This window comes from Patella vulgata, chromosome 3 (genome assembly GCF_932274485.2).
Source record: "Patella vulgata chromosome 3, xgPatVulg1.2, whole genome shotgun sequence".
In the NCBI taxonomy this organism is placed as follows: Eukaryota; Metazoa; Mollusca; class Gastropoda; family Patellidae; genus Patella; species Patella vulgata.
The window spans coordinates 44,239,081-44,478,840 of NC_065881.2; the positions used below are offsets into that span (position 1 = coordinate 44,239,081).

A 239,760-nucleotide genomic window follows, 5' to 3' on the forward strand; every position below is an offset into this window, starting at 1 on the left:
ATAAATATAATTAGATTGGAAAACCCCCTTAGGACGTGAAGACAGGCTTACACCATACAGTGTGCTAAGGGGGAAATTTTGCCCGGACAGCGGCGCTACAGCCTACGTTTATATCGATTTCCTACTGCCTGCAGGCTGGAGTCCAACCATGAAACTATTCAATTGTTTTTCGGACAAATAGTTTCAAATGTATAACAATCGTTGTTAAACTAAATCCGGGAGATTTCGATTTGACAGTTTTTACGTATTTTTGAAACAGATGTGTGTTGGTTCGGTTATGCAAAATCTTTTTGGACGTTTCAGAGTAAATGTACGGTGCTAATACCACCTATAGATAAGTATAAAATATTCCTACTATTAATTAGAACAGGTTTCGCTTTAGTTTTTATATTTTACGCCGACATTTTATTGCTTTAAATCTCCCTAGTGCTAACACGGGAAATTTGTCCTTTTGACCTCCGGGGTCTCAAAGAACAAAGGTGAATTTAGCAAGTTTACATTTTTATTGAAAGAGTGATTACTTATGATCATTGTCGGCATATTTTCATGATACAAGAATGACTGCGCATTGACTTTCAGTGCAAATGACCTCATTTGACCTTTGACCCCGAATATCTCGAAAACGCCCCAACGACAGACTGATTACCACTCGGCATGGTATTCTACGCAAAATTTTACTATGGAAAAGTTGGGTTTGGTTTTGTGCCCATCTGAGCTTCCGGTCTATGAGGAAACCTTTGCCCAGAACGTGGGGCTATGACCTACATGTATTCTTGTTTTTAAGTCAAACTGTCAAGGGTTCTTTAACTTGCATACCAATTTGTACACAGTACCTAGACATTGTTTCTTGCCAGTCCTTTCGTCACGCACCGTTGACATGTGGAAACCACACAGGAAATTCCTGGTTATAATTATGTACTGTATCTACCTTGTATCATCACTATGGATAGGCCTACTTTCTAAATCTGTATGATGGCCCCGAATACGAAAGAATCTAAATGTTCATCGGCACTGTCATTACATTGTCTTCAATAGTCTCTGGGGTGGAGTCTTGGGAGCTGGGACTTGGGTTTTATTTCTCGTCCCCGGCATGTTAAAATGGTCTGCGAAAGAAAAGAATTTTTCTTTAACATTTTTTACAACAAGTCTCTTTAATTACTGATTGTACCTGTAATCCTGGGGCTGGATACCAAACTAAACTAAAAGAGCATAATATAATTTTATACATAAATATCTTTTCTACAAACGAAGGAGAGATATGATTATCAATATAAACAGAACTTGACTCATCCTCTTATTTTCTCTCTGTGAGTCTCTCATTTTTTCAGTACTTATGTACCCTGTCTACAAGCCTATTCCATCTCGGGCGGTTTGCTGGGGTTTCTACGACCGAATCACAAATAAAATCCATAGTAGGAACCGCATCTGATAGGAGACATGTGTTGCTTCCAAAATTATATGTTTGAAAGAGTAGTACTCGTCTGTAAAATGCGCCGAACAAAACACCGGGACTGAATCATGATGGCTTGTCGGTGATTGTGTCCATTTGTCTCGATTTGTCGCCACAAAACTTCCCTATCGTTTTAAAATAACTGTTATTTTCAAACGGAAATTAATCGAGTGGGTAGTGAAACGTTATTGGGTTTGTATTATCATAGCCATAAGCAATACATCTCTTATCCGATCTTTTGGGATCCCTGAATTGGCCGAGAAAGTTCATCCAGATTTTCCGGCGTGGTTCCTACTTGTCAGTGGTGCAGGGCGGAGGGCCTGACAAGGACAGCTGTCTAGTCATTCGGATGGGACGAAAGACCGAGGTCCCGTGTACACAGTGGTGTGCAGGTAAAAGATCTCTTGACAGTTGAAATTCGATATAACGTCTTCATTAGGCCAATTCGGAGCAGAACAGTAGGACTTTAAACCCCATTTCATTTCATTTCATTACCGATCTTTTGGCGTCATTAACATCGGTCCCTTCAAGAGCGTCCGCCATTGTCTTCGAGATTCCCCGTTTACATCACCCGGTCACGAGAGGTTCCACTCGGCTTATCGCTTCAGGTGTGAATTTTAGTTTTCCGTCTATATCGAGAGAACGAGTTGATGGATTTCATTTCAGGAATATTTTATAGGGGCATTTCGGATATTTTTACCTATTATAGCGGGAACTGCCATTCTCCCATAATTCGCCTTTAATGCCTTCATATGTTATGTCCATTGTTTTATTCTTATTCCAATCAAACCCCCTCTTCCGGTAGGGTTTTCTTTCTGGACAAATGGTAACCATACATTCTCCATTTCAATGTCCAGTATTGTACTTTCCACCAGTCCCAACTACTAAGCGACGCTGCATACATATTTTATTGGGACCGGATTTAAATGAGGTAGACGTCTGAGTCAATAGATGACACCTTTGCGACATTGACTATCCCGGATGAAAGCCAGTGGTAGTGTCATCTATTCAAACTGTACACTACTGTCTGTTTCACCTGATACTCCGACTCGAAAATTGCTTGCCATTTTTTCATTTTGTAATTAAAATGGCTAAAACTTTGTGACTCTTAGCCTTCCCTTAGCCTCAATAACTAGAAGTCCGATAAAATCCAGTATTCTCTTGTAAATTTCATATATTTCGACATTGTCACTTTCTCAGAACATAAACATTATATTTAAACTGTCAGCTCTTTATCTAAATCTTACATAATGCATTTTGATTCGATAGTAGACACATATACAGTGTTATTGATTTAATAACTGTCTAAATAATATTTTATAATAGTAGTTTTATTTGTGTTTAGGGTTTCATTAGGAATTGTGCTACATAGAAAATTAGTTGATCGCCATGCCAGTCTTAGCTCAACTTTAAAATGTCCAATAGTTCTCAAGGCAAATTTTAAGCCACCGAATAACTATGCAAACCAGTGGACGTTGTGGACCGAGTTAATTTTTGAGTATGTCCTGCGGCCTCCTTCCAAAATTTCATCACGTGTCTGCACGCTAGCAGGTTAAAACTTGTATATCGATATCAAAAAATTCCAACCCTCGCAAGGAGGGAAATTAAATATTCAAGTCAGTGAGACAAACAACTGTGGTCTGGTATCCAGTAAATAACGCTGGTCAAAACAACCACCTACACATCAAATTTGAGCGAAACGACTTACAGCTAACCCAGCACCGATTATCCGCTAAGGCTCTTCCAAATAACTAGGCAAAACATGGCTGTTTTCAGTATCAAAATGTCAACAAACCACGATTTTTCAAGGGAGAAAAGCTATAGAGCTTGATCTGAATTTAATTCTCAGAAAGCAATGAGATGACCATACCAGTTACTTCACACAGGTTTAGCCATTTTGAATAAAAATTGAAGAAATGGCAAGCAATTTTCGAGTCGTAGTATCACCTGGAACAGACAGTAGCTATCTAAAGGTTTCATAAATTAGAGAATTGAAATGTTTTATCCAGCCCATCAATGCAGAAATTCAGTATTAATGGCTGCATCCACATAATTGACGTACAACGTAGTTGAGAACTATGGTAACCTATTAATGCACCCGATTAGATTTTATTACATACTTCGAGAAGGTATTTGTTGAGTAATAAAACCTTCTAGTAGTTTATCGAGGGCTGGCCGTCCTTACCGCACAGTACAAATAAAACCTTCTAGTAGTTTATCGAGGTTCGGGTGCTTCCGGAGTCCAAAATGGCCGCTTTATATAAATGAGAATTTTGGGGATAACTAACCCGAACCCTAACCCTAACCCTTTTTAAAAGACTGAACTTGGGTCTAATTTAGTTTTTACTTCTCTTAAAAGGGTTAAGGTTCGGGTTAGTATTCCCCTAAATACTCATTTGTATAAAGCGGCCATTTTGGTATGAGTTCTGGCTTGTTTAGGAATTTGTTGCTTCTAGTGGTGGTAATATTTGTACCGTGCGGTAAGGACGGCCAGCCCTCGATAAATTACTAGAAGGTTTTATTACTCAACAAATACCTTCTCGAAGTATATAATAAAATCTAATCGGGTGATTAATGATATTAATGAAGTTGCCGGTTATTCAGAAAACTGTCTGTTTCATTATTCTTTTATTCAATAAATGCAAAAAAATAAACACAAAAAATCGATGTAGTCAGGGTATTTCTGGCTATGGCGTGTCTGGGCTGTTTCCATTCCTCTGCATATCGACAAAATAATATCAATCTAATATAAATGACTATCATTAGAAACGTTTAGGGAATTGAAAAGCAGTGGGTATACAAATCATTAAAAGGCGTATCTTATACAAAGATGGGATTTTGCCAGGTTCCATTATACGTCCATCGGCAGCTATAAAACCAATTCACAAGATATAGAATTCAAAGAACAAAAAGCAGATACATTTGTAGTTTTGATAAGATGTGTGCACCTTTTGTTTATTATCTTAACCACGGCCCTTGTATATTCGAGTCTTAGCCTCGCTTCTTGATTTTTCAATCAAATCATTAAATGGCGGAATCGTTCTAATCTAGTTAAAATCTCTAGCATTCGATGGCATCCAGGGTCGATTGTGGTCTTGTCATGTTAATAAATGTCTAATTAATAAATTATATAACATTTAAGGCCTAAAGAAAGAACTGTAATAGGCAAATTTAGCTCAAGAATAATGTATCTTAACATTGGAAAGTTTTCTTCCTGATGCGTCCAAAATATTGTGATTCGAAGACTCTGAATTTCGAAAGAAGAACAGAGAGCTAAATGTTTATCAAGGTGCTTTTTGTCCATGCTCAAGTCCCTGACCAGTCCGACATTTTTTAAATTTTTGACCCTCAAAAATCATGTCCCTTGAAAATATTACATAAGGTTGGAAGGAATGACCAACAGATAATGAATCTGGAATTACTTTTGCGAAAATAGTAACAGTTGAGACGGGCCATCTTTGTCCCATTACGGGCAATTTTGACTTTTATCTAAAAATCGGTTGAGAACTGTCTGGGGTGATGTACTTTATCAGAGATCATATTATGTCAAGGACAGTAAGGCTGGAACAACTTATGAGTACGACAAATAACATGATATTAATGCTGAATTATGTAAGAGATAGATCTGCCTGATGGTTTAAACAGTATTTTATTCAAGAGAAGATTAGTCTTTACGATTTATCATTTTGAAAAATTTAAGTGAATAGGATGCAGTAACAAGCAAAATTGCTTTTATAAAACTGTTTCCGTAGTTATGATGATTAGTGTATGAAGACTTAAAAGATATCTATCTATAAAATATTGTGTGATTTAAACCAAGGGTATGGATATAATAATTATGTGAATCGAAAGCTGGAAGCTTGTGTTTTGTTGTTACTCTATCCAGTTACTAAATGCCATTTAAAGAACATATCCGACATCAATATGGAGATGTGGCAGTATCCTATATCAATACAGTTAATAGATTAGGAGGTAAATATGTTAAGTCCAAGTGCAATCTTACTTTTCTGATGCGATGCAGAGACAGCAACATCATCCCCAAAGGTCTGCGTCTCAAGTCCCAATAACTGTGTTGGTGTAGGCCTTTGATCATGTTGTTGCTATGTATGGTTTGGGTTATGTTGTTGTATTTTGTCTATATACACTGTTAAAACTGGGTGTAATTAAAAACTATAAGCAGTGTTAATTAAGTGTAAACTTTACACCACAGCTAGCTTTGTTTAAATGTAATACCTTTTCAAGGGTAACCGACTAAAAGAACTACACCTAACAAGTGTAGCCGATATTCATGACTACTGAACACCTGAATAGGTGTAATTGTGACGTGTTTTGGATAAACTAAACCACTACATGTGTTATACTCCATTTACACCAAAGGGTGTAACTATTATTGGGGAATAAATCATAGGACAGCGTTAATTTTACAGTGTTTATTGGGTTGCAAAAGTGTAATCGATATTCATGAGTACTGAACACCAGGATAGGTGTAATTATAGCCGCTAATGGGTGTTTGGTTTGAGCTACCCCTATACAAGCATTACATTGCATTTACACCAACAAGTGTAATTATTTTAGGGAAACGTTCCTACGAATAAGATGCGTTACAAAAGTATTTGTGTACTCCAATTTAAGTGTGTTTTTTTGTAAAATATGGCTTTAATTGCACTAGTAACACAACTATAACTCATTTTAGAGTGTTTACTCGTAACGAGTAAAGTATAGATTATACGCTTAAAGATGTGTAAATGTTCCAAAATATTACCAAGTACAAAATCTTTGATTCAGGTGAGGTGCATAAATAAATAAACCACATTATTCAGCCAAGATGTAAGGATATGTCATTAATTTTTCCTCATGATTTATATTCATTGTAATTTGATGCAGATTGTCTAATTGCCCAACAGCAGTTGAATTTGGATCAGTCTGATGGGTATTTGTCAATTTAATGTCATTGTAAAATGAACCACAGTAGCAGACGGTCTATATGTAATCTGGGTCGGGCTAAACGCCCTATACTAATTATCATGGAGACCGATAGCCAATTTCAAGTTTTCTAAACTTAGAAGTCGTTGGTTTGAAATAAATATCCAACTAAACAAATTACAGCCGTGTTGGTGTAATAGTTAAAATGGAAGTGTAATTTACAAACCATCCTTGAGGGGATAATGCTTAATCTACACCCACGGGTGTAAACTATTTATATGTAACATGGGGGGTTGGATGGCTGAATGGTTAGCGTGCGCGCGCTGTATCATAAAGTCTGTCATTGAGTCGACTGCCGTGGTTTCGAATCCCCTGTTGTACGTGACAAGGAGTAGGGTCGCCTGTCCAACCTCGTGGGTTTTCTCCGGGTCCTCCGGTTTCTTCCCACTGCTAAAGACCCCTATGCGCAAGCGAATTATTGAAATAAAATTAAACCACACGTTAGTCCCGAAATGACCTAGTTTGTGTCGAGTGGGCGTTAAACCCCATTTCTCTCTATATATATATATATGTAACATTACACTGTCTGAGTGCATCAGACAGGTTACACTACTGGAAGTGGCAACTAGTTTACACCTGAATTGGTGTAATGTTCTACACAGGTTGGGTGTTATCGGTTTACACCACTAAAGGCTAGGAATTACCCCTATTTAGGTGGCAACTAGTTGTCACCCGAATTGGTGTAAACTTCCTTATTATTTTTAACTGTGTATATTTGCCTCATACCTGTTTTACTGTATTTAGCTTGATATCGTTGAGAGAATACTCTACGAAACGTCGCCTTAAATACACCAGTAGCTGTTTTCCATAAGTATGTGTTTTGTTGTTATATATCATCACCCCAACTAAAATATGTCGAGCTTATACATTTGTTCAGTACTCAGCTCGGTGTTTAGAGGTGTTTCTAGGCTAGTTCTTTAGATATGTAATTAATTATGGCTTCGGTTTACTGTAACTACTTAGGGTTTGTATCGCTTTGATCAGTGTTTGTTATATATATTGTCTATATTTATGGTTTCTTTTTACTGTATGGGGTGGCCTAGTGGTCTAGAGTACCACGCTTCGAGCTCTAGCTGGCCGGTCACCTCAGGCTTGCGGCTGTGGTTTCGATACCTGGTGTGAGCGTATGTGACTTGTAGATAGGGGCACCTTCTCATCCTCGTTCGTTTACTCCGGTTACTCCGGTTTCCTCCCACAGGAAGGACCCCTGTGCGTGCGCTAAGATAATAAAAATGAAAAATAAGACTTGTCTGCGATATCACCTTCGGTGGAAGTGGACGTTAAACACTAAGAACAACAACATATATGTTATCATTTGCTTGATAAAGACGAGAGTATCATCGTCGAAACGTTGCATGTTAATAAACCAGTAACTGTGTGATAGAGTAAAGTATAACTCTATATGTACATACAACATTAATTGTGAAATATTATGTATTTAAAGTTTATATATATTTTATTATTACTACACATGTTCATTTCGTATATACATATATTTTATTATTATTACACATTTCTTATAGACGTTAATCAACCCTTGATCTTGATAGACTAGTTGTAAATTAATCTAATTGTTTTAATTACCAAAACGTCTAGAGATATATAACTTAAGCTCATTAAAACTGTATTCTTATAATTAAATCTATTGTGCTAATTGTTTAATGAGTTAATCTTAGGACGCTCTAAATCAGACCTGGTTACCAACATGTATATAAACTCAAGCAGAGTGCAGCATATATATTCACTCTGGAAATAAGCATAGTTCTTGTTTTATAATTTCATTTCTTTAAATATTGCATGTGACATATGGGGATGTAAAGGTTTACAATAACGCGTATAGAAATAGTCATCTAATTAACTTAATATTAATTTTATGAATATTTTATTCTGTATCCAATATTTTTATTGATGTCTATATATATTCACTCTAGAAATAAACATACATGTTGAACAACCTCATTTGATTTAGAGACAAATTTACCTTTAGGATAATTGAGAACGAAACAGCCAAGCGAGTAAACAACCACCCCCAACCCTTACGTATTGTAGTAGAATCTTGATGCACAGGATTCCCTCAATATAGAACGCAACAAACGGCCCGTTCTCAACTGTTATCCATAAATAGTGTTAGTGTGTTATTGTTCAATTACTAAATGCCACTTAAAGAAGCACTCTCCATAAGTTATAATATATGTTATCTTGTCCCAAAGAATCGACCAACGAAATTGCTTAGCTCTGCTTAACTTTAGTGGAAAATGTTAATCATCAAACTCAGTCAAGACATTCATCTAATGAACATTTGCACCAAGTTTAAACATTCTACCTCAGTTAATTGCTTAAAGTCTTGACCAATCAAATTACTTATCGCTTAAGCAGAAAATTTTCATCATAGAACTTAGTCATGGGATTGATATAATGAATCTTTATTTGGAGTTTCATCGCTCTTCTAATTGGAACCAAAGTTATCCGTATTCCAGGTCTCAACCAATTAAATTACTTATCTCTGTTTCCCCTTAATGGAAAATGAGCATGTTCGAACACTATCTAAGCATTCGCCTAATACACACCTACACAAAGTTTGAGCATTCTACCTCAATTAGAAGGAAAGTTATCGTGTTCCAAAGTCTTGACCAATCAGATTGAGGTCTCTACTTGGCCTAAGCAGAACATGTTCATCATCGAACTTAGTCAAGATATTGATGTAAATATAATTAAAATATACACGAAGTTTCACCACTCCCACTCAAACAGAATCAAAGTTATCTAGCTTCAAAGTTTCGATACTCGCTTTACTAGTGACGACAAGTTTGAGTCAGTAATTTTTGAAAAAGTATTTCTTTTTTTTATTTTCATATATCGTTTATAACTACATTTCTTTTTAGTGGTTTTTGTGTTTTGTCTATTAGTCTTCGGACGTTTTGTTGACATTTAACCTGCGTATCATGTAGCACGAAATTAGACCTAAAAATAATGCAGGTATTTGTCTACGATATATATTACGAAGAGAGCAAGACAAGGTCATTAATTAAATATTTACATGCTAAGTCCACAATCATCGCTCTAGACTATTGGATGCTTTTGATTTTCAATGCGTTAAACATACATTATGCAAGAGCTAAATCTGCCTACTGCAGGTCTTTATCTTAAATTTAAAAAATGGATAATCGAAACTTTGTTTATTATCGGAACAACGGTAGCGATGACAATCGAGAATACGCTGTTCTTCTAACGGTAGTAACTCCGCGCAGAAGGAACTAATGTGACTGACATTTTCAACACATTCCACTTTCATTATCTATTTTTTTAACTATTATAGCAAGACCTGTCAGCACTTTATCTCAATCTTATATGATGTATCTTTAAAGGGACATTATGGGAAATTAGATAAAGAACTGGCAGTTCCTCACTATAATAATTAAAAAAAAACTAAATAATGTAAAGGGAATTTGCTGAAAATTTCATTCGGATTGGTCGACACTTAACCGAGATTTTAGCTTTTGAATTTTAGGCCTAGCATCGATCATAATTACTAAAGTTGGTGCCATAAAAAAATGAGCGTTGAGCAGCAAATCGGATTCAAATCCAGTAAATATCGGAGTCTAGCGATGACATCGAGAATTGGTTATGCTCCGGATAAGTTAATTAATGTCTAATTAATAATTAAGATAACATTTCAGACCTAAAGAAAGAGTACAGGAAAGTGTGACAATATACGTCCACCCATAATATCAAATATTTATACCTCTTCCTGGACAATATTTCTTAGTTAAATTTTGTACATGTGCTTCACTTTGTTCCCGAAATAATTGTAATTATCATTAACAGTGCACACATTCACGCTAACCCTGGACGTTTTTATTGATCAATAAATAACACTAGTTCGAATCGCTTCTGAATTTCTAGGGGCGTATTTTGATATTAACTACATATGTTTGTTTATTTTATTTGTTTGCACCTCCAGAGAGACAACCAAGATAGAGACGTCACCGCAGAGTTTCTCACTTGACATCCAAACATTCGTGATTTTATTTTCCAGACAGTTGCCTATCGATAATGTTCACTATCGATTAATCCTTGTAATACACTATATCAGTTTTAAATGGTTTACACTCTATGAGTGAAATGACGAAGAACAAAATTGCTATCATTAAGCCAAATTTAGAACTATAAAATATACATAAAATATATAAAAGATACTGGTTAGTTAAAGTGGGCTTTTATAAATAGTATAATAAGAGAGAGAGAGAGAGAGAGAGATGGGGGGGAGGGAGAGAGAGAGATGGGGTTTAACGTCCACTCGACACAAACTAGGTCATTTTGGGACTAACAAATGCTTCAATTTTATTTTAATAATTAGCTTGCGCGTCGGAGTCTTTAGCATTGGAAGGAAACCGGAGGACCTGGAGAAAACCCACGAGGTTGGAAGTATCATAAGATCAAATCATTAAAATGGTGTATGGTCTTATAAACCCAAGTGTGAGATACAGTGGCGGCGTCAAGACCATCAAAAGTGGGTGGGATCCGTTGACGGGTTTAGAAGAAGTCAAAAACATCTAGATTATTATGCTCGATTCCCACCACTATGTTTAAAAAAAACTGAATAAGCAATATGAAATCCACCAAGCAGTTTAGGTGAAGCCGAAAACATGTGTTAAAATATACCCCTTTTAGGTGCCCCTTTATTATGTCTCTCTCGCAGTCTTTGGTGTCTAGTGACTACATTTTATATAATCCAAATATGCACCAGGCGCGAAATATACCTAGCAACTTTATTAGAGCAAATTCGAATAGTCTGAATAATTCTGAACAGGAAGCCATCCAACAACATATCAAGCAAATTTGGTTGATATCCACCAGGGACCGGTTGCTCAAAGCTCCGTTAATGGAGTTAATGGATCCTTATCTAGGGTGACCCACAATAAATAAATATCTCCAAATATCTCGACAATTACGCCACAATATTTATATATATGCCAAGCCTCAAATCAGTTTCACACAATTATAGTCACTAAATAAACGATCATGTTGTACTTAATAAGCTATGACCATTAATCATCTATAAATAATAGACTGAAAACTGGTTGCAAGTGTCGTCCATAACATCCAGACACTTTTGAGTAAAAGATAGGTTACGTGCCCTGGTTTTGAAATTAGTCTCGCTTAACCAGTCTATCGATCATTCTACGTCTGATTGACGGGTCGGGATAATCAAGACTACTTTTTTACGAAACATAACAGAAAGCTAGAACAAGAAATTGAATTTAGAAATTAGCACGTTAGCTAGCTCAACAATTGTTTTAAGAAGCTTGTAAAAGTAAAATGAAACCACTGCTAGTATCATGTTCCTGTCTAACCCGAGTGTTTCAGAGATATTATTTGTACTAAACCAAAAGATGCCGCTCTTAACGGTACAGTTAATGATAAAGCGATTTCAAAAATGAAACGAACGTAATTTCTTAATCTGCTGTAATAACCAAGAAGCTTAATTTTACTGCTATTCAAAATCGTCAACAATAAATTTTTTTACGGCTGTAATAGTTGATAGATTTGTAGAGAATTGCACGTGCCATGGCTATTTATAGTATCACACTGTCAGAAAGTTGGTCTCGACACGGCGAATGTGCACACTTCACTGGTAGTCCCGAACTATCAGCGGTGGACTGTATTTCAGTAGAGGGCATGGGTCACCCTACATCTTTAACGGAGAGAAAGTCTGTTGCTGGAAGCCCCGTTAATTTTAACATGTCGTTCATTTGCCGTTATATTTAACGGGGGTGTTAGGCTCCGTTATCTGTTTAACGCTGGCATTAGAGGGCTGTCAGTCGAAGTATACCCTTAGCAAAAAGTCATAGCCTAGGTTACCAGTGTAATTTTCTATAGAACATTCTAGAGGGTTGAGTTATGGCGGAGGGAGGGGGGGGGGCGGCTATTCCGTTTTCTATAGGATGGAATTCTTTAGTATTTTGGTAGCCTGTATAGGAAATAATGGCCTCAAATATTCTACAGTTTCTGTAGTGCAAACGCCATAATTTTTCCTACAGATTTATGCTAAAAATTTTAAAAGAAAAAATAAAGTATTCTATAGTTTTAAATTGTGTTTTCTGTAGTAAATTCTACAGTTATGATTTTGTCTTTAATCAAGTTTTGTGAACAGACTGTACGTCCCACTGTCTTAAGTTTGTTGTTAATACTAACTTCTATGAATTTATTATACATATACGTTGTTGTTGTTTATTACAGATTTAACGCCCAATACAATAAATATGATATTATGGACAGGTTGATTTAATTAAATTACATGTATTTACACTTGAAAATTGTTAAAAACACACAATAAAAAAGTCCCCGGATATCAAAAGTTTCTTAAAACACACTTATAAATTCGCTATTGTATGAAGAGAGGGCGGGTCATCTTCTCCCTTTGTCATAATAAAGTTAAAACAGGAGGTCCAGCTGACTGATGTTTGGTGTCATCAGAGCGGATATGTACACGTACACTGAATTTAAAAATTTAAAATCCAGCCAATGTACAGTCTTTTCTTCGAAATAACTTTAATCAATCCGTTAGTTAACGGATAATGAAATTGACTTTCGAGCAGCAGAAATTTAACAGACCGTTAACAAACGACACGTTAGCAAGATAACGATCCGTTAGAGTTTAACGGATCGTTAAAATAACTTAGTTTTGAGCAACTGGCCCTAGGCCAAGAAATCGAAAATTTAAAAAGTTTTGAGCAACTGGCCCTAGGTCAAGAAATCGAAAATTTAAAAAGTTAACCGACGGACACTGTGATTATGACATAATTTCATAATTTATGATACCCTTTGGGTCATTGGCCCGGTGGGCATAAAATGTCTGGTACAACTTTGACATTTTGCCATGTACAGTAATCTCTTTATTTCCAGACAATTTGTAGCGGAAACAAATGACAAAAGCGATTGGTCCCCCACCCAGTATTTTATCATTGGATTGGGCTGTCTTATAGGAAGGAGATATTTCCAGTAAATAAACATATACCCACTTTTCCTAATCAGCTTGTAATGAGTTAACGAAGCTGTTGCCTGGTTCAGATTATATTTATTTGAACACTTTCAACGTGAGTACTGTTTTAGTGTAAGGTGTAAAGAAGTAAACCAATCGAATTGCAATAGGCTAATTAAATACACCCAGATGGCATTGATGATAAAATATGTGCGAGGATAAAGAAAGTTTCTTTCAAGTTTAATCAAAAAAGAAAATAAGAATTACAGATACGTTTTAAATGATGAGTGAATCAAATATCAGCAAGATAATAAATATGCACAGATGGGTGATTTGATGATATATTTGGACTAAAAACATATTCAAACTAATTAAACTATCTCTCCCTCTCCCTCGCGGGTGGTTGGATGGCCGAATAGTTGACACGTGCGCATTGTACCATAAGGTCTATCATTGGTTTCGTTCCCCGGTTGTACGCGACAAGGAATATGGTCGCCTGTCCAACCTCATGGGTTTTCTCCGGTTCCCCCGGCTTCCTTCCACTGCTAAAGACCCCAACGCGCAAGCGAATCATTGAAATAAAATTGAACTATATGTTAGTACCGAAATGACCTGGTTTTTGTCGAGTGGACGCTGTCTGCAAAATCAGCACCAAAGAAGAATAGGTAGCAATGTCTTGCACAATGGCCGCCAATTTTTTGCTTCAAGTTGTATTTCAAAATGGACGTGAAATTAGACTTATCCATGGATTCAATATGACTTCATTATTATGATGAACAACTTGGGAACAATTGTTCATTGAAAAATATTATTTTACAGCCACATTTTAGTGTGGGAATATTATGTCCATCGATGCGTTCGTCCGTCGGCCCGTCCGTCAATTGGCTTGTGAACGCGATAGAGGTCAGAGTTTTTGCTGGATTCATTGGGTGTGAAGTATCGTGGTAATGATAGGGTGACCCACCATAAATAAATATCTCCATATATCTCGACAATTTCGCCACAATAATTATATATATGCCAAGCCTCAAATCAGTTTCACACAATTATAGTCACTAAATAAACGATCATGTTGTACTTAATAAGCTATGACCATTAATCATCTATAAATAATAGACTGAAAACTGGTTCCATGTGTCGTCCATAACATCCAGACACTTTTGAGTAAAAGATAGGTTATGTATCCTTGTTTTGAAATTAGTCTCACTAAACCAGTCTATCGAACATTCTAGGGCTGATTGACAGGTCGGGATAATCAAGACTACTTTTTTACGAAACATAACAGAAAGCTAGAACAAGAAATTGAATTTAGAAATGAGCACGTTAGCTAGCTCAACAATTGTTTTAAGAAGCTTGTAAAAGTAAAATGAAACTACTGCTAGTATCATGTTCCTGTCTAACCCGAGTGTTTCAGCGATATTATTTGTACTAAACCAAAAGATGCCGCTCTTAACGGTACAGTTAATGATAAAGCGATTTAAAAAAATGAAACGAACGTAATTTCTAAATCTGCTGTAATAACCAAGAAGCTTAATTTTACTGCTATTCAAAATCGTCAACAATAAATTTTTTACGGCTGTAATAGTTGATAGATTTGTAGAGAATTGCACGTGCCATGGCTATTTATAGTATCATATTGTCAGAAAGTTGGCCTCGAAACGGCGAATGTGCACGCTTCAGTGGTAGTCTCGAACTATCAGCGGTTGACTGTATTTCTGTAGGCGCATGGGTCACCCTAGTAATGAGAGGACGAACCCAGTCGATTTTCAATGTTCCGCAACTTTTCGTTCAGGAGTTATTCCCAATTTTTTCCTAAAACCCTGTTTTCGATGGATTTCTTTTTCAAATTTGGTGTGAAGCATTCAGAATCATGTCTAGAATCAAGGACAAGTAGGCGCAGGTTTGTACCACTGGTGCCAGTAACGTGAAAAAATATATTTCAAAAGACTACAAGTATTACGTCTAAAGTCTATAGAACAAACTATGCAAATTTTATTTGCCAATATAGTTTGGCCTAAGTATTCCGACGACGTTACCCGGAAAACGCACAAGGCGAATGCATGTGCCGATTCCTCGGCGAATAAGTCACCTAAAACTCCATTTACGCATGCGTCGATGTGCTTTTTGGCCACGTAATATAGGCCGAAAGTGGCGGTGACTAGTAAGCGAAAATTAATATGTACAGTTGGTGTTATTTTGACTCTTCTACGACGGCGTGAAAACAAAAAGCGATGGGAGAATATGAAGGTTTCCATAAATATATGTTGTTCTGTTCTGTGTTGCTGCTGGCTCTTTTCAGGTAACTTTTATCTGGGAAGAGTCACACACAAAGAAATATTATAATGGACTTCAGAAAATAAATGATTTTAAAAACCGAAGTTATGATCTGTGTCAAAGAACTTTTGAACTAACTTTTATTATATGCGACCTGTGTCAACCGACTTTTTTTTAACTAACTTTTATTATATGGAAAGAACCGTACGGACATTTTTATTTGTAAAAACTCCACGGACACGGATCCAACTATGTGGTTTTTACTGCGAGAACTTCGCTTTTCCACATTAAACAGCGGATTCTTTTTCCCACAGTTTTTTTTTCAATCCGCTGCGATGGCATCAAACAGCTAGATCTCCTTTTTTTTAAACTTGTTTTCATTATGACAAAGTGAAAAGATGACCCGCCCTCTCTTCTCACGACAGCGATTTTAAAACTGTGTTTTAAAGTGATTTTTAGATATACATTACAAAAACTTTTTATTATTTTAAAACTGTTCCTTCCTTTGTAACTATATATGTAGTTCCCTATCGTAATGTCAATCTATTCTGATATTATTAAAGCACCCAGATGGCTTAGCCGCCAACCTGGCCTACACAACCACTGACAGTTATCTTTCCATGACTAGTGCTCTTTCCGGATTCTGCTATGAATTTTGAGATCGCTTCATAAATTTTATATAACATATTCCGAGTGGGGAAGCGTACATTTTGGAGGGTATATTGAAGTTTGGCATCTTCCATTAAACTCATTACAATTAGTTATTTATCTTTAAATTCATTGCATGTAATGAAGATATGATTAGCGGTCAAAATTTGACCACATTTTCACTTCACTGGCTTATATTTATGGTCGATAATTAATTCTTTAGTTCTAAGTCTTGTGATTAACCCACAAATTTGGCGCGATGGGTGATTGATCTCCGCTTTTACAACAAGGTCGTTATTTAGTTTGAATCTAAAAGTATTTGCTTTGGTCAACTCAGTTTTCCATTCTGGTTTAATTTTACTTTTAACAATGCTAATAAATTCCTGAACGCTGTATTTAAGTCTTCGGTTTCGCAGAGGCTGAGCAGACAGATTGTCTGCGAACTCATTTCCTACTATGCCGACATGAGGTGGTATCCATGCAAATTCGACGGTTCTATTTTTGTTTTGGAGGGAGTCAACATTTGCACGAATGTTGTGAACAATTTCTGGTATTGCCGATTTCTGTCGATATTGCCTTTAATTCTGTTGTATAGATGGAACATCCATCCGGTAACCTTTTTGATATATTAACATTGAATTCGGGAATACTGACACCTAATGCAGCTTTGTTTATATTAGGGTCATGAGATCCGTCCGTGTATATTTTCACATGCGATGGCCATTTTTCGTTCAACAGCTCCCTCGAGAGGATTTCAACTTGTTGCGGATTTTCTTTTTTCCTAGCAACATTATTTAGGCTTGTATCATAGTTTGGATTCAGTACAGTCCGTGGAGCTTGATAAGAAAATACCCTGTCAGTGATTTGATAGTGGTCTAATCCTAGATCTTTTAATAAATCATTTGCTCTGTGACCGAACGGTAGAGTCCCCGATTTCACATTTCTTTTAAATTTCTTCCTTGACGATTTTGTGCACTTGAGTGATGGACAGCTGTCCCCTAGATACTGTAACTTGGCCCAATATCTTAATGTCAGTTCGTTGCACCTCAATTCGAATGACATTTCACCTACTTCCTGGAATATACCATTTAGACAATTTGTCTAAAGCTTCCTGCATTCTCGTTCTAACCGTACCGTGCCGTAGTTATTCGTTGCATGCCAGATTGAACTGTCGTCTGCATAAACCGCTACAAGTTTTTTAATGTAGTTGTTAGACTGAAGGTCATTAATCATGATATTGAAAAGTGTCGGGCTTATAACAGAACCCTGAGGTGTGCCATTTTCCATTTCATATTTATTGCTTATTGAGAGACCTACATTAACTTGTATTTGCCTATCGTTTATAAAATGCTCGATCCAATGGAACATTCTTCCTGTTACCCCTAGTCCATGCACTTTTTTAAGTAGGCCATCCACCCAAATTAAGTCAAATACCTTGGTCATGTCGACGAATACTGCACATAGATAATTGTTTTTTTTAGACAGTGAAGTCATGATGTCATGTTGTAACCTTACAATATGATCAATAGTGGGGCGCTGCTGTCTATATCCACTTTGATTTGGACTAATTAATCCATTACTTTCACAATAATATCTTAGCCTCTTATTTACCATAGTCTTAAGTGTTTTGCACAACGTAGAGATCAAACTTATCGGCCTGTAAGAACCGGTTTCATTTTTATCTTTTAATGGTTTAATCAACGAGGTTATCGTTGCTGTTTTCCAGCTTGTAGGAACTATTCCTTCTGACCATGATTTATTGAATAATTCTAGAAGTAAATTACGTAATGACCCTGAGAGTTTATTAACATACTATATTTTATTTGATCTTCGCCAGTCGCCGAGTCAATTTTGCCACTTACACTTTTATGCATTTCCTCTATGGCAAAGGGTAAATTAATTTCTTTTTGTTCATCTGCTGAGGTACGCGATGGTTTATTCCAATGAAATTCCGACTTTCATTTTAAGAATTTTTCACTGTGATTTTTATCATTACTACCATCAGCAAACGTTTTCGCTAACAACTCTGCCTTTTCGCTATTTGTCATGGCTGATTTGGATTCATAATTAAGAGTAGGAATATTTCTAGAAAAACATTTGCCGCTTATTTGAAATTTTAGTTTTATCATTAATACTATCACAGAATGCCACCTAGTGCTTTTCTTTTGCCTCACTGAAATGACCTGTCTGGCGTTTGCATCACACTGCTTATACATAGATTTATTCTCTGCGGACCATACACGAAATAGATTTTTAAGTGATTTTTTTCCTTGCATTTACGGCTGTTTGACTTTCTATGGACCACGCCTGTTGTTCTGGAGATTGAGGCTTCTGCTACATTGAAGATCGCTCGCGAAATATTCTCGGTAAATATATGTATAGCATCGTGTCTAACTGCGCTTGGGTCGCTTTCTTCACAGTAGTGTTGAAAAAGAGCCCAATCTGCTTGTTCAAGTTGCCATCTTTGTTTGCACGTGACTGATTCTTTATTTACGTTTGAGTTTATTTCAGTCAAGACTATTAGATGATCATTATCCAGTGTATTATTTATGACTTGCCACTTACAGTTTAAAGCTATACTGGGAGATGTTAGGGTAAGATCAAGGTGGGTTGCACCCAGTTTGTTGCCGGGACCGATATATGCTGGCTTACCGTTATTTAATAGAACTAAATTGGAATTTTCAATAAAATTATTCAGTTGATCTCCAGCATTATTATTAAGAGGGGAACCCCAAGTGGGGTGGTGACTGCTAAAATCTCCACATATAATAATATCTTTAGTTTTTATTTGATCATATATTTTTTGATACGCTTCTTCCTCAATGATTTTACATGGATTATAAATGTTAACTACGGTCAGATTTTCTTTGTCGGTTGTAGCTAATTCTAATCCGATTACCCCAACTTCACCAGAGTCTATTCTAATAAACTTATATGAGAGTTGTTCAGTAACGAACATTGCAAAACTCCCAGAACTCTTTGTCACGTTTGGGTGATCTTTGTGCAAAAATGTGTACCCAGTTAGTTTTGGGTCCTTCTGCTTTGGACTTAATTTTGTTTCCTGTATGCATATTATATCAATTTTGGATTTGCTAACAAGGTGGTTCAATTCTGTCATACGTGATCTGAGACCATTAGTATTTAATTGCATTATGGTTAACTTATTGAATATACCGATGTAATTTATTGGATTATTCGTTCATTCGTGAGGTATTACGCACACGTTCCACATAGAGTGATGTCTTTGATCTGGCCGACATAAAAAAGATAACTACCTAATCAGCATTCTTAATCCCACATCGGAGTGTAAACAAGCCAATAGTGAGGCTGATGTTCCCCGCCGAAATCCCAAAATACATAGATGACCATTAATTAATCGCACATTTTTTTTTTCAAAAGTATCAAGCAATCAAACTATACACTAAGTTTCATCACTTTCTATCAGATAGAATCAAGATTGTCATGTCCCAAAGCATTCTTAAATTAGAATAAATTAAGGAATAAACATTCCCAATATGCATTTGGTCACTGTGACGTCACTGGCGTATAAGAGTGTTTTGGATAATTGGCAAAGTCGTTTTTACGGGAGCTCTATATTTGCGACTTTGAGTGAAGATAGCTGAATTAATTTGAATCAGATTGATGTTAACTTGCTGTAAAGTGCATATAGTAACCACTGGCTATAAGTACATGCAATTTAGGTTTTTCATCCTATGTGCTCTTTAACATTAATTGAATATTTACTCATCTTTTTACTATTTTAGGCTCAAAATAGCAGAAAACCTCAGAGATTAAATTATCTGGAAATGTAAATTTGATACTGTAGATAATAAATAATATATATATGGCATTTAACAAAAAAAATATCTACGTTATCTGTGTGTGCGTGTGTGTTGGGTTTGTTTTTTTTAAAGATTACAAGTCTACTCATTTACTTTTAAGTTAAAAGAGTTTCAAGATAATATTGACAAATTGTTGTGCATTCTTCTCTCTCCAAATAGGCCAGTGCTGTGAATTTCGATAAAAAAAAATTACACAGGAAGTAAACGAATTTCGATCACCAAATCGCATTTTCCCATTTTTTGACATTCGCACGTTTCGGGGAATCAAAAGTCAGGGATAAAAACCGATCAAATTAGCACAGTACCTCGACACCTGGTGTTTTCTGAGACTGGATAGGAGTCTACCACACAAATAATCAAATATATTTTATTGAATTGCAATCAAGTATCAGAGATAATGTCAGTGCTTAGATTTACAAGAATAGTGTAGTATGAGGTTATAATTACTATTCGGGTGAAAACTAGTTGCCACCTATATAGGGGTAACTCCTGGCCTTTAGTGGTGTAAACCGAGAACACCCAACTAGTGTAGAACATTACACCAATTCCGGTGGAAACTAGTTGCCACTTTCAGAAATGTAACCTGCCTGATGCCCTCTGACAGTGTAATGTGACACCCGTGGGTGTAGATTAAGCATTTAACCCCCCCCCCCCCCGGAGGATGGTTTGTAAGTTACACTTCCATTTTATTTAAATTATTACACCAACGCGGGTGTAATTTGTTTTGTAGGATATTTATTTCAAGCCAATGACTTCTAAGTTCAGAAAACTTGAAATTGGTTATCGGTCTCTATGATAATTAGTATAGGTAGGGCGTTTAGCTCGACCCAGATTACATACCGACCGTCGACTACTTCGCTTCATTTTACAATGACATTAAATTGACAAATACCCATCAGACTGATTCAAATTCAACTGCTGTTTACCTGTATAAGTTTACAATGAATAGAAATCATGAGGAAAAATCAATACACATATCCTTACAACTTAGCTGAATAATATGGTTTATTCATTTATGCATCTCACGTCTTTAAGTGTATACAAGCTAAAACAATCTATACTTTACTCGTTATGAGTAAACACTCTAAAATGAGTTATAGTTGTGTTATTAGTGCAACCAACGCTCTTTTTTTACCAAAAAAACCCACCCTAATTGGAGTACACAAATACTTTTGTAACGCAAGATACGGTGTAAAATTGACACCTTATCCGGAGGAATGTTTTCCCAAATTAATTACACCTGTTGGTGTAAATGCAATAAAACGCTTGTAGAGGGGTAGCGCATCCAAAACACCCTTTAGCGGCTACAATTACACCTATCCTGGTGTTCAGTACTCATGAATATCGATTACACTTTTGCAACCCAATAAACGCTATAAAATTAATGCTGTTCTATGATTTATTCCCCAGTAATAGTTAACCCTTTGGTGTAAATGCACTATAACACTGGTAGTGGTATAGCTTACCCAAAACACGCCACAATTACACCTATTCAGGTGTTCAGTTGTCATGAATATCGGTTACACTTGTGAGTTGTAGTTCTTTTAGTTGATTACCCTGTGGTGTAAAGTTTACACCGCTTATAGTTTTTAAATACACTCATTTTTTACAGTGTACATTTGTTTTCTTGGGTGAGAGAGGTTGATTTTGAGTGTCACTACAGTGCTCACACTGATCCGCAGTGAATATTTGCTAGGCCGCTACAATCACTGATAAGGATGACATCGATGCGGCTTAATGAGCCAGTAATATTAACTTTTTTCCTGCGACAAATTAAATTCTAAAACATTTTTTTTATGTATTGGAAAAATAAATAAAGGCGTTTGACGTATTTGTAGGTAAAAATTATTTCCTATTTAGTGTAAATGGGTATTAAAATGACTAAAATGCAGCATTCTCTCCGAGGCGAGACCTCTTTTTGCGGCGCAGGCTTATCACTGAGTAGTAAACCGTCCACAAACAATAATATAGGAAGCCTAGTGACCAGTGTAGTACTGTAAGTAGGCTATAGACTATAGGTTTGAGTCGAGATTACTCGCTTTCAGTTTACTCTGTTTTTGCGATAACCAATTATGTGAGAAATACCATACTGACATTCGGTTTTTAAAAGTTGTACGCGAACTAAATGCGTTTGTTAGATACTGACAGAGCAGCCCCGAGTCGAACAATCGCCGCCCGAGCTGTCTTCGTCAGCTAGTTTCACAATATCGTGCAATAGGTTTATTAATGTGATTTTTAGGTTTAACCCCGCAAACAATGCCAAAATAGTGTTTTCACTGCTTACAGAAAACTGAAATTTAAAAAAAAATTTTTTTATGAGGGTGACCCTCCCACACACTCCCTATCGAGCTGCCGCTCGGTCTGCGCAGCCTCATGCCTGGCACATACTGTCAACATTGTATATTTTTCCGTTTCCGCCCTTCCCTCCCACAATATATATATTTCACGGCTACGTTGCGACGGTACCAGCATACCCAGTTGTTGACACCCATTACATCACTCCTGTCTAACAAATCATAAAGCTGTGGTGTTACGGTGGCGGCATAGTATTTCACCGTAACACCACAGCCACTCTAACCATTCATAATACATCTAACTATCCCTTTACAGCACTTCACTCCCTACACATTTCCCCTCGTCCTACTTTCCCAAACGTCAACAACACATCTCATACATCCAGTTCGCTGATTAACCCTTGTACCACGTCTACTGGATGACCTGGCGCCTGGTACGTTCGGGCATTTTTATGCGCGAACTCTTAGGTTTTTTTTACTGGCATGCGCACAGGTACTATTTCTTTTTCTTTTAACAAGTACCCAAATCGGGGATTTCGTGCGGAGGTAGTTCGGAGGTAAACAGTCTGTGAAGTACAACACTTGCCACTGTACCTGTGTATCGCTAATTATAAACCGAATGTGTGAAGACAGTTCATACATATCACTCAAAAATTTTTCAGTACAAACTCAGTTGATTCACGCTCGATTTGCTACTAAACAAACCCATCGGTTTATTTTCTCAACAGTGTGACCCGAAGTGACCGCGGATTTATTGACCTTGTATGAACTTATCCATAGCTATATCCTTACACCGAGAGAAATTATCTAGTCTCGGTGAAAAGAACCATGGTCATCTGGTAGAAAATTACTTTTGTATTTTCTGGAACGGAAAACAGTGTTTTTAGAAGCAAACTAACCTGCCGCACATGAGGAAGTCATTATACTAATAATAAAAGGCGAGACCTCTTTTTGCGGCGCAGGCTTATCACTGAGTAGTAAACCGTCCACAAACAATAATATAGGAAGCCTAGTGACGAGTGTAGTAAGTAGGCTATAGACTATAGGTTTGAGTCGAGATTACTCGATAGATGATAAAAACACCAATCGAAGCGTCTATAAATCAAAACACGGTTGATTCAACACGACTTCATTGCAAAACTATACAGTTATATGGGACAACAATCACTGGTTTATTATACACAAGCACGACGTTTCGATAAGTATTCTCTTATCGTTATCAAGCACAATGACTTCATTGGTTATTCAATACGTCGTTAACCCCGAATAACCTTTCACACGTCCAATCACAATATCGTGCAATAAGTGTATTAATGTGATTTTTAGGTTTATATTTATAACCCCGCAAACAATGCCAAAATAGTGTTTTCACTGCTTACAGAAAACTGAAATTTAAAAAAAAAATTTTTTATGAGGGTGACCCTCCCACACACTCCCTATCGAGCTGCCGCTCGGTCTGCGCAGCCTCATGCCTGGCACATACTGTCAACATTGTATATTTTTCCGTTTCCGCCCTACCCCCCCCCCCACAATATATATTTCACGGCTACGTTGCGACGGTACCAGCATACCCAGTTGTTGACATCCATTACATCACTCCTGTCTAACAAATCATAAAGCTGTGGTGTTACGGTGGCGGCATAATATTTCACCGTAACACCACAGCCACTCTAACCATTCATAATACATCTAACTATCCCTTTACAGCACTTCACTCCCTACACATTTCCCCTCGTCCTACTTTCCCAAACGTCAACAACACATCTCATACATCCAGTTCGCTGATTAACCCTTGTACCACGTCTACTGGATGACCTGGCGCCTGGTACGTTCGGGCATTTTTATGCGCGAACTCTTAGGGTTTTTTTTACTGGCATGCGCACAGGTACTATTTCTTTTTCTTTTAACATGTACCCAAATCGGGGATTTCGTGCGGAGGTAGTTCGGAGGTGAACAGTCTGTGAAGTACAACACTTGCCACTGTACCTGTATATCGCTAATTATAAACCGAATGTGTGAAGACAGTTCATACATATCACTCAAAAAATTTTCAGTACAAACTCTGTTGATTCACGCTCGATTTGCTACTAAACAAACCCATCGGTTTATTTTCTCAACAGTGTGACCCGAAGTGACCGCGGATTTATTGACCTTGTATGAACTTATCCATAGCTATATCCTTACACCGAGAGAAATTATCTAGTCTCGGTGAAAAGAACCATGGTCATCTGGTAGAAAATTACTTTTGTATTTTTTGGAACGGAAAACAGTGTTTTTAGAAGCAAACTAACCTGCCGCACATGAGGAAGTCATTATACTAATAATAAAAGGCGAGACCTCTTTTTGCGGTGCAGGCTTATCACTGAGTAGTAAACCGTCCACAAACAATAATATAGGAAGCCTAGTGACGAGTGTAGTAAGTAGGCTATAGACTATAGGTTTGAGTCGAGATTACTCGCTTTCAGTTTACTCTGTTTTTGCGATAACCAATTATGTGAGAAATAACATACTGACATTCGGTTTTTAAAAGTTGTACGCGAACTAAATGCGTTTGTTAGATACTGACAGAGCAGCCCCGAGTCGAACAATCGCCGCCCGAGCTGTCTTCGTCAGCTAGTTTCACAATATCGTGCAATAGGTGTATTAATGTGATTTTTAGGTTTAACCCCGCAAACAATGCCAAAATAGTGTTTTCACTGCTTACAGAAAACTGAAATTTAAAAAAAAATTTTTTTATGTGGGTGACCCTTCCACACACTCCCTATCGAGCTGCCGCTCGGTCTGCGCAGCCTCATGCCTGGCACATACTGTCAACATTGTATATTTTTCCGTTTCCGCCCTCCCCCCCCCCCCCCCACAATATATATTTCACGGCTACGTTGCGACGGCACCAGCATACCCAGTTGTTGACACCCATTATATCACTCCTGTCTAACAAATCATAAAGCTGTGGTGTTACGGTGGCGGCATAGTATTTCACCGTAACACCACAGCCACTCTAACCATTCATAATACATCTAACTATCCCTTTACAGCACTTCACTCCCTACACATTTCTCCTCGTCCTACTTTCCCAAACGTCAACAACACATCTCATACATCCAGTTCGCTGATTAACCCTTGTACCACGTCTACTGGACTCGTAATTCTCTGTGAAACAGATTGTACAGTGCTATTATGTAATCAATCATCAAAATGTTATGAGACAATAACTAATTAATCAAGTGACAATTATTTTTATTTCTTTCGCTACTTTGTAGATAAAAAACTGTTTCAAACGATGTGATGTTCATCTCTTAAATACTAACTTCGGTTCAAAATATATAATTTGCTTTATGTTCTAATTTAAGTGGCATTAGCATAATGTATATCTATCGAAGGTGTGGTAATTATTTGCCATATTCAAAAGAGTTAAAAATTCCACTTAAAGAAGTCAAGTCGCTAACTCAATGTCACCCACAGTCATCGACATTGTAAACACGGCTTATTGGTCAATTTAAATCAACATTGATATCTTATCGCGAAACGATGGGCTTCTGGTATCCAATATTTAAGACAAAATGAACATTTCGAACGTAATGAAGCGACTCGTTGAACGAGACTAACCATATCCCTCCAGTTAACAGGAGAATACTACTCCTGTAGACTTGAATAAGTCTATTTAGAAACATAGGGAAACCAACGCTAGATAATACCCCGACTTGCATTCAATCGGATTTAAAACAGACCTATCATCAAAGTTTCGTGGATAACAAAATGGGGGCGGTCTTATTACATAGCGAGCAGCATAAATTAATGAAATTTCAATTCCACATATCTTCGTAAATACTGAACGGAATTGAACCATTTTTGGACTGATATTCCTATTGCAGATTCATCTTCAATATTGTAGATTCCTATCTAGACTTTATGGACTTAAAGATGTATTATGTAAGAATTAAATCTGCCTATGTCAGGCCTTCTTTCTTTTGGCTTCAAATGTTATATAAGTTATTAATTAGACATTTATTCACACAAGCCCATAATCAATTCTCTCACCACCGGATGGCGGTGCTTTTTAATGGATTAAAACACGATCGCCATTTAATAATTCTATTTAATAATGGAAAATCGGGAATTTATTAACGTAACATTGGTACATTGGTATCGAGATTGTATTGTAGACACTTTAAATACTAAAAACGTCGCCCAGAATAAGAAATTTTCAAGATATTCATTTTTCCTACCTATTTCAATACTATTATAGCAAGAATGGGTAGCTTTTTATCTAAATCCTACATAATGCATCTCTAAAACGCGTAGAGATGTCGCCGGGTTTCGAAAATCCCCAAAGGTCGAATTAATCTCACTCTTGCGGCCAACTTTGATCTGTTCACTAAATGAGATCTACAATGAGCCATGTACTTATAAAATACGGCCATACCATGTTTCAGGTAAGAACGCCCATAGGGATCGAAAAATCGAGTTAATCTCACTTTTGTGGACAACACGGATTTCCATTAGTTACATCCCAAAGGACGATAACCACCACTACCAGTCCTGCTATTTAGATACAAGAGTCTTTCATTCCTGGCACTCAGGTCAGCCGTGTTCCCCCTGTTTCAATGTTTTCCGAAAGTAAAGCCCCACGGCCACAAAAATCATCAATATTATAAGGATATCAGATAAATAGCAATCTAATTAAAACATAGATTATATTTCGTTTCGTTTTTTTTATGGTTCAAAATTTCGTTTTACTTGTCTTCAGAACATTAGGATCTGGTTGATGAGAGGGATTAGCCAGTTCTTGGCATGCCGTGCACGGAACTGTGGGTAAACCACTAGAAACGTCAACGCCCGTATGACCCCTGGCGCGACTTTCCACTACAACCGGTCAGATCTTCATGTAGTGTAGGCCATCCAAAGTATAAAGATAGGCTGCCCGGCAACGAAACATACGCCTACAGCAGCTAAGTAGTCTTGGCAGTTAATAAGTGTTGTCGCATATTTTTTCTTTTGTTATTAATAAGAGTATTTACAACACATGAAAATCTGATTACGAGTAATTATAATAACCTTGAATTTGTTTCGATTGTTTGTATCATGACCTTAAACAATATATATTAACTTTAGCCTCTAGAGCGTCTACAAGATTTTTCAAAGTAATCAAGGGCCTTAACTGTGGCAGTAATTATCGGAAATCGCAGAAAATGAATAGGATTATTTATCTCCTGACTTTAAACACTGTGTATAAGTTTAAAGTCAATCAGATATTAACTTTAGCCCCAAGAGCTTCTATAAGATTTTTCAAAGAGGTCTGGGGCTATAACTCCGGTAGTAATTATCAAAACAATATACGACCACAAAACGAAATATAGATCTGTATTTTAATCAGATTGGGTAAATATTGCATGATTATTGTTTGTATTGATTACAAATGACATATTCGTATGAGATATGCTATGAAAAAAGTCTAATCTATTCTAATCTACTATGGTAATTCATTATTTTATTCTGGAATCAACCCTATCCCTCGGGCATGGTTTTGGGGCTTTGGTGATGTCTTCAATATGCTTGAAGAATAGTATTATGGAGGTGTGGAGACGTGTTTTATCTCGCTCTGCCAATGTCAAATTTTAAGGACTTGAAGTTGCAAGTATGCTTTGTGTAATAACTACTGGATAATAAGCCCTGGTGTTGCTGGAAATTTGCTGTTTATGCATGTTTTGATGCAGAAAACTCTCAATATTTTTTAAACTAATTCAATAAGAATCAATGAAGTGTGAAGGGATACAAGGGGGCCATGCCCATTCAAGCGAAAAGGCAGGTCAGATGTTGCAATTTCACAAGGTGATATTGTTTTTACGCAAGAGTTGTGAAGAACACAGATTTGGCCCTTCACTAAGTAGAAAACTGAACAAAGTTAAACCTACAATGTCCAGTGAGAGCAAGAACAGTGATCAGAGGCCATAATCCGGAAAGTTATGGTCTAAAATGAGCGATTGAACCGAGATATTTAGATATATTTTACGTATCATCAAAATCTAGAGAGTCCACAGCCTTGGTATTACATACTTGTACACTATTTGCCTACGAGGGGCGCCATTTTGTCCGGCAGTTTTGGTCCGATTTTCACGCAATTCGAACTCAACCATCATTAGGCGGCCATTTTGTCCGACAGTTTTGGTCCAATTTTCACGCAATTCGAACTCAACCATCAATAGGGTGTAGCAGTGATATATTCAAACGTTTTTTAAATCGGATAAAAATTTGTTACCTCTAGACCACAAGCTAAAAACGTGATTTTTTTACATGTATTTCAAGTTACATCAAAATCGGATCAAAACTGTGACCTTTAGAGGATCCACAACCTTGATATACCATATTTTTACACTAATTTGCAAACAAGGGGCGGCCATTTTATTCGGCAGTTTTGGTCCGATTTTCACGAAATTTGAACTCAAATCGGATAATAATTGTTACCTCTAGAAGGACCACAAGCTAAAAACGAGACTTTTCCTATAGTCGGGGGCTATAATTCAGGAAGTTACGATCCGATATGCGCAAATATCGACAGGAACCAAGATCTTTGGGTTATAACCATGCATTTCATGTTTCATCAAAATCAGATGAAAACTGTGACCTCTAGAGTGTCCACAAGCTAAAAACGTGACTTTTCGTACAATCAGGGGCCGTAATCCATTAAGTTTCGATCCGATACATTCCAATATAGACAGGAACCGAGATCTTCTCGAGATAAACCTATATTTCAAGTTTCGTCAAAATCAGATGAAAACTGTGACCTCTAGAGTGTCCACAAGCTACAAACGTGACATTTTGTTCAATCAGGGGTCATAATTCATTAAGTTTCGATCCGATACATGCCAATAAAAACATGAACCGAGATCCTCTGGAGATAAATCTATATTTCAAGTTTCGTCAAAAGTTTCGATAAGAATTATGACCTGTATAGTGTCCACAAATGTGGACGGACAGACAAACGGACGAAAATATACGCCCACATGAAAATGTGGGGGTATAAAAAGTCTGTAATAGAGCATGTGTTACTTTCCAATAATCTACTTGAACATGTTTGTAAGTGCGAGTCGATTCATGGAGATAATTTCTCTAATAATGCCCCTGTAAGTTTGGATCTTAGGATTCCTCTTGAGTATTATGATTACCCTAGTCAACAACAAATTGATGAGTACCAAAACAATGTCGATCAATCCGTACTGATGCTTTACATTGTAAAGATATTACTTGTTCAAGTTGTGGCCGAGAGGTGCTTCAGATATTACAAGAGTCTGGAATGGTTCTTCAAATCTTTAATACTGGTAACTTATAATAATAATTATCTACGTACACTTACAGGACCGCGGATAACCAACTTGTATGCAACTAAGTCGGATATGCCTAAAAGACTAACTTATCGTTGTTGTTGTTTATTACAAATTTAACGTCCAATACATAAGGCATGATATTATGGACATGTTGTGTTACACTTTTGGTTCTTTATGTCAGGGTCTTGATGACAACTCTTGTTTAACATATGATACTTTTATTGTTCTTCAAAAATATCATGTAATTAGCTTGTGTTGAGGGAGCCATGGGCCTAGCTCGGCTTGACACCCTTGGGTGCCAACGCCCAACTAACTTACATGGCCGCTGCCCGGTCTTAACTCGAGACCTGCCTGGTCCCAAGTTAACTTCTAGACGCCCTCGCCTAGTCTGCCTCCAAGGCGCCCATGGCCTCCGCTCTGTCCTATCTACTTTTCATTTCTGCTTATAAACCCATTTATTCTAGACAAAGGATGATTGAAGAGATTATACAGGTGCCTATATTGCATCATAACTCGGGCAAAGGGCAGTAACTAATGACTTCGGTTTCCGCGTGGCCGTTGGCCGTGTCAGACCAGTGCCAATGTCATAATCTGATAAGGTTAATCGATTTCATGATAGGTGTTAATTGACATTTTTCTACAAAATCTGATTTAATTAAGTTATTTACATATGAATGAGTAAAATATATGGTAAAACACTAAAAAAATTATTGTATGTCTAACAGTCACTTTAAAACACAGTTTTAAAATTGCTGGCGTGAGAATAGAGGGAGGGTCATCTTCACACTTTGGCATAATGAAAACAAGTTAAAACAGGAGGTCCAGTTGTTTGATGCCATCTCAGCGGATTGAAAAAAAAACCCTGTAGGAAAGAAGAATCCACTGTTTAATGTGGAAAAGCGAAGTTATCGCAGTAAAAACCAAATAGCTGGACCCGTGAAGTATTTACAAATAAAAATGTTCGTGTGGTTCTTTCAATATAATAAAAGTTAGTTAAAAAGTCATCTGACACAGATCACGACTTCGGTATTTAAAATCATTTATTTTCTGCAGTCCATTAAAAGTTTTCTTTGTGTGTGACCCTTCCCAGATAAAAGTTGCCTGAAAACTTAAAGAAGAGCCAGCAGCAACACAGAACAGACCAATTTATTAATATTGAATTACTTCTACTAATCACTTGGCTTGATCCAGTGCTGACACAAATAAGCATTGATGTAATAATGTACAACATAAGAAATAAAACAATGGTAAATAAAACAATTGATTAATCATACGATTGGCATGTTACTTTCTGTCTTATAAAAGTTTTATAAACAATAAGAAATGAAATGGGGTTTAACGTCCCACTCTTCTGCTCCGAACTGGGCTAATGAAGACGGGATACACAAAAAGTGATTATAATGTATTAGCATGTTATTAGCATTACGTAACATTTCGTCACTGGTAGGGTGACCCACCATAAATAAATATCTCCATATATCTCGACAATTTCGCCACAATATTTATATATATGCCAAGCCTCAAATCAGTTTCACACAATTATAGTCACTAAATAAACGATCATGTTGTACTTAATAAGCTATGACCATTAATCATCTATAAATAATAGACTGAAAACTGGTTCCATGTGTCGTCCATAACATCCAGACACTTTTGAGTAAAAGATAGGTTACGTGCCCTTGTTTTGAAAGTAGTCTCGCTTAACCAGTCTATCGACCATTCTAGGGCTGATTGACAGGTCGGGATAATCAAGACTACTTTTTTACGAAACATAACAGAAAGCTAGAACAAGAAATTGAAACGTTAGCTAGCTCAACAATTGTTTTAAGAAGCTTGTAAAAGTAAAATGAAACTACTGCTAGTATCATGTTCCTGTCTAACCCGAGTGTTTCTGAGATATTATTTGTACTAAACCAAAAGATGCCGCTCTTAACGGTACAGTTAATGATAAAGCGATTTAAAAAATGAAACGAACGTAATTTCTAAATCTGCTGTAATAACCAAGAAGCTTAATTTCACTGCTATTCAAAATCGTCAACAATAATTTTTTTACGGCTGTAATAGTTGATAGATTTGTAGAGAATTGCACGTGCCATGGCTATTTATAGTATCATACTGTCAGAAAGTTGGTCTCGACACGGCGAATGTGCACGCTGCAGTGGTAGTCTCGAACTATCAGCGGTGGACTGTATTTCTGTAGGTGCGTGGGCCACCCTATACTGGCTAACCTTTTAATATCACGGGGGGGGGTGGATGGCTGAATGGTTAGCGTGCGCGCGCTGTATCATAAAGTCTGTCATTGAGTCGACTGGCGTGGTTTCGAATCCCCGGTTGTACGTGGCAAGGAGTAGGGTCGCCGGTCCAACCTCGTGGGTTTTCTCCGGGTCCTCCGGTTTCCTCCCACTGCTAAAGACCCCTACGCGCAAGCGAATTATTGAAATAAAATTAAAAACCATATGTTAGTCCCGAAATGTAGCGTTTTTTTGAAATCCATGATGACAGACCGTATTGCGACATTCGGGGGCATGGACAAAGTGACCGCAGCTGGAGAGAACAGAAAACAGAAGAAAGTATGGTTAGAAAAAGAAAGAAAGGAGGTTTCCATCAGAGAAAATGCTGAAATGTTTGAAACGGTTTATCTCGAATCTGATGAGAGTGGTGAGAATGAAGATTCACAAACAGCCACAGGATAATACATACAACCTCAGCCCGAAAAGAAACGAAAGCATCGACGTGTCAGAACAGGCACACCAGCTTTCGTTCCTTACGACGTGCTCAAAAATCCTAGATTGGTGTCTTTGTCATCGCGGTTAAAGCTTTCCCCAACCGGACAGGCAGTCTTCATGAAAACGATGATTGAGGAGATTCCCGTAAAGTCTGGACGTCTTATTTCGAAGTTCACAAGATAAGAAGAAAAATGGAAGCAGAATGTTGGCCTCCTTGCATTGGGACTCGAAACTCATGGATTCTCTGAACGACAAATATGAACAGGAAGAGCGACTGACCAATGCTGTGGGTACTCAGAAGGAGATTGAGTTGCTTGGTGTCCCATCATATAAAGCTGAGACAGATATGTCCTCAGGTGAAATCATAACACAGCTAACCGGTGATCTGCTTGATGAATGGAACTGTGCGGAAAACATTGTAAATCTTGCGTATGACACTACTGCCAGCAATACCGGCCACATATCAGCCGCTTGCGTTATTATTCAGCAACGACTACAACACCCGCTGTTGTGGTCAAGTTGCCGCCACCACGTCGCAGAAGTGCTCTTGTCACACACTTTCAAGGACGTAAAGATCGATGCTTCCCGATCACCGAAAGTGACACTGTTTCGTAGACTGCGCCAGAACTCGAACCTTGTACCCGATGACTGCAGCGAGCCATTGAGACGGTTCGATGTCTCTGAGTTTCCTGAAGAAACACATAGATTTGTTCAAGAGCTGCAGTCGGAGTGCTTAAAAATTACCAGGATACAACAGATAGCGCTTCTTCAGGCAGGTACCATTACATCACATCAGCAAGTTCAAAAATTCATGAGGTTTGTTTATTTTTTTTATTTTGTTGTGCTCGTGTACTACAGTTGGTGGGTAAAGTGTCCTTCTAGTACCGAAGCTGCCTGGAATGATCTGCAGTTGTACAAGAATCTGCTCAGATATCAAGAAGTTGATAAGGCTATAGCTGACTCGGTCATTAAGGCATTCGAACGCCACCTATGGTATCTCACTCAAGAATTGGTAGCATTAGTTATATTTGGCAGCTACGTTCCCATCGAAGAAAAACGCTACATTGCTAAAAAAAAAACTGCTTGAAATAAAGCCTGATCAGCCAGTAGTCGCACCAATGAATCGATTTGGTTCCGGATATGGGAAACCAACATTCTCGAACGAAATTACGCAGATTCTTGGTATTTGTTTCGAATCATGCAGTTGGACCCTGGATTTCTGTCTTTGAATTTGGAAGAGTGGGAAGGCTCGGAGAACTACAAGGAAAACGTCAACAATGTGCAGGCCATCAACGTAGTCAATTGACTGTGCTGAGATGGGTGTCAAACTTAGCTCGGATTACTTAGCCTCTGCCAGGAAAAAGGAAAATTTCCAAAATATGCTCCAGGTAGTGGAAAAGAACAGAAAAGACATACCCAACCTGCGAAAGTCAACATGTTGATTTTGTCTTCATTACCAATACACTAAAAATCAGTTTTAACCTGTTTAATTTTTAACTATGTCAGAAAATATTCTTGGATGAAAATCACTATTTCTATTGGCTTTTTTTCTTTTGCATTTTCATTTGCAAACAAGTATACATGTAGATTCCTTATGCCTTATTGTTTTTAGAGTGTGCTATTTTGGAAGTTAGGGGCCAAGGCTAGTGTCAGTTGAATTTTGCATAATAAAACGAGAGAAAGTTATTTCTCTAATAAAATGTAAAGCATCAGTAGGGATACTAATTATTTCTCGTAAAGTCTCACTTACGAGATTATGTGAATAGGACTGCGCAGCCGTACAAGATCATTGTACTGCTATTAGCCGAAGTGACAGGACGTGGTCTTGTTAACTTCAGTACTTTTTCTGATAGTTATTGACGTGGTCAATAAACTTTAGGTTTTCTATCAGTAGATGTGTGGCTAACGTGGTTAGTTACTTTAGATCGGTCGGTTTTTACGATCTCTTATTACACAGGACTTTTTTGGTTGGAGGTTATCCGCCATTTTGTTTTTCGCACGAGGTGCTTGATTTGTTTACGTCGTTGCTATGGCCGAGATTCAGGTTTCTCAGGACCAGTTGAAGGAAAAAACAAGGCCGTCTAGAAACTCGGTTAGTGGATCTAATAAAAGCGGAAGGAAAAAAGGTTTGAATCCCGATTCTCCTAAACAGTTCGATGTAACCGCTAATTCTTTGCCTGGTTGTAGTACCGGTAATAATAATAACATCGGCTCGACGAGTGTTTTTTCCAATTTTCTCGCTGCCTCGACATCGTCTAAATCGAAAGATGTTCAGTCTGCCGAGTCAAGTAATAATGATGTCCTGACGATTCTAAAATCCATTCAGGAGACCCAATCGGCTCAGAATTCTCGGTTTCAAAGACTATCGAATAAAGTTGATGATCTTTACTATGTCAATGATGACGATTATGAAAATGAGTTATTAGGCTATAATGATGATACAGATTATAATGAAGATGATCTAGAAGTTTTGCCTACAAAAAAGCCCAAATTATCAACAGACGCAGAACTTAGTAATTCTGTTTATGCTCTGGCAGGGGAAAAATTGAGAGTTAAAGATTTGTGTGACAAACCTATTAATCCAGACTTGGCATCGTTGGTCGATAACTGGTTCAGAGACGGTGTAGAGGAGGACAGATATAATGAGTTAATTAAATCTATCTCTCGTCCTAAAAACTGTGAGTCTTTGGTGACTGTTAAAACCAACCAATTAGTGTGGGATTTTCTTAGTCAGTCTACACGTACGATGGACAAACGTATACAAAACGCACAAACTTCCATCATTAAAGGAGCAGTCTCTTTGGCTAAAGTTACAGAAGTCCTTGGTGGTGGACAACCTCTGGATGTTAACAACGTATTGGAGCAGGCTATGGAGTCCCTTGCTTTATTTGGACATGCCAATAAACAGTTGTGTTTGGTGCGTCGAGATATGATGAAACCCGATATGAGAGGGGAATATTTACATTTATGCAGTCAGAATTTCAAATATACAGATTGTCTATTTGGAGATGACATATCTAAACAGTTAAGGATATCTCTGATTGCTCTCGTATTAGTAACAAGATAGGTGCTTACCTAGGTCGCGGAGGACGTGGAAGGTCTGTCCGTGGTAGAGGATTTAGAGGTAGATTTTTTAGAGGCCATTTTCGTGGTCGTGGTTCTGGAGGTTCCTATGGATCATACAATTCAGACGCAAAAAACTACCAGAAGAGGGGTCAAGGTCGACCCCACTCCCAACAAGCTCAACAGAAGTAGTTTCTGAGGCAAGTATGAATGCCAGTAAGTTTCAAGCTGGCAGACTCTCTTTATATGAATATGCATGGGAGAATTTAACTTCAGATCACACAATTTTAGATATTGTTAAACATTGCCATTTGGAATTTGTTGATGGGTTGATTCCTATCCAATATAATTTGCCATATCAACCAATTTTTAATGACCAGCAATCGGCTGTAATTACTATTGAGGTTCAAAACCTCCTTGATATGAATGTGTTACAGGAAGTTCCCTTTTCTCGTGATGGGTTTGTCTCAACAATTTTTGTTAGACCTAAACCGAATGGTAAATTTCGTATGATTCTCAACTTGAAAGAATTAAATAAATTTATTGTTTATCACCATTTCAAAATGGATAATTTCGAAACTGCAGTTAATTTAGTAACTCAAGATTGTTTTTTCGGAAGTATTGATTTCTCCAATGCATATTATTCAATATCTATTGCTGAGGAACATCGAAAGTTCCTTACATTTATGTGGAATGATAAACTGTACATGTACACTTCTATGGCTCAAGGGCTAGCAAGTGCGCCTCGAATATTTACTAAATTACTGAAATCTGTGTTTGCTACTCTTCGCCGTTTAGGCTTTGTCAATACTGCCTACATCGATGATTCTTTATTACTAGGCGATACAGTTAAAGAATGTGAGGACAATATTTCTACAACTATTGCATTTGTAGGTGGTCTTGGATTTACAGTTAATTTTGAGAAATCTGTTCTCAAACCATCTAAAGTAATAGTTTTCTTAGGAAACATTATAAATTCTCATACAATGACAGTTACTCTTACAGAAGAGAGGAAGTCTCGTATTTTACTAGCCTGTAATCAGATTCTCAAATGTTCTACAGCAAAGATTAGGGGTGTTGCTAAGGTCATAGGTTCTTTGGTTGCTTCTTTTTCAGCAGTCGAGTATGGGCCTTTGCATTATAGAAATTTAGAGAGAATTAAGGATAAGGCTCTAAAATATTCAGGCGTTAATTTTGATGCTACAATAGTCATTTCAGAGGATATGAAATCTGAAATTCAATGGTGGCTCACTAATTTACATAGTCAATATAGAGTTATTTCTCACGGAGACATTCATTTCACTGTTACCACAGATGCATCTATGTTAGGTTGGGGTGCTAAAAGTGACAATTTTAAAATAGGTGGTAGATGGAATTCATCAGAATCAAAATTTCATATTAATTATCTTGAATTACTTGCCGGATTTTATGGCTTGAGATCTTTTAATATCAACAATAAATTTTATGGTAAACATGTGAAAATATTACTGGATAATACTTCTGCTGTTTCTTATATACTATTCAAAAAAAGTAGGGGATATTTGATTTTGGGGGCATAATACTAAAATATGCAAATGACTACGAAAAAAGTCACTATAGAACCTAACAGAAGAAACATTTCCAGTTACATGTGACGCCCAAACGCACCAATAGCTACCGCATGGAATGCAGGTGATGCTTGGGATCATCATGGGGGTCCAACCCAAGATTTGCACGACTCTGACTTTGAATGTTACAGTCATTGTGGCATTGAATTCCAGGGTGGTAACATCAGTTTAATTGTTTTAGTGACCAGAAAACAAATTTTGATATGCGTCGGCTTACCCAAAATGAAAGGTTACGTGCCCTTGGCATGCTACAGATCGGCACAACACAGGCGGTTGTGGCGCGGACGATGAATGTTTCTCAGTCTGTCATAAGCAGGCTATGGTCCAGATACCGTGATACACAATCTGTACAGGACAGACCACGCTCAGGTCGACCAAGGGCGACAACTCAAGCCCAGGATCGATTTATCCGTACCTTGGCCTTGAGAAATCGTGTCATCACAGCAAATCAGATCAGCGCTCGTCTTCAAACAGACACTGGTGTGAGAGTGAGTGGCCAGACGATTCGGAATCGACTGCAAAGGGGTCACCTTCGCGCCCGACGTCCTCGCGTGATCCCTTGTTTGAGAGATCATCACATTCAGGCAAGACGTCGTTGGTGTAGGGATCGTCAACACTGGGATAATCGACGCTGGAGCAATGTGATGTTTTCAGATGAGTCAAGGTTCACTGTTGATTTTTTGGACAGACGTAGGAGGGTGTGGCGTCGTCGAAACGAGCGCTTCCAAGACGTTAACGTCATCAGACATGATCGATTTGGGGGTGGTTCTGTTATGGTGTGGGGAGGCATCACTGTTGCTGGAAGAACGGCTTAACATGTTGTTGCAGGGCTTGTTACAGGCCAGTACTACCGGGACAACATCTTGGCAGTCCATGTTGTGCCGTTCGCACGACGTCATGGCCGCCGTTTCATCTTCCAGGATGACAACGCAAGATGTCACAGGGCCAGGATCGTTACAGGTTACCTCCAACAACAGAACATCACCACATTACCTTGGCCAGCACTGAGTCCCGACCTCTCCCCCATCGAGCATGTCTGGGACATGCTTGGACAGAGGTTACGTCAACGTCAACAACGTCCTGCCAATGTCCAAGAACTTGCTGCTGCGTTGCAACAGGAATGGGACAATCTGGACCAAAATGACCTTAGACGTCTCATTAGGAGTATGCCACGTCGGATCAATGCTTGTTTGGCAAACAGAGGAGGATTTACCCGTTACTGACTTTGCTGTTTGACCCCGGGTATCATTTTACCCTTATAATGGTCAGTCTGTGCCTTACTTAGTCTAACGATCATTTGGAATAAATCGATGAATGTGAACTTCATTTCATTTTGTCATTTGTTTCTTCGTCAGTTTCATTAGGTGACTTTAATAACACTTAAAAATCAAATATCCCCTACTTTTTTTGAATAGTATATAAACAATATGGGAGGTATCAATTCAGTATGTTGTGATATGCTCGCAAAACAACTTTGGCAGTGGTGCATCGAGAATAATGTTTGGCTTACAGCGAGTCATATACCTGGTAAATCTAACGTTGCAGATATTGCTTCCAGGAAATTTGATGATCAAACTGAATGGATGTTAAATTCAGATATTTTCTCATGGATTGCTAGCTTATGGGGCTTACCAGATATTGACTTGTTTGCCTCAAGACTTAACTGTCAGATTAAAACGTTTTGTTCATGGAAACCGGATCCAGATGCATCTTTTATAAATGCTTTTACTTTTTCATGGCATGATTTTTATTGTTATTTAAATCCTCCTTTCAGCCTATTGAACCGTTGTGTTCAGAAGATACGTCAAGACAAGGCGAGATGTATTGTCGTAGCACCGATATGGCCAAGTCAACCTTGGTTCACAAGGTTACTCGAGTTGTTAATAGATGTTCCAGTGATTCTTCCAGCTCAAAAGGATCTTCTTGTTCAAGTGTCCAGCGGACAGCCTCACCCTCTTTGGAAAAATCTAAGTTTAATGACTTGTCATGTATCCGGAATCAATTCGGAAAACGAGGTTTTTCTGAACAGGCAACAACTGTCATCATGGCATCTTGGAAGTCAGGGACCAAGAAACAGTATCAAGTCTACCATAAGAGATGGTTTCAGTACTGTCGTCAAGAACAGATTAATCCACTTTGCCCATCTATAAAAATTGTCATAAATTTTTTAGCGTCTCTTTTTTCTGCTGGCCTTGGATATAGTGCACTCAACACAGCCAGAGGAGCGCTTTCATCGTTAGGGCTTGTATTTGAGGGATTTACAGTGGGCTGTCATCCTCTGGTTATAAGATTTCTAAGAGGAGTATTTAATCTTAGACCTACTCAAGCGCGTTATACATGCATTTGGGATGTTGCTCCTGTCTTAAAATATTTGCAGAAGTTATCACCTGTTGCGGAACTGTCGCTAAAAAATTTAACATTGAAATTGGTGATGCTGATCGCTTTAATCTGTGCTTCAAGAATACAGTCTCTTCATTGTTTGAAATTGTGTAATATGTTGAAGAGGAAATCTTCTTTTGTGTTCGTATTTACTGACGTATTGAAAGTTAGTAGGCCAAATTTTCATGTGCCCGAGTTTGTTTTGAACTCGTATCCTCCAGATAGGAGACTTTGTGTATATACGGGTATGAAACAATATTTAGAACGAACTGAGAGGTTACGGGAAAATATGAATGGACGTCTGTTTATAAGTTATATAAAACCTCATAATTGCGTTTCGCGGGATACTATTGCCAGGTGGCTAAAATGTGTTATGTACAGTGCAGGTGTTGATACTAGTGTTTTTACAGCTCATAGTGTGCGCTCTGCAGTTGTTTCTAGAGCGAAGTTGGGTAATGTGCCAATTAAAGATATCATGTCTAAAGCTGGTTGGACAAATGTGGGAACTTTCAGAAAATATTATGATAAACATGTTATTAATAATGAAGAGTTTTCTATCTCTGTATTAAAAGTTTGAAATTTTCCTTTGTTTTGCTTTAAAGATTCACATAATCTCGTAAGTGAGACTTTACGAGAAATAATTAGGAAATTAAACGAAACTTACCTTGGTTAAGTTGAAGTGTGATTCCAATTATTGGAGTAAAGAGGAATCACTATAGAGATTAGGTGCCTCCCTCCCTTTTCCCGGCATTCTAGGTCTCTAAAACAGTTTTTTCATTATATATATTCCATTTGTTATCTAAACTTTGGAAAATTTTTATTTAAAGTATGATCTTGTACGGCTGCGCAGTCCTATTCACCTAATCTCTATAGTGATTCCTCTTTACTCCAATAATTGGAATCACACTTCAACTTAACCAAGGTAAGTTTCGTTTAATTTCCTAATTTTTGATAATAAAACATCGATATTGTTTTGGTACTCATCAATTTGCTTTTGACTAGCTTCATGGCATTTAAGAAAACGATGCGTAGCGCCTAAGTTAGGGTAATCATAATACTCAACAGGAATCCTAACATCCAAACTTACAGGGGCATTATCAGAGAGATTATCTCCACCATGAATCGACTCACACTTACAAATACGTTCAAGTAGATTATTGGAAACTAACACATGGTCTATTACAGCCTTTTGAAGTTAATCTTCCTTTCATAAGTAAACAATACATTACTGTTTTTATACCTCTCTGTGCGTTCTAAACTGTTCATAAAGATAAAATATTCAAGGTGAGCCGTTTGCACAGAACTAGTCCTTTCAAAATCAGTGTTAAAATTACCGCTAATAATGAAATTATCCACCGAATTTTCATCTATTAATTGACATGTCTCTTCTAATGTCTTATAAAATTCACATATATTGTGTCCGTCACATGGCATGTAAACAACATTTCACAGTAAACAAATAATATCTCCAAACTTCACAATAACAGCACCGGCTTTACGTCACATAGTAATGAATTGTTCCATGGAATAGCGACTCCTCCGAAGAGGCGACCGCCTTAAACATCTGTACTGTGCAAATGCTCTTGAAAAAGAACAAAATCTTGAGATCTGCATAGTTTCCGGGTGTATTCGAAGTGCCTCTCTCCCAGGCCATGAGACTTGTAACTAGGTAGATGAAGCGTCATTTATTTGTTGATTCTGGGTTATCCCGACTTGGGTACATGTACATTCTAATCCGGACAACACTTGGCCAGAGAGATTATCAAACAATCTACTAAATTCTGACATTGGAACAGACAATTTAAAGGAATTGAACTTCGACATGGGATGTGATACGCATCCTACGGCACTTACAGTAAAGTTGTTATCCTTTAAGAAACTGGAAAACTGAGTGTTTGTTGTCCTGCTCTCTACACGATACACAAAAAGATGTCTAGTTGCTTCTGGTGCTACTCTGAAGCTAGCTCCTGAGTTATGTGTTAACTTTCCAATAATAATCTTTCTTCGCTTTGTTTGCTGTGGAAGCGAATAGAGTGGACTACTAGTGTGAAATCAACGAAAGCGGGCAAAGCAATTTGGATTTAGTGTAATCAAGTTGTACGACTTTTTAATCTGAGGGCATTACAAGCAGTTGCCATGTAAGATACGCCCACATTTTGCAAGAGATGGACAGAGAACAAGCCCAAAAATAAAGTGATTTTTCGTACAATCAAGGGCCATAATTCAGGAAGTTACGATCCGATATGCATGAATATTGAAAGGAACCAAGATCTTTGGGTTATAAACATGTATTTCAAGTTTCATCAAAATCGGATCAAAATTGTGTCCTCTCTCTCTAGAGGGTCCAAACCTTGATATACCATATATTTACAATATTTGCGTACGAGGGGGAGCCATTTTGTCCGTCAGTTTTGGTCCGATTTGTACGAAATTCGGACTCAACCATCATAAGGGTGTAACAGTGATATATTCAAACGTTTTTTTTTTAAAATCGGAAAAAAAATGTGACATCTAGAGGGATCACATCCTAAAAACGCGACTGCATTTTTATCTATTTTAAATCATGAGTTATAAACATGAATTTCAAGTTTCATCAAAATCGGATCAAAACTGTGGCCTATAGAGAGAGGAACCACAACCTTGATATACCATATATACTATTCAAAAAAAGTAGGGGATATTTGATTTTGGGGGCATAATACTAAAATATGCAAATGACTACGAAAAAAGTCACTATAGAACCTAACAGAAGAAACATTTCCAGTTACATGTGACGCCCAAACGCACCAATAGCTACCGCATGGAATGCAGGTGATGCTTGGGATCATCATGGGGGTCCAACCCAAGATTTGCACGACTCTGACTTTGAATGTTACAGTCATTGTGGCATTGAATTCCAGGGTGGAAACATCCGTTTAATTGTTTTAGTGACCAGAAAACAAATTTTGATATGCGTCGGCTTACCCAAAATGAAAGGTTACGTGCCCTTGGCATGCTACAGATCGGCACAACACAGGCGGTTGTGGCGCGGACGATGAATGTTTCTCAGTCTGTCATAAGCAGGCTATGGTCCAGATACCGTGATACACAATCTGTACAGGACAGACCACGCTCAGGTCGACCAAGGGCGACAACTCAAGCCCAGGATCGATTTATCCGTACCTTGGCCTTGAGAAATCGTGTCATCACAGCAAATCAGATCAGCGCTCGTCTTCAAACAGACACTGGTGTGAGAGTGAGTGGCCAGACGATTCGGAATCGACTGCATAGGGGTCACCTTCGCGCCCGACGTCCTCGCGTGATCCCTTGTTTGAGAGATTATCACATTCAGGCAAGACGTCGTTGGTGTAGGGATCGTCAACACTGGGATAATCGACGCTGGAGCAATGTGATGTTTTCAGATGAGTCAAGGTTCACTGTTGATTTTTTGGACAGACGTAGGAGGGTGTGGCGTCGTCGAAACGAGCGCTTCCAAGACGTTAACGTCATCAGACATGATCGATTTGGGGGTGGTTCTGTTATGGTGTGGGGAGGCATCACTGTTGCTGGAAGAACGGCTTTACATGTTGTTGCAGGGCGTGTTACAGGCCAGTACTACCGGGACAACATCTTGGCAGTCCATGTTGTGCCGTTCGCACGACGTCATGGCCGCCGTTTCATCTTCCAGGATGACAACGCAAGATGTCACAGGGCCAGGATCGTTACAGGTTACCTCCAACAACAGAACATCACCACATTACCTTGGCCAGCACTGAGTCCCGACCTCTCCCCCATCGAGCATGTCTGGGACATGCTTGGACAGAGGTTACGCCAACGTCAACAACGTCCTGCCAATATCCAAGAACTTGCTGCTGCGTTGCAACAGGAATGTTACAATCTGGACCAAAATGACCTTAGACGTCTCATTAGGAGTATGCCACGTCGGATCAATGCTTGTTTGGCAAACAGAGGAGGATTTACCCGTTACTGACTTGGTTGTGATGCTGTGGTAACTTTGCTGTTTGACCCCAGGTATCATTTTACCCTTATAACGGTCAGTCTGTGCCTTACTTAGTCTAACGATCATTTGGAATAAATCGATGAATGTGAACTTCATTTCATTTTGTCATTTGTTTCTTCGTCAGTTTCATTAGGTGACTTTAATAACACTTAAAAATCAAATATCCCCTACTTTTTTTGAATAGTATATTTACACTATTTGCGTGCAAGAGGCGGCCATTTTGTCCGGCAGTTTTGGTCCGATTTCCATGAAATTCGATCTCAGCCATCAAAACGGTGATATATTCGAATGATATTTTTTAAATCGGTTAATAATTATGACCTCTAGAGGGACCACAAGCTAAAAACACGATTTTTCATACAATCAGGGGCCATAATTCAGGAAGTTACAATTTGATATGAGCGAATATCGAAAGCAACCAAGATCTTTGGGTTATAAACATGCATTTCAAGTTTCATCAAAATCAGCACAAAATTGTGACCTCCAGAGGGTCCACAACCTTAATATACCAAATGTTTACCAGGGGCGGCCATTTTGTCTGTCTGGCAGTTTTGGTCCGATTTCCTCCGCTAATTTGAACTCTACCAACATTACGGTGTAACGGAGATATATTCAAGTGTTTTTTTTTTAAATCGGGTAGTAATTGTGACCTCAGAGTCTAAAGGGTGCACAAGCTAAAAACATGTTTTGCGTAAAATCATGAGTAGCCATAATTTAGGAAGTTACGTTCCAATATGAGGGAATATTGAAAGTAAGTTATGGTCCGATATGCGTGAATATCGAAAGGAACTGAGATCTTTGGGTTATAAACATATATTTCAAGTTTAACCCAATCCAATAAAAAATTGTGACCTCTACAGTGATTTTTTGTACAATCAGGGGCCATAATCCATGAAGTTACAGTCCAATACATGCAAATATCTAAAGGAACCGAGATCTTAGGGTGATAAACCTTTATTTCAAGTTTCGTTGAAATCGGATAAAAATTGTGACCTCTAGAGTGTTCACAAACAATTGTGGAAGGACGGATGGACAGGGGCTACAGTATTTCTCAAAACTCATTGGGGTTAACAATTAATCTGGACTGCAACCACGAAGATAGTCCAAAATGGGAACTGAATGTATAAAAAGTCCAAGGCTTTTAGCACAAATAATTTGACTATATTACCAAAAATGGGTTGAAGGGGAAATAGGTGGTGGGATGAAGTTTGTTATGGGGCAAAGTGTGTTGTGGGTTTAGTTAGTATTGAGTGTTTAAGATTAAGTAATTATGTTAATAAAGGTCATATATTTGTCATTGTCTTAGTTTTGATATTCCCAAACTGATCCCCGGCTGGAAGCACTGTGCCTACATTACTTGTATCTGCAGGCAAGGGGGTAATTCAGAGGTAAGTATACTATTCACTGAATTACCAGCCCTTGTCGCCAAATGGGAGTGTCCCAACTGTACTGCTCACTTTGTCTGAAACACTAGAGAACAGCACAAGAAGAAGAACACCAGTAGTTCCTGCAGCCCACTTAAAGGCTTAAGAAAGAATTATTACAACCGCCCGGGTACATTGCAGTTAATTAGACAATGCCTAATGGGGAGAAGGACCGTGTCATTTGTTGCCTGTAGGACCCCTCACAGTGGAAACACTGTGCCTGCAATACTTATATCTGTATCACATTGATGCATCAATACAAGCAGGTCATGAAACAATATACAACTGAGTAGGTACAGGTGGGGATGTAAACAGTTCATCAGTTGGATCTGTTGCGTGTAATTCACAAGTGTGCAAAAACAAAGATATGAAATAAAATATTTTTTGTTTTTCTTGAATCCCTAAGGTTAATTGCCCTTAATTTCAATTGCTACCTGATGGTTATTTGAATTTAAGTAAACATTCTGCAATCAACACATACATAATTTTGGAAAAAATGGCAACAATTCTTTTGCAGAGGGCATCTTAAGATTTAGTGCATCACAGATCCAAAGATCTTCATCGGTAACTGATACAACCACATTATAGACTAAATCCCACATCACAGAATATACATATAGAACACATAATTCAACATGGATCATTATAAAAGATCCCAAAAGACATGAATTTTCAATTAGGCCTCAAGTAATTAATAACCTAATGGTTAATTGATATATTTTAAAAATTCTGACATTAACTACAATTTGCTATTGGTCTTCAGACTTGAACTCTATTTGATATGTCTGGTAGTAGACAAAACAATAGTCCCTCTCAATGGCCGTAATTGCCAATTTTAAAAATGCTAATGAACAATTGTAACAAGAATATGAATGGATTTACAATATATATGCAGAAGAAGTAGTTAGAAGATTTTATTATAAGTAGATAAAATTTGTAAAATAAAGTAAATGCGTCCATTCTAGATAGTTACTTTATTGCTGATATGTTTTATACAATTTTCAAAGTTACCTACATTACTTTGAAAATTGTATGAAACATGGCAGCAATAAAATAACTATCTAGAATGGACACATTTACTTTATTTTGTGTGTTCTTAAATTATGTTTCTTCTTTAGAACCTCAAAATTGACATTAATGCAGAAAATAACCTCTGTTCAAACTAAATCACAGAAATTGTACCAAGTAACTGGCTCTGCCCCTGATCCATTCACTTGATTTGATAATACTTTTTGTTGTTTATTGCTTGTAGTGAGTTGTCTTGCCTGCAGGTTTGTCTTTGGGTGTCTGTTCTTATTATTACAATCAAATTGAAATCTCTTTCTGCACTTCACAGATTCTTCATACAGTCCACAATACCTACATATGATATTTGGCTGAAATCCCTGAAGAAGTTGAAAATGTAAATTGTTAATATCAGACAGTCTTGATACTTTGATTAGCCTAATTAGTATTTTGTCATGAGTTCCATGTTGTTTTTAAATAAATAAAAGATACTTTTAATGGATTCAGTGATACATACATATTTGTAATTTTAATAACCATTTCATTTACATATACTATGGTCATGAATATATTACATTCCATTAATATATCAGACACTTTCCATATCAGTTTCTCAGAATTAACTGCCAAGACAGACAAAGGGTTTGAAAATCCACAAAGTGTTTCTAGGCCTATCTTATCAAATTTTACTGCAAGCGTGCATATGTACATCGATTTTGTAATGATGTATTACTAATGTTGGCAAATGTCATTGTTTCATCACAAGGGAATTTGTTGGATAAAAGCCTTTTACACTTTTATCTAATCTTTATGAGCTCTTGAGATGAAATCTTTAAACATAGATTGAAGTCAATATGTAAATGTGATCTCCAAAAACGTCTAACACGGCACCAAGTTTCAACAGGAAAACAGGGACTGCCAATCCCATGAAATATTCTTGCTATCACTCTGCCTGTTAAAGTGTGCTCTTTCCCATAAAGATTATAGAACTGTCTAATATCACACAGGAGTTGGTCTAAAACAGTGCTTTGAGGCTGGAAAAGAACAAGAAAAGAAGAAAGATGCAAGTAATCTTAAACAAATGACTAAGATGACAATAAATCTGTTTTGGATTAGCAGTGACCAGTTTGCCAGAAAATCCTACAATACATTTTCAAAGAGTTGCAGTACAACCATAATCTACATGTTGCATGTTCAGCGGACAGTCAACCGTCATAATCAAAAGTGTAAACTTGATGTAATTTAACAAGCAGTTGTCATGCAAGATATGCCCACATTTTGCAAGAAATGGACAGAGAACAAGCTAAATGAGACCATCGCAAACGCTGCAATATACGTTCACATTCCAGCATTGATTGAAATGGTACTTTTTAAAATGAAGAGAATGAAATATAAAATGGCTGTAATATGATGAGATGCAAAGAAGGCTAGGCGTTGGGTTTATTTTGCCAAATTTACAGACAAAATACTAACAAAAAAGTGGGTGTGTGACACTGCCCCAGGAGGTCGGGGCAAGCACCAAAATAAATAGTTGCTGTCTTTACGGTATAAGGAATAAATATGCAAAGTTCCAAGATGATCCATTCAGAATTGCAGCCTGTAGACGATAAATACAATAGTTGCCGTCCTTAGGGTATAAGGAATAAGTATTCCAAGTTCCAAGATAATCCATTCAGAATTGTGGCCTTCGGGTGCTAAAGGCAAAAAAGGGGGCGTGGCTGGAGGACCAATGAAGAGTGGAGTAATGGTAGAATTCTGTGACTTGGGTTTTCATTCTGTGGCATGCACCCCAACGATAGGAATGTTCCTTAGGGTACAAAGAATAAGTATGCAAAGTTTCAAGACGATACGTTAAGAAGTGCGGCCTGTAGACGACAACAAACAAATACAAGAAATGGGCGTTGCTCTGCCCCTGGGGATTGGACATGCACCAAAAACAATAGGGATCATCCATAGGGTATAAGGAATAAGTGTGTAAAGTTTCAAGATGATCACTTAAGAATTGTGGCCTGTAGGCGACATACTAAAAGAAAATGGGCGTGGCTCTGCCCCTGGGGATTGGGCGTGCACCCCAAACGATAGGGAAGTTCCTTAGGGTACAAACAATAAGTATGCAAAGTTTCATTATGATACGTTAAGAAATGCGGCCTGTAGATGACAAACAAAGACATACAAAAAATGGGCGTGGTTCTGCCCCTGGGGGTCGGGCATGCACCAAAATCAATAGGGATCATCCTTAGGGTTATTCCAGTCAACATCGATAGTATTTATTGTTCATGCTCTACAAATAAGAATATGGCATTACCGTTTGATATGACATGTGGAATATATGTCTAGCCTCATTCTTTGAGAACCTTGTTACAAATTCCACTGAAACGCATTATGGTACACGATTCGTATACCAATGGTAAAATGTTTATTTTGTCTGAAATATTGGACATCAGAAGCCCATATTTTCCAGGTAAGATCACCACACCATGCTGATTTAAATTGCAAAACATTTTGTGTTTTCAATGTTGAAGATTTTGGATGATATTGGGTTACGGACTTAGCTACTTTAAGTTTCATTGAAATCAGATAAAAATTGTGACCTCTACAACGTACAGGGCTTCCACTAGAGTCTATAGGGTCCACAACCTATTTGCATACGAGAAGCGCCCACTTTGGTGGACAGTTTCGGTCCGATTTACAAATAAATTCGAACTCAACTGTCATTATGGTGTAACAACAGTGATAAATTTAAACGTTTTTTTAAATCAGATAAACATTATGGGTTTGAGGTGTGCGAATATCAACAGGAACAGAGGTCTTTGGGATATAAACATTTATTTTTAAGTTTCATCAAAATTGAACAGCCTAATAATTATGACTTCTAGAAGGTCCATGAGCTTGGTATTACATACTTTTACACTATTTGCGTAACATGGAGTGACCATTTTGTCAGGCAGTTTCTGTTAGATTTTCATTAACATTGATATATTTAAACGCTTTTTAAAATTAGATAAAAATTGTGACCGCTGGAGTGTCCACAAGCTAAAAACGTACAAACAAGGGCCATAATCTGTATGCCAATATCGAAATTTGAACTTAATCAAAAATAGGTTGTAACACTGATATATTTAAACAATTTTTAAACTCTGATAAAAATTGTGACCTCTAGAGTGTCCAAAGGCTAAAAACATGATTTTTTGTACAATCAGGGGCCATAATCCATGAAGTTACAGTCTGATATATGCCAATATTAAAAGAAACCAAGATCTTTGGAGATAAACCTATAGCTATATTTCAAGTTTCGTCAAAATAGATTGTGACCGGTTGACTGTCCACAAATTGTGGATGGACAGGGGCGACGACAAATGTAAGCAAATACATTTGAATCTAAACAAGTGCAGAAACATTCTTGGGATTTCATCCTCTGCAAAGGATTGACAGAATGTGTAGACCATGGGACATGTAGAATGTTGTAGTACTGTAGAATTATCAAATATTAGCCCTTTCTTACCCATTTCATATTGAGACCAAGGCAACAGAATGTTAGTCTATGGGACATGTAGAATTTTGTTGTACTGTAGAATTATCAAATATTCTCTTTCCAACCCATTTCATATAAAGACCAAGGCAACAGATCCCAGGTTATCAATTCTGTCGATTGACCATTTTCTTCCATTTCATACTTTTAATACATTCAAATAACCATCGTTAGTATGATTATCATCAACCTACATATATACACATCGATATACATACCATGTCAACAGTCCGCTCATTCATGCCATCTTCTATATCTTTAGTTTTAGCATCAAAAAACTCTTCAATAGATGTTTTTAGTTTATCACTGCGTACTTGATCCCCATCATCAGCACACATCCAATAACTCTTGAAAGATACACTGAAACATAGATGATATAGATTCTGACTTTGTTCCATGACAATACCGAGTTTGATTCTGACCCTCAAAAAATCCCATTCAATTATTATTCCTGGCCCTGAGTTCACAAAACATTCTCAGACTTAAGTTAAGAATTTACTCAAAATTGTTCGCATTATATTAACTAATATATAACCCTTTATAAAACTTGTGTTGTTTCAATGTATCAAATAATTATATCAATAAGAAACTATGTGCAAAGTTTTGTGTTTCTGGAACCAAGATATTTCTCATAAGCAGTGATTGAAAGTTGAGTAAATTCTCAACTTAAGTCTGAGAATGCTTTGTGAACTTGGGGCCTGATGTCAATACAAATTTTGATTCTGACCCCAAAAACCATTCAATTATTATTCCAGATGTCAGTCGCACATTTTTATTTTGCTAATCTGAACTATGATAAATCTAAAATATTGACTTTCTATGGAGTATATCTACTATTCCTATGCACTCACATAAGGTCATTCTAGTCTGAAAAATGTTTATCATTTCAACTTTTTTATTTCCCATTACATATTGTTTACCTTCTTAATGCTTCCGATAATAGATCTAACTGGAAAAGTTCATTTTTTTCTTGTTTTGTCACACGATGATGAAGGAAATCCAATATATTATCCAATTCATCATCCATTAAATCTCCAGGAGAACGAAAATGAAAACCCAAGTCACAGAATTCTACCATTACTCCACTCTTCATTGGTCCTCCAGCTGTAGAAGATTTATATAATCAATGTTATAATATATACGAATCTGATGTGCTCCCTGATAAATGAAAAGTACTTTCAAAAGTTAAAAAGATAGGTTGCCAGACAACGAAACATACACCAACGGCAACATTTATAATACACTACAATCTGATTAAGAGTAACAACCCATGAAGTAATAATCAGAAAACCATTAGAATTTGTTTGGTTTTATAAAGTTCTGCCCCATGCTAACGTTTAGTATACAAAACTTTTAATATTATGGATTTAGCTGTTCAAGACTTAAACTCTGTGTATCAATCTGAAGTCAATCGGATGATAACTTAGCATTTAGAGCGTCACAAGATTTTTCAATGTGATCAAGGGCCATAACTTTGGCAGTAATTATCGGAAGTCTTTGAAAATCAATAGGATTCTTCGTCTCATGACCTCAAACACTGTGTATAAATTTTAAGTCAATCAGTTATTAACTTTAGCCTCTAAAGCATCCACAAGATTTTTTGAAGTGATCAAGGGCCACAACTCTGGCAGTAATTATCAAATATCACTGAAAATGAATAGACTTCTTCGTCTCATGACCTTAAACACTGTATAAATCTAAAGTCAATCGGATATTAATTTAGCCTCTAGAGCGTCCACAAGATTTTCAAAGTGATCAAGGGCCATAACTCTGGCAGTAATTATCGTAAATTGCTGAAAATCAATAGGCTTCTTCGTCTCATGACCTTAAGCACTGTATATAAATTTAGAGTCAATCGGATATTAACTGTGGCGGCCTCTAGAGCATCCACAAGATTTTTTAAAGTGATCAAGGGCCATAACTCTGGCAGTAATTATCGAAAATCGCTGAAAATAAATAGACTTCTTCGTCTCATGACCTTAAACACTGTGTATAAATTTAAAGTCAATCGGATATTAACTTTGGCCTCTAGAGTGTAGACAAGATTTTCCAAAGTGATCAAGGGCCATAACTCTGGCAGTAATTATCTGAAATTGCTGAAAATCAATAGGCTCCTTTGTCTCATGACCTTAAACACTGCGTATAAAACTAAAGTCAATCGGATGTTAACTTTGGCCTCTATAGCGTCCACAAGATTTTTTGAAGTGATCAAGGGCCATAACCCTGGCAGTAATTATCAAAATATCGCTGAAAATGAATAGACTTTTTCGTCTCATGACCTTAAACATTGTGTATAAATTTAAAGTCAATCGGATATTAACTTTAGTCTCTAGAGCGTCCACAAGCAATTGTGGTCGCCAGACGGACGGACAGGGGCGACAACAATATACGACCACATTTCAATGAGGACGTATAAAAAGCGGAACAAAGTAGTGCTGCTTTACAGTTGTGCGAATAGTTTGGGATATTATCTTTACAAAAATTATAAACATTTTGAAAATGATATTATGGTATGCCCAACTGTAATCTATTGAAGTCGTTTTATGATAGGGACAAACTTTTGTCAATGACAATGGTGTGAAAATCTGTCTGGCCAAAATTCCCTCATAGCCCACAGCATTAGCCAGGATGAATTTGAAAAGTAGGATGTTAAACCACATTTCAGTTCATTTTATATTACTTACAAACAAAACATAGGTCAAAGGTAGCACAACCAAGCATCTTCAAATTTGAATTTATGTACCTTTTAAATGATTCCTGATTCACCTGTAACAACATTGCCAGTGATTTCAGTAAACAAGATAATAAATGTACTGACACAGTATAAATATGTCCATACAACTTCCGATATGAACAAATGAGTGACCATCATCATACACACAAATACCAGCTGTTATCTTCAAAACAGAAACTTGTTGCTTTTGTACCATCTGATAGACAATTCAATTGGCTATTCAAAGATATAAAAATATAACTACTTGGTAAACAGCCAATTGATTTGATACATCGTATTTTCCGCACAGAAACCCATTTTTCAGAATTTTGTCCAAGTTTAGATATTATTCTTCACCACTTCGAATGATTAGAGGATTTTAATTTATAGTTTAAGGACCAGGTTATTCCTTTGACTTGATATTCCTGAAGTTTCAGAAAAATCCTAGAAGTCGTTTTAAAAAAAATAAGAACATTTGACTAAAATGCGAAAAAATTGAAAAATCAAACTTAAGATTTCAGAACAAAACTGATATCCTTAGAATCGGATCAATCTCAGCTATCAAAACCTTAAGTGAAATTTCAAAATTCCTAAAAATAAAGATTTACATCATTTCCGGTCTGGTCACACCTTTTGCAATATATACTTGCTAACTGTTGTCAACTTTCATGAGGAAAAATCTGTGTTCGGATCGGAACTATACCGCTTCTTATAGTTTCTCAAATCTACGCGAAATGGAAAAAAGAATAAAAGAACAGTTTTGCAAAAGGCTCGAAAAGGTGCATATATAAATATATACAATTGTCTATAGCATATTCAACAACATCGCTTTTCTTCATTATCAATTACAGTCATTATGCTTATAAACAGCTGCAGCGGAGCGCATTTTTTTCACTGGTATTAAGTGATGACGTGATGTAGACATAAAAACCTGGACTTTAATTTGAGGGTAAACTGTTTATTACTAAAATGACATATTTTCACTATAGAAGATCCAATCTACGGAAGCCCATTAGGGTCAACCAAATGAAAAAAAAATTCTGATTATCTTGTAATTAGATAGCTATCTTTATAAGATACGGAGAAGCCCATGAGTAACCAATTTTAAGTTCGCCATATACCAATTTATCACGAACAGCTAGGCCAACACCATACTTTATTTTATGTTACATAAATATCATGTTATTTTCATTAACTTCATACTCCCAATAACTTCCTATTAATATCATGATTCATCAATTTTAATGCTCTCCTTAAAGCCACAGAACACTATTTATATTTTTCAGAAGACTTCCATAAATTTTGATTTTTGGCTGTTTTTGTTTTCATTTGTTTTGAATTGACACAGTTTTTATTGTCTGCAGAAGTTACCGAGTTTAGCAATTTTTTTCCATTTCAACAGAAAATTAAAAACTGTGCGAAGTCAAAACGAATGAAAACAAAAAACACTGTTATGGTTAACCATCAATGGCCGTTGAACAGCAGATATGATTCAACTCTTGTCATGTTAATAAATTTCTAGTTAACAGTTTATATAACATTTAAGGCCTAAAGAAAGACCTGCAATAGGCAGATTTAGATCTTGCATAATATATGTGTAAAGGAGCTAAGTCTCTAATTCAATATTTTCCATAATATTTGAATTCAAAAAGACGAATTAGAATTCAATATTGATCAATTTCAATTAATATTGGTGTTATCTTGTCGTGAAACTAGAGGATCCTAATATCCGATATTTAAGACACAATTAACATTTTCTAATCAGTACACGATGAGTGCACCCTATGGTTTCGGGTGCCATTTTGTAATGAACAAATAAAAACATATCCTACAACTCAATGTGGAAGTAACTAGTAAAGGCCGATTCACAAACGACAAAATAATAATACAAAAATTGTGTAAAATGCACTAAGCAGGCATAAACGACTGCCATTCAATTTGAACTGTTCGCATAATTCACCGAACATAATTGATTAGAAATTACAATATTTTTTTTTTTCAAAAATTGAATATAAATCACTTTACATATGTTCATATTACATTAATATGTGTTTTTAGAACCATTTTTGTATATTTCAAGGTTACAAAAAATAGAGCCATACCCCCTTTAATTCGAACCCACTGTATATACATGTATTAGAAAAATTCTTATCACATTTTTGGCCGTTTTGTTTTCGTTTGTTTAAACTTTACACAGTCATATAAATTTTGGTCGTTTTGGATTAGTGCCGTTTCGTCTATATCCCTTTTAAAGAAGCCCTTGCCATCTTTACATTTCGCTGAACCTCTTTCATGCACCCCTATTTAATTCGATTGAATCTTGATTTGATTTCTTAATAATTAATTGGTGAACATTAAGGCTTGGATGTTCAAAATATTTTAGGAAGTTAAAATCCAATATCCGTGAAATATAAACATGAATTATAAACATGAATTTCAAGTTTCATCATAATCGGATCAAAATTATGACCTCTAGAGGGTCCACAACCTTGATATACCAGATGTTTACACTATTTGCGTTATAGGAACTCAACCATCATTATGGTGTAACGGTGATGTATGCACACATTTTTTTTTAAATCAGATAATAATTGTGACCTCTAGAGGGACCACAAGCTAAAAACGCAATTTTTCGTACAGTCAAGGGTCATAATTCAGGAAGTTACGATCTAATATGCGCAAATATCGAAAGGAACCAAGATCATTGGGTTATAAACATGTATTTCAATTTCAAGTTTCACCAAAATCGTGAGCTCTAGAGGATCCACAATCTTGATATACCATATTTTAACACTGTTTGCGTACGAGGGGCAGCAATTTTGTCTGGCAGTTTTGGTCTGATTTTCACGAAACCGTCATTAAGGTGTAACAGTGATATATTCAAACGTTTTTTTTAAAATAAGAATAAAATTGTGACCTCCATAAGGTCCACAAGCTAAAAAAACATGATTTTTTCGTACAATCAGGGGCCATAATTCAGGAAGTTACAGTTCGATGTGTGCGAATATTGAAAAGAATCAAGATCTTTAAGTTATAAACTTACATTTCAAATTTCAACAAAATCAGATAAAAATTGTGACCTCTATAAGGTCCACAAGCTAAAAACGTGATTTTTCTTACAATCAGGGGCCATAATCCATGAAGTTACGGTCCGATACATCTGAGGGAGATAAACCTATATTTCAAGTTTCGTTGAAATCGGGTAAAAATTGTGACCTGTAGAGTGTCCACAAACAATTGTTGACAGACGTCCGGATGGACAGATGAAGCTCTGGAGCTCCACTGTACCAACCAGTATCAAACAATAAAAAACTACACAGAAAATAAAGTACGAAATAATCTAACTCGCGAAGAGAGGAAAGACTTATCAAGTTTGAAGCATGACCCGAATATTATCATTGGTAAAGCTGATAAAGGAGGTGGTATTGTCATCTGGAATAAAGAAGACTATGTTAAAGAATGTATGAAACAACTAGAAGATAACTCTTTGTATGAGAAAGTCAGAGGAGACAATTCAAGCGAGATTCATGGACAATTAACAAAATTAGTGACTGGCCTTAAAATTTTGGAAAATGAACGGAAAGCTATCTTAGACAGACCTGTTGATAAACCAGCCCATTTGTACATTTTAGGAAAAGTTCATAAAGTTCCTAATCCTACAGATATACAACCAGGAAGACACATATGTAGCCAAGTTACAGCGCCTACTCGTAAATCTTCTTCTTGGCTTGACTGGAAATTACAACCCGTGGCACAGCTTTACTGCCCTGATTTAGTTAAAGACAACACTCAATTCTTTCAAAAGATAGAAGCTATAAACAGCAAATCTATTCCTGAGAATAGTAATCTTATGACTCTTGATGTTATCAGTTTATATCCGAATATTGTTATTTCTGAAGGTTTAGAAGCACTGAAACATGCATTATGTAAAACTAAAATTGTGACTAATGAAGAATCAGAATTGATTCTACAATTTAATAGCAGATTTTGTTCTTCACAACAATGAATTTGAATTTACTGGTATGTTTTATAGCCAGATATCGGGGACTGCCATGGGAATTCCGTTTGCTGTGACATATGCTAACATTTATGTCATACTGGATGAAAACCTACTATGAACCATTACCTAATAAAGGAGATATTTCATGCAGATTCATCGATGATATTTGGGCTTTATCTTCTCACCCACTAGAAGAATGTAATAATTTTGTTTCAAAATTAAACCAACAACATCCAAAGATCAAATTTACTGTAGATATAAATAGCAACTCAGTTAATTTCCTAGAAGTAAAAGTGGTCAAAGAAAAAGAAAAATTAGAGACAAATCTATATTCCAAGAAAACAGAGTGCCATCATTATCTTTCTCCATCACGTTGTCTTCCTAACCGCACCTTTAACGCTATCCCTTACAGTGGTGCTCTACGTATAAAACGTATTTGTAGTAAAGATAGCTGGACCAAATCAAACCTAAAAAATTTTGGATCCTATCTTAAACAATCCGGATATCCCAAGAAAATTATTCTAAAGGCATTTAAAACGCGCAGATCAGAAGACCAGGACTGAATTATTGACCTACCAATCCAAGACCGATACTAATGTGAACATTATTCCATGGATAACTACCTTTGACCCTCGACAACCTCACCTTCACCAAATGATTAAAGACCAAAGTATTTTAGACACGTTCATGTATGACAAAATTATGAACAGTGGCAAAAATAATAATAGCAGAGAGAAAGAACCACACTATTGGCAATATCTTGAAAGAAAATAAGTTGAGAACTTCTGACACAAGTAATAACCATATGAAGGACAAAATTTCATACGGATGTCAACCTTGTTTACGAAAATTATGCAAATCATGCGAGACTATGTGTAATAATCAAAAAGTAAATCATTCAAGATTAGAGACTCTGTCAACTGTGTCAGTTCTTATGTTGTATATTGTTTAACATGTAAAACTTGTAATATGCACTATGTAGGCCAAACCATTACTCCTTTCAGCTTAAAGGACAATATTGGTGCCAGTCATTATCACATATGTGATAGAGCTGGTTAAACACATTCCAAATATAATTTTAACAAAGAGATCGTTGCTACGATAGCTGAGTAATACAGGTTTCCTGAATCGGAAGTGACGAACGCCAAAAGAAAACACGAGTCATACCTCTATATAACTGACTAATGTGACGAGTGATAACAGATACAGGGCCGAATTTCTGCTCACTAATGATTCCTTCGCGAAGACCAAAATTTGTTGTGTGAGACTGTGAGAGGATATCTGACAATTCATAAAAAGAATTGACTGCCACTAGATAAGAGAACACGAAACAAAAACAGAAAAAGTCCATGCATTACCATGTTTTTATAAGGGATAGAATGAATATAAACAAGGGAATGTACGGACTATTTCTATTTTTCTCGTGTTCTCTTATCTAATGACATTCAATTACTTTATTGAATTGTCAGGTATTCTCTTACAGTCCCATATAGCAACTTTTAGTCTTCGAAGGAATTATTAGTGAGCAGAAATTCGGCCGTGTATCTGTTATCACTCGTCACATCAGTCACTTATATAGAGGGATTACTCGTGTTTTCCTTTGGCGTTCGTCACTTCCGATTCAGGAAACCTGTATTACTCAGCTATCGTAGCAATGATCTCTATGTTAAAATTATATTTGGAATGTGTTTAACAAGCTCTATCACATATGTGATAATGACTGACACCAATATTGTCCTTCAAAAAACCTGACCATTCCCCCCATTTTAATATACCTGGTCATGATTTCGTGAGTACCATATAGTATAAAAAATTCCTGATAAAGATCAGAAAAAATTGAACACAGCAGAAAGTCTGTGTGGATTCAAAGACTTAATTCAGTTTGGCCTAACGGTTTAAGTGAGTTAAATCCAGGGTGTTTCAAAATCATTCATAATTATGCATAATTTTTCCTTAATTGTATTATTTTACCTAAGTTTTAGTTAAGCTAACCTTTCATGTTATGTATTTAAGTCTATGATGTCATAACTTCCTATCATGTCATAACTGACTTCCAGTCATTAGGGTTTCACACTTTGTAGCTTGTGTGAAACACTATTATTTTTGTTAAGATTATTATTCTTCTTATTATTTTTTTTTCCCACTTGTTTATATCTCAGAAACTACATGTCGGATCAATTCGATGTCTTCGTTTTAACAGGGAAAGTGGGTGTGACTTAGCATTTAAAGATATTTCGAACTTTCTGCGACAATGCGAAATGTCCGAAATCAACAAGTTGTCGTTTTTTAAATATTACTGTAATATTAACAATAATCATCGGATTTTAACATTTGGTACATTTTGACATAGCCTGAAACAAGGCAAATGGCTACGGTTCTTAAGATGTTTTATTTTTCGACAAATCTTCGGAGATATCAGGCGCTAAAATTTGAAAATTTAAATTTTTCATTTATGGCATTTTGCCCAGAATTACTGGGACATGTGATTTGAGCAAAAATATGAACAATTTTTGTCTCGATAATTTTCCTTGGCCAATATTGGCTGATTCAATTTATGGGTTCTAGAATAATTATTTATTGTTCGATATGTATAAAACAAAGTTCATATGCTCCGTGGTCCAAAATGTCATTTTTTTGGTTACCGGTGAAGTTTCCTTTCGGCACCGGAAGTGACATAAATTGAGCAAAAACTACAATTCTGACACTTCGGTACAACTTTTTGAAAGCAAATATTATTTTTTTAAAATTTGATATTACTAAAACATTGCGCCATGCAACGGCGCACAGAACATCGGACTCATTTTTTTTAATTTCGATTTCGCTTTCGGGCTATTTCAATTAAAAGGTGAAACCAGCGGCTGCCAGGCAGGATACGCCCACATTTTCGAGAGATGGATAGAGAACAAGCTAACAAGAAAGTGATTTTTCCTACAATCAAGGGCCACAATTCAGGAAATTACAATTCGATATGCGCAAATATCGAAAGAAACTGAGATCTTTGTGTTATAAACTTACATTTCAAGTTTCAACAAAATCAGATAAAAATTGTGACCTCTATAGGGTCCACAACCTTGATATACCATATTTTTACGCTATTTGAGAACAAACGGCAGCCATTTTGTCGGTCAATTTTGGGCCGATTTTCACAAAATTCGAACTCAGCTATCCTTAGGATGTAACGGTGACATAATAATACGTTTTTTTAAATCGGATAAAAATTATGACCTCTATATAGTCCACAAGCTAAAAACGCAATTTTTTGTACAATCAGGGACCATAATTCAGGAAGTTACGGTCCGATATGCGTGAATATCGAAAGGAACCGAGATCTTTGGGTTATAAACTTACATTTCAAGTTTCAACAAAATCGGATAAAAATTGTGACCTCTATAGGGTCCACAACCTTGATATACCATATTCTTACGCTATTTGAGAACGAACGGGCGCCATTTTGTCTGTCAATTTTGGGCCGATTATCACGAAATTCGAACTCAGTCGTCCTTAGGGTGTAACGGTGATATAATAATACGTTTTTTTAAATCGGATAAAAATTATGACCTCTATAGGGTCCACAAGCTAAAAACTCGATTTTTCGTACAATCAGGGACCATAATTCAGGAAGTTACGGTCCGATATGCGTGAATATCGAAAGGATCCGAGATCTTTGGGTTATAAACTTACATTTTAAGTTTCAACAAAATCAGATAAGAATTGTGACCTCTATAGGGTCCACAACCTTGATATGCCATATTCTTACGCTATTTGAGAACGAACAGCGGCCATTTTGTCTGTCAATTTTGGGCCAATTTTTACGAAAGTCGAACTCAGTCTTCCAAATTATATTTGATTCCGATCAACAAATAGAATGATCCCATATGATCATACAGTTACCACACAAAATGATTTCTAACTTGTACGGTTGCAGAGAAATAGACGATTTTCTTCAAGTCACTTTTCAAGGTTTTTGGTCTATAAAAGTGGCAATTACTATTCAATTTTCATAAAATTTTCACCATGCCATTTCTGATTTCACAGAACTAATTTAACATTTTCATTGTCACCGGAAGTAATGTTATTTTGGCAAAAATTGTTTTTTTAGCCTTCAAAACAAAATTTTTTTTTAAGTGAGTTAGTAACAAATTTTGTCAAGATCACTATTTTGACATATGTAACACATGGTAACAAATGTATAAATGAAACGTCTGCAATGTTTACGTGGAAATTTGTTTATCATTTCCAAATGGTACCGGAAATGACATAAGTTCACCGTAAGTGACATAAATTCAAGGGTAACATGGCACCGGTGAAACCCATCATTACTGCGTCGCAGTTCTAGTTTTGTATTTAGTTCTTCATCCCTGAAGAAGTTAGTATTTTTACTGACGAAACATTGGATAAAACGATGGTTTTTTGATATTGTATTCTATTAATTATTTTATATCAACTTATCTGAATATCAAATGCACCATTTTGACTTAGTCAAAATTTATCCCATCAAACCGTCTGTATTTGTTTTATGTTTCCTGTTTCTATTGATTGGAAGTTTCACATGAAAATGTGGGCGTATAAAAACCTCACTTTTCAAAGTCACATAACATTTTTAGTTTGTTATAGAAACTTGTCGCTTTAGTACCATCTAGTAGATAATTCACATGGGTATCAAACAATATACCTGTAATACTTGATACATTGCATTTTGCACACTAGACACCCATTTTTCAGAATTTTCTCAATGTTTGGATAGTTTTCTTGACTACTTCTGATGATTAGAGAATTTCAAAAATAGTTTTATGCACTACTTCAGACATCCCTCTTTATGTTCTTGAAGTTTCAGAAAAATCATAGGGCTTGTTTTAAAAAAATAAGACCTCTACGATTTGACTAAAAATCAAATTTAACATTTCACAATGACACTTATAGTTGGAATTGGATAGATTTCAGCTATCCAAAAATGTAAGAGAAATTCCAAAATTTCGAAAAATAAAATATTTTTTTAATCAGATTGACTCAACTGTTCGAATATTTAGGTTAAATTTGTAAATTTTGAAGATTAAAGACATAAATTGTCCTGCAAACAACTTTGTCGGTACGTAAAAGGTCAAAAGTACACAAAAGTAATGTATAGGAATCAGGTTTTGATTAGACGTAAGAAAACAAGTGAATAAAGAGAAAGCTTCAATGGTTTACAGCAGAAAAAAAATTGAGTGAAAATAATTTATATATTATACTGCAATGAAGATCCTATGTGAAATTAGGTTTGTTTGCTTTCTATATATGATATTGAAAACATAATTTGGAATTTACAGGACTAAAGGTGGTAAGTATTGCCTCTGATTTCATGAAAGAGAAATGAAATTCAAGTCTTTTCTAAAAAAAATAATCTGTAAAAGTTCTGATGCCATTAGCTGACAGAATAATCAAAATGCCATAATATTTTTAAATGCTTTATGTTTAAAATTCTGAAAAAATGTAAATCATTTATTGAACTTCCTGATTTGGAAATCGATTGTCGCATATTCATTTATGCACATACAAGACTTTAATATGTATTTCACAAATAGAACCATTGTTATTCTTGGTGGCAGAAGTTGTTTTAAATTGTATAATATGAGACTGGTAAAACTCAATCAACAAATGCACAGACAGAAAAAACTTTCCACATCAAATAAATACCAATCAATATAAAATCACAAAATGGAAAACCTGGCCCATGGCTAAAGGTAACATTCAAACTGATTTGTTAGATCAACTAATTTTAAAAAGTTAAAATCCTATGTTAAATTAGCTCTTTTTTTAATATTTTGCAAATGTTTTTAATGTTCTGTGTGTATGAAGAATCTACAAGATTTAGTAGTAGTCTTTAAACTTTAATGCCTCCAAATGCAATTATTGATTGATTAAGGGAATTAACTGCTATATTGATTTCTACTTTCTACACATTTAATGACATACACCTATTTTTTTTTCACATCACTTTTGAGTTAACACTACTGAACCCATTAGTTCCCTAATCACCCACTCTTGCCTTTTTTTTAAAAAAAAAATTCGCTTCCGCATTAAATAAATAAAAGCAATAAAGGTATTTTGAATACAGTCTGATTTATGGATTAAAGGTAACAAATTTTTTTAATTGTAACATGCAGAGTCCTCATAATAACCTCTAAATAATCTGATAAGTTCAAGTCCACTGTCTCTATTCATATTTAGTCAAAATTTAAGACAGAATAATTCACACACAATAATAGAAGGTAATGATGAAACAATATCAGCACGTTTGACATGGTGATTATATGTAGTTGGACATCCTTATTCAATGTAGGAACAAAAGACAAGGATTCAAGTGAAAAATATCCACAAAAAGAGGGAACATTAAAAAGAAAGGAGGGTTGATAAAGCTGTGCTGTATTTTAACAAATATAAATGATGAAATATGTGTGAAATATATATTCTCTGGCTTTTTTTCAAATCTCATAATAATATATTGTACTTTTATAATAGTTATTATCTTTGCAGTCTGCCAAAAATAATTTTGTATACATCTGAAAAAAAGTTGTTACTACAATGTGATGAAGCATATAAGCCTACAGTTGAATCAATCTGTGAGTGAAACATAGTTAGATAAAGTTAATTTCCTGAAGATGTTATTCTTCTCAGGTTCATTCATGTTACAAACATCTACTTGTTTCTTGTCAACAGATAAACACTGATGGTTCAAAGGGGTGTTATGGGAGATTAGATAAAGAGATGACAGTTCTCGCTATTATAGTTAAACCAGTGGTTGCCAGGCAAGATACGCCCACATTTGGCAAGAGATGATAGAGTTAAAAACAAAAGCGATTTTTCGTACAATCAGGGCCATAATCCAGAAAGTTATGGTCTGAAATGCGCAAATATCAAAAGGGACTGGGATCTTTGGGATATAAAGATATAAGTTTCATCAAAATTGGATAAAATTGTGACCTCTAAAGGGTCCACAACCTTCATATTACATACTTTTTACACAATTTGCGTACATTTTGTCGGGCAGTTTCTATCGATTTTCATAATGGTGAAATGGTGATATATTTAAACAGTTTTTAAAATCGGATAAAAAATTGTGACCTCTAGAGGAATCCACAAGCTAAAGAACACGATTTTTCATACAATCAGGGGCCATAATCCAGGAAGTTACAGTCTGCTACGAGCAAATAGTTAAAGGAACTGAGATCTTTGGGACATAAACATATAACCATATATATTTATCAAAATATGATAACAATTGTGACTTCTAGAGGGTCCGCCACCTTGGTATGACATACTTTTACACAATTTGCCTACAAGGGGTCGCCATTTTGTCGGGTAGTTTTTGTCCGATTTTCACGAAATTTGAACTCAACCATCATTTTGGTGTAACAGTGACATATTCACACGTTTTTTTTCAATTGGATAAAACTCATGACCTCTAGAGGGACCACAAGCTAAAAACGCAATTTTTCGTATAATCAAGGGCCATAATTCAGGAAGTTACATTCCGATATGAGCGAATATCACAAGGAACCAAGATCTGTGGGTTATAAACATGTATAGTATGTTATAAATAGTATAAATAAAAACACCCAACACGTGAGTCCACTCAGTCTGAAGAGTTCAATACGAACGAAACTAGTCACTGACATTCGGGGTAAACCAGATCTTCATAGCCACCTTATCTCTTATAAACATGTACTTCAAGTTTACTCAAAATCGGACCAAAATTGTGACCTCTAGAGGCTCCACAACCTTGATATACCAAATGGTTACACTATTTCCGTACGAGGGACAGCCATTTCTTCCGGCAGTTTTGGTCCAATTTCCTACACGAATTTGAACTCTACCAACATTATGGTGTAATAGAGATATATTCAAGTGTTTTTTTAAATCGGATAGTAATTGTGACCTCTAGAGGGACCACAAGCTAAAAACACGTTTTGCGTATAATCAGTGGCCATAATTTAGGACGTTATGATCCAATATGAGCGAATATTGAAAGGAACCAAGATCTTTCGGTTATAAGCATGTATTTCAAGTTTTGCAAAATCAGATCAAAAGTGTGACCTCTAGAGTGTCCACAAGCTAAAAACGTGATTTTTCGTACAATCAGGGGGTCATAATCCATGAAGTTATGGTCCGATACATGCCAATATTGAAAGGAATCAAGATCTCTGGGAGATAGACTAATATTTTAAGTTTCCTCAAAATTGGATAAAAATTGTGATCTGTCGAGTGTCCACAAAAAAATTGTTGATGGAGAGACATCTGGGCGTACAGGGGCGACGGCATCATACGTCCACATGAAAATGTAGGCGTATAAAAATAGATAAAGTAGAGACAATATGCTGAAAATTGTTCTACTCTGAACCGATATATTGGCAATTGAACTTTAGTCTTAGCATTGATCATTATAACTAAGGTCGGTACGATAAAAAAGTATTGATTATCCATTTTGATGTTAAATCATCCATCACAAAATGTCTTCAAATCCTGTAAATACCGCAGGCTAGCAATGGCATAGAGAATTGATTATGGTCTGGATACGTTAATTAATGTATAATTAATAATGTAGATAGCATTTCTGGCCTAAAAAAGACCCGCAATAGGCAGATTTAGCTCTTGCATAATGTATGTTTAACGTTTCAACTGACAATACAAAATAAACAAACGTTTCCCCAAATGAATACCTTATCATCATGCGTCAAGCAAACCATACTCTTTTCAAATGACTTTCTATACATATCAGTACCTAGTCAATAAGTGCTCAAAGGTTGATGATTATTTATGGCAATACACTATATAGAGAATTAAATGTCTAATAAATAATAATGATTCCACATAAAATATCTGACGGCATTATTATTTATTTTAATTCTTGCAAGAAAGAAACCTGTATTTATGTCTGTTACAAGTGAATGGTGAGAGCTTTTATTTACTGAAACATTCATGCTATCTATACCCATATGTACGCTCCATTAAGACATATACCCATTATGGCTTCAAGTTGCCTTACTTTTCAACATAATTCCAAAACTATTGACAGTTCTAGTTTCATGGTTCAATACATTATATGTTGTAAACAAACCTATAATAATGCTCTAGTAACTTCCTGATTTTGTAAGCACTGACAATCAGGAGGTATGAACAAGTAAATAAAGACATTTGAACAGATTCTCAAATATCATTAGCAACCATTCTTCAATTTAACTCAATTTTTTCTCCAGAACCATTGAATAATTTGGGATATATATATATATATATATTATACATACATGCAAAATGAAGATAATATCCAAGCCTCTGTATTTGATTACAACCATAATCAATATTCCTACATATAAACTTTCAGAATACAGAAAACCAATATGTCTAATCTGAAATATGTACTCAGGGTAGAGTTTGGCACATTTCTGTCCATGCAAAATTCTCCTTCTTTAAATGAATTACAATTAAACATTGACGCATTTTGAAAAATATAACAAAATTCCCTTTTAGGGCCAATATTGGATACAGCCCCCATCCCCCAACACCCAAAAAGCTAAACAACCGTCAAAAGGCATCCAATACACTTAATTAGAGATTACAGTTCTAGAAATTAATGTTTTACTAATATAATAAGATGATTATCATTTAAGTACCATCAGGCGAAAAAAATAGTCAGTCGCAAAATAAATGCAGTCGGTCCCAAAATAAGTACAGTCGATCTCAAAATAAGTGCTCACTGAATTAACGAGGTAAACAAACAATGCCAAAATAGAAGGAAAAATCCCAAATATATATTTGCGTCAATTGGTGCACCTAAATTGCATATGTCAGGCTGCTCACGCAAACCTTTAGTATAAAATAACCTTGTCAACTTATCATGTTTGAGAAAATGTTTTACCCTTATTTTGTTGTATGTTGGTCTAAGAAAAAAATTCACCAAAGGGAGAAAAATAGTCTGTCTCAAAGTGCAGTCACTGCAGTCAGTTTCAAAATTATGCATCGGCGACTAAATGAATTAATTGGGTAAACAAACAATGCCAGAATAGAAGGTAAAAATCTGAAATACTTAATTTATCAATTTGCGTAAATCTGTGCACCTAAATTACATACGTCACACAACACAATAGTATAAAATAACCTTGCCAACTTGTCATGTTTGAATAAATGTTTTTCACTCTTATTCTGTTGGTCTAAAAAAAATAGTCGGAAGTCGGTCTCAAAATAGGTGCTCACTGCAGTCGGTCTCAGATTAAATGGATTAATGAGGTAAACCAACAAAGCAAAAATAGAAGGGAAAAATTTTGTGTGAATCCGTGCACCTAAATGGCAACGGTATAGTATAAAATAACCTAGTCAGCTTGTCATGTTAGAAAAAAAAAATTTCCCTGTCATGAGTATGTCTAAGAAATTGAGAGAGCTTGTTACGAAGATTTTGATAATTCAAAATATATTCCTGATTGTCATACGAATAATATTAGTCGAGCAGTTAGTAAGAAGTTATCAGAAGCATTGTTTGTTTCAGAAATACGTAAAAAAAACTTTAAATCATTAAATGTTAAGAGTTTAAGACGAGAGAGAGAGAGAGAGAGAGAGAGAGAAATGGGGTTTAACGTCCACTCAACACAAACTAGGTCATTTTGGGACTAACATATGTTTTTTTTATTTTATTTACATAATTCGCTTGCGTGTAGGGGTCTTTAGCAGTGGGAGGAAACCGGAGGACCCGGAGAAAACCCACGAGGTTGGAGTTTAAGACGATCTATAGAACTTAAGAATTTTACTTGTTGCATATTTAATCCCAGTAGAAATTAAAACGTATTTTCTGACCATCAGAATTCTGTAAAATCTTTGCCCCAAGAGACCAAGTAAGCGCCCCCTGTGAGACAATGTCCCCTTAGGCCCAGTCCCAGTTCCAGAAAAATTAAAAACTCAGTTACATAATCTAAAAAAAATTTCGCGCCTATGCCGCAAAATTCCATTATATCATCATTCTTCAACTCTTCAGTCTTATACAGTGAATTGCCCAGTAGTAGTACCACTAGTGAGTGGGTGTTGGAGTGACATACTGTAGAATTGTTATTTCCACTATCACGAAATGATATGAAATGAAATGGGGTTTAACGTCCTACTGTTCTGCTCCTACTGGGCTAATGAAGATGTCCACTCTCACAAAATAGGCGAAATTCACAGACAGGCCTCAAGAATTTGGTCAGACTAAAATTTTCAGGCCTAGTCCCCAAAAATTAAAAGATCAGTTACATATCTAAAATTTTTTCGCGCCTGCGGCACTAGATGACCTGGCGTCTGGTACGTTCGGGCATTTTTATGCGCGAACTCTTAGGTTTTTTTTACTGGCATGCGCACAGGTACTATTTCTTTTTCTTTTAACAAGTACCCAAATCGGGGATTTCGTGCGGAGGTAGTTCGGAGGTAAACAGTCTGTGAAGTACAACACTTGCCACTGTACCTGTGTATCGCTAATTATAAACCGAATGTGTGAAGACAGTTCATACATATCACTCAAAATTTTTTCAGTACAAACTCAGTTGATTCACGCTCGATTTGCTACTAAACAAACCCATCGGTTTATTTTCTCAACAGTGTGACCCGAAGTGACCGCGGATTTATTGACCTTGTATGAACTTATCCATAGCTATATCCTTACACCGAGAGAAATTATCTAGTCTCGGTGAAAAGAACCATTGTCATCTGGTAGAAAATTACTTTTGTATTTTTGGGAACGGAAAACAGTGTTTTTAGAAGCAAACTAACCTGCCGCACATGAGGAAGTCATTATACTAATAATAAAAGGTGAGACCTCTTTTTGCGGCGCAGGCTTATCACTGAGTAGTAAACCGTCCACAAACAATAATATAGGAAGCTTAGTGACGAGTGTAGTAAGTAGGCTATAGACTATAGGTTTGAGTCAAGATTACTCGCTTTCAGTTTACTCTGTTTTTGCGATAACCAATTATGTGAGAAATACCATACTGACATTCGGTTTTTAAAAGTTGTACGCGAACTAAATGCGTTTGTTAGATACTGACAGAGCAGCCCCGAGTCGAACAATCGCCGCCCGAGCTGTCTTCGTCAGCTAGTTTCACAATATCGTGCAATAGGTTTATTAATGTGATTTTTAGGTTTAACCCCGCAAACAATGCCAAAATAGTGTTTTCACTGCTTACAGAAAACTGAAATTTAAAAAAAAATTTTTTTATGAGGGTGACCCTCCCACACACTCCCTATCGAGCTGCCGCTCGGTCTGCGCAGCCTCATGCCTGGCACATACTGTCAACATTGTATATTTTTCCGTTTCCGCCCTTCCCCCCCACAATATATATTTCACGGCTACGTTGCGACGGTACCAGCATACCCAGTTGTTGACACCCATTACATCACTCCTGTCTAACAAATCATAAAGCTGTGGTGTTACGGTGGCGGCATAGTATTTCACCGTAACACCACAGCCACTCTAACCATTCATAATACATCTAACTATTCCTTTACAGCACTTCACTCCCTACACATTTCCCCTCATCCTACTTTCCCAAACGTCAACAACACATCTCATACATCCAGTTCGCTGATTAACCCTTGTACCACGTCTACTGGATTCCTTTATTCTTCCACTCCTCTGTAGCCTTATACTGTCTCAATGCTATCAATTCACAGTATACTGAACTGCCCAATTAGTAGTACTATTGGTGTGTGGGTCGTGGGGGCTCAGAGTGTACAAATGCTCTATCAACTCTTCCAAAATGGGCGGAATTGACAGAGGCAGATCTCAAGATTCTATCGCATTGATTCCTATTTCTGGTTTTCTAGTTCAGAAGAATTTGCTCCCAGCAATGACCTCAAATACCAGGATATTGATTCTCTTTTTTAAAAATTTTCTCAGGTTGCTCAGTGTTATAGCCACTGCCCCTAAGATTCATATAAATTTAATAACAAAATCAATAACACCCATCATATTATATGACATGAACTTTATGTCAACTTAAATAAAACTACTTTCCGATGAGATAAAGATCGGCAAACAACTATATAGGCAATACGACCAATGTTCTACCGGGGCTCTTGGTGTTATAGCCAGTATTTTGTTCACATTCATTGTGGGGTGGAATAGTGGATGGCGCCCTTGAATTGGAACCGCCCCCACCCCCAACCCCTATTCCCAGCTTCTAGATCCGCTAATGGCCCGTAGAAAACTTGCACCTGTGGTGCTCAGCTCCTGACTGCGTCACTCCGGAGTCATATTAGGGGCATGTGCATCAGTCGGTCACATTTTTGCTAAACACCCCCCCCTCCCAAACAAAATCTTTATGTACACCCCTGAGTACCATTGTCACCTTTCCCCTAAATTAGTGATGGTCCGATAATCGGTTTCAACATTTGTAATTAGCCGATAAGTGGCCAATTGGTAGATACTCTGTCATTTTGCCGACAATGGAGTCGGCAATATCTGTTCAAAAGATATTGGTAAATACCTTTCTTGTCTGACACTCGGTACCTTTATTCTAGTTGCTGTCCGTGTGGTTATCTAGACATAATACAAGACTCTCATTCAGTCCGTAAAAAAGGAAAGAATAAGCACTGCAAAATCCTTATTTATTTTTTAAAACTTATTCACGCATTGTTTGTGAGTTCAGGTAGACATGTGTTTTTTAAAAATACCATTTCTGCGAATGTGCAAACAGGTCGAACACAGTCAAGGTTTTGAAGTACCTGGTAATGAAACTCTACACTAAGTTTCATCACTCTCCATCAGTTCGAATAAAAAGTAATCTTGTCCCAAAATATCAACCAATGAAATTGGAAATCAGACAATGTTAATCATTGAACACAGTCAAGACATTCACCTAATGAACATCTACACCAAGTTAAAACACTGTTACCCCAATAGAACCAAAGCTATCATGTTTTAAAGTCTCGACCAATCAAATTGCTTATCTCTGCTTAGCTTTAATGGAAAATGTGCATGATCGAACTCTGTCAAGGCATTTACCTAATGGACATTAGAAGGAGAGAGTTATTGTGTCCGAAAAAGTGTGACGGACAGACAGACAGACTGAATTTATTAGTCCCCTGCTTTCTTCAAAAGGCAAGGGACAATATATGATCCTTATTAATCAATTGCTCACTTATCTTTTTGCAAAGCATCGAGCCAGCAAATTGTTTATCATCACTACTTAGCTAAGTAGAAAATGCTCACAATCGAATTCAAATATCATTTATTTACCTATATGTTCTGTACTGATGATCAAACCTGAATAGAATGTTGGAATTATAAATGTCAATGAGTTTTCCTTTTTATAAGAAAATAATCATGTATTCAACACAAGTTAAAAATTTGCTTGTTAAACCCCCACCTTCAACTTGTTGTAACTGTCAAATACTAAATCAATATATACTTTGTAACATTAATTAAATGCCAGTCTACATACAACAAGTGCTTTAGAATATTGTTGGTAATAGTATTCAAAGATTGCATGCTGATAAAGATTAATCTTCTTTGAAGTGAATGACAATGTGCTTATTCAATGGTTCCTTGTCCTTTTGTCAAGGATTTTTTTTTATAACTCAATTGATTGTAGCACATGGCATTTAAAAATTCGTAAAAATCATTTTAAAAAAACAAAACAAAAATCATCTAATTTGTAGTTGTGTCTAGTTTAAAGTCGACTAATTAATTTTGATAACAAGTGTCCAATTTACAAGTATTTAATTTACTGACCACTGTTTGAAATTAATCATTATACATCAATAATCAATTGGGCATTTGGGTTGTTTATTTTTTTAACAGTGATCGAGAAATTAAACGTTTGTAAATTTGACACTCATTATCAAAATTGAATGGTCAGCTTTAAACTGGATACATGTACAAATCAGACGATTTTTGGTGATTTTAAACGATTTTTACTAATTTTTAAACATAGATTTGACATTGAATGAATGTGAAAGAAATTAGTGCTAAATACACAAGATTAAATGATATCCAAATGTTAGCTGTTGTGTAAGATACCAATTCAAACAATATTACCGAATACACAAACACTAATAGGGGTGTGTATCATTAAATGGTCATGGTAATTAACATCTTAGTGACTAAATAAACATTATGTTATATAAAGTGGTGATGTAGAAAACCGCCATATGCCATTTGCACTATAAAACTATACATAGTTTCATCACTCTCCATCAGTTAGAATCAAAGTTATCTTGTCCCAAAGCATCGACCAATGAAATTACTTTAGCTTTAGCGATAAATGTTAATCATTGAACTTGGTCAAGACATTCAACTAATGAACATCTGCACCATACAAATGCCAGTTCTGAAGATGATCCATTCAGAATGGTGCCCAGTATACGATAAACACAAAAATTGGGCATGGCTCTGCCCCTGGAGTTGGGAAATGCACCCAAAATCAATAGTTGCAGTTCTTAGGCTATAAGGAATACTTATATCAAGTTCCAAGACGATCCATTAAAAATTGTGGCTTGTAGGCAACACACAGACACACAAAGACAAAATGGGTGTAGCTCAGCCCCTGGGGGTCGGGTATTCATTTACCAAAAACAATAGGGATTATCCTTAGGGTATAAAGAATAGGTATGCAATGTTTCAAAAGGATCTGTAAAAAATTGTTGCCTTAGGGTATAAGCAATAAGTATTAAAAGTTTTCAAGATGATCCATTAAGAATTGCAGCCTGTAGACAACACACAAACAGAAAATGGGTGTGGCTCTGCCCATAGGGGTTGGGCATGCACTAAAAAGAATAGTGGGGGGGGGGGAGAGATGCTTTGGGTACAAGTATAGAAAGTTCTGAGATGATCCGTTAAGAAATGCGTCCTGTATATGACAAATAACAAATAAAAAATATGGGCGTGACTCATGCACCAAAAACCAATAGGGATCAAGACAATCCATTAAGTATTGCGTCCTGAAGGCAACCCACTTGAATGTGGACGTATAAAAATACGCATAATCGACCTCTGTCAAGGCATTCACCTAATAGACACCTACACCAAGTTTGAACATTCTACCTCAATTAGAATGAGAATTATTGTGTTCCAAAGTACCGACCAATCAGATTGAAGTCTACACTTTGCCTAAGCAGAAAATACTCATCATTAAACTTTGTTAATGTATTGATGTAATAAAACTATACACGAAGTTTCACCACTTTGACTCAATTAGAATCAAAATTATGGAGCTCAAAAGTCTCAACCAATCAAATTGCATAGTGCTCTAATTACCCTTAGCAGAAAATGGTCATTATCAAACTTAGTCAAGGTATTGATGCAATAAACTATACACCAAGTATCATCAATCTAAGTTAATTAGAACTAAATTTATCATGTCCCAAAGCCAATCAAATTGCTTATCCCTGTTTAGCCTTAGCAGAAAATGCTCATCTTCTAACTCTGTCAAGGCATTCAACTAATGAACGCCTACACTAAGTTGGACCATTCTACCTCAATTAGAAGGTGAGTTATTGTGTTCCAAAGCAGAAATGCTTATTATCCAACTTCAACTTGATCAAGGTATTGATGTAATCAAACCCTACACTAAGTTTCATCACTATTACTTACTTCGAACTAAAGTTATCATGTCCCAAGCATCAACCAATCAAATTGCTTAAGGCTCTTTGCACAGTAAAGGTACAAAACATAGCAGTCAACTTGAACATGTTGTAAATAAAAATATATGTATAATATCTGTTATGTTTTTGTTCCTTAAGACAATATTATAAAATACCCAAATGAAAATTACATATTATTTTTTCTCAACAAAGTTTGAAACCCTCATAATTTGGATGGAGCCAAACTCCTGAAAAATTGTACCTACTGGATAAGGCTTCGGATTTCTCAAAAAACTTTAGTGTATGTTTTAGTTGTCTGGATAAAATTGTTCTATAATGATTAAGTGCTGAAATAGGACAACACCACGGTATCTAGGGACCGTTTTCTCATATTTTTTCCCATTTTCCATTTGAGATAACAATGCAACACGCAACATTTTGTAGTGTTAAGTGTTGATGTTTTACAATAAGTTGACTCACATTGGTCAAATTTGGTAGAAATGGGAATAAAGTATGTCTTACAGTACACCGATCTATTCTGTATTTAGGACCCATTTTCATGTTATTTTTGCTGTGACAAAACATATAATACATTCCAGCTGCAAACACATAATGTTGACTTTGGATCAAATTTTTCGTAACTACTCAGAAGGAATATTTTTTTCGCGAAAATATAAGCGAATAAGATTTGTCATTGAGGAGAATAAAGAGAACAAAAAGCGACATCTGTATATCTATCAATTCCTCATGTTTTCAAATTCAGTCCGTTTCGTTACTTTTGAAAAATAGTACCGATCAATTTTCAAAGCTGGCGCATCTGTTCAGAATATTAGCATCAATTCCTGGTCTGTCTAAATCGAGGTTCAGAGGGTGTGCCTGCTATTTCTTGCTATATCATGTTTACACATCTAATCTACATGGAATTTGTTGCCATTTCAATCATTAGAATTTTTGATAATGGTATTTTTTATCCATCACATTTTTGATAATATTATTTTCCATCCAGTTATTGATAACATTACATTACTATATTTCCATTTAATGAAACATTATCAATAGAAAACAAAAAACAGCATTTATTTTGTTGAAAGCTTGACAACAGATTATTTTGTTATTTGTTTGTTTAATACATAATTCACAGACTGATTAAAAATTATTGTAAATAAGTCATCAGTGGGGCTGATAACCCCTCACCGCCCCCCCCCCCCCCAAAAAAAATAATAAATAAACAGATGACACATTAATGAATTGCACATTTATCTTTTTCAAATGTATCAAGTCGAGACATTCGCCGAATGAACATCCATATCTCAATCAAAAGCAGAATTGTTATGTTCCAAAGTCTTGACCAATCAAGTTGCTTATCGCTACTTGGCCTAAGCAGAAAATTTTCATCATCGAACTCAGTCAATGTATTGATATAATGAATCTATACTCAGAATTTCATCGCTCTCACCCAATTAGAATCAAAGTTATCATGTTCCAAAGACTCAACCAATCTAATTGCTCATCTCTGCTTAGCCTTAGTGCAAAATGCACATGAACAAACTATGTCAAGGCATCCATGAAATAAGACACCTACACCAATTTTGAACATCTACTTCAATTAGAAGGGGATTTATTGTGTTCCGAAGTCAATCATATTGAAGTCTCTACTTTACTTAAGCAAAAAATGCTCAGCATCTAACCTTTTTAAGGTATTGATGCAATATAACTATACATGAAGTTTCACCACTCTCACTCAATTAGAATTAAAGTTATCGAGCTCCAAAATCTCTCCAATCAAATTGCTTATCGCTTTGCTTACCCTGAACCGAAAATGCTCTCATAATCAAACTTAGTCAAGGTATTGCTGTGATGAAACGATCACTCTCACTTAATTAGAACCAATGTTATTGTGTCCCAAAGCATCAACCAATCAAATTGCTTGTCTCTGCTCCTGCTCAGCAGAAAATGCTGATCTTTGATCTCCATCAAGGCATTCACCCAATCAACGCCTACATCAAGTTTGAACATTCTACCCCAATTCGAAGGAGAGTTATTGTGTTCCAAAGTATCGACCAATCAAATTGATTATCGCACGGCTTACCCTGAGCAGAAAATGCTCATTATCGAACTTTGTCAAGGGATTGCTGTAATGAAACTATACACCAAATTTCATCAATCTAACTTAATTAGAACTAAAGTTATCGTGTCCCAAAAGCATCAACCAATCAAATTGAATATCTCTGTTTACCCTCAGCTGAAAATGCTCATCTTCGAACTCCATCAAGACATTGACCTAATTAACACCTACATCAAGTTTAGGCATTCTAGCTGAATTAGAGTTATTGTGTCCCAAAAAGTGTGACAGATAGACAGAAAAACGGACCCATTTAGATGAGAACAAGCCAACAGTGAGACTGATGTCCCCCGACGAAATTGCAAAATAAATAGATGACGCATATTAATTAATCACACATTTATTTTTTTCACTAAGTTTCATCACTCTCTATCAGATAGAATCAAGATTATCTTGTCCCAAACCATCGACAAATGAAATCGATTAGCTCTGCTTAGCTTCAGCTCGAAATGTTAATTATTGAACTCAGTCAAGCTCAAGACATTCACCTAATCTACATATACATCAAGTTTAAACATTCACCTAATAGACACCTATGCCAAGTTTGAACATTCTACCTGAATTAGAAGGAGAGTTATTGTGTTCCAAAGTTTCGACCAATCAAATTGCTTATCACTCTGCTTACCCTCAGCAAAAAATGTTCATTATCGAACTTAGTTAAGGTATTCATATAATAAATCTATATACCAAGTGTCCTCACTTTCACTTAATTAGAACCAAAGTTATCGTGTCCCAAAGCATCAAACAATCAAACTGCTTATCTCTGCTTACCCTAAGCAGAAAATTCCCATCTTCAAACTCCATCAAGGCATTCACCTAATTGACACCTACGCCGAGTGTGAACATTCTAACTCAATTAAAATGAGAGTTATTGTGTTCCAAAGTCTCGACCAATCAAATTGCTTATCACTCTGCTTACCCTAAGCAGGAAATGCTCATTGTCGAACTTAGTCAAGGTATTGACCTAATAAACACCTACACCAAGTTTGAACATTCTAGCTCAATTATAAAGAGAGTTATTGTGTTCCAAAGTCTCGGCCAATCAAATTGCTTATCGCTCTGCTTACCCTAAGCAGAAAATGTTCATTGTCAAACTTAGTCAAGGTATTGATGTAATAAAACTATACACCAAGTTTCATCACTCTCACTTAAATAGAATAAAGTTATCGTGTCACAAAGCATCAACCAATCATATTGCTTATCTCTGCTTACCCTAAGCAGAAAATGTTCATCTTCAAACTCCATCAAGGCATTGACCTAATAAACACCTACACCAAGTTTGAACATTCTAGCTCAATTAGAACTTGAGTTATTGTGTTCCAAAGTCTCGGCCAATCAAATTGCTTATCGCTCTGCTTACCCTGAGCAGAAAATGCTCATTATCAAACTTAGTCAAGGTATTAATGTAATGAAACTATACACCAAGTTTCATCACTCTGACTTAATTAGAACTAAAGTTATGGTGTCCCAAAGCATCAACCAATCAAATTGCTTATCTCTGCTTACCCTAAGCCGAAAATGCTCATCTTCGAACTCCATCAAGGCATTGACCTAATAAACACCTACACCAAGTTTGAACATTCTAGCTCAATTAGAAGGAGAGTTATTGTGTCCCAAAAAGTGTGACGGACGGACGGACACAGACAGACAGACAGACAGACAGACCCATTTTAATAGTCCCCTGCTTTCTTCGAAAGGCGGGGGACAAAAAATAATTAAATCAAGAAAATAATTTTTATAGAGATACAGTTGTTACTTTCCATTGAGTTATATGCCAATTGATAATTCATCTATAATTTTAAAATGAACTGGAATAAACAGTCTATTCAAAGTTATTATAAAGTGGAAATGATATACTATTACCTTAAAAGATAGGCTGCCAAGCAATGAAATATACGCCCACAGCAGCTAAATCGTCTAAAGGGTTTGTCGCATATATTCTTTTGAAGGTAATTAGGGTAATTTACAAGACAATTTAATACAGATTAGATTATAATTTTCGTTTGAGGGTACACAAGGTTCTACAAACTGAAACAAGGGCCTTTTAACTCTAGAAGTAATTTACAGAAATTGTTGAAATTCGAGATGCTTTTTTGTTTTACTAATTTAAATAATGCATATAAATTTCATACAGATCATATAATAACTTTTGTCATTCCAACATTCACAAGGTTCAACAAAGCCATAACTCTAGAAGTAATTGATGGAAATTGTTGAAATTCCATAGGCTTCTTTGTTTCACTTATTTAAATGACGCATTTACATTTCATACAGGTCAGAGGATAATTTTGATCATTCGAGTATTAACAAAGTTCAAGAAAGAGAATTAAAGGTCATAACCCTAGAAGTAATTATTGGGAATTAGTGAAATTAAATAGGATTCTTCATCTCACTGATGTAAACAACAAATATCAATTTTAAAACAATCCGATGATAAATGTAGTCTGTAGAGTGTTCACAAGAAATTGTGGATGACGGACGGACGAACATACGGGGATGACAGCAATATATGACCACATTTTCACGTGGGTGTATAAGAAGACAACACACACATTTCTAAAGATCAAATGGTCATTATTTATGATACAATATCTGTGGTTCTTTTTTGCTATCTCTGGGTACTGTTATGTAAACATTCAAATGAAGGAGCAAATCAAAATAGATAATTGGCATATTATTACATTTGCTTTTATCTCCTGGTGGAAGAAATATGTCCTATTACTGGGCAAAGAGCCTTATCTCTGCTTACCATAAGCAGGAAATGCTCAGTTAGGAGAGTTATTGTGTCTCAAAAAGTGTGACGGACAGATGGATCCATTTTAATAGTCCCCTGCCTTTCAAATGGTAACATGAATTAACCTCATTAGGGTATACAGCAGGGCTTCCACTTCAAAATTTCCACTGCCGGTCATTTTTGATAACGCACGAAAACTTTTCAAAGTAAATTCATATTTCATGTTTTTTATTCATGGTAGGGTATTGTGAATTCATGTGTCTATACCACTTTGTCACCATGGGGTGCACAAAAAAAAATATATTTGTCTTAAAAATGAAATATTAGTAAGGCTTATGATAATTATTTAATAATTAAATATTCCGTTTTGGCTACTTAAATAACGAAATAGTTGAATTGGCCGGAGAAAAACTATTTCAGTAGCTCACACGTAATTAACACGTGCTCTATAGAAAACACACTGACCTGGATAATTTTGAGTTGTAATACAATAACTTTGAAATGAAGATAAATATATAATTATCCATGGCATATATCTCAAATTTCTTTTGATTTTAGACCATCTCTTATGGAATTACGGGCCGCAGAATTGTGACGTAAATCCTAATAATGTATAACTAAATGACTAACGGATAACTAACTTCACGGCTAGCGACACTAGCGCCCCCTAGAATATGGTCGTGTATAAGAGTAACCGTATATACACGACATTTCTTCTACACGTGGAATTATCAATATTGCTGCACAATAGAACTGGAATACGTATTTTTCTTAATTGTTCGGTAAGCAAGTTAACTAATCTCTAGATTTTATTTCAACAATTTCCACAAGGCCGTAATACCGCTATAAACATTTTTAAATGCATTTTTCATCCCAACACGTACGTTGTTGAGGACTTACGTAATTTCTATGCTTTTTTTATTTTATATGACAGTTGGTTGGATTCGAAGAGCAATACTTCATATCAATTGCCCTTTTTCGAAGATCATAATAACCTTGTTTACATTGTGCCTGACCGTAATAGCGGTAAATGGCTTTGTTGTTGAAAATTGTTATGACACGTTTGCAAATACGTGAATGATTAACAATGGGCCCCTTCATGCCGTTGATTAGATTCCCACTTATCAATTAACATTTATTGTTCTACTACCAGACACTCATCATTAATTATCAACACAACACTCAGTATAATCTGTTGACGACTATATATACAACTCTATAACACCAATCACGAGATTGGCTTCTAGACGATGCGTGCATTCTTGTATAGTTACACAGTGAAGGTCGATCGTAGCCATGTTTGAAATTGTTTTGTTTTTTTTAAAAAAAGACCCTCTTTCCGGGGTGCAAAATGACTGTTAGGAACGGTCATTTTACATAGCCGTAGGTCTCGACCTGCATATACGGCCGACGTGGAACCCATGGTATACAGTTAATACTGGTAAATCAAGCAGCTCATTGTTTTTTCTGGTTTGTTAATGACTGTTAAAATGTGCTTTTTTCATGAAGTCTGAAGGGAAACTGGGGTATAATTTCCTATATTTCAGCACCAGTAAAATTAAAATGAAGACAAAGCTTTTTTCATGATTTCTAAAAGCTATGACATCACTGTTAGAAATCTGTCTTCTTTTATTGGCCTTATAATCAATACATTTTATACAGTACAAGAAACAAATAAAAAGACTTTGGGTGGCTGAATAACACTGGGATTAAAAACAACAATACAATTAGACAAGAGAATCCACATTTCTCTGTTATAACCAGGGCTTTCACTTCCAAATTCTCACTGCCGGTCATTTTTGATAATGCACGAAAACTTTGCAAAGTAAATTCATATTTCATGTTTTTTATTCATGGTGGTATTGTGAATGTACGTGTCTATACCACTTTGTCAGCATCGGGTACACAAAAAATTATATATTGGACTTAAAAATGAAATATTAGTAAGGCTTATGATAGTTATTTATTAATTAAATATTCCCTTTTGGCTACTTAAATAACAATCTGATTAAAATACAGATCTGTATTTCGTTTTGTTTTTTTATACTTTCGATGGCCTACACTACATGAAGACCTGACCGGTTGTTGCAATAGGTCACGTCAGAGGTAATACGAGCGGCTTTTGACCCCATGACGTCAGACATTTGATTAACCAATCAGCATTGATGCTAATAATGAATAACTAAATAACTAACGGATAACGTTGTGTATAAGAGTTACCATATATACACAACGTTTCTGTAACACGTGGAATTATTAATATTGCTACACAATAGCACTGGAATACGTAATTTTCTTTATTTTTCGGTAAGCAAGGCCGTAATACCACTATACAAAAATTATAATGCATTTTTCTCCAAACACGTAATTTCTATGCTATTTTTATTTTATATGAAAATTGATTCGATTCGAAGAGCAGTACTTAATATCAATTGCCCTTTTTTTGCAGATGATAATCTCGTTTACATCGTGCGTGACTGTAAAAGCGGTAAACAGCTTTGTTCTAGAAAATTCTTATGACACGTGGACAATACTTGATCGACTAAGAATGGACCGCTTCACGCCATTGACAAGATTCCCACATATTATGAATTAACTTTTATTGACACTCATCATTAATTATCAACACAACACTCAGTATAATCTGTTTACAACTATGTATACAATATAACACCAATCATGAAATTATGTGGCTTCTATACGTGCGCATTATTCTGGACTGGCCATACAACTTTATAGTTACATAGTGGAGGTCGATTATAGCCATGTTTGAAAATTGGGTTTTGAAAAAAAGGCTATTTTTTCCCGGCGTACAAAATCACCGATGGGTCAGATCTAATTACGGTCATTTTCCATAGCCCTCGGTCCCGACCGGCATATACGGCCGACGTGGAACCCATGGTTATAACAGATGCATCTGCCCCTGGGTGGGGTTTGTTTGTTGTATTCTGGACTCAAAATTAAATCAGTGCCTAACCTATTGTCAGGCAAATTTAGAACTGTTATTTCCAAGCCTGGACATAAGCTTACTTTTACCATTGTCCTGTGTAAAAGTTTTTCTGGATGAAAATTAGTAATTCGGTTCAATAATATACAAACTTTTCCTAAGTAGCCTTATAATATATCGCGGATGGCCCTCTTATCTAATCCTCCGTGTCTGGATCAACAGACTGCAGATGAAGATCTAATGATTTGAGGGTGAGTATTAGTATTTGCATTAACATTTGTAATAAAACACCTACTGGTATTGGATATGGTCCACTGTAATTGACGTAGTTCTCTTTTAACAGGTGCAGAGTCCCATCCCATACTATCACTGATTTCAACTACAGGAAAATCTATGGAGTTGGATGTAGCAAAAAATTCTCCTTCAATCTTTTTCTTGGCAATTGCTACAGCTAAAGGAGGGCACTGAAGTGATAAGATAATTTTTTCAATAAGACTCTACCTACCACAAATTATGCCATTTTGACAACTCATTTTAAAACCATGTCCAATTTTGCATTGCGTAAAACATGGTTATCTACCAACTTCTTGAATCTTATAAACCTACACATTTCTCAAATACAGTGATTGAAAAATTTAATTCATAAATTGGTTGATGCCAAAATAATGTTCATTAGTAAGTGATGTTCAGAGATACAATAGATAGGCATTGTTCAAAAATATTGAAAGGACATATTCAACAATTAGTTAAATTAAAAGCTGTCGACTGTTGATAAATTATCCTAGCTAACATAGACTTATCACCACTTTACATCTGCTCCTGGCATTTCTTTTGTTTACTTAAATCCAGCACATGTTTAATTATGATCTCTCTCAACACATTTTCTATTCTCAAAAGAAAACTGCACTGAAACGGTAAACCAAAGCCTTATGAAACTAATTATACTAATTGAACACATTAAAAAAGATTAAGTTATATGATCCTGCTACAGAAAGTGTACTTAAATGTTGCCATATTAAAAGAAATATCTCACCTTTTTGGAAATTGCTTGTAACTGTGTGGGTCCGCCATAACACTGTATTTTACAATTGGTGTATACTGGGGATAAAATGTCCACCCATTTTAGAGGATGAAGTTCTAGATAACACAATAATGTGTATATTCCTATAATAAAATGCAATAAAAATTAATATTTGAACTACTGTTTATAAAATAAGCTTTACAATGAATAGACCAATCATCTATAATAGACCAAAAGGTACATAGCTCTTTTCTTTGGAACCTTAAAAGAGCCGAAAAATGGTAGAAATAAAGTACATATTTAAGTAATATGAATTTTACATTAAATTTCTTAACATTTTTATTGTAAGTTTTAATCAGTTATCTTCTGTGACATATGTCAGCAGTTGAACTTGAATGGCAGTCCTTTGTGATTGATTAGTACAGTCTACACATTTTATGTATTTTTTATTTTTTGGATCGACCATTTTTAATTGAAATCTAATTTGTAACAATAATTCTGAATAGTATGGTTAATATTGAATTTTAATTATGGCTGGGCTTTATTGTCAGAACTTATGCTTGTAACTATGATATTGAGGGTGTATGGCACCAGACTAATTAATATGGATGCAGTGGCGGCGCCAGCCGTTGGTGGTTGGAGGGGCAAAACTGGGGCAAAGTTCAAGGTTAAGGGGACAAAGGCACGAGCATCAACTAGAGGAAGGGAGGTCTCCTCCAAACAATTTTGAAAAACAGGCTGCCGGAAATGCAGCCTGGCAGTATTTCAGGCACTGATCATTGAGGTAAAGTGTCAAACTAACGGACTTGCGAACCGCGAGAAATCCCAATCACAAGCGCCAAATGGGAGACCTTCCCCAGAAAATTTTGAAAAACAGACTGCGGGAAATGCTGTCTTGACAGTATTCAGTCAGGCACCTCAACAAAGTCCCAATGTGAGCACCAAAGTAGCGAGTCCTTGTTGGGGTATTGGGGACCTCCCCAAGAAAATTTTGAAAAATACACTGTCGGAAATGCTGTCTGACAGTATTCAGGCACCAATTGTAGAGATAAATAGAGCTGATCAGATGCAGTCTGTCGCCTCATCACTAGTCTTTCCGACCCCAGAAATGGCATCGAGAGTTGATTACCGGTAAAGTCTTTTCATGTTAATAAATGTCTAATTAATAGTTTATATAACATTTCAGGCCCAAAAAAAGACCTGCAATAGGCAGATTTACGAGGGGAAGTCAATAAGTTCATAGAAGTGGATATAAAACAGAAGCCAATGGTTGTGATATTGATTTTATTTTTCAATATAATCTCCCTGCACCTCGATGCACTTTGCCCATTTGTCTTTGAGACTGTCTATTCCCTTGCGGTAGAAGTTTTCTGACTGGCCCCTCTGCCACGCCTCAGTAGCTGCCTTGTACCACGCAAGTGTGATTTCAAATTGTGAAATGGTTAGAAGTCGTTTGTGGCCACCATATCTGGACTGTAGTGGGGATGATTAAGTTGTTCAAAGCCACATTTTTGAAGTGCAGCCTGTGCAATACGACTCTTGTGCACTGGAGCATTGTCATGAAGAAGCACAACTCCAGCAGTCAACATGCCGCGCCTCTTCTTCTTGATCACGCTCTCAATTACTTCAACAAGTCAGCATAGTAGGCTCCTGTTATTGTAGTTTTAGGTGGTTTATAGTCTATAAGTATTACGCCTCTTGAATCCCAGAAAATGGTCGCCATGATCTTGCCAGCAGAAGGCTGAGTTCTGAACTTCTTGGGTGCAAGAGAGTGCTTATGCTTCCATTGCATGGATTTTAGAACTTTCCATGATTACAGGAGGGTACCTGTGTTCAACAGGCTGTAAATCTCAAGTAAATGATAGGGAAGGATTGTTTATGTCTGTAAACTGTCGTCAGATGGCCTATCTCAGGGGTGTACCAATACTTACTTCTATGAACTTATTGACTTCCCCTCGTAGCTCTTGCATAATGCATGTTTAAAGGGCCAATCTTGATTATATTTTCGAGAATAAAACTGCTTAAAACTTTATAAAAATAATGTGTAGGTGTAGGTACAGCACTTGGGCCATGCACTGTATAGACCTCCAATCGATTATCAGGTCACCCAACGAAAAAATGACTCAAAATCTTAAAAGGGTTACGTGTTCAGATAAGCAGTTTTGAGACAAGTTAAATAGTAAATACACTATTCATCTGTATTTTAGCGCTTAAATTTTATATGTACACAGACTTTTATTTTTGAGGCTATTCAATTTGGGATGGTCCCTTTAAGTTTTATAACCAGCGGCTGCCAGGCAAGATACACCTACAATTTGCAAGAGATGGATAGAGAACAAGATAAAAAATACGATTTTTTGTACAATCAAGGGCCATAATTCAGGAAGTTACGATCCAATAAGTGCCAATATCGACAGGAACCAAGATCTTTGGGTTGTAAAGATATATTTCAAGTTTCATCAAAATCAACTCAAAATTGTGGCCTCTCGAGGGTCCACAACTTTGATATACCATATATTTACACTATTAGTGTATGACTACGAGGGGCAGCCATTTTGTCCGGCAGTTTTGTTCCCGTTTTCACGACATTGGAACTGAGCTGTCAATAGGGTGTAAAGGTGATATATTCAAATGTTTTTTTTAAATTGGATAAAAATTGTGACCTCTAGATCTAGAGGGACCACAAGCTAAAAACGAGATTTTACGTACAATCAAGGGCCATAATTCAGGAAGTTATGATCCAATAAGCATGAATATCGACAGGAACCAAGATCTTTGGGTTATAATCTTTGAATGGCATTTAGCGATTGAACATAATATAACACAACACAGTTCTATGGTAACAATCACTATATTATATACACACGATGTTTCTGTTTCGACAAGAATTCACTGGTTGTTATCAAGCATACAAATTACAAATGAGCTTAATTGGTTATTAAAGTAATTATACTAAGATTTAATTATGATAGCACATAGTATAGTAATAACAGCGGATAAAGGATTAAAGAGGAATTAATGAAAACATAGATGATGGGTAAAACCTACTAGGTGAAGCCATAAGATATGTCTCTGTACATCAAAGAGCATATAAAGTGAATGGTGAAAAAGCACCTTAATTATTAGGATATTCATATAGGACTTCATTGCATTGTGACATGGAATAGCATTACATAATATACATAAAGATAAATGATGGATCTAGTTACATCGTATACAAATCACTGCTTATTTAGAAACTTTTTTGAAATTATATAAGGCTAAAAGATAGTATATTTTATGATGCGAAACAGTTCCTGGCATTAATTATTACTTAAAATTAAGTAATAAGCTAGGGTTTCATGATTGTTAATTTATGGTTTCTCTTATTATTGTTCAATGTACCTATTATATAACACTGTCACAATTTTTTCCTCATTTGTAATTTGTATGCTTGATAACGACCAGTGAATACTTGTCGAAACATCGAGTGTATATAATATAGTGATTGTTATCCATAGAACTGTGTTGTGTTATATCTTTGGGTTATTTAGATATATTTCAAGTTTCATCAAAATCGGATCAAAATTGTGACTTCTAGGGGGTCCACTCCACAACCTTGAGATACCATATATTTACACTATTTGCGTACAAGGGGCGGCCATTTTGTCTGGCAGTTTTGGACCAATTTTTACAAAATTATAACTCATCCATCATAAGGGTGTAATGGTGATATGAATAAACATTTTTTTAAATCAGATAAAAATTGTGACCTCTAGAGGGACCACAAGCTAAAAATGTGATTTTTCATACAATCAGGGGCCATATATCATGTAGTTATGATCTGATATGCGCAAATATTGAAAGAAACCAAGATCTTTGGGTTATAAACATGCATTTCAAGTTTCATCAAAATCGGATGAAAATTGTGACCTCTAGAGTAGTCCACAAACTAAAATCGTGATTTTTTCATACAATCAGACGCCATAATCCATGAAGTTATGGTTTGATATATGTCAATATTGAAAGGAACCGAGATCTTTGGGAGAGAGACGTATATTTTAAGTTTTGTCAAAATTGTATAAAAATTGTGACCTGTAGAGTGTCCATAAATAAAATGTGGCATATAAAAATCCAATGACTAGAACTAGTAGAAGTAAAGTTATTGTGTCTCAAACAATAAACACATCAGATTGTGGAAGGTCAGTAAATTATTCATGGATGACATTAATGCTTGAAACATAGGTTAGACTGTGACTGAGAATGATTACATATTCCAGGTTTTATCAAAAGAATCAACCACTCAAATCGCAAAAGGTAAATTAAATATTTAAAGGTGGAGTTATATTTAGAATAACGAGCGGCTGCCAGGCAGGATACGCCCACATTTTCGAGAGATGGATAGAGAACAAGCTTAAAAGAAAGTGATTTTTCGTACAATCAGGGGCCATAATTCAGGAAGTTACGGTCCGATATGCGCAAATATCAAAAGGAACCTCGATCTTTTGGTTATAAACTTACATTTCAAGTTTCAACAAAATCGGATAAAAATTGTGACCTCTACAGGGTCCACAACCTTGATATACCATATTTTTACGCTATTTGAGAACGAAGGACGGCCATTTAGGGTTTAACGGTGATATAATAATATGTTTTTTTAAATCGGTTAAAACTTATGACCTCTATAGGGTCCACAAGGTAAAATCGCGATTTTTTGTACAATCAGGGGCCATAATTCAGGAAGTTACGGTCCGATATGCGCGAATATCGAAAGGAACCCCGATCTTTGGGTTATAAACTTACATTTCAAGTTTCAACAAAATCGGATAAAAATTGTGACCTCTGTAGGGTCCACAACCTTGACATACCATATTATGTTATTTGAGAACGAGGGGCGGCCATTTTGTCTGTCAGTTTTGGGCCGATTTCACGAAATTCGAACTCAGCAGTCCTTAGGGTTTAACGGTGATATAATAATACGTTTTTTTAAATCGGATAAAAACTATGACCTCTATAGGGTCCACAAGCTAAAAATGCGATTTTTTGTACAATCAGGGGCCATAATTCAGGAAGTTACTTTCCGATATGCACGAATATCGAAAGGAACAGAGATCTTTGGGTTATAATCATACATTTCAAGTTTAAACCAAATCGGATAAAAATTGTGACCTCTACACTGTTCACAAGCTAAAAACATGATTTTTCGTACAATCAGGGGCCATAATCCATGAAGTTACAGTCCGATGCATGCCAATATTGAAAGGAATCGAGATCTTAGGGTGATAAACCTATATTTCAAGTTTCATTGAAATCGGATAAAAATTTTGACCTGTAGACTGTTCACAAACAATTGTGGACAGACGTCCGGACGGACAGGGGCGACGACAATATACGTCCACATGAAAATGTGGGCGTATAAAAACGCCAACAGTAAGACTGATGTCCCCCGCCGAAATCTCAAAATAACTAGATGACACATTAATTGCATTTGATTTTTTCAATGGTATCTAGCAATCTAACTGATTATATATACTTAAAATACAGATGTGACATCATCCTTTGATGTTGACGTACCATTATTTCCAATAATGTACGGGCAACTTGCCAATCGTATATTATCTATACTAGATGAAATATTGGACTCGCGTGATGTATTTCATTGAAAAGCATGTGCGGGATAGTGTCTGTATTTTAAGTTGTTTAATGGTCTCGAGGCTAAAGACATTGCATAATATATTGAAACAACGCCTCGTGCAGTATCAATATATTACTTAATGTCTCGCTCTCAACGATTAAACCATACTTAGTCTCAGCATCAAATATCAACAATCAAACTTAGTCAATGTTTTGAAGTACGTGGTAGTGAAACAATACACTAAGTTATCTTTGTCCCAAGTTGCTCAGCTCTACTTTGCTTTAGAGGGAAATATTAATCATTGAACTCAGTCACACTGCTGGATGCATAGTGTGTAGAAATGGTCTCTGAGCTGTAATAATATTGCTAGAATTTTTGCTCTTGAAATAAGATGCCTTTATATTTCATTAATTAATATCTTTGGCAAGTTAGTAATTTCAAACATATTCACATATATAGTGTGCACTAAATCAACTTAGTCTGTAATTGACAGTTGACACATAAAAAAGAGTTATTTATCGAAAACATATGTCACTCATTTACCACCAGGATTACACGTGAGTGGAATTATTCTAATTGCATCATTTAGCTTAAAGTAACCAATCATATCGTTAATTACACAAGTTCAGGGCCATGATCACACTTGATTGTGCGTGATATTCATATGGTTATAAGAGAAACCGGGGAACCCTGTAAGTCAGACTTGCATTAGATTCCAGAGATCGAGGGTACATCTGAGTTCCTAGACAGCCGAGAGGCTGGATAGGGTGGAGAAGTGGTTTTTGCTATATAGTATTGTAATTTGTGCTATGCTTGTATACCTGTATTCAGTTATATGCTATATAGAATGTAGAAGCGAACTATGCGTTATTATTTCTGGTAAGACAAACGTCTTAAGAAACTGTAAGAAGTAAATACACAACGTGAAGCAGAAGTAAAGACAGCTAGAGACAAATTCTAGACGATCACAAGGCTACAGAAATATGTAGTAAGAAAAGATGCATGGGTCGTACGTAAGATGTGGTGACCGGTTTCCGACATATTCCCGCTCTCCACGTCAGACAGAAGACCCATGGTGCTACAGAGCTTTTACTAACTGGCTTTTGTGTTAGAATATCCTCAAATCACGCAGAATAAGTAAATTGTGGATACTATTCATGGAAACTCGTGAGAAATATATGTGTTGTCAGTAGTCGCTTAAACCTGTCAGTATTCCTATAAATGGTCAGTAATAATCATAAGGTGAGTATTTAAGTTAATTGGTTAGTATTCCTTACTTGTGTCAGTATGTAAAAATAACATGAGTCATTAAACAAACTGAGTTAATCTGAACAAATCACTAGACAGGAGAAATGGACAAATGCATGACTAATATATAAATAAGAAAACCGCCAGTTATCTTTGATCTGCGTGACTAACTGAAACCGACGCCAGTACAGCGTGAAATCATTAACTATATAAATTTCTGGTAAGTTTTTTTTATAAGTGATTAGTATCAGTTAAATTGTGACTTTTCCGTTAAATCATCACTACATCCTGAATTAATTATTATTTATAAATTATTTATTAATATTCTTGAATAAGTGGAAATAATGGATGCCAGTTAACTGCTGTATTGTGTAGAAATTGCCTATTGATTTTTTTAAATTATTTTGTTATGAATTATCTTGTCTACTACTTCAATATATATGACTATTAAATTTTTCCGAAACCATTCAAGGCTATGAGGAATTTATTGTGAGACACAGTTTTTGCTATATGCTAAAACATATAAATTCCTCATAGCCTCAAATGGTTTCGGAAAAATTCAATAGTCATATATATTGAAGTAGTAGACAAGATAATTCATAACAAAATAATTAAAAAAAAAAAATCAATAGGCAATTTATGGGAAATATTTGAATTTAGGTAATTTTTTTTTTAACTCTAAAATGGCCACAGTGGGTTCTCCGTAACTACAAGGTTGGTGACCCTCATATTTCATGTGGGGTATACAGGGTACCCAATGACCAAATCTGTAAAGTTTCGTCCAAATCGCCCGACACCGCTTGTGCCAGTTTTTTTTAAATTTTGCATGGTTCTCTCGCAAACTCATTCTTAATATACAAGACCTTCATTATTAATGTATGGACTATTCTCTTTCGTTCTAAAATATAACACCAAGAGAAATATTAAACAAAAATTAACAAATATATGGCGTGGTTGCTATGTGATTTTGTTTTAGAACATATAACATACCTTTAACTTGCTTTTTCTCAAAGGCTAATGTCCCCCGCCGAAATCCCAAAATAAATAGATGACACATATTAATTAATTGCGCATTTATTTTTTTCAAAAGTACCGGGCAATCAAACTATACACTAAGTTTCATCACTCTCTATCGGAAAGAATCAAAGTTATCTTGTCCCAAAGCATCGACCAATGAAATTGCTTAGCTCTGTTCAGCTTTAGCTCGAAATGTTAATCATTGAACTCAAGTCAAGACAATCACCTAATGAACATCTACATCAAGTTTAAACATTCTACCTTAAACATGCATTATGCAAGAACAAAATCTGCTTATTACAAGTCTTTCTTTAGGCCTGAAATGTTATCTAAATTATCAATTAGACATTAATTAACTTATCCAGACCATAATAAACTCTCGATGTCAAGGCTAGCCTTCGATGTAGGCTGGATTAGATTCCTATATGCCGGTAACGGCCAAAGATAATTAAATCAGAAAAAGTGGATAATCGAGACTATGCTGTTTATATTAATGATTTTAGTAATGATAACCGAGACTATGCAAAAATTTCACCGACTTCTTTCTCGGCTCATAGTGGATCAATTTGACTGAAATTTTCAGCAAATTACCTTTACACTATCTAGTTTTTAACTATTATAGCGAGAACTGCCATCTCTTTATCTTATCTCCCATAATGTATCTTTAATTAAAAGCAGAGTTGTTATGTTCCAAAGTCTTGACCAATCAAACATTTCCCCCGATTCGAGAATATTAATAAATAATTTATTCAGGATGCAAGGACAATTTAACGGAAAAGTCACAATTTAACCGATACTAATCACTTATTTAAAAAACTCACCAGAAATTTATATAGTTAATAATTTCATGCTCTACTGACATTGGTTCCAGTTACTGACTCAGATCAAAGATAACTGGCGGTTTTCTTAATTAGTTACGCGTTTGCCAATTTCTCCTTACTAGTGATATCTTTGGATTAACTCGCGTTTGTTTAATTGCTCACGTTATTTTTACATACTGACACAAGAAATACATACCGATTAACTTAAATACTCATCTTATGATTATTACCGACCATTTATAGGAATACTAACGCACGGTGCAAGTATTGACGGGTTTAAGCGACTACTGACAACACGTATATTTCTCACAAGTTTCCATGAATAGTAACCACAATTAACTGAGAGATCAGTTCTACACACTATGCATCTTGCTGTGTAATGAACCAAGTTTAAATATTCTACCTCAATCAAAACCAGAGATGTTATGTTCCAAAGTCTTGAGCAATCAAATTGCTAATCACTACTTAGTAGTAAATTCTCATCATCAAACTTAGTCATAGTACTGATTTAATGAATCTATACTCTGAGTTTCATCACTCTCACCAAATTAGAACCAAGGTTATTGTCCCAACCAATCAAATTGCTTATCTATGTGTAACCTTAGTGAAAAATGCACATGATCAATTACAATCAGACTGCAAAAGGCCAATCAAGTAATGTGCAGATGGTGTTGATATTAAATGATAGGCTACTGTGATAAACAAAGTATATATTATTCCCAATTTAGTTGATAGCTGTTCATTTAGGAGCCAACAAGACAACAGTGAGGCGGTGTCACCCATCGCAATTCTGAAATACAAATTGCACATTTACCTTTTTGTAAAGCATTGAGCAATCAACTGCATATTGATATTTAGCTTAACCAGACAATACTCAGGATCGAACTTATTCATTGTATTGATGTTTCCAACTCACACTGACCAATACATTCACTTTAAATCAAATCATTCGCATGAAATTAACAAATCCATCATAAACACTTTAACCAGATGAGCCACCAAGATATGTGACAAAGATAATTTACCCATGGAATTAGAGCATTTAAAGAATGTATTCATAAATAATAACAGTTACCCCATCCAACTGGTTAACCACTACCATAGAGAACCAACACACGTCTGGAAGGCCAAAGACTGACCACTCTGACATCAGAATCACCATCCTGTTTCATGGCAAAATCTCATACCAAATAAGAAAGTTGATGAAACATGAAGTGGGTATAGACTTCACCTTCGCAAGTGGCAGACCCATTCAGAATATAATGGTAAAACACAACAAACCAACCCCACACAGCCCAAAGGAATAATATGTAGGCGAAACAAAGCGTACATTTGATGTACGAATAAAAGAGCACAAGTCACTAGTCTCCACCAATCCTTCAGCCATAGCAGAGCATATTATTAACAACAGACATCATACAATCATGTAGGACCAAACAAGAACCCTTGCAGTAAATCATCACCAGAAGAAAACCAGAAAATTTCTTGAGGCCATCAATATAAAATACATCAAGCCTAAGGACCATATTTTATCTTTCATGATTTTCAGTTTATTGAATTAACAATCTGATTATAACACAGATCCTATTTCGTTATGTTTTTTTATAGTTCAAAATTTCATTTTACTTGTCTTTACTACATTAGGATCTGGAAGAGTTGTTATCATTGACGTGTTCTGGATGATGTGAGGGAATAGGCAATGAAAAGGTCTGTTACGGTGAGCTTTTGGCATGAGGTGCACGGAACTGTGGGTAATCCACTAGAAACATCAATGTTGATTGGTTAATCAAATGTCTGATGTCATATATAGACCATCGAAAGTAGAAACAAGCCAACAGTGAGGCTGATGTCCCCTGCCGAAATCCCAAAATAAATAGATGACACATATTAATTAATTGCACATTTATATTTTTCAAAAGTATCAAGCAATCAAACTGATTATCAACTATACACCAAGTTTAATCACTCTCTATCAGATAGAATAAAAGTTATCTGGTCCCAAAGCATCGACCAATAAACATTCTACCTCAATTAGACAGAGAGTTATTGTGTTCCAAAGTCTTGGCCAATCAAATTGCTTATCGCTCTGCTTACCCTGAGCAAAAAATACTCATTATCGAACTTAGTCAAAGTATTGATGTAATGAAACTATACACCAAGTTTCATCACTGTCACTTAATTAGAACTAAAGTTATCGTGTCCCAAAGCATCAACCAATCAAATTGCTTATCTTTGCTTACCCTCAGCAGAAAATGCTTATCTTCAAACTCCATCAAGGCATTGACCTAGAAAATACCTACACCAAGTTTGAACATTCTAGCTCAATTAGAAGGAGAGTTATTGTGTCCCAAAAAGTGTGACAGATGGCCAGCCAGCCAGACAGCCGGACGAACCCATTTTAATAGTCCCCTGCTTTCTTTGAAAGGCGGGGGACAAAAAAATGAAACGAAATGTAGATCTGTATTTTAATCAGATTAATTGAATTAATACATTTACAGCTTTCTCTCGTGCAGTTTTATAGTGTTACCTTTCATGATTTACAGTATATGGAATTAATATATTTACGGTGTCCCTTGCATAAGCGATCACTCTTGTTCACTCACAACCCCCTCTACACACATTCTCTTTAAATCATTATCTATGGCTCAGGTTAATTGGTTTTCCACTAATGTTAAATACAATGACCTTCTTAAATCAATAGGATTTCCCTGCCCCCTTTTACTGCCTGTAAGAGTTTAATTGTAAATGGTTTAAGTATCTTACATTAAAGACTGAGTAATTAAACCTTTGATAAATGTATAATGTAAGATCATTCATTCCAACTCTCTCTGGTTGTCATCCTTCAAAATAGCACTAAAAATTCTAGGGAATGAATCAGACATTTTATATTATATGAATAGACTAGAATAGAACTGAAACTCCTTTGAAGACAGCATACAATATACAAAGAATAAAATACAAGTACAAAAATTATGAATGACAATTTGACAAAGAATAATCAAATGAGGAAGGCTAGCGCACTTGCAGGTATCATGATCAGTATTAGTGAGAATTTTGTTGGTTTCCCTAACTTGGTAGTTACTTAACACATATAATATAGATCTTAAATAATAGGTAATACTTGCCTTCTTCTCGAACATCAAAATTCATAACACAGTCTTCAATATATACAGCTCTTTCATGTCCTCTACAGATTCGTTCTGTTGATTCATATTCCACTTTCCTAAATACTGTATCATCAATCTACATTTAACAAAAGGGCATTGTAATAATACAAATCATAGTCTATTTCTCACATATTCCAGTAAACATAGTTTGCCAGACGACAAAATATACTCCTACCAGGAACTTTGGCATCCAAGGTGCACATTATTTATTCTACTGAAAATCAATAATTGAACAAATTAAAGATACATTATGGGAGATAAGATAAAGAGATGGCAGTTCTCGCTATAATAGTTAAAAACTAAATAGTGTAAAGGTATTTTGCTGAAAATTTCAGTCAAATTGATCCACGATGAGCCGAGAAAGAAGCGTGTGAAATTTTTGCATAGTCTCGGTCATCATTACTAAAATCATTAACATAAACAGCATAGTCTCGATTATCCACTTTTTCTTATTTAATTATCAACGGCCGTTAGCGGCACATAGGAATCTAATCCAGCCAACATCGAAGGCTAGCCTTGACATCTAGTGTTTATTATGGTCTGGATAAGTTAATTAATGTCTAACTGATAATTTAGATAACATTTCAGGCCTAAAGAAAGACTAGTAATAAGCAGATTTTGCTCTTGCATAATGCATGTTTAAGCAAACTGTATAATGATCAAATCTGAAATGTTAACAAGCCAACAGTGAGGCTGATGTCCCCCGCCGAAACCCCAAAATAAATAGATGACACACATTAATTAATCGCACATTTTTTTTTTTCAAAAGTATCAAGCAATCAAACTATACACTCAGTTTCATCACTCTCTATCAGATAGAATCAAGATTATCTTGTCCCAAAGCATTGACCAATGAAATTGATTAGCTCTGCTTAGTTTCAGCTCGAAATGTTAATCATTGAATTCAGTCAAGACATTCACCTAATGAACATCTACATCAAATCTAAACATTCTACCTCAATTAAAAGCAGAGTTGTTGTGTTCCAATGTCTTGACCAATCAAAATGTTTATCGCTCATTAGCCTAAGCAGAAAATTCTCACCATCGAAATTAGTCAAGGTAATGAGATAATGAATCTATATTCAGAGTTCCATCGCTCTCACTTCATTATAACCAAAGTTATCGTGCCTCAAAGCATCAACCAATCAGATTGCTTATTTCTGCTTACCAAAAGCAGACAATCTTCATCATAAAACTCCACCAAGGCATTCACCTAATGAAGCCTACACCAAGTTTAAACATTCTACCTCAATTAGAATGAGAGTTATTGTGTTCCAAAGTCTCGACCAATCAAATTGCTTATCGCTCTGCTTACCCTGAGCAGAAAATGCTCATGTTTGAACTTAGTCAAGGTATTGATGTAATAAAACTATACACCAAATTTCATCACTCTCATTTAGTTAGAACTAAAGTTATCGTGTCCCAAAGCATCAACCAATCAAATTGCTTATCTTTGCTTACCCTAAGCAGAAAATGCTTATCTTCGAACTCCATCAAGGCATTGACGTAATAAATACCTACACCAAGTTGAGTTCTAACATTCTAGCGCAATTAGAAGGAGAGTTATTGTGTCCCAAAAAGTGTGACGGACAGACAGACGGACGAACCCATTTTAATAGACCCCTGCTTTCTTCGAAAGGCGGGAGACAATAATCATCAGATTTTAACAATAGCTACGGTTCTTTAGATTTTTTTATTTTTAACGAATCTTCACAGATATTAGACGCCAAATTTTGGAAATTTAAATTTTGACAAAAAACTTTTTTATTGATGAATATTTTTTTTATGGCATTTTTATGGGTCATGTGATTTGAGCAAAATTGTGAACAATTTTTTCTCGATAATTTTCCTTGGCCGCTATTGGCTAATTCAGTTCATGGGTTCTAGGTTAATTATTTATTGCTCGATTTGTATAAAACAAAGTTCATATGCTCAATGGTCCAATATATGCCAATATCGAAAGGAACCGATATCTTTGGGAAATAGACCTATATTTTAAGTTTCGTCAGAATCAAATAAAAATTGTGACCTGTAGAGTGTCTACAAACAAATTGTGGACGGACAGACGTCTGAACAGACAGGGGCTACGTCTACATGAAAATGTGAGAATTTTCCAATCAATAGAAACAGGTAACACAAACCAATTACAGACGGTTTGATGGGATCAATTTTCACTAAGTCAAAATGATGCATTTGATATTCAGATAAGTTGATATACAATGATTAAATGGCGTCATTTTGGCAAAAACTGCATTTATAGCCCTTCAAGAAAAATATTTTATTCAACTAAGTCGTATTTGTAATTTGTTTATAATTAAGATATTTGCTTCCATTCAACAAATAGAATGAACCCATACGATCATATGGATATCATAACATGGTTTCAAACTTGTTCAGTTGCGGAAGAAATAGACGATTTTTTAAATGTTGCTTTTCAAAGTTTTTGGTCCATAACAGTGTCAATTATTATTTGTTTTCATAAAAACTTTACCATGTGATGCCTAATGCCATTTACGATTTCCTAAAATTAATTTAACATTTTTATTGTCACCGAAAGTAATGTCATTTTGGGAAAAACTGTATTTTTAGCCTCCAAAATAACTATTTGTTTAAAGTAAGTGATATTCAATATTCGCATGAAACTATGATATTTGATTTCAATGGACAAACAGTAATAATCAATACAATCATATAGATATCAAAAGATAGGTTGCCAGGCCATGAAACATACGCCCACAGCAGCTAAATTGTCTGGCCAGTCAACAAGAGTTGTCGCATATTTTTACTTTTTTCAGTAATGAGACATTTATAATACACTAAAATCCGATTAAGAGTAACAACTCATTAAGTAATTATCAGAAAATCATTAGAATATGTTTGTTTTTTATATAAAGTACTGTCCCATGGTAACGTTTAGTATACGAAACATTTAATATCATGGATTTAGCTGTTAAGTTATCAAAATTAATTGAAAATCAATATACTTGTTCGTCTCAAGACATTAAACTCTGTGTATCAATCTGAAGTCAATCAGATGATAACTTTAGCCTCTAGACAGTCACAAGATATTTCAAAGTGATCAAAGGCCATAACTTTGGCAGTAATTATCAGAAATCGTTGAAAATCAATAGGATTCTTCGTCTCATGACCTCGAATATTATCTTTAGCTTCTAGAGCATCCACAAGATATTTTGAAGTAATCAAGGGCCATAACTCTGGCAGTAATTATCAGAAATTGCTGAAAATCAATAGGAGTCTTCGTCTCATGACCTTAAACACTGTGTATGAATTTTAAGTCAATCGGATATTAATCCTGTCAACTCATCCCTTCTTAAAATTATTAAACAAAGATTTGATATTAACAGCGTGTCCACGAGAGCACCATGCAGAAATTGAAAAAAATGATAACCCGGGGGGTCAGCAAATTTCAACCATACTTGGTCTATGGGGACCCCTAGGCGACAGAAGTCACATGATGGAGTGAAAATTTTTGAACGGACAACTTCCGGTATAACTGGAAATTGTTGTTTTGGGGCAAAAGTTGACTATTTCGATCAATTTGTTACCCTAATTTCAAAACGCTCCTACCCGAAAAGTTGTGTCTCTAAATTTTTGATATTGGTCAGGTATGATAGGCCTAGTAGTCGTCTTAAAATCCTGCAGTCGTTTGGGAATGAATGAATCGTGTGGAATTTTCTGTGAGTGATCATAAAGTGGTCATTTTACATATGTTTAAAACTATGCTATCCTAAAACGCATGTAGCTGCTTCTTTGCAGGTCTGACATAGAATTGCTTGGTGTGGTTGTGAAGGGCATTTCTCAAAGTAAATGTCAAAAGAAAAAAAATGACCGGAACGCAACCCACTAGAGTGCTGTAATATTCTGAAAATGTGTAAAAACGGTATTTTCCACGAAATTCATCTTTTCACTGATGACCGAATACTATTTTCAAGAGTTCAAATGACCGTTGATTATGAACATTAGTACTATTTTTTGTTACTTGAACGTTCCTTGTGCCAAATATACTATCTTGGTTAAAAATCATGAAGTTTTTGTGACAAAATCGGACGTTCGCGGTCATCGTAGGAATGGGGCTTAACTGGTGTACAATTTTGCAGGATCAGGCAACGTTTATTCTCACCTGTATTCAGTAGTTAGTAGCACGGAAGTGCATAAATGTAAGGACTGACATAGCAAGCTTTTATATTAGCACAATTTAACCAAAGCAGCACCTTTTCAGCAATGACCAACGATTATCTTCAAATGACTACTGATCATCACCATTACTTGTAATATTTCGTAATTTCAACGTGAATCGTGTCAAATAGATCATTTTGTTTAAAATCATAATACTTTTGTGACAAAATCTGACTTTCACGCTTGCTTGATAGCCATAGGGAAGGGTCATAAGTGGTGTGTAATTTTGCAGGGATCAGACCACTGTTATTAAGATCTGTATTCATGAGCAGATCATCGTATAAATTTGACTGACATGACTATCATAAACTTGATATCTTTTAATTTGTACACCTGCTCATGTAAAGAAGAACCATAAGAAGAAACATTCAGAAGTGTTCATGTAGGGACATTTAATGTCTGGTATTGAAATCTCTGAATCATGGCATAGATCAAAACAGGATTTATGGCACTCCAGGATAATGTTGACCGCATGTGCCAAACTCCTACATATACCTACGTTCGAGCAGAAGTGCTCACTTACTTAGATTCCTACGTTTGAGTGTAAATGCTCTCTGACCTTCCTTCAAGGTTTTTGGACCACAGAGTACTGTTTTATTTTGTAGTACTGTTTTTGACCTCTTCTCCTTCAGGGATTTCAATATGGAATTATCATAGCCTCCTGATCTGTAATGCCTCTCCATGAAAACGTCCAAATGTTTCCATACAATGATCGGCTCCTAAATACAGATGGGAATAAGCTGGTCTGATTCCTAAAATATGTTTGACCAAAATAATCTATTTGGCACAAGGAACATTGGCAGAAAAGGTGTTGTATGGTCGTCTTGCTGATTGTGTGACTACGACTTACTGTCACTGGATCATCTACAATCCCCTCGTCCTTAAAACCTGTTACAAGAGCGAACATGTACATCCCTCAGAAACACTTCTTTTACCCAAGAGCTAAAATATACTTACACTGAATCGTGTATCATATTTCACCTTTCATTATATCATATTTATAGAAGACAATTTGTTCTGTTTAAATTGCATTGGACATTCATGAAACTTGTCCCTGGTCTAACACATAGACTTTAGATCCTAAGGTCTGTCATTGAGTTAAGTGGCGTGACAGCATGCCGGTGACATGGTGTGGTGTTGTTTGTTCAACCTCATGGATATTCTCTTTTCCCACAAGTGTATTATTGAAGTAAAATTGTACCATATGTTAGTCCCAAAATGACCTAGTTTGTGTTGACATGAAATGTAGAAACCCACATTTAGTATTAAATTTCAAAAATGCTTGATCACTAATTATTGTCAGTTTGCATTTGTTTTCTTTTGTTCCAGCGAGAGCTTGGACCGTTGTTGGGACTAGGCTTAGGGTTGGGCTAAAGCACTACTGTATTATAAGTTAGATCTCTACCCTCTGGTAAAAATAAATGATATACATGTATATCATAAATGCCAAATGAAAGCTTGCCTGACTAGCCTTCTGTGTTCTACATGTACCCTATGTTAATCAAATTAATTTAATTTTTTTTTTTTTTAGGCCTTCAACCTCAGCTGAAGATACTAAACATGGACATGATAATGATAGTTTTATGCCTAATGGTACTGATACAAGCATTGATTTGGATGAGTGAGTTTTGTTTGTTATGCATAATGTATATATGTTTTACATTCGAAACAAGTATAAACCCAAACTGTCTAAATGTTCTACGGCTTTAGATTGTATGCCTATATCTACTAGCATGAAATATTGATTTATGATCTTCCTCTTTCCAATTATTTTACGAAAGGTTACTCATTGTAGAAGTCTTTTGTTACTTTTTTATTGTACCAAATGCTTTACATTTATTTATTTATATTTGAAGGTCCATATCTGAAGATGGAAATAGTGGTAGGTCTAATGATATTGTTGAGGAAGTTTTGGTACAACGGAATAACAAAAGTACATGTACCACCAGGTCAAGGCATCAATCAACACTGAAGCATTCCTATGCAGAAGATTCTTCTGAAGAAAATTCACCATTGAAGAAAACACAGCCATCTGCAGCCCAGCCTTGTCGTGGTGAGAAGATTAGTCATAGTATTAGCACAGAAGAATGGAAGCATGAAACAGCATTTAGACACAGAGCCCAGTATACCAAAGCTTACTCGGAGACCTGGAGGGAACTGGAGTTTTATGAGTTGGCAGATGGCACAATGGAACTTGATCTGTTTGAAGGGTGAAAACTAGATAACATAGCAGATTTTTTGTCATTGCTACATTTATTGTTAATAATATAATTATTGATTGTAGCATGATTTTCCTACGCCTGTGTACATGTATCTACTTGATTGTATGTATTCCTTCTGAATTTTTCTTATCAGCTTTTTGTGCCTACTTTCATATTTCGGTGTAAAAAAGGTGCTATTGTCTTTGGGATGGTGTTTACCTTATGGCAAATGCTGAAGTATTTGCATAATAGCAGCTGTGGGTAACATGTTAACAGCAAAAATACTCATTTTGGGGTCATAAGTCAGTGTGTCAGGTCAAAGGTCAACACATTGAGTTAAAGGTCCATAGTGGGGCCAAAGGTCAATAATAGGTTTAAGGTCATTTGCATGATTACTTAATTATGTCTTTATTTTTTAATTTTAGTCATATATTTGTGATATTTAATTTTGTTATCTTTAAATCCATTCATTAAATCACAATTGCTACTATCTGAATACTTAACCCTTCGTTGCTGTATTTTCTCGCAATGTTTATCATCTTTGATGTCTCATAACTTTTTTGATTTTAATGCCACAATTATGAATAATACACAGATTTGTGGCAAAATTGTTGTTGTCTTTGAATCTACCTAAAATAAACTAGCAGCTTATAATCCCTGTGACTTGTTTAAGGTCAAATGGAAAAGTTAAACTTATTTTTTGGGGTCAAGGTCAGACAAAAAGATCAAGGTCAAATTTCATGCACATTGGGGTCAACAAAATGATCCCTTATAGAAAGCCCTGCCAATGCTCTAATCAGAAACATATAACATGTGATTCTTCTAAGAATTATTTTTTTTACCATTTGCTCAGTAACAGATACCAGTGATAAAACGCCAGTTTAGGGGATGAGTTTATAGGGTTAACTTTTGCCTCTAGAGCGTCCACAAAATATTTTGAAGTGATCAAGGGTCATAAAGTCGATCAGATATTAACTTTAGCCTCTAGAGCGTCCACAAGATTTTATGAAGTAATCAAGGGTCAGAACTCTGGCACTAATTATTGGAAAACGCTGAAAATCAATAGGCTTTTTCGTCTCATGACCTTAAACACTGTATATAAATTAAAAGTCAATTGGATATTAATTTTAGCCTCTAGAGCGCTCACAAGCAAATGTGGGCGTATAAAAAGTGTTTCTAATGTCTTTTCGTGCCAAGAAATAAACAATTTCGTCAGTATCAGTTTTTAAGATTTTTCGCATTTTAATACGGCTTTATAAAGGTAATTCTGTTCAAATTTTATTCAATTTTCTGTCATGCAAAGGACAATCGAAGTGGTTATTTCTGCTAATAATGGAAGTGATGTCAACGTGATGAAAATTTGTTGTATAAATGGAACTAATAATGCTGGATTTATTGGTTAATTCTGCGTCTATTTTATAACACGTGTTCAATGCCCATGAAGAAATCTGTTTAACAGTTCCATTGACGTCATTGCAAGGTTAAAGTGGCATCGGTGAAATCCGTCATTACTGCATCACAGTTCTAGTTCCATTCTTAATTGTTTTATTATGAAAGTGAATTAAAAATTGGTCAGTCAAAAATGAATACATGTTATGGGGCATTCTCAAAATTTGCCCAAATTTCAGTCAGTAGCACAAAGCTCTGAAAATTTTTATTTTAATATTTTTTCAAGGGTCATATCATTAAGAAGAAGATATTTTGTTTCTCTTAAAGTTGTAAAATGGTATATGTGTAAACAATTTTTTGAGAAAATAGAGGTTTTTTTATCATCAGTTCAGAAGAAAAACCACCATCAGTGTACACAGAAATGACTTTGCAGAACAATAAAATGTTAATTCCAAGACATTAATAAATAATTTTTTAGCATTTGAAATAAAATACCAGTATAACAAACACATAACTAAAAGAAATACTAGGAAAAATTATGAAAATCCAATATTAATCACACAAATTATAATGACTGTCCAAAATTTCAAGGTCAGTGGTGTAACGAAATCTAAAACTATGACCTTAAATGATTATCTCCCTTGAAAATTATATAGAATACTGACTACTCCCTTTGCTGATGACTTCCTGCTCATGGCTGAAGTTTTGAGGAGGTCAAATTTGAATTGCTCTTGAAGTTCCACGCAATTAGATAAGTCTATTATTCAACATAACTTTTTATTGTGTCAGTGGTGTAACAGTGATTACTTGTTCATATGAACTAATTTAAAACATTTTGTATTTTAACTTTAAGCAAATTAAAACTATTGAAACACCGTGATTTATGCCATGTGGTCAGAATTTAGGGAGCATTTATTGTAATAAATGTTCATAAAAGTATGAATGGGTCAGTGGTGTAACACTAGAAAATGTTACACCATTGACAGGTTTTGTTACACCACTGACAAAACTTTCCTTTTCATTTCATAAATGTTAATATTTGTTTAAACTTTTTTTTAAAAAAATTCATGTTCAGACTTTACTATTAAGCTTTTTTGATTTTGATGATTAGTAAAAGAGGCATTTAATTATTTGTATCTATGTAAAGAAAAATCAGTGGTGTAACAAAATAAGTCATTGGTGCAACAGTATTCTTTGTAGTTTTACATGATATTGTTTCATATTGATATGATTTGTTTTGCAAATCTAAATGTTTAAAAACCTGTTCTTTAATGATGGCAAATAAATCATTTTAATCTTTATATGACAGTTTGTTTGGCTTTTATCTTCAGTAATTTGCAAGAGAATCAGTGGTGTAACAGATCTTGTCAGTGGTGTAACAAAAATATCAGTGGTGTAACATACATTTACATCTTTGTCAATATTTAACTTTTCCTAAAGTTTATTTTACAGTTAGACTGTCCTTACGGTAAATAGCTTCACTATTAATATACAAAACATGAGCAGTATTACTGTATAAACATTAAATGTGAAAAATGCCACATGTTAGCATTTCATTTTTCACACATCAAGATCCTTTTGCCAAACCCAGGATTAAATTGTGAAAATAATTAAATAAGTAAACTCACAATTAAAAAGAGAAAAAATATGGATAATGACAACAGTGGAGAATTTTATTTTATTTATTTAAAAGTGTGAAAATATAAACATTTAGGCTCGTTACACCACTGACAATTTTTCCAAGTTGATAAATCAAAAACCTTATTTTCAAAATATCTTATTTACTTACTGTGTGGAAATCATCATAACTGCATTTCTCAATGTGCTGACTGAGCATTGCATAGAATAAAGAAATTATTCATTTAAATTTAGACACTTTGTATTTTTGAATTTTTCAAGGTCTAAATGTGGCCATATTTTGAGAATGACCCTTATACACAACCACCAGAAAGTTTGTACAATCGGAGAGGATACTTCTAATAAGCTTTTGGTTAAAGTGACATCACTAGAGTTTGGGAAATTTTTTTAGAGAACTTTAGATAATTAGCAAAATCGTTTTAATAGCAGGGCTATATTTGCAACTTTTTAAATTACTAATATTTATATTGAAATAAAACCCATTAAATTCATCCTGACAAAGAAGCCATCCTAATATTATGGAATTTCTAAGATGACATACATATGAAAATGACATTTTTTGTCTCTCATAATAACAACAGTATAATAGACAAAAATGAGATATATTTAGATTTATAAATATAACTACCGTAGAATCAATGAGAAGGTGAAGAAGAAATGAAATAACATCCTACTTATCAATATCAACCTGAAGAAAGAAGGCAAGAATATTAAAATGAAAGTATTTATATATCAAACTTATTGTTCATGTAGAAGTAGATTAATGTGTCAACTTTCCAGATAAATCTGTACTTTGGAGTTTTGACTTGCATAGTCCATTGTTGGAGGTCAGTTCTATCCAGTTTGTTGAAACAAAATACATAACATTACAGTCTGTATCTTTGATCTGGGATTCCTCCCTCAAACTTTGGACGTCGATTAAAGGACAATTTTGTGGTGTCAGTCAATATTACATATGTGATACACTTGGTTAAGCACATTCCGTATGTTGTTCCATCTGTGGTTGAAAGCATTCAACTCAATCCCATGAAAAATTTGGAAAAGTGTCAGAGCCTGTCAAGACACAAAAATTAATAGCTACGAGAACGTAGCTAAAAACGTTGAGATATACTGATGTGTTTGTTTTTAGCTACGATTGGCAGCCTTCAGTTTGACGTGGCAAACTCATTTAGTACACGCCCTTTTTACCATATCCTGAGGTCTGCAATTTATTATCAGGTCCAAAATTGCCTTTTTGATTGGCTGTTATAAAAGCCTAATTTAGCCCCGCCTTCAAAATGACATATTATACGGTCTCTATGCTGTTTAAAAAGATGGCTGTCTTAGTAACGGCTTAACGCCTCGATTTTAAATACGACGATTTGTACCCGTTTCAGGAAGGATTATATGCTTAATTGTAGTTGGGTGTTGTAGAAATATTATAAATAACAATAATCAATCGTTATTTTGATTAAAACTATTGTCAATTTTGTTTAAAAATGCCGGGTGTGAATCGCTACCGGAGCTGCAACGTTATAGGTCATGGCCTCAGTTCTTAACTTGAAACACGGAGGGTTGAGAGATTAAGGTTTGTTATCTAAAAAATTAACATTAAAGTCAATGTCATATTGTAATCAAAAGTTCTGATAGAAATCGGCATATTTTTCTTACAAAGATAGGTTGTCTGGCAATGACAAGTAACACTTTAGCCTCTAGAGAGAATCCTCCAGGAATTGTAGTCAACAGACAAGGCAAACATAAAAGCATGAAAATTTCAACAAATGAACGTGTCGACCAACTAAGAACGAATTATGACTTAATACTTATTTCTTGTTTGAATGATCATGCCACATGTAGTTGTTATTGAAGGCTTAGTTTCTGTTTGCAAAAACCTATCACGAATAGGATTTAGATGAAAGATCACATGCCATTCCATGGAATAATACGACCAAGCTTAAGATTTAAAGATGACAAGTCAATAAATCAGCAGTCTTTTTCTAAACAATTTATTATATATGAAGTGTTTATGCTTTGTAGGAAATTGATTAGCTTTAACTAGCTTTATTGACTTGAATGAACTATTCTCACTGAAAAGGATAGTATCTTGTACCCGGTATGCAAACTAAAAGCCAATCTGTAAAGAAATGGCCTATTTACCATGTCTGGAAGTTTTAGCTCACCAAATTTACCTGTTTTGGGATGATTATAGGTTACTAAACTCTTTTAGAGCCAAGTTATGCATAATGCATGGAATTGTGATAGTACTAATCTTTAAACACTTTTCCTGGTCTCTAATGGCTTAATGTTGACAAATGGCCATCTGGGCTTGTTAAAAAATCAAACAAGAATGTTTCTAATGTATTACTGATTAATCAAAGGATTTGTTCTGTAAAGATGTATTTATTGAATGTAACATTAAAATGCCAGTTAAAACATTTCTTCTTACTAGAAAATCACTTTTTTTTTACATGGTTTAAATTAAGGATGTAAACGGTTACTCGGTTGACCGGTTACGGTTCGGTTCGACAAGGTGACCGGTTCGATATTCCCTTGACCGTTACTCGCTCTATATAAAATGTCAGGTATATCCACTAGTAGTACACTAGCATTAACCAACACTCGCTTGTTCATATTGCACGTTGATACAAAACTTTCCCGGTTATAAAACGACCGTATTCACTGCTCGAAAACGTAGTAGAAAAATCATGCCGTGAACAAAGTATCTTTCGTCTCTCTTGCACGTGGCCAAATGCTATAATCTTTTTGTCGTTTCATTGGCTCGATGGGGTCACGTGTTCAGTCACGTGTGGTAAACACAAGAATTAATTTTGTAGTAGCGTTCGTAGTATTTTAATAAAAACAAAACAGGCTTTTAATACAGCAATATTTATAAATATAAATTTAAGGGAATAATGGCTACTACAAAAGACGAAAACCGTTCACCAGTGTGGAAATATTTTGAATTAGCCGATAACAAGAAGAAGACAAAATGCACATTATGTGGAACGCTATTGGCCTATTCTAGCGGTACGTCAACCATGCGGAATCATTTGAAAAATATCCATCATAAATCAATAAATATCGGTACCGGTACTACAAATATTACGGATGCCGGTAAGATAAATAGTTCGACGACACAACCTAGCATATCTTGTTTCACAAGTAAAAAACTCTTACCAGTAAGAACTAATTATATAAATAAAAAGCTTGCGCTCATGTGCGCTAGGGATATACGTCCCGTTAGTATTGTAGAAGGGGTGGGGTTCTGAGAGTATTCGGCTGCCCTGAATCCAGATTTTCAAATGCCATGTAGGGCTACAATAAGTAAACATATCGAATCTATATATGAAGAAACAAAGAAAGATGTTGTAAATAAAATTAAAGATGTCGATGTTTCACTTACGTCCGACATATGGACCAGTTTGACTAACACTAGTTACATCAGTTTAACCGCACATTTTATTTGTGAAAACTCGTGGAAAATGTGTAATACTTTGCTTGCTACCCGTGCTATAGAAGACCACCATACAGGGATGAATATTTCTAAAGTTATAAAAGATTTGATAAATGAATTTCAGATTAAAAGCGTCGTTTCCCTAGTTACCGATAATGCCGCAAATATGAAGGTGGCGGCAAGAGAATCTGGTCTCGCCCACACTGGGTGTTTCGCCCACACTTTACAGTTGGCAATAACTGATGGGTTAAAGCTGCAGGCTATTGCTAGGGTCATCGGTGCGGCCCGGAAACTTGTTAGCCATTTTAACCATTCCGTTTTAGCCACAGAAGCGCTACGTAAGGCCCAGGGTGATCATCCCCTAAAACTAATCCAGGACGTTGCCACGCGCTGGAATTCCACGTATATGATGTTAGAGCGACTTCTCAAATTAAGGATTCCCGTGTATTCAGTAATTTTTGACGACTCTGTTACAAAAATATCAGATCGTATTGCCCTTGATTTAAAGGACTAGTTTTGGAAAGTAATTGAAGATTTGGTACCGATACTGGAGCCGTTAGCCGACGCCACGGAGATCTTGGCAACAGAAAAAGTACCATCATCTAGCGGTGTACATGTCTTGTTGGCTGGTCTTTTTGAACGCGATTTACCTGGTAATGATTGTGACTCAAATCTCGTATTAGAGTTAAAAAGTGTCATTAAAAATGGCCTTGTCAAACGACTGGATATTAATACGGATGGACTTCCCAATGACGTTGGTCTACTTTCACCATTAATGCTCTCAACAGCCCTGGATCCACGGTACAAATCTCTGAGATTTTTAGCAGAAAACCAGAGAATTTTGATTTGGGACAAAATTGAGCTTCTTTTAACTGAATTAAATAAGTCCGACAATAGTACTCCTGCCGACCCGCAATTACACAATACAGTGATTGATGATCTAGCACCGGTGGCGAAAAAGAGTCGAGTTTTTGATTATTTGACGGGCGATATAGGCCCTTCCTCAAGTGGCGTTGACAATATAGCATCAGAACTAACAGAATTTAAAAATGCCTTAGTGCGAATTTCTGACCCTTTAGAGTGGTGGCGCCTGAATGAATCAAATTTCCCCAATATTGCTAAGCTGGCATACAAGTATTTATCAATTCCCGCAACATCTGTCCCGAGCGAACGTACGTTTAGTGCAGCAGGCAGAACCGTGACTAAACACAGATCTAATTTGTTACCAGAGAATGTGGACAAGTTGCTATTTTTGAATAAAAATCACGAATTTTGACTGTTCCAATAAGTTTAGGACTATACCACACAGACTAAACGTGAACATAAAATCTATTAACAGGCTAAGTAGGCCTATAATTTGTAATTTTTTTTCACGTGCTTCGAGTTTAATCTGGTGGTCATAACTAATAGTTTTAAAAAACGTTTTAGAATTTGTTGTTTTAGTGTTACGATTTAAATAAATTCATATTTGTTACTGTAGTTCACTTTGGTTTTTTTCAACTACGATTTTTATAGAAAGTGGGCGGGTCATTATTTTTTTTTATATTCAAAGAATCATGACAAGCGAGTCTGCCATGTTCTGTCCGTAAAAACATAGTTTCGATTTGGTGTGATTTGTCTCTACAGTTAATAATACCCGCCATTAATCATTAGATTCCCCACCAGTTGTACGCATACTATAATAATGTTTTCACCTAATGTAAAGTGTGCGTGATCTATTAAGACTCCCCAGAAAAGAGCGACGTCTTGCGTTGTATGTTCGGACTGGGTAATCTTGACTACAAATTCACTTTTGACTGCGTATGAATATAAACGTAATGCCGTGCGCGCGAATAAAGACGCCGAACTAAATATATTATTGGATTACATTCCAATATTGCACATTGAGATGGAGGTAGGTTGGGGCCTTAGAATATTCCTATATTCATAACAGGTTGAACACTAAAAATATCTAATTATTTTTCCGATCTGTCAGTCACACAACGTTCGGCATCATGTGATATCGGGGCGAGTGACAACCACGTGGTAGCATACCGTTGTATTACCGGTACATCATGTCAATGTTTCTTTCGGTGAAATTTGAATGAAATCGAAAATAAGCTGCAATAAATAAACTCTTCTTATAACTTAGGACCTTATAATTTATATTTAAAATGAAGTTAAACAGTGTGAAAAGTAAACTTTAATGTTGTTTTGTACGGTACCGACAATTAATAACTCTTACCGACAATTAATTAACTATACACAAATTGAATCGGTTGACCGGTCACGGTCGGTTTTTTGCCCATCAGTTAACCGGTTCAAATTTTTTTGACTCGTTACATCCTTAGTTTAAATATACAATGATGGACCCCTTATTCATACATGTGCACCTGGACAATTAACCATATTAAAAAATACTAGTAGTAGACCACCATTAATAAAATTGGACACAAACTAAAATTAGTTTGATATAAACCTAGATCATCAGTTGTGCTGAGTTTCTTATACAAAGGTCTACTGTCAAATATTAATAGATAGGATTATACAAAGGTCTACTGTCAAATATTAATAGATAGGATTAAGTGCACTTTGATTGAGTATTAGACAACCCCACTGTAACAATATTTCTGTCTAGCATGTCAGTTGTGTTAATAAACATGAGCCAGCTGGCCTTGTGTCCAATTGTGATGTGTAGTTCCTGTGACGTCACACACCAATAAACTGAATTATGACTATAATCTAAAGAGTGTTTTAGAACATAAATGTTCATATATTGACACTGCTGAATGGATAGTGTGTAGAACTGATCTCTAAGTATAGACTAACTGGCTTCTGCGTTAGAATATCCATCAGTCAAGTAGAAAAGCTTAATTGTGGTTACTATTCATGGAAACTCGTGAGAAATGTGTTGTCAGTAGTGGCTTAAACCCGTCAGTACTTGCACTGTGTGTCAGTATTCCTATAAATGATCAGTAATAGTCATACGGAGAGTATTTAAGTTAATTGGTTAGTATTTCTTACTTGTGTCAGTATGCAACCAGCGGCTGCCAGGCAGGATACGCCCACATTTTGCAACAGATAGATAGAGAACAAACTAAAAACAAACACGATTTTTTGTACAATCAGGGGCAAAAATCCAGAAAGTTCTGGCCTGAAATGTGCAAATATCAAAAGGGACTGAGATCTTTGGGATACAAAGATATGTTTTAAAGATAGGTTCCCAGAAAAGTATTTATCGGGTGGTTATTTCCAATAAAAGTATGGCAATTTTGGTATATATGGAAAGTAGAGATATCCAATCTTACTAGAAAAATACTGGATTCCCTGAAAAACACTCATGGAGCGCATACAGGACAAAAATGTAAGGGTTCCCCTAATTGACAGCCCGAAGATTAGGAATACCTGCACGTGTGACGTCGAAGGTTGCATGCGAAGATTGAGAGCTTGGTGTACATGTTGATAAACATTACGAAGCGTTAGACGTACAACACTTTCTGAGATAAAAATCACGGAAAAAGACGTGGGCAGTGGATAATCGGAGAATTGAATTGGGATTCGATATTTGTAATAAATAGTCAGCGATTAAAGACAACATCGTCTTGTGTATACAATGAATTCTCCTCCAACTTCGCCCCCGTTGCTATAGGTACCAAGAGAGTTAAGTCACATGATACAAACATGATCGATTTTTATAGCAGGGTATTCCTTGGCAATTACAATGTTTTGAGAAGGATTTGAAAGAGAGAGAGAGAAATGTGGTTTAACGTCTACTCGACACAAACTAGGTCATTTCAGGACTAAGATATGGTTTAATTTTATTTCAATAATTCGCTTGCACGTAGGGGTCTTTAGCAGTGGGAGGAAACCGGAGGACCAGAAGAAAACCCACGAGGTTGGACAGGCAACCCTACTCCTTGTCACGTACAACCGGGGATTCGTAACCACACCAGTTGACTCAAGGACAGGCCGTATGATACAGCACGCACTTGCTAACCATTGGGCCATCCAACCCCCACCCCCTCCGAGAAGGATTTGAAGCAAAATTATGATAAATTAATTAGTTTGAATATGTTTTTAGTCCAAATATATCATCAAATCACCCAGTTTGTATGCTGGAATGTATCTATATGTTTCATCAAAATCGGATAAAAATTGTGACCTCTAGAGGGTCCAAAACCTTCGTATCACACACTTCTACACAATTTGCATACAAAGAGCGGCCATTTTGTCGGGCAGTTTCATTTCGATTTTCTCGAAATACAACTTAAACTTCATTATGGTGGAATGGTGATGTATTTAAACGTTTTTTAAAATCGGAAAAAAATTGTGACCTCTTGATAATCCGCAAGCTAAAAAGCTAAAAATGAGATTTTTCGAACAATCAGGGGACATAATCTAGGAAGTTAAGTTCAGGTATCCGGGATTATCAAAAGGAACCAACATCTTAGTGTGTAATGGTGATATATTCACACGTTTTTTTAAATCGGATAAAAATTGTAACCTCTACAGGGATCACAAGCTAAAAACGTGATTTTTCATACAATCAGGGGCCATAATTCAGGAAGTTATGGTCCGATATGCGTGAATATTGAAAGGATCTGTGGGTTATAAACATACATTTCAAGTTTAAACCAAATCGGATAAAAATTGTGACCTCTACAGTGTTCACAAGCTAAAAACGCGATTTTTTGTACAATCAGGGACCATAATCCATGAAGTTACGGTCCAATACATGCCAATATCGAAAGGAACCGAGATCTTGGGGAGATAAACCTATATTTCAAGTTTTGTTGAAATCGGATAAGAATTGTGACCTGTAGAGTGTTCACAAACAATTGTGGACGGACATCCGGACGGATGGACAGGGGCGACAACAATATACGTCCACTTTTTTAAATAAGTGATTAGTATTCGTTAAATCATCACTACATCCTGAATAAATGATTAATTATTTATTAATATTCCCAAATTGGGGGACTATTTGTTGCCGTAGTTTGCGAAAGACACTGAAGATGGGCTAGACAGATCGATACATAAATACCTTCATATTTCAATATATGCATTTAAATGCTCAGGGGCAAGGTTTGATTCGTCATACTATTTGTACCCATTCCCAGTGGAAGTAAAATTCCAGGAACGAACTTACAACGGTTGCCCCTAGTAGAATACGGCACAATGTGTATTATTATTTAATTTACAATTTATAGTTATTCTTGTTACATGCGAACTGGCACATGTGTTGAATTTGGAATCACTACTAATGGTTAAAAAAAGATCAACAAATCTGTTTTCACTAAATTTATTGAAATAGATAATATGATAGTAAATAACAGAAATAATGAATTTCATACACATACAAATGCATACATACAAGCTGAAAATCTGAGCACTGAAGAATCGTGTGAATATCTATGTGCTATTACCGTTTCACAAATTTTCCGTGCAGAGCAAGGGGTCAGCAATCAAGTAACGCCTTCTTGATTAAAGTAACAATTCTATTCAGGGGCGGATCCAGGGGGGGGGGGGGGTGAAGGCCCCCCCCCCCCCCCTGCTCGGCTACATAATTTTTTTTGTAAATCAACACTTTTTATGAGAAAGGTTTCTCGGCCGTGTGCTTTATCCTTTATCGTCAGATTTGGGACAGGATGGGCACTCAAAGCACGAGATAATGATATAGACATTATGTGATATCACAATTAATGCTTTGCATCCATGAAATTGAATCACAAAGTCATTGTATTAATTCATAATAAAAATTGACGTCAAACGAGGTGTTGAATTTCTCTTTTTAAAAAGCTCAATGTGTATGTATATACGCCAAAATGACGATAGAGACCAAGCGGGAGGGGGGAGAGATACATTGTCTCAGGAACATGACCTCCCCCCCCCCTGCAAAAATTCCTGGATCCGACCCTGCTATTTATACTTGTAAAAGCGTGCACAAGCTTATTCAGGGTTCGTATTGGAAAACCTTTGGTATCAAGAAGACTGCACTTCTGTTGCTTTATTTAAAAAGATAACTGATATTAAACTATAAAATTTACTGAGCTACATCCGTTTGAGGTTGCCCAAGTAAATAAAATTAAGTGCCAAAAGATTCGTTCCCCCGTCAGGTAGCGCATTCGTACGTAGAACATTTTGCATTATATATTATACCTGATAATGTTAAAACTATATTCATTGTTATAAATATTGTTTAAAGATAGGTTGCCAGGCAACAAAACATACGGCTACAGCAGCTAAATCGTCCGAGCAGTCGACAAGGGTTGTTGCATATTTATTCCTTTACAAGACAGTTCCATACAGATCAGATTATAAATTTTGTCGTTTGAGGGTTTACAAGGTTCTACAGGCTGAAACAAGGGTCTCAACTCTGGAAGTAATCTACAGAAATTGTTGAAATTCGACAGGCTTTTTCGTTTTACTAATTTAAATAATGCATATAAATTTCATACTGATCACATGATCACTTTTGTCATTCAAACGTTCACAAGGTTCACAATCGCCATAACTCTAGAAATTATTGACGGAAATTGCTGAAAATCAATAGACCTCTGTTTCACAAAATTTAAATAATGCATATAAATTTCATACATATCGGATGATAACTCTAGAAGTAATAAACGGAAATTGCTGAAATTCAATAGGATTCTTCTCTTGACTAATTTAAATGACACATGTAAATTTCATACAGATCGGCAGAGCATTAGAGCATTCCAATGGTGCAACAAAGTGAAACAAGGGCCATAACTGTAGAAAAAATTGACGGAAATTGCTGAAATTCAATAGGATTTTTCTCTTGACTAATTTAAATGGCAAATATAAATTTCATACAGATTGACAGTTAACTTAAGAAGTTAGAGCGTTCACAAAGTGCAACAGAGTGAAACAAGGGCTATAACTCTAGAAGTAATTGATAGAAAATGGTGAAATTCAATAGGCTTCTTTGTTTCACTAATTTAAATCATGCATATAAATTTCACAAAGATTGGGTGATAACTTTTGGCGTTAACAGCGTTCACAAGGTTCAATAAGGTGAAACAAGGGCCATAACTCTAGATGTAGTGAACGTAAATTGCTGAAATTCAATAGGCTTCTTTGTTTCACTAATTTAAATAACGCATATAAATTTCAGAAAGATTGGATGCAGGGGCGTACATAACGATTTTGTTTGGGGGGGTGTTTAACCAAAATGCGACCGACTGATGCACATACCCCCAGTACGAGTGACGCAGTCAGGAGCCGCGCACCTCAGATGCGAGTTTTCTAGGGGCCATGTGCAGAGCAGATCTAGAAGCTGGGAATAGGGGGTGGGTAGGGGTGGTTCCAAATCTAGGGCGCCATCCACAATCCCACCCCACAATGAATGTCATCAAAATACTAGCTAAAACATTAAGCATCCCAGTATAACCTAGACAGTATTGTATAATTATATAGTTGTTAGCAGATCGTTGTCTCACCGGAAAGCAGTTTTATTTAAGTTGACATAAAGTTTATGTCATATACGATGATTGTGCCTTTAAAGGGACAATAACACTCTTGCTGGCTTGAAAGCTCCAGAAAATAAATAATATCTCTATCTAAGTACAAGATGTTTAAGTGTCCTACCTGTTGTGTAAATTATCCATTACATCCTATTTTACTTGTAAAAGGTATAAAGATATTCACACTTCTGTGTTCATAATTTCAGCTTACATATTTGTTTCAATAAAAGTAGTAAAAATATATGTACTTTGTTCTTTCTTAACCATTAGTTGTCATATCAAATTGAATCCATACAGATATCAAAACATGTTCCAGTCCGCATATAACGAGAATAAATATAAATTGTAAATGCACCGTTTTTCTGGTTCAGACACCTGTTCAGTTGTCTTTTATACAATATGGCAGTTAACTGGCATCCATTATTTCCCCTTATTCTAGAATATTAATAAATAATTTATACATAATAATTAATTCAGGATATAGTGACTATTTAATGGAAAAGTCACAAGTACTACTCACTTATCAATAAACTTACTGACGTTGGTAAACTTGATTACCCAATCAACATTCTTAATCTCCTAATTAAGTGGTGAGATTAACAGAATTTATTCCCATAAAAGTTTTAATATACAACATCTACATTACTAATGTATAGACTACTCTCTCTGGTTCTAAATTATAACACAGAGAGAAATATAAAACAAAAATTAACGTATATTGTAGCACTTTGGCCCTTGAGACAATTTTGGGTCTTTATAAAATTGTCTCTTCAATTTTGTCTATAAAGTCAAATCACACATACTTAATAAACGTGGATATAGTTATTCGTAAAAAACAGTGATATTTTGGTCAAATTACAATCATTGTCAAAATAGTCATCAAATTCTGGGTGTTTATTGACATATGGTTGTTAGACTAAATAAGGTAATATCTATCTCTATTAGTGGTGGGAAATAAACAAGTTTATTACGTATTTTCAATGGAAAAGTACCAAGGACCTGCCGAAATGAGATAGGTATAAATTGAAGGGTTGAAGTGAGTTTTAACTAGACTCTCACCAGATTATTCCAAGAAGCCATTATATATTTGAGAACGAGGAACCTGCAAAGTTATTTCCAGTGAAACTATTATTACTGTAGTATTATTTAAGATCACAAGGAAACACAACAAATAAAGAAGTCAGTAGTACTACAATATATGGCATGGTTACTATGTGATTTAGTTTTAGAACCTAACGATATCTTTAACTTGCTTTTTCTCAAAACTACCTTTTCTGACTTGGGCAACCTCAAACGGACATAGCTCAGTAAATTTCATAGTTTAATATCAATTATCTTTTTAAATAACGCACATTCGAAAAGTGCTGAGACAGTTGAAAATGATGACTCTTTTACCATAACATGTTCAAAACGGGTTGTAGATGTTCAAATAAATATGTAAATCATGATTTTGTTATTTTTGTCCCTTTTCAACTGATACACGGCCATTTTTCAACTGATACACAGCCACTTTTCAAAAGTGGCCGTGAAAAGTGGCAGTGTATCGGTGTATACCCTCCCATTTTCATCAAAGAGTCGAGAAAAAGTATGGGTATAACTTAATTTAATCAACCTGTTTATAATATCATGCCTTATGTATTGGACGTTAAATTTGTAATATATAACAACAACAACATTATTGATAAACTGTATCATTAAAAGAAAATTTGTTATCCGTGTGGCTTTTGTAGAGGAACTCAAACGAAAATTTCGGATATGTAACTGGCAAATTTTAAGAAATAAAAATACTCTATTTGTTGAAAATGTTTAACAAAAGTTTCCCCATATAGGCTAGTAGAGGTATATATTTCTTGGGAATTAAATGCGGAATGAATGTTTGTTACATATTCTTAACCAGTATGGGGTGTAGTATTCCAGAAAAATTCCCCCCCGTCAATCGGTTTTGGGGGAAAAAAATTGTGGCCGGTTAAAATTTTGGCCTCCAGTGATCACATAAAAAGAGAGATAATTTCGGTATGAATAGATTTTCGACATTTTCTGACGAATTATCATGGTAAAATCTCGCACACAATTCACAAAAGAATCAGAGAATAATATTTGGTGATAATAAATTCAGAAATCATATGACATCATCATTGAAATCCAAGATGGCGGCCAAAATCTCATAAGTTATCAATTTCAAGTTAAATATATCTTGTAATATGTCTATCCAGAGGTTTATATATCATCTGAGTACGATTAACATAGTAAAAACTCATTTAACACGGTATTAAATCCGGGAAAATAATATTTGTGACTCACCGATTAGTCCCCATCGTCATCTAGATCAACTGCTTCCACATTCGTGCAGTTCTCTCCGCGGCAACCGCCACAAACATCAACACATTTGAGACCATTTTTACGGCACATGCACATTTGTGCCGCATTGGTTCCGGATCGACTTGCATTTACACCTCAAAAAGTTGAGTACCGGGTCGGGAGCTGGTGGCAAGTCCGCTCGGACTGGCTCATAAGATCCACTGTCATTCGCCCATCCCCATTCGGTTGGATCCAATGCAGATTTGTCCAATTTTGCCCATATGACTACTTGCAAATGTACTCTTAGTGCGTGGAAGTGTGCCGTTCTATCAGTTGGGGGCATACACTCGACGTCAATCCGGCTCTTTACATTGCGTAGAGTGCTGTGAAAGTGACGCCGACACCACCGTGGTGTCAACGGCCCTAAACTACGCTAAAAATGAACAACCGGTAACGGTAGTAGCGAATGACACAGACATTTTAGTTCTGCTAATCCATCATTGGAGTGAGAATATGCACGATATTTATCTCAGGCAAGAAACATCGAAGAAAGGGACAGTAGTCCGGGTGTTCAGCATACGCGGTGTTTGTGCAACCCTGGATCGTACGCTGAAAGACAATATTCTTTTCGCCCATGCCTGGTCAGGCAGCGACACGGCTTCGCAGTGTTATGGGCAAGGAAAGAATTCAATAATAAAATATTTGTGCGACAAAGGCGTGCAAAGTTGGGCTAAGATAATATCTAAATTGAACAGTTCACCGGATTCTGTTGGGAAAGCTGGTAGTGCCCTCTTTGGACACATTTACGGTCATACCGGAGACGGCGGACTAGCTCGCTTGCGGTTCACAAAATTTAGAACGATGATGGCTGAAAAGAACTGGATTGACGTAGAGCGTATGCCCCCAACTGATAGAGCGGCACATTTCCACGCACTAAGAGTACATTTGCAAGTAGTCGTATGGGCAAAATTGGACGAATCTGCATTGGATCCAACCGAATGGGGATGGGCGAATGACAGTGGATCTTATGAGCCAGTCCAAACGGACTTGCCACCAGCTCACGACACGGTACTCAACTTTTTGAGGTGTAAATGCAAGTCGACCCGGAACTAATGCGGCACAAATATGTGCACGTGCCGTAAAAATGGTCTCAAATGTGTTGATGTCTTTGGCCTTTGCCGCGGAGAGAACTGCACGAATGTGGAAGCAGTTGATCTGGATGACGATGGGGACTAATCGGTGAGTCACAAATATTATTTTCCCGGATTTAATACCGTGTTAAATGAGTTTTTACTATGTTAATCGTACTCAGATGATATATAAACCTCTGGATAGACATATTACAAGATATATTTAACTTGAAATTGATAACTTATGAGATTTTGGCCGTCATCTTGGATTTCAATGATGACGTCATATGATTTCTGATTTTATTATCACCAAATATTATTCTCTGATCGTTTTGTGAATTGTGTGCGAGATTTTACCATGATAATTCGTCAGAAAATGTCGAAAATCTATTCATACCGAAATTATCCCTCTTTTTATGTGATCACCGAAGGCCAAAATTTCAACCGGCCACAAATTTTTTCCCAAAACCGATTGACGGGGGGAATTTTTCTGGAATACTACACACCATACTGGTTCAGAATATATAACAAACATTCATTCCGCATTTAATTCCCAAGAACTGGGAATCCACTCGTTCCACTATTAGGCTACAGGACCTTAAACAGTGTGTATAAATTTAAAGTCAATCGGATATTAATTTTAGCCACTTGAGCGTCCACAAGATTTTTCAAAGTGATCAAGGGCCATAACTCTGGCAGTAATTATCGGAAATCGCTGAAAATCAATAGGCTTCTTCGTCTCATGACCATAAACACTGTGTATAAATTTAAAGTCAATCGGATATTAACTTTGACCTCTAGAGCGTCCACAAGATTTTTTGAAGTGATCAAGGGCCATAACTCAAGGATATCAACTTTAGCCTCTAGAGCACCACCGGACGGACAGGGGCGACAACAATATACAACCACATTTCAATGTGGGCGTATAAAAACAACAACATATAATTCAAACGTCAACCAGACTATTTCAGACTTCGCATCTTATCGTTTCACGAATAGTCTGTGCAGAGCACATAGTCGGCAATCACGTAACGCCTTCTCGATCAAAGGATCAATTCTATTTATACATGTACAAGCGTGCACGAGCTTATTCAGGGTTGATATTGGAAAACTTTTGGTGTCAAGGCAACTGCAGTTCGGTTGCTTTATTTAAAAAGATAACTGATATTAAACTGTAAAACTGACAAAGCCATATCCGTTTGGGGTCGCCCAAGTCAGAAAGGGTAGTTTTGAGAAAAACAAGTTAAAGATATCGTTATGTTCTAACACTAAATCACATAGCCACCACGCCATATATTTGTTAATTTTTGTTTAATATTTCTCTCAGTGTTCATAGAACCAAAGAGAATAGTTCATTCCTTAGTAATGTAGGCCTTGTATATTTAATCTCCGATTCGAGATTATTAATAAATAATTAATCATTTATTCAGGATACTAATATATATATATAACCACTAAGTAACAATACTCACCAGAAATTTATATAATTAACGATTTCACGCTCTACTGGCGACGGTTCCACTTACTGACGCACATGAAAGATAACTGGCAGTTTCACTCAGATAGTGAGCGGTAGACTAAATAGTGACGTTTTCTTAATTAGTCACGCTTTTTCCAATTTCTCCCACAAGCGCCTGACTAGTGATATGTTCGGATAAACTCACGTTTGTTTAATTACTCACGTTATTTTTGCATACTGACACAAGTAAGGAATACTAACCAATTAACTTAAATCTTCACCTTATGATTATTACTGACCATTTATAGGAATACTGATGTACGGTGCAAGTACTGACAGGTTTAAGCGACTACTGACAACATGTATATTTCTCACGAGTTTCCATGAATAGTAACCACAATTAAGCTTTTCTACTTGCTTGATGGATATTCTAACGCAGAAGCCTGTTATTAAAAGCTCTGAGACCAGTTCTACACACTATGCATATTGCCGTGTGAATAATTTTAATTAGACTTGTGTGAAATTGGTGTAAAGTCTATATAATAAAAATTTGTTTTAAATACATACCACTTGTATATGGTCATTTTATGTGCTCTTTAATAAATTGATCCTCTAAATCCACCCACCGATGGCCAATTAAGCACACTTGCTATATTTTTTGCACATTAATATGTGGGCGTATAAAATGTATAGGACAGATAACACAAGTAGCAGATTATGGTTAGCTTCACAGGTCTCATAAGATTATAATACTTCCTTCTTAAGATATCCTTGCCACGTTTTTTCCATGTTAAGTATTTTGTTCTACTGTCTAATCTGTACTTTAGTAATTTTAACCATGATAACATAAAATATTATGTTATACTGAATGGGCATTGATTTCTATTGACGAGGTTTGGCTTAAAAAAAACATAACAGGAGAAACATAAGATCAAACATGCAGAGAAAACATCCCTGGTTTTACCCTTGATGAAAATCAATACATAAAATACATTTAATCATATCAGCTATTGCATATCTGCTGGAGCTAGTTTCCAATAAAAGCAATATTTTGTCTATGCCAATCTGCAGACTTCCCTACCAAGGGCCTCTCCTCACAAAATTTGAGAATACCAGTATGATCATTAAAAAAGATTACTTGTAAAATATATAAATACAAAAGAGCTTTTTATCATTTTAATATCCTTGCATTAATGTTAATAAGACAATTGGAACTGTGACTAATACAATTTTTGCAAAATAACTAAGGAATTGATACTAGGAGTAGGGTTGCCTGGCCACCCCCTGTGGGTCTTTAAGTTTCCTCTCACTTCTAAAGACACTTACTGTGACTTACGCGCAAGCACATTATTGAAATAAAAGTAGTACCATTTGTTTGTCCGAAAATGACAATAAACATCAAACACAAAACGGGTTGAATGCCATAATTGAAGGATGAAATAGCTTCAGGCTTCAACAGATATATTTAGCCAGGTCTAAATATAATGTTATATAATTTGGTAAAAATACAATTTTTGTAGTGTAAGTTGATCAAGTCTGTGATGCCATGAGGCTCATTTGCAACTAGAAATTTTAAAGAGATTGTGAAATGAAATTCTGACATGAAAGGTAAAAGGAACCTGATTCCTGGAGAAATTGTTTTGGTGCTTAGTCTTAGTCTTGGTGCTTAGTCTTATATCGCAGTTTTGATTTTTCTGGATGATATGTAAAATAAATATTGAAAAAATGTCTTTATGTTATTTATGATATTTTATTACTTAATGATGAATAAAAACTCCCGAGTGTTCATTCCAGCTTTGTTTTTATCACATGCCTTCTTGCTCACTTTTCCACCCAACCAATAACGTAATATGAAAGCTTATTGTTTTTGTTAAGGCTATTAGTATTATTTTTTTTTTTTTTTTTTGTTATTTTCCCACAATCTAACCATCAGATCTTTCTGAAATTTTGACCTACCCCCATAAAATCTGCAATTTTAGAATTTTAATTTTCGAAAATTCGTCACTGTGATTTCGTCCTAGAAGTTGAGACCAGCTTGTCAACTTCTTTAATACTTGCACGATATTCATGAAATTCAGAATGCAAGTAGATCTTACTGACGCAACTTGAAAGACGTCATTAGAAATTTTCTAATTTATCTCCCCTTGGAGTAATTAAGGATCAAAGTTTTTAAAAAAAATCGACAAAATATAGGTCAGATTGCCTTGAATTTTTTTTTTCCTGTACTAGCTAAGAAATTACTGATGCATTCACAAAATATGAAGTTTATTGATCTAACCGGAAGTACCACCATCTTGAAATGTGAAAAATCCCTAAGGCTTTTGCAATATTTTACTTACAGACATGGGAGTTACATTTTCTGAATCCTTGAAGGAATGCTTAAAATTTTGATCTACGTCAACTGATGGTCACCATTTTGAACTGAATATGAAAAATAGTGAAAAATCTACATTAAAAGGCTCGTAAATAAACACAATAGGCCATAGTTTGTTGAATTTCTCTATTTCAGAAATTAATACATTTCTGGAAAGCCTGGTTCATGGTCGAATTTTTGGTATTTGAATATTTCATTATTTCTAATTTCGCATTTGACGTTTTATTAGAAATAATCGAAATCGCCCGCCGTTTCGTGAATTCGTCTCCTATTTTGGAAATCAATACATTTCTGGTTAGCCTTCTTCCAAGAATGGGTGGTGGCCTTGGAATCAATATATTTTCAAAACATTTAACGAATCCGAAAACACCAAAATTTACTGATGAAAAAATTGACCTACATAGTTTAACATTGTAACTGTTAATTTTTACTCTTTTTGTAAATATTCTTAATATTTTGGTAAGTATAATTTGTAATTTACAACAACATAGACCAACATTTTTAGCAATTATTTTATTTATGGTTATTAGATCTATCAGCTCATTAAATTTTGTTTGTAAATTCGGTACTTTATGCTAAATATGTTTTAATAATATTGACTAGAAGGTATCAAGTGAATACTCCTGGGGTATTTCCAACTTATCAATTAATTGCACATTTATCTTTTTCAAAAGCATCGAGCAATCAAACTGATTATCTATATTTAGTCCAAGCATAAAATGTTAACAATCAAACTCATTCAAGATTTTGAAGTACCTTTTAGTGAAACTATCCACCAGTCTCATCACTCTTCATTAGTTAGAATCAAAGTTATATCTTGTCCCAAAGCATCAACCAATGAAATTGATTAGCTCTGCTTAGCTTAAGTGGGAAATGTTAATCATTGAACTCAGTCAAGACATTCACCTAATGAACATCTACATCAAGTTTAAACATTCTACTTCAATTGAACTGTTTTTCGTTACTTAGCCGAAGCAGAAAATTCTCATTATCGAACTTAGTCAAGGTATTGATGTAATGAAACTATACATCAAGTTCCATCAATCTCACTTAATTAGAACCAGAGTTATCATGACCCAAATCCTCAACCAATTAAATTGCCTATCTCTGCAAGTACCCTAAGCAATGCTCAATCTCAAACTTTATCAAAGCATTCACCTCTTTTTTAATGAACTCCTACATCAAGTTTGAACATTCTACCTCAATTAGAAGGAGAGTAATTGTGTTCCAAAGTCTTGACAAATCAAATTGCTTATCGCGCTGCTTACCCAAGTCGAATATGATCATTAATCAAGGTACTGATGTAATGAAACTCTACACTAAGTTTCATTACACTCAGTTAGAATGAAAATTATCTTAGCTTTAGCTTTAGCTTTAGCAGAAAAATCTCATCTTTGAACTCCATCAAGGCATCCACCTAATAAACAATAACACCAAGTTTGAATATGCTATCTCAATTAGAAGGAGACTTCTTGTGTCCCAAAGAGTGTGACAGATGGACGGACAGACAGACCCATTTTAATAGAGAGAGAGAGAGAGATGAGTTTAATGTCGACTCAATATAAACTAGGTCATTTCCAGAGAAAATCCACGAGGTTGGACAGGTGACCCTACTCCTTGTCATGTACAAGCGGGGAATCGAAACCACACCACTTGACTTTATACAGACCCATACAATGTGCACCAGTTAATCATATGGCCACCAACCGCCCTAGCTAATTGTAGACACACAGCATAAGATTTGTATGGGACATAACATGGCTTAGTAGATCGGGCAGTATAGCAAGTAAGTCTCAAATTCTATACTAGTCTTGGTTGATAAAGCCAACCTGAATTCGCCCAAGGTTTCAAATTTGAGCACAGAAATTTCACATACTATAATGAACCCATTAACCTAGCATAGGACACTATTCCCACCATATATGTCTCTCCACACCCTATAACAGACATTTCATCTACCTGTATGCATTTTGTAATTTAAAATGACCTATGACAACAATTGGCAAAAGTACAGTATTTTAACTGTGATACTAGGCAACTGACTACTTATTCAAACCTGATCAATTTTGGCTGTCACACTACTGGTTGAAATCTTGCTATGAGCTGAAAGCGTGAGAAGGCTGTATTAGCTATAACTAGACTTTGACTTGAGGCTTCAGGTCTTCAGGAATAGTAGTATCAGTTGAGTAGTTATTTACTTGTTCTATGGAGTTGTTTATGTAGTGAGCTTTTAATACAATATTATATACATATATGTTTTTCTTCAAGAGATCTGTGAACCACTTATTTTAAGACTTTGTTTATTCTGTATGAATTTTAGTGAAAAAAATCTAAACATAAAAATCGTATCTATCACATCTGGATTAAAAGGTAAGACACAATTCAAATTTATTATTTAATCATGTATCCTTTTTTTTTATGATTGTACCTTTTTTAAATTCAAATATTGTATTTTTCTAAATGATTGTACTGTGCATAATTTAAAACTTTGAATTTTGCCATTTGCAAGCATTATCAGGTCAGAGCTTATTTACAAGTATACAATACTATATTTGAATTTAAAAATTTAACTAGAGGTTCAATAAACCAGTTGGCCAACAGATATGCCCAGTTTGAGGTGGGGTGTTGGATGGCCGAATGGTTAGTGTATCATAAGGTCTGTCATTGAGTCAACTGGCGTGGTTTCGATTCCCCGGTTGTATGTGACAAGGAGTAGGGTCGCCTGTCTAAACTCGTGTGTTTTCTCCGGGTCTTCCGGTTTTCTCCCACTGCTAAAGGCTCCTACGCACAAGTGAATTATTGAAATAAAACTGAACCATATGTTAGTTGAAAATCAACAGGCTTCTTCGTCCCAGGACCTTAAACAGTGTGTATAAATTTCAAGTTAATCATCGGATATTAATTTTAGTGTCTAGAGCATCCACAAGATATTTCAAAGTGATCAAGGGCCATAACTCAGGCAGTAATTATCGAAAATCGTTGAAAATCAATAGGCTTTTTTGTCTTATGACCTTAAACACTGTATAAATCGGATATTAACTTTAGAATCTAGAGTGTTCACAAGATATTTTAAAGTGATTAAGGGCTAGAAATTCACGCTAATCTCCAAATCTAATTCGCGCAAGGATTCTTGCAAGAGCCTACGCTGCGAATCTACAAGGATTCGGGTAAAAAAATTAAAAAAAAAAAAAAATCTCGGAGAGCTGTCGAGTACGACTATTGAATGTCAGTCAGTGTCAGTGTTCATAATCAGTTGTAGGCCTATTTTGTCGGCTTTCGCCGATTGATGTTTAATCTAGCTGATTGGTAAAACAATGAATCGGCCACTATGGTATCATACAATGGTTAATTATTACTTGTTAATAAAGAAGTCAATCAACTTGCTTGTCGGCTACAACAGTCATACCTTAGTGAGAATCTAACATATGTTGTTCATAATCCAAGTAATTAGCACATTTAACGGTGATTTTGATAATCCGGTAAAAAAAACAAAACAAGCTTGCTGATAATTAATAGTACTTTCAGTAAAATAAGCCACGTGGCGAATGAAGACGATCTCGGCATGTTTTGCGAATAGCTGAAAGAGGCTTAATTTTAAAAATATTATTGAAGGCTATATCATAGTCGTACAGAATTTTATTTTATAGCCATTTCAGTTGTGGTTGTCACATGATCATTGTGCCGTTAGACTATCATCGACAATGAATAAAAACTTTTGCAAGTTAGGTGACTAATTATGTGGTGGACAAAAGAATATAAATTGTGCTATGAAGAAATCCCATGGTGCCGTATCAGCTTATTTTGGCTACGGCATTTTCTGGATATTACTTTTGACACTATTTAAGTGTTTACCAAAAATTCCATCTGATTGTTTTATTTTTATCATTGTTGTTGAATTTTGGTGATATAAAGTAACACATTAAAAACAATCTTGTTTTTTAGACAATATTGTTAATTAAGATTCAGAGGATTCGTGCAGATTTCATATATGAGAATCCTCTTAGATTCTTGCAAAAAATGACAAATTTCTAGCCCTAGCAAAAGTCTTAAACACTGTGTATTAACTTTAGACTGTAGAGTGTCCACAAGCAATTGTGGACACGACGGATGGACCTATGGACGGACGGGGTCGACGACAATATAAATAAAAATGAGGTTTAATGTCCAACATTTCACTTAATTAGAACTAAAGTTATCGTGTCCCAAAGCATCAAACAATCAAATTGCTTATCTCTGCTTACCCTAAGCAGTAAATTCTCATCTTCTAACTCCAAACTCCATCATGGCATTCACCTAATAAACACCTACATGAAATGTGAACATTCTAGCTCAATTAGAATGAAAGTTATTATCTTCCTAAGTCTCGACCAATCAAATTGCTTATTGCTCTGCTTACACTGAGTAGAAAATGCCCATTATCGAACTTAGTCAAGGTATTGATCTAATAAAACTATATACAAAATTTCATCACTCTCACTTAATTAGAACTAAAGTTATCATGTCCCAAAGCATCAACCAATCAAATTGCTTATCTCTGCTTACCTTAAGCAGAAAATGCTCATCTTCGAACTCCATCAAGGTATTCACCTAATAAACACCTACACTAAGTTTGAACATTCTACTTCAATTAGAAAGTGAGTTATTGTGTCCCAAAAAGTGTGACGGACAGACAGACAGACGGAGTGACAGACAGATGGACGGACGGACAGATAAACATACCCATTTTAATAGTCCCCTGCTTTCTTCGAAAGGCGGGGGACAAAAAGAAGATAATCTCTATCTTAAATTTTTTTACCAAAATTAAAGATATATTGCCCACAGCAGCATATATATATGTAGTCTGAACCAGGGATCTTAATCAGCTGTTTTTTGTAGGCTTTAGCCGATTGATCTTTAATCTAGCCGATTGGTAAAAAAATGAACTGCCCACTATGGTATCATAAATCAATCTACTTTCGGCCAATTACAAGGAGTTAATTATTACTCGTCGATTAAGAAACCCATTAAAGAGTCAATCATTACCTTCGGCTTATTTCATAAATAAACAACTTAATTGAGCTAATCATGCCAAGTAAAAGAATGTATATAATCCAATGTCGGTTCATTAATTTCTATCAAACACAATATTGAAGTACTGGAACACCTCGCAGAATGACAACAGGAAAAGTAAACGAGATTTAACTGAAGATAGTGATGGCGGCGTTGATCTTGAACTTCAAGCATGCACGTCGTCAATGGAAGTTCCAAAAGCCAGAGATCCTCCCACGTCCAATATAGGTCAACCAAAGACGAAGGCCCGAAGATATTTTAAATCCGAATGGCTAACTTCTTTCAAATGGCTTTCGTTCAACAAAGATTCAGAGAAAATGTTTTGTCTCGTAAGCTATTAATTATTACTTTTACTCGTCTGGTAATTATGTTAACGTAAAGTAAGTCAGGTGATAGCCTACTGACCCGTATATTATTAATAGTATGTTCACGTCAAGTAATTGCCTATTATTTTACCAATTTCAGATCTGCCAGAGGCACAACCATAAATACAAATTTGTAAAAATGTCTCTGTTAATTTCAAATTATCGGCAATAAAAGACCATATCAAATCTGACAATCATACCTGTGCAGCAAAGAAAGACGATGACAGAACAAAGAGTTTAATTCCAAAGTCTATAGAAATTGTTTCAAACCGGGCGGATACTACAATGCTTGTGTTAATCCGAATGCGTATTTCATAGCAAAAAGAAACATTGCCATCGAAAATTATGAACAATTGAACGATTTGAATTTATTTCTTTAATATCCAGTGAAATTGAGGAAGAGATCCGACAATTGTATATGGGTAACACTAAAAATAAACTAATCTGAATCACGACAATTGTCCACGTGACCTTTGTTCTACTTTGTTATTTATATACTTATATACTTTGTTATTTTTATATATATATATATATATTAACATGTGCTTACGAATAAAATAATCTAAAAACCATTTGTATGTACTTGTAGTTTTTCTTTTTACTAATTTATAACTTCTGTTTAGTTGGATGAAAGCAAAAGTAGGAATATGCAATGCAAGTTGCTGAAATAATAATATGACTACGTTATGCAATTAATGAATTATGCAATTACTGTCGTGAATAGAGTATGCATAAAGAAAAGACGACTATCCGTTCATTTCAAAATGGATTAAGAACCCTGGTCTGAACAGTCAAAACAATAGTTGTCACATATATATATATTTTTAAATTTTTTTCTCTCAAGGAAAATGGCCCTATCCCATAAAATGAAATAAAATGGGATTTAACGTCCTACTGTTCTGCTCTGAACTGGGCTAATGAAGACAGTGTGCTATGAGGGAAATTTTGCCCAGACAGCGGCCCTACGGCCTACTCTTATATCGAATTCCACGCTGGAAAATCTGGATGAACTTTCTCGGCCAATGCAGGAATCGAACACCTGACCTCCAGGCAGTGGCGCAATTGCCCCCCCATTAATCTGGTCTGCTCTCTGTTTGCCGCCCCAATAATTTAAGAAAATAAAAAAAAGTATTTGTGATACGTTTCGATAATCAATACCTTCTACGGTGAATAAATCCCACATCCCCACTCAGTCATAAACTTGCATGTTGTAGAGCATTTCCGACAGTCTATTTTTCAAAATTTTCATGGCGAGGTCCCCAATGGACTCACTACTTTGGCGCTCACAAGGGGAATTCGTTGAGGTTCGCAAGTCCGTTTGTTTGACATTTTGTTCTCTAGTCGGATAAACGAGTGATCAGGCGAAGAACGGTATCTGGGCAGATCTATTTATCTCGACGATCAGTGCCTGACAGAATACTGTAAGACAGCATTTCCGGCAGTCTATTTTTCAAAATTTTCTGGGGGGGGGGGGGGGACTCCCTACTTTGACGCTCGTGAGTGGGCTTCGTCGTGATTCGCACGTCCGTTCGTTTGACACTTCACCTAATCGATCAGTGCCTGAAATACTGCCAGACTGCATTTCCGGCAACCTGTTTTTCAAAATTTTCTGGGGGAGGCCCCCTACCCCTAGTTGAAGCTCGTGCCTTTGCCCCCTTAACCTTGGACTTTGCCCCAGCTTTGCCCCTCCAATCACCGACGGCTGGCACCGCCACTGCCTCCAGGCTAGCAAGTCAGCGTCTTACCCACTTAGCTACCGTGCCCCCCCCCCCAACCCATGAATATCAGACACAATGAAACACATTGTTGTGGAACACTGAATATTGATAAGGTTCATCCTCTGACGACCTCAATGCGTTACAACAAATTTGCGAATGTCTGTTCAATACTACAGATCACTATATTAAAATTCTGTCAAAAGTGCAAATAGACATAAACTTTAGATATAACTAGAGGATCGCTAGCGCTGCAATATACGTCCACATTCCTGCTTTCATTGATCTTGTTCTTTTTAAAATGAAGAAAATGAAATATGAAATAGCTGCAATGACTGTAATATGACAAGAGGCAAAGAAGGTTGGGCGTTGTTTTTTTTTTTTGCCAAGCTTAGAGACTAAATATTAACAAAAATCTGACTTTACAGTATAAGGAATAAATATGCAGAGTTCTAAGATGATCCCTTCAGAATTGCAGCCAAATATATGATAAATACAAAGATAGGTTGCCAGGCAACGAAACATACGCCAACAGCAGCTAAATCGTCCGGGCAGTTAACAAGAATTGTCGCATATTTTTACTTTTTCGGTAATAAAACATTTATAATACACTAAAATCTGATTAAGAGTAACAACTCATTAAGTAATTATCAAAAAAATAATTAGAATTTGTTTGGTTTTTATAAAGTTCTGCCCCATGCTAACGTTTAGTATACGAAACATTTAATATCATGGATTTAGCAGTTCAAGTTATCAAAATTCATTGAAAATCAAAATACTTGTTCGCCTCAAGGCCTTAAACTCTGTGTATCAATCTGCATATTTTGAAGTGATCAAGGGACATAACTCTGGCAGTAATTATCAGAAATTGGTGAAAATCAATAGGCTTCTTCATCTCATGACCTTAAACAGTGTGTATAAATTTAAAGTCAATCGGATATTAACTTTAGCCTCTAGACCTTCCACAAGATTTTTCAAAGTAATCAAGGGCAATAACTCTGGCAGTAATTATTTAAAATCGTTGAAAATCAATAGGCTTCTTCGTCTCATGACCTTAAACACTGTGTATGAATTTACAGTCAATCAGATATTAACTTTAGCCTCTCGATTTTCCACAAGATTTTTCAAAGTAATCAAGGGCCATAACTCTGGCAGTAATTATCGAAAATTGTTGACCTTAAACCCAGGGGGTTGGATTTGGAACAATGTAAATAGCTACCACCCTGTTATTGAAATATTGATATTCTGAATTTGAACAAAATCTGTTAATTATAGCAACCTGTAGAATATTTACAGATAAAAAAAGTGGGTGTGGTACCACACACCTTGTGGTCAGGACATGTACCAAAATAAATAGTTGCTATCCTTACAGAAATAAATATGCCAAGTTCTAAGATGATGCCTTCTGAATTCCAGTCTGTAGACAAAAAACACAAAAAATGGGCGTGGCTCTGCCCCTGGTGGTGGACATGGACTAATATAAATATACTCACATGGACTAATATAAATATACTCAAAGCCATTAAAAACGCAATGCCTAATTCATTAAATATTTCTGGTAAACGTTTTCTTGGGCTTTCCTATCTTGTGGCACATAGGTGAAACTTGTGATGGGTCTCTTTTTGTGGAGTTCTTGGTAATGAACTTTGTTCGTGCAAATGCAACACTTGTTTTTTTTCACGATTTTAAGCAGTCCCATGTCACATATTTTTCATGTGCATTCCCTGCACTCTGGCCCTTTAAATACAGATCAAAATTTCAACATTCATCACTTCGGAAAATGCCATGCTTTACACAGGAAACCAGGAACAGAGCTATTGGCATGCTGGATCAGGGGGGGCTTTACAGGTAGCCGTCGCCAGACACTTTAATGTCCACCCATCAACCATTGCTCGCCTCAGACAACGCTTCCACGCTACTGGAAGAGTTGCCGTTTGACCCCGACCTGGAGCGCCACCTGTAACAACCGATGCTCAAGATCGCCACATCCGACTACACCATCTGAGCAACAGGTTCCAGTCAGCTACTCCTACTGCCAGGGGAACTGTTGGAACACGACAACGTCAGATAAGCCCTCAAACAGTCCGAAAACGCCTGGCTGCTCTTGGGTTATGCTGCCGTTGACCATACCAAGGTCAAATCCTTTTGCATCGTCATCGACTTGCCAGACAGCAATGGGCTGCAAATCAGGGGTATCTGCACAACACACCATGGCATCTTTTCTGATGAATCCGGATTCAACCTCAGTTTTCCTGAAGGACGTCACCGTATCTAGCGACGGCGACATGAACGCTTTGCTCAGAACTGCGTGCTGGAACGGGATCGTTTCGGGGAGGTTGCATCATGGTTTGGGCCACTATCAACGTCAACTTCCGGTCCCAGTTGGTGGTGGTCCAAGGCTCAATATTATGTTGAAGCCATCTTCAGTCCGGTGTTGCTTCCATTGCTGGCTCAACATGGTGTCCGTCGACAGATGGTTTTCCAGCATGAAAATGCCCGACCCCACACTGCCAGGTTGACTTTCTGAACAATCATCATGTCCGTGTTATGGATTGGCCCGCTATGTCTCCCAACATGAACCTGATCGGACACCTTTGGGATGAACTTGGACGACGGGTTCGAACTCAAGTCGTGCAACCACAAACTGTTGCAGAGTTGGCACAGGCACTCCAAAATCATTGGCAAACAATCCCACAGCGTGTAGTGAGACATCTGTGCCAGTCCATGCTAAGACAACTTCAGGCATGTGTTACAACTCAGGGTGGACAGCTGACCCCTGCTTGTTATCTCGATTTTGTCAATTGTTATGTACATTTGTTAAAAGTTTTTGCGTTTTTAATGGCTTTGAATGTAGGTACAACCCTATGATGGATCATTCCCCAATTGGATCCAAATCTGTTAATAATTGCAGCCTATATATCACTCTCACTTAATTAGAACTAAAGTTATCGTGTCCCAAAGCATCAACCAATCAAATTGCTTATTTCTGCTTATTGAATGTGGACGTATAAAAATGGATGTAAATAGGATAAAAATAAATTTAGTCTCATTATCTTAAATACTGTGTATAAATTAAGAAGGGTTGCCAGGCAACAAAACATACGCCCACAGCAGCTAAATCGTCCGAGCGGTCGACAAGGGTTGTCGCATTTTTATTCCTTTGTAGGTAATTGGGAGCCTTTACAAGACAGTTCCATACAGATCAGATTATAAATTTTGTCGTTTGAGGGTTTACAAGGTTCTAAAGATAGGTTGCAAGGCAACAAAACATACGCCCACAGCAGCTAAATCGTCCGAGCGGTCGTCAAGGGTTGTCGCATAGTTATTCCTTTGTGGTAATTGGGACCTTTTACAAGACAGTTCCATACAGATCAGATTCTAAATTTTGTTGTTTGAGGGTTTACAAGGTTCTACAAACTGAAACAAGGGTCTCAACTCTGGAAGTAATCTACAGAAATTGTTGAAATTTGACAGGCTTTTTCCTTTTACTAATTTAAATAATGCATACAAATTTCATACAGATCACATTTGTCATTCAAACGTTCACAATCGCCATAACTCTAGAAATTATTGACGGAAATTGCTGAAATTCAATAGACCTGTTTCACAAATTTAAATGATGCATATAAATTTCATACATATCGGATTATCAATCGAGCATTAACAAGGTTAAACAAAGTGAAATAAGAGCAATAACTCTAGAAGTAATTATTGTAAATTGCTGAAATTCAATAGGCTTCTTCGTTTCACTAATCTAAATAATGCATATACATTTCACAAAGATTGGGTGATAACCTTTGGCGTTGGAGCGTTCACAAGGTTCAATAAAGTGAAACAAGGGCCATAACTCTAGACGTAATACACAGAAATTGCTGAAATTCAATAGGCTTTTTCGTCTCACTAATTTAAATAATGCATATAATTTTCACAAAGATCGAATGATAACTTTTGGAGTTGGAGCGTTCACAAGGATCAATAAAGTGAAACAAGGGCCATAACTCTAGACGTAATAAACGGAAATTGCTGAAATTCAATAGGTTTCTTCGTTTCAGTAACCATAATAATGCTTATAAATTTCAGAAAGATCGAATGATAACTTTTGACGTTATAGCGTTCACAAGGATCAATAAAGTGAAACAAGGGCCATAACTCTAGACATAATAAACGGGAATTGCTGAAATTCAATAGGCTTCTTCGTTTCAGCATACTAAATAATGCATATAAATTTCAGAAAGATCGGATGATAACTTTTGACGTGAGAACGTTCTCAAGGATCAATAAAGTGAAACATGGGTCATAACTCTAGACGTAATAAACGGGAATTGCTGAAATTCAAAAGGCTTCTTCGTTTCAGCAATCTAAATAATGCATATAAATTTCAGAAAGATCGGATGATAACTTTTGACGTGAGAGCTTTCACAAGGATCAATAAAGTGAAACAAGGGCCATAACTCTTAGACGTAATAAACGGAAATTGCCGAAATTCAATAGCCTTCTTCGTTTCAGTAACCTAAGTAATGCAAATAAATTTCAGAAAGATCGAATGATAACTTTTGACATTAGAGCGTTCACAAGGATCAATAAAATGAAACAAGGGCCATAACTCTAGATGTAATAAACGGAAATTGCTGAAATTCAATAGGATTCTTCGTTTCACTAATCTAAATAATGCATATAAATTTCAGAAAGATCGGATGATAACTTTTGGCGTTAGAACGTTCACAAGGTTCAATAAAGTGAAATAAGGGCCATAACTCTAGACATAATAAACAGAAATTATTGAAATTAAATAGGCTTCTTCATCTCACTAATGTAAACAACATATAAAACAATTGGATGATAACTTTTGGCGTTAAAGCGTTCACAAGAAATTGTGGACGATGGACGGACGGACGGACAGATGGACGGACGGGGGCGACGGCAATATACGTCCACATTTCAATGTGGGCGTATAAAAATCAATCAGATATTAACTTTAACCTCTAGAGCGTCCACAAGATTTTTAAAAAAGTAATAAGGGCCATAACTCTGGCAGTAATTATCAGAAATTGCTGAAAATCAACAGGCTTCCTCGTCCCATGACCTTTAAACACTGTGTATAAATTTAAAGCCAATCGGATATTAACTTTAGGTTCTAGAACATCCACAAGATTTTAAAAAGTGATCAAGGGCCATAATTCTGGCAATAATTATCGGAAATCATTGAAAATCAATAGGCTTCTTCGTCTTATATCAATCGGATATTAACTTTAGCCTCTAGAGCAATTGTGGACGCCGGACCACCGGACGGACAGATGCCGGCAACAACAATATACGACCGCATTTCAATGTGGGCATATAAAAAATGAAACGAAATACAGATCTGTATTTTAATCAAGTTGGTGCTTTACTGTTCACACCCTTTAAATTGAGATTACAGTAATCTTGAATTATACTATTCAAAAAAAGTAGGGGATATTTGATTTTGGGGGCATAATACTAAAATATGCAAATGACTACGAAAAAAGTCACTATAGAACCTAACAGAAGAAACATTTCCAGTTACATGTGACGCCCAAACGCACCAATAGCTACCGCATGGAATGCAGGTGATGCTTGGGATCATTATGGGGGTCCAACCCAAGATTTGCACGACTCTGACTTTGAATGTTACAGTCATTGTGGCATTGAATTCCAGGGTGGAAACATCAGTTTAATTGTTTTAGTGACCAGAAAACAAATTTTGATATGCGTCGGCTTACCCAAAATGAAAGGTTACGTGCCCTTGGCATGCTACAGATCGGCACAACACAGGCAGCTGTGGCGCGGACGATGAATGTTTCTCAGTCTGTCATAAGCAGGCTATGGTCCAGATACAGTGATACACAATCTGTACAGGACAGACCACGCTCAGGTCGACCAAGGGCGACAACTCAAGCCCAGGATCGATTTATCCGTACCTTGGCCTTGAGAAATCGTGTCATCACAGCAAATCAGATCAGCGCTCGTCTTCAAACAGACACTGGTGTGAGAGTGAGTGGCCAGACGATTCGGAATCGACTGCATAGGGGTCACCTTCGCGCCCGACGTCCTCGCGTGATCCCTTGTTTGAGAGATCATCACATTCAGGCAAGACGTCGTTGGTGTAGGGATCGTCAACACTGGGATAATCGACGCTGGAGCAATGTGATGTTTTCAGATGAGTCAAGGTTCACTGTTGACTTTTTGGACAGACGTAGGAGGGTGTGGCGTCGTCGAAACGAGCGCTTCCAAGACGTTAACGTCATCAGACATGATCGATTTGGGGGTGGTTCTGTTATGGTGTGGGGAGGCATCACTGTTGCTGGAAGAACGGCTTTACATGTTGTTGCAGGGCGTGTTACAGGCCAGTACTACCGGGACAACATCTTGGCAGTCCATGTTGTGCCGTTCGCACGACGTCATGGCCGCCGTTTCATCTTCCAGGATGACAACGCAAGATGTCACAGGGCCAGGATTGTTACAGGTTACCTCCAACAACAGAACATCACCACATTACCTTGGCCAGCACGGAGTCCCGACCTCTCCCCCATCGAGCATGTCTGGGACATGCTTGGACAGAGGTTACGTCAACGTCAACAACGTCCTGCCAATGTCCAAGAACTTGCTGCTGCGTTGCAACAGGAATGGGACAATCTGGACCAAAATGACCTTAGACGTCTCATTAGGAGTATGCCACGTCGGATCAATGCTTGTTTGGCAAACAGAGGAGGATTTACCCGTTACTGACTTGGTTGTGATGTTGTGGTAACTTTGCTGTTTGACCCCGGGTATCATTTTACCCTTATAATGGTCAGTCTGTGGCTTACTTAGTCTAACGATCATTTCATTTTGTCATTTGTTTCTTCGTCAGTTTCATTAGGTGACTTTAATAACACTTAAAAATCAAATATCCCCTACTTTTTTTGAATAGTATATTTGGATGTGCATGTAAATATTCTATATCTAGAATTGTCGACTTTATAAAGGATATAACGTTGAATTTAGTCCTTTCAATGATTGTATGCTCTTGACACAAATTAGCTTTGTTATATTTTTGTTTAAAGATGATTACAGTAGTCCTGCCTAAAGGAATGTCATTACATTCAAGATATTTGATGCATTTATATCTTTTGAGTAGTATGTATGAAGATATAAATATCAGCCTATTTAAAAAGGACACAAAAAAAGCAAATTAAATGACTTGCAGAATTTGGGAATTTTGATTAGCCGCCAGATAATCAAGTCCTTTCTTCAAAATGTCTATGATCAATAAAATCACTATAAAACGCTGTTATATAACTGAATGATCTGATCAACAAACAACTAAAATCTGTGTTGAATTGACTTAATTAACCTGCATCCAATTACAGTTTAAATAACCATTGTCCTTGACTTTATGTGCCTCCAAAATATCAATAAAATCTTTCTGTAAGAGTCAATTTAATTTAAACAGAATACTGCATCTAGGTCTGATCCATATAAATTATGGATATACATTTCTTTGTACGATAAACATACATCCACAATTCAATGTGAGAGTACAAAAGGATGGTATAAGACTACTGTCTGTTCCAGGTGACACTACAACACGAAAATTGCTTGCCATTTCTTCAATTTTTAATTAAAACTGCTTAAACTTAGTGACATACCTGGAATTCCCATCCCATTACTTTCTTACACGAGGGAACCAATTTCATATTAAGCTATAGAACCTCGCTCTCTTGAAAAATTGTGGTTTGTTTACATCACGCTACTGAACATCAGCCATGTTTGAACTAGTAATGTGGAATAGTCGATTTGACCGGGGGCGCTGGTTTGGCCTTGAGTCGTTTCGGCCTACTTGGATGTTAATGAAGTTGTTTTGGCCCAGTAGAATATAACTTTCATTTTTACGGGATTTAAGACCACAGTTGTTTATCCAACTGACTTGAATATTTAATTTGCCCCGAGGGCTGTAAGGATTTGATATTGATATCAACTACATACTACATACAAATTTTATCCTAAACTGACATGTGATGGAAATTTGTCTTGAGAACCCTCAAAAATTTTGACATTCAATTTAGGTTGGAGTGATGATCAAATTAAATGTATACGTAACCTAATGCAAAAAATGCAAAAACAAGTTTTATATAATAATTATGTCTGGCGCATTATCGCCCAGTTGATGCTGGTGTGCCATTAAACATCAATTACATCATTTCATTTCTTCAATCAAGGTTATGCACTGCAGAACACGGCATATGTGGAAGTGGATAGACTCACTTATTATATAATTTTGTCCGTTTCCAGTTTTGTAGATGGGCTCTCCTTTTAACGAATTTTACGGATGTAATTTATGCGTAGTCAATCTTATTTTTTGAACTTGTATATTGCAAATAATTCATTTTCTCGAAATAACTGCATAATACTTTGGTACATCCCTTGACATCTCGCATAATTTTCATCTTGAAATAATAAATTGTAGATAACAATAATCAATTATTTAAGCGGTTATATTTTCTTAGATTCGCTTTTTTGTCTTTTCTAACTTATTGTAATGCAATACTAAGAATATCTATGATCCAGTGAACTGTGAGGAATATTAAAATACCGGCATTTATTTTGCCAAAAAAAAAAGGTTTAGAAACAGCTCAGAAAATTATAGAAAACTATAACTGCTATGCAGTCATGACAGGTTTCGGCAGTGCCTGTTATCCTTAAACGGATGTCACTTAACATATTCCCATACATGTGTAAAAAAATCTACACGATAGCAGGTTGACATGTGAAACCCTTACAAAGTGACCAATGCTTGATCGTATATCTACACAATATTACTTAAAGGAAATTAGTAAACATTATTAATAAAGGGTACAGAATAACACTCTTTAAAAAAAAAAAAGCCCCATCTCTCTCTATTCTTTCCAAACACATACGAGGATTGGCTGAAAAGTTCTAAGCCTGAAAAGGGTACTGGTAGATCAATAGGAGTAAGTACAATATTATATTCTTTTGAAAAGTAACTCCCACAAAATTGCCTATTTCTCGCAAATGGCAAAAATTCAGAATGATTCTTGGGTTTTCGGTTGATCCTATATATCAACCCTATGTGTATATAAAATACAAATATTATATAATAAAGAAGTTAAATAACATTTTCAGGAAAAAGGAATTCGAAAATCGATTCCCGCCTTCCTCTGCTTATTTACAAAGACTATCCAGATATATCAGCTAAATTGCGATGAAGTAATATTTTGTATCAATAATTATTAAAGCTAGTGCTATCGTGTATATTATGCCGTTGATTCTGTGTCAACCCGATAATTTTTATCTAGTTTAAAAATTATACCCTAAAAACTGTATCGCCAAAGGGAGAAAATTTAGATAAATATATTTCAAATATTTATTTACATCTAATCAGAATCTATGGCAAACTAACAAAGTGTTTATAAAAAAAGTCACCTTGCTCTCAAAAACCGAGTGGCTTAATGAGCAGTTACTGCGAAATAAGCAGGTCAAAACAGAACATAATGTTAATCCGACCAAAAACATGAGTGTTTAACACAGGATTCACAGTGTGAAATTTAATAAATATTTTTTACTGCCGCAAAAGAAACAGGCGAATTTTCCTTCACTAAATATTTCTAACCGAATGTACCTCATTTGGAGATCCCTGTCTACCTTTTACGGGAAATGCAAGTGTCCCATTACGCAGACGCACTCTGTAATGTTTATGTTTTGAGAAAAAAACAATGTTGAAATATGTGAAATTTACAAGAGAATAGAGAATTTTATCGAACTTCTAGGTGTTAAGGCTCGACGAAGAGAGCAACAGGATGACAATTTCAGGTATGTCACCAAGTTTTGGCCGTTTAAATTAAAAACTGAAGAAATGGTGAGGAATTTTAGAGTCGGAGTATCTCCTGGAACAGACGGTAGTGTAAATCTGCGATATCACTTCGGTGCCAGCGAATGCTAAATAAAGCTATTTCACACACACAGTGTAAGTCCATCTTTATCAGTTATTTCACTTTAGGTTATTCTAATATCAGCTGTGTATTCTTTAAGGATCTAAGGAGAACATGAGCTTGATTTCATAACATTGACTAGCTTTAAATGTTTCATAATAAGTTATAATTAGAGATTTGAATTTATCAAGCAAACAATGCAATGCAAGAGAAATACACCTGAGTTCTTCATGTTCTACCTGGTGTTAGTTCATAATTATATAAGTAAAAAGATTCTGAAAACTGAGTTGAAATGCCTATTTAATTACCAATTGGCAAGATTGTTGTCCTAAAACTATTATCCAGTAGGTAACCCAGGTATCATTTAATCTTGTGTATCTAACACTAATTTTTTTCACATTCGTTTAATATCCAATCTTTGTTTAAAAATTCATAAAAACTGTTTAAAATCACCATAAATCATTTAATTTGTACTTCTGTCCGGTTTAAAGCTGACCATTCAATAATGAGTGTCCAATTTACAAGTGTTTAATTTCTCAATCACTGTTAAAAAATAAACAACCCAATTGATTAATGATGTACAATGATTAATTTTTAAACAGTGATCAGGAAATTAAACACTTGTAAATTGGACACTCATTATCAAACTTAATCAGTCAGCTTTAAACTAGACACAAGTACAAATTAGACGATTTTGGGTGATTTTAAACGATTTTTATGAATTTTTAAACAAATATTTGATATTAAACGAATGTGAAAGAAATTAGTGCTAGATTCACAAGATTAAATGATACCTGGGTTACAGTGAAAGATGCCTTCTAATGAACAAACTGTGTTATTTGATGATATATTTTGACTAAAAACATATTCAAACTAACTAATCTTATCAAAAATATGTTTATATTGCCTCTCAAAATATTTTATTTGTAAAAAAAATATGTAAATTGAAATTTCAACAGTAATTAAGTTTTACTTTATTGGGTGTATGGCTCTATTCTTTGGAACCTTAAAATAGACGAAAAGGGTCCTAATGCCTGCACTTTAGATCATAAAGTCTTTCACTGAGTTAAGTGATGCGGTTTTGATTCCACTTACACATGACAAGGAGTAGGGTTGTCTGTCCAGTCTTTTGTGGGTTTTCTTCAGGTCCTCCTACTGCTAAAGACTTCTATGTACAAACGAATTATTGAAATAAAATTGAACTATGTTAGTTTTAAAATGACCTAGTATGTGCCAAGGGGACTTTAAGCCCCATCTCTTTCTATTCTTTCCAAACACATACGAGGATTGGCTGAAAGGTTCTAAGTCTGAAAAGGGTACTGGTAGATCAATTAGAGTAAATCAAACTTTTGCCATCAACAAGTACAATCCTTGAATGAATTCTAAAAATAAAAACTGCAACTCTTACTGTAATGTTATTATTGTCTTCGTATCAGACTATCTTGGGATTCTACCTATTGAAATCCCCAGAAATAAACAACTGGCTATAACTTTTTAAGGGTGGTTAAAGAAAATTTTTTCCTGACCGGCATCGTTTGCAAAAGTGTATACACCTAGGCGACTGCATAGAAAAATAAAGGTTCCACAACCTAATAACGTGATGGTCTAACACAATCCCGGCTCCCAGAAAGAAATTTTCCGTTTGTTTATCTCAAAGTATCAACCAATAAAATTGCGTACCTGTGCTTCTAAGCAGAAAATGTTCATCTTCGAACTCCATCAAGCTACATATATTAAAAATAGAGTTATCATTACGACATTAGAAGGATAATTATCGTGTTCCAAAGTCTCGACCAATATTATAGTTTATTGATCTGCTTACACTGAGCATAAAATACTCATTATCAAACTTAGCCATGGTATTGATGTAACGAAACTATACACCAAATTTCATCACTCTCACTTAATTAGAACCAAAGTTATCATATCCAAAATCATCAACCCATCAAGTTGCTTATCTCTTCTTATTTTAAGCAGAAAATGCTCATCTACAAAGTCCATCAAGGCATTCACCTAATTAAAACCTACATCAAGTTTTTTAGTGTTAAGTCCACCTCAGTTTATTAAAGTTCTCCGGCAAAACTTGAATTCAGAGTAGGTAAGTATCGGATCAAACCCTACTAGACGTTTTCACTTGAATATCCTAAATAACTCTTTTCAAAATGGTCTAAGCTCTTGAAAATTTGGGCAAAAAAGGAGAGTCATTGTGTCCCAAAAAGTGTGACGTTCGGATAGACAGATTTTATATAGTCCCCTGCTTTCTTCGAGATGCTGGAGACAATAACCACCCGATAAATACTTTGATGGGAATGCATCTTTAATTACTTTACAAAATCTATGTTGCTTTAACTCTTTAGAAGTCTGGTAGGGTTTGGATCCGACACTTACCTACCCTAAATTTATGTTTTGTTGTAGAACTTTAAAATTAGAACCTCCCGGGCTGATCATGCCTATTTTGAGTAGGCACCTGCCCACAGACCCCTACTGGCCAATCTCCAAATTTTATAAACCTACTACTTTGAGTTATAGGCTTTTTCCATTTGGTACCAAAATTGACTTTTTTACTTTTTGCCATGTTTTCAGGTGGATTATCACTATGCCCGACCCCTTCCAGAGGGGCCATTGGCACCAAATTTTCAGGGCAGGTACCTCAGTCAATTGCCCCTCGGTCAGCCAAATGTGGCCCCCCTCGGGCCCATAGGGGCTAAGTATGGACCCTTTTTCAGAGTGAAAATGGGCCAAAAATCGAAATATGCATGCCTGTATCCTCACAGTATCTGTACTTTCGTGGGTATCAGCCCGAAATTCACTGGGTACCTGCCCTAGAACCCTCCACAGCATTCCATAGCACTCACTTTCGATTCCGACCTCTGCAAGTCGAGTGGTGGTGGCCATTTTCTCGAGGTTACCGAAATGAATTTTTTTTCCTCAAAAGTCGTAGAATGCTCCGATTACAAAAATCGTAGAATGCTCCGATTTTAATTTTGAGACCTAGATTCAGACGTGCAAGGGTCGAAAATGGAGGGATGGCCAAGATTTTTTATAGCTTAGACCATTTTGAAAAGAGTTATTTAGGATATTCAAGTGAAAACGTCTATTAGGGTTTGGATTCAACACTTTTGCTGGAGAACTTTAATAAACTGAGGAGGACATAACACCAGTCAAAGTCGCTAAAAAACTCGGATTTGCTCTAAAACACTTAATTTTGGTGCTAGCCGGCTGAAATTTAATACCACCTTCCTGTATATAGTACAAAAGTGCCGTAAAAATGTCAATGCAATAGTCCCACGGGAAGGAAACATGCTCATTTGGGTGAACAATGATGTCAGGATTCCATAACACCCACTTTAAATTTGGAAGTAATTTACAGAAGTTGTTGAAATTTGACAGCCTTTTTTGTTTGACTAATTTAAATAATATAAATTCATACAGATAGGATCAAGGTCAGGTCTAAATATTAAGGCCACCTGCAGATTTCATCAAAGTAGTAATATCTAAATAGGGTTAGGGTATGTGAATGTTGATGAAATTGTGGGTCAGGGTAAGGGTTAGCAGCAGCCCTGTCCACATCTTGTGACCTTGACGAAATCTGCAGGAGGCCTTAATAATTAGATCTAACCATCGGATGATAGCTTTTGTTATACGAATGTGCTGAAATTCAATAGAATTCTTTGTTTCACTAATTTAAATGATGCATATAAATTTCATTCAGATCAGATGATGACTTTTGTCATTCGAGCGTTGTCAAAGTTCAAAGTGAAACAAGGGCCATAAATCTAGAAGAAATTCTTCTTGTCACTAATTTAAATGGCAAATATAGATTTCATAAAGATCAAATGATACTTTCATGATTCGAACGTTCACAAAGTCCAAAGTGAAAAATGGGTCAGAACTCTAGAAGAAATTGACGGAAATTGCTGAAATTCAATAGTCCTCTTCGTTTCACTAACATAAGTGATGCCTACAAATTTCATACAGATTGGCAGATAACTTTTGATGTTAGAGCATTCACAAGGTGCAGTTCCGATGATAACATTTGTCATTAGAGAGTTTACAAGGTTCAAGAATGTGAAACAAAGACCATAACTCTTGATGCAATAAACAGAAATTGCTGAAATTCAATCGGCTTCTTTGTTTCACTATTTCAAATGATACATATAAATTTCATACAGATTGAATAACTTTTGCCATTAGGGCATTCACAGGGTTCGACAAAGTGATCCAAGGGGCATAACAAGTGTTCTTAATCCATTTTGAAACGAAACGGCCAGAATTGGGTCAAATGAGGTCCCGTAGGAAATGGGTTAATTATAAGCTTAATTATATTCTCTTTAATATAACTAGACTTCAACATAATAATTCTTGGTAATTTGTTATGGAGAATGTTGTATTTTAATGTATTATTACCACAAAAATAACGACAGGTACACCTTTTGAAAATTTTTCATATTCACTAGCTTTTGAAGTTCATGTCCAGGGCTGTCGGTAATTTTTCACAGTTGATTAGCAGCACTGCTAATCAAAAAGTCCAATTTTGCCAAATTTGATTAGCAAATTTAAAAATTGATTAGCAGTTTTTCAGTTTCAACGTAAAACACCTAAATATCAAGATATTACTTTAATTCATAACTAATTGAAATATGATTAGATTCCATTCTGACTATTCTTAGATTTTTTAGCACTGCCACAAGTGCCACAAGTACTTGTGACAGTTTGTGAATGTGATGTAGACATTTAGTTAGGTCTTATCAGGGCTGACGGTAATTTTTCACAGATGATTAGCAGCACTGCTAATCAAAAAGTCCAATTTTGCCAAATTTGATTAGCAAATTTAAAAATTGATTAGCAGTTTTTCGGTTTCAACATAAAACACCGAAATAACAAGATTACTTTAATTTATAACAAATGATTAGATTTCATTCTTAAGATTTTTAGAATTTTAGCACTGCTACAGTACAGGTAGCTGTGAACATTTCTGAATGTAGACTTTTGGTTATGTCTGAAGCCAATTCTTGACAGTGGCGTCCGAAGTCCCACTCATTTTAATTCTTATTTCTTCGTTAGAAAACAATTTTGTCTGCTTTTTATCGTGTGTTACTATTTTTTTTTTCAATCGGACGCGCAGTTTTTTACGAATAATCTCGATTAACTAGACAATAATATTTTACGGGAATTCTTACTTTGATTTCTCATTTTACAATACGTTTACACGTATTTATTTTTTACATTTTATTGGCAATACGTGGGGGATACACTGAATTTATTTTGTTCAAATTGAATACTGATATAATTACTTGAAATTGTTATGTCTTGCAACATGAGTGGTACTACTTGATTCCCTATTTCCGGTTTAATAATCCCAATTCATAGAGTTATGTCCCTGTATTACGTGTATAGTATAATCAATTGAGCCTGGGTAGTTCGAGAAGAAAATGTCACACGGAGAATTCAGTTTTCCTTATAAAATTTATTTGACATTTTATACACGTTGAAAGTGTTGAGAAATGTGGATAAATCTTCGTGTCAATATCCAAAACGACAGGCATATAAATGATTCGCAGTTACTGCGAATCAAAAACGCTAGATTTTAATTTTTGATTAGCAACGGACAAAATATGTATCGCAAATTGCGCTGCGATACTGGTTGTCGGCAGCCCTGGGTCTTATGTCTGAAGCCAATTCTTGACAGTGACTTCCGAAGCCCCACTCATTTTAATTGTAATTTTTTTGTTACTTTTGAAATCTTCGTTAGAAAACAATTTCGTCGGCTTTTTATCGTGTATTATTATTTTTGTTCAATCGGGCGCACCTCGATTAACTAGACACACGCGATATAAACAATAATATTTTACGGGAATTTTTACTTTGATTTATCATTTTACAATACGTTAACATGTATTTATTTTTTTTATATTTTATTTACAATACGTGGGAGATGCACTGGATTTATTTCTTTCAAAATGAATATGATATAATTACTTGATGTCTCACAACGTGAGTGGTACTACTTGATTCCCTATTTCCGGTTTAATAGTCCCTATTCATAGAGTTATGTCCCTGTGTTATATAGTATTGTGTCTGGGCAGTTCGAGAAGAAAATGTCACACAGAGAATTCAGTTTTGTTTATAAAATTTTATTCAACATTTTATACAGGCATATTAATGATTCGCAGTAACTGCGAATCAAAAACGTTAGATTTTAATTTTTGGTTAGCAACGGACAAAATATGTATCGCAAATTGCCCTGCGATACTGGTTGTCGGCAGCCCTGTTCATGTCAGTAATATTTCAGAACAAAATACTGTCTTCGTTTATTCGATGAAACGAGAAGTTTCATAAGTCTATGATCTAAAATATTAGCATTTTTCTACTATTGCCAGTATCAGAAAATGCAGTAGCCAAAATAAGCTGATACGGCACCATGGCATTTCTTCATAACAAAAGTTGTAGTTTTTTGTCTATCAAGTAACTAGTCACATAACTTGCAGAAGTTTTTATTCATTCATCGATGAAAGACAACAGCACAATTGTCACGTGACAACCATAATTGAAATTGTTTTAAAATAAACATTCTCTACGATTATGATATATAGCCTTCAATAAAAATAGGCAACAAAACATACGCCCACAGCAGCTTAATCGTCCGAGCGGTCGACAAGGATTGTCGCATATTTATTCTTTTGTAGGTAATTTGGGGAATTTAATAGAAAATTTCATACAGATGACATTATAATTTTCGTCGTTTGAGGGTTCACAAGGTTCTAAAAACTAAAACAAGGGCCGTAACTCTGAAAGTAATCTACAGAAATTGTTGAAATTCAACAAGCTTTTTCGTTTTACTAATTCAAATAATGCATATAAATTTCATACGGGTCGGATGATAACTTTTGTCGTTTGAACATTCACAAGGTTCAAAGTAAAACAAGGGCCATAACTCTAGAAGTAATTGCTGACATTCAATAGGCTTCTTTATTTCACTAATTTAAATGATGCATATGAATTTCATACAGATTTTGTGATAATTTTTGTTGTTCAAGTGTTCACAAGTTTCAACAAAGTGAAACAAGGGCTATAACTCTAGATGTAATTTACAGAAATTTTCTGAAACTCAATAGGCTTGTTTGTTTTACTAATTTAAACGATACATATAAATTTCATACAGATCAGATGATAACTTTTGTCGTTAAAGCATTCACAAGGTACAACAAAGTGAAACAAGGGCCATAACTCACGGTATAATTAACGGAAATTGCTGAAATTCAATAGGCTTCTTCATTTCACTAATTTAAATGATGCATATCAATTTCAAATAGATCGGATGATAACTGTTGTCATTAGAGTAGAGCGTTCACAAGATTTAACAAAGTGAAACAAGGCCATAACTCTAGATGTAATTAACGGAAATTGCTGAAATTCAATAGGCTTCTTTGTTTTACTAATTTAAATGATGCCTATAAATTTCGTACAGATCAGTTGATAACTTTCGTCGTTAGAGTGTTCACAAGGTGCAACAAAGTGAAACAAGGGCCGTAACTCCAGAAGAAATTAATGGAAGTTCTTGACATTAAATAGGCTTCTTCATCTCACTAATGCAAACAACATATATCAATTTCAAAACAATCAGATGATAAATGTATGCTGTAGAGTGATCACAAGAAATTGTGGACCATAGACGAACGGACAGGGGCGACTGCAATATACGACCAAACTTCCATGTGGGCGTATAAAAACGACAATATTTTTAAAATTAGGCCTCTGTAAGAATGTGTATAAAATAAAAAAAAATCATAACGGTAAAAGCTATTTAAAACTGGTTTATTGACCTAATTCCAACCGGTATGTCACATGTCATTGGAATTTGGCATTGAAGATTCTATGAGGAAAATATATTATTAATGACCGTTTCTCGGTGTATTCGGTGTTCTATCGGGATTATATTCAATTAAGATTTAAATTTACCTAACAACTGGTCAGTGAATCCATCAATGTACGATACAGTTATAATTTTAATATCTACCGGTACCTGGAATTCATACAGAGCGTGGAAGACGCTTGTTTGGCAAACCATGCCGAGTTCGTCATCTTACGCCACGTGGGTTATTTTTAATACAGCAGCTTACTGAACCTGTTATGAATAATCAGCAAGCTTGCTTTTTTTGTTTTTTTACCGGATTATCAAAATTACCGTTATTGTTAAATGTGCTAATTTGGCTACACAGATTATAAACCACGTGGCCGATTCTCACTAAAGTATGAGAAGTATCAAGTTGATTGACTTCTTAATGAACAAGTAATAATTAACCCGTTGTAATTTAGTTGTAATACCATAGTGGACGGTTCATTGTTTTACCAATCGGCTTGATTGAACTTCAAGCAGCTAAAGCCAACAAAAAAACAGCTAATTAAGATCCCTGGACCTAACTCTTGACATAATTAACTAGGTCATTTTGGGACTAAGATATGGTTCTATTTTATTGTCACATACAACAGGGGAATCGAAACCAGTTCACTCAATGATGGTCCATATTTTTTTTTTGCAAATAGAAGCAACTTTGTCCAGTTATTATTTTGTTGCAGCACATTCTTTACTTAAAATAACAGATGAAGTAGCTATGCTTGTGTGTCTGGCATGTCAAGATAGAACATAAAATTAGTTTGTCCAACTATAAAAAGTCATGAGATTTTAAGAGTGGGGATGCAAACCACAATCTAGTTGATTGTAGTACAGGCGGCAACATTATTTTAGCCTTTTGATTCTAGCTGTTTGAAAGTTAATGAAATATATGTGTGTTACCAAAAATGCATATTTCTTGTGCCATAACAATACGAAACAGATTTCAGTCTCAAATCGGTTGCAAATGCTGGTTGCGTGACAGAACACACTTTCTCACACTCTTGAATGAAATATGCCATATTCTCAAATGAAATGGGTTCAAAAACTAAAAATAAAGGTCATACCTCTCTTGTTTCCCTGGATCTGCCATGTACAGATTTACATTTACATTTCATGAAAATTCTCTGAAGTAATTTTCGTAGTGTAAATCGATCAACTGTATTCCCATGTGTATGCCTTCTTAATTCATTTAAATCTTTCCCCTACAAAAAATCAAATGAATTAAATCTAAAATAAAAATATCTTCAGCCATGTTATGCCTTCTTTATTCATTTAAATTTCTTCCCTCATTAAAATCATCTAAATTATCTTTAGTCATTTTAATACCAATACAGGAGGCTTACAGTGAAGTGTTGCTGTTAAAAAAGATTGTTTTGCTCAGTAAGAATACAAATAAGTCATGTACAGTACATTATACATTACAAGCCAACAGTGAGGCTGATGTCCCCCACCTAAATCCCAAACTAAATAGATGAAACTCATTAATTTCTTGTAAATTTATTTTTTTCATTAAAGAGTACACACAATTTCCCGCCAATCTGATTAAAATGAATCGGGTCGACGGCTCTCTTTATATTGATGACTTTAAAATGTGTTACGGGTCGACAAGCATGCAGACAATCTAATGTAAGTTGCAGCTTTGCTTGAATTCTATTCAACGATGGGCAACTGACATTGGAATTCGAAAAATCGAAATCCAAGACTGTGTATGAACTTTTGTCAAAGAAGAGGTTCACATCCTGATCCGGAACTTACACTGGATTTGATAAGAAATTACCATTTATCCCCCATATAAAAACACTTAAACATACATTACGCAAAAGCTAAATCTGTCTATTGTAGGTCTTTCTTTATACAAGAGGCAAAGAAGGCTACTCGTTGGGTTTGTTTTGCCAAATTTACAGACAAAATATTAACAAAAAAGTGGGTATGACACTGCCCCAGGAGGTCGGGGCATGCACCAAAATAAATAGTTGCTGTCTTTACAGTATAAGGAATAAATATGCAAAGTTCCAAGATGATCTATTCAGAATTGCAGTCTGTAGATGATAAATAAAAAAATCGGGTGTGGCTCTGCCACTGGGTGTTGAATATGGAACAATATAAATAGGCACCACCCTGTTATTGAAATGACAACATCAATAGTTGCCGTCCTTAGGGTATAAGGAAGAAGTATACCAAGTTCCAAGATAATCCATTCAGTATTGTGGCTTTCGCCCCTGGGGGTCAGGGCATTCACCAAAATCAATAGTTGACGCCCTTAGGCTATAAGGAATACATATGCCAAGTACCAAGTTGATCCATTCAGAATTGCGGCCTGTAAACGATAAACACAAATTGGGCATGGCACTACCCCTGGGGATTGGGACATGCAGTTGTCATCCTAAGGGTATAAGGAATAGGTATGCAAAGTTTCAAAAGGATCTGTTAAGAATTGTGGCCTGTAGGCGAAACACTAGACACACAAACACTGGGCGTGGCTGTCCCAGGGGGTCGGGCATGCACCAAAAATAATAGAGGTCAGCCTTAGGGTATAAGGAATAAGTATAAAAAAGTTTTCAAGACGACTGATTAAGCATTGCAAGCTGTAAGTGACATACTGACCCACAAAAAGAAAATGGGCGTGCCTCTGCCCCTAGGGGTTGGGCATTCACAACAAACTATAGGGATGTTCCTTAGGATAGATGGAATAAGTATGCAAAGTTTCAAGGTAATATGTTAAGAAATTTGGTCTGTAGATGACAAACAAATAAATACAAGAAATGGGCGTGGCTCTGCCACTGGGGATCAGACATGCACCAATAACAATAGGGATCATCCTTAGGGTATAAGGAATTCATACGAAATTTTTTCAAGACGATCAATTAAGAATTGTGGCCTGTAGGCGATACACCAACACACAAAAAGAAAATGGGCGTGGCTCTGCTCCTGGGGGTTGGGCATGCACCCCAAACGATAGTGGTGTTCCTTAGGGTACAAAGAATAAGTATGCAAAGTTTCAAGATGATACGTTAAGAAATGCGGCCTGTACATGCCAAACAAATACAAAAATGGGTGTGGCTCTGCCCCTGGGGCTCGAGCATGCACCTAAAAAACAATAGTGATGATCCTTAGGGTATAAGGAATAAGTATGCAAAGTTTGAAGTGGATTCGTTAAGCAATGCGACCTGTAAACGACAAATACAAAAAAAGGATGTCGCTCTGCCCCTGGGGGTAGGGCATGCACCAAAAACAATAGGGATCATCCTTAAGGTATAAGGAATAAGTATGTAAAGTTTCAACCGATAAGTCAAGAATTGCGCCCTGTAGGCAACATACAAAACCCCAAAAAGAAAATGGGCGTGGCTCTGCCCCTGGGGGTCAGGCATGCACCAACAACAATAGGGATCATCCTTAGGGTATAAGGAATAGGTATTTAAAGTTTGAAGAAATCGTGTAAGAATTGCGCCCTGTAGGCGACCCCCACACACACAGGGGCGACGGCATATAATACGTCCACATTATGCTATTGCTACATTTTCTCTCTGGAATCCAGCGGCTGTCTGACAAATGCTCAGAGATATGATGATAGTATTGTAGCTTTGGGTTTGGAACTTCAATTATCTAATTGGTCAAATATGACGTAATTAATTATAAAGATTGGTTAATTAGCCTAATGACGTCAAAAACGACCCCATGGATAGTGGAAACTTACACCAGAAGTTTTACACCTGTTATTTTGTTATTAACCTAGAATTAAATGTTTACCAATGATAACTGTTTTTATGTCGAAATCTGTCACTCATTATTTGAGTGCACAATAACTGACTTCTATAGAATGTGTGAATCCAATAATTAGTTAAAGGTACAATATAATGCTATTATTAATTTAAAGAGCAAAAATTCTACCAATAGTCTTACAAATGTTCATCATCGATCTTACTCAAGGTATTGATGTAATAAAACTGTACACGAAGTTGAACCATTGCTTACCATGAGCGGAAAATGCTCATTATCGAACTTAGTAAAGATATTGACGTAATGAAACTATACACCAAGTTTCATCACTCTCACTTAATTAGAACCAAAGTTTTCATGTCCCAAAGCTGTAAACAATCAAATGGCTTATCTCTGCTTACCCAAGTAAGTGTGACAGACAGAAATACTTTTTTAAATAATCACCTGCATTCTTCAAAAGGTAGGGGACAAAAATAGCGTTTTTAGCTTGTGGACCCTCACAATTTTTATCTGATTTTGATACGACATGAAATATATGCTTTTATCACCCAATAATACATTCTACAGTAGATATCGCTTGTGTGATATATTTCATAATCTACTGCGATATCTCCTTAGGAGATATCGCTTTACATGAATTTGATTGGTCAGTTGAAAAGGAACTACTTTTTTTATTTTCAAATAACAGTTCATTTCTTATAAAAAGTAACTTTTTTTTTTATTAAAAATGAACTATTGTTATTCAATTGACCTTGATGAAAACACTGGGCCAATATAAAGGACTTTGCAATGGTTGAATTGCTGTCAAAAAATGATGTATCACTACGCCGTAATGTTCAGTAAAAGTGAAATCTATAGCAAAGAATTATATTTATCTATTTGTGCATGTAAAAAGGGTTTGGGTGATAAATAAAATCTCCTACTCGTAAAAAAAGACTGGTAGGAGATTCTATATATAACAAAAAGATCTCAGTTCCTTTCGATTTTCGCACATATTGGACTGTAACTTCCTTGATTATGGCCCCTGATTATGGTCTATTTTTATCCGACTTTAAGAACCATTCACTTATATCACTGTTACACCTCTACAGATACAGGTTCTGTGGCATCCCATACTATTTTTATTCACTTTGCAAGAAACTTCCAAACTTTAATTAGCAATCTTATTATCTATTTTGTTTTGTAAAAACTAATCATCATTCTTTTTTCCAGTTACAAATTGTGTATGGATATTCTGGTCTCATCCTTTGACTTCAAAATTAATGTATACATCATTCTTTTTTCCAGTTAAAAATTGTGTATGGATATTCTGGTCTTATCCTTATGACGTCAAAATTAAAGTACAGATCATTTTTTAAATACACAACATGGTAAGTGGATTTGTTTTATTTGCTTTTTCACACTGTCCTGCCTCTATTTATTGTCGGAGCCATGCTAAATATGGAAGTGTTTTCTATCAGTATAAACAAACTACTGACATAGTTATTAAAAACTTACTTGTATGTTTGAAATTACCTTTGGGAAAAATAAAATCCATTGTACATTAAATTTGTCAAATTATCATTGCAAATGTGGTATGTGATCCATCTAAAATAGCCATAAAAGTAACAGATTGTGATGAGTAGTTTCCCTTTTAATGAGGTAGTGAAAACCAACAAATTGAAAAGTGTTTTTTATGTTTTTTTCTGGTTTGTCTTTGTTGTAAAGTCAAGAAATTGGAACTTTCAGTGTTGATAAATCTTTGGTGTTAAAGAATGACATCAAATTGGAATTACCTTACACTTCATAAAACTTCTGTTGTGAGCCTTCAAAATTGGAAAGTTCTCATTTATATGCCTTTATCTTCGACGCTCTTCACTAGTAGTAGGCTATCTGTACAATCAGTGATATATTCATTGTAAATAAATTTGGCAGAATGGTGCTCAAGTGTTTCAAGATAAATCATGAGTAATGTCCTTCAGTTCAAATTTTTTGTTGCTTGTTAACATCTGTTAAACTATATCCTCCTCCATCCTCTACAACATGTTTCATTGGTTTTGTCCAACACAGTCATTGTTTTTTGAGGCGCGCTATCGCTCTCGAGCGCCTGTCGCGCACCCGAATGTCGACCGAGGTGAGGTTTTTCTCCCTCGCCTTAAAATTGAAAATCGCTCACCATATTTGTAAATCATGGACATGTATTTGTTTTGTTTTTTCAAAAGAGTGTGAAAGACTCACATTCCGAGCGCCAACATGCTGTCATTGTGTACATTTATTTGGTGTATTCGATTAGTATAATGTGATCGCGAAAGGTAATAAAATTCAGATGAATATGTTGCTAAAAATAGATGGCGCCTGTGCACCATCCATTGGTTTATTTAATTGAAATGAAAATTAGAACTCTTGCGAGACATGAGAAATTACGAGAGATGGCACGTGAAAATTTCCAATGAGAATAATTCCGGAAGAAATAGATTCTATTTTGATGGAATTTTAAGTGTTTATGATTATACATGTATTTTGAATAGGGGTTTATGTTTTTAAACAAAATTTATACAAGCTATATATATTTAGAAATGTCGACAAGTATTTTTATTGGAATACCGTATGTACTGTAGTTATAGACGGCAGTAGAAGTTTGACTTGACCGTACGACTACGAGTGCTATTATTTAGCAGACGATGTTTATTATCATTTATATGTTACCAAGAATGACCCCTTACACGCAGTTATTGATCTTCAGAACCATTTACCATACAAACAACTAATCACTCTCCTTAATATCAGATCATTCTCCTTAATTTCTAAATCACTCTTCTTATCGAAACTGGGAGAGCTTTTTTAGGGGAACGATTTTTTCAATTTGTTCATTAAGGGGAGCTTTTTTCGGCTCTCCTCTAAAATACAAAAAACAACGACTGCCAACATTTGATAAGTACTATTTTCTGTTGAACTCTGTTAATTGTTTAATTTTATTTATTATACCAGTAGTAAATTTTAAATATCTATAAATCAGTAATTTATTCATACAGGAAGAAAACACTTTGTTTTAGCATGGCTCAGACTGCTCAAAGATGTTACACTATAAACCCAAGAATGCCTCGTTCTGTCATTTTGCCATGTTGTAATGTGGGAAAAACAAAATGCCACGTTTGTCTGGAGTTCCAATTGGAACGAGGTATTTTGTCCAGATCGAGGCTGTTCACAAGGATGGATACATGCTTTTACAAAAGGGTTGGGGGTGGGGTTCAGCCAAACCAAAGTCTCGTCGAGCGTATCGAGGACAGCATAATATTATTTGGTGACAATTTCAAGCGATTGTGTAGAGACAAAAACACAAGGCAAAGTCGACTAGAAATGATATTTGTCACATTAAAAGAGTTTGTTACATTCTTTGTTGCAGTTTCATATGTTCACACAATATTTCCAAGAAAGAGATGTGGGAAATGAAAAACAGCCCAGTTCAAAGCGGAGCAAAATCAATAATTGTATTTTAGGTCTTTGAAATTTATTAATTACAAATATGCTGTTCCTGTTTTTATATAATAAACGATATTATATTTAATATATCTCATGAAATTTTATGTAATTGTCACTCAGTTGTATGTATGAAAATTGCAAAAGAAGTATCTAACTGGCCAACTAAATTCCATCGAAACATGAAACAGACACAATTTATGTTTATATAATGACATGTAAAGTGAACAACTTTATTAAGAATGCTAATTACATTTTCATCCTTCGGATGACCTGCCTACGTCTTGATTCTTATTTAAAGGGTCGATCTGGACTATATTTTGGAGAATAAAACTGCTTAATTTTGTGTTAAAAGCCCTTAAAATAAAATCTTCCACATTTAGGCCGAGCAACCAATAAAACAGGAACAGCATATTTGTAATTAATAATGTTCAAAGACCTAAAAAACAATTATTGAGTTTGCTCCGCTTTGAACTTGGCTGTTTTTCATTTCCCAGATCTCATTGCTGGAAATATTGTGTGGACATATGAAACTGCAACAAAGAATGTAACAAACTCTTTTTATGCAACGAATGTCATTTCTAGTCAAGACTTTGCCTTGTGTTTTTTTTCTCTACATAATCGCTTGAAACTGTCATCAAATAATAGCACGCTGCCCTTGATACCCTTTTGAAAAATCATGTATCCAACCTTGTGAACACCCTTGTTCTGGACAAAATACCTCGTCCCAAGAACATGGCAGACAAATGTGTCATTTTGTTTTCACCACGTTACAATGTGGCAAAAATTTTAACATGTTTTTGCCACGTTTGGACAAAAATGCCGAACGAGGCATTCTGAGGTTTCAACAGATCATAGCAATTTTAATTGATATCACTAACAAGAAATCAAAAATGTCTTAATTTAACCTGTAACAGTGTGAGATATTGCAGCTAATTCTAAAGAGGAACCATATTGAAATTCAGTCATTCAAAAATGAAATGTTGCAAATGCTGTACATACCAGAGTTTTAGAGGTAGTATATATATACTGTGATGTCCTTGTGTGCATTCATAAAGGCAACAACTTTAGAGCTTGATGGATGAAACATTTCTAAATGTGTTAAGATTCCTTAGGCTGCCCCGGGGGAGGGGGGGTTGCAACATGTATTTTTCGGGACAGAAAATGGCTTTTCGTGTTAGGGTTTTCATTCAGTACCAATTTATTCATTCAAAATATTAAGTGATCTGGAAATGTAAATCAAATTTACAGTAAATCAGAGACATGTTCAGATATTAGTTTATTCTTAATCTTCATCAGAAGCTTCAAAATTAAAGTTTGTAGTATGAGCGGGATAACTATCTTGAAAGGTCATCTTGTTCGATCATTGGTTTTTGAGCTCCGAATTCCATCATAGTACCATCATAATTTAATATATTGAATGACGAAATTGGTACTGAACGAAAAAGCTAACAAGAAGCCATTTTTCAGGTCAATTGGTTTCTGTCCCCTAAAATCTAAAATACATTTTGCCCCCCCCCCCCCACAATGGGAATCTTATTTGCATATTTAGAGATGTGCAGTGGTATTATAAATTAATGTTTTTAGCAAGCTCCAAGAAAATCATTATTTATATCAACGTGAACTCATGTTACCCCCCCCCCCCCCACAAATCAAAAAAGTTGTCCAGGGGCATCATTTACACTTATTTATAGATGGACAGTCCTAGAAATTTATGTTTTATTAATATATAACATGATCACCATTTATGTGAACATAATTACATTTTCCTCCACTTGTGGACATTGGACCACCCATATCTCGAAAACGCCCCCTCAAACACCTGATCACCTCACAGATTTGGAATCTACGTACAAAACTGGTCTAGAAAAACTTGGTCTCAGCTCTTGTGCCGATTCCCCCTCTTCAGCCACCAGACTAAACCTGTAGAGTATTTACAGACAAAAAAGTGGGTGTGGTGCGATATCCCTGGGGATCGGGACGTGCACCAAAATAAATAGTTGCTACCTTACAGTATAAGGAATAAATATGCCAAGTTCCAAGATAATCCATTCAGAATTCCAGTCTGTAGACAAAAAAACACAAAAATTAAGGTTTGCTTTGCCCCTGGGGGTTGGACATGGACCAATATGAATAGGTACAACCCTATGATGGATCGTACTGAATTGGATCCAAATATGTTAATAATTGCAACCTGTAAATTATTTACACACAAAATAATATTAGCAAAATGTGGGTGTGGCACCTACGTACCAGGGGGGCGGATATGCACAACTATCGAAACAAACCAAGATCTTTGAATTATTAAAATACATTTCAAGTTTTGTCAAAATCGGATAAAAATTGTGACTTTTAGAGTGTCCACAACCTTAATATTACCTACTATTACACTATTTGCGTACAATGAGCGTCCACTTTGATCTGCAGTTGCGGTCAGATTTTTACGAAATTGAAACTCAACCTTCATTGATGTGTAATAGTGATATATTTAAACATTTTTTAACATTAAGGGCGTTGAGCAGTCTAAAATGCACATTTTAAAGCTGGCACGGTAATTTTTGTTGATAAGATATGACATTTTTGGTTATTTTGGGTGGTAAACTACATATAAATCACCAAAAAAAATACCAATTTTATTTACCAACTATGTTCCAAACTTGGCCCAAAAGCATGAAAATAAAGGGTGCTGATGACAATAAATGGTTAGCACGCGTGCGCTGTATCATAAGGCCTGTTATTGAGTCAACCGGCGTGGTTTCGAATCGCAGGTTGTACATGACAAGGAGTAGGGTCGTCTGTCCAACCTCGTGGGTTTTCTTCGGGTCCTCCGGTTTCCTCCCACTGCTAAAGACCCCTACGTGCAAGCGAATTATTGAAATAAAAAATTTAATCATAAGTTAGTCCCGAAATGACCTAATTTGTGTCGAGTGAACGTTAAACGCCCATCTCTCTTTCTTCCTCCAATGGGTTCACAAGCTGAAAGCTAAAAACATGATTTTTTATACAATCAGGGGCTAGCCTCCATGAAATTACGGTCCAATACATACCAATATCGAAAGGAACCAGGCAAGATACAAGAACAAGCTTTAAAAAAAAAGAAAAAAAAAAGCGATTTATCGAACAATCAGGGGCCATAATACAGGAAGTTATGGTCTGAAATGGGGCCCAACTAATCACCGGAATTCATTTACAATCACCGGAATTCACATATAATCACCGGAATTCACTTCGAAAACCCCCGATTCCTCCCACAAAACTAATTTATTTTAAATGCATAATACATTATAATATAACGAATAACTATTCATTTCAAATATATGCATCATGATTATGATAAAGCAGGGCGCGTAACCTGGCTGTTTCGTACTTAGTTTATTCGTACCTCACATGAGCGTTTCATCCTTCACTTCATACCTGAAATTGATTCAGACCTTTTCCTATGTTGTTGAAATCAGTTAAAAGAAGTTGAAATAAAGGTGAATCGATTCGATCAAATCCAACGGCTACGCTAAATGTGTTTGAAAGAAATTGAAATATAGATGAAACATATTAAACGATTTGATCAACCATATCAGAAAGCATGCAGTTTCACCTTACAATCAGTTAAATTAATTTTGGAATTCTTAGTATATTCAATCATTTTTAACCGCTTTAACAACCACCAATCAAATCACAAATCACTATCACAACTCACTGAGCAGAATAGGTTCAATAATCAACACCAGATTAAATACTTTTTCAATCGTTTTTTAAACTGCTTTAACAATCACCAATCAATTGTCGTCAATAATCACAACTCACTGAGCAGAATGGGTTCGATAATCAACACCAGATTAAAATAAAAGGCAGGTAATCATTATTATTTCAATTTCTTTCAACAACATATAGATTTATTTTAATTTCTTTCAATTTATTTCAACAACATATAGGAAAAGGTACGAATTAATTTGAGGTATAAATCACGTGTGTATTCTAATTCTGGTTCGGCAGCCATTTTTTTTATAAATTTAGCGTAGCCATTGGATTTAGGAAAAGGAACTAATCAATTTGAGGTACAAATCTCGTGCATATTCTAATTCTGGTTCGGAATATTCAATTTTTTTCAACTGATTTCAAAAACATAGGAAAAGGTACGAATGAATTTGAGGTACAAAGTGAACTACGAATGAACTAAGTACAAAACAGCCAGGTTACGAAACAGCCTGCACCCATTTTTGTTTAGACAAGAAACTAATGTATACTTTCGTAGCAATTCGATGTAATGTAATGTAATTAGTGATTGTTTAATAGTGTATTAAAACAGTAATTATATGCATGAAACATATTATGGTATATATGGGGGCATAATACTAAAATATGCAAATGACTACAAAAAAAGTCACTATAGAACCTAACAGAAGAAACATTTCCAGTTACATGTGACGCCCAAACGCACCAATAGCTACCGCATGGAATGCAGGTGATGCTTGGGATCATCATGGGGGTCCAACCCAAGATTTGCACGACTCTGACTTTGAATGTTACAGTCATTGTGGCATTGAATTCCAGGGTGGAAACATCAGTTTAATTGTTTTAGTGACCAGAAAACAAATTTTGATATGCGTCGGCTTACCCAAAATGAAAGGTTACGTGCCCTTGGCATGCTACAGATCGGCACAACACAGGCGGTTGTGGCGCGGACGATGAATGTTTCTCAATCTGTCATAAGCAGGCTATGGTCCAGATACCGTGATACACAATCTGTACAGGACAGACCACGCTCAGGTCGACCAAGGGCGACAACTCAAGCCCAGGATCGATTTATCCGTACCTTGGCCTTGAGAAATCGTGTCATCACAGCAAATCAGATCAGCGCTCGTCTTCAAACAGACACTGGTGTGAGAGTGAGTGGCCAGACGATTCGGAATCGACTGCATAGGGGTCACCTTCGCGCCCGACGTCCTCGCGTGATCCCTTGTTTGAGAGATCATCACATTCAGGCAAGACGTCGTTGGTGTAGGGATCGTCAACACTGGGATAATCGACACTGGAGCAATGTGATGTTTTCAGATGAGTCAAGGTTCACTGTTGATTTTTTGGACAGACGTAGGAGGGTGTGGCGTCGTCGAAACGAGCGCTTCCAAGACGTTAATGTCATCAGACATGATCGATTTGGGGGTGGTTCTGTTATGGTGTGGGGAGGCATCACTGTTGCTGGAAGAACGGCTTTACATGTTGTTGCAGGGCGTGTTACAGGCCAGTACTACCGGGACAACATCTTGGCAGTCCATGTTGTGCCGTTCGCACGACGTCATGACCGCCGTTTCATCTTCCAGGATGACAACGCAAGATGTCACAGGGCCAGGATCGTTACAGGTTACCTCCAACAACAGAACATCACCACATTACCTTGGCCAGCACTGAGTCCCGACCTCTCCCCCATCGAGCATGTCTGGGACATGCTTGGACAGAGGTTACGTCAACGTCAACAACGTCCTGCCAATGTCCAAGAACTTGCTGCTGCGTTGCAACAGGAATGGGACAATCTGGACCAAAATGACCTTAGACGTCTCATTAGGAGTATGCCACGTCGGATCAATGCTTGTTTGGCAAACAGAGGAGGATTTACCCGTTACTGACTTGGTTGTGATGCTGTGGTAACTTTGCTGTTTAACCCCGGGTATCATTTTACCCTTATAATGGTCAGTCTGTGCCTTACTTAGTCTAACGATCATTTGGAATAAATCGATGAATGTGAACTTCATTTCATTTTGTCATTTGTTTCTTCGTCAGTTTCATTAGGTGACTTTAATAACAATAATCAAATATCCCCTACTTTTTTTGAATAGTATATATATATATATATATATATATATATAGTGCAATAAACAATCCAATATTATAGCTATATATTTATTTATAATTGCAAATTGTGTTGATTGTCACTTTCAGTCATCGACATCGTAACTTGTTTTGAAATAAATAAATGAAATCAATTTAGATCAGTACAACAAAACACATACTTATGGAAAACAGCTACTAGTGTATTTAAGGCGACGTTTCGTAGAGTATTCTCTCAACGTTATCAAGCTAATCTAGAGTATTCTCTCAACGTTATCAAGCTAATCTACATGTAGCTTGATAACGTTGAGAGAATACTCTACGAAACGTCGCCTTAAATACACTAGTAGCTGTTTTCCATAAGTATGTGTTTTGTTGTTACTCTATCCAGTTACTAAATGCCATTTAAAGAACATAGATCAGTACAGTTGAGAATTAATTGTCTCTGCTCAGAGTGTTCTCATGTTATGATAGTTTATTATGTTGTGATTGTATATGATTCGTCCCCTTTTACAATGACAATACTTAAATTTAATAGGATTCGTAAATCCGATATTTTGACCATTAAAGGGAGATTACTTGACATGTGTAGAAAATCTTGTAACTCGTCAAATTTGAGATGTTTTAAAACAATTATGTGTAGAACCTATTTGTAATTCATCAAATTAAAGCCTCTTTTATCAGCATTTCAGTCCTAATTTTAACTTAAAATATTATTTGACCAAATCCATACACCGGAATTCACAACCACCGGAATTCCCTTTGAAGATATCAGAATTCGTCTGTAAAATCTTCCTATATACATTTCCATTAATATTGAATTACTTTAAAACACATAAAATCACCAGAATTCACATTGAAAACATATAAACACCTGAATTTACTTTCAACATATCAGAATTCGCACTGAAGACCTTCGTATTTACTAATATTTTACATTAATAATAAATTACTTTAAATCACCGGGATTCAGTTTGAAAACATATAAATATAAACATCGGAATTCAATTTCAACATATCGGAAATCGCACTTAAGACCTTCATATTTACTAATATTTTACATTAATAAATAAATTACTTTTAAACACTGAAAATCGCGGGAATTCACATTGAAAACATATAAACACCGGAATTCACTTGCAAAATATCGGAATTCGCACTTCAGACCTGCTTACTTACTAATATTTTACACTAATAATAAATTACTTTAAAACACCGGAATTCACATACAAAATATCTGAATTCGCACTTAAGACCTTCGTATTTACTAATATTTTACATTAATAATAAATTACTTTAAAACACCGGAATTCACTTTGAGAAAATCAGAATTCGCCCCAAGACAATCATATTTACTTATATTTTGCATTAATATTAATACTAGAATATATCTGCTGTAAAACGATATTTCCAGATGGTCAACTCGGGGAAACACAATATAAGAACACAACAGTTATCCATGTAAAATGTGGAGCAAAAAGTTTGCAGTGTAGATGAGCTAAGTTTATTCGAAAATTAACTGAAGCAGTCCAGATTAAATAAAGTGGAAAGTGTAATTGTGAGTTGTCTTGTGCCACTAATGAGACGCAAACACACAGGGGTCACACAATTTCGGCTTAATCCTTACTGATTATTCCTTAAATCAACACTGACGTGTTTAGTAGTTATTTTAATAATTAATTTGCAGTGGATATGAAGTACAGATTTATGTTTAACCTGTTTGTTGACAGGGCACTTTTGTTGATTGTCTCTAATCATAGCTATAGAATTAAATTGTTTATAACACTATATATATACCATAATATGTTTCATGCATATAATTACTGTTTTAATAAACTATTAATCAATCTCTAATTGCAATACATTACAACGAAAATATACATTTATTTTTTGTCAACAAAAATCACATACACGAGTTATCTCCCGTGAACCTCTGATTTGGGCACAAAGCAGCAAGGCTTCTTAAATTCAACTAAATTGTTATTTTGTGTTTCCACAGTCAACATTTTTGGAGTCATTAGGTGTTATTTTGGAGTTATTGGGTAATTCGACGCACCCTATGTTATCATAATCATGACGCATATATTTGAAATGAATTCCGGTAGTCTTTCCAAATAAATACACCTACAGCACCTTCATCTGGCCTGTGGGGAGATCAAAATATTTGTTATATTATAATGTATTATACATTTAAAATAAATTAGTTTTGTGGGAGGAATCGGGGATTTTTGAAGTGAAAATTGGATAAAAATTGTGACCTACAAACAAATTGTGGACCGACGGACAGGGGCGACAGCATAATACATTCACATGAAAATGTGGACATATAAAAAAGTTATTGGCTCACCATGGAAAAAGCCCTCTATAGGTGATTTTCATTGTTTTGGATGCCGAATGCATGTACTTTCCCTAAACAATGTTCCATACCCATTACTTTTTTTATACCCTACCCGCAACTCACCATGGATGTGTGATAATGATAAAATTTCCCACATGATTTGTAGGTTATTAAAATGGACCAAATTCTTTTAGATTGTCCCTATATTTTCATCTACATGTACTGTATATTTATTATCTTTAATCTTTTTTCTTCAGGCTAATCGGATATGTCTCGCTAGTTTAGAAAATGAAACTGAAAGTCACAGTACAAATACAAGCAAATCACCTGAAGAACAATATGCTGATATGATAGGTCACATTTGTATGGAAATAGGCATACCAGTTGTGTGTTCCTTTGGATTAATTGGAAATACTTTAAATCTTCTGGTATTAACAAGAGAAAAACAACACCGGACTCTTAGTAAAATGGAGTTTTCCGCTCATATAGGATTAATAGCTTTAGCATTTTCAGACTTTATGTTTTGTTTGCTGGCACTGCTGTTTACACTGCTACCTCTGAAGCGTTTTTATGATGAACAGAATATGGTTCTTTATTATAATTGGCTGGGTAATGGTTGTATTACCATATTTATTGTGACTAGTACATGGTTAACTGTGGTTATGGCAGGAGAAAGATATATGGCAGTATGTCATCCATTTAAAGCTAGAAATTTGATCTCCCTTAAAAGAACTCGGATCAGTGTAATGGGAATATTTGTTGTATGTACTTTATGTACTTTGCCTATTTTTCTAGAGAGTAAAATCCATCAGATAGACTGTCCTAATGGAGACAAATTCTACACAATTAAGAAGAGGGAAAGTTTTACTCGAGATGTTATTGTGGCTCGTCGAGTTGTTTGGGCAATACTCTTTGATTTCATACCATGTGTTGCTCTCATATATTTCAACATATGCCTTATCTGGAAAATTCACAAAGCTAAAAAACTGAGAGAAAACATGGCACCCATGAGAGGCAGGGAGTCAACATTGCTGAATCAAAGATCTAGAAATGGAAATGTTAAGTGGCAAATAAAATTCAAAAAGGCAAATGGAAATAACTCGCTGCAACCACCAATCCCATCACGCTCACACTCGCTAACCCACGACAGTAACAATTCAAGTCCCAAATTTAACAGACATTCATCTAGAAAACGCAATACAGATAGCGCTCTGAATAGTGTAACAGCTACTTTAGTGTCAGTGATAATTCTGTTTCTAATTCTTGTATCTCCCAGTGAAATTCTGAAATTCACATTGTACTATACATCAAAGTCCCTTCAAAAGAATCACAGATTTGACATTGTAAAATATATTACTAATTTCATGCAGGCACTCAACTTTTCTACAAACTTTGTTCTATATTGTGCTATTAACAAATCTTTTCGAAATTCTTTAAGATCCCTTTGTTGCTGGTGGTGGAGAAAATTAAAAAGTCACAGACTAAAAGCCACAGTTATAAAGTTAGAATCTGCAAGTTAAATATTTAACTGAATATACGTACTGTGTACACAAATCCAACATTTTAGCTTAAATTAACTTAAATTTTTAAAATTACAGGAGATTAGTATGAATCTGTAGCTAAATTATCTTTTACATGGTCTCAATTTGTGGCTCTTGGAATTTTATTCTCAATAGAAATATTGTGTAATACTTGTTCTTGTCTCAGGTAATAGTATAGTTCTTTCACTAGAGATTCACAAAGTGATGAAAGATAATATCTCGACATACACTTGATCATGTGATTGGCTTTTAAAAATCAGATGCAGATTCCAGAACCCATGATCATAGGCATATGGGTTGATTTTCCTTTGGGGGGGGGGGGGGCTGTATCATATTTGCTCGGAAAATATGGCAGCAGTGCCCAAAAAAATGAACAAACATAGCTTTACCAGACCAGATAGTGTCCAATCAACAATCAGTGAAACTTACTAAGAACTAAAATGTTTACATTGATTGATCTCATGGTGTTTTATTCATCATCACACCTGAATTTATAATTATCGTATACACACCAATCTACTGAAATTAACCATGTAATACAACAACAATCTGCACAAAATGCTAATCTGGCTGTAACAAGGGATTTTTGTTGAGGAGTCAAATAACATCCGACCAGATAAGAGCAAAATGCGAATTTCATTTAGTGCATAATCAAATTCCACACCGGTCAAATCAATATATATCAGCCAATCGATGGTAAAAGCCTCAGTCAGTCATGAAACTAAAATCACAAAATATCCGTAGAAAAATCTCGAAAAATAACGGCAAGTTGTGCCTAGTGCTGTTTGAGTTAGAGAACTAGACATCCTGAATCAAAATCAGTATTGTGTGTTTTTCTGAAACTCTGAACTTCGGTTGGGCATTGCATCATCCCCACGCAATGGTCAGTAAAAGTCATGGATTTTGGGCACTTCATTTTGCGGGATGGAATAATTTCCATGTTGTTCCCTTTGTATTCCCTAAAATTTTATTTGGCCAATAAATGGGACATGTGCTGATAATATCATTTTATTTGGCCACTACCTGAAATATTTGATGATCACCCCCACGCAATGGTCAGTACAGGATGGAATAATATTCATATTGTTCCCTTTGTATTCCCTAAAATTTTATTTGGCCAATAAATGGGACATGTGCTGATAATATCATTTTATTTGGCCACTACCTGAAATATTTGATGATCACCCCCACGCAATGGTCAGTACAGGATGGAATAATATTCATATTGTTCCCTTAATATATCCCCTAAAATTTTAGTTGGCCATTGCCTAAAAAATTGCCAGAATAAAATTGTTTTGCTAGACTCTGGGGGGAAGGGGTGGTTCAGTCCCCTCAGTTCGCATGTCTATGCCTATGATGTCAATCTGCTGACAGTGCCTGACTGACAGTGCCTATGATATCAAACTGCTGACAGTGGCCAGGTGACTTGTGGTAGCGAAAGAGTTAGTATGTATGAAAATTTCCTTGTGTACATGTTTAGTTAAGCCTTTGGGTTAAGTTCATGTTAATTTTTAAAATATCCAATCAGACATGTGTACTTTTATGGAAGAAGCTAAAATTGTGAAGAATAGATATCTTCACATTAGAGTAAAAACCAGGCTTTATATAGACACAGATATGTATCTACCCCAAAAAGTGTCCTTTTAAAATACATTAAAGTGACATAAAACAATGCACATAACAGCATTCCCAACATACTTAAAATAAGTGTGTATTTACTGTATAATGTAGTGAGTATATATTATCTTAAAGTTTATAGATATTGAAGTTACATGATGGAATAAATATTTCAAGTTCAGGGAAGTAAAGAAATGGTCTTTGTCAAGCCAGTTTTAGTGTTCCCCCATCCAGCAATGACTAATAAAAAATACAAAGCCCTCTTGATGGTGTGAAATGTCATTTATTAAAATGACGTCAACATATCCTCTTCAAAAAAAGTAGGGGATATTGAAATGCAAATACCTATGCAGGTTGTGATATGATACATAGCCATGGACACTTGACATGCTTTGAAAGTATGTTCACAGATGAAGAACTTATCGCCCCAACAGAACCACTGAGCTGCACATGCGACACGCAATAGCGCCATACACGTGGGATGGGTTCATTGTCAAATTTGACACTTCAAGGAAGGGTTGATGAAAACTGCCGTTTGCTGGTTTAACCTAACCATGTTTGCTTTCCTATCGGCTCTTGTTTAAGTGGTCGTATTTGGTGTCAATATATATCTTTTCAGGGGCACAGATTCCATTTCTCCCAGTTACAACCGTGTAAAATGATCACATGTTCATCCATTTTGCATATTTTCAAGATGGTGGCCATTTTTGGCAGGAAAATGGGACGGTGTTTTAATATTGGTTAAGTAGTCGTCTTTGGTGTAAATATATCTGTTTTCAGGTCGAAGATTCCATTTCTACCGTTTACAACTGAGTAATATGATAACATGTTCACATATTTAGCATATTTCTAATATGGCTGCCATTTGTTGCAGGAAAATGGGACGATGTGCTGATTTTGATTAAGTAGTAGTGTTTTGTGTCAATATGTTTTCTGGACACAGATTCGATTTCTGCCATTAACAGCTGCGTGAAATGATATGTTCACTCATTCCGCATATTTCCAAGATGTCTGCTGTTTGTGGCAGGGCGTTTTCTAAACACAGTACTGACACAGTTTCTGAATCCAATTCTGCTATGTATAAGCTTGTAGCACGTTCCTGGAAGCCATTAGGTATATTATCCAACCATGAAAATTCCTCATCCGAGTTGACCACTGAGCTAATATCGATTTTCCAGGAAAAAGGTGCATATACTTGGTCGATCAGTCTGATTTTAAGACTTGGTGGCGCCATCAAGACTTTCAGTTTATGTTGTCTGTCAGTTATAGATGCAAAATTAACGATGGTTAAAAATGTGAGACTTTTTTAAGGTAATTTGAAAAGGTAATTAATTAATTAATTAAAAAGTAGAACAGAAATGTAAAATATTAAATATAAAGCAATATACAAAGAAATAAAAACACGGACTGCAAATGAAATAGTAACACTTTCTATAAAAAAAACTTTGTGGCATAGATTATATTATCAACTGACATAAAGCTGCGTGTGGAAGGAGTTTTCCAAAGGAAAGCTGTTGCAAACAAACTATATCACTAATTAAACAATGAAGTGACCCATCATCTATGACATCACTGTCATTAAAATTGAAAGAACTGGTGGCAGTGATGTAAAAGTAGCCGGCCACGTCGTTGTGTAGCTAGTGGCATACTTTACGTTTCCAATGCAATAGCATTCCACATGCTCGTTCCACATTCAGCTTGGAAGTCAGTTGATAACATAATCTATGTATGTCACGAGGGCTTCTAATGCAAGTATTTCATTTACAGTCACGTCCCCACCAGTTTCAACCACGTTGCCGCCAGGCTGGAACGAAGCTCCTAGCCACATATGCTTGCTAACCTGTTACAAACTTTTTGTATATATAGGGAAGGCACAGAGCCTCGTCCATCAGTTCCAGTCTAGCATCTTAAGAGGAAACATTAAGAAACTGAAAAAATGTTCTTGATTGCTTAACGTTTGGTTGTTCTCTGCGTTGAAAGTGAATGAGATCGGTGTGAGCATGGCGCAGTCACTATAGGCGCGGCGAAAAGGCGGCTTGCGCCTTGTAGGCATGTCACGGGAATGTGGTGAGAACGTATCCCAATCTGATTGCCAACCTCGAGAGCATGGAGGAAACACGGTGCGCGCATCCAGAGTTGGCCATGAACGTATTTAAAAGATCTTGAGAGTGCTGGGCGTAGAAAGCGCTTGGTGTGGTCGTGGCAGGAGCATGATGGGCGCACGTTAATCTGGCGCAAGCGCCACGCTGCCATTATGCTCTCTTTATTTCAGAAGACCAAGTGAATAGCCTTTTCTTTCCCAGGAAAATCGATATCAGCTCAGTGGTCATCTCGGATCAGTAATTTCCATCGTTGGATAATATACCAAATCGGTCCGACAGGGTACCGGTTTTCAGGAATGTGCTACAAGCTAATATATATAGCAGAATTGGACACAGAAACGTGTAAATAACAACGACAAGTAAATATATATATGATAATACTTTTAGAAAACGTTCTGCCGACTTGAAAATATGCTAAATTGATCATTGATCATTTTACGCAGTTGTATATGGCAGAAATTGAATCTGTGCCACCGAAAACATATATATTGACAATGACACCAAAGACAATCAGCAGTTCGTTCGATTTTTTCACCACAAGTGGCAGCAATATTGGCAATTTGCTAAATATGTGAACATGTGATCATTTTACAAAGTTGTAAATGTCAGAAATGAATTCTGCGCCCCCGTAATCATATATATTGACACCAAACACTACTACTTAATCAAAATCTGGACATGTCCCTAATTGCTGCCAAAAATTGCTGCCATCTTGGAAATATGCTAAGTATGTGAACATGTGATCAATTTACAAGGTTATAAATGTCAGAAATGGAATCTATGACCCCGAAAACAAATATATTGACACCAAAGACTACTACTTAAATGTTAATCATTGAACTCAGTCAAGACATTCGCCTAATAAACATCAACATCAAGTTTAATCATTCTACCTCAATTAAAAGCAGAGTTGTTATGTTTCAAAGTCTTGACCAATCAAATTGCTTATCAATCCTTAGCCTAAGCAGAAAAATTCTCATCATCAAAATTAGTCAAGGTAATGATATAATGAATCTATACTCGGAGCTTCATCACTCTCACTTAATTAGATGAAATGAAATGGGGTTTAACGTCCTACTCTTCTGCACCTAACCTGGGCTACTTGAAGGCGGGCATACGCCATACAGTGTGCTATGAGGGAAATTTTGCCCGAGCAGCGGCGCTAAGGCCTACTCTTATATCGAATTCCGACTGCCAAGGGATCTTTTACGTGCACGCCAATGTGTACACGGGACCTCGGTTTTTCGTCCCATCCGAACGACTAGGCAGCTGTCCTTGTCAGGCCCTCCGTTCTGCATCACTGACAAGGAGAAACCACGCCGGAAAATCGAGATGAACTTTCTCGGCCAATGCAGGGATCGAACACCCGACCTCCAGGCTAGCGAGCCAGCGCCTTAGCCACGTGATCCCCCTCACTTAATTAAAACCAAAGTTACTGGCCCCAAAGCATCAACCAATCAGATTGCTTATCTCTGCTTACCGTAAGCAGACGATGTTTATCATCAAACTCCATCAAGGCATTCACCTTATGAACACCTACACCAAGTTTGAACATTCTACCTCAACTAGAAGGCAAGTTATTGTGTTCCAAAGTCTCAACCAATCAAATTGCTTATCGCTCTGCTTATATACCCTAAGCAGAAAATGCTTATTATGGAACTTAGTCAAGGTATTGATGTGATAAAACCATACACCAAGTGTCATCACTCGCACTTAATTAGAACTAAAGTTATCGTCTCCCAAAGCATCAACCAATCAAATTGCTTATCTCTGCTTACCCTAAGCAGAAAATTCTCATCTTCTAACTCCCAACTCCATCAAGGCATTCACCTAATAAACACCTACGCCAAGTGTGGACATTCTAGCTCAATTAGAAAGAAAAATATTGTGTCCCAAAAAGTGTGACGGACAGACAGACAGCAGAGAGACAGAAAGACGGACGAAACCATTTTAATAGTCCCCTGCTTTCTTCGAAAGGCGGGGGACAATAGAAAATTACATAAACTATATAGTGAAATACAAAAACTTTCGGCAGCGAATATATACACGTTTTATAACTGGTGCAGTATGTCTATAATTATAATAGGCCAGGCCACCCTATATTATGTTCCTTTCAACTAATAAAATAGAGAAAACTGCTCCCTTGCTGTCGGGCTTGTGATTGCACTCCCAACACTGGCCAATGACGGGGTTCAGTTTTTCCCCCCATGTACATGGGCCATACTATATACCGAAAAACACCAGAAAACAACCGGAAAACTACCGGAAAACACCATGTTATACTGAATACCGGAAAAACACAAAAGGGTGCCGTCATGGGTTCGATTCCCGCAAGGGTTGGTAAACGTTAGACCACGGCCCGTGCTTTCTGTGGGGGGATCTGCAAAGAACCCTCACCTCCCGATAACCCTAACCTGGCCAGTGCCTGGGCTAAGTTCGATCGAATTTCATAAATAAAATCAGTAGTTGTCGACAGGCGCCCTTATCGCGGAGTTCTCAATCAAACTTTTTATGGTTGTGCGATAGCTCAGTGGTAGAGCACTGGACCGGCAACTGCGAGGCGAATGGGTGCCGACATGGGTTCAATTCCCGCAAGAGTTAGGAAACATTAGACCCACGGCCCATGCTTTCTGTGGGGGGATCTGCAAAGAACCCTCACCTCCCGATAACCCTAACCTGGCCAGTGTCTGGGCTAAGTTTGATCGAATTTCATAAATAAAATCAGTAGTTGTCGACAGACGCCCTTATCGCTGAGTTCTCACTCAACCTTTCTATGGTTGTGCGATAGCTCAGTGGTAGAGCGCTGGACCTCTAGAAAATCCACAAGCTAAAAATGCGACTTTTCCATCAATCAGGGGCCATAATCCAGGAAGTTATGTTCAGATATGTGGGATGATCAAAAGGAACCAAGATATTTATGATAAAAACATATATTTAAAGTTTAATCCAAATCGGATAAAAACTGTGGCCTCTAGAGGGTCTACAACCTTGATATACCATATTTTTACACTATTTCAGTATTTGCATACAAGGGGCGGCCATTATGTCGGTCAGTTTTTGTCCGATTTTCACGAAATTCGAACTCAACCATCGGATAAAAATTGTGACCTCTATAGGGACCACAAGCTCAAACCGTGATTTTCCTTACAATCAGGGGCCATATTTGGGTTATAAACATGCATTTCAAGTTTCATCAAAATCGGATCAGAATTGTGACCTCTAGAGTGTCCCCAAGCTAAAAACATGATTTTTCATACAATCAGGGGCCATAATCCATGAAGTTATGGTCCGATACAGGCCAATATCGAAAGGAACCGAGATCTTTGGGAGATAGACCTATATTTCAAGTTTCATCAAAATCGGATAAAAATTGTGACCTGTAGAGTGTCCACAAACAAATTGTGGACGGACGGATGGACGGACAGGGGCGACAACAATATAGGTCCACATGAAAATGTGGGGGTATAAAAAATTCAATTTGTACAAGGAAAATAGTTGAATTTTCCACCTCCACACGTTTCGATTTGGTTCAGCTTTACTAGGTAAATTACACAAGAAATCTATATCATCTCGTATGTAGCTCTTGATGTGCTTTGATAGAGGTTTGAGAATGATGTTTATAAAATTACAACAGGTCTAAATTTCAAATCAGTAGTGACTGGAATGGTAATCACTTCCTGTCTTTGTTCCATTACTGCATTTCTTTGCTTTTATGAATCTTTGGTAATACATAAAAAATCGCCTGGTTTGGCTCAAATTTGGTCAAGTAAGCATATTCTTTATCTCTTATTTCACCTCTATGACTGCCTTTAAATCTAATTACTATATTTTTCACTTTCAGTTCCTTATCTAAATTGGACAATTTATAGTAATTAGAATCCCCTAATAATTCTATAATTTTCTGTCTATAGTACAATTTGTTCATCAACACAATAGCACCCCCTTTATCATGGCACCAAATATTGTCAACATTGAGAAAGGATTACGTCAACTCGCACCAGGTGGTAAAGTCGATTATCTAAGGCACCAAATAACTGAAATATTAGCAAGGGCAAACACTAAACAGCAGACAACCAATGTTTCCCACCAAGAAAGGAAAGTCCTCAATGACCTAAAAGACGACAGAACCATTATAATTGTTTCCGCTGACAAGGGAAAAGCAACAGAGAGAGAGAGAGAGAGAGAGAAATGGGGTTTAACTGTCAATGGCTTAGTCCAGATCAGGCAACATATAGAAGAATCCGCAAAGACCCCACAAATGCGCACAAGGACAGCCATGAAAACTTGCTGAGAAAACCGAAAGAAGAAAAATGGATCTCTGAAGCTCTCTATTACAAGCTCAAACCAAACCACCCTCGACCACCTTATGCCAGGGCTACTATAAAGATAGGTTGCCAGGCAACATTTATAATACACTCATGAAGTAATTATCAGAAAACCATTAGAATTTGTTTGGTTTTTAATATCATGGATTTAGCTGTTCAAGTCATAAAAATTCATTGAAAATCAATATACTTGTTCATCTCAAGCTCTTAAACTCTGTGTATCAATCTGAAGTCAATCGGATGATAACTTTAGCCTCTAGAGCGTCACAAGATTTTTCAAAGTGATCAAGGGCCATAACTGTGACAGTAATTATCGAAAATCACTGAAAATGAATAGACTTCTTTGTCTCATGACCTTAAACACTGTGTATAAATTTAAAGTCAATCGGATATTGACTTGAGCCTCTAGAGCGTCCACGAGATTTTTCAAAGTGATCAAGGGCCATAACTCTGGCAGTAAATATCGAAAATCACTGAAAATGAATAGACTTCATCTCATGACCCTAAACACTGCGTATAAATTTAAAGTCAATCCGATATTGACTTTAGCCTTTAGAGTGTCCAAAAGATTTTTCAAAGTGATCAAGGGCCATAACTCTGGCAGTAATTCTCGTAAATCGCTGAAAATCAATAGGCTTCTTCGTCTCATGACCTTAAGCACTGTGTATAAATTTAAAGTCAATCGGATATTTACTTTGGCCTCTAGAGCGTCCACAAGATTTTTTGAAGTGATCAAGGGCCATAACTCTGGTGAACCGGGCGAAAAAGACATGTGATCCTGAGAGCCTCTCCAAGGAAATTGATCATCTCAAACACGTCTTCACAAATTTCAACGGCTATCCAGAGAAGTTTGTGACAAACACCATCAATAAGACCCTGTCAGTGAGTGCAGTTAAACCCAAAACCCCGACTGCCCCAGTCAGAATCTTCCTTCCTTTCAACGGCAAAGTCTCCTACCAAATCAAACGGCTACAAATGCAACAACCAGAAATATATGTAACTTTCACAAAAAGTAACAGCACAAAAGATATACTATGAGCCAATGGTAAACTAAATCTAACACAATCAAACAGATGTGTTTATCAAATAGAGTGCAATTGTGGAAGCACATACGTGGGGGAGACAAAACGCCCATTAAATAAAAGGATAGATGAATACAAGTCGAAAGCAGGGCTGTCGGTAATTTTTCACAGTTGATTAGCAGCAATGCTAATCAAAAAGTCCAATTTTGCCAAATTTGATTAGCAAATTTAAAAATTGATTAGCAGTTTTTCAGTTTCAACGTAAAACACCTAAATAACAAGATATTACTTTAATTCATAACGAATTGAAATATGATTAGATTCCATTCTGACTATTCTTAGATTTTTTAGCACTGCCACAAGTACTTGTGACAGTTTGTGAGTGTGATGTAGACATTTAGTTAGGTCTTACGTCTGAAGCCAATTCTTGACAGTGACTTCCGAAGCCCCACTCATTTTAATTGTAATTTTTTTGTTACGTTAGAAATCTTCGTTAGAAAACAATTTCGTCTGCTTTTTATCGTGTATTATTATTTTTGTTCAATCGGACGCACCTCGATTAACTAGACACACGCGATATAAACAATAATATTTTACGGGAATTTTTACTTTGATTTATCATTTTACAATACGTTAACATGTGTTTATTTTTTTTATATTTTATTTACAATACGTGGGAGATGCACTGGATTTATTTCTTTCAAAATGAATATGATATAATTACTTGATCTCTCACAACGTGAGTGGTACTTCTTGATTCCCTATTTCCGGTTTAATAGTCCCTATTCATAGAGTTATGTCCCTGTGTTATATAGTATTGTGTCTGGGCAGTTCGAGAAGAAAATGTCACACGGAGAATTCAGTTTTGTTTATAAAATTTTATTCAACATTTTATACACGTTGAAAGTGTTGAGTAAGCCTTCTAGTCTTAAAAATGTGGATTATTCTTGTGTCAATATCCAAAATGACAGGCATATTAATGATTCGCAGTAACTGCGAATCAAAAACGTTAGATTTTAATTTTTGGTTAGCAACGGACAAAATATGTATCGCAAATTGCCCTGCGATACTGGTTGTCGGCAGCCCTGGTCGAAAGCAGCAACCAACAACTCAGCTGTAGTGGAAGCACATACGTGGGGGAGACAAAACGCCCATTAAATAAAAGGATAGATGAATACAAGTCGAAAGCAGCAACCAACAACTCAGCTGTAGCTGAACACATGAACTCCAAACCTCGCCACAGAGTCCAATGGTCCTATGTTAAACCACTATGCAAGAATAAAAGCAACAAGAGGGCGCGTCGACTGCATGAAGCCATTCAAATACGAAGACACAAGCCAACGATGAACAGAGATTAAGGATTGTTCCTCTCCAGGGCGTATGATTCTCTTATTACATAATCATAGGCTAAGCATAATAATTTTTAATTAATCACATTTAATACTTAAAAATATTCTAGTAATAATCTAAGTTTGTAATAATTAATATAATTTGTAAAAAAAGATGAAAATTAATAATTGGCTACTATTTTTTGCTTTTCAGAGCTGCTGTTATCGAAATTCAATGCACTTAATAGTTCAAATCCTGCCTTTCCAAATTACTATAGCATCTAGGGAAAATACTACTCACTAATTCAAATAGTCGGCCTTCTGGGGAGCTTTGATCATTTGTGCAGTCATTGTTCTAAGGGTTTTTCGTATATTAGTGGAATCACTTACAACAAGCATAATTATATCAACATTTTCGTTATAATACCAATCAAACCTCATCCTTTTAGGGTGTTGGGATTATCATTATTAAAACCTGATCAAATCATTGTAAATACTCCACAACAAGCTATTCATTAATCATTTGTGTTTATTTCAGATAAAGTGGTTGTTGATAACATTTTATCAAATTTCATCTTTTTTGATCGTTTGTCATTATTAAAACTTAATAAATCAATGTATATATACTCCATAACAAGTTATCCTTTAATCAATTAATCAATTTGCGTTAATTTTCAGGTAAGTTGGTCTTATTGAATGTTGTTATTAGCATTAAACTTTATAATCCTTAATTAAATTAGACTCCCCTTAGGACATGTAATTAAGGGGTATCTCTGGTTTTTTAGCATTAACTAAGTATTGTTGTGTTATAAACATGCTTTTCAAGTTTCATCAAAATCGGATCAAAATTGTGACCTCTAGATATACCAATCTTGATATACCAGATGTTTACACTATTTGCGTAGAGAGACGGCCATTTTGTCTGGCAGTTTTCCGCTGATTTTCACAAAATTCGAACTCAACCAACATTACGGTGTAAGGGTGATATATTCGAACAGTTTTTTAAATCAGATAATAATTGTGACCTCTAAGGGTACCACAAGCTAAAAAGGTGATTTTTCATACAATCAGGGCACATAATTCATGAATTTACGATCCGATATGCGTGAATATCGAAAGCAATCAAGAGCTTTGGGTTATAAACATGCATTTCAAGTTTCATCAAAATCGGATCAACATTGTGACCTCCAGAGGGTCCACAACCTTGATATACCAGATGTTTACACTATTTGCGTACAAGGGGCAGCCATTATGACACATTATAACAAATCTACAAGCATGTCAAATTTCAGCTATATAAATTCAACTATCGCCACTAATGAGCTCAAATTGTTCCTAATCAAAGTTCTTCCATATACCTAAGAACAAACTGGTTAATACAGACAAGCAGATGTTATTCTCATGTGAATAATACACCACCTACCTCTGGATCTAAAAATAAATGACAATGCGATAGTTGACGATCTCGGCCTGCTCTACCAATTTCCTGGACATAACTTTCAAAGCTTTTTGGCAAGTTGTAATGGATAACAGCTCGCACATCTGACTTGTCTAAGCCCATCCCAAAAGCTACGGTAGCTACAACCACACGTAACTTGTTTGTCATAAAGGATTTCTGTACTCGCTTTCTTTGAGCTGAGGTTAATCCAGCATGGTAACATTCTGCAGACCAAAGTTGTTTCTTTTTAGATTTGTTTGCTACTTCTGTAAAAAATATCTTGATTAATCAATTTATAGGCAAAACTATTATGAATACAAGCTAAGACAACGAATTCAGATCAATTTAACATTATATGTTGAAGTTAATAATAAAAATCTAAAAAGCTCTGAAAAAGAATGCAATGCTTTGATGACAAAAGGCAATAACTCTGCAAGTAATTAATACACGTCTTTTAACTTTCATAGGGTTCATCCATATGACAATAACATCAACAAAGATCTTACAAAAGTTGAAATAACAAGCCAACAGTGAGGCTGATATTCCCCACCAAAATCCCCCCCAAAACAGATGACACATTTTAATTAAATGCACATTTATCTTTTTCATAAGCATCGAGTAATCAAACTGATTATCTATGCTTAGTCTAAGCATAAAATGTTGACTATCAAACTCAGGTTCCGAAGTAGCTGGTAGTGAATGAAGCTATACACTAAGTTTCATCAATCTCCATCAGTTAGAATCAAAGTTATCTTGTTCCAAAGCATCGACCAAAGAAATTGCTTAGCTTTAATGGGAATATTAATCATTGAACTCAGTCAAGACATTCACTTAATGAACATCTATACCACAATTAAAAGCAGAATTTTTAAGTTCCAAAGTCTTGACCAATCAAATTGCTTATCGCTACTTACCCTAAGCAGAAAATTCTCATCATCGAACTTAGTCAATGTATTGATATAATGAATCTATACCAATTTTGAATATTCTACCTCAATTTCGAAGGAGAGTTATTGTGTTCCAAAGTCTCGACCAATCAGATTGAATTCTATACATTGGTAAGCAGAAAATGCTCAGCATCGAACCTTGTAAATTACTCAATTAGAATCAAAGTTGTTGAGCCAAAGTCTCAACCAATTAAATTGCTTATCGCTTTGCTTACCCTGAGCCGAAAATGTTCTTATAATTAAACTTAGTCAAGGTATTGATGTGATGAAACTATACACCAAGTTTCATCACTCTTACTTAATTAGAACCAAAGTTAGCGTGTTCCAAAGCTTCAACCAATCAAATTTCTTATCTCTACTTACCCTTAGCAGAAAATGCTCATCTATGATCTCCATCAAGGCATTCACCCAATCAATGCCTACATCAAGTTTGAACATTCTACCTCAATCCAAAGGAGAGTTAATGTGTTCCAAAGTCTCGATCAATCAAATTGCTTATCACTCTGTTTACCCCGAGCAGAAAATGCTCATTATTGAACTTAGTCAAGGTATTGATGTAATGAAACTATACACCAAATTTCATCACTCTCATTAGAACTAAAGTTATTGTGTCCCAAAGCATCAACCAATCAAATTGAATATCTCTGCTAACCCTAAGCAGGAAATGTTCATCTTCGAAACTCCATTAAGGCATTGACCTAATAAACAACTACACTAAGTTTGAACATTCTAGTCCAATTAGAAGGAAAGTTATTGTGACCCAAAAAGTGTGACGGACAGAAGACGGGCAGACAGAGACAGACCCATTTTAATAGTCCCCTGCTTTCTTCAAAAGGCAGGGGGGCAAATATAGAATTTTGCAAATAATTAATTGTTCCTAGTTTTTCTTAGCACAAACATAAACAAAATTTGTACAGCTAATCAAAACATTGGTGTTGAAAAAAAATTGGCTTTTTTGGAACATAAACTGAAATACTTTGCATAATCAGATTATAACCATAGCCTTCAGAGGGATTACAAGATTTTAGAAAGTGATCAAGGGCAATCATAGTGCTCCTACGACTAGTCAGATAGCCGTAACGGTTAGAACTGGACGGTTAAACGGTTCGAATTCAACAGTATGGTTATTCGGAGATGTCCCCCATTCAATACAGTTGTGTCTGTAGTAGGAGGGGCTTGTGACCGGCAAAAATGTACTCCACGAAGCTCGCCAATATGTAATACGAGGGCAAGCCCGACAAAAATGAAGTATCTAGGGACTTAAAAAGCAAAAATGTAGGTTCAAGCTCGCCAAAACCAAAGGTACCCGGGAGTCAATCGCGTCCCGACCCTCAGTTAAAATAAATGCAAAGTAAGTCCCGCCCTTTTTACCAGACACAAAACCTCTAACTGTGGGTTTATTCAGAAGAACCAGGGATTCGTATACTGGATGCTCAATGGTTTGCCCCAAACATCAATTCAGAGAAAACAAACGATTATTTATTATTCCCAAAAATTTTTATTAAACAAATTGCAACAGCTGACAATCGTATGGTTTAATAAATCTATAAATAAATAGATGAATAACTGAATGAATGAAGGAGTTTATCCCTAACCAATTAATTGGGCCTCAATTTCTAATACAAAAGTTTAGATTTATCCAAGTGTTTATCAGATGAATATGAAGGTAGGTTTTTACAAAACAATTAATTTAATGTTATCTCGAGATTCCATGACTATTAGTACTATAGTAACTTTCAACAACTACGAATCGTACGCGGCTTTCCGCCTACAGTAATACTGGTTCCACCCGTTCTAGACCACGTCCTTAATGCCGGATTTCGCTCCGAGCAAGATAAAATTCAGACGGCAGGCACAGTCATTACACACGAAACAATGCAGGTACCGGTTTGCACAAAGTTCGCACAATAAAACCAATGACATGTAAAACCAAGACCGAATCTACATAAATGCAGACAAAAGTCCGCAAAGTAAAAAAAAATCCACGGAATCACTTCGCGAGAGTAACCCGCGCCAATGATCGACGAGTATAATTACCAAACAATCCGAACCGAAAGCGCAGTAATATTAGAAAATGTAGAAAGCCACTTTAAATGTTAAATGTATGAGCGCGAAAAATTCCTAACTAAACCTAACTAAATCACGACGTTTAAATACTTTTTAAATCATCGATAAATAAAAACCAAAATTACATATAGTTTATTAGCATGGCGGAAAAGCTTCTTTTCCCGGCCAATAAATGGAATAGTTACTATTCCCGTACCTATATTAATCCCGGACCGCGGTACAAAGACAAGTGGTGAATTCAGCTCCTTATATACCCTCTTACTCGCGAAACACTCGTGCGATCAGCGCTGAAGGCACCATTCAAACGCTGATTTGATTGGCCGCGCATAGCCAATCAGAGAGCACGTAGCGAAAACTCAAGGCTGGAATCAAGCATGGCCGACTTCTGACAGGTAAATAATGAAAATTAGCAATTATTCATATAATATGATAAACAAACAAATGTTCTATGCGCAAATGGTCCTAAACACGAAAGTAGAGAGTGTTTTCAATAGATATAAGTACTTTTGAAGCATGTCATTTGCTAGTTTGGTGATAAAGGGATTTTTAAAAAATGAAAAATTCTCACATGTCTGATTATATTCCTCTTTATAACAAAATTTGCCCGTTGTCATTTTGTATTTGATGTTTAAAAACCTTAGAATGTAACAGTCATCCTATGATGTTGACTGCTAAAAAATAATACTATTAATAGCACTCGTTGTAGTCATATGGCAAAGTCAACAGACCTGGTTCTGACTTTAGCTATTGTTAATCCAATCTAAATACTTCTCGGCATTTCTAACTATATTCTACCTTGTTTATTATTTACTTAAAAACGTAACCACCATTCAAAATATATTCATAAAGGCTAGAAAATGACATTATACTAGATTCGTTACGACATTCAACACGTTTCAGATCTTGTAATTTCTCGCAAGAATTCTACTTTGGTTTTTAGTTAAATTAACCAATCATAAAAATTCTACTTGCAAACGCAGAATTATTTCTTTATTGTCCAATCAATAGATGCCTTCCAATTTACTTTATTCTATTCTTAGTAACATTGTGTACTCGTAATATTATCGCCATCTGTCACGTACGAAGGGAAACAGAGTATTGTTTTGTACATTATCATAGATATATACTGAATTAAAAAATGTTTTAAATGAACCAAGTTAACCAGGTAAACAAATAACTACGGCCTTAGATAGTTTAAATTTCCATTAAAGAATTGTACATGTCTGAAAAAATTCCTGAAATTTTCCGCATGTAATTCCTTTTAGCAAGTATAGCGTGCGCACGAGTAATGACTCGCACCTACTGACAAGCTCTGTTTTATGTTTAAAATTGATACCATACAGTAAACGGTTACTAACCGGTTAATAGCTACAGCTATTCGAATAACAAAAAGTCCTAACCCGTAGGAGCACTACTGTTAAATCAAATTTCATTTTCTGTAAAGATCGCATAGATGTATTCACTGTTCATATAACCAGTGGTTGCTAGGTAAGATACGCCCACATTTTGCAAGAGATGGATTGAGAACAAGCTAAAAAAAAACCACTCCGATTTTTTGTACAATCAGGGGCCATCATCCAGGAAGTTATAGTCTGAAATGCGCGAATATCGAATTGGACTGAAATATTTGGGACATACAGATATATTTTAAGTTTCATCAAAATTGGATAAAAATTGTGACTTCTATAATACACCTTGGTATTACATACTTGTACACTATTTGCGTACAAGGGGAAGCCATTTTGTCCAGCAGTTTTGGACTAATTTTTACAAAATTCAAACTCATCCATCATAAAGGTGTAACGGTGAAATAATCAAACGATTTTTTTTTAAATCGGATAAAAAAGCTATCCAGCGGCTGCCAGGCAGGATACGCCCACATTTTGCAAGAGATGGTTAGAGAACAAGCTAAAAACAAATGTGATTTTCTGTACAATCAGAGGCAATAATCCAGAAAGTTTCGAAAAATCAGGGGCCATAATCCAGCAAGTTAAGTTCAGGTATCCACAATTACCAAAAGGAACCAAGATCTTAAGTGTGTAATGGTGATATATTCACACGTTTTTTTTTAAATCGGATAAAAATTATGACCCTACAAGCTAAAAACGTGATTTTTAGGTTAAATCAAGGGCCATAATTCAGAAAGTTACGACCCAATATGCGCGAATATCTTTGGGTTATAAATATGTATTTCAAGTTTCATCGAAATCGGATCAAAATTGTGACCTCTAGAGGGTCCACAACCTTGATTTACCAGATGTTTACACTATTTGCGTACAAGGGGTGGCCATTTTGTCCGGCAGTTTTGGCCCGATTTTCACGACATTCGAACTCAACAAACATTACGGTGATATATTCAAACGTTTTTTTTAAATCAAATAATAATTGTGACCTCTAGAGGGACCTCAAGCTAAAAACGCGATTTTGCGTACAATCAGAGGCCATAATTCATGATGTTATGATCCGATATGCGCGAATATTGAAAGGAACCAAGATCTTTGGGTTATAAACATACATTTCAAGTTTAAACCAAATCGGATAAAAATTGTGAACTATACAGTGTTCACATTTCAAGTTTCATCAAAATCAGATCAAAATTGTGGCTACAACTTTGATATACCAGATGTTTATACTATTTGCGTACGAGGGGCAACCATGATGTATGGCAGTTTTGGTCTGATTTTCATGAAATTCAAACTCAACCATCCTTAGGGTGATATATTCGAACATTTTTTTTAATAAATCGGATAATAAATGTGACCTCTAGCGGGACCACAAGCTAAAAACGCGATTTTTCGTACAATCAGGGGCCATAATTCAGGAAGTTATGATTCGATATGTAAGAAAATAAAGAGGAACTAAGATATCTGGTTTATAAACATGCATTTCAATTTTCATCAAAATCAGATGAAAATTGTGACCACTAGAGGGTCTACAACCCTGATACACAATATTTTGACACTATTTGAGAACGAGGGGCGGCCATTTTGTCTGTCAGTTTTGGTCCAATTTTTACAAAATTCGAACTCAACCATCCTTAGGGTGTAACGGTGATATATTGTAACAGTGTTTTAAATCGGATAAAAATTGTGACCTCTATGGGGTCCACAAGCTAAAAACGCGATTTTTCGTTCAGTCAGGGGCCATAATTCAGGAAGTTATGGTCCGTTATGTGCGAATATCAAAAGGAACCGAGATCTGTGGGTTATAAATATACATTTCAAGTTTAAACGAAATCGGATAAAAATTGTGACCTCTACAGTGTTCAAAAGCTAAAAACGTGATATTTCATACAATCAGGGGCCATAATCCATGAAGTTACAGTCTGATACATGCCAATATCGAAAGGAACCAAGATCTTAGGGTGATAAACCTATATTTCAAGTTTCATTGAAATCAGAAAAAAATTGTGACCTGTAGAGTGTTCACAAACAATTGTGGACGGACGGACAGGGGCGACGACAATATACGTCTACATGAAAATATGGGCGTATAAAGACACAATTTTTTTTTACAATCAAGGGCCATAATTCAGGAGGTTACGATCCGATATGCGCGAGTATCGAAAGGAACCAAGATCTTTGGGTTATAAACATCCATATCAAGTTTCAAGGCATATACTGGCCTGCCTTTGTTTTTGTATGCTGTAAGCAATTGCCATGTTTTTTCTACAAATTGAAAACAATTATGGTGATTATTTAGGGCGTTAACTTTTTTTAAAAATTATTTCTGTAGTTTTGTAATCCGAGTTCGCTTTAACATAAGAAGAAAAAGCTCATCTTTGAACTCCATTAAGGCATTCACATTATAACACCTACACCAAGTTTGAACATTGTTTGCCAAAGTCTCGAACATGCCCATCATCAAACTTAGTCAAGGTATTGATGTAATGAAACTATGCACAAAGTTTCACCACTCTCACTCAATTAGAATCAAAGTTATCGAGCTCCGAAGTCTTGACAAATCAAATTGTTTATCGCTCTGGTTAACCTGAGCAGAAAATGCTTATTATTGAACTCAGTCAAGGCATTGATATCATGAAACTATACACCAAGTTTCATCACTCTCACTTAATTAGAAAAAAAGTTATCTTGTCCCAAAGCATAAACCAATCAAGTTGCTTATCTCTGCTTACCCTAAGCAGAAAATCCTCATCTTCGAACTCCATCAAGGCACTGACCTAATAATTAAACACCTACACCAAGTTTGAACATTCTAGCTCAATTAGAAGGAGAGTTATTGTGTCCTAAAAAAAAAGTGTGACGGACAGATCCATTTTAATAGTCCCCTGCTTTCTTCAAAAGGCTGGTAACAATTAGAGTGGAAATATCGTATGGTGAAAGACCCGCAATCACAATTCATATGTAATAATTTGCTTTTACACTGCTCTTGATTTTAGCCACAATAGGAAATAAATAGGAATTATGTAAAATACATACTTTGTGACAATGACTCTTCTGGTGTTTGAAGACATGTTCTAATGTAGGTGGCAATCCTATTAGCTTGTTCTCTTCTTGTACAATAAATAATAATGGAATGACAAGAAGCAAATCTTTCCCCTTGCAGAAGATTAATGAGTGCCTGAAAAAAAAAATGTAGTCTTTGGGTTTATTTCTCTCTTGGTAACTAAGAAATTAAATGAACATGTTTATAAATAGTTGGTGACAATGTCAATTTAAATTATATTCCACTATATGCCCTTTGGGCATTCTCGGATTTATATTGCATGTTCTTGTTTGTTTCCGTAAACCATGCCAAGTCGCTTAAACTATTTAAAGACAAAAAACATAACGTGTAATGCACGTGCCTGCTGTCATAGCAATGACACTATACTATATAAAGGCAACTGTCACCTTACACAATTGTCTTTTTTTTGTTTGACTAAGACCATGTAGTCGTCTCTTTGTTTTTGCACTTTACTTTTGTAGAAATCGTTGAATTCTTACTTTCTAATTGTACGATCGCTCTCTTTTGAGACTTCGATCTTTTTGATCTAGTAGTCCCGCTGGTTCTACTTTGGTTTTGTTTTGTCGTAGTCTCTAGTGTCAAGCCGCTGGCTCGCACAATGGATCTCATTGATCCCTTTGAAGGGAGCGATCTTGATTACCAAACAGCTGAGATGCCGTTTGAAGATGATGAGATTATGAATATAGATTCTAATTTAATTGGCGAAGTCCCTTTTCAAATGTTGGTTTAAATACTATTAATAATAATACTTCCGATAATGTTAATAATGATGTTGGTTTAAAAACTATTTATAATAATACTTCCTATAATGTTAATAATGATGACCGACCTTCTATCACTGAGGTGAATTTGGGTTGAAAACATAAATCAAATCTTTGTAAATCCAAGAAACCCAGTAAATGCTGAAAGTTAACTTTTGCCAAGGGTGTAGACCCTGATATGCCTGATTTAGAACCTATAGGTCTGTTAAAATGTTCTGGGAAAAAATCTACTCATGTAAATAAGGCCAGTTTAAAAAGTGACACTTCTGGCAATGAGCTGTCTTCAAATAATAATAGGGCTAATAGCAATAAGCCCCCAACTGCAAGGAAAACAAATTCTAAGGTCGCTTTGTCCAAAGCCCCTGCTTCCTTTTTTGATATTATACCGGCATGTAATCAAAATGTTGAAGGCACATCATTTAAACGACCTTCTGGTCCGTCTTCTACTTTTATTCCGAATCATAGTTTTAATGCTGGAAATATAAATGAGGATAACAGTGTACCGGTTGATCGCACTGATTTAGTTTTATTGCGGCAACAAATGAATCTGATGACAAATTTAGTCTGGTCAAATAGTAATTTTATAAAGTCGGATCAATTAAATCATAAGCCTGCTAATGTCAATAATCTCCAAGTAGAACAGTATACATGTAGCAAAGAATCGGTTAACATTGATGAAACGGTAACCCTGTTTGATGATGAAGACAATTTTGATAACAAGCCAGTCTTGGATATCATGGACCCCCAAGAAATGTATGATGAATTCAGGGTTGGAAACGATAATTCCTCGGAATATGATTTTGACATTCCCAAAATTTTCCATGGGGATGATATCTTTGGAAATCCAGTTTCTGAGAACATAGTAAACTTAGTCAATGTTTCTACTCTGAAAAAAGTTGAGATCGATAAACTGGTGTCAAAATACCCCATTTCAGAGAACTGTCAAAGGTTAAATGCACCTATGACTGATCCTGATATATGGCATATTTTACCCAGGAATGCACGGGCACAGGATCACTCTCTCCAAGAAATTCAAAAGCTTGTCGGCTTGGGCATCTCACCCCTACAAGATTTATTGTCTAAATCTCTGGAAGGGGATGTTAAGAATACTATTATTGATTCTATAGTGACATTAGGTAAAATCATGCTTGATCTTTAGTTAAAAAGAAGGCTATATATGAAACGATTTATGGCAAAGAAATTCTATCCTTTATGCTCATCGAATAGACCTGTTAGGGAAACTTTATTTAGGCCAGACGTTTCCAATCGTATACGTGAGATCGAGCAATCGCACTGTTTACACGCTCATCGTTTCTCTAACATGAGGAATAATTGACAATCTTTTTTAGGGTCCGGCCAGTTTTACAGGCAACCAAGAGCAGATCAACGTCGAGGAAGCCCGAGGAATCGAAGCGCCTGGAGAGGCAGGAATCGGGGCCGATACCCTCGCCAACCGGATTTTTACCACCAGCAGCCATTAGGCCTACCAGCCCAGCAGCAACAGTAAATGTTAATACATTATCTAACAGTTTAAATGGTCTTCGTATACGACCTCCTGCAGTAAATTTTATACTGACAACCGACGCTTCACTTTTAGGTTGGGACGCACACTCGGAAACAAATAAAAGTAATGGTTTATGGAGTTCAGAGGAAGTCTACTATCACATTAATTATTTAGAGATACGAGCTGTCCTGATGTACGCAACAAACATATCTGTATTCAGTGTGACAATACTACAGCCATATCATACATTAATAGTCTGGGGGGCTCCGTGGACGCTTTATTTGATTTGAATATGGTTATGGTGTAGTGATCTAGGTATTTTTCTGTCCCAAAAATACATTCCTGGCAAAAGTAATATCTTGGCTGACCAATTATCACTTGATTTTTCAGATTCAACAGAATGGAAATTAAACGAATTTGTCTTCCAGAAAATTTGTAATAGGCTTTTCATGCCAGATATTGATTTATTTGCATCAAAATTTAATGCTCAATTAATTACCAGTTTACGCATCATGGAACCCAGATCCCTGTAGTTTTACTACTAATGCTTTTACTGTAAGTTGGTCAATTTTTGAGCCTTATCTTTTTCCACCTTTCAGTTCAATTCCAAATGTTTTGTCGAAGGTTTCCGGAAATCAAGTGGAAAAGGCAATTATAATAGTTACGGCTTGGGAAATACAGGTATGGTACCCTGTTCTTCTGACCATGTTAATATCTCACCCATTACGTCTTCCTGCAAGGAAAGATCTTTTGTGATTACCAGTAAGCAACACCTTACACCCTCTAGGGGAGAAGAGATTATATTTAACCGCTTGCCTTATATCTGGCAATTCCTCTCTAATACGGGATTATCAAGCGAATCTATCGCAAGTATCCTGGTATCCTGGAAACCAGGAACTTGTAGGCAATACAATCTCGCATGGACAAATAAACAACAAGTTGATCCCTTCCATCCATCTTTAGCCCATTTTAACAATTATCTAGAGTTTTTGTTCAGAGTCTCTTCTTACAGTGTAGTTAATACTAACAGATCCGCGATCATCCAAACTTTAATATTGTTGGGTTTTGATAAACTCAAAGATCAGCCGTTGGTTGGTCGTTTCATGAAAGGCTTATTTAATAGAAAACCTCCAAAGCCCAGGTATTTATTCACTTGGGACGTCTCTGTGCTTATCAAATATCTAGCAACCTTATTTCCATTAGAGAGTCTTTCACTAAAACTTTTAACCCTCAAAACGGTAAGTTTGTCGGCACTCTCTACCGCACAGCGGTGTCAGACTCTTTGCTCTTTCGACCTAAATGCTTAAGATGATTCTAGAAGAGTTCTAATGCTTGGAATTTCTAAGGTAATTAAAACTTCTCGGCAGTCAAAACCACTTTATTCCTTAAATTGCCATATTACAAGAATAAGAAAATTTGTCCTTGTTATACCCTAAAAGATTATATTAGATGAAAAGAAAATATCAGCAATTATTTGTTTCTTTCTTAACTTTTACAGCTGTCACTCCTGGCACTATAGGCAGGTGGATTAAAGAAACTTTGAAATTATCTGGTGTAGACACGGATAAATTTAAAGCCCATTCCATAAGGTCGGCATCTTCTTCGGCAGCCTTTAACTCTGGTTGTCCTATTTCAGATATTCTCAAGACATCTAATTGGTCAAACCTGGAGCTAGTGTTTCCAGAAATTTTGTGTTTTGTGTTAAATAAAAAATAATTATGATTTTTAGTGTCTTTATTTGTTGACAATCCTTTAAACAATGCAATATAAATCCGAGAATGCCCGAAGGGCATATAGTGGAATATAATCCCCCCTCTCATCCTAGCGCCCGAAGGTTCAAAGGATGAGATGGATTATATGAATATATACAGCCCGAGGGCTCGAAGATTTATTTTCCCTCAACAAAAAGTTTTTAAAAAGACAATTGCCTTTATATAGTATAGTGTCATTGCTATGACAGCAGGCATATGCATTACACGTTATGTTTTTTGTCTTTAAATAGTTTGAGCGACTTGGCATGGTTTACGGAAACAAACGAGAACATGCAATATAAATCCTCGAGCCCTCAGGCTATATATATTCATATAATACATATCATCCTTAGCGCCGAAGGGCGCTAGGATGAGAGGGTGATTTACACATCCAAATGTTTGTAAACATCTTTCAAAGCAAATTTCAACAATTCTAGGGAAATATTGTCTCCTTCATAGTGGTGATATTGTATTGTCATCAATAGGGTTGATTCTCAGGACCTGTCAAATAATACTAGCAAGTCTGAAATAAAAATCTTACAAACTCTTACCTGTAAAACATTTAAAAATTATTATGACAAGAGCAATAACTTTGCCAATAATGAAAGACTCTGAATTTTGACAGGGCTCATCATTATTACTAGTGGACATATAAAGTGTAAATGCAAGTTACAAATTTGTAGAAATGTCTTTAAACAAAATAACTCAGAACTCTATAACTACCACTCAACCCGATTACCGTTGGTAATAGGCTGGATTGATTAGGTAATTAAGTGATCAATGTATTTATCATATTTAATTCCCGTATGGTTATGGTATTCAAATGTATGTCAGTAATATTCCTATACAGAATTACGTCTTTTTGTAATACGTCTGTCCATTGATTTAGGGTATGATATACTTTTACAAAATGTTTCATCTATGACTAGTTTATAGATGCTGTCAGCTCACATCAATGCGACTAAAATGTCCGACAATGGAGAAACCACAAGGTAAACATATAGATTAAAATTATAATCACTCTTATTGGATTGATGAATAGCCCGACAAAGGGTAAGCAATGACTTCTGTTTAAGATTAGATTGATTAATCAAGGTAGGTGTATAGACGGTATAACTCTTACGCACGGATTTGAATATTTTGGTGACATTTTATAAAGAAACCAGCGCCTGCCAGGCAGGATACGCCCACATTTTCGAGAGATGGATAGAGAACAAGCTAAACAGAAAGTGATTTTTCCTACAATCAAGGAACTGAGATCTTTGGGTTATAAACCTACATTTCAAGTTTCACTAATATCGGATAAAAATTTGAACTCAGCTACCCTTAGGGTGTAACGGTGATATACCAAAACGTTTTTTTTAAATCGGATAAAAATTATGACCTCTATAGGGTCCACAAGCTAAAAACGTGATTTTTGTACAATAAGGGGCCATAATTCAGGAAGTTACGGTCTGATATGCACGAATATCGACAGGAACCGAGATCTTTGGGTTATAAACTTATATTTCAAGTTTTAACAAAATCGGATAAAAATTGTGACCTCTATACCTTGATATACCATATTTTTACGCTATTTGAGAATGAAGGGCGGCCATTTTGTCTGTCAGTTTTGGGCTGAAATTTGAACTCAGCCGTCCTTAGGGTGTAACGGTCATATAATAATACGTTCTTTTAAATCGGATAAAAATTATAACCTCTATAGGGTCCACAAGCTAAAAATGCGATTTTTCGTACAATCAGGGGCCATAATTCAGGAAGTTACAGTCCGATATGCGCGAATATCGAAAGGAACCAAGATCTTTGGGTTATAAACTTACATTTCAAGTTTCATAAAAATCAAAAGAACATTGTGCATCTAGAAGGTCCACAACATTGATATACCATATTTTTACACTATTTTAGTACGAGGGGTGGCCATTTTGTCTTTCAGCTTTGGTCCGATATTTACGAAATTCAAACTCAACTATCCTTAGGGTGTAATGGTGATATAGTCAAACGGTTTTTTAAATCGGATAAAAATTATGACCTCTATAGGGTAAAGCTAAAAATGCGATTTTTTGTACAATCAGGGGCCATAATTCAGGAAGTTACGGCAGATATGCCCGAATATCGAAAGGAAACGAGATCTTTGGGATATAAACTTACATTTCCAATTTCAACAAAATAGGATCTAAATTGTGACCTCTATTGGGTCCACAACCTTGATGTACCATATTTTTACGCTATTTGAGAACGAGGGGCGGCCATTTTGTCTGTCAGTTTTGGGCTGATTTTCACGAAATTCATACTTAGCCGTCCTTATGGTGTAATGGTGATATATTAAAACGATTTTTTAAATCGGATAAAAATTATGATGTCTATAGGGTCCACGAGCTAAAAACGTGATTTTTCGTACAATCAGGGGCCATAATTCAGGAAGTTACGGTCTGATATGCGCGAATATCGAAAGGAACCAAGATAATTGGCTTATAAACATGCATTTCAAGTTTCATCAAAATCGGATCAAAATTGTGACCTCTTAGATTATCCACAAGCTAAAAACGCGATTTTTCGTACAATCAGGGTCCATAATATCGAAAGGAACCAAGATCTTAGGGAGATAAAGCTATATTTCAAGTTTCGTTGTAATCGGATAAAAATTGTGACCTGTAGAGTGTCCACAAACAAATTATGGACGGACGTCCGGATGAACGAACGGACAAACAGAGGCGACGACAATATACGTCCACATGAAAATGTGGGCGTATAAAAAAACCTCTGATTTGTAGCGTGTTTAAATTATATACATTGGGCACATAAAAAGATGAATGAAAGTCTTCTGTAGACTTAGGGCCTCTTAATGTTTGACGAATAGCTTCTTTCAACAGTCAATAACCTTTTTTATTTTGCAGTATTATATTTGGATTATTTTTTATCAGTTATTTTCACTTCAGGGCCATACAGAAGTTTAAGTTGCTATTACCTCATCTTTGTTGATATCTCTAGACACAGTTAGCAGCAAGTTTTTAGGAACAGGTGAGCCTCGGATGATAGCATCTTCATCATCTTCTATACCCAGGTGTTTAGCAACATCGGCAGCAGTAGATTTAGTAGCAGTAGCAGTCAACCCAAGAAAACATTTCACGCCATATACTTCTCTGAGAACCTTCAAAACAAGTGATTCTTTTGGTAAATCTTGTATGAGAAATAATTAATAAATTCTATGAGATAAGGTGGCTATATGAAGACCTGGTTATCCCAAATGTCTGAAGAGTTTAATACGAACGAAACTAGTCACCGACATTCGGGATAACCAGGTCTTCATAGCCACCTTATCTCTTATATTATCTCACTCTCCACTTACGATCTCGTTATGGCAAATTTTGTTGATCAAATCGATCGGTCGTGATTCCTTCTTTTGCCTCAGAATCAACCACCACTTTGACGAAAGATATTTTCTCGGCTAAAACAATCCCTGCACCAAGTTTATGTCATAGTTTATCTATTTATTTTATACTTTTATATTATTAATTGTGTGTATCAGTATGATATTCAAATGTTTTCTATCATATAGCATATCTAAAAATTGAGTCCCAGAAAAACATTTAACTATCGATGACAGCCAAGCCAACAGTGAGGCTGATGTCCCCCGCCAATATTTAAAAAAAAAACAGCGGCTGCCAGACAGGATATGCCCACATTTTGCAAGAGATGGAAAGAGAACAAACTCAAAACAAAAACGATTTTTTGTACAAACTGGAGCCATAATCCAGAAAGTTCAATTTTCCCGAAATTCCAATTCAACCTTCATTTTGGTGGAATGGTGATATATCTAAATGGTTTTTAAAATATGAAAAAAGAATTGTGACCTCTAGAGAATCCACAAGCTAAAAATGCAATTTTTTGACCAATCAGGGGCCATATTCCAGGAAGTTATGTTCGGATATGTGTGATTATCAAAAGGAACCAAGATCTTCATGATAAAAACATATATTTAGAGTTTCATCCAAATCGGACAAAAATTGTGGTCCACAACTTGATATACCATATTGTTACACTATTTGCGTACAAGGGGCAGCAATTATGTTTGTCAGTTTTTGTCCGATCCTTGATATACCATATATTTACACTATTTGTGTGCAAGAGGCGGCCATTTTGTCTGGCAGTTTTAGTCCGATTTCCACGAAATTCGAACTCAGCGATCATAAAGGTGTATCAGTGATATATTCAAACGTTTTTTTAAATCGGTAAATAATTGGGACCTCTAGAGGGACCACAAGCTAAAAACACGATTTTTCGTACAATCAGGGGCCATAATTCAGGAAGTTACGATCCGTTACGTGCGAATATCGAAAGGAACCAAGATCTTTGGGTTATAAACATGCCTTTCAAGTTTCATCAAAATCGGCACAAAAGTTGACTTCCACAACCTTATTATACCAGATGTTTACACTATTTGCTACAAGGGGCGGCCATTTTGTCAGGCAGTTTAGGTCCGATTCTCACAACCTTCATTACGGTGTAACGGCGATATATTCAAACAGTGTTTTAAATCGGATCATAATTGTCACCTCTAGAGCGACCCCAACCTAAAAATGCCATTTTTTGTACAATCAGGGGCCATAATTCAGGAAGTTACGATCCAATATGCATGAATATCGAAAGCAACCAAGATCTTTGGATTATAAACATGCATTTCAAGTTTCATCAAAATCGGATTAAAATTGTGACCTCTACAGGGTCCACAACATTGACATACCATATTTTTATGCTATTTGACTACGAGGTGTGGCCATTTTGTCTGTCAGTTTTGGTTCGATTTTTTACGAAATTCGAACTCAACCATCCTTAGGGTATAACGGTGATATATTCAAACGTTTTTTTTAAATCGGATAAGAATTATGACCACTATAGGGTCCACAAGCTAAAAACGCGATTTTTCGTACAATCAGGGGCCATAATTCAGGAAGTTACAATGTGATATGCACGAATATCGAAAGGAACCGAAATCTTTGGGTTATAAACTTACATTCCAAGTTCCATCAAAATCAGAAGAAAATTGTGACCTCCAGAGGATCCACAACCTTGATATACCATATTTTTACGCTATTTGAGAACGAGGGGCGGCCATTTTGTCTGTCAGTTTTGGGCCGATTTTCACAAAAATCGAACTCAACCACCCTCAGGGTATAACGGGGATATATTAAAACGTTTTTTAAATTGGATAAAAATTATGACCTCTATAGGTACAATCAGGGGCCATAATTCAGAAAGTTACGGTCCGATATGCGCGAATATCGAAAGGAACTGAGATCTTTGGGTTATAAACTTACATTTCATGTTTCAACAAAATCGGATAAAAATTGTGACCTCTATAGGGTCCACAACCTTGATATACCATATTTTTACACTATTTGAGAATGATGGGCGGCCATTTTGTTAATCAGTTTTGGGCCGATTTTCACGAAATTCGAACTCTATCAGTTTTGGTTCGATTTTTACGGAACTGAGATCTTTGGGTTATAAACTTACATTTCAAGTTTCAACAAAACCGGATAAAAATTGTTACCTCTATAGGGTCCACAAGCTAAAAACGTGATTTTTCGTATAATGAGGGGCCATAATCCATGAAGTTACGATCCAATACATGCCAATATCGAAAGGAACCGAGATTTTAGGGAGATAAACCTATATTTCAAGTTTCGTTGAAATCCGATAAAAATTGTGACCTGTAGAGTGTCCACAAACAAATTGTGGACGGACGGACAGGGGCGACAGCATAATACATCCTCATCAAAATGTGGGCGTATAAAAACGTTTTTGTAAATCAGATAAAAATTGTCACATCTAGCGGGACCACAAGCTAAAAACGTGATTTTTCGTACAATCAGGAGCCATAATTCAGGAAGTTACGATCCGATATGCGCGAATATCGAAAGGAAACAAGATATCTATGTTATAAACATGCATTTCAAGTTTCATCAAAATCGGATCAAAATTGTGACCTCTAGAGTGTCCACAAGCTAAAAACGTGATTTTTCGTACAATCAGGGGCCATAATCCATGAAGTTATGGTTCGATACATGCCAATATCAAGAGGAACCAAGATCTTTCAAGTTTCGTCAAAATTGGATAAAAATTGTGACAATATACGTCCACATGAATATGTGGGCGTATAGAAAACAGATGACACACATTTATTAATTGTACATTTATCTTTTTCAAAAGTATTGAGTAATCGAACTGATTATCTATGCTCAGTCTAAGCATAAAATGTTGATTATCAAACTCAAGTTTTGAAGTAGCTGGTAGTGAGTGAAACTATACACTAAGTTTCATCACTCTCCATCAGTTAGAATCAAAGTTATCTTATCCCAAAGAATCAACAAAAGAAATTGCTTAGCTCTGCTTAGCTTTAATGGGAAGTATTAATCATTGAACTCAGTCAAGATATTCGCCTAATGAACATCCATACCTCAATTAAAAGCAGAATTGTTATGTTCCAAAGTCTTGACCAATCAAATTGCTTATTGCAAGATCTTGGTTCCATTCGATTTTCGTGCATATCAGATCTGGTTTCCGTGGGAATCAGAATATCATGTTTAACACATGATTGGAAAAATTCCTATTGCATCAATTGGCTTACCATCCAGTCATATCAGTAATTGCACAGATTCAGAGTCGTGAATAGCCTGGTCCATGTGCGATGTCCATATGGGTCCTATAAAAGAGACATGGCAAACCTTTTAAGTTTAGTTTGTGGGTCCGCTCTCCATGTCTGACAGACGACCCATGTTGCTACAACCAGTCCAAAGCAGGACTTTCTTAGCACTTTGTACAGAACTAAATGTTTATCATAAGTTTCTATTTGCCCCACATGGTTTGTGTTCTCGATTTATTGCCACTTTGTGCAGTTGGACTTCTGCAGTAGTCCAAGTTTAGATTTTTGTTGTAGATTGGACTACTAATTCAAGGATTATTCTATCTATCTATATAAATAAAATCAAATTGTATGTATGTATGTATTGCCCATCACGCCTCGTCACTGCCCTCCACCGCCACATACTGATAATCAAATAATAAAGCCAACAAAAATGTTATGTTAACGAATCCGTATAGCAATATTTATGTTGTTACAAAATTATGTTCCTTTTTTTACCAATTTGCTAAATTATTGACCATACCATTTATAAGAGGCATCTTTTGGTTTTGCACAATTCACATCTCCTTATCTTACGGCTTAGGCAAGAATAGTATTGTTGAGTTGCTTATTAACTGCTTATAGTTACTGAATTTTAGAATTTTTTTTACTAGCTTTCCATAATGTTTTGTATAAAATAGTCTTGTTTATCTAGGCCTGTTAATCAGAGGGAGAATATAAGTAGATTCATTTTACGCTCCTATTTCAAACCAAGAACATGTGACATAATTTGCGCTTTGTGGTGTCCGCGTGTTGTTTACGATTGCAATCTATTTTAATTGCACTTTAAATGGTTATAACTATTAAATGCAAAATGGCTGTTTATTTAGTGACGATAATTAAAGATAAACTTAGTGAATTTTGTGTCACAATTAACAAAATATTTGGCAGGTCACCCATCAGTGAATACAAAAATAATTTGTATCAAAGCAGGGCTTCCCTTCACTATTTTCACTACAGGTATATTCTGATAATGCACGTAAACTTTGCAAATGAAATGCATATCCTGTTTTCAAAACTTGTATAATTTCTTATATTAGTAAGCAAGTTTTAGCAATGTCAAGCAATTAGTTTAGGATATTACAAGACCATACTTCCTTATACAATTTTTATCTGTATTTTACTCCTGGCATGTTGTAAAGGATTGAAGTAATTTCTGTCCTATTTTCTAATAATGATAGTTAGATTCAACAAGCAGTTCTTTGAATCAGATTGCCTTTATTTTCCAAGATTAAATTCTTCTGTCGATCAATAAGACTCTCAGATAATACAGATCATCGAACTCTGTATAGGACCTACACTAGAGGAATTCGCCTAATAAACACCTACACCAAGTTTGAATATTCTAGCTCAATTAGAAACAGTTATATTGTGACCTTAACAGTCTGACAGACAGACCCATTTTTACAGTCCACTGCTTTCTTCGATAGTGGCAGGCAGAAAGACACAGTTCAGAACCTAGTATTACTAGTATTACTATCAGGATATCAGGGTTAAGAATGTTTCCATTACTAGTGCTAAAACATATCCAATCAGCCGTTTAGTTTATGTCATAGCAATGTAATTGAACAAAAGGCAAATTATCCCATCAATCAACCTATTTATTAATTTTCGTTTTGTGCATAATCTAGAAACCAATTCATATAACATATTCCCGTTAGTAATACACAAGAACTTGTTATTGATAATGACTTAGCAGGTGGGTTACTGCAAATTGCCATAATACTAAATGTTTCATTTGCAGTAAGTGAGTTAATAGAATGGCAATAAAAAAACAAAAACATATCTGGTGAAAGGTGACTTTCTGTATAGTTATGTTAGCTAAAATATAAAATGTTTAAATCTCGTTTACATTTTCTGATTTCACACTACATTGAACATTGTAAATATTCTGAACTATTTTCTATAAAATCCCTGTTCTGCAAGAAATTGTTCTATACCAACCAGACTTACAAACTTATCCCAAAACTCATTGGAAACACTCTTATACACGTCAAGTTTTAAAATCGTGATTCTTTATGTAAATGAGCAAAACTTTTTTCTACTGATTCACTTCACAAGATTACGATGTGGGCAAGATCAATGACCCTATAATGTTTGCAATTGTTACAATTGGGTAAGCTTATATGAAACGTCTTATTAATAAAAAGAAAGTATATAAATTTCAAGATGTGATGATAATATTTGGCACTATAGAATTCACAAGATTATACAAAATGATCAATAGCCAAGTAACAAGCAAACAATGATGTCACTGTCCCTCGTCATGATCCAAAATCAAATATATGAAACTCATTAATTACTTTAAAATGTATCATTTACAAAGCATCTACATGTATATAGAGCAATCAAACCAATCTGCTTATCCTATGCAGAAAATGCTCTTTATCGAACTTAGTCAATGTATTGATGTTTTAAACCTACCGGTATATATATCAAATTTCATTAGTCAATTAGAAATAGAGTAATTGTGTTCTAAGTCTTGGACAATCAAATTGCATATTTTGTATGCTAAGCAGAAAATGTTCATCATCAATCTCTCATTGAAATATTCTCATCAATTAATATTTTTTAAGAAGAAGATGTTTATAAGTTGTTAGAACTTTTAATTAATCCTTTTGTATTGTACAATGAAATGTTGATGCAATAAAATAAGTTTAAACTAATCAATCTCGGTCAAAAACATTCATCTGACGTACATCTGCACCAAGTTTCAAAATTCTAACCCAATCAGACACACAGTTGTTGTGTTCTAAAAGGTGCTGATTTACGATTTCAGTCATGACATTATAATAATAATAATAATAAAAACTTTATTTAATGAGGCAACGTATTTAGTTTGCAAAAAAAACAACTAATCTTCCATAGGTCCCTCCTAAACTACAAAGACATATATACATGTAATATCAGGATAAATTTAAAATCATTAGAAATGCAATAGCATTTTAAAGTGGGAAGTTTGATAAGTCACTCCCAAACTACAAAACATATACATTATACAAGTAGAATATAGGAAGAACACTATAATTACACACAAAATAAAATAGAATGCAGTTGCAAGTTAAAAATAATAAGTATGTCATCAGTTGAATATTATGGTTCCTTCAGTGTGCAAAATAAATGAGTTTTCAGTTTAATCTTAAAATTTTCAACTTTTTTACACATCTTTATATCAAAAGGCAGATTGTTCCATAAAAGACATGCAGAATAATGAAAAGTACGTTTCATGGATTCCGTTTTGCATTTTTGAAGAAAAAGAGATTTACTGGTCTGTGAACGGAGCAAGATATCCGTTTTAGAAACAAGAGATTTTTCAATAAAATGGAAATTTAGATAAAGTGGAGTATTAAATGTAATAATTTTGAATGATAAGACAATTTTATTGTAAAGAATCCTCTGTGTAAGGGTAAGCCAACCGAGTTTAGTAAATAAAGAGGTGGACGGAGTTTCAATCGGTGCATCAAGAATAGCTCTTGCTGCCCTCTTTTGTAATTTTAAAAGAATGTCTAATCTACTTTTGGTAGCATAGATTTTGCAGTTATTCAGAAAGTAATTACCAGAAATCAGTAAAATTCAAGTTAATTTAGTTTGTAATTTCCATCATCAAAATCGGACCAAAACTGTGACCTCTAAAAGGTCCACAACCTTCGAATTACATACTTTTACACTATTTGCGTACAAGAAGCGGTCATATTGACGGGCAATTTTGTTCCGATTTTCCAAAATTAAAACTCAACCATTATTATGGTGTAATGGTGATATATTTAAACTTTTTTTTATAATTGGATAAACATTGTGACATGACTAAGCTAAAATGTGATGTTTCGTACAATCAGGGGCCATAATCCAGGAAGTTATGGTCTGATATTTGAGAATATTGAAAGGAAGCAAGATCTTTGGGTAAAAATAACATTGGTATTACATACTTTTACACTATTTGTGTACAGGAAGCGGCCATGTTGTCTGGCAGTTTTGGTGCGATCTTCACGAAATTTAAACTCAAATCATTATGGTGTAACGGTGATGGGGAGTTGGATGGCTGAATGGTTAGCGCATGCGCGCTTTATCATAAGGTCTGTCATTGACTCAACTGCCGTGGTTTCGATTCCCCGGTTGTATGTGACAAGGAATAGGGTGTCTGTCCAACCTCATGGGTTTTCTTCGGTCATTCCGGTTTCCTCCCACTGCTAAAGACCCCTACGCACAAGTGAATTATTGAAATAAGGTTGAACCATGTGTTTCGTCCGAAATGACTGGGTTTATGTCGAGTGGGCGTTAAAACCCATTTCTCTCTTTCTCTCTCTGCAATGGTGATATATTCAAACATTTTTTTCGACGTTAAAAATTGTGCCTTCTAGAGGGACCACAACCTAAAACATGATTTTTTTCGTACAATACGGGGCCATAAACCAGGAAGTTGCAGTCTGATATGAATGAATATCGAAATCGAAAGGAACCGAGATCTTTGGTTATAAATATACATTTCAAGTTTTATCACAATCATACAAAAATTATGACCTCTAGAGTGTCCACTGTCCACAAGCTAAAAGCATGATTTTTCATACAATTGGGGGCCATAATCCATGAAGTTACTGTATGATATATGCAAATATCGACAGGAACCAAGATCTTTGGAATATAAACCTATATTTCAAGTTTCATCAAAATCGAATAAAAAAAAGACCTGTAGAGTGTCCACAAACAAATTGTGGACGGATGAATGGACATTCGGACGGACAGGGGTGATGACAATATACGTCCACATGAAAATGTGAGAAACTTCCAATTCATAGAAACAGGTAACACAAACCAATTTTGTATTTAGTTTTTCATCTCTGAAGAAGTTAGTATTTTTACTAACGAAACGTTGGATAAAACAATGGTTTCTATTCTATGATGTATTCTATTAATTATTGTATATCTCATGAAAATGTGGGCATATAAAAAGGTAATTTACAGAAATTGTTGAAATTTGACAGACCTTTTCCTTTTACTAAATAATGCATATAAGTTTCATACAGATCAGATGACAACTTCTGTCATTCGTGTGTTCAGAAGGTTCAACAAACTAAAACAAGTGCCATAACTCTAGACATAATTAACAGAAATTGTTGAAATTCAATAGGGTCCTTCGGTTCACTAATTTATATAATGCATATAAATTTCATATAGATCAGATGATAAGTTTTGTCGTTAGAGCATTTACAAGGTTCAACAAATTTGACTCTTTGCTAATCTTACTACTATTATAAAAATGCATAGAGATTTGAAAACTAAATTTTTAGGCTCTTGAGCGATGCACTGACAGGCAGGGGCAACATAAATATATGAGCACATTACAATGTGTGCACATCAAAAGTTAACATGACATATCATACAGAGACCATGTGATAAATCCTTAGGTTTTATGGTATACAATATTTACCTTACAAAGACGAAGATAGGATGGTCGAAAATTATGTGACCATTCTGAGAGACAATGTGCTTCATCAATACAGACAAATGATATAGGGGGTAATTTGTCTGGACCAGGAAATGAACCATAAGTAGACCAAGCACCTCCAACAACTGTTTCTGGAGAGACCAAAAGAAAATGGAAATACCCTTCTGCTATAGAATTAAAGACTCCATCTTTTTGTACTTTAGTCATGTTTGCATGTATACAGGCACCTTTAACTCCAGGAGGTAGACCGGTTATCTGTAATAATATAGCATTATTCTCTTAAGTTTGTAAAATTCTCTTGCTACATGGACATGCATATCATCTCTTATATATAGACCTGAGCTTGACAGATAATCCCAACATGTTTTTAACTTTAAACCGAAGTAACATTCATATACGTCTACATCAAATCTGGGTATACAGAAAAAAAAGAGGTTGATTTCAATATATATGTGTTAATTATAGTTTGCAATGTAAAATAGAAATGCTACGATCAAATTCTAATTTCTTATAACAATGTTTGAGAACCACATTTACACTGACAAGAAACACAGTGTCTGTCAAACCCTAGTAATGATGTGGGAAAATTAATAACAAATGTTTAAGATCTTACTTGATCCTCCATCAATGAAACTAGTGGCGATACAACTAATGTTAAACATGGTGACTTCTGAGCATAGAGAAAGGCTGGTAGTTGATAACATAAACTTTTCCCCTCACCAGTTGATAACACTACTAAGGTTGAAAGACCTAAATTACAAAAAAAAAGTTGATTTAGAAAAATAGTTGATCCATTTTTCTCAAGGAATTTTCATATTGCTAAAAAATTAATTTCACTAAGCTTAGATGAAATGCTGTAAATTACTCAATATTGTTCGTTCTTGTTAGTCAGAAAAAGGACAGAAAAACTAGATCAAAATCTTGAGAGAGGTACCACCGTAGTATGGACCAGGAACAGAGTTATGACGTCACCCAGCCATCTTGGAAATATGACATAATAAATCGAAGCCTGTCAATCAATGCACAATTGTCCAAGGAACAAACAAACAAGTTTCATGTTGATGGTTCATGAAATTGGAGGGGGCCTTATGCTTGTTTCGAAGAGTGTCATTCCCTAGAACAATAACAAGAACTGCAAGATGAGTAGTCGTTGGGGACCCGTTGCTGGTCCAAAAATTCAGAAGTATTATCCAGAATAAGTGTGGTCATTTATTGATAAAGAGAATCAATTAAATAATTTCATTTGGGCAATAAGAGGGGGGAATATTTTCCCCAACTGGACACCAGGTTTTATATCCCATCCTTAAGCACACTTTCCTTGTTGGCCCTGTAGTCACAATCACACACTTATCCATCGCGGCCTCCGGTCAATTCAAAAACTCTCTACATTATTACAAATCAGAAATGTACAAAGTTTTGAAATTATTCCTTGTTTTGCTTATCATATTTTCAAAATACCACAAACCACACAATATTCTCTTCATAGCTGCCTCCTGTCCAGGTCGAAAATTGTTAAAACCAAACTGTTTTAGAGCTGTCTTCATTTCTTTTGGTGTATCTTAATAATATAATAATAAAAAAAAGTTTAGTTTAGTATTTTTTTAAAAATAATTGACAGAGAAGTGGAAAAGAATTCAATATGTTTTGGTGTAAAATAAAAACAACAAAATTTGTACTGTGGGCAAAAACAGTACTTTTCTTTCCCGTCACATTAAACACGATCTGAGTCATGCACTGATTTATTTATCATTAAACTAACCTTTAGCTTTCAGTTTTTCTGCTGAACAATAAAATGGTTCAAATGAAGGAGGGGAAATTGGCTTGTCAACATGGCTTCGAACTATTTCAGCTTCAATGCAAAGTTCTTCATCATCCCCCACGAAACTGCCATCTTCATCTATTCTAACATCTGATAGCCATAAAAAAAATGTAAAAAAAATTAGTTGCCAAGAAACATCTCCAAGCATTGATTTGTCCTCTAGGCCACATTAACTAAAGTTGAGAATATGCCAGTATATGCCCACAAACTGCAATTTCATCCTTGGTTCAATCAAATAATACAACCGCTAAGTTTCAAAATATTTCATTGAAAACTACATACATCCTTTATCATATTTACAAACTTTTAAAGTGAAAACATAGACCCAAAGCTAAGTTCAAGGTTTGGGATAAAAATATTAAAAACTTTAATAATTGGTCACTGTAGTAAACCAATTAAAAGCCCAACCAAGTTTTTAAAGTTAGCTTTCCAGTCAAGGGAACATTCACTCGTCATCAGCTGTAATATTATTTTCCTGTTTTTACAGTGTGCACAAGATTTTGAACTAAGGGGAATGGTGTATGGTAAAATAATGATCATGATTCTGGAAATACTTTTGTTGCAATAATTGTTAAATGTTCAGTTTTGCATTGAATCAAAAATACTATATTATGGTTACCTTTGAACTTATTGAATCTCACAAACTTCAATATTTCTCCGATAAATTCGTAGGCTACCAACTTAATTTTTGTTTACAGTAAGTGACATTATAGAGATAAACAATGTACTTGAGCTTAAACTGTTAGAATTTCTAAATTAATATACATATTTAAACATACATTATAGGAGATTAGATAAATAGCTGGCGGTTCTCACTATAATAGTTAACCAGCAGCTGCCAGGCAGGATACGCCCACATTTTGCAAGAGATGGATAGAGAACAAGCTAAAAACAAACAGAATTTTTTGTACAATCAGGGGCAATAATCCAGAAAGTTAAGGTCTGAAATACGCAAATATCAAAAGGGACTGAGATCTTTGGGATATAAAGATATGTTTAAAGTTTCATCAAAATCGGATAAAAATTGTGACCTCTACAGAGTCCACAACCTTCGTAGCATGCTTTTACACAATTTGCGTACAAAGTGCAGCCATTTTGTCCAGCAGTTTCATTTCGATTTTCCCGAAATTCAAATTCAACCTTCATTACGGTGGAATGGTGATGTATTTAAAAGGTTTTTAAAATAGGAAAAAACTGTGACCTCTAGAGAATCTGCAGATAAAAATGTGATTTTTCGAAAATTTAGGGGCCATAATCCAGTTAAGTTCGGGTATCCGCGATTATCAAAGGAACCAACATCTTAGTGTGTAATGGTCATATATTTACACGTTTTTTTTTAAATCGGATAAAAATTGTGACCTCTACAGGAACCACAAGCTAAAAACGTGATTTTTTTGTACATTCAAGGGCCATAATTCAGGAAGATATTGAAAGGAACCCAGATCTTTGGGTTATAAACATGCATTTCAAATTTCATCAAAATCAGATAAAAATTGTGACCTCCAGAGGATCCACAACCCTGATACTGATACACAATATTTTGACACTATTTGCGAATGAGGGGCGGCGATTTTGTCAGTCAGTTTCGGTCCGATTTTTACGAAATTCGAACTCAACCATCCTTAGGGTGTAACAGTGATATATTCAAACAGTTTTGTAAATCGGATAAAAATTGTGACATCTATGGGGTCCACAAGCTAAAAACAATTGTGGACGGACAGACAGGGGCGACGACAATATACGTCCACATAAAAATCTGGGCGTATAAAAACTAGATAATGTAAGGGGAATTTCCTGAAAATTTCAGTCAAATTGATCCACTCTGAACCAAGATTTTGGCGATTGAATTTTCGACCTAGCCTCGATCATCGTTACTAAAGTCGGTACAATAAAAACATAGTCTCGATTATCCATTTCATGATTAAATCAAGAATAAAGTGGAACAGCAAATGGTATCCTAATCCAGTAAACATTGCAGGCTAGCGTTGACATCGATAGTTGATTATTGTCTGGATGAGTTAATTAATGTCTAATTAATAATTTAGATAACATTTCAGGCCTAAAGAAAGACCTGCAATAGGGAGATTTAGCTCTTGCATAATGTATGTTTAACAATTATGGTATTGGCAATTATTGGCAATTTAAAATGGTTGGATACAAAAATAAGTTTGTTTGCAGTAAGCAGCCTTAACAAGAGATAATCAATTATTCAATAGACATTATTAAAACTTAAAATTTCTAAAATAATATGCTTGTTTAACGTCCACTCGACACAAACTAGGCCACTTCAGGACTTTCGGGACTAACACATGGTCCAATTTTGTTTCAATAATTCGCTTGCGCGTAGGGGTCTTTAGCAGTGGGAGGAAACTGGAGGGCCAGGAGAAAAACCACAAGGTTGGACAGGCGACCCTACTCCTTGTCACATACAATCAGGGAATCGAAACCATGCCAGTTGACTCAATGACAGACCTTATGATACAGTGTAGACCTAATGAAGCTTTAAAGAGCAAATGACGTGTTTCAGTATGTCATGTCACATCTCATCACGTCAACATTCACGTTACACCATGAATTATGGAGTGTAATAACATCCGATAGCTATTAAAGTGGAAAAACCTGTTATTTTGAACTCTTAATAAAACCAGAAGTTATACTTCATGACCAAACTTTTTTTTATATTAATTGTAAGTAGACATCAGGGTCATCATACATACAAAGGTCAAGGGTGATGGAAAGGTTAGGTCACTATCTAGAAGGTGAAAAGTCGATCAAAATCAGAATTAAAAAATCGGCTCCCCAAGAATTGTTGGCATTTGGAGTAGGTTCAATACAAAAAAAAAGGTTTTCGAAAACCCGAATAAAATTATGAGATATATGACCAAATTTTTGTTTCATTCCAGCCATAATCAAGTTGAGTGATGTCACAGGACCTTCACATGACAATTGTCAATATAATTTATTGACAGCATGATTCAATTAACATGCTGACTATATTATAGACTCTGCAATTATCAATTACCTAACACAATACAATTACCAACAGTTCGCTGATGTCTACCACAAAAATCCCAAATAAACAGATGACACATATTAAAGATACCTTATGGGAGATTTTTATAGAGAGTTGGCCATTCTTGCTATAACAGTTCAAAAGTAGACGATGAAAGAAGAATATATTGAAAATTTTAGTCAAATTACTTTATTCTGAACAAAGTTATCATCGTTGTAATATTTGACTAGAAATGGTAGTCAAATATATCTTCACCTTGGCCGATCGTTTGATTGACAGGCGTTAACTCCACCTACATAATCTCGATTATCAAGTAACGTTTTCAATGGCTTGAGACGGGGTTGCAGTTCAATTCGTATCACATTTATTTTTACAACAAATTAAAAATAAGACTTTTATTATATAGATAAGAAGCGAAAGTTTGAAAGGAATGGACCAAATCAATGAGGCATAATTATAGCCGACTTCTTGTTAGCCTGCGTGTACTCTTGTACTGTAAGGTGACTACGTGACTCCCGAAGCAGACAAATACTAGGAAACACTACAGTGATCCAATGGGGCTGCAATTCAACTGGAGTGATGTTAGTTAGTGACAAAAGAGCGTATAATACCAACATCCAAACTCTCATTTTAACCACAACTGAACATAATATCAAGGCCGTATATATCGAAATTTCAAAAAAGAAAAAGAATTATACAGACATTAGATTTACAAATAAAGGGAGATAGCTCTAAATACTGATAAAGAACACATATACTGAGACACAATAATAACATACTAGCATGATGTCACTGGAAGTGCTGGTGAGACATAATGCAAACCACAAAGACCATAACAGCTTTACTTTCCAAGAGAAAAGTAGACACAAAGGGTAAAAATCAAAATCCAATGAGGTTTACTATGTCGTCACAGGAGGTAAGCCTCTCAGTGTCTGCTTGCGGAATCCTTCTGTACTCTTGTAATACTGCTTTAAATGGTTCTGGTACTAATGCCCTCTTGAACACAATGGCACGTTCTCAACCTTGCTATATTGTTGCATCTGCCACAGACCTGTATGAGTTGTACTGACCCTGGCATTTTCAAAGCCACATTTCATACGCCATGGCTGCACCATAAAATTGTGATTTCCAACATTTCCATTCTATCAAATTCATTTTTTTGTGCTTCGAGAGAATTGATCTGTGATTTGCTTATGCAATCATGAAAGCATCATTCTTACATGCTCCGGTCTTTTTCGCCAAGTCGGAGCAAAACAGTAGGACATTAAACCCCATTTCATTTCTTAAATGGTACCATTGTGATCTGATGTGATTACATTCAGAATAAAGTGTATCTTTCAAATGAGATTTACAGAAGTGGTGTGTTTTCATTGCATCTCATTATATTATGGATGATACAAGCTTTAATTGTATCAACCAAATATTAGTCTGCTCTACAATGTATTTTCAGTAAAAGAAGGTGTAAATTTTAACAAAACAACCAAGAGCAAGAATGACTGAGTATGTGACTAACCTGTGCTTAAATTAGGGTGTTCTCTATCTATTTTGACACCATTTGCCATTAAAGCTGCCTCTTTCAAAGTGAGGAAATCTTTTTCATCTACTGGCTTTGGATCATAGTTTCGTTTCTTATTAGTCTGCTTACCTTTCTCTGAAAAGAAATGTCAGTACTGCATAACAGATCAACAAACATCTTAATATTCATAAAATGTAATGGATGAATCAGAAGAGATATTCATTGCCTCATATTTAGAAACAATTAGGAAATAAACACCTCCAGTTTAGAAATTAGAGGACTGTTCTTGTTCATATAATACTGCAACAAAATGAAGTAAATTTGATATACATAAATACAACCAGATTAATTGACACTGAAAATCTTTGTACAAGAGTCGTTGGTCTATAATGGTGCAAAACAACAATTCTATCTTAGTAGAAATGTATCAAATATTAATGAAGGGTGTAATTATGTATCAAACTAATAATGAAGGGTGTGGTATGGAGAAAGAGAGAGAATCAGGGTATAATATCCACTTGACACAACCTATTTACATTATTTCGGGACTAACATATGGTTCAATTTTACATCAGTAATTCAATAGTTCTTTAACAGTGTAGGGAAAATAGCAGACCAAGAGAAAACCCCTATGAGGATGGACAGGCAACCCTATTCCTTCTTACTTACAAGTTGGAGATTGAAACCAAGTCACTTGACTTATGACAGAACTTATGATCTTAAAAGACACACAATCAACCACTGGACCCCTATCGATCTGGAACCACAGTACTGCTACTCTGTAACTCATAAGTGTATTTAACATATAATACCTGGACAATTATTAGACCAATGTCCTTCTAAATCACAAATAAAACATTTTCCACCATAACTTTTACTTCTTGCCTGCATTTTCATCTTCCATTGTTTTCGTTTGTACATTCCACCAGTCATTCCTCCACCTTTACGTTTGTACTTCTTTGACTTCATATTTAGTCGTACAAAGTTTTCATTGATACCTTTTTTGGAAGCTGGTGCAGCAATCCTGTAAAATTTTTGTGGATGATTTCTACACAGCACACACAACATGACCTTAACAAAGTGTTGTACTTGGAGTCTTGAAGACAGTGTTTATTATAAACACTTAACACCAATTTGATTAAAATTATTCGATATGTGATTATTTATATGTCAAATGCTTTAAAACACTCTAGAGCAACTTGCACAGTTCTGTGGAAGACACAGCGTGTGGCTGCTAGAAGTGGACAAACACATTACTGACTTTTTATTTTTACCCCTTGTGTTATGGCCTCTCTGGATTGTTGTTCATTTTCTAGTTTCAGTAATTGAGCTGCATTATGCCTCATCATAATGTAAAGCAAAGAGTTTATTTACCTCTTTAGTGGCTTTCTTTCAACCATTTCAACATCGTCTATACATGATATCTAAAATAATATTTGCAAAATAAGATTAATCCACTTAGTTCAATATTTGCACGTCAACATTTTTTTTTTTTAATCAAATCCCAAACATGCCAGAATACAGACTAAGTATAGAATTTAAGACCAAGCAATAAAACCAAAATTAAAAACAGGGAAAACAAATTTTATTCTTCAAAAATAAACACTTAAAGCAATTCAAAAACATTAGGGTTGGGCGATATACCGATTTTTCGGTATATCATGATCAATTCATCGACGATTTTATCATATCGGACTTCTTTAAAAATATTGAAAAACCGGTATATCGTGATAACCAAAATTATCGCGATATAATTATTATGTCCCAATACTGTTGATAATATCTACATCATATGAAGTCGAAATTGCAATGCTTGAGGTCATGATTGATGCAAGGACTCGTAATCGAGCAAAAGTTGTTTGGCAAGGTCAAGGCTGGACAGTAATGCATGTCTCGGGGTACAAGTCGATACTTTTTTTCCGCTGCCAAAGTTGGACCTTCGTCTTATAGTCTGTATCGACTTATATATCGATGAAGGTAAAAAAAAATGAGATAAAAAAAATGTTTCTCTGTAACTGTCGCCCTAAGAAGTACGATGTTGAGTGACATCGTTTGCTAAATATCAAAATAATAGCGCTCTCGTGGCAAAGTCAACACACATTGTTCCGACTTTTGCTATTGTTATTCCAACACCATACTTGTCGAAGTTTCTGAATATATATAGTTTGTTAAACATTTTTTTAAAATATAACCAACATTCAATAAAGGATAGAAAATATCATTAAGATAGAATCTTTCTGCCGACAAGAAACACATCTCTATCTCTCGTAATTTATCGCAAGAATTCTACTTTGGTTTTCAACTAAATTAACCAATCATAAAAATTCTACTTTGAAAGCCCATAATTATTTTTTTATTGTCCCATCAATACATGCCTTCTATTTTATTTTATTCTATTATTAGTAACACTGTGCGATCGCCAGTCACGTGCGAATAGAAACTGTGTATTGTCTTGTATCTATTGGAGATATCGGAATAATATAAAGGTTCAAATGAATCAAGAACAAAACTTAGAATAATACTCAAGTTAGTCCTACAGTTAGCAGCTAATTATTTTACATTAATTGATTTTGTTTAATTACATCAGCACCGTCGTATTAGACTAGGATAATAACACTATTGTAACTCAATAAAAGATTACTGCCCAAAATGAATGGAAAAACATTCTTCTGACACTACACCGCTTCGACTTATCTATGGACAGAGGTCGGAAAAACAGTAAAATATGACGATTCGACTAATACCCCTCATCGACTAAAACCCTGTAAAATACGGTATTTACCTCAGTCGCATCTGTCACTGTCTTATAAATATCAAAAAGTAGATATTCGAACCCTTCCAGTTATGTTTACGTATTATTATTAATATTTTACTTCGACTAATGTACGACATTCTATTGATAGGATTAAATTCATCCGTAACAATAGCATTATTAAGTACCAGCTGGTCTAAGATAAAACTCCATCACCGACGTTAACAACAAAAATCTGGCATCAAGCAACGATTCTAGGACCATGTTTTCAAATTTGACTTCTTAAGACACATGTATAAATTATCAAGATAATATCGTTTATCGTGATATTAGATAAATTATTATCATGATATTTTTATTTCATTATTGCCCAACCCTACTAGCCCTGTCCGATGTGCTTAACTACACAGTCTTTGCATTAGCCAGCATTAGAAGCTTTTTTGCACTTAAATGATGTCAATTTAACATAAGAACATATACTGCACTTCAATATACAATGTAATTTTTTTACAAAGGTATATGAAATATTTCTAGTCTGCTTAACAATGGCGTTACCTATAACCACAAGGACATTAAAATACAATACTTTTGTATGAAACATAGGTCTATTAGTGAAAAAGGAAGTCTTATGATGTCTCTTTCAATAAGTCTAATTACCAATGCGCACAAGTTTTTCTTTTACACAATTACCAGTTTTTATTTAATAAAACTAGCGGGTGCCAGGCAGGATATGCCCAAATTTTGCAAGAGATGGATAGAGAACAAGCTAAAAAAAAAGAGATTTTTTGTACAATCAAAGGCCATAATTCAGGGAGTTACGATCCAATATGCACAAATATCGACAGGAACCAAGATCTTTGGGTTATAAAGATATATTTCAAGTTTCATCAAAATTGGATCAACATTGTGACTTCTAGAGGGTCCACAACCTTGATATACACTATATATGCGTGTGAGGGGCGGCCATTTTGTCCGGCAGTTTGGGTCCGAATTTTACGAAATTCGAACTCAAGTATTATTACAGTGTAACTCAGCCGTCAATAGGGTGTAACAGTGAAATATTCAAACGTTTGTTTCAACTGGATAAAAATTGTGACCTCTAGAGGGACCACAAGCCAAAAACGTGATTTTTCGTACAATCAAGGGCTATAATTCCGGAAGTTACGATCTGATATGTGCGAATATCAAAAGGAAAGATCTTTTGGTTATAAACAGGTATTTCAAGTTTCATCAATATCGCATCAAAATAGTGGCCTCTAGAGGGTCCACAAGCTAAAAACATGATTTTTGGTACAATCAGGGGCCATAATCCATGAAGTCATGGTCAAATATATGCCAAGATCGAAAGGAACCGTGATCTTTGGGAGATAGACCTATCGAATAAAAATCTATGAAGTTATGGTCGGATATATGCTAATATCGAAAGGAACCGTGATCTTTGGGAGATAGACCTATCGAATAATAATTGTGACCTGTAGAATGTCAACAAACAAATTGTGGACAGACGGACAGGGGCAATGACAAAATACGTCCACATGAAAATGTGGGCGTAAAAAAACTGCTCACATTTTTCGTTGATGATGAATCTATTTTTTGTCGTTTATTACAACTTTTCACAGAACTTGCTGCTTTTCTTTTTGTAGCTGCTGGTTTTACTTTTACAGTACTGGAAGCATTATCACTATCAGAATCAAATGTATAATCATCTTTATCTTTAGAGCTACCTGCTTCTTCTGTTTCTTTGTTCAGTAATTTAGCATTACTTTGTTTTTCTAATTTTTCTTGTAAAGCAGACTTCCTTTTGAAAGGTTTAGGTCTAGGCGTATCTATATAATCACAGTTTGCTGGTAAAGTTTTAGAGTGCGAAGAGAAGGAAAATGTATTCTTGGACAGGTTAAGGCTTAGAGAATTACTGACTTGGTGTGTCATGTCAGACATTTCCATATCATTTATTTCCACAAGTGGGCCTCCTTCTTCAACACTTTTGTTCATAAATTTAGATTCAAATTCTTCAGCTTTTTGCTTAGCTACTTTAACAGATTGCACAGTAAAACGAGGTTTAGATGGTATACAGTATTGGTCAGGAATATCAGACAAATGCTTTGGTTTCAGTGATCTGGAAGGACTCGGTGTAAAGCAACTGACATTTGAGAGTGACCTACTCTTAAGACAACCAAAAGAGTTTATCACTAAGTCACCAGATATATTATTTTTGATTTGTGAAGAATTGGATGTTATATTTGAAGTTTCATTATTAAAAGGTTCATCGGGATCATTATATTTTGATTTTTCTTTTTCCAAACTTTTCTTCTGTTGATGTTTCTCAGAATTGGCTGATGTAGATGCAGTGGAAAATATTCCTCTATTAGGTGTCTGCAAACAACAAGCAAAAGTTTCAATATTAAATTACGAGAGCATCGCTAACAGTAACACTGCAATATACGTCCACATTCCTGCTTTGATTGATATGATACATTTTAAAATAAAGAGAATGAAATATGAAATGGCTGTAATATGACAAAAACCAAAGAAGGCTAGGCGTTGGGTTTGTTTTGCCAAATTTACAGACAAAAAAGTGGGTGTGACACTGCCCCAGGGACCAAAATAAATAGTTGCTGTCCTTACGCTATAAGGACTAAATATGCAAAGTTCCAAGATGATCCATTCAGAATTGCAGCCTGTAGATGATAAATACAAAAATTGGGCATGGTTCTGCCCCTGGTAGTTGGATATGGAACAATATAAATAGGCACCACCCTGTTATTGAAATCATTTTTATGCTGAATACAGGCCACGAAATTTCCAATTTTGGCGTAACCAGAAAAATGGTTGCGGGTTTATGCTCTGCGTAACCATTTTCTTTGGTTACGCCAGATGACCATTGTGTAACCAATTGGTTACATAAAATGGTTGCGCTATTTTTATGTTTTATCCAGATTTAAATGGTGCTATTATTATCATTATTCGTTTCCACTTGCAGTAAATGCGTTTTTTAAAGAAATAAACTGACTAATTTATATTCTTTTATATTTAAGTGTTGATGACTTTAATCCCACAGTGTCCCCATTTTAAACATTAGAAAAAATTGTTCCACTTCACTAAATCCCTATATTTTAATAATTTTTTATCAATCGGCTTTTCCAAACATCAGGCTGCTGATGTACGTAAATGGCTACTCAGTTAACTGGTCACGGTTCAGTTGCAGAGGGGAATCGGTTCCAAAAATTACTAATGGATTTTTGTTTTTATATCATATCTGACCTTCAAAAACCAGGAATGGTAGCTACCACACTGTTTTCAGTCACTGAAGACTACATACAAGCGTACGTACTTCATATTACACTTGCCATTTGTAATCATTCTTCCAAGCACGAAGACGTACCATGAGATTATGGAACGATATTGTTGCCAATATTATTTCAATGTTCACAGTGCAAAATACATATGTTAGCAGTTCAAAATACGTAATTTAGTTTTACAATTTGCAATTTCCATTTTTCCACAGTACCACTGACACAGTCTTAAAATACAGAATACACTTTTCAATAATACAAAACACAGTATAATAGTTATTTTGCACATTACGCTCCTTCATTCTGCATTTTGCATAATAGACAAATGCATAATAGAACTTAGCATATTAGACATATACCTTATAAGGGATCTACGACAAAGTTCATTTGTCATAAAGTCATTCTGTATAAAAATTGATCAAATGTGAATAAATTTGTTAATGAAATTTGTTAACGTAACCGATATTTCAATTGGCGTAACCAGGAAGTCGGTCGCGTGTTTGTGAGCTAGCCTGACCGCACATAACCGATTGGATTGGTATCGTTCGCGTGAAATTTCGTGGCCTGTGAATTTGAACAAAATTTGTTAATTATTTGTAGATGACAAACAGACAAATATAAGAAATGGGAGCGGCTCTGCCCCTGGGGGTCGGGCATGCACCAAAAACCTTTAAAAACACAAAGCCTCAATATTAACAATTGTGTATTCTACCTTCAATTTTTTAGCACTCATCATTTTGGAATTCTGGAACATTCTATCTGCAATCTTGTCCAGAAAACCTCCCTGTTTGGTCTCTTCTATATCTTTATCATCATTGTCATTCCCAGAAACATTTCTGTTATATTCTGTTCCCCACACAGATGTATCTTTGGTACTGCTATCATCTCCATTTACAGAAATCTGTAAATCCACAAATCACATGAAAATAATCAAAGTTAAAACCTAAATTTTCAGGGAGCAACACATATGTCCCTCAGTAGCTAAGTCATCTGCGTAGTCGTCAAAGGATGTCACACATTTATTCTTCTGTAGACAACTAGAGCATTCAAAGATAACAAGCCAACAGTGAGGCTGATGTCCCCCGCCGAAATCCCAAAATAAATAGATGACACAAATTAATTAATCGCAAATTTATTTTTTTCAAAAGTATTGAGCAATCAAACTATACACTATGTTTCATCACTCTCTATCAGATAGAATCAAGATTTTCTTGTTTCAAACCATCGACCAATGAAATTGATTAGCTCTGCTTAGCTTCAGCTCGAAATGTCAATCATTGAACTCAGTCAAGACATTCACCTAATGAACATCTACATCAAGTTTAAACATTCTACCTCAATTAAAAGCAGAGATGTTATGTTCCAAAGTCTTGACCAATCAAATTGCTTATCGCTTCTTAGCCTAAGCAGAAAATTCTCACCATCGAACTTAGTCAAGGTAATACGCATACGCCAAGTTTGAACATTCTACCTCAATCAGAAGGAGAGTTATTGTGTTCCAGAGTCTCGATCAATCAAATTGCTTATCACTCTGCTTACCCTCAGCAGAAAAAGTTCATTATCGAACTTAGTCAATGTAATGAAACTATACACCAAGTTTCATCTCTCTCACTTAATTAGAACTAAAGTTATTGTGTCCCAAAGCATCAACCAATCAAATTGCTTACTTCTGCTTACCTTAAGCAGAAAATGCTCATCTTCGAACTCCATCAAGACATTGACCTAATACACACCTACACCAAGTTTGAACATTCTAGCTCAATTAGAAGGAGAGTTATTGTGTTACACAGTCTAGGCCAATCAAATTGCTTATCGCTCTGCTTACCCTGAGCAGAAAATGCTCATTATCGAACTTAGTCAGGGTATTGATGTAATGAAACTATACACCAAGTTTCATCCCTCTCACATAATTAGAACTAAAGTTATCGTGTCCCAAAGCATCAACCAATCAAATTGCTTATCTCTGCTTACCGTAAGCAAAAACTAAATACATTGACCTAATAAACACCTACACCAAGTTTGAACATTCTAGCTCAATTAGAAAGATAATTATTGTGTCCCAAAAAGTGTGATGGACAGACAGACAGACAGACGGATGAACCCATTTTAATAGTCCCCTTTCTTTGAAAGGGTGGGACAATTAAAACCGATTAAGAGAAACAACCGATGAAGTAATTATCAGAAATAACAAAATTTTGACTGGCTTCTATATAGTTCTTCCTAGTGTTTATTATTATCATAGTCTACCTGTAATCAGATGATAAAATGAATCGATCAAGTTACCTGAAATCATTTAAAATTAATAGAGATGTGTCTTCAGAATTTTTCAAATTGATTATGGGTCACCACTCTGACAGCAATATGGGAAATCTTTTAAAATATAGATTTCTTCATTTCAAAAACATTAACACTGTGTATTACTTTTAAGTCAATCGGATGATAATTTTAGCCTTTAGAGCATCTACAGGCATTTGTCGAATACAGGCTAATAACAATATATGACCATATTTAAATGTATAATGTTGGTATATAAAACAGGTTGAATCAGATAAAAAAAAAAACTATAAAAAAAAACAACTTACATTTAAATCTTGTTTTAAGCTATTAGTTTCTTTCTTCATTTTTGAATATTTAGCATAACATTCTACAAATATATTAAATATCAATGCAGTGAAATCAATTACATGCATATTCAAGTGGTTTTAACTGAACACATTCAATTTCTTAATTGCATGCTAAAGGCAGTGCTTATTTATATTTATATGTGGTTTTAAGAGCAAATTATTGGCATGAAATAATCAAAAGCATTTTTATGAATTCCAAGAATTTCTAAAACAGATAATTCTTATTGTTTTTAAAGAAGCTAAATATATTTGATGCAAGTCAAAATAAAGTAGTTGATTGGGTTGATTTTTCATACAATCAGGGACCATAATCCAGAAAGTTATGGTCTGAAATGCGCAAATATCGAAAGGGACTCAGATCTTTGGAATATAAAGATATATTTTAAGTTTCATCAAAATTGGATAAAATTTGTGTGACCTCTAAAGGGTCTACAATCTTAATACATATACAGAATTTTGCGTACAAAGAGTGACCATTTTGTCAAGCAGTTTTGTTTCAATTATCTCTAAATTCAATTTCAACCTTCATTATGGTGGGATGTTGATATATTTAAACGTTTTTTAAAATTGGATAAAAAATTGTGACCTTAATCTACAGACTAAAAAACAAGATTTTTTGTACAATTAGAGGCCGAAATCAAGGACGTTACAAACAAATATGCGCAAATATCGAAAGGAACTGAGATCTTTTAAGTTTCATCAAAATCTGATAACAATTGTGACTTTTAGAGGGACCACAACCTTGGTTGGTATGATTGTATGACATACTTTTACACTATTTGAGTACAAGGAACTGCAATTTTGTAAGGCAGTTTTGGTCTGATTTTAAAGAAATTGGAACTCAACCATCATTAGGGTGTAAAGGTGATAAATTTAAACGTTTTTTAAAATTGGATAAAGCTAAAACCGAGTTTTTTCATACAATCAGGGTCCATAATCCATGAAGTTACAGTCCGATATGTGAAAATATTAGAAGTAACCCCGATCTTTGGATTATAAACATACATTTCAATTTGCATACAAGGAGTGGCCCTTTTATCTGGCAGTTTCGGTAAGATTTTTACGAAATATGAACTCAACCTTCATTGATGTGTAACAGTGATATATTTAAAAGTTTTTTTTTTAAAAGAGATAAAAATTGTGAACTCTAGAGGGTCCACAAGCTAAAATTACGATTTTTTTGTACACTCCGGCGCCATAATCCAGGAAGTTCCAACTCAACATTCGTTATGGTGTAACGGTGAAATATTTAAAAGTTTTTTTTAAATAAGATGAAAATTGTGAACTCTATAGGGGCCCATGAGCTAAAAACAAGATTTTTTTGTACAATCAGGGGCCATAATCCAGGAAGTTATGGTCCGATATGCGTGAATTTCATCAAAATCGGATAAAAATTGTGACCTCTAGAGGGTCCACAACCTTAGTATTACATACTTTTACACTATTTCCGTCTGTGGAATGGTCATTTTATCGGGAAGCTTTGGTCCGAGTTTCATGGAATTCAAACTCAACCGTCATTATGGTGTAACGGTGATTTTAAAATCAGATAAAAATTGTGACTTCTCGGGGGTCCACAAAAAAACGTGAACAATCAGGGACCATAATCTGGGAAGTTACGTTCCGATATGTGCGATTACTGAAAGGAGCCGAGATCTTTGTGACATAAACATACATTTCAAGTTTCATCAAAATCGGATAAAAATTGTGACTTTTAGAGAGTCCACAACCTTGGTACTACATACATTTACACTACATTTGCTGATTACACTATTTTGCCTTATTACACTATTTTGCCTATACCGTTTTTTAGGACTTCGAATTTTGTCTAAAGGTTTGGATTGTTCGTACTTGGTTTTATATTTTATACATTTACACTATTTCACATTTGCGCAAAAGAAGCGCCCATTTTGTCTGGCAGTTTCGGTTAGATTTTTACGAAATTTGAAATCAACCTTCATTGATGTGTAACAGTGATATATTTAAACAATTTTTAAAACTGAATACAAATAGTGACTTCTAGCAGGTCCACAAGCCATATACCTGGAGATTACTTTCGGATATGCGCAATTATCGACAGGAACCAAGATCTTTGTGATATAAACTTAAATTTAAAGTTTCATCAAAATCAGATAAAATTTGTGGTCTCTAGTGGATCCACAACCTTGATATCCCATATTTTTACACTATTTGCGAACAAGGAGCGAACATTTGCCCGGCAGTTTTGGTCTGATTTTCACGAAAATCGAACTCAACCATCATTAGGGTGTAACGGTGATATATTCACACATTTTTTTAATCTGATAAAAACTTTGACATCTAGAGGTACCACAAGCTAAAAATGCGATTTTTCTAACAATCAAGGGCCGTAAATCAGGAAGTTTCATCAAAATCGGATCAAAATTGTGACCTCTAGAGGGTCCACAACCTTGATATGCCATATGTCTACAATATTTGCGTACCAGGGGCAGCTTTTTTGTCCGGTGGTTTTGGTCCAATTTTCATGAAATTTGAATTTTTTTTTTAAATCAAGTAATATTTTTAAATCAAGTAAATCAAGTAATATTTTTCCTACAACATAGAAAGGAACCAAGATCTTTGGGTTATAAACATGCATTTCAAGTTTCATCACAATCAGATAAAAATTGTGACCTCTTTTTTGTACAATCAAGGGCCATAACCCTTAAAATTATGGTCCGATACATGCCAATATTGAAAGAAACTGAGATCTTTGGGAGATAGACCTATATTTCAAGTTTTGTCAAAATCGGATAAAAATTGTGACCTGTAGAGTGTCCACAAACAAACTGTGGACGGACTGGCAGACGACAAGGGCAACGGCAGAATACATCCACCTGAAAATGTGGGAGCATAAAAATAACATATAAAATCCAATGAAATTGATAATTATACTGGTATTTGCTACTTTTTTAAAACAATACTTTTATTCACGATACCTGAATGGTATTGGGGAACAGGTTTAGTCCATGATAAACCTCTAATCCTTATTTGTTACCTAAATCAAACATACTTTCATTTTAAGATATTTCATAAATACTGCTTTCTGTGTAATTAATACAGTAATAGTTGTTTACCTCTGATTTCTAATGGAGCTCTTTCAATATCAGACTGGAAAATATAAATACTAGTTTACATATTGAGTTAATTGTTTTATACTGAAAAAATAAAAGAGAGTATCTAACTAAAACGTATTAATATTCTTCAATGATCAATGCCGTTCATGTGACATGCATAATGTGATGATTTTCCTTGATTAACTTGTCACGGTTTAAAGTTTGATTCAATGGACAAAGTACATTTAGAACCGGTATTAATTATTAATATTAAGCTTTAAATGAAAAGCAAGTATTAATTACTCTTCATCTGAATTTAGAATACATCTAATCCACACGCACACCTCGTAAACATTCACCACAGCATACCTGATTGTTCACTCTACACGTGGTTTTATAGTACACAATGTCATAAAAAAAAGAAAATAATGGCCTGCAATTTTTCAAACAATATATATAAAGCATAGCCAATGTTATGTAAAATTATTCAAATATAACAAAATGTGTAATTCTTCAATGAAACTGCTTCAATATGATAAAAGAGCAAAACGCTCACTCATTAAAATCATATCTTTATTTCATTGACTTTTTACATATTCAAGACGTCTGCCATTCAACAGTCTGTATTAAATTGAATCTGGTTAACTACGAAATATGGAACGTGAAAATAACATCTTATTTTAGCTAGATTGCTTTTCTGGGAAAGAGGTGCTATATTTTCAAATTCACAGACAAGCTTAATTGGTTCTCCAACAACTGTTTAAAGCAAAGTTTTGATTAGCAAGATACATTTATCATTAACCAACCTTATCTGGCTTTTTATTATTGTGCTGCTTGAAAAATACATTTTCCCATGCCTTTAGTGTTTTCTTCAGTTCCCAAATTTCGGACATGTTCATTATCTTGATTTAAATGAGATAAATTTAGCTTCTTCTCTGACTTATAAATATCTATACAAATACAAAATAAAAGTGAGATGTATGTAAAGTTAAAACTTAAAGATGTGTTCCCACTGAAGCATATAATAGGGTAGTTATTTCGAATAAAAGCATGGCAATTTGGTATATATGAAAAGTTGATAGATACCCAATCTTAGTATTAACAAGCAGTCGCCATGCATGATACACCCACATGGACAGCGAACAAGTTAAAGCAAAAAACAATTTTTCATACAAGAAGTTACGGTCCGATATGCACGAACATCGAATGGAACCGATATCTTTGGGACATAAACTAAACATATATTTCAAGTTTCATCAAAATCGGATACAAACTGTGACCTCTAGAGGGTCGACAACCTTGATATGCCATACTTACACTATCTGCGGTCAAGGAGCAGCCATTTTGTCCAGGAGTTTCGTCGCCTGTCCAACCTCGTGGGTTTTCTCCGGGTCCTCCGGTTTCCTCCCACTGCTAAAGACCCCTCAGCGCAAGCAAATTATTGAAATAAAATTGAAATGACCTAGTTTGTGTTGAGTGGACGTTAAACCCCATTTCTCTCTCTCTCCAGCAGTTTCGGTTCAATTTTCACGAAATTTGAACTCAACTTTCCTTATGGTGTAACAGTGATATATTTAAACTTTTTTTTAAATCAGATAAAAATTGTGACCTCTAAATAGTCTAAAGGGGCCACAAGCTAAAAATGCGATTTTCATACAATCAGGGGCCATACTCCAGGAAGTTATAGTGCGAATATCTAAAGGAAATGAGATCTTTGGGTTATAAACTTACATTTCAAGTTTCACCACAATTGGATAAAAATTGTGACATCTAGAGTGTACACGAACTTAAAGAAGGCATTTTTCGTACAATCAGGGGCAATAATCCATGAAGTTACGGTCTGGTACATGCCAATTTTGAAAGGAACCCTGATCTTTGGGAGATACAAGGACGGACACGCGGATAGGGGTGATGACAATATATGTCCACATGACAATGTGGGCATATAAAAATAGAAAAATACAGGACAAAAATGTAAGGGTATCACAAACTGGCAACCTGTCAGTTGTCTGCTTGTCAGCTAGTTGTCTGCTTGAGTGACATAGGAAATGAAATGGGGTCTAAAGTCTTACTGTTCTGCTCTGACTGGGCTAATGAATACAGGATCACGCCATACAGTGTGCTATAAAGGAAATTTTGCCCAGAGAGCAGCGCTATGGCCTACTCTTATATCAAACTCCAACTGTCAAGGCAAGTGATCTTTTGCATGCATGCCAATGTGGAAACAGGACATTGATTTTTCATCCCATCCAAATGACTACATTGTCCCTTGCCAGGATCTCTGTCCTGCACTACTGGCAAGGGGTAACCATGCCGGAAAATCCTGATGAACTTTCTCTGCCAAAATCTTACTCACTGAGCCACCATGGCTCCTAGAGTGACATAGAGAAGCTTGTCATTTATTGATCAAAATCAAATGGCTAAAAGTGAGAGACTCTCTGATTAATTGGCAGGAACAAGAATTAATGGCAGAAGATAATCCATCATGCTTCAATATTTATGGTAAATGGACATTGAGTAATTACAAATACAAGCTATAAATGCCCCCCCCCCCCACCACATCAATCAAGTCATGTGATTAAAATACAGATCAATATTTTGTTTCGTTGTTTTATACTTTACGGCCTCTACTACATGAAGATCTGATCAGTTGTAGTGGGAGGTTACGTCAGGGGTCATACATTAAGTGGCTTTTGACCCTATGACATCAGACATTTGATTAACCAATCAGCCCAATCAGCTTTGATACTTCTAGTAGGATACCCACAGTACCGGTACTGTGAATCACACGCCAAGAACTCGCTGCATGTGCAACAGACCGTTTCATTGGCTAATCCCTCACATCAACCAGAACGCGGGTTATATAACAACTCTTCTAGATCCTAGCTTAGTGAAGACAAGCCAACAGTGAGGCTGATGTCCCCCCGCCGAAATCCCCAAATAAATAGATGACACATATTAATTAATCGCACGTCTATTTTTTTCAAAAGTATCAAGCAATCAAAATGATTATCAACTATACACTAAGTTTCATCACTCTCTATCAGATAGAATCAAAGTTATCTTGTCCCAAAGCATCGACCAAGGAAATTGCTTATCTCTGCTTAGCTTTAGCTCGATATGTTAATCATTGAACTCAGTCAAGATCAACATATTCTACCTCAATTAGAAGCAGCAGAGTTGTTCCAAAGTCTTGACCAATCAAAATGCTTATTGCTCCTTTGCCTAAGCAGACAATTCTCATCATCGAATTTAGTCAAGGTATTGATGTAATGAAACTATACACCAAGTTTCATCACTCTCACTTAATTAGAACTAAAGTTATCGTGTCCCAAAGCATCAACCAATCAAATTGCTTATCTCTACTTACCATAATTAGAAGGAGAGTTATTGTGTTCCAAAGTCTCGGCCAAACAAATTGTTTATCTCTCTGCTTACCCTGAGCAGAAAATGCTCAATATCGAACTTAGTCAAGGTATTGATGTAATGAAACTATACACCAAGTTTTATCACTCTCACTTAATTAGAACTAAAGTTATCGTGTCCCAAAGCATCAACCAATCAAATTGCTTATCTCTGCTTACCCTTAGCAGAAAATGCTCATCTTCGAACTCCATCAAGGCATTGACCTAATAAACACTTACAGCAAGTTTGAACATTCTAGGTCAATTAGAAGGAGAGTTATTGTGTCCTAAAAAGGGATGGACAAACCCATTTTAATAGTCCCCTGCTTTCTTCAAAAGGCGGGGGAAAACAAGTACCTAAAACGAAATTTTGAACTATAAAAAACGAAACGAAATAGAATCTGTGTTCTAATCAGATTGATGTAAACATTGCCCAAAATCTTTGAACCAAAGATTAGATAAATCTGGGCCCTTATTCTTATCTTTCTATTCTGGCCATAATAATAAAATTCACAAGACAAACTTGAAATAATAACCATATTTTTAAGTTATATTTTTAAAATGTATAAAAATAAAGCCTTAAAGATGGGTTCCCAGAAAAGTATTTATCGGGTGGTTATTTCCAATAAAAGTATGGAAATTTCGGAATATATATGGAAAGTAGAGATATCCAATCTTATTAGAAAAATACTGGATTCCCAGAAAAACACTCATGGAGCGTATACAGGACAAAAATGTAAGGGTTCCCCTAATCGACAACCCAACGATTAGGAATTTCTGCTTGTGTGATGTCAAAGGTCACATGCTAACATTGAGCACTTGATGTACAAGTTGATAAATATTATGAAGAGTTAGACGTACAACACTTTCTGGGATAAAAATGACGGAAAAAGATTCAGGTAGTGGATAATCCGAGAATTTAATTAGGATTCGATATTTATAATAAATAGTAAGCGATTAAAGACAACACCGTCTTATGTATGCAATGAATTCTCCTCTGACTTCCAAGAGAGGTAAGTCACGTGACGTAAACATGACCTGGTTTGATTGAATTTTTATAGCAGGGCATTCCTTCGCAATTACAATGTTTGAGAAGGATTTGAAGCAAAAGTATGACAAATTAATTAGTTTGAATATATAGTGAGTTGACAACATATTGAGCAAAAGACATAGAAATAATTATGTTTTGACTTTCCTAGAAAATATGAAATTATCGCTTTAAATGAATATAATTAATTCACATATTATATTTTTTAAAATATTGTAAAGACCTGCACTACCAGTAAAAATCTCAGTTCTCAGACAGTACATCTTCTAAAATCTCTGAATATTAACTTACAACTTGGAAAACGTGTATTGTCCTATGCTAGACCTTTTCTATGGAATAAACTACCAAAGTCAATTATTGTCAAAACAGTCCACGGGGAGAGAGAAGAGAGAGAAAAAGATAAATGGGATTTTACGCCCACTCGAAACAAACTATAATTCGCTTGCACATAAGGTCTTTAGCTTTGGGAGAAAACCAGTGCATGAGGTTAAATGGCGACCCCATTCCTGGTCACGTACAAGCGGGGAATTGAAACCACGCTACTTGACTCAATGACAGAACTTATGATCTAAAATGCATCCGTTAACCAATGGGCCACCCAACCCCCCTCTTACCCAAAGAATAATAAAATTAAATAAATACTAGTATTTGTTACATGGTGAATAAACAAAAAACATTAGCTGACTACTGGGGTATTTGCCGTGACCGAAGACTACGTATACATGTATATATAAAAAAAACTACTGAAAGACAACGGATGTATCGAATTGCTTGTTCTTTTATTTTGAAATGTATACATGGTTTAATGGAGTATCAATTACATTCGCTTTGTCATCTCTGAATTATTCGAATTCAAATATATCCATTGATGCATAACAGGTGATTGTGTAAAGGTATCTTGTATTATTAATATAGCATGACATGTTGATCAACCAGGGAAAGTAAAAGATGAATTACGTAAGATTTAGATAAAGAGCTGACAGTTCTTGCAATAATAGTTCAAACATACATTACGCAAGAGCTAAACCTGCCTTTTGCAGGTCTTTCTTTAGGCTCGAAATGTTATATAAACCATTAATTAGACTTTTATTAACAAAACAAGACCATAATCAACTCTCAATGGCATTGGATACTCAACATTTTAACTAGATTAGAACGGTTCGCCATTTAAAAATTTAATTTAAAACTGAGAGAGCGAGGCTAAGTCTCGAATATACCAGAAAGAGAGAGAGGGGGGAGATGGGGTTTAAGTCCACTCGACACAAACTAGGTCATTTTGGGACTAACACATGATTTAATTTTATTTCAATCATTCGCTTGCGTGTACTGGTATTTAGCAGTGGGAGGAAACCAGAAGACCTGGAGAAACCCCACCGGGGAATCGAAACCACGCCAGTTTACTCATTGACAGACCTTATGGTACAGCTCGCATGTGCTAAACCATTCGGCCATCCAACCCCCCCAGCTCTTAAATAATGCATCTTTAACTAGCATAACATCCTCTATACTCAAGTTATTATAAAATTTCAATCAGTTTCATAACATCTAGCATGATTAAACTTAAGCGATAAAATCTCAAAAGTTTCAATACCTTCTGCATGATTTAATTTTAGCGATAAACGATTAATGTACATGGATGATAATTCGGCAATCATTTGATTATAACATTCAGTTTCATAACATTTAGCATGATTAAACTTAAGCGATAAAATCTCAAAAGTTTCAATACCTTTGGCATGATTTAATTTTAGCGATAAACGATTAATGTACATGGATGATAATTCGGCAATCATTTGATTATAACTTAAAAATTTCATTCAACGCCATGATATATATTTACATATATATATAGGTATTTTTACATCTACAAAAGAAATTGTATCTGGGGTTTTTTTTTAAAATGCAAGATGATGCTGGCATACGAATACAAAACACACTGATATGAAAATCATATGACTTGAATTTATATTGTTGCTATATGTATTATTTATATTATCTTAAAAGATTCGTGGTAAATATCATATGACACACGAATACAAACAAGGGTTGTGTGAATATTTCATAGTTCGATTTTCTATTGTTGCTATGACGAAAAGTGAAGTGACTATATATCAATATCGTTATGCATACTGCCTCAGTTTTGTTTTTTAAAAAAATGATAATGTCCCGCAATATGATCAAGCAAAGGTAGTCACCCTAATAATAGTATACCATATGCCCAGGCGGTGTCCTGTTATTCTATCTAAGTAGTAGGCTATCATAGTTCAGTTCTGAACGTAGGTGTATAGAAACTTCTTTGTGTAAAGGTCTGGTGTCGAAGTTGGTTAGCTAGGAGCTCATGAGATAAATACAGTCAAAATCTCGCTAGCTACCTGTAAGGTGACAGATAACATGTGCTTCCGGAAATTATTTGTTGACGAATTTTCCCGCGGTTTATATCAACTAATCACAAGCGGCCGTATAATCCCATCCATGCTTTCACAGAGTCTAATTTTATATAGCCACCGTTATACCAGTAACGGTGTGACAGTTTGAATTGACTCCCGGTGTGTGTTTGCTCCTGGGCACATGCGCATGTCTGAAACTGTTGTTAGCGTTAACAACGAAGCGAGAGAGAGAGAGAAATGAGGTTTAACGTCCACTCGACACAAACTAGGTCATTTCGGGACTAACATACGGTTTATTTTTTTTATTTCAATAATTCGCTTGCGCGTAGGGGTCTTTAGCAGTGGGAGGAAACTAGGGTGACCACCTTTGCTTGATCATATTGCGGGACATCATCTTTTTTTAAAAAAAAAAACCGAGGCAGTATGCATAACAATGTTGATATAGTCACTTCACTTTTCGTCATAGCAACAATAGAAAATCAAATTATGAAATATTCACACAAGCCTGGTTTGTATTCGTGTGTCATATGATATTTACTATGAATCTTTTAGGATAATAATAGATAGCAACAATATAAATTCAAGTCATATAATATTCATATCTTTCATTTCAAACAAAATATATAAATTTTTAATTTGTGCGCCAGAACAGTTTGAAAGGGTGCATTGGCGTTGAATTAAATTTTTAAGTTACAATCAAATGACTGCCGAATTATCATCCATGTACATTAATCGTTTATCGCTAAAATTAAATCATGCCGAAGGTAGTGAAACGTGTTGGGATTTTAACGCTAAAGTTTAATCATGCTAAATGTTGTGAAACTGATTGAGATTTTAAAATAACCGAGTATAAAGGATGTTAAGCTGGTTAAAGATACATTATTTAAGAGCTGGGGGGCTGCATGGCCGAATGGTTAGCACGTGCGAGCTGTATCATAAGGTCTGTCATTGAGTCAACTGGCGTGGTTTCGATTCCCCGGTTGTACGTGACAAGGAGTGTCGCGGTCGCCTGTCCAACCTCGTGGGTTTTCTCTGGGTCTTCTGGTTTCCTCCCACTGCTATAGACCCGTACGCGCAAGCGAATGATTGAAATAAAATTAAATCATGTGTTAGTCCCAAAATGACCTAGTTTGTGTCGAATGGACTTAAAACCCATCTCTCCTTCTCTCTGGTGTGCTTTCCCATTTTTAAATAAAAATTTTAAATGGCGAACCGTTCTAATCTAGTTAAAATCTCGAGTATCCAATGCCATCGAGAGTTGATTATGGTTTTGTTTTGTTAATAAATGTCTAATTAATGGTTTATATAACATTTCAGACCCAAAGAAAGACTTGCAAAAGGCAGATTTAGCTCTTGCATAATGTATGTTTAAACTATTATTGCAAGAACTGTCAGCTCTTTATCTAAATCTTACGTAATTCATCTTTTACTGTCCCTGTGTAACAAATACTAGTATTTATTTAATTTTATTATTCTTTAGGTAAGAGGGGGATTGGGTGGCCCATTGGTTAACGCATGCATTTTAGATCATAAGTTCTGTCACTGAGCCAAGTGGTGTGGTTTCGATTCCCCGCTTGTGCGTGACAAGGAATGGGGTCGCCATCTAACCTCGTCCACTGGTTTCCTCCCAAAGCTAAAGACCTTATGTACAAGCGAATTATAGTTTGTTTCGAGTGGGCGTAAAGTTCCATTTATCTTTTTCTCTCTCTTCTCTCTCCCCGTGGACTGTTTTGACAATAATTGACTTTGGTAGTTTATTGCATAGAAAAGGTCTAGCATTGGACAAAGCACGTTTTCCAAGTTGTAAATTAATATTTGGAGATTTTTTAAGATGTACTGTCTGAGAACTGAGATTTCTACTGGTAGTGCTGGGCTATACAATATTTTTTAAAATATAATATGTGAATTAATTGAATTCATTTAATTTAATTTAATTTAATTTTCTTTGAGTATGGTGACGGTCGTGGTGTTGTCGGTTGCGCTGCTGATAGTGGTTGTAGATGTAGTGTGAGGTGTCAATTATATTCGTTGATTTTTGTCAATATTTTCCATTTCTTATTTTTGAACTCTACTTGGTGTAGGTGTTCATCAGGTAATACCTCGACTGAGTTCAATATAGAGATTAGCCGGTTGATTTGTTGGATATAAACCTTTGAATAATAGCGCCTAACAGGCAGCTGTGTTTAATTATGTTCTCCTGATTTTGATTGTTTTTGTGTGTTTGAAGTATATGTTTGTGATATGCGCTTAGAAACACTTCACGTGTAATGAAGCGCTATATACATCGAACAATAATAATAATAATAATTTCTTATGTTTATTACATTAAAATATCGTAATTGAAATGGGATTTAACGCCCGACTGGGCTAATGAAGACGGGCATACGCCATATTGTGTTCTATGATCGAAATTGTGCCCGGGACCAGTGCTACGGCCTATAGCCTACTCGTATATCGAATTCCAACTGCCAAGGATGCTTTTGCGTCTCATCCGAATGAATATACGTTGACCAAGGCCCTCTGTCCTGCACCAGTGACGGGGGGGGGGGGGGCGCACCGATGGATTTCAGTGGATTTTCAGAATGATGTACAGGGAAAGGTGATCTACATGCTGTGTCCTATGATCGAAATTGTGCCCGGGACCGGCGCTACGGCATATACTTTTTTGCGTCTCACCCGAATGAGTATACGTTGACCAAGGCCATCTGTCCTGCACTAGTGACGGGGGGGGGGGGGGGGTTTGCACGCCGGTGGATTTCGGTGGATTTTCAGAATGATGTACAGGGAAAGGTGATCTACATGTTGGTACAAAAGACCTTCTAAAGGAATTTGTGGTGGGTCTTTCGTCTTTCAGTATTTTGACTAGACTAATACTCAAATAGACTATAGCGAGACTAGATTCACGCATATTACTGTATAGAAATCTTCCATGTGAACAATTGCGGGACAGTTTGGTTGGTTTTCGGGACGCGGGACTTGGAAACATTTTGCGGGACTTTCCCGCGAAATGCGGGACGGGTGGTCACACTAGTTATAGTAATACTGTAAATATTGGTAGATAATGTAGAAACCGATTTGACCGTAAGAAAATCTCAGGGAAACGGTCACTCGGCAAACTTCAGCAGATTCCAGTACGCTAGAGGTTTGCCAAGTGTAGAGTACGGGAATCTACCGAGGTTTGCCGAGCGCATAACGGGGTGAGCTGACCCCCACAACTGCGCATGCGCTAAACCGTAATCACACACCAGGAACCATCTCACACTGTCACACCGGTGTAAATTTATTTGGAAGTTGTAGTCTCGGTCACCCAGAACCTCCTAGTCTTCAACATACGGAGGCAATCTGTTTTACAGACCTAATGCGACATCCGTCTTTTATCTCTGTCCAAGATGACTGACCTTTAAAAGGTCAGATCGCTGTAGTTCTAAGGGTGACGTCACATCACGATGTTTACCAACAAAGCAAGGTGGCATCGATAACACCAAAAAAGATTACTTCTGTGGCTTGTTTTTGTTGTTTTAAAACAAACACGAGCAGGTCAATCAGATTAGACGGTAAAAAATGAACTTCTGAAAGAATTCAGAGTAAACAAACAGAAAAAAACGTCAAATTGATGGTCACACGTGCGTTGTTTACATCGAACGTAGTAATATGAACTGGTACGGGCAAAATTATATCGTTTTACCCACTATTTTCTGTACCTATTTACACTAAATATGGAATATTTTTTATCAAGATATACTTCAAACACCTTTATTTATTTTTCTAATACTAAAAAAAAATGTTTCAGAATTTAATTTGTCGAAAGAAAAAAGTTAATATTTTGTAGTCATTAAGTCGCATCGATGTCATCCTTATCAGTGATTGTAGCGGCCAAGCGAATATTCACTGCGGATCAGTGTGATACGGAGGGTCTTGGACGAAAAGTCTATTGCCCATGCGTAACCGGGAGTTTTGGTTTTAATGTGATTGATTATCCAGTATCTTCACTCGGCAAACCTCGACAGATTCTAGATATAGGGTACCGGAATCTGCCGAGGTTTGCCGAGTGCCAGTATCTTCTGGCCAATTCAAGTAAGAGCTGTGTTCCTTCCCGTAATAAATCTTGCATTAATATAAACAAACATGAATCGTGACGACGAATTGGGATTAATCTTTAAAGAAAAAACATACATAAGGCCCATGAAGAGAGAAGTTTTACAATAAAAAAATAAGAGTGTTGGATATTGAACTGTCATACAATCAAATGGACTTTTTGAAATGGCATTCTTGAATTAATTTCTTGGGCGTCAACATCTTGTTTTAGAGTTACCACCCTTAGACTTTGTTTATAATAATGTAAAAGACCGGATAATCTAGCCAATGACCTATATTCTCAAATGTTCACAACGCATCCAGACTAATATTCGTAGAATGATAGAGTCTATGGAAGTTGTCGTCTTCTGCTGATTCTCCACTAGAGAACGAGGGAGCAGTCAGTGGCGAACGCAGGACATTTCATAGAAAAAGATCATAGGCCTAATATAGGAGAATATTTTATTTATAGGCCTACTGTCATTTACTTTAGCGCGGTTGTGGGGGCCTATGGATCCGCCACCGGGGGGGGGGGGGTAGTTATACGCTATTTTTTAAAAAAAAAAGTCGCCATTTAATATTGACGTATTAAATATACGGTTCGGTCCCTGCGTTGGCCAATAGAGTTTATCCGGATTTTTCGGTGTGGTACCACCTAATTAGTAATTATCAGTGGTGTAGGAGGGTCTGGCAAAGGACGATGTATAGTCGTTCGGATGGGACGATAAACCTAGGTCCTGAGTACACATTGGCGTACACGTAAAAGACAGCTGGAATTCGAAATAAGAGTAGGGTGTCAGGGCCAGATTTCCCATAACACTGTACATGAGGCTTTATCCCGTCTTCATTAGCCCAGTCGTAGCAGAACTTTACGACGTTAATCAAAATTTTATTTCATTCTTTATATATTATGGCTTTAAGCTAACAATTACGATCTTTGTCAAAATTAAAAGGTATGTGGTCGCAAATTTCAAATCTCCTCATTTAGGTTCTTAAAGATACATTACTGGGACATTAAATAAAGAGCTGGCAGTTCTCACTATAATAGTTAAAAACTAGATAATGTAAAAGGAATTTGCTGAAAATTTCAGTCAAATTTATCCACTCTGAACCCAGAATTTAGCGATTGAATTTTGGGCCTAGCCTTTATCATACCAAAGTCGGTAGGATAAAAAACATAGTCTCGATTATCCATTTTTTAAAATTTAATCACGAATGAGCGTTGAGCAGCAGATCGGATTATAATCCAGTAAATATCGCAGGCTAGCGATGACATCGAGAGTTAATTATGGTCTGTATAAGTTAATTAATGTCTAATTAATTATTTAGATTATGGTTCTGTAGTAAAGTTTGAGTAGGGACATTTTTTTTGTAGAAATGTTTAGTTTGTGCCTAAGTTAGTATTTTGAACTTGGGTGGACACTCACCACATGGTAGGTAATTCCGCTATGACGTCATCAAAGATGGCCACCGACGTTATATCAATTTTACCCTTCGTGCTCTGAAATGAAATGGGGTTTAACGTCCTACTGATCTGCCCCGAATTGCGCTAGTGAAGACGGGCATACGCCATACAGGGAAGTTTTACGCCATATGAGGGAAGTTTTACCAAGACATCGGCACTACAGCCTACTCTTATATCGATTTCCAACTATCAAGGGATCTTTTACGTGCACGCTAATGTGTAGGCTACACGGGACCTCGGTTTTTCGTCCCATCCGAACGCCTAGACGACTGTCCTTGTACAGGCCCTCTTTCCTGCATCACTGGCTAACTGGGTACATAAAAAAGGATACGTTCACTTTGCATCAAACATTATTCAAACCAGCTTTGGTAGTAAAATGTTTTTTTTATTTCACAGAATCAAGGGATGAATAAACTACTAGACTGCAAAATTTGAGAAGCCTCCCATGTTGCATTTTCGAGATATATTACCGTAAACATACTAAAAAAATATATGGGGGAATCGGGTTAGGGTAGGCTAGCGGGGAACTCAGTGACTTCTAAACTAGCTTTGGCATGGCTCGAAGATGTTTATATCTCCGCATGAACAGATGACTATGGTATGGACATGGAAAAGTTCATTAACTTTATATGTTTCATTATCGAGTTAAATCACAGCAAAGTTCCTTGCACCCGGATTCGAGGCGAGGTTCAATAAACAAAGGGTACGACCACGCTACATCAAAAAACACCCAAATCAACTTTGGTTCTTCTTCAACGTCTTGAGAATCACCCGTGTGTGACGAACTTCTTGAACGCTTCACCCCTTCATAAAAAACCAAGATACCATCTACAGGGAGGCTCTGGTACCAGGGATGAAGCTTGCCACCAACAGGAGGTTCCCATGCCACCATACAAGAACACAGTATGCTTGTTGGTGAAAGAAATCTGTGATGCCTTGGTGATGGAGCTAAAAAATGATGCCCTGCCCCCTTGTCAGAGACACATGGAACGAAGCTGCTGAGGAATGTTCCACATGCCCGTGGTGTCCTGGGTGGGAAACATATAGCCCAGACAGCCTCTCAAGACTGGAGCCATGTACCACAACTACAAAGGCTTCTGCTGAATAGTGTTAATGGCCTAGGTAGATGCAGATTACAAATTCATGTGGATAGATGTTGGTACTGATGGAAGCCAGCCTGATGCCTAGATCTACAACCATTCATAACTAAAAGAATGCTTAGAAGATAGCTCCATTGAACTCCCTCCACATTAAGTTATAGAAATAAATAAATTAACACACCAATAATAAATTCAAATGTGAAAGTGTTTTTTTTTTTCATAGTTGCATGCAGTAAAATTAAATAGTAATTAAGTATAAATTATAGGTTTTTAAATTATGCAAAAAAGTCCAACATAGCCATGATTTTATTCTCCATCACATAAATTAGTACCACAACCCTACAAATTCAATACTAGTAAAATATATGACATACAATAAGACAAACGTTTTTTTAAAAAATCACCTATCCGCACGAAATAAAATAAAGTATTGCTTATTGGTGCTCGACCACGTCACGTTGTAACACGTCCCGAGGATCGAAGTACGGTGAAATTCCGTTCATAGTACGTCAATTCCGTTCTGAGTACGTCCATCTCGTTTTAAGAACGTTGCAGGATGGGGAGAATTTTGAACAGGTTCAAAGTTCTTGAGCACTCTGTCAGCCCGAGCCCATCCACAAAGTCTTTAATCGTTTGCCAGCGCTTTCCAGAACGTAGTAAGAACTAGTTTGGTGTAATGGGAGCTTGATCTCAGCTCGAAGCGTTGAACCGGAAAAGGAATGGCAAGAACTCGATTGGTTTTTATAGCCCCCGAGCCAGGACGGGATTGCACACACAACAGAAGAGCGTTCGAACGAAATAAGGACGAGAATAGGGCGTTAGACCTAGTTGTTCCAATTGCAGACGTATTGGGAACGGGGTAGAACTAGTTGCCTGCTCAGTTAGCCTAGTGTGCGATATTTTAGTAGGCTATATTTACGGTTTATTGGTGCTTGCGTCTGTGTAAAATGTGCAAAGTCGTTCTGTATTTGCAGAGCCAATGCTGTTCATTTTGTAAATGTATGATTGTCAAAGACTATGATTGAACTTGTAAAAACCCCTTTTTGTTATTGTTATACCATTGTAATTAATTTTGAAATGTTATTCTTTTTATATTTTAGAGCTTTTTTCGCGTTGTCACTTAAAAATTGGGTATGTGTTTTCGTGAAAAATTAATAAAAGTTCAATAATGAATATATTTTTCACTTTAGTTCGCATAAACAGCTTCATTCTGTCATTTATTTCATAGAAATTGGCAGAAAACTAGAGCAGGTTGGATAAAATTGATACAACGTCGGCGGCCATCTTTGATGACGTCATAGTGGAATGACCTACCACGTGGTAAGTGTCAACCAAAGTCCAAAATACTGACTAAGCCACCCACTAAACATTTCTACACAAAAAGTCTCCCTACTCAAATTTTCCTACAGACCCATAGTCATAGTCAGATCCTGGACTACAGTCAGAAAAACCTGCAATTGGTAGATTTAGCTCTTGCATAATGTACGTTTAAAAGGTATGGTTACATAGTTTGTGGACCCTCTGAAGTCCACAGTTTAAATGAAAATTCAAATATGTGTTAATTATAAAGCAATCTCTTATCAGTTTGATTGTGTTGTACATTAATTTGGATCTTCCGTTCCGGAATAATGGCCCTTTTCCGAAAACCTTGTAAGCGATAGATCCCATAGTTTTAAACAGATTCTTTTATGAATGCACGATTTTTAACAGATCTTTTTTCAAATTTGGTTTATGAGGTGACGAACCCTGTCGATATTCAGAATTCCACAACCTTCTGAAAGCGAGAGACTAGTTTTTAACGGATTTATTGCAAATTTGGTGGTAGCATTGGGATCATGAGGGGACGAACGCTTTCTGTATTCGGCTTTTCGTGTCCTTTGTTATACATCACCCTTTTCCGAAAACCGCGATAAAGGCTACAGTTTTTAACGGTTTTGCTCAAATTCGGCGTGAAACATTGCGACAATGAGAGGGACAATGGGAATAAGAGGATGAGCTCTACCGAAATTTTCCGGTAGAGTAATTTGGTTACAATAAAAGTCCTTCATAAAATTAATATTATATCAATTTTATTGATTGCCACTAATTACTTTGAACCGCCTGATCAACTCCTATTGCATGTTGGTTTCTTCAACCCTTTGCCTTGTTAAAGAATTTCCAGTAAAGGAAGCTAGCATATGAAATAAAAACTGAAAATTATGCATATGAACAAAATCGAACTCGTGTCATGCTTTGTGTATTAACGCCTATTATTGACTGGAGTGTACTCCTCGCCATTTACGATTTCTGTTCTGTTTTTAAAAAAATCGATGTTGAAAAATCGTTTTACACAATTAATCCCAAACATTTTTTTATCGATGCAAAACCGTAACTAATGAAGTTTCTATTTTGTGTTGCTTAACGTTAATCTTTGTTCAATGCATGCAGTGTCACATTTATCTACTTACTAAAACTAGTTAGAGAGTAGTGGAATGATTCTAATAAATCGATCAAAACAGCTTTACGAGAGACACAATGGCAGTTCGTGATATTGGGCATTATTTAGAATAGAAAGGGGTTTAAAATAACACGTTGTTCACCGTGTTTTGTCTTTTGTGGAAATGGACTTAAATTTTATACAAAGACATAACAAAAACACATGAATGTCTTAGGTTTATATCTAATGGAAGCTTTGGACATATATATTTAGCCCGACCGCGCGTGCTTCCTGTCAGGGATTAAGTAATTAGAGTATTAAAGTGATATCGAATCAAACAGCGAAATCATTGCCAGTGCGGCTAAAGTTTACGAACCAAAATCACTTGCAAGATTATTGGAACATAAAATCCCCGGAACATTTAGACAGGATGTCGACGGATAATGGAAATGAAACCTTAAACGAGACCGCAAACAGTGAAGATTATGACGCCCATCAAATTCTTCAGATCATCTCTTTATTAGGAATTATAATTGTCGGTGTAATATTAAACTGCACCGTTTTGTTGGTGTTCTTTGTTAGTAGAGTAGTACGTAATACAAAAAGCAATCTTTGTATTATTAACTTGATGATATGTGATATGATTTTTCTGGCAATAGTGATACCTATGTCGTTTATATCAGTAGCAGCTCCACGATCTGAATTCGCCTATGCAGTCACACATGGCCCCCTCTGCCAGGTAAGTTGTCTCTTTCTAACTAATCTAACCAGTAGCTGTGCTGCTACGGCTTCTGAAATATGTCAAAAATATCGCCCTATTGCATTGTACTAAGCAGATTATGCCTACCATTTCTGCAACACTGATATCACTGCTCCCAAAGTATGTTGTTGCGGAATTCAATGAAGTCGCTGGTTTCCGTTTGCATTTTCGGACAATATCTCATTTTCACGACTTAGAGGGGCACCAGGTAAGATTAGATAAAGAGCTGACAGTTCCCGCTATAATAGTTAAAAAAAATATATAATGAAAGCAAAATATGCTGAATATTTCAGTCAAATTGTTTCACTCTGAACCGGGATAATCAGAAACAATACAAAACTGCGGAAATGCACTGCTGTTTTTATTAGAGGTAACCAGTGTATGTTAATAACAGACCAATTGCCTACACATGAACATAAACAGTTCATATGGGCGGCTTATCTGACGGCCTAATTTCAACCGTAAAGAGATACACTGTCAAAAGTGAAAATGGACGTTTTTGATTTTTGTCTTTATAATGAGTAATTCCTCCACCAATCCTCAGACATTCAGCAATTCGTCGTGGCATGCTCCTTATCAACCGTCCAATCACGATTTGGGGCAATCTGACGCACTCCTCTTGCAGTGCTACGACCAATTCTTGCAGTGTTGTCGGTTGACAATCATATTAAACGTAACACACTAAAGCAAAAATACGCTAAACAGTAAATCTTATGCAAGAACCGATAGGAAAGCAAACATGGATAGGATAAACCAGCAAGCGGCAGTTTTCATCAACCCTTCCTTGAGGTGTCAAATTTGACAATGAACCCCTCCCACATGTATGGCGCTCTTGCGTGTCGCATGTGCAGCTCAGTGGTTCTGTTGGGGCGATAAGTTCTTCTTCATATGTGAACATACTCTCAAAGCATGTCAATTGTCCATGACTATTTATTATATCACAATCTGCATAAGTATTTGCATTTCAATATCCCTTACTTATTTTGAAGAGTATATAGATAACATTTCAGGTCTAAAGAAAGACCTGCAATAGGCAGATTTAGCTCTTGCATGATGTATGTTTAATCTACGTTAACATTTAATAATGAAATCAAAATATCAGCAACATATACTCTCATGGCTTTAATTAAAGAGGACCATCAAAAGATTTTAGCAGTATTATATAGGTAATGCTAGTTTATTTTGACCCTTTGTATAGTCTGCGGTGGATGCTAAATGTTGATAAATTCCCTTCAGAGATTAAACTTTAACCATATTGTAGATTGCACGGGGGTTTAAAATCATTCAAATGACGAGCGGGGGTATGCTTTAATCTGTAACATGAGAATAACAACAGCGGCATCGAAGAAGACCCCGTTCCGTCCAGAACTGAACTTGAGTGTTTTGTCGAGTGACCGGGCCAAGGTTACCATTTGTCGATTATGTTTAGGTTGCATTCGAACATAAAGCCTTTGGACAATTTGGTGGCAGTAATACCCCATGAGTTTAATATTTTTGTAGCAACATTCATACAATTGGTTTCAGACCGTGGGAGATGTATTTTTAAGAAATGTATTAAGATTGATTTTCTTCTTATAGATGTTAAATCACAATGGGTTTGAATTACGATTGAGTTCTCATATTTACATATACTGAGCAGCTAATCCTGATATGAGAAGTGTTTTCGATCAACTCTTTACGGATTCCTCATGTTTTGATAAACTCTTTTTTTCTCTTCTCAGACGACGGGCTTTTTGTCGGCGCTGGTGTGTACAGCATCAAGTCTGACGTTGGCGTGTATTGCAGTTGAAAGATATATTGCTGCCGTGCATCCTCTACACTACGTACGACTGTTTAAACAAAGACAATGCCTGGGTATAACTTATTATTTACACGAAATTTGTTTATAAATATTGTTTTATAGAATACAGATAAAAACTATATAACCCCTCTCCCCCAAATTATACATGTACAGATATATGAGATATTTTTAATATGCACGCTTCCTCCATATTATTAATTATTAATCTGATTAGAAATATTTAATAATATAATTCACCCGGAACCGTAAATTTCGACCATTCAGGTATTGTCATTTTTATTTTTCAGCTGTTTTAACTATTTGCTGGATCTGGGCTGCCCTCACCGCTATTCCACCACTCTTACCAAGTAAACCGGCATCTTTCATTTACCATCCTGGAACCAAACGCTGTTCTCCATCTCTCAAGTCTGACTGTTGGTATTTCTGGTACTGTGTTCTCATGGGTTACGGTATCCCACTGCCTATAATGACTGTTTGTTACGTTAAAATATCTATTGAAATACGTAACCATCGCCGAAAAGTGTTTGGCATAAAAACGCGTACAAATACAAAAACTACAACTGTTTTGCGAACAACGGCGGCACTGCCACAAAGAAAATCCACAACTGTTGATCCCCAGGTTCAAAAAGGCAGCGGAATATTTCATATACCAATAATGGTGACACCTACTGGTACAGAATCTCATACCACAAATCCGATTCCAACAGAAGACACCAATAGACCACAAGTACAGATTGCTAAAAGAGGCAAGTTAGTTGATTTCTGAAGTCACTGGGAAGAGTTGTACACTCTTTAAATCCAAATGCCTTGCGCTAAAGACTAACCCAAACCCAACAATTAACATGACTGGCGTTTGCATACTCTGGTTATCATTATAATAATATCATGATAGATTCTCGTTGATCCTTGAAAATATACCTCTTGCTTTATATTCTATGGTGTTTGGAACAGGACATAAACTCATGTCTTAGTTTCACAATGGAGATTGCCCAAAACATTCTGACACTGCAACAGCAAAACACAAACCAAGAATTATTAGAAGTCATGTGCATTAGTGCCGAGTTGCTGTATTAAATATAGCCTTTTACATGTTATGAGTTATGTTTCCCAGAGATTTAAACAAAGCCTGAGATTGCTCCTTTTTTTATTCCGCACTTTTTGTTTATTCCCGACAAAGTAAAATAGAAAACTCTCACAATTAATTGTTTAAAAGTTAGACTGAAGGCTTTGGTTTTTACTGATCTAATAATATATTTAATGTCTATATTTTCAGGTGCCCTGCTCATCGTTGCTTATTTTTCTTGTTGGGGACCGTATGCCTTTCTAAACGCCTGTGATCTAGACCTGAATGTGGATGAATGGATAGAGGTGTTGTCCATGTGGATTGTATACACATTGGTGATATGGAATCCTTTAATTTACGTGTTTAATAACAAACAATTCCGGCATGAACTGAATAAAGTTTGTTTTATCAGAAAAGTAACGCCACGGTGTTGCTAACACAAACTCCCGTAATAATTAAATTCATTTCCTTCTGCTATAAGTTATCAAGAGTTTGCAAATGGATTTATCTACTCCATGAACCCCTTTAGGATCTCTTACATGCCTTATTTTATATCATCAGCATGGCTATTAAAGAAAAGCACTTGCATTGCATTGTAGAGTTATTTCTCTATGTATTGGGTCGCATGCTTTCCCATCATTCATTTTCAAGATTGCCCAATGAATCTCCTCTCCTTGGTTGCCCCAAGGCTTGAACAAGGTTTCTATTCCTGTTGTTTGTTTTTTGTCCCCCGCCTTTATGCACGTTTTCTATAGGCCTATAATGGCGAAGCTTTATGTCTCATAGGATGCAAGATAAAGGTCGTCCATGCCAGTTGTACATTTTCAATTGGTGTTATATTTTAGGTATATCACGTACCACCATTTACAATATGCAAGACCATTGGGACTACCATAGATACATGTATATTATTTGCCCACTTGGCGAATTAAGATCACCAGCCGATTCGTTGTTATGTTAACAAGATCGGTCATCATCCAAACACTCGAAACAAGAATCTGTCCTTGTCAACATACCTTTAATCAAGGTCATTCATTTTATGGAGTTTGGCAATCGAACTCAGTTAATTTTGATGTTTTTATACTGTTAACTAAATTATGTTATTCATCTTTTTCTCCGTTCTGATCCGTTATATTAAAGAATGTATTGTAATCCATGGTTATGTGAAAAGATGTCATTGAGATGGAAGAAATAGGTCATGCTGGAAATGGAAAATGTACATGTATACTTGTATACATGTTTAAAACAGTGGTTATATATATATAAGAGCGATAAGACTGAGCAATAATTGTACCTCATTGTTGTTGGGGTTTTTTTGTTTTTTTTTGCTTGCAAAACAGTGCTACAGTACAGACATACGAGACACCGCTAAAGTTTTTAGTTTTTATAGACTACTTATTTAATTGTAAGAATAAATTTATTAGCGATTTTACATTATTCAAAATTTAGATAGACAAACATAACAACAGAGTTTATAAGACAGATTGCTTTTTAAAATCTAATAATTAATTGTTCATTAACAATTATCTTGCTGTTCTTCTTCTTCTTTTTCTTCTTCTTCTTGGGGGCTGCCCTCTTTGAAAACAGATTAACGACCCGTCAATTCATGTCCACAAATTCGGCGGACAATTGCGCACCAATGCACGGACTTTGATACAAATCCAGGTTTGATACGTCATACTTTACTTGATGTTTCTCTCTTTTTTTGTCTTCATATGAATAATATTAGTCATCCACAGGCGATTGTTTTATTTGATCATTGAACAACAGTTTGTGTATTTAGTATAGGAAGTATTGTATTGGATTTTCATTTACTGACGTGAAATATAACACTGCTCCGGTGTCGTGGTAGGGTAGTGCAATCAACTTTAAAAGGATATTTGTCACTGATGGACTGAGGAACCATACTCCAAGTATAATGAGAAATGTTGGATTTTCCCAGTAATCGCAAGTCCCCCTGCACTTACTATTATAGTAAAACAAAAAGAAGTGTGCCACTCGATTGATTATTATTGATCAATGACTATAGATGTATGATTTTAATAATATTTCTGTTTATGTTCTTTATTCCTTAAGAAACTAGTTTCATTTATAGGTTTTACAAATCTTTATCTTCCACATTATCAATATGTTCTTAAAGGACAATATTGGTGCCAGTCATTATCACATACTCGTATGTGATAGAACTGGTTAAACACGTTCCAAATATAATTTTAACACAGTAATCATTGCTACAATAGATGCGTAATGAAGGTTTCAACAATCGGACGTGACGAACGCAAAAGGAAAACACGAGGTATCCCTCTATATAACGGACTGGAGTGACGAGCGATAACAGATACACGGGCGAATTTGGAGACGAAAAGTTGTTATATGAGACTGTAAGAGGATATCTGACAATTCCAAAAAGTAATTGAATGTCACTAGATAAGAGAACACGAGAAAAATAGAAATAGTCCGTTAATTCCCTTGTTTTTATTCATTCTATACTTAATAAAACAAAACATGGAATTGCGCGGACTTTTTCTATTTTTCTTTCGTGTTCTCTTATCTAGTGACAGTCAATTGAATGTCATTAGATAAGAGAACACGAGAAAAATAGAAATAGTCCGTACATTCCCTTATTTTTAATCATTCTATATTTAATAAAAACATGGTAATGCACGGACTTTTGCTATTTTTCTTTCGTGTTCTCTTATCTAGTGACAGTCGATTCTTTTTCTGAATTGTCAGATATCCTCTCACAGTCCCACACAACAACTTTTAGTCTTCCAAGGAATTATTAGTGAGCAGAAATTCGCCCATGTATCTGTTATCACTCGTCACTTCAGTCAGTTATATAGAGGGATAACTCGTGTTTTCCTTTTGCGTTCGTCACTTCCGATTGTTGAAACCTGCATTACGCATCTATCGCAACAGTGATCTCTGTGTTAAAATTATATTTGGAACGTGTTTAACCAGTTCTATCACATATGTGATAATGACTGACACCAATTTTGTCCTTTAAGTGCTGATTAGGTTCATTTAGAAAACGATAAGATAAACGATAAGTATATATATTTAATAATCAAACAAATTAACCCAATGGAAAAGTGGATTATATAGGCTTTATACATGTATATAGCACACATTCACTTTAGATCAATAGAATTTCTGTTTTTCTTCCTTTCGACTAAGGTTTACATTTTCTTCTATAGCCAACTTGGTAGGTTGTTTTATAAATAAACTTCTGTACCATTCTGAAAAAAAAGATGGATCAAACTCAGGAGCTCAAGAAATTGATTGAAGGCCGTCTCTAAGATTAAAACAAATATTGCTATAGACTCTTGATGAACAACCTAGGAATTAGCCGGCCCCGATATCTAAGACGGGCTCCACCAATTCAAGCACGATCCACATAGAACTTTGCATGCTTTTTCCTTGGACAACTGCGGATCGATAGACGTCACACTTCCAAGACGGCGGCGATGATGTCATGATCGGTTCTTCGTACCTGTTAAGATGGGTATTACAACCCGCCATAATGAAAATAGCGAAAAATTACATGGCCTACTATCAGCCACCATAGTATTGGAGAAAATCTGCGTTAGAAAATCGTGAGTAGAAAATCTGAAGTGGAAAGTCAAGAGTCAAAAGTTGACAGTACAAAATAGAATACGGAAAGTCGAAAGTCAAAAGTTAATAGTAGAAAGTAGAAATTATGTCCATGAAAGTTGAAAAGCTTGATGTTTCTGCATAAATTTATAAGTTTTCACCATAA

General features: G+C 35.7%; 3 protein-coding genes across 4 annotated transcripts; 2 read left to right on the forward strand and 1 right to left on the reverse strand.

Annotated features, from left to right (window-relative positions):
* Nucleotides 1–34,558: 34,558 nt before the first annotated feature.
* LOC126816078 (uncharacterized) lies at nt 34,559–40,147 on the forward strand. 2 transcript variants are annotated; one of them, XM_050542266.2, is made up of 2 exons: nt 34,559–35,800; nt 38,966–40,147. In XM_050542266.2, the coding sequence occupies exons 1-2, from the start codon at nt 35,795–35,797 to the stop codon at nt 40,145–40,147; spliced, it is 1,188 nt and encodes a 395-aa protein (XP_050398223.2). In that variant the 5' UTR covers nt 34,559–35,794. The 2 variants fall into 2 exon arrangements, with proteins under 2 accessions (XP_050398223.2, XP_050398224.2); XM_050542267.2 differs by having other exon boundaries at nt 34,559–35,784.
* A 6,354-nt stretch (nt 40,148–46,501) lies between these two features.
* On the reverse strand, nt 46,502–223,337 carry LOC126814972 (ATP-dependent DNA helicase Q4). Its single transcript, XM_050540461.2, has 23 exons — nt 223,130–223,337; nt 217,289–217,432; nt 216,504–216,537; nt 213,370–213,431; nt 211,500–211,688; nt 209,061–209,867; nt 206,117–206,166; nt 205,555–205,766; nt 204,740–204,877; nt 200,154–200,303; nt 199,860–199,952; nt 199,008–199,144; nt 198,377–198,649; nt 189,235–189,417; nt 182,226–182,367; nt 174,758–175,038; nt 147,133–147,270; nt 93,469–93,586; nt 81,656–81,786; nt 80,918–81,086; nt 50,449–50,632; nt 49,747–49,888; nt 46,502–47,033 (listed from the first exon to the last, which is right to left on the reverse strand). Exons 2-23 carry the CDS (start codon nt 217,379–217,381, stop codon nt 46,797–46,799), a joined length of 3,963 nt encoding a protein of 1,320 aa, XP_050396418.1. The 5' UTR covers nt 217,382–217,432; nt 223,130–223,337; the 3' UTR covers nt 46,502–46,796.
* Nucleotides 123,163–163,222, forward strand: LOC126814973 (B1 bradykinin receptor). Its single transcript, XM_050540463.2, has 3 exons — nt 123,163–123,465; nt 151,073–151,155; nt 161,657–163,222. Exons 2-3 carry the CDS (start codon nt 151,153–151,155, stop codon nt 162,917–162,919), a joined length of 1,266 nt encoding a protein of 421 aa, XP_050396420.2. The 5' UTR covers nt 123,163–123,465; nt 151,073–151,152; the 3' UTR covers nt 162,920–163,222.
* Nucleotides 223,338–239,760: the final 16,423 nt, after the last annotated feature.

Excerpts from the sequence above, each read along its gene's own strand:
- LOC126814972 (XM_050540461.2), bottom strand. The coding sequence starts at position 217,381 with ATGAACATGTCCGAAATTTGGGAACTGAAGAAAACACTAAAGGCATGG. Across the intron at positions 213,432-216,503 it reads AGCTCCATTAGAAATCAGAG|AATGTTATGCTAAATATTCA; the intron begins GTAAACAACTAT and ends ATATATTTGTAG. Across the intron at positions 81,087-81,655 it reads TACAAGCAATTTCCAAAAAG|TGCCCTCCTTTAGCTGTAGC; the intron begins GTGAGATATTTC and ends TTATCACTTCAG.